Source organism: Orcinus orca, chromosome 3 (assembly GCF_937001465.1).
Source record: "Orcinus orca chromosome 3, mOrcOrc1.1, whole genome shotgun sequence".
Classification (NCBI taxonomy): Eukaryota; Metazoa; Chordata; class Mammalia; order Artiodactyla; family Delphinidae; genus Orcinus; species Orcinus orca.
In genome coordinates, this window is record NC_064561.1 from 68,527,871 (window position 1) to 68,814,223 (window position 286,353).

The 286,353-nt window shown below is 50.2% G+C and overlaps 2 protein-coding genes and 1 pseudogene across 7 annotated transcripts; 1 reads left to right on the forward strand and 2 right to left on the reverse strand.

The window, feature by feature from the left end:
- The first annotated feature begins 4,790 nt into the window (after nucleotides 1-4,790).
- NRG2 (neuregulin 2) lies at nucleotides 4,791-183,701 on the forward strand. 3 transcript variants are annotated; one of them, XM_004280290.4, is made up of 11 exons: nucleotides 4,791-5,753; nucleotides 146,379-146,550; nucleotides 153,458-153,576; nucleotides 159,604-159,724; nucleotides 166,107-166,165; nucleotides 171,913-171,936; nucleotides 175,788-175,890; nucleotides 178,052-178,175; nucleotides 178,536-178,663; nucleotides 179,523-179,750; nucleotides 182,642-183,701. In XM_004280290.4, the coding sequence occupies exons 1-11, from the start codon at nucleotides 5,063-5,065 to the stop codon at nucleotides 183,408-183,410; spliced, it is 2,538 nt and encodes an 845-aa protein (XP_004280338.1). In that variant the 5' UTR covers nucleotides 4,791-5,062; the 3' UTR covers nucleotides 183,411-183,701. The 3 variants fall into 3 exon arrangements, with proteins under 3 accessions (XP_004280338.1, XP_004280340.1, XP_004280339.1); XM_004280292.4 differs by lacking the exon at nucleotides 171,913-171,936 and having other exon boundaries at nucleotides 4,792-5,753; XM_004280291.3 differs by lacking the exons at nucleotides 166,107-166,165; nucleotides 171,913-171,936 and adding an exon at nucleotides 165,667-165,743 and having other exon boundaries at nucleotides 4,796-5,753.
- On the reverse strand, nucleotides 148,639-149,290 carry LOC105748550 (60S ribosomal protein L17-like; annotated as a pseudogene).
- PSD2 (pleckstrin and Sec7 domain containing 2) lies at nucleotides 183,655-242,338 on the reverse strand. Of its 4 annotated transcripts, none has more exons than XM_049708074.1 (16): nucleotides 241,888-242,338; nucleotides 237,372-237,510; nucleotides 223,029-223,456; nucleotides 219,495-219,935; nucleotides 218,917-219,111; nucleotides 215,778-215,858; nucleotides 212,456-212,568; nucleotides 211,666-211,728; nucleotides 197,684-197,772; nucleotides 196,551-196,594; nucleotides 195,281-195,471; nucleotides 195,039-195,109; nucleotides 194,451-194,608; nucleotides 193,386-193,530; nucleotides 191,989-192,132; nucleotides 183,655-189,303 (listed from the first exon to the last, which is right to left on the reverse strand). In XM_049708074.1, exons 3-16 carry the CDS (start codon nucleotides 223,403-223,405, stop codon nucleotides 189,094-189,096), a joined length of 2,322 nt encoding a protein of 773 aa, XP_049564031.1. In that variant the 5' UTR covers nucleotides 223,406-223,456; nucleotides 237,372-237,510; nucleotides 241,888-242,338; the 3' UTR covers nucleotides 183,655-189,093. The 4 variants fall into 4 exon arrangements, with proteins under 4 accessions (XP_049564031.1, XP_049564030.1, XP_049564029.1 ...); XM_049708073.1 differs by having other exon boundaries at nucleotides 241,565-242,338; XM_049708072.1 differs by lacking the exon at nucleotides 241,888-242,338 and adding an exon at nucleotides 237,703-238,036 and having other exon boundaries at nucleotides 197,684-197,773; nucleotides 211,670-211,728.
- Nucleotides 242,339-286,353: the final 44,015 nt, after the last annotated feature.

Here is a 286,353-nt window from a genome sequence, read left to right on the forward strand (position 1 = left end):
CAGCCAGAGAAAGACAGATACTGCATAGTATCATTTATGTGTGAAATCAAAAAAAAAAAAACAAAGTCATAGAAACAGAGAATAAAATGGTGGCTGCTGGGGACTGGGGAGTGGGGGAAGGGGGAGAGGTTGGTGAAAGGGTATATGCTTTCAGTTATAAAATGAATATGCTCTTAGGATATAATGTATAGCATGGTGACTGTCGTTGATAACTATTGTATAGTTGAACTTTGCTAAGAGAGTAGAACTTAAGTGTTCTCATAAAAAAAGGGGGGGCAGAGTATAGAAGGTGGTAGATACTGTTAATGAGTTAATTGTAGGAATCCTTTCACAATGTATACATGTATCCAATTATCATATTGTACACTTTAAATATATGACAATTTCATCAAGTATACATCAATAAATAAAATAAAAATAAATAAAAGACAGAAAAAAAAAAGAAAACCAAAAATCGCCCCAAAATGTGAGCTTGAGTTTGGTCCTATCAGTAGCTCTGTGATCTTGCGAAAGTCAAATTCTCTCAGAGTCTCAGTTTTCCTCATCTTTTGTAAAATGATGCTTATACCATTTGCTTGCCAGTGTTGTACATTTCAAATAGTCTGACATTGGTAGAAGTATTTTGGAGAGATTGGAGACCTCTCAGACGACAATGAAAGCGAGGCTGCAGGACGCCTTCCCCTCAGAGAGACACGGTGTTGTGCATAAGCAAGCCTGAATGGGAATCCCAACACTGCCTGCCACTTGGGCAAGTTACTAAACCTCTGTAAGTCTCTTCAGTTTGTAAAATGCAAAGTTGTTGAGGCATGGAAATATAAACATGAAGCTCCTGACACACAAGAGGCCATTTAAATATGGTGGCTATTATTATTTTGACTATCAATTATTGAATTATAGTGAAGAGTTAGCAGGTTCAGAATATCAAGCTTTATTTTCTGAGACTGTGTACCAATTCACTTTGATCCCTAAGGAAAAGCCAGAAGAGAACTGGGCTCTCTTCTCTACTAAATGGCTGATGTTAATTCTGTAAAGCTTATCTTCATACACACCACACCTTGGGGAAGTCTGGACAAGGCCCTCTCTTCCTTTTAGACATCTCTGCCTAAGTCTCCACCCTCTGTGGACAATTGGGATCTCAAAACTTATCTTTTCATTCTAAAGAAGATAAAGTTATAGTGCAATAATTCCCAACCTTTTAATTCCCTAATAATTCTCTTTTTTAGCACCAGAATCTCATTTTAAAGTTAAAAAAATTTCAAGGAATCCCATATAATAATAGTTCTACTTTAGGTCACTTCTGATTGAGAAAATACATGATAAAAAAAATCAGCATCAGTAAAAAAAATTAGAGGATCCTCTCTCAAGCATTGTTGGGAATAGGTAGTATATGAACTTGATTAAAAAATTCACAAGGTACAAAAGGGAACACCATGAAAAGCATTCTTCTTGCACATTCCTCCGCCACCCATCCTCCACCACCCAGTGCCCTTCCCCAGAGCCTACTATTGTTTCCATTTCTGCTGTGTCCTTTCAAAGGTAATCTGCGATCTACAAATATTTATGTATGTATCCTTTAAAAAAAGACAAAATGGTAACATACCTTGCCACTCCTTTTCACCTTGTTGCACTCTTCTGCATACTTAACAATGTCTTGTTATACTTTAAAATGGATATGTGAAAAAAAGAGATGGAATATGTATTGTTATTCACCACACTGGCCTCTAGTATTGAAAAATTGCATTGCATTTTTTTTTTTACATTTTTAAAACCTTTTTATTTTATATTGGAGTATGGTCGATTAACCATGTTGTGAGTTTCAGGTGCACAGCAAAGCAACTCAGCCATGCATATACACGTATCCATTCTCCCCCAAACTCCCCTCCCATCCAGTCTGCCATATAACATTGAGCAGGGTTCCCTGTGCTATACAGTAGGTCCTTGTTGGTTATCCATTTTAAATATGGCAGTGTGTACATGTTGATCCCCAGCTCCCTGAATGCATTGCATTTTTAATATACAGAAAATCCTAGTGTGCAATAACTACATACCACATAGAGAGTCTCAGCTCTTAGATTAGGAACCACCGGTATAAGTAAAATATCAATAACATTCAACATTAATTTTGGCCCTTACTCTACACCAGGCATTGTTCTAAGCACTTTACACTTGTTATCTCACATAATCCACATCCTTCAAATCCTTCTAATCCCAGTTTAAATGTTATCTCCTCAGAGAAACCCTCCCTTATCCAAGTGGACCTACCCTCTCCCCTTTCCATTATTTCCTATCATTTCATCCTGTTTATTTCCTTCAGGACAGTTACCTATTCGTCCTATTTCACCTATTTGTTTACTGTTGTCTCCCGAATGGAGTAAGAGCTTTGGGAGCGGGCACAGTGTCAGTTTGGTTCACTGCAGTATATCCAGTGACCAGTCCCATGCCTGGGTGCTGGGCACAGAGGAGCCATTCCATCAGATGTTTATTGAATTAAGTACACAATGAGCAAAAAACAATTTTATGAGGTAGACCCTAGTATAGTCTCCATTATACGAATAAGAAAGCTAAGCCCTAGAGAGGGAAATAGAGTCAAGTCAAAATTAGTAACTTACAAAATTGGTTTAAAACCCAGTACTGCTTGACCCCAGAGCACAAGCTCTTCGCCACTACCCTGGTCTCAGGAACAGAAGACTGAGTACAATCTTGGCTGTGTATGATCTTGAGTAATACCCTTTTCCTCCCTGGGATTGTTTCTTCCATTGCAAAATGCGAGGGTGGAGTTAGTAATCTTCCTTATAGCTATGATCGATGAAAATGGAAAAGGAGACACTGAAGGGGCCAACAAGATTGGCTTGATGCCTTTAAGACAGCTGATTTCCATTCTTTAATTCCTACCCTCCTTCTTTCACTAAGGATTTGCTGATCCTTATTTTATGCCAGGCACTATGTTGGTTGTTCCTTTGGATAGGTATCTAAAGCCTAACAGGACATAGTCTCTGCCATTAAGGTGCTTAGTCCGATGGGTCTAATGCAGACCCATTAATAGCTGCTTGAAATACAGTATAGGTCTTTGCCATAACAGTAATATGTATGAGGCACATGGTAACACAGAAGAGGAAGGAATTAATTCCATCTTGTATGCGTATGGTGGTGAGGATGGTGGTGCATATGTAGGGAGGGAGGGATGAGGCTTACTGCTGAGCTAGGCCTTGGGGATAGAATAGTTTTCCAGGTGGACAAGGCAGAGGTGAGGCTTCCTGGACACAAGAGACATCATGTGCAGAAGCACACCAAGAAACAGTATGATGTGCTGAGGACTGCTAGGGTAGGGGCTTGGCTCCCAGAGGATGGAGTTGGCTAAGTAGAGGGGGCCCGTGAAGAGCCATGCTGAAGAGTTTGGACTTTACTCCTGAGAGCGGTGGCATGGCCAAATCATATTTATATTTTATTTTTAGAAAGATCACTCTGGCAGTGGTAGGACTGGAGGAGGGTGATGAGGTGAAAGGTGTGGAGGCTAGTGAGAAGGCTTTGTGGTGGTCCAGGTGAGAGGTGAGGAGCACTTGGACCTCGGGTATTCATGCAGAGTTGGAGAGGAGCTAGATAAATCGGGGATTTTTTTAAAAAAAAAGAAGTGGCAAAGGACTTGGTTGTTGGTTGGATGAGGGAGAATAAAATGAGACTGAGGGACTTGCTGGATTGGGTGGCCAAGTATAAAACGGTTCCATTAATGATTATATGGAATTAGGAGTTGGGTGGGAGAAATAATGCTGTTGGCTTTGAATATGTTACGTTTGGGGGGGTCTCTTAGCCAGGAGGAAAGCTCTAGCTCCCTCTTGCCTTTCCAGAATAGCATTCCTAGCCGAAGTCAGACCTCCTCGGGCCAGTTACCTGCAGTCCCCAGTCAGGGATAAGATTCTCCAAGACCTCACTGGAATTCCTGAGCTCCATATCCTTCAGGGATATAAGCTGGGTCTTAAAAACTCCCTGTATCCTTATTGATAGAAGGAGAATGGATCCCTAACTCGCTTTTTAAAATCAGATGCTGGCTTCAGTGGAGCAAACTCTCCTGCCTCTTTGCAAGCAGCACACTTTTAAAAAGAAACCATTTCCTGTGGGGCAGCTCTGGCCCTAACCGGCTCTGGCTCTTAGGTTGGCTCCCAAGAAGCCCCCACCTCCTTTAGGAAGAGGCTTTTTTAAAAGAAGATGAGGTTGTATACCGTGTAACCTGGTCCCGCCTGGCTCCTGGAGAAAGCCCAGAGACCTGGGGACTGGACCCTCTCTCAACCACCACCCGGGGTTAGGTGTCCTCAACGCCGCGGCAAGACTCCATGTAGCCCCAATTCTCCCCCAAATGACGGGGCTGGGATCCTCCCCCACCTTAACTCGAATCTCCAGCGCTCACCTGGCGGTGGCAGGGCCAAGCACGTGGGCCCGATTAAGGGCTGGCCTCTAGGGTCCTCCCAGGGAAGGGGATATACAACTCCAGGAGGCAGGAGGCTGGCCAGTCACCCGGGCCGTGACAATCTCCTTGGCTCCTACAGCCGATGTCCAAAGGCAGGGCACAGCCTGTGTCCCACTTCCCCCTTCATAGGACGGTGCCAGAATCTGTTATCTCTACTCCGCCCTCTGCTCACGGACTACCCCACTGTCGTGCCCATAAATCCCAAGAGCAAAGGGTAGCACAATTCCTCCCGCGTCCCTGCGGGCCCTGAAGCCGGGCACTGAAGCAGTGCAGTCCCAAGCTTCCCCTGCAGAAGCCGCGCTCCCCACTCGGTTCGGGGGTAGAGGGGGCGCGAGAGAGCAAGTGGGCGGACGTCCCATCCTCCGCATCCACCTCCAGGTCCTGGCGCGCAGGGTGGGAGCGCTGCGCGCCTCCGCGCTGCGCATAGCGGCCCGCTTGCCGCCTGCCCCCTGCCCTTGCTGGGCCGCCTCCCCGGGCTGCGGGTGGAGGGCTATAAGGCGCTAACGTTACGCTGTTTCCGGTTTTCCAGCGGGCTCTGGTTTCCCCTCCCAAGGCGGCGGCGGCGGCGGCGGAGCGGCGGAGCCCCCCAAATGGCCTGGCCAGATGCGGCAGGTTTGCTGCTCAGCGCTGCCGCCGCCGCCACTGGAGAAGGCTCGGTGCAGCAGCTACAGCGACAGCAGCAGCAGCGAGAGGAGCAGCAGCAGCAGCGGCGGCGAGAGCAGCAGCAGCAGGAGCAGCAGCAGCGACAGCAACAGCGGCATCTCTCGTCCCGCTGCGCCCCCAGAGCCGCGGCCGTCGCAACAGCCGCAGCCCCGCAGCCCCGCAGCCCGGAGAGCCGCCGCCCGCTCGCGAGCCGCAGCCGCCGGCGGCATGAGGCGCGACCCGGCCCCCGGCTTCTCTATGCTGCTCTTCGGTGTGTCACTCGCCTGCTACTCGCCTAGCCTCAAGTCGGTGCAGGACCAGGCGTACAAGGCACCCGTGGTGGTGGAGGGCAAGGTACAGGGGCTGGCCCCGGCCGGCGGCTCCAGCTCCAACAGCACCCGTGAGCCGCCCGCCTCGGGTCGGGTGGCACTGGTGAAGGTGCTGGACAAGTGGCCGCTCCGGAGCGGGGGACTGCAGCGCGAGCAGGTGATCAGCGTGGGCTCCTGTGCGCCGCTCGAAAGGAACCAGCGCTACATCTTTTTCCTGGAGCCCACGGAGCAGCCCTTGGTCTTTAAGACAGCCTTTGCCCCTCTTGACACCAACGGCAAAAACCTCAAGAAAGAGGTGGGCAAGATCCTGTGCACTGACTGCGGTGAGTCGCCCCCTCCCTCTGCTAGAGAAAGGGGGGAGGGGCGAAGCTGTGGAGAATGGGGGTGGGGCGGGAGGTGCTGCAGGTGCCCAGGCCTGGCAGCGCCCCGGCCGGCCGCTGGGAGGTGGGGCCGCCCCTGTGCAGGGCGTTTGGCATGGTGGGTGAGGGTGTTGGGCTGGTGAGAAGGAGGATCAGGCTCAAAGTGTGCCAGGGGTGGGGGCGGGGGGACGCGCTGGCCTGTGCCAGCAGGGATCTGCGGCTGATGTATGGCATGTGGGGCTGGAAAACTGCCATCATAGCCCAGTAGCGGCAGGAAAAACGGAGAGGTCCTGGTGTTGCTGGCCCGAGGCTCAGTGAGTCAGGAGTGACCCTCGGAGGCCTTGCCCGCTCTGCTCCCACGGGCCTGCCTTGCCCAGGCTGGCAGGGTCTGCAGGAGCAGCTGGGCAGATTCCCAGGCTGTGAAGGCCTCCGCTTACAAGTTCTCCTAGGGAATCATGGCCCCCGCCCCCTCCTTCCTCTCCTGGGCTCCCGGTCAGCTCATCCACACCGCTGGCGCAGGCAGAGTTGGGACTTTTTCTGCTACTGTTTTCTGTCCATGTGGCTCAGGGTTTTTTTCTGCATCGTGATTGCCTGTCTTTTCTAAGCTGGTAGCACAGCCCTCTCTTAACCTCCACGACTAGAGAGCAGACACCTCTTTTGGCTGTTTCTGGGAGGTCTTCCTAGGTCTGTTGATTGTGATGACGGCAAAATAGAGTAACTTCTGCTGAATGCTGTAAGTTCAGCTCTGACATCTCACCAGCAGGATGTGTTGACTGCATATCTCATCTTCATGATGTTGGGTGCTGAACAGGAATGTAGGTGATTAGAAACAAAACATTGAAATCTGTAGATCTGTGCGGCTGGGAATGGAGGTCTCCAATGTCAAAAGTCAAAGAAATGTCAGTTTAAGATCTTTTTTTTTCTTGTCCCTGAATCCAGTACTTACTTCTCAGTAAGATATTTCGAACCAAATTGTCCCCAGACTGGAGTGTTTGATGTTAGCTTGTCTTGTGCTTATTCATATTGGGGTCTCATTTTATCCCCAAAGGCTGGATTTGGTGTTTGCAGTGTGACTTTGAGCTGTGTAATCACTGAATTGTGACAGATGTCCTGGTCTGTCATAGAAGTTGGTGTGTTTACTAGTTTACCAAGTGATTCTGGGTAGTATAAATAGGCTTTGAGTAGCAAAGAATGTGTAACAGCTTGTAGGAAGTTTTGCTGCCCTCATCTTTCTAGATCAATGCCTTTGACTTTCAAAAGCTTCCCTTCTACCCCACGTCCCCCGCCCCCTCCACACCCCTGTCCTTCAGGAGACGAATTTTAGTTTAGTGGTGAGAGTATATCTAGGTATTATGTTAAACTGTGACCACTTTAATCAGAAGACTCTTGCAGTGTCTTAATAAGAAGAAAGAAACTTTGGTGATAACAGCAGTTTATCTCTCTGACATTGTCCTGAGGAATATTGTTGACTGCTCTTTAATGTTGGTTTTATGCTCTGAAATGTTTGATGATGACAAATTGAGACCAGTTAAGAATTTCTAATTTTTTATTGTGTTAAGCATTTTGTCTGAGATCCCTTGGGGAGCTGTGGAACTGTATTGTGCAGTGGGAAATAGTAAAAACATTTATTGAACCTTATCCAAGGACAGCTTCTGTTTTGACTTTCAGTGAGTTGCTCCTGAATGTGCATCGCGCACATTGCCACATAATCCCTTGTCTGGTCCACTGAGCCCCAATGGTCATCGTCCCCTGTCTTCCTCCTCCTTTCCTCCTTCCTCCATCAATTCTACCTTGTTTGTTTTAGTGAGTGTTTAATAGCTTAATAGTTGAATGTGGAGATCATGAAAGATCTGGGGTTCAGAAATATAGTCTGCTTTTAGGTTGTGGTCCTCTCATATTATGAACATAGCATGTGCAATATAGTTCTCAAAAAGATAAATTTAGGACTGCAATCACTGCTAACGAGAGGGCCCTCATACATCACAAATTATCAAGGGGCAGGAAAGTGTATGGGAGTAAACATTTTAGAGTGCAAAAAGTTTTGCTTTGAGTTGATAGTATATAGATACAAGTCAGTTTGGGGGCTTTATCTAAGGGGATTAGAAATTAAAGGACATTTTTGTGAGAGGAAACTTGTGGAACTGGTGATAATATGACAGAAGAGCATAAACTACATTTTCTTATTTTCTACAATGTGGTTGAAGAAAACATGCACTAGTAATGGTATATTAAATAAGGAAACAAATCTTCCTAACTAACCACAACACCTTACTCGTGCTCAGCAGGAAATAACTAACAAATTCATTTTCTGTTTTCTATCTCTAAAAAAAGCCGTTTGGGCCACAGGGTCATTGGGAACATTTTCTCCTTGGAGCAGATCTGCCCATTGCAAAATAGGGAAACTGGCACCTGGAAACTGTCATCATGGCCGTTATATTGAGCAACTGTGGTTAAATTGTACTTTATTTAGCCATTTTCAGCTGTGAGCCTGTCTGGGCTCTGAGAGGTATGGTTCCTAGGGAGATTGTCCAGAAAGCTGTGTTTTGGTGGGCCAGGACTTTGGGATAAGGTACCATACAGAGAGATAAAGGTCTTCATAAATGGCTAATTTTACCACAACTATGAAATGTTGACTTGTAGCCTGTTAAGTCCTTCTGGAATAGCAATGTGTGCCAGAGGGGCATTTTTATAGATCTAATGTGTATCATTCATCCCAAATTACTACCTCTGGTGGTAAAGAGTGGAGTAAAATCTTTGCATTTCTCAGATTACATATATGGAGGTGTTTTCTGTGCCTTCTGAGGAAAGAACAGGAAAAAGATTTGAAAAGGACTCTCAGGGATTAGCAACTCTGTACAATGCTATGAAAGCATCCTGTTCTGCAAATAGTCCTACATTTTTAATGACGGTTGCATATATTTTGGTTTAATCACACTCTATCATTTGCTTTCCTATATGTGTATGTTTTTTAAAATTGTTTCCTTATTGAATAGATGCAATAGATATCCTTTTTTTTTAAAAAGAAAGATCATTCTTTCTTTGGGACTTTATGATTTGCCTTTTTCTTCCAACGTATAGTGTACTTTGTTGTTAAAGCTAGAAAAGGTGTATTCCTGGGGGACTTTATGTTCTTTAGGATAGTTTTAAATTAATGTGGCACCCAGATTCACATATTAGAGCAAGGTGGTTCACAAAATTCAGTATAGCAAAAGCGACTGCATATTTTTAAAGTGCTGTTTATTTAAAGAATCTTTTCTTCCCCAGCCAGCTGGAAACCCAGCTGTGCTGCAGCTTGAAGATGGGGAAAGTGAAACTAGATTAGAAACTGACCAGTCCTAGTGGTGAGGACAGGCTTGATTATAGATTTAGGGGTAGAATTACCATCACAATGTCATTATTTCTTTCAGTGGCTGCTTTCCTCAGCAGACTGGGATTCTTGGGGGCAAGAACCATATCTTATCTTTGAGGTCTTTCTCCTAGCTCTCCTGCCTTTCAATGTTTGGTACTGCCGGTGGCTTACAGAGGGATTCTCATTAAGTGTCTTTTGAATGGATGAAGTCAAGTGAAGTTCAAAAAGCAAGCCTCCAGATTAATACTAAAACAATCTTAACTCTCCTATCTGTGACATCAAGTCCTGTGCTGAAAAGCTGAGTTTGATGATAGCCCTTACCTGTCGCTATGGGAACCTTTTTTTCTGAAGGAGTCGTAATCAACTAGAGTACTTAACCACAATGTGCTTAATCATTGTGCTGATTAGTGTTAATGGGATTTGAGCAGTGGAGAATCTAGGTCTTGTTGAAGAAGACCCTCTTTTTTTTTTTGGAAGGCAGGTTATCACCGCCCCCCCATGTTTAAACAAAAATAAGATAACTATCAACTTGAATTAACAAAAGGTTTGGGGGCTAGAGAGGGTGTTATATTAACTAGCTAGGTGACTAACTTCTCCTTGGTCCCAAGGCTCTTAACCATCTTTTATTATCTAGGACTTTTTTTTTTTTTTTTGTGGCTACGTTGGGTCTTTGTTGCTGTGCGGGCTTTCTCTAGTTGCGGCGAGCGAGGGCTGCTCTACGTTGCGGTGCTCGGGCTTCTCATTGTGGTGGCTTCTCTTGTTGTGGAGCATGGGCTCTAGGTGCGCGGGCTGCAGTAGTTGTGGCTCTTGGGCTCTAGAGCGCAGGCTCAGTAGTTGCGGCGCATGGGCTTAGTTCCTCCAGGGCATGTGGGATCTTCCCGGACCGGGGCTGGTACCCATGTCCCCTGCATTGGTAGGTGGATTCTTAACCACTGCGCCACCAGGGAAGTCCCTATCTATGACATTTTAATTTCATTTCCTAATAGCAAATATGTCATTAATTTTTTCCTTTATAAAGTATTTATATTTTTGAATATGTAACACTTTCATATGGTTCAAAACTTAGAAAGCACATAAAAATATACGGTGAAAAGTCGTCTTCTTACCCCTGTCCTCAGCTACCCAGCTCTTAGGCAATTATAACATATTCTTGAAATGTGTATTTCTCTAAAAGCAAAATGTTTTTCAAAGTAATCTTATTTTTTTTTTCTTAACAGATGGAGAATGTTAATTTTGCCATTAAGCCAATATTATGGTAAATTCTTCCCAAGTAGTGTGTGTGTGTGTGTGTATATGTGTATATATATATATATATATATATATATATATATATATATATTTTAAACCTAATCCAAGATCTTAACCAATATCCTACCTTACAAATATAACCCTAGAGTGAGGAATAAAAATACCAACTTATTTTTCAGATACTTTGCCATTAAGAAGTTTTCTATGGCAGTGAATTTTGTGAGTCTTAATTGGGGTGCTCAAAGGAGAGATCCAAAGGTTTGTCACTGAGCTTTAGGGCTGCAGCTCTGCCCATACAACAGTTCCCACTGTTTACACTCTTGGTAGGTAATCTCACAATAGCATCCATGTGGGAAATCACATGATCCCATATATAGGAAGAGAAAACTCCACAGTACATGATTGCTTTGATTCTCATTTAGAAACCAAAGACCCCAGTTGCTGATGAAGAGGTTGATTTTGATCATATTCATGTATAGCTGGTATGACTCCAGGGGGAATTAGCCACTTGAATACTATTTTGAAGTACGTTTAAGGTAACTGATTTGAACGTAGTGTTAAAATTTCAGAGGATCGAGGAATTTCCATTTGGATAAGTAGGGGAAAGCAAATATGCAAATCTAAACAGTGGGACGTCTTAACCCTCTAAAGCCTGTTGGTTTAGTGGCATATGGCAATTTTGAACATTGACTTGAAAAAGGAATGATCTCACTATCAATGATGTTTCCCCTGTGCAGTCTTTGACACTTGTTCTTGGGTCTTTCTTTTCAGGGTCTGAAGCGTTGTTAGTATAATTTACATCAAAGGTAAAAGAAATTTCCCTCCAAATTTTGAGTTTGGATGGATGTGTGTGAAATGGGGATTTTTGTCTTACTTGTTTCCCGTGAATTAACCCTCCCCACTTACTTATTGGAATTTGTACATAGAGATAAACCCAGTTTGTGAATTTCAAGAGATGATATAGGGAGCTCTTTAGAAAACTGAGGAAAGTAGATGAATTGAGCAGTGGACGTGCTAAATTATGACGTTTGAAAAAATGACTGTCTTATGTGAAGTTCAAGTAGACTCCTTTAAAAACAGCAGTACTCACAAATGAATCTTGGTGAGTAATGTTTCAAGCAAGCCTGTAGGAACTGAAGCAAACCTGGAGGATGATTAAAAGGCTTTAGGATGACATGAAAGAGGACATGCTGTACCCAGGCAAAGAGCTGGGAAGCTTTTGCCAATCTGGGGTCAAAAGACAGAGATTCCACACTTGACTGAGATCATTTGCTGCTAACCAGCTGTGATGTTTTTGATAATTATGGAATGAGGTTGAGTTAAGGAGCCTTCTTGCTCTGGCTAGTTGCTGTTGGCAGAGTGTGGCATGCAAGCTCCATTCTACAGTGACATTCCCTTCCTGCTTTGTACATGCAGTGAGATCCAAATAGCCTCTCCAGGGACCTTCTCTGGGACAGAGCCTCTAGCTCTTCTCTGTGCCTCAGCTCAGAACCTGATTGTGCTGCTTGCCTCCTGGGGTGGGGCTGGAGGTAGTTAACATTCCATTTGCCCTTGCAGATGTTTCCAGAGTGGCAGAGGCACAGGTATCTAGGGAGTTTCCTTATTCTACTAGCAACACAGACCCCCAAGATGTGATGTTCAGGTTACTTTTTATTCTCTCTTAGGAAGCAGAATCTTTAATGGTTCTTTTTTTCCTTCAATGATTTCCTGCTTTGTGCTTAGGACATTGGCTTCCCCCTCCTCCTTCCCTCCCTCGTCTGTTTATACAGACTGAGGATCTGTCTTTGTCCTTTAGGCTGGGATGTTTTACTTGGTCTGGATCTTGATATTGGTCCAACTAACAGAAGCCAAGCTGAACTAACATTCCTCAGAATTAAATATAAGGAAGGTTACCACATGGCTAAATACCTGGTCCAACCATGGGAAAGTCAGGACATCATTAATTTGATTGGGACAGTGATGCAATTTGGTATCCCAGAGGTTGTATTACTAAAAGAGCTTTCTTTCATTTCCGTCTTTCAAATGTTTGCTTCAACAAATGTGCTCTGTGTAAAGAACTAGGTACTTTAGGGGAATTGCATCAGACAGTCCCTGTCACCAAGGAGCTTACAATCTAGAAGTACAAAGATATAACAGTAATTCAGTCTAGAGTATGACAAATGCCATAAGATACACCAACATAGTGCTTTTGGGAGGAGGGGAAGAGTCATAAAAGAAAGAAAGATCTGGTTAGAGGATTAAAGAAAGTTTCTTGGAGAAGCAGTTTGAGATGTGGTTCTAATAGTCAGAGACAGAAGAGGTAAAGGTGGTTTAGGGATAGAGAGAGATGAACTGATTGATTAAATCAATTCCATGCAGACAGAGCAGCATTCTCAGTGGCCGAGGGGCATGTTTGTAGTATACAAAATAACCAGGATGAAAGGAGCAAATGGGCAAAGGTCCTAGTAAGTTAGGATTATATTCCCACCCATCTTGAGTGCTAGACTGATGAGTTTATTTGTAATTATGTAAGTAGTATTTGAAGGCTTCAGTTAAAAGCAGCTCAATAACGTGTTGTAGTTTTCAGTGAATGGGTCACATTTTGTTAAATTTATTCCTTAGTACTTCTTGTTTTCTGGATGCTTTTGTAAATGGTATTTTTGTTTAATTTTGTTTTCCACTTATTCATTGCTAGTATATAGAAAGATAATTGTTAAAATATTGACCTTGTATCCTGTATTAGTTATTCACTTATTCATTTCAGTAACGTTTTTGGGGGTAGATTTCTTAAGGATTTTTTTCCTATGTACATGACTGTATTGTCAGTGAAAAAAAAGACATTTTTACTTTTTCCTTTCTAATCTGTTTGCCTTTATTTTTTTCTTGCCTTATTCCACTGGGTGGAACTGCCAAGTACAATGCTGAATAAGAGTAGTGAGAATGAGCATCCTTGGGGGAAAGCATTTAGACTTTCACTATTAAGTATGATGTTAGCTGAAGGTTTTTCATAGATGCTCTTCCTTTAAAAAAAAAATGTCTGCTAAATATAGTGTAATGACTAAGCGTTTGTGCTCTACAGCCAGATGAACCTGGGTTTGGAAACCATTTTCTACATTTTCTAACTGGGTGATGTTGGGCAAATTACTTTCTGTATCTTAGTTTCCTATAAATGGGGATAGTGATAGCACTTAATAGGATTGCTATGAGTATTAAATGAGATAATGCATGTAAAATAATTAATACAGCACCTGCTCAATAAGTGTTATTAACAAAATCTTATTAACTTAGACCAATGTGAGCAGGAAGACTAGTAAGTGAAAATATTAAGTTCTGGAGGACTGGAGGCAGACAAGGGGAGAAATTTTTACTGAAAACTGTATTATGTGTGCGGTCTAATTGTAGGGAAGCCCATGTGAGTCCAGGGTATGAACGCTGGTCCTATAGAGATCCCAAGTAGGCTGCAAATCTTGATGTGTCCATGGATATGTTTTAGTCAATTTTTAGAGAAGCCCAAGGATGGAAACTGCTTTTCTCTGTTTCACAAATGGGAGGACTAAGACTCAAACTTCAAAATGACCGTTTCAAAATTTCATCATGCTTGTGGGGTCAACCAAGGGTCCACATTCTGGAGTCCTGCCAGGTCTGCTTTTTTACTTCGGCAGGTCTTATCTTACATTGTATTGTTGTTAGGAGGAGTTGCTGAAAGTCACTGGAAAATGGCTGAAAGCATCCTTTTTTCTTTCAAAGAAAGAAGGTCCCTGACTCATCCTGCTTTGATTTGGGGGTTTCCAGAGTTGGGGGTGGATTCACACTGAATCATTCATACTCTTTCCTTGTTTCTCTGCACTGGGTTGGGATGGGTCTGGTGGCTGCCCAGGGTCAGAGGGGTACAGGTATGGGCATGTAACAGGTGGCATTTTGGGAATTGTAGGGTTTAATTTTAATAAATTAATTGATGTGTGGTACCCATTGGAAGTATGAAACTTTGCTCCTTAAATGTTTATAAGACAAAGACTCTGCTTTGAGTCATTCCTCTAAATATTTGTTGGGTATTATTACCCCTCAGATCCTGGACTGGCCAGACATCCCTGACCTTAGGAAGTATTGTTTTTTCTTGTTCTTAGACTTTTAGTATTTATGGCCTGTATCACTTATATGACACGTCATTTAATGCCATGCACTGTTAATTATCTTTTGATGGGTCAGTGTCTTAGCTCCTTCACCTGATTGTAAGATCTTTGGGGCCTGAAACTTAAAATATGTTTTAGTAAATATTTGACTACTGGCTATTGCCAAGTAAGGGAAAAGTGAGACCTTTGCTTTCTCTTTATAAAGACCACGTTGTCCTAGACAAATTTCGAGATTCCTCAAATGACAGCTCAGGCTTAAGGACTAGACCAACCATGGAGGATGTCTTCAGACATTTCGATAAAGGGCAGAATTTTGCTTCTCAGTTATGTTTCAGGTTTGTTTGTTTTTTTCTTGATAGTCCATAGTTTCTTCATTTTCTTGCAAGTAATTTTCTGTTCTTGAGTTTTAGAATTATCTCTAGGTGGTTTACCTCATACATGTCAATATTTTGGCTTGTGTTTCATTCCTATCTTTTAGTTAGTTTGCATTCTGCAAAATTCTCCATTTTCACTTGCCATGCAAGCTTTTTGGTTATTCCCCATTCTGGTTTCTCACTGGAATGGTCAGTTGGAGTCTCTTACCCTGGCCTGTTCATGCTTCAGGCTGAATACCTTAAAGAGGTAAGAGGTGTGACCAGGCATCTTCTGTAGTAAGCTGAGATCACAAATTAGGAGTGGTTGTACCTTTTTGCCTATAGGCAGCTTGGGGCCTTCTGGAAGCCAGTACTGGTTCTTAGATCATTCTTTTCTTCTGAAAGGGTAGGGAGTAGAAACCTAATATTTCTTCACATCTCTCTTTTAGTATGTTCGTTCTTTTGTCTTTGCCTTGAAATGAGACATTTTTCTGCCATGTCTCCTTGGCTGAATCCCCTTGGGTGGGGATGGGAGGGGCCTCTCCAGAGGGAGCTCTCTTCAAGCCTAGGGCTCCTAAGGGCCCCTAGTCATCACCTTGCAGAAGGCTGTGGCCCTCAGCTTCAGCGAGTCAGAGTTCCTTTCACTGGTGCCTGTGGCCATACATAAAATCTCAGTACAGCACTTCACCATGTTGCTTAGGCCAGTAATGAATTTCACAAGCACAACCCAATTGATGGCTCTCCTCTGGAGTAACTTTATATGGCTTTAGAGAAGAGAGTTTATTTACCAGTCAGGACGGAACATGTAGATTAAGTAGATGATCTGTTGTGTCTGAATTCCTGTCTCTGAGTGAGAAATAAAATAACAGCAGGGCTGCATACAGTGCGACTTTCCCGACATTGTCATTGGTTGATTGAATTTCAGAGAAACATAATAATAAAAAGAAGAATGTTTTTAAAAGGAAGAAAGAAGACTCAGACCACGACATGACTCATTTGTCACAGAATGAAACCAAGGCCCACAGGTAAAGATTTTTTTCAAAGGACACTGGGGTTTCCAAAGGCAGCCTGTCTGACTGCTCACTCTTAGATGGTTTCCTTTTCACAGTCTGTTCAGGTGGGTTTCTCTTCTGAGACCCTCTTACCTGGGGCTCTACCCCTCCCACCTTATCCCATCTAGCTCCTACCTTTCTACTTAGGCCTGCTGTCATACTTGCTTACGTCATAAATATAACAGCCATCCCTCAGCCCCTGTTCCCAAGAACCAGAGAAGTTTCCAGAAATTTCTAGTACAAAGTTCGCAATCCTTTCTTGGACTTTAGGTCTGATGGACCTAGTGGGAAAATAGGAACAAGGCAAGAGATAGGTACCTATGTGGGTGGGACAATATCCAACAAATTGGGCTAAACTTTTCTCAGGTCTGGTGCATTTTAGACAAAATATGGGGTTTTCCCCAAGAAAGCTTCTCCTATATTTCTAGGTCTCCTTTTCAAGAGGAAATGCTTTCTCCAAAAAGGCTAGTAACATTCACTGGCCTTTTAGTAACACATGCATTAAATTGTCCTGGCCAAGTACTGACAGTAATCCCTTTCAGATAGCACCTCTGGGGCTCGGCCCAAGTGATTCTGGCCAATACTGGGCCAGGCTCCACTGGATGTGGAGCCAGGTAGTATACTCTGGGCAGAACAAGACATCACCACCTCTGAGAGAAACTCCTTGCTGCTGGGAAAGAATCTAATTTGTAGGTTGAAGGGAGGCACATGGGTGGCCCCCAGTTTGGGAGTTGGCTGTCTTTGTTTCTCAGTATGTAAATCACCTGAGTAGGTTTCCACTGTGCGTGGTATGCACTCAGCTAACTGAGAGGGCAAATGGGAGCTGGAGCTGAGACTGGTTCCCTTGGGAATACTGTTGTCACCTCTGCCGATTTTACCCCAGCTTCTCCCTTTGCCCACACATAATGTGGGCTTTGTGCTTCTTCTGTGTGGTGTCACAGCCTCAGAGCCTCTGGTGAAGGGTCTGCACTAGGCCCAGAGCTTGTTGTACAGAAGTAGGAATTAAAGGCATTGGTTTTAAGATTAGTTCTGTGAAGGGATCACTTGAAACTTTAGTGCTGTATCTAAAAGAAAACATCATATTGATAAAGGGTCCCAGTGGGTTTGATGGTCTTCATTGGGCCAAGGTCACGAACCATATATATATTTTTAAAATTTATTTATTTTTGGCTGTGTTGGGTCTTCGTTGCTGCTCACGGGCTTTCTCTAGTTGTGGGGAGCAGGGGCTACTCTTCGTTGTGGTGCACAGGCCTCTCATTGTGGTGGCTTCTTCTGTTGCGGAGCACGGGCTCTAGGTGCACAGGCTTCAGTAGGTGTGGTGCACAGGCTTCATTGCTCCACGGCATGTGGGATCTTCCCGGACCAGGGCTTGAACCCATGTACCCTGAATCGGCAGGAGGATTCTTAACCACTGCGCCACCAGGGAAGTCCCACGAACTATATTTTTTAAGGGAAGTATAAGAGTTTACTTTTCTCAGCTCTGAAGTTAAGTAGCAGCTTCATAATTCCAGAGTAGGGGGTGAGCGTTGCCCTTGAAGGAGGAAGAGTAGAAAAGGCCAGTAGTGCTGCTCTGTCTACGTGAGTCGGGGGTAATCCAATGGATGTTACTCTCCATTCTATGGTTCAAAGCTTCCTTTCTTTGAAAGAGTTTGTTACTGCCAACTGTGAGTTTGGGGCAGAGGTCATGGTTGGCTTGCAGTTGACCTGTTCAACCTTAAAGACTGAAGCTGCTTTGTGGATCCTGCCATGAGTTCCTCCACTATGTTGTAGATGTAGTGTTTGGTTCTTTCCCCTCCCGCTTCCTTCTCAGGTCCTTCCATCACTGGCTCTTCTTTTCAGCCTCTTGTAAAGGGTACAATTTTTAACGGATTGTCCTTGCTTCTCTTCTCAACTTACACAATCTGTTTTGAATTTTCAACTCTACATAGCATAGTGGTTAAGGCTGCATGCTCTGGAGCCAACTTTGAAGAGTGAATCTTGGTTCTATGACTTATTAGCTGTATAACCTTGGGCAGATTGACCATTTTGTGTCTCAGGTTCCTCAACTGTAAAATGGGGCTAATTATAATACCTACCTCATAGCATTGTGATAAGGATTCAGTGAGTTACTCCTTGTAAAGTGCTTAGAACAGTGCCTGCTTGTAGAAAACATTCAATGCAGACTAGCTGCAATTACTATTATTGCCACGTCTATTGTTAGTTGAAAGAGAATGGCTTTGGATTCAGACTGATATTAAAATCCTGACTCTTCCTTACTGGTTATGTGAACTTGGGAAAAGTCCCTTAATTTTTCTGAGTCCCAGTTTCCAACTGCCGATGGCACGTTGTTTCAGTTATCCATTGCAGCATAACAAACCACCTCAAAATATAGTGGCTTCAAATAGCAGTCATTGTATGTTATTATCGCTCACAGTTTGGAGATTGACTGGGCTCAGCTAGGAGGTTTAGTATCTCTTATGTAGTTTTTGGCCAGATGGTAGCTGAGCAGTTGGTAGATGAGACTGGGTCATTTCTAAGTTTCCTCTCTGACGTGTCTAGCATCTGATGCTGGCTGGTTCTCATCTGGGAGCTTAACTGGGACTGAGGGCCAGAGACCGACCTTGCCTGGGTTTCCTCACAACATGGTGGCAAGGTCCATGAGTGAGCATAAGAGAGCGCCAGGCAAAAGCTGTACTGTCTTTTATGATCTAACCGCAGAAGTCACTAGCATCACTTCCACCACGTTCTGTTTCTCAGAAGAGAGTTACTAAGGCTTGACTGGATGCAAATGGAGCAGAATTAGACTCTTACCTCTCAAAGGACGGATTGTCAAAGAATCTGTGGACATGTTTTGAAACAACAATACACTCATCCTGGTCATTGCATTCAAATTCCAATGTATACTTACTTATTAAAAAAAAAAATACACTCATCCTCACCCAAGACCCTCCTCCCTCCAAAAAGTCTCATCTATATGGCCTCAGGCTTAGGCTCAAGAGCCAGGGTTTCATCATCTAAATTAGGTCTGGGTACAAATGAGGCTCCTCTCATGCGGTTCCTTGGGGACAGCAACTCAAATTCTGTTCCTCTTGACCTGAAGGATGTCAATGAAAGAGACAAGTCGTCTGCCCTCCACCTCCCCCACCCCCAACCCCCATACAATGCTGGAATAGACATAGGATAACTGCTATAGATGCCCCCTCCCTTTTTTTTTTTTTTGCGGTACGCGGGCCTCTCACTGCTGTGGCCTCTCCCATTGTGGAGCACAGGCTCCAGACGCGCCGGCTCAGCGGCCATGGCTCACGGGCCCAGCCGCTCCGCGGCATGTGGGATCTTCCTGGACCGGGGCACGAACCCGTGTCCCCTGCATCGGCAGGCGGACTCTCAACCACTGTGCCACCAGGGAAGCCCGATGCCCCCTTTTAAAAACTGGTAATACTTGAACATTGTAAAATGACTTTATTATTTTTTACTTAAAATTTTGAAATTTAAAATAAATTGATCTATAAGAAAGTTGCAAAAATAGTACAAAGAATCCTCTTTCCCCAACTCCCCCAAATTAGACAACTATGTAAAATTATCAAAACCAGGAAATTAATAGTATTGATACAATAGTATTAACTGATCTATATAGACCTTATTCAGAATTTCCCAATTGTCTTATTAATGGCCTTTTCCTGGTCCAGGATCCAGTCTAGGATCCCACATCACATTGGTTTTTTTTTTTTTTTTTTTCTTTTTTTGGCCACACCGAGCAGCTTATGGGATCTTAGTTCACCGACCAGGGATTGAACCTGGGCCCACGGCAGTGAAAGCACCAAGTCCTAACCACTGGACCACCAGGGAATTCCCCCACATCACATTTAGTTTTTATGTCTTCTTAGTCTTCTATCTGGGGTAGATGTTCCCATTTAGAAAGAGGGGAACCAGCAGTCCTAGTCCATAGCAGTTCTGAAATCTGGCCTGGCATATGAGTAGGGCTCAGTCCTATTGCCTGGGAATGATTCTCCACTGCTCTTGGTTTTACCCTATGGGCTCATGGTTTTGCCTTCTAATTATCCTTCCTTTTCCCAAAAATGTAGCCTGTGTTTGCAGCTAAGTAGTGTTCTCAGTTCTGTATTCTTTTAGGTGATGTCTAGTCAAGTGTGGCCACAAGAGGAGGAGATACAGGAGAGGCACACAAAACAACGAGCTAACTATATTGATTGGTCCTAGAGATGGGGGGGTCACTGCCTGCCACACAGGAACACAGGGAAGTACCAGGTTTTGGTCAGGTGGCAGAAGACTGGAAAGGGGAAACATTAGGTGGAAACCTTTATTGGGGTGTCCTTGGGGAGGGGAAGGCAGGGCAGGGTGAACAGTTTAGGGTTGGCTTGTTTGAATAATTTTGATGGGCTCTAAGTTATAGGGGTGGTTCCTGGTTGCCTGGTACCTGGCCCTGGGATGATTAAAGGGCACATAGAGGAGACATGGCTCTGGATTGGTTAGTTTGCACATCAAAGGCCTTCTCCTGGCTGAGTCCTTTGCTGTTTCTAAGAATTGGCTAGCCCTGGGAGGGGCAGTCCCTCCCCAGCCAGAAATGGTTTTTTAAGATGTCAAAACATCATAATATATAAAAAGTAAAAATTTTGTACAGTGCACTCAGGCTGATTCCTACTTGTAAATGTTTGGGGGCCCAAAAGCTTCTTTTCATTTTGCACTGTTTGGTCCCTCTTAGTCCAAACTGATGGTGTTCCTGCTACTATATTTCTTTTAAAAAATCTGTGGTTTGCCTATGAATCTTATCAAGGTTCCCTACATTAGACAAAAGCCATACCTACAAATCTTATCAAGATAAGCTGTTCTCTACCTTGAGCTCCCTGTGGGGCTGCTGTGGACACTATTCTTCAGGCTAAAGGAATCACTATTCTTTAATGGAAAGGGCCTGGAGGCAAGTCAAAGGCATTGCCTTTGATCTTTCTGAGGTCTTAACAAAGGATACAATTCACAATGTCTCAAATTAAGCTTATTATAGTCTCCTTACCATATCCTATTCTGTCTAGAACACTCCCATCCTAGATAACAATCCATCTACTCTTCCAAGCCATTAGAAACCTCAAAACCATCTTTGGTTCCTTTCTCACCTCCATCCCCTGTATATAGTACATTGTGAAGTGATGACAGTTTTGACTATTGCAAGTACCTTCAATCTAATTCTTTTCATTCATGAGGCTCTAGTTGGGTACTTATATCTCACTTAGGCTGCCACTGTGGCTGCTAAATGGAATCCCCAATTTTCAGAGTCTCTGCTCTCTTCCATCTGTCATCTATTGATGGCATCAGCTTTCTAAAAGTAATTCTCTCTGCCCAACCCAGAAATCTTCAATAGGTTTTTATTATCTGTAGAACAGAGTGAAAACTCCTTCACATAACATGCGAGGCCTTCCACAACCAACACCCACCTGCCGTTAAGCCTTTAGCCTGCTTTTCCATACTTACTGTTTGCTATAGCCAAAATGTAGTGTTTTGAACATTTCAAACACGTTTTACATTTTTCTTCCATAGCATTTTTGCACATTCTGTTTTCTGGTGTGTTTTCGTTTCCTTCTCTGTCAGTTGCTAACCTCCTGATCCTTCAAGGCTCAGCTCAGATCTCACTTCTCCTCAGCGCTTTTTCTGATCCCCTCAGTCCAAATGGACCATGGCATGTTTCTGTAGCAGTTCATAGCTCTTCTGTAATCATAATGGTCTATCCTACCACTTAGCGTAATTGGTTGGGAAGCAGGGTATGTGTGTATGGTCCTCCAGGTGGAGAGCTTCTTGAGTGCAAGATGGAACTGTAGCAAAGGATGTATCTCACTTATTTTTTGATGCCTTATATAAGTTAATGACTAATAGCTGCATGGTGACTTGAGAGAATGGATTTTACCTTGGGATTAGAACTGGAAACTGGGAATAAGCATCTGGTGCATGAAAGGAGATTGGCCTAGGTATGCAATATGCTGGTAGAGGTATGAAAGTGGTAAATTGAGGCTGCCACTTTAGATGAAAATGGGAAGGCTGGGTTAGTTACAAAGTGCTACATTGGACTCTTTTTTTTTTTTTAATAGATCCTTATTGGAGTATAAGTGCTTCACAATACTGTGTTAGCTTCTGTTGTACACCAGAGTGAATCAGCCATATGCATACATACGTCCCCATATCCCCTCCCTCTTGAGCCTCCCTCCCGTCCTCCCTATCCCACCCCTCTAGGTAGTCACAAAGCACCGAGCTGATCTCCCTGTGCTATGCCGCTGCTTCCTGCTAGCTAACTCTTTTACATCCAGTAGTGTATATATGTCCGTGCTACTCTCACTTCGCCCCAGCTTCCCCCTCCCACCCTGTGTCCTCAAGTCCATTCTCTATGTCTACATCTTTATTCCTGCCGTGCAACTAGGTTCATCAGTACCATTTTTTGTCTTTTTTTAGATTCCATATATATGCGTTAGCATACGGTATTTGTTTTTCTCTTTCTGACTTAACTTCACTCTGTATGACAGATTCTAGGTCCATCCACCTCACTACAAATAACTCAGTTTCATTTCTTTTTATGGCTGAGTAATATTCCATTGTATATATGTGCCACATCTTCTTTATCCATTCATCTGTCGATGGACATTTAGGTTGGTTCAATGTCCTGGCTATTGTAAATAGTGCTGCATACATTGGACCCTTTTTTAAAAAAATAAGTTTATTTATTTATTTATTTATGGCTGCGTTGGGTCTTCGTTGCTGCCTGTGGGCTTTTCTCTAGTTGTGGCAAGTGGGGTCTACTCTTCATTGCGGTGCATGGGCTTCTCATTGTGGTGGCTTCTCTTGTTGCAGAGCACGGGCTCTAGGCACATGGGCTTCAGTAGTTGTGGCTCATGGGCTTAGTTGCTCTGCGTCATGTGGGATCTTCCCAGACCGGGCTCGAACCCGTGTCCCCCCTGCATTGGCAGGTGGATTCTCAACCACTGCTCCACCAGGGAAGCCCTGGACTCTTACGCTGTCATTGTTGCTGCTATTTATAGCAAAAAAATACCAAATCTCCGATATGTGGATTGGAGTCTGTGTTTTATTAGCTTCTATGAGAAGTATCTTAGAAAGATTATTCAGGGATAGGAGAATTTGGCTGTTTTGTGTACCACTGTATCCCTATCACCTTCATGGTTCTTGGCATGTTATAGGAGCTCAGTAAATGTTAATTGAGGGGGAAATGAGTGAAGAAATGATTATTTCTCCTGTGTGATTCTAGGTACCTACATGTGCCATACCCAACGAGCATGGCCAGGAGAGCTGGTTCAAAATCAGCTCAAGTTAAGAGAAGGCTTATTCATCACAAGTGATTTATCCGGGGTCCTCTTGGTACCCAGAGCTTTCTGCTTTGCCACAGACAAGTAGGAGATATTAGGGCCTTAAGATGTAGACAGGGTGACTGGGGGCAAGTGGATGGCAGAATTGCAATCTGAATCAAGCAGTCAGAAGTGACAGGAGCTTCTTTTAAGTGGCCAGGAGGGGAGTCTGAGCAGTGTCCTTAGTTAAGGAAGAGGAGACTATGCAGGCTTTGTGAGGTTTTTTGTTGTTTTGTTTTCAAATGATGAGAGTCCTTCCTGGAAATCAGCCTCCCTGGTCCAGTCTCAGCCCACAGCTTTCTGTATGACCTTGCGCAGGCTGTCTTTATACCCTGGGCTTTGTTTTGAGCTGACAAGGGGCTTTCTTCAGCTATGAGAAGTGGGGTGGAGAGAGTGTTTCAAGCTAATTGGGTAAGTGGCATGCCATCAAAATAGAGCCTGCAGGGGTTTATAGTTGTACTTTGAAAATTTTAGCAAAATCCTGGGCTGAGGGACAGTCTGTACGCCTAGAATGCTAAATTTCTTTCTTGAAGCTAGACCTCCCCTGTATTCCATTCTGAGTATCAAATGTGAACAGCCTCCCCAAGTCTGTGATTGTGATAATTAGATGGGAGGGCTTGGGGCAATTTAGGAAGATGATGGGGGCGTGACCTCTTCCTGCATTTGAAATACACAAAGGAGAAAGAATGGGGAAAATGATGAATAGTTGATCAAAAAATGGGGAGTGTCCCTCCTAAATTAGAAGAGCTGGCTCAGGGATGAAATTGTCTTACTCCGTTAATGGCCCTCAGGACCAGATGCTATGAAAACAGAAATTAAACTACGACTTTGGGTACCTCTCTCCACACAGTGAGAGCAGGGCCACCTCTTCTCTCTGCCCTTGCCGGCCCGTGGATTCCTCTAGGGGAGTCTCAAGAGTCTTGAGGGAGGGGGCTTGTTGGGCCCATGGTAAGGATTCCAGGCAAGGGGTAGGTGGAGTTGACAGGAACCTCAGGGTACGTGGGTTTTGCATCCGCTTGGGTGTTGGCTTGTCCTGGACACTCTGTGCCTTCCTGTTTGTTGTGGGGCTAGCTCAAGGTGATCTCCCTCGATTCCATATATCAGAGAGTTGGCCTGTTTGGTCTCTCTATATCCCCAAGGAACCGATTTTACTACAGGGCTGGGTGAACCATATGGCAGCCTAGATTACAGTGATTGCTGGCATTTGTCAACAGAGAGAACAGGCTTTTTGGCTGTAGCAAATCCCCCGGGTAGGACTACCCACACCATCTGTGAACACAGCATATAGGGTCAGCTAGGTGGGTAAGCAGTCCCATTCTTGTCCACTCCCTGCCTCCCAAAGAAAGGGAGAGGCAAGCTCATCATCAAGTGTTGGCTAATAGATGTACATTTTTAGCTCCTTTATTGTTTTTTTCTTTGAAGGATATACTGGGGACGTCTAGTAGTCATGTGTCTTGTTCTGGAGAGGTTTACAGTCTAGTTGGGGATATCAGATTAACATGAATCAATAACAAGTGATGTAAAGCAAAAAGTTTATAATAGTTGCAAAAGGGAAAATAGATTATAGAATTCAGAGATGGGGAAGATCAATTAGGGTGGAAATTTTCTAGGATAGAGTTAGGGCTAAAGGTTAGTTTTGAAGAATGAATAGGTTTGGGGGATTTAGGAGGATAAGGGAAAGGTTTCTAGGCCAAACGAGCAGTATGAACAGAGGCAGAGACAAGGAAGATGTCTTTCCAGAACCATGAGGAGATTAGTGTGCTTGGGGTAGAGTTATAGGGGAGATAAGATTAGGAAAGGAGGGAAGGACTGGATTAAGGAGGGTCTCCAGAGACAGGCAGAGGAGTTTGGACTTGGTTCTGGAGGTGATATGGCGCCATTGTAGGTACTGGTGCAGAGATAGGATATGAAGAGAGGAATGTTTGCAAATACTTTGTATACACAATTCAGAGTGGACTGGATTTGGGGAGAGATAGATGTTTGAGAGATCAAGGAGGGAATCATAAAGTCTCTGAAGCCATGGAAACTGGGAGAAGAGGCAGGTAAGCTATCCTGTTTCTTCCCAGAATCTGTGAGACATGGTGATGAACCGGGAAGCAGGCATAAAAGGGGTCAAAGTTTAATCTTGGAAAGCTGGGGAAAATAATAGTGCCATTAGCAAAAATGGAGAAGTTGTGAGGAAAGGTAATTTTAAGGAGGAAATTGAAGAGTTTGGCAGTGATTTTATTTACTTAACAAACACTTACTTGACACTTATTACGTACTTGGCACTGTGCTAACCACTTTATAAGTGTTAACTCATTTAGTTCTCATAATAACTGTATGAAATAAATACTGTTATTATCCTCTTTATTACAAAGGGGAAGACTCAAGCATAGAGAGGAGTGAACTAACTTGCTCAAGGTCATGAAGCTATAAATGGCAGAGCCAGGATTCTGAACCCAGACCATTTATTCTAGGCTTCCTCTGGTTGATGGAAGACCCAGCTAGAAAATACAATAGACAATAGAAAACCAGATATTTGTTGGGTGCATCTTTTGTGCAGAACTCTGCAGGAAATTTAAAATGAGTATGACATGGGTATACCATCAAGGAGCTTGTCAAGTTCTAGTGAGGGAATGGCAGATGGTCAAATCGTTGTTAAGGGTAATATATTTTGTGCTACAAGAGAGGGCAGCACATAACTAAGGAGAGAGGGAGGATAAATACATGTATAATAAATACATATTTATTAGAGACATGTCTAGTTAGAAACATCAGAAAAGACTCAAAGGAGAAGCAGCTTGGAAGATGGGTCAAGTTGGACTTTGGTTGTTGGTGGTAGGGGAAGGTAGGTTATTCCTGGTAGAGATAAAAGGTAAAATCATGGAAGAAAGAAAATTCAAAACATATTCTGGGATCAGCACACGGCATAGTACCTAGCTCAGTCAATGTTTGACCTGAACTAGGATGGGAAGTGATTCGTTAGGCTGCAACCTAAAGCGTGGGTTGGAGAAGCAGTAGGAGAGAAGGCTGAGATTCCCTTGATAAAGGGCTGGAGCCTAAGTGAGAGGATCGGACTGGAGAGGTCAAATCCCTGGTCCATGGCTTAGGAATGCATAGCTGATGCTGGAAGAGCAGAACACTCTTGGAGGGAAGACTATAAGGAAGGGAAGGGTAGAGAGCTGAGGATGGAGCCTTTTTGTTTTATGCATGCAAATATCTAGGCTATTCTTACTTTGAGATGAGCCTAAATATTTCCTAAAATAAGGCCTGTTGGCTTGTGGGTTGTGGTTGTTCCTCTTCTAGATGGGGAGACCATCCTGGCTGTCTGCCTTTGCTCCTCAAGCATCTCCCAGCCTTCCATTCCAGCCCTAGCCCCTGCACAGCCGCCCCCCCCCAGGGGTAAATAAAGTTCTTATTGTCTTTGTTCCCTAAGTAGATGTAGGCAGGAGTCCTAGGACCCTTCTGCCTGGACTGAAGGAGAAATTAAAAAGACATGAGACCATGCTCATGTTATGGATGCAGAGGTGATATTTCAGGGAATCCCTGTGTGCTGCAACACTTGAGTGGTTGAGATTGCTCTCTTAGGTCATGGGTGGTGACCTCCAGAGGAGAAGCAAAGCATGGTCCATTCTAGTATTCCATACCCCCTTAGGCCTTTAAGGATCATTCTTAGGGCAAGTGTTGAGTAGAGACGGAACTTAAAAATACAGAGATCCGACATTACTCTTGAACTTCTTCAGTGAACGTGCTGGAATGGTCCTAACCTCAGACTCCGTCTCATAAAGCAAAGCACACAGTCGTAGGAGAGAGATGTCACTTTAAACTCCAATTTGCCACTTACTAGCTCTGTGATCTCAGGACAACTGACATTTGGGAGCCTGTGTTTTCTGTTTGTTTTGTTTTTTAACTGAAAAAGAAGGTTAGTGATATTTGCTTTTCTTACCTAGCAGGGATATTGTGAGGCTTAGAGGAAATAATGTCTGTGAAAGTGCTCTGAGATTGCAAAGTGCTGTATCAGAGTGTGCTGTTATTATTACAACGACTAACCAGTTGGCTTACTCTTAAAGATTTAATGCTTGGAGAGTGAGTGCCTTTTGCACAACCTCTTCACAGTCCCTCTGCCAAGGACTTACAGGGCAAGGCTACAGAGTGGGAGTTTGATTTGCAGCATAGAATATTTCCTCCGGCAGGTATATCCTATTTCATTGGCTCTCCAATGCCCTTCCCCCCACTCTGTACATTAACATCTCTGAAATTTGGCTGGGCCTTACAAGGACGGCATAGTAGAAGCGACGGAAGCCAGCTAGTTCTTTTTTTGGAGCTCGGTGGGCCACATATACAAACTTCCTTTTTTTCTACATGAAAAACTATTTTCTGTCAACCTTTGCTAGAAAAGATCTTGCTAAAATGCATGGGGGCATTTTGCTGCCTCAGTACTTGTAGAATTCAGTCTGTCCTTGAGTATCTTGTCATGTGTCATCGTCATCTTTTCTCATTGCACAGATCTCTGCAAACAGAAGTTTGATTTGACTATATATGTCCTGATCTTGGGACATATCCTGCCTGTTGATTAAAGAAAAAAATCGCTAGTGACAATTTTGTCGTCATTTCCTGCTTCTACCTAAAAGTGGAAGGCGAGATGCATTTTGGTTCATGGATAGTTTATTTTATCCTGGATTTGACTGTCTTGGGCCCTGGGGTGTTAGAAGGTGGGGGCTAGGTCTCCTATCCCTGTCCTATAAACCCCTAACTTAAACTCTCCAAGTGACAGGGCAATCAATACACTGCCTGTGAGGCTTCTCTTTAGACGAATCCTGTTCTTGTTTTCTTTTACCTTTTGAAAGCTCTTCAGATTCAACTGCAAATTCTGAGCTTCTTTTTTAGTACCAATTCTTGAGTCTTCAGTCTTTTCTTGAGTATATGGGTGTGTTCCTTCCACCTTTTTTTTTTGGCTGCACTGCCTGGCATATAGGATCTTAGATCCCCAACCAGGGATCGAACCTGCACCCCCGCCCTGCAGTGGAAGCTTGGAGTCGTAACCACTGGACCGCCAGGGAAGTCCCTGGACTTTCCATCTTTTAAGTTGAATGGCAGGGAGCCTTCTGAGCCACTCCCCCCCACCAACCCTGCCGCCCGCCTTGTCCTCTCCTGTAGGTTCAGGGAATGTAGACTAAGACCTTGTAGTTATGAATGCAAATCCTCAGGTAAAGAGGCGTAAGGAAGAGGCACTAACATTTCCCAAGCAGGTACTTTTTACAGACATTACTTCATTTGATTCTCAGAACAACCTACGAAGGTGGGCCTTCCCTTCCCTACGTTACATCTAGGAACGAAACAATGAGGTGAGTTCCAAGCTGGTTATAAGCTGGTTATATAAGCCACACTGGTCATAAGTGATAGAGCTCATCTGAACCCATGCTTTCTAGGCAGAGCCAGTCTGAAAACAAAGAGAAGCGATAAGGGGATTACTTGCTCTTCCTGATTACGCAGGCATTCTTTCCTGGCTAATGCAGGGACTCGAAATGACTGGACAGGGTTCTTTGAAGAGTTCTGTGGGTTTTTTTCCTGCCCAACCTTGGAAGTAGGCCGGTGACCAAGGCCCCTGGCTTGGAGCTGTGCTGTATTTCTTGGCCTCTGATTGGTCCTCTGGCCTCTGCTTCCAGAGGCTCCTGATTCAGGGCAGATGCTGCTTGGTGCCCTAGAAATAACCGGGTTTCTAGCCCAGCGTGACTCCCTGGATCCCCTGGGCCTTCTCGGGGCTGTGCTTGCAGCACCTCTCCCCAAAGCTGTGTTTATTTCTATTATGTCATTTGCTTATTATAGACAGTCTGCTAAGTGTCAGTTATCACCTCCCTGTGATTCCCTGCCTTTTCTTCTCCTTCTGTCTTTCCCAGTCCTTTGGAGACTCTGGGTGACAGGGACTCAGGAGGCTGCATTCTTAAATAGGTTCCTTCTACAGTTCTTCACGTGGAATAAAGCGTTTCTGCTAATTTTCCCTCAGGGATGAGCTTTTGTTAGAAGCACTGGCACCATAAACAAGTATCCTGTCTACGGTCCAAGGAAGGAGTGCCCAAAGGGTTGAAAAGACAGCAAATTGGGGGAGCAGGGCCTGGATTGTGGGGGGTGAGAGGTGTTGGTTTGGATCTGTAGGGGTTGAGTGCTGACCCGGGATTTGGCAGGCTCTGTGTTTTGGTTTTCTCTCTCCCTCTCCTGTGACCTTGGCAAGCACTTGTCCTCTTAAATCTTTGTGTCCTAATGCTGTTTCCACGCTTTGGACTAAAAGATGCTGATTGAATTCTGGTCCTAGAGTTACAGTCATGGTTGTGATACAGTGAGCCGGAGAAACTGCTCCAGATTCCAGGTTTGGGGAGCTGTAGGTTAGGTGCCTCGGCAGTGACATGGGAGGCATCTCACTAAGGACTATAGTGTGTAAACTAAGAGCGTGGTCTGTTAGGCAGCTAGGCAGCCTCTTCCCCCTTCCAGAGTTACTGCATGAAGGAGTGGGGCTGTTTTTCCCTCAACACACCCATCTGATTCCTCGTCGGCATGCTGGCACTTTGTGACGTCTCTTCTCCTTCATTGCTGTTTTCAGTCATGGCCCCAGACTGGACCTGGTTACACCTGGGCCTTCTTGCAGAGATCCTATCACATCACCTGTGGACAGCAGGGCTGGAAGCAGCTCCCATTTGGCCTTGTTCTGACTCAAGAGAAGGGCAGAGGAAGCAGTGTGATTTGTACTGGGTGTGAAGATGGGGCCCACAGGGGCTGTTTTCTTCCTGGGATCCACACCGCTCACCAAGAGTACACGGACCTGTAGACTTTGAGGTTTTCTCTGGAAAACATTAGCAGAGCTGACTTTATGACTGTGTGTTTGCAGGGGTGAACATACACTGACGTTCATACTCACTCGTCCTCTCCCCCTCCCTTCTTCTTCTTTTCTTTTTTTAATTGAATGAAAGATTATTTAAATTCTATAGTGCTTTACAATTTTCAAAAGTTTCACACACACGATTTCATATAATCCCATAATAACCCTTTCCCCCTACCCTTCTACTGCCCCTCCCCACTTCCCTCTCCCCACTGGAAACCACTAGTTTGTTCTCTATATCTGTGAGTCTGCTTCTTTTTTGTTGTAGTTTTTAGATTCCACATATAAGTGATATCATGGAGTAGTTGTCGTTCTCTGTCTGACTTATTTCACTTAGCATAATGCCCTCCAAGTCCATCCATGTTGCTGCAAAGGGCAAAATTTCATTCTTTTTTATGGCTGAGTAGTATTCCATTTATATATATCTTTATCCCTTCATCTGTTGATGGACACTTAGGTTGCTTCATACCTTGGCTATTGTAAGTAATGCTGCTATGAACATTGTCCCCCTCCCTTCTGATGCACAGAGGAGCTGTCCTGTCGTCTGAGACCAGTTCTCCAGCTCTGCCCTGTAGTCTAGCCCTTCCCACCTTCTCAGGATCCTGATACTGTCCACTTTTCTTTCTCTCCACTGTCCCTCATCTGTCTATATCTCTGCTGAATCCTTTCTATCCATTTCTCAACATACTCAAGTCTCTCCCATCTTCAATCACTGCCTACCTATCTCTCCTCTTTCATAGCTGTAAGAACAGTCTATACACCCTGTCTCTATTTCACGACCTCTCCTCTCACACCCCTTTGGCTTCTTCCCCAATTCCCCCGCCATCAAAACTGCTCTAAGCAAGTGCCAAGCCCCTAACCCTAATGCACATCTTTCATTCCCCATCTTATTTCATCTCTCAGCACTTTAATACAATTATCTAATCCTGGCTTCTTGAGATATGTTGTTCCCTTGGCTACCCTGATGTCAAACCCTTAGTTTTCCTCCTATCTCTGACCATTCCTTTACATTCTCTCCTTTTTAGCTCTTTCTTCTCTACTCAATTTTTAAATATGGGATTTCCTCAAGTCTCCATCCTCAGTTCTCTTTATTTCTCCTATACTCTCTCCATATGCACTTTTCACAACTTCACTTATTGTGTCTATAGGGACTCTCAAATTCATATCTTCAATTCTTTAGTTGGAGACCTTTGAGCTCCAGATTTATACATTCACCTTCTTTCTCATCTTCTCTACTTGGTATCTCACAGCATGTCCCAAATTGAACTAATAATATCACCCCCTTTCCAAACTTGGTCCTCTGATAGTGTTTCCTAATTTACCACTTAGGTTGCACTCTGGTACTTTCTTCTTTATTACCTGCCCCCTGCAACTCCCCCTCATCACTTTTACCTCCTAAATCTCTCTTGAATTTATCTGTTTTTCCACTGATATAACCCATATCAAATACTGATCATTTTTCACCTGTTTCACTCTAGTTGCTTCATTACTGGCCTTTTCATATTGACTTGTGCCCCTTAGAGTTCATTTTCCACATAGTGAGCTTTTAAAAGCACATGTCCAGTCACGCCACCCCTACTCTGCTCCGATCTCTTTCACTGTCTTTAACGTATATTAAGACCACATCCCTCTTGTAAGGCTCTGTGTGGGCTCACCTGTGCCTGTGTGGCCTTACCTCTCTGCCCATCTGGTCTTCACTCTGCACTTGGGCCACACTGGCCTTGACAAGATATGACTCCTGCCTCAGGGCATCTGTATGTGCTCTTTTCTGTCTCTCAGATGCCCTTTCTTCTCCCCTGGTTCATTCCTATCTGTCCTTCTGAGCTCAGCTCAGATGTTATTTCCTTCAGGAAGACTTTCTGAAACCCCAGACTAGGCCATAACTATGCTCCATCCACTCGCACCGGCACTGACATGATCACTTCCACTCTCAAATTGATTCGTGGTAGTGACTGAAACATCGTGGGACATCATATGTCTATCTCGCTGCTAGACCATAGGCTCTGGAGGGCAGAGACTGTGCCTGCCATATTCACAGCTGTACGCCCAGGTCTGGCACAATGCCTGGCACATAGTTGGCACCAGGATTGTTTACTTTTATGAATAAATGACAGCTGACCCAGGGACGAGGGGGTTAAGATGAATTTGCTGGGAGGTATTTGCAGATAATGCGGTCCTCTCAAACTGTCAAGTTAGAGTAATTAATAATAGTTTTTTTTTTTTTTACTTTATTTATTTATTTTTGGCTGTTGGGTCTTTGTTGCGCACGGGCTTTCTCTAGTTGTGGCGAGTGGAGGCTACTCTTCGTTGCGGTGCACAGGCTCCTCAGCGCGGTGGCTTCTCTTGTTGCGGAGCATGGGCTCTAGGTGCGTGGGCTTCAGTAGTTGTGGCACATGAGCTCGGTAGTTGTGGCTCACGGGCTCTAGAGCGCAGGCTCAGTAGTTGTGGCGCACGGGCTTAGTTGCTCCACGGCATGTGGGATCTTCCCGGACCAGAGCTTGAACCCGTGTCCTCTGCATTGGCAGGCGGATTGTTAACCACTGCACCACCAGGGAAGCCCCGAGTTTAATTTTTATAACAAGCATATAGTTAAATTATCCGGTTCAAAATTTTAGTTTTAAATATGAGAATTCCCAGAGAGTGAATTCACTTGCCCAAGGTCATAGAATGAGATAGTAGCAGAATTCTCACTCCTCCTGCCTGACTTCCAGGTTGGCACCAGCTCTCCTTCGGCACCACCCCCTTCCTGGCTCTCTTGCCTCTACGTTCTCCAGAGCAAGCAGGGCTCTGGAGTCAGGAAGGCTTATTGTTTCCTCCTTGACATGAGGGTGTAGCAGGTAGGAGCAGCCAACCCCACGAAGCATATAAGGAGCCATTTCACCCCCTTTCTCCCTGTGTTAGAAATGAATGATGAGCTGCAAAGGTATCTGAGCCAATGCCAGCCTTACCCATTGAGATGTGAGCCCTGAAAGGAGGAAGACAAGGCACATGTGTGTTGAAGTAACTTGATTTTCCAGTTTCTAGGTTATCCGAATTTGGGGTGTGGAAGCCTGACATTGGATCTAAAGCCTACGGGAGCCTGGTTTGCATCTATTACTTATGGACTCACGGTGCGCCCACCTGCAAACCCTACCTGTGCGGTCTGACGGTGCTGCCTTAGTTAAGGGCTGCAGGGAAGCCCTTCTTCAGTAAAGTGGCCCTTCCTCAATCACATTTACCCGACCTCTTCATTCTAGTCATTGAGAATTACATCATGAAAGATCCAGAAATGGAAAGTTCCAAGCTGGGAGTGGCCATGGAAGAAACAGGATACTTAGCATATGAACCTTAGCATGCTGGCACCTCACGTTTCCAGCCTCACCTCACTCATGTTCAGGTTTTTTTTTTTTTTTTTTTTTTAATTTAACCTACATTTATTGAATCTCCATTACTGTCCCGGTTACTGAGGAAACAAAGATGAATAAGTTACATCTCTGCCCATGGAAGGCTTACAGCTTGGTGACAGATGGACCATTCATTTATTCATTCGTTCGTTTATTAAATATTTGGTAGGCATCTATTATGCACTAGGTATTGTGCTGGGCTTAGTCATTCATTCCTTCAACAATATTGGAGTTCCTCCTGTATATCAAGGCTTCTTCTAGGTGCTTGGAATATTGTACAAAGAAAGATCTCCCCTTGTGGAATTTGCTTTCTAGTGGGTGAGACTAATAATATGGATTGTACATAATAAATAAGTAAATTAAATAGTGTTTAGAAGTGTTAAATACTATGAAAAGTAAAAAAACAATGGGAAGGGGTGAAAGGGGTGCAGGGGGGGTGGTTTGCAATTTATATAGTGTGGTTATGAAGGACCTAATTTACAAAGTGATGTAAGAGCAGAGACTTGAAGGAGGTGAGGAAGTTAGACATATGGATAGCCTGGGGAGAGGAATTTCACACAGAGGGAATTCACCTAAGGTGGAAGCATGTCTGGCATGTTTGGGGAACAGCAAAAAGGCCCATATGTCTGGAGTGGAATGAGCTGAGGTTAGAGAAGCAATGGGTACCAGATCATGTAGGGCCTTGTAGGCCATTGTGAAGATTTGGCTTTTTCTTTTCGTGAAAAAAAGGATCCACTGGAGGGTTTTGAGTAGAGGAGTGTTATGATCTGACTTATATTTGAAAGGGATCACAAAGTCTGCTGTGATGAGAATAGACTTTCAGGAGCAAGGGTGAAAACAGAGAAACAGGCCACTGCAGACTAGGTGAGAGATGGTGGTGGTTTGAAGTATTGCGATGGCAGAGGAGGGGTTGGGAAGAGGTTGGAGTCTGGATAATTTAAAAAGGTAGAGCCCAAAGGATTTCCTGATGGATAACATATAGGGTGGGAAAGAAAAAGAGGAGTAGAAAATGATTCCAAGCTTTTTAACCGGAGCGACTGGAAATGTGATATTGCCATTGAGATGGAGAAGACTGTGGATGGATCAACTTTTAGGGGGAGATAAGGAGTTTGGTTTTAGATCGTTTGGATGTGTTAAGTGGAGAGTTAGATCGGGGCTGAAGATAGAAATACGGGAATCATCTAAGTATATAGGTGGTATTACTTACATGACCATAAGGGAGATCACAGAGGAGCGAATATGGGTAGAGAAGAAAGGCAGAGCGAGGACCTGAGTGAGCCCTGGACACTGCAACGGTAAGATGTTGGGGGAGGGAGGAGTCAGCAAAGAAGAAGTGACCGGTGAGGCAGGAAGAAAACCAAGTGAGTGTGGTGATCCTGAAGCCAAGCAAGGGAAGTGCACAGGTAGGTGGAGAGAGACTGGTTGGTTCCAGTACTGCTGAGGAATCAAGGAAGATGAGGAGTGAGAATTCATCACTGGATTTGGCAATGTGGTTGTCAATGGGGATCTTGACAAGAGCGGTTTCGGTGTAGTAATGGAGGTTAAAACTTTATTTGAGTGGATTTAACAGAAAGTGAAAGAAGGAATTTGTTGCAAGTTTGCTGCAGAGGGAAACAGTAATGGGGTGGTAGCTGGTAGGGGAAGTGGAATCAGGAGGAGGGTTTTTATTTTTTATAGTACTAAAACCTACATAAAATTTACCATTTTAACCTTTTTTTTTTTTTTTTTTTTTGCGGTACACGGGCCTCTCACTGTTGTGGCCTCTCCCATTGGGGAGCACAGGCTCCGGATGCATAGGCTCAGTGGCCATGGCTCATGGGCCCAGCCGCTCCGCGGCATGTGGGATCTTCCCGGACCAGGACACAAACCCGTGTCCCCTGTATCGGCAGGCAGACTCTCAACTGCTGCGCCACCAGGGAAGCCCCCATTTTAACCATTTTTAAGAGTACAGTTTAGTGGCGTTAAGTATATTCACATGCAACTATCACCACCATCCATCTCCAGAAATTCTTCATCTTCCCAAATTGAAACTCTATTGTTATTTATTTATTTATTTATTTATAATATGAGAGAAGTAACAGCGTGTTTAATGCTGGCAGGAACAATCTGGGTGAGGGGGGAAATGAATGATGTAGGAGGATGAGGGGAGATTGTTGGAATGATTTTCTAGAGTAGGGGAGGGGTGAGGTCTGCTTCACAAGCAGAGGGATTGGCTCCAGGACCATGGATAATTCATCTTTAGTAACAGGAAGAAAGGCAAAGTTATGTGGATGGATGCTGGTAGGTGCATAAACGTGGTGGGAGTCTGGAAATCCTCTTCTGATTGTTTCAGTCTTCTCAGTGAAGTAGAAAACAAAGTCATCAGCCGAGAGTATGGGGGTGGAGTGTGAGAGGTTTAAGAAGAAAGAAGGTGTGAAATAGTCATCAAGGAGAGTAGGTGAGTGAACAGAATAAACTAGGGAGATGCAATATTATCAGGCATCTTTAAGGGCCCATCTTTGGTTCATGGTTATGAATAAAAGTGAGACCAGTCTACGTGGCTGTGTGCTTTTCTCCAGCTGCATTCAGTTGCACGGGTGCAAGTACTAGGTTGTATTTAAACTAAAAGTTAAGATAGGACTAGTATACATATGTAAATGAATGACAGAAATGTGCCCTTCCCTTAAAGAGCTTGCAGTCCAGGCCAGGAGGTAAGCAAGTCAAAGGCACTGACAGCACAAAGTGATAAATGCTCTAAGTAGAAAAGTACAGGGAAAGGGGTTGGCACAAATGGAAGATACCTAAACCCAGCCTTGGGAGTTGAGCTTCTTCCTGGAGGAAAGAGATTTGAGTTGGGACTTTGAAGAACAAATGGGAGTGAACTAGGTAAAGAGAGAGGGAAGACGTATTCCAGAAAGTGGGAACAGTATGTGTAAAGGGATAAAGCTGAGACTGGGACAAGCTGGAGGAGTTGAAAGAAGATCCGTAACCCCAGGTGCCATGTGCAGTGATGAAAGATGAGTCTGGGAAGGTGGGTTGAGTTGAATCATCATGTGGGGCCTTGAGGGCTATGTTAAGAAGTTTGGATCGATCCCATGAGCAATGGGAGAGGTGGAGACGGACTGGGCAATAGAAGAGGGTGTTGGGGAATTCTTAATGGATGAGTGACATTTGAGTTGGGTCCATGTATAAGCTATCTATGGCTGCATAACAAATTACCCCAAAACTTAGTGACTTAAAACAACAAACTTCTATTTTCTCACAACAAACTTTCTATTTTTGTGGGTTAGGAATCCAGGTGGGACTTGATGGAGTCCTTAGGCCTAGGGACTTTCACGAGGTTACAACTAAGTGTCAGCCAGGGCTGCAGTCATCTCAAGACTCAGTAGGGGGCTTTCGAGATCACTCACATGGTCACTGTTAGGCTTCAGGTCCTCACTGGCTGTTGGCCAGAAACATCCATTCCTTGCCAGTTGGATATCACCACAGGGTGGTTCATGACATGGTAGCTGACTTACCCTCAAGCAAGCAAGGGAGACAGTGAGAGAGAGCAAGCAAGATTGAAGACACAGTCTTTTTTATAACTCAACCACGGAAGTGACATCTCATCTCTTTTGCTATATTATATTTATCAAAAGTGGGTCTCTAGGCCCAGCCCACACTCAAGGGGAAGATACTGCTTAGGAGCAGGGATATTAGGAGGCAGGATCATTGGGGGCCACCTCAGATGCTGCTTCCCACAGTCCTGAAGGAGGCTAAGGAGTTTGCTAGAGAAAAAATGAGGAACAACTAGGAGAAGATGGCACAGAAGAACTTTAAGGAAGAGAGAATAACATGGGCAATGATGTGGAGGCATGCAATGTACTATGTGTCCAAAGTGGTAGAAGATATTGCTGCTAAGATAGACTGTGGCCCATTGGAAAGGGTCTTGTGTGCTGTGCTGAGAAGTTTGGTCTTTGCTCTTTGTCCCAAGAAGTCTTTTGTATAGGAAAGTGACCTGATTAGTTTTTGGTCTCTTTTTTTTTTAAGATTTTTTTTTTGATGTGGACCATTTTTAAAGTCTTTTTTTTTTAAATTAATTTATTATTTATTTATTTATTTCTGGCTGCATTGGGTCTTCATTGCTGCACACGGGCTTTGTCTAATTGCGGTGCATGGGCTTCTCATTGCTGTGGCTTCTCTTGTTGCGGAGCACGGGCTGTAGGCATGCGGACTTCAGTAGTTGTGGCACGCAGGCTCAGTAGTTGTGGCTCGCGGGCTCTAGAGCTCAGGCTCAGTAGTTGTGGCCCATGGGCTTAGTTGCTCTGCAGCATGTGGGATCTTTCCGGACCCGGGCTCGAACCCGTGTCCCCTGCATTGGCAGGCGGATTCTTAACCACTGTGCCACCAAGGAAGTCCCCAGAGCATCTTTTAAGTGCCTCCTGTGCATAGAATCCCATTCAGAGTGTTATGGGGAATACAGAGTACAAAACCCTACTCTTGAAGAGCCTTCAGCCTAGTTCTAGGAAAGAAGAGATCTGATTTAGATTTGGGACACTTGCTCTCTGAGGCAGGGCGGGGGAGAGACTCCATGTGCCCCAATTCTGCAGTAGCAACAACACTCTAAGATGCTGCTGGATTTTTCCACATGTCTTTGACTAGTGGTGGATCCTCATGGTGTAGTTGGGCCACTGAGCTTCCACTTGTGTTGGTGAGGCAAGGACTTTCGTCCTCCCCTTACCACATTCCAGACTGGCCTCCCAGGATTTCTGAGTCAGTCAGTTTCACCCCAAGATGGTTCTGGGCTCCAACCTGCCATTTGGCTCATGCAGGTTGCTTGTGCCTGAGAGGGCAGAGAGATACGGTGGCATTAGTCCATAGGCCAGTGAACCATGAAGCCCAGGGAGGTTTGTGGCGCCATCTTGGTAGTATCTTCTGGAGTGTGAGTGCTAATTTGCTCCTAAGTGCCAGAAATAATGGCTACTGAATAGGTACCAGTGTTATGTAATCGTTTGGCATATGTTATCTCATTTAGTCCTCACAACAAGCCTAAGAAGGTGGTACTATTGCTGTTATCACATTTTCATGTGGGGAAGTAAGACTCAGAGAGGTTAAGTAACATGCTCAAGGCCACACAGTTAGTTAGAAGTAGAGTCAGGCCTGTCTGACTTTAGAGCCCATATTCTAACCATGTTACCACCCGTCCCCTGTCTTTATGCTTTTATTTATTTGAGCCCATCACTCTTGTCTCTAATCATATTCATTTGTCAGAAGATTATTTTCCCTCCACTGCTGGGGTAAATAGGCTATTTTTCCTCCTAGATTTTAAGTTGGCATTTAAGTGCTGACCCACATGGGATTCATTGCGGTATATACACATTTCATTTGGTTAGTTGTGCTCTTTTGGTCACAAGCCAAAGTTAGATTCTCCTAAGCTAGCTCAGGTAAAGATGTACTTACTCTGGGGAAAATTGGAGTGGTGAGAAGTTTGGGATCTCAAAGCAATCCATGAATAGGGCCTAACCAGGGCTGGACCTTAGAAAGACTAGATCAGACCCAAATGGCTTGGTTTCCGGCATATAATAGGTGCTCAGTAAATATTTGTTGAGTAGATGCAGCCAACAGTTGTGTAGTCAATTATCAAGTGAAGGGGACTAGCGGCAACCCCAGTGGGAACAGAGTCCTTTTGTTTTGGCTAAAATCAAGCTACTTGAAGGGTTTGGCAGTAGCAAACACTAAATATTCACACCTGTTATGGGACCTCTCTGATTTTCCCACACATCTTCTGCACAGACACTGCTCTTGCCCTCAGTGGCTGCAGCCAAGTGGGATACACGGATGACATTCTACCCGCTGTGTACACATTCCTGTGTGAGAACAGGGGGCACACCTGTTCTCACTTGAAATGCCAGTAGAGAGTAATGCTTCCTCTGGCAGGGCTGGTGTCTGTGGTCCTACAGCACTGGACTCCCCGGTGGCTGAGATGCTGTTAAGGAAGAGAGAGAATGGAAGGTCTGGGATCAGGGGGTGACTCTGTTATAGCTGTGTGGCTTGGGCTTGATCCTTAGATCCTCCTGGGCTTGGTTGCCTGATCTGTAAAGGGAGGGGGAGTTGGCCAATGTTTTTTCCAGCTCTTTTTTTAAAATTTATTTTTATTGGAGTATACTTGATTTACAATGTTGTGTTAGTTTCAGGTGTACAGCAAAGTGAATCAGTTGTACGTATACATATATCCACTCTTTTTTTAGACTCTTTCCCATATAGGCCTTTACAGAGTATTGAGTGGAGTTCCCTGTGCTATACAGTAGGTCCTTGTTAGTTATCTATTTTATATATAGTAACGTGTATATGTCAATCCCAATCTCCCAGTTTATACCTCCCCCCCTTTACCCACTGGTAACCATAAGTTTGTTTTCTGCATCTGTGATCTTTCCAGCTCTTGAGTCCTGGGAGTTGTAAGTTGGACCCAAGGGCACAGGAAATGCTGGCATGACATCTCTGTCCCCTTGAAACTCGTGGAGAAGTCCAAGCAGGTGGCCCCTTTGGTAGAGGAGAGAGTTTCCCGAGAGTGGAAAGAATCTGTCTCAGGGTTTGGTTGGGGCTCTTTCCTTTTCTCCTAAAGATACTTAGAAGGAAGCTAAGTCTGGCATGGTTCCCCAGGACTCTTGAGGTGCCAGAAGTGAAAATGCAGTGGAAAGACATGAAAACAGGTCTCCTGCCCCTCATTCTGGCTGTCAGGATACCACTCCCTCTCCCCCCATTGGCCCATCTCCCATATTTGAACTCTTGATCTTAAGCTGTGTTCTGTGTGTATCTGTTATGGCTCTTGTGTGAAATGAACAATTTATTTTTCTCCAGTTGGAAGAGGAAGGTTGCTTAATATGAGTAATAAAGTCCTTGGTGCGTACACCCCGGGGCCCATTAACTGCCAAGTCAGATCCTGTTTGAAACAGAAGGCACTACAGCTCGCACAGGATGTGAAGCAGGTTGGAGGTTCCCAATGTACTTTTGAGCCACCTGAGCTCTTTCAAAATCCAGCGTGGGGGAATACATTTGTGGCTCCCTTCTCCTAGAGCAGGGCTTCTAACAGTAGCCCTCGGCATTTTGAGCAAAGCAATGCTTTGTTGCAGGGGTGCTGTCCTGTGAGATGTAAGATGCTTAGCAGCAGTAACACCCCTTCCCCCAGTTACAACAAACGAAAATGTCTCTAGACATGCCAGCTGTCCCCTAGGGGGCAAAATCGTCCCAGTTAAGAACACTGTCCTCGAACTACCACTGCACACATGCTGGCAGCTTGTGAGATGAGCGAGGCTTTTGAGAACCAGGGTCTTTGTTTTTGGTTTCACTTCTGACTCACTGAAGAACCCAGGGCAAGTTAATGAGGCTCTCTATAACTCTGTTTATTCACCTGCAAGTTGGCGGGGGTGGGGGGGGGTAGGGAGTGCATTTTCCTTATTAGAAGAGTAATATATGTTTGTTGGAGAAAATTTAGAAGCAACAGAAAAGTATAAAGAAGAAAATTTAAAGCTTTGTCAGCATCTCAACCACCCAGAGATGACTACTATAAGGCGTATTTTTTCCCCTGCATTTTAAATTTGCATACCTCTCCTCTCCCACACCAAATCAGGATCATATATATAGCAAACTGTTCTTGAAATATGTGATTTTAATGGACACATAGAAGGCCATCTTACGAATGTCCTATATTTTATTTGATCAACTTTGGGTTGTATAATGTTTATGGCAGCCAATTTCTTACTACTGGAGTTTATACTGGGATGGTAAACCTTGCGCATTCATCTTTGTGTGCAACTTTGATTTCCTTAAGATAATTCCTAGAAGTAGAATTGCTGGGTCAAAGGGTGGGAACATTTTTAAGGCTTTTGATACATATTATCAAGTTACCTTCCAGAATGGTTGTGCCATTTCATACCAGCAGTGTATGACACAGGCAAATTGGGGCAGTGTTGGCCCTGCCGTGCTACTGGGGTGACTGCATCTGGGGGAGCACCAGCTTCCAGTCCCTGACCACCTTTCTCTGGACAGTGGAATTTAGGGTGGAGGTCTCTGGTGAGCTGCTAACTGGTGCTTGTTAATGGCAATTTCAGATCTGTCATCAGTCCTTTGATGTTAACAGGAGGAATTCTTATACATGGAAAGAGAAGTATTTAAAACTTTGGGGATCTTTCCTTTCAAATCCTCGTTTTTGACCCTAGGGAGCTCAAGGTCTAATAGATATTTTTCGGTGAGACCCACGCAATGATACATTTCCTAGAGGATAGCAGGTTCATCTTACTTTACAGGTAGAATTGAGGGAAAGATGCCTGGAGTTGTGGGGTAATGTTTAATCTAGAGACATAATCTTTCTTTTTAAATTTTGAACTAATTTTAGACTCAGAAAATTTGCAAAAATAGGACAGAGTTTCTGCACCCCCCTCACCCAACTTCCTCTAATATTAACATCTTACATAACCATAGTAAGATTATCAAAACTGGGAAATTAACATTGGCGCAATACTATTAACTAAACTATAGACCTTATAGGAATTTCAGCAGTTTTCCACTCATGTCCCTTTTCTGATCCACCAGATTACCTAGGATCCCACACTGCATTTAGTTATTATTCCTCTTTCATTCCCTCTATAATCTGTAACAGTTTTTTAGTCTTTCCTTGTCTTTCATGATTTTGACACTTTTGAAGAGTGTTGATTAGTTGTTTTGAAAAATGAACCTCCGTTTGGATTTGTCTAATGTTTTCTCATTCTTGAAGTGAGGTTATGCCTTTTTGACAAAATTGCCACAGAAATGAGGTTGTCTCCTTCTCAGTGCGTCTTACTGATGATAACCTCGATCACTTGGGTAGGTGGTGTCTGCCGAATTGCTCCATTGTGAAGTTACTATCCCTTCCTTTATAATTAACAAATATCTTGGAAGACATACTTTGAAACTACATAAATCGTTTTTCTCTTCTGAATTTTGACCACTAGTTCTAGCATCCATTGGTGGATTCTGTTTACAACAATTGTTTGTGGTGTTTGCCTGATGATATCTATTTCTTCTGTGCCTTCTCCATTTACTAATTGTAGAATATTGTATTGTGTCTACTGTAAGGTAGAGCTAGATACATAATCTTGATAAAATATATTATTCCTTAATCAAGTCTTTGAGAGCAGTAGCTCTTTCCAAATATGATATATTTATCTCCTTAGACCTCTACTAGTTTTCTGTTTGTGCTCACAGAAAACTTGCAAATATAGTACAGGTTTCCATACACTCCCCCACCCAACTTCCCCTAATATTAACATGTTACATGTTATTAACATTAATATGTTATCAAAAGTAGGAAATTACCTAGCTTATTTGAAGGCTATTAAAACAACTAGGTGGACTTCCCTGGTGGCGCAGTGGTTAAGAATCCGCCTGCCAATGCAGGGGACATGGGTTCGAGCCCTGGTCCAGGAAGATCCCACATGCTGCAGAGCAACTAAGCCTGTGTGCCGCAACTACCGAGCCTGTGCTCTAGAGCCCGTGAGCCACAACTACTGAGCCTGTGTGCCACAACTACTGAAGCCCGTGCACCTAGAGCCTGTGCTCCACAACAAGAGAAGCCACCGCAATGAGAAGCCCACGCACCACAACGAAGAGTAGCCCCTGCTCGCCACAACTAGAGATAGGTCTTCCTGGCTGCGCGCGGGCTAACACACGCATAACAAGCCGTAAATAAATAAATTAAATAAATTTATTAAAAGAAAACTAGGCAAGAGATAATGGCGGCTTGGGTCACCTGGATAATTGGGGAAGTGATGAGAAGGGGTTGGGTTCTGGCTATATTTTGAAGGTAGCATGTACAAGATTTGTGAAAGGATTGGATGTGGAGTGAGAGAGGAGAGGAGGAGTGCAGGATGGCTCCAAGATTTTTGACCCAAACAACGGGCCTTGCCATTTTTTGAGTTGGGGATAATTACAAGAGATATCCAGGCAGTTTTGTCCATTAACTGACAAACTCCTCTTTTCTCATCACCTTCCCAATTATCCACTTGATCCAAGCCACCATTATCTCTTGCCTAGTTGTTTTAATAACCTTCAAATTGGTCTCTCTGCTTCCACTCTTACCCCTCTTCCGTCTATTCTGAACACAGCAGTCAGATTAACCAAAAAATGAAAAATAAGTCAGCTCATGTGGTTCTTCTGTGCAAAGCCTCATGTGGCTTTCTTCCTCACCCAGAATAACATGACTAAAGGCCCACTTGTATGTTCTGCTCTGTTACCTCTCTGACTCCAGCTCCTACCTTGTCCCCTCATTTCTCCCATTTTACCCCACATGGCCTTCCTTGCCATTTTCTGAACCTGCCAGATGTGTTCCTGCCTCCGGAAACTTTGTACATGTTGTTTGTTCTCTTTGGAATATGCTTCACCTGGAACTCTGCATGGCTTGTTCGCTTGCTGCCTTTACCTCTTCAAATGTTCCCTCCTCGGGCTTCCCTGGTGGCGCAGTGGTTGAGAGTTCGCCTGCCGGTGCAGGGGACACGGGTTCGTGCCCCGGTCCGGGAAGATCCCACATGCCGCAGATTGGCTGGGCCCGTGAGCCATGGCCGCTGAGCCTGCGCGTCCGGAGCCTGTGCTCCGCAACGGGAGAGGCCACAACAGTGAGAGGCCCGTGTACTGCAAAAAAAAAAAAAAAAAAGTTCCCTCCTCAATGTGACATCAATGAGGACTTCTCGGGCCATCCTATCTAAAATCGCAACTCCCATTACTTCTTACCCCTCTTGCTGTTTTAATTTTCACCTTAGCTCTTACTATTATCTAACAATACTATATATTTGACTGATTTATCTTCTCTAAAATTGATTAATTAATTAATTAATTTTGGCTGCTCCGGATCTTCAGTTGCAGCACGTGGGCTCTTAGTTGCAGCATGCAAACTCTTAGTTGCAGCATGCTTGCGAGATCTAGTTCCCCGACCAGGGATCAAACCCTGGCCCCCTGCATTGGGAGTGCAGAGTCCTACCCACTGGACCACCAGGGAAGTCCCTGACTGATTTGTCTTATAAATGTTGTCTGTCTTCTTCCACTAGAATTATGGACTCCAAGAGGACAAGGTTTTTTGCCTTTTTTGGTTCTCTGTCACATCTCTTGTATTTAAGACAGTGCCTGGCAAATAGCAGGTGCTCAATAAATATTTGCGAAATGAATGAATATGTGCTTTTATAATTGGGTTGTATATTTATCAATTGCTTGATGAGGTATACAAGGCCTGCTTAGGCCTATATCTTCAAGTTGCTTATAATTTGGTTGGGATAATAAGATACCCATGTGAGAAGATAACTAATGGTATCATCTCCATAAACTGCAAGTGTATATTAAGTTCTGTAAAGTAGAGAAAATTCTGCACAGTGGCAGGTATTAGGGACAAATGAATATGAAATCACAGTTTCTTCTTTCAAGCTCTTCTAGGCTAATTGTGATGATGCAAAGGAAAACAAGCTCTACCCGACTGGATGAGCAAGGGCCATATAATTGGTATGGATGCTGACAGGAAATCAGGAGGGCGTGGTTCATCAGAGGAGCTGGGAGCAGCAGGGTTCGTGTAAAAGGTCTCACCTTAACACCTGGGGCCTGGAAAATCCAGGGAACTCTGAGAGGTCTGATGTGGCTAGAACACGGGATGTGAGGGTAGGGAAGAGACAAGAGATGAGGCTAGCAAAGTAGGTCACAGAGAGCTGGTGAAGGGCCTTGGGTCCTATGTTGAAGAGTTTGGGCTTCATTCTGTAGGTGGTGAGGAGCCCCTGAAAAGCTTCTGAAGAGAGGATTGAAGTGATCACATGTGATGTTGGATGAGATCCAATGATAGATTAGAAAGGATTGAAGTTACAGAGAGCAGTTCAGAAGTTCCTACAGCAATTGAGGGGAAAGATGACAAAGGCCTGAAGTACAGCAGGAGCTGTAAAAAGGAACGAAGGTGATGGACTGGAGAGAGTGTGAAGGGAGAGTCAGTACATGGAGTGAATTATTACTCTGGGGGTAGGAGAGAAGGATTTAGTGAAGATAATGCTGAAGTTTGAAACTTGGGCAACTGGCTGGTTCATAGCACATGGAAAGAAGAGTGAGGCTGGAAGTAGGGGTGGCAGGAGTGGGGAGGGTGGAGGTGATGGTAGAGATAGGCGGTCCGTGCTATCACCCTGGTAGATGTGCCTTCCACCTCACTGAGTTCCCTGAGGTCTGGCTATAGAATATGAATGGGCGCTGGGCCAGGAAGGATTGAGCCTGTCCCCAGGGCTGACTCCTGGAGCTCCAGGTCAGAGCTGCTCTTCTGCCCACAACCTCTGGCGGGAGCAGTGCAGACCAGGCCAATCCTGGCAGCAGGGAGGAGGAGATGTGGTGCCTGGGGAGCATCTCTGAGGGCCCGGAAGGAGGCTTGCAGTGCCTGGGAGCCGAGTTCAGCTCAGCTCTATTTTGGGTGACAACATTTACAATGTTCCTTCACCCAGAATCATTCCGCCTGCCTGCCCGCCTTCGGTGTTTCCAGCTGATGGGTTCTCACGCCTACTTAACAACTGGCTTGGTTCAGGGGCTCCCTAGCTCACTGACTGCTGCCTTTCAGTCCCCTCACTGTTTGGTAGGGTGGCCAAGATGCTAGGCTATCTCCCCCTAAGGCTCTTCAGCAGGGGAAGCTGAAAGGGTGGCTCAGAAGCTGGAAGCAAAGAGAGGTGGTGACGGGAAATGTCAGAGTTCAGGCACAGAGGTGTGTAGGCAATTGACTCGTGTTTCTGTGCTTCACTTCCTCTGAAAGGCTGAGTTACTGAGAGAGAAAATGCTTGCTAATGATAATATTTTGTGTTTCCACTTCTTGTCTAAGAACCTCCTGACACAAGACCTGCCATTGTCCCAGCTAAAGCTGTGGGCATTTATAGGTCATGTTCAGGGCTCTGCAGATGTCATGTGGAAGGAACAAGTGTCATTCTTTTATAATTAAAAACTTAAGAGTATTATACATTCATTGTAGAAAATACACAAGAGCATAATGAAAAGAATTAAAACGCCCCATAATCCCATTACTCAGAGGGAACTCTGGCTAACACTTTGATATTGCTTTTTTCCTACATTTGTGTACGTGTGTATTTTCCTGGGTGTGTGTAGGCTTGTGTATGGTGCACACGCATGTCATCTTTGCCCAGGCTCCCTGCCTCCGGGTGGGTTTAGAACAGCGCTACACACACCCTCCGCTCCCAAGTGTTCTCGCTCAGAGGGTATTTCCCATGTAGTCTGCGTGGTTTCCCTCCTACGACTCTCCTCATTTTTAAAAAATGAAATTGTGCTTCTTTAAAAGACTGTTGGTTCTTTCAGGATGGGGTGATGTTTGGAGGAGCTCAGCATGGGACGGTGTGCAGTGGGGACGATGAAATCGCGGTGGTATAATAATTTTGCCCAGAGAGCCACAGAGCGCCAGGAGAGGACTTTTGGTCCCTTCCCTCTTTCCATGAGCCTTGCTGGATGGGGCAGTGACAAGCTAGATTTGCCCTCGAGCTGAGTAACCGGCCCTGGTGGATGCACAGAGAGCCATGAGCGTTACCAAGAAAGCTTTTCAGAGTAACGTGGCATCTCTTGAAAAAAGATGCCAAGGTGCCATCGACCTCTCTAACCAGCTTGTAAGCTCCAGATTCTCTACTGATGTTTTTGGTTTGGGTTCACCTGAAAGCGGAACCTGATATGAGGACACGGGGACAGTTTATTTGAGAGGGAATCCCAGGAAGTGGGAATGAGGGAGCAGCATGAGTGGGAATGAGGCAGGGAGGAGGGGAAGCCAATATGAGGGGGAGGCATTAAGGTTCCCACTGTGGGCAATGGGGACTCATTTCTACCGGGGCTTCCTGAGAATCGCACAGAGTGCTCTGTGGAGTTGTCTGCTGGCAGGTTGCGAGCCTGGAGCATTTATCCACCAGCTCCCATTCCCCACCGGCTGAGTGTTGTTCCCACGCGTCAGAAAAAGCCCCGTGGGGTTGTGTGCTTGAGGTGTGACCCTGTCGGCAGGAGATGGGTCTGAGCTCACACAGAACAGCCGTGTGGAAATAGAAGGTGGGCCAGGGGGATGTGATGTGGAGCCTCAGAGGTCATGCCAGGACCCTTCTTGGTGTTGCTGACTGGAGCCAGTCCCTTCTGCCGTCTTGACTCCTTTTCCTATCTTCCCCCATTCCTACAATTCTCTGCTCTTATCCCATATTTCAAGTGACAGTATGTCTCTTTGACTTCTGGTAGATGGTGCTTGTTTATTAGTTTTCAGCCAATTCTGAAATCCTTAGCTCATAATTCTGATTTCAGCCTTGTCAGGAGCAAGCATCGGACCTGTGAGACTTGAGCTTGTCCACCGCAGGTGACTCTGAGTCCTGCACTCCCTGCTGCATCTCCAGTAGAGACAGACCTGGGGATGATGGCATGAGAAGAGGAGAAAGGAGAGGCGGGTTGTCTTGAGCTGCAGCCCCCTGGCTGGATAGGGCTCTGATTCTGATGTGGAGCCGCTCCAGTGTGGCTCTGGTGTGGGGCTGGTCTGCCGGGAGGCCCCAGCACAGGCTCACCTGCGTGTGCCTGAGATGGAGCAGTAGCCAGCCCGCCAGGGCTTTCTTGGCTTCTGGTTTGGTGTAAATATATAAGTACCGACCACAATAAAGCCATTTTTGCAGCCCTCTGAGGTTTTTTCAGAACCGTATTCTGACCTGTAAGCTCTTTTGTGGACAGCATTAGGATTGGTCTCTCATTTTTCTAGTGTAGAAACTAGAGGCCCAAAGAGGTTAAGTGATTTATCCAAAGCTGTGTCATTTGTCACTGGTGGCAGAGGGCGCTGAACCCCGGCCTCTGGACTTCTGACCTAAAGTTCCTGACTTTCCACTCCCCATCCCCACCCCCCCACCCCAGCTGCCAACACAGAAACAGTATTTTTTTTTCCCCTTGTTCTGTCTCTAACTTCAGACCTCTAGCCAGATGATAGCTCTATACAGAGAGGGCCCAGGCTTTTTTATCCCCACATACCTCACCACTCTTAGCCCAGGTCTAGGCAGAGCAGATGTTCAACAAAAGCGTCCTGGTTTCCCTGGAGGGACAAAGCTCAGAGCAGCAGAGTGCCCGGAAGGATTAACTTCGGCCCCTCCCCAGGTAGGACCCTGGCCCATTTAGAGGGAGCCCATGTCCCTGTACAACAGACCTTGGCCTGTTGGCGGCAGGCTTGGAAGTTCTGCCTTCTTGGTAAGCAGTATTCACCTGCTCACTTTTCTGGAGATGTGCTCCATTCTAGGGTCTGTTTTGGGCTGAGGGAGGGCATCCTTCTTTAGGGCTACTGAGCCCTTGCTCTGGGGGCTACTTTCATCTATTTCTGCTCTTTGGCAGATGACGCCCCACATGGCAGAGTAGTTCTGCTGTGTCTGTCCTTCACGTGGGATTAGGCAGTGGTATCTTCCCTTAACCTTTAGGGCGGGTCTGTTTTTTTGACCTTTGCTCTAACCCCTCCTTCACTAAGGAGCATGGGAAGTACACTTTGAAGACAGAGGCAGCTCACTGCGTGTAACCCCTTAGAGCAGTGTTGCCAGACCATGTGTCCGATGGTCTTTATCAGATCATTCCATTTATTCCTGCCGTTCTTTGAGTCGTCAGAGATTTGAAAGTTTAGGGCCAAGGAAGTGAGGCAGGTCAAAAGTGGGGGACTGAGCTCTAGCAGTGCCTTTGGAGGGGCAAAGGAAAGGGGGGCTTTTTTTTTTTTTTTTTTTTTTTTTAGTTCTTTCTTCCCAGTGACCACTCATAAGCCTTAATTAAAATTTGAGGGTTTTCCTACAGATTCCCCTCAGGCTTTTAAACGAAATAATTTAACAAATATTTATTGGGTGCTAATGACATGTGCCATTATTTCAAGACTTCAGAGAAGTACTCAGTGTGATCTCTGTCTTCAAACAGCTTCTGGTATAATTGGAAAGACAAGGGACACGTGGCAAAGGCCAGGCCAGGCAGGTTTTAAGTGCCAGAGGAAGGGCACGCCTGCTAAGCAGCAGATCAGAGTTCTGGGGAGGGAGAGAAACACTTGGGATAGATCTGGTCAAGAGAAGCCTTCCTGGAAGAACTGAGATTTGAGTCAGGCCCCTGAAGGACATGAGCTTTTCTTACAGTAGGTGTTACAGCAGTCTCCTGTTGGAATAGGTCTGTATTGCACATTTTAAACACATTCACCACCAACAGTGTTAGGATCCTGGGGATGAGGTTATTTAGTTCCTAGATGTTCATCAGAGCATTGTTTATAATACCAAGGATTGGGGACAACCTAAATATCCGACGATGAGACATTGGTTGACTAGCCTATGACCTCCCATATTCCCCATATTATGGAATAACCATGCAACCATCACACATCATTTTTGCAGAAATTCACTAATTGACATAAAAAATATTCACAATAGATTGGTCAGTGAAAAAAAGTCAGGTTCCAAAATAGTATGTCCAGTAGGAGTTCATTCGTATTTGTTAACATAGTAACATGCTAGAACGTGACGGTTTTATTAATTTTTTGGCTTATCCGTTTTCTGGTTTTTTTGCTACATGTTCATTAAGTACTCAGTAAGATAACTTCTGATGTATTCCCTCTTTTTTCAATAAAAGAACTGGAACATCCTATAACAATTGTGGGTGGACTGGTCCAGTGGAGTCACCTGTCCCTTATTCTGTGGGGATGATTGCCCTTGGTTCACACTGGTGTTCAGTTCCTGAAAAGACCAAGTTATCTGGCAGGGACGGGAGGTGCTGGGGAGCCTGCTCATTTCCAGAGAGCGATGCCTGAGAGGAAGCCTCCAAGTGCTCCTTCTAGTTGTGGGAACCTGCGTATTTCCTAGGCATGCGGCAGCTGGAGCTGAATTGCTCCTGTTGGCATATGTGGGAGCTCTATTTTTTAAATCCAGCCTTCTTTATACTTTGCATTCTAGTCAGGGAATCACTGCTGCCCACTGTCTAGCTAATTACAGTGCTGGGAAGAAAAAGGTGTTTGAGATTCCAAGCCACTGAGAAGAGCTTACAAGGCAAGAGTGATAGAATACATCTTTTGACAGTAGTGTTGGGGGACAGCGTCTCTGTTCCCCGAAAAGCTCATTCTGATGACCTCTTTGGCCTGGATGCTGTCTGTCTCAACAATAGCTGTCATCTGAATGTCACTTTAGGAGATTTGGGTGCTTGCTTTTTCTTCCCTCCTAGCAGGTTTGAGATTAATGTGTACAGTATTTTAATTTGAATGCTAATTAGTATTTTTTAAATACCCCTTTTATCACATCATTTCCCAAATCTAAAACCTTCCGTCTCTCATTGCCTCTAGGCTCAAGTCCAGACTCCTCAGCCTGGCCTTCCACATTCTAACCCAACCCCCCTTCACACCCTTATTCCCACTACTGGCCTTCTGTAACCCTTTGCAGTTCGTCGGAGCCCATCCATTTATTCGCTGGCCCCAAATATATTTGCATACTGGCTCCTATATGCCCCCTCTCTGAATTGCCCTCCCTTGTCTTCCAAGTCTGTTCTACTCTTCTTTCCCAGGCTGGCTCAAGTTCTTTCCTCCTGAAGTCTTCCCAGACCCCTTGAGTGCACAGTGATCCCTCCTGTGCTAAATGCTTTTAGCACTATGGTCTGTACCAGCCTGTACCATTCTATTTGGCATTTTAAAAAATTGTGGTAAAAAACACATAACATAAAATTTCCCATCTTAACCATTTTAAAGGGTGCAGCTCAGGAGTGTTAAGTCTACTCACATTGTTGTGTCACAGATCTCTAGAATTTTTCATCTTGCAAAACTGAAACTCTACACCCCACTTCGGTTTATTTTGGCATTTTATCAAGGATCAAGGATCCTGCTGTGATATCATAAATGCTGAACTGTTTATTTCAAGTAGCATTCAGTGAGTTCCAGTGTTCCAGGTAAGTCCTCGGTAGGTTCTAGGGGAACACGAAGCTAGACGAGACGCAGCCACCAAGCACAAAGTGTTCACAGTTGTTATCGAACAAGAGTTTGCCGTGTCATTTGTGTATGTCTCATCTCCCTAAATAGGTGATATGGGAGGGATCTTGCTATGAGCCACAACAATTCCTGTTTTGGAACAAGGGAGAATGCTAAATAAATGCAGATTTAGTCCCTGGATCCCCTATGACACCCAGAATAGGGCTAGGCATCCACTTACTGTGTGTTGTTTGGTAATTGCATGTGCTGATGTAAAGGTGTTCTTGAGCTATTTGAGGGGTCTCTATGTGCTCCTAACTAGACTGTGAATTTTTTAAAAGAAAGAATCTTGCCTGTTCTTTCATAACAAGGTTACTCTTATTATTTTGTTTTACAATAAACACAATATGTACTTGTCAAAGAAGTAAAAAAGCAGAAAATACAGACAAGCAAAAGAACATAAATATCAGTAATTGATGTAGTTTCACTCACCCAGAGGTAACTGCTGTGAACTCTGTGCTCTGTCCTTCCAGATATTTGACTCTTCAGATTTGGACACACAAACAGATGCATTTTTTTAAACTTAATTAATTAATTAATTAAATTTATTTATGGCTGTGTTGGGTCTTCGTTGCTGTGCGCAGGCTTTCTCTAGTTGCGGCGAGCGAGGATTACTCTTTGCTGTGGTGCACAGGCTTCTCATTGTGGTGCTTTCTCTAGTTGCGGAGCACAGGCTCTAGGCACGTGGGCTCAGTAGTTGTGGCTCTTGGGCTCTAGAGAGCAGGCTCAGTAGTTGTGGCACATGGGCTTAGTTGCTCTGCGGCATGTGGGATCTTCCTGGACCAGGGCTCGAACCCGTGTCCCCTGCATTGGCAGGCAGATTCCTAAGCACTGCACCACCAGGGAAGTCCCTGGATACATTTTTAAACAAAAATAAAATCCTATCATGGATACATACTCCTTTTATCAGTTTAGTATATCTTTACCTGTCATTAGACAAATTTCTGTAATATAATTTTGATACAATAGATGTTTATTAAAGACCTACACTGTGCCAGGCACCAATTTAAATGTTAGGAATAAAACAATGAACAAAACTTGCTTAAAGTTTACATTAAGGGTTGGGATGAGGGGAGATGATAATAAATTAAATGAGCAGAATAACTCCAGATTCTGATAAGGGTTATTAAAAACAAGTGATGTGAGGGTATCTGGGGAACTACTTTAGATCAGATGGTCCAGGAAAGTCTCTTTGAAGAAGGAAATGGTTAATTAAGACCTTAATGATGCTGGAAAGTTATGATGTAGAGATCAGGGGGGAAAACATACCAGAAAGAAAGAGCAGCTAATTAAGGACCAAAGCTTGAGAATAAGCGTGGCATGTTTGAGGAACTATTAAGAAAGCTACTGTGCCTAAAAGAGAGTGAGGAAGAGGGAAACTGTGTATTAAGTAAAAGGGGGGTGTAGATGGGACTTTTTGTAGGGCCCTATTGGGCCTTGTAAGCCCTGGTCAAGACTTTGGATTTTATCCTAAGGTCAGTGAGAAGCTGTTGGGGGAAAGTGAGATGATCGGATTTGTTTTAGGAAGATTGCTCTCCATAAATGTAATTCACCTTATTAACAGATTAAAAGAGACAAAATCCCCACTTCATTATCTCATTAGATTCAAAGAAAACTCTGATAAAAATCAACATCCAAAAGAGGAAAACACCATACAACAAGTGAGCTGGTGTCCTCACCAAATAGATTACAAGAGGGGGAAAAAAAGAGATTCGAACTACATATTTAAAACTTAGGTGAATGCTTATTACCAAGTGAAAGAAGCCAATCTGTAAAGGCTACATATTGCATGAATCCACCTATATGACATTCTGGAAAAGGCAAAACAATGGAGACAGTAGAAAGATCATTGGTTGCCAGGGGTTGGAGCAGGGAGAAGAATGAATAGGCAGAGCACTGAGGATTTTTAGGGCAGTAAAAATACTCTGTATGATACCACAGTGATGGGTACTGTCATTATACATTTGTCCAAACCCATAGAATGTACAATACCAAGAGTGAACTATAATGTAAACTGTGGACTTTGGGTGGTTATGATGTGTCAATATAGGTTCATCAGTTGTAACAAATGTACTACTCTGTGGGGGATGATGATAATGGGGGATGCTGTACGTGTGTGTGGGCAGAGTATATGGGAAATCTCTGTGCCTTCCCCTCAATTTTGCTGTGAACCTAAAAACTGCTCTTAAAAAAGGAGTCTTTTTTTTAATACTTCTATTAAACTTTAAAAAAGACTTTTATTTTATATTGGAGTATAGTTGATTAACAACATTGTGTTAGTTTCAGGAGTACAGCAAAGTGAGTCAGTTATGCATATACATGTATCTATTCTTTTTCAAATTCTTTTCCCATTTAGGTTGTTAAGTAATATTGAACAGAGTTCGTTCCCTGTGCTATACAGTAGGTCTCTGCTGGTTATCCATTTTAAATACAGCGGTGTGTACATGTCAATCCCAAACTCCCTAACTATCCCTCCTCCCCACCCTTCCCCCCCCCGGCCCCCCCCCACCCCGCAACCACAAGTTCGTTCTCTAAGTCCATGAGTCTGTTTCTGATTTGTAAATAACTTCATTTGTATCATTTTAAAAAAAGGAGTCTTAATAAAAAATAAAAGGTAAATTAGGCAAAACTAAACCATACTGTTTAGGGATTCATTTTGGGGTGATAAAACTACCCAAACAAGTAAGGAGGAGATTACCGAAAAGTCAAGAGAACAGTTACTCTTAGGTAGGAGGAGGGAGGGGCTTATATGGGAAGGGACACAAGTGGGGCTTCTGGAGTGGCTGGTTTTATCTTCATTAATGGATGGTAGTTACAAAGGTGTTAGTGTCTCTCTCTCTCTCTCTCTCTCTCTCTCTCTCTCTCTCTCTCTCGCTCTCTCGCTCTCTCGCTCTCTCGCTCTCTCGCTCTCTCGCGCTCTCGCTCTCTCTCGCTCTCGCTCTCGCTCTCGCTCTCGCTCTGTTTCAGGACCAAGGAAAGACTTTCCTGAAGTGTTAGTCTTACAATAATTAAGCTGTATATTTCTTTTCTGCTGTTTTCTACCTTTGTGTTAGTTTAGCTGTAAAAAAAGTTTTTAAAAATCAACAACCATTCGTGATAAAATGGAATGAAAGGGGACTTCCTCACCAGATAAGAGTGACTATAAAAATACTACAGCAAACAAATTCTTAAATGAGGAAATTTTGGAACTATTCACTTTAAAATCAGGAAAGAAACAAAAGTGCCCATTATCACCAGTGCAAAAATGCAAGAAAAAGAAATGAGAGGCATACAAATTAGAAAGGAGGAAATAAAATAGTCATTATTTGCATTATGTGTCATTATTTGTATAGAAAACCCCAAACAATATACAAATTATTAGAAATAATAGGATTTAGCCAGTTAGCTTTATATAAGATTAATATGTAAAAGCAATTTTATTCTATACACCAACAGCAAGCTAGAAAACATAAAGAGAAGAATTAAAAACATGATCAGACAAAACGAAATACTTAAGAATAAATCTAACAAAAGGTACAAGTCTTCTACAGAAAAAAGTGTGCAATTTCATTGAGGTATTAAAAGGAGAACTAAATAACTGCAGGGAGATGCCACACTCATAGATAGGAAATTTTTATATCATGAAGATGTCAGTTCTCCAGTTCTCCCCTATTTGTCCTACAGGTTTCAATTAAAACCCCAACAGGGTTTTTCATATTACTTGATAGAGTTTCTGAAATTCTGAAAAAGAAAAGTACGAGGGAAGACTTTCCCTACCAGATATCAGGATTTATTATGAAACTAAGGTAATTAAGACAGTGTGTGGTATTGGCACAAGGATAAACAAATTGACCAATAGAGAGTTCAGAAACAGACTCACATAGATATGGAACTTTGGTATGTGGCAGAAGTAGAGTGCTAAATCAATAGGGAAATAAAGAACTGTATAATAAATGGAACTTGAAGAAAAATCATATGTAAAAAGATGAAATTGGATCCCTCCCTCACACCGTATACAAAATATCAACTCCAGATGGTTTAAGAATTGAAATGTAAAAAAACCCCACAACTTTACAACTCTTAGTAGAAAATATAGGTGATTCCCTTTTACAATTTGAGTAGGGAAAGATTTTAAAACAAGTCACAAAAATGTTGACTACAAAAGAAAAATAGATACATTTGACCATATTAAGAATTTTTATATATCAAAAGACACCTTAAAGAAAGTGAAAAGACAATTTACAGACTGGGAATAGGTCTTTGCAACACACACAACCAGGGAAGGATTAATGTTAGAAATACATAAAAATAACTCCCACAAATTAAGAAAAGTACTAACAACCCAACTGAAAAAAAAAAAAAGGATGAATGGCATAAGAAGCATTTCACAGAACAGGAAACACTTAAGATCAATAGAAATATGAAGAGATGTTCAACATTGTCAGTGATCAGGGAAGTGCAAATTAAGACTGCAATTAAATAACTTTTAGCACCCATTTGATTGGTAAAAATTTTTAAGTTTTGTAATATTAAGTGTTGGAAAGGAGGTAGATTCACAGGCTCTTCAAAATTGCTGATGGGAGTGTAAATTAGTGAACAATTTGGAAAACAGTTAAACATTCACATACCCTAAAATGCAGACATTCTGCTCCTAGGTACATATCCAAGAGAAACTCTTGCATATATATAATAAGTGGACCAAAGATAGTGCATGTCACATGTTTTTTTCATTAAATTAAAAATAACTTTAATAAAATATGCATATTTAGGAATTCTTATAGATGCAATAACACTATATAAAAAATTTAAAAAGGGAATGAGGATTCAGGATGATGGCTGCCTGGCATGGGGGAAGGTTAGGAGATGGGATGGGTGGGAGCCAAATGGTTAGATGCAAGTGATTGTCAAGATCCTAACTTTTACATTAGGTGGTGCGTTTACAAGTGCTTATTACATTAAAACAAAAACAGTTACCTGGGTAGCCAATCAGCAAGCTCGCCAGCCCTGGCTGCTATGTGGACAATGGGTTGAAGGGGGTAAAAGTAGAAGCAGGGTGACCAGTTAGGAGGCTAAAGAGTAGTGCAGGGGAAAGGGGGTGCTTTGTATTCAGATGATGGCAGGTGTGTTGGAGAGTAATAGAATAAGAATACATTTGGGAGGTAAGGGAGGACTTGCTCTGATGGCTTAGATGTAGGAGGTAAGGCATATTCTATTCCACAAAGCTACCATAATTTAACAATCTGCTCATGTAGTCCAGATTGTTTACAATATTTTTTTGCTTCATAAAAAGTCTAAAATGAACATCCTTGTAGCTTAATCTTCATACATCCTGAAGTAATTTCTTTCTTTTTATCTTGAATTAAATTCAACTTCCAGAAGTGAAATTGTTATACCAAAGGATATGTGCATTTGATAAGGCTTTTGATACCTGTTACCAAATTACCTTCCTGAAAGGCTGTACTGTTTCAGCTTCCACTAGCAGTATGAGGCATGACCCACCAGGGAGGCTTGTTCCATCCTTCTCTTCTCCATCAAGAGCTCTGAGTTCAGAACGGTCTCACTGCAGCTGAAGGAATGTGTATCTTCCTAGTAATTTCCCCAGGAATGGTTTTTTTGTGTTTGCTTAGTCTCCCTCTGGCCAGGATCCTTACCATTCAGAGAATATTCCCTGCTTCCTGCAGTGGGCATCCTTAGAGCTTTGGACTCCTGCATGGGGTCTTTCTCTGGAGCATGCAGTCCAGGATGTGAGATGGCATAATCTCCCTCTCCTTGGGAAAGACTCATAATACATGTATCAAAGAGATCCCTTCCCTTCTTTTCTGCACGAGTCTTCCACTCAGACTCTGCCCACCCCCAGCCCTTAAAGACCCTTGGGAATTTCTAACAAGTCTGGGAGTTTTTCTGAATCACTTGGGTAAAGGTTAAGCAGGCATATATAAAAGAATTAATCAATTAATTACTAAAATTCATGTCCTCACAGAGCCTCTAGAGCTGCACTGTCCAATACAGTAGCCACTAGAGACAATTTAAATTGGAATTTAAAGTAATTAAAGATAAATAAAATTTTAAAATTCAGAGTCTCAGTTACACTAATCACATTTCAAGTGCCCAATAGCCACATGTGGCTATGGTCACCATATTGGACAAGACAAACATGGAACATTTCCCTTGCCACAGTAAGTTATATTGGACAGCACTGCTGAAGTTGGGTTGCTCAGGAAATATTCCCAGCAGTCATTTTAAGTGTGGGGTTGGGATGGTCAGTGAGGGTGGGTGAAAGTTATTGGTATCAACCAATATGACTTGCTAGATTTCTCCTTGTTGATCCAGAAATCAGTTTTCATCAAATCTAGGTTCTTTTTACCTTTTCTTCGCTGGCCCTGAGCAGGGGACTCCAGTTCTGTCACAGTTATGTCTTAAGAACTGTGTGTAGTGTGTTTTATAAGAGAAATCTGGTGGCTAGTTCATGACATTGACCAAACTAGGCCAAAGCCCTTTTCCTCCAGTGCATGGTCCTGGAAGGGAAATCGCGGGGGCCACACCTGATGTGCAAACAGCCTGAGGTTTTGCCAGGGTTTGCAGTGGTCCTAAGGAAGAATGCTAGACTGGAGCCAGAAATTCCTTCCTTCCTGTTACCTCAGTTTCTTCTTGTGCAGGATGAGGATGGAGCTGCATCCTTAGATGCAAGAAAGGAGTGCTTAGGGGTGATGATGCTCCAGGTTCTGTCTTTCTGCTACCCTAGAGCTGTGCTCAGCATCTGCCCATGTCCAGACCCTGCGTATGTCCAGACCCTGCTGTGAGAAGCAGCTCTTCCCAGTGGCCTAAACATAGCCCTGGGAGCCCCAAATGCCACATTCGAGTCTTGGCTTGTGCACTGACTCACGGTATGACTATGTAAGTCTCTTCACCTCTCCTCTCCTCCTAATGGGTCATCAGGGGTAGAGGAAGGGTACTGGCCCTGAGTCACCTCCCAGAGAGGAGCTAATTAGGGCTCATTGAGGCAGAGAGGTGGCAGGCTGAAAGGACAACGGAGCTTCTCTAGATAGGGCTGAGGAGGGGCCTGGCTTTCACGCTGCCCGGGCAAACTGTCTGCTGAGACCTGGAAGCCTAGGATCCGTTAGCTTCAGAAGGTCTGTAGACAAGAATTATGAATGAGAGTATGTGGGTACAAGCCTGCGTGCATTTTTCTGCGGAGGGTCCATATCTTTCATCAGGTTCCTAGAGAGTTAAGTAACCATCAAGACATCAAGAGGTTCTGAATCATTACCTTTGGAGGTCTGACTGCCTGGCCCTGTGGGTACTGAGGAGAGGAGCTGCCATTCCTGCTTGGAGAGGGGCAGTGAAGACCAGGCTTCCCCGGGAGATCAGAGGGCAGCTGTTTTGAGTGAAGCTCTTAGAACCACCCCTGCAGAAGGGCCCAGCCAGCAAGTATTTAATGAGCCCTTATCAAGGCCCAGCACTGTCAGCCCCCTGGGGTGGAACTGAAATGCTCTTTGGCTCATTTTCATCTCCCATCCGCTACCTCTGAGGTCTGATGTTTGGTCCCAAGTGAGGATTTTTATCTGTGTGGGCACAACCTAGAAGACAAGGCTGGAGTGCATGTGCCCGTGAAATAGTCATGTGAGGAGGCCATCTGGGGAAGCAGAAGGGATCTTAGGCTGGGTCTGAGGGCACCTGGGTCCTGATTCTGATGTCGACCTTAAATCAATCACTTTGTGACATTGGTTGTCACTTAGCTTCTCTGTGCTTGTTATGCCATCTGTAAAATGGGCTAACTTCCCCTGTCCTAATACTGACGGTGGCTGTTTTGAAAAATAAAAAGGAATTTGACAGAAATTAGCATTTGTTATGTCTTCTTATTTTAAAGTTAATAAATGCTCATTGTAGGAAATATGGAAGACCCAGAAACATATCACAAAAGAAAGGAAAATCATTCACAATTTCACCATGCCGAAATAGATCCTCGTATGAAGTCTTGGTAATTTTCCTTCCAAGTCATTTTTCCATGTATACATTTTTTCTTCCTTACTAGATCTTAATGTTCATATAATTTTATATACTGCTTTTCTCCCCCATTATTATAAAGTATTATAAATTACCCAAGCCATTAATTGTTCTTCAGAAACCTGATTTTTAATGGCTGATGTTCCATCATTTGAAAGAACCAAACTTTTTATTTAACAAATCCCCAAGTGTAGGCTGTTTATAAATTATTAAATATTTCATTATTGTAAAGAATGCTATGTTGAACAACCTTGTATTTAAATCCCTGTACTCATCTCTCTTTCCTTACAGTAAATTCTTAGAAAGCATAAAGTGATACACTCATAAATCTTCATAAAAACAATAGATAGAAGTCATAAATATTAGTTAACATAGTTGAAATAAAGACATATGCACAGATATCCAAGAAAAGTATAGGTAGCCGTTCCCTGTGAGGTCCTAAAATTAATGTACATCCAAGTTTACTAAATAATTATCCCATGTTATGTTAACCATAAAAATCACAATTCTCAGATCATTATGTCATAAGAACAAGAAACTTTCTGACTACTTGTCATCTGAATTTTCAATGAGGATCATACGATGGATTGTGAAAGCCTTTATTTAGACTATATGTGAATTAATAAAACTGAATGGTTTTTAATGTGTTAAACTTGATGTGTAATAAATGAAATGTTAGCCTGCCACCAAAAAAAGAGAGCTGATACTATATATATAGTATATGATACAACTGCACAGCATTGATGAGAATGATGATGAATACCAGTTTATTCATCATGAATTTATATCCTTATACACCCATTGCAATAGGCATTTCTGTGTATGTGAGGTGAATGTCTCCATGATCCTGGTGCGGAGGTATGGGTAAGGGTAGGGGTAGAATTTTGCAGTAGAATTTGTGCCTATTTCTCTTTTTTAGAATTGCCTTATGCCAGGAAAACAAATCATTTATGGTAAGAAAGTTTTCAGTATGACAGGGCAGGTAGTTTAGGCAAAGCATCATTAAAAAAGAACAAACAAACAAGTTCTCGCCTAAGTGTTTGAAACTCTGGGTTCCAGTCCACACCTTACAGAAATTGTTAATAACGCGAGCAGGTCACATTATCTCCTGGGCTTGCGGAGACGACATGAAGGAATGTTGTGAAGATGACATGAAATTGTGTGTGTGTGAACTCACTAAAAATGTAGCAGTGCAGGAAAAGTTGTTCTTTTGCCTTCTCTCATAATGAGATTGCGGGCTGGTGGGAGGAGGAGAAACAAGACAGAAAACAGAGGAAATGAAGGCAAGCGTCCGAGAGACTGAGGGAGGCTGGGAAACCTCACGAGGAGCATGTTCGAGGCCTGGCATAGAATCGACCTGAGGAGGAGCAGCCCCAGGATGGGCCAGGCCACCCTTTAGGCTGGGTCTTGCCTTGGGTCAGCTCTGTCCCGGGGACCACTCCCAGCCTAAAGCCCTGATGCATCCCAAGAAACAGAGACCTTTCTCATTTGTCCCTGGGTGCCTTGGGATTCCACCCTCTGGAAGGCAGTTTTAGTGGCTTGTCTGGTCAAACTCACAGCCACCTTCTCTTTCAAGTCTTAAGATAGGCTGCGTCCTGGGCTGTGGGAACGGGTCAGGGAGGCCACTCTGATCCGTCTGCTTACCTCCAGCTCAGCAGCTGGGAAGCTCCTCACAGAATATCTTGTATGACATGGGTCTTGCCTGTCCACAGGAATGTGCAACACTCTCCACCCGCGGTGGCCAGATACCGAGAGTCATAAACAGAGGTCGTGGTACTGAGCAGTTGGGCCAGTTAATCCCCCAGACGTCAGGGCTCGGCCTGGCAGAGATGGGAGTGGGGCTGATAAAGCCTGATGAAGGGGAGCCGCGGGAGGACACAGATGCAGAGCGGGTGGTATGTACCCCTGTTAAGGCAGCTCATAAAAGTTACCCTTTGCTTCTCAGTCAGCTGAGAGTCTGTAGACAGAAAGGCTGGTCTTCAAAGCCTGTCCCGGGGAAAAGCAGGCACCTTGCAGGGGGATGGGAGGAGGATAGAACCTAAAAACTGAAAAGAATTACTGGGGTTCACTGAGCCCATCCTGAGCCTGGAGAGACACAAAGGACATGGTCCCGACCCTCAAAGAACTTAAACCTGGCTGTACAGTCCTGACAGGCACTCTGCTCGTCATCGTGCCGCTCCTCTGTTCTGGTTGACTGTGACTTCAAGAAAAGCATCTAATGAGCAATAGGAGATGCTATAAACAGGCTCGGTCATGTGGTGCAGGCTAGGAGTGCTGTAGGAGTTCAGAAAAGGCAGAGATCCGTGTGGACTGAGGGATCAGAAGAGGCTTCAGAGAGAACAGGGCCAGGGCCCAGTGCTTGAAGGTTCGGATCTGCTGTCAAGAGGGAGGGAGGAAGAAGGGAGCGGTGTTAGTGAAGATGGGCGTCTGCCTGGACAGCGATGAGGCTAGTCCACCCGGTACCCAGGATTGTGTGGGGATGCTGGGGGTGGGGGAGCAGTGGGAGGGCAGGGCGGCAGCCAGATTGTAGATTGCTTCAAATTCTAGGCAGAGGAGTTTAGTCTTGACTCTATAGCAAATACTGCGTAGAAGGTATCCCTAGTGTGAGGAAGTGTAGAAAGCCATGCCTTGCTGATTACTCCCATGGAATTAATTCCTTTTGCCCTCAGTGAGGCTTCCCAACCTCTTCTGAGAGCCAGGCTGTACTGTGGCTGGCACAGCCTTGGGGACGGCCACAAGCCCCTCCTTCTCCAGCAGGACCTATACATACGGCTGCATCTCCATTCTCCCCTGCACTCCTGTCTCGAGGTTGGCAGGCTAGGGCTTGTCAGCATCAGGGGCGGAGGGGAGGGCAGACATATTCGGGGCTTGCTCGGAACTTGGCTCTGTGCGGGAGCACAGACATGAACAGGACCCAGCGTCTGTCTTCGGGGCTTACAGCCTGGTAGCACCAAATTCATTACCACACGCTGAGCTTGACAGGCGGCTCCCTTTAGGCTTCCTAGAGCCTGCAGTGCTGAATGGGGTCTTCCTCACAGCACCCTGGAGCCAGGGCGCCCTAGATGGCATTCTGGGACCTGCTCCTTTACTACTTCCTTATTCTTGAGGGACCTGGGTTAGAAGGAGAACTTCAGTTGGGTTCTACCAGCCCCCTGGACTCTCTCTGGCTTAGCACGCCTGTGTTCAGAGAATGGGGAAGGCCACAGAGGCATGGCTGACGCTGGCCAGCATGGTGGGTAACAGCCCTGTAAGAGTGCCACACGAGGGCTTCCCTGGTGGCGCAGTGGTTGACAGTCCGCCTGCCGATGCAGGGGACACGGTCCGGGAGGATCCCGCATGCCGCGGAGCGGCTGGGCCCGTGAGCCGTGGCCGCTGAGCCTGTGCGTCCGGAGCCTGTGCTCCGCAGCGGCAGAGGCCACAGCAGTGAGAGGCCCGCGTACCACACACACACAAAAAAAAGAGTGCCACATGAGGGAGAGCCAGAGCAGGGAGGGAAGTGGCTGCTATAAAGGCTGGCCCCCTCCCCCATGGCTGCGTAGGGTGGGTAGGCTACATTTTCCTGCCTTGAACTCCAGCCCTCCGTGTGGGAAGAAAGATTGAGACCGCTTCTGGGAAAAGGGGCTATTGGAAGAACACGAGGATAGCCAGGGGGCAGAACCCAGGCCGAGATAAGCAGCCCTCTCAAGCTGGGGCTAGCTGCCAGCGGTGGCCTGCGCTCAGAGGCCACAGAGCCTGTACAGGGAACGCCACCTGAATCCTGCCTAGATCAGTCACACCCCAGGAAGCCCTTCTGTGCCCCGCAGTGGGGAGCCACGGCTGATGCTCTGGCCAGCTCTTCACAGCCACAGCTGCACCCCAGGAGCTGTGACTTAGTCTCCGTGCCTTTCCTGCCCCCACAGAGAAGCCTCTACAGAAACCTCTTCTCTGTACAACCAGGCTCCTTGTAGGGGGTAATCAAGTCAAGAGATGCACAGATTTCAGCCATTTGGGAAAGCAAGGTAGGAGGGAGATTCCCCAGGGAAAGAAGAGCTGCCTGGCGAGCTCAGAAAAGTTTGGGGTTGGGGGAGGATTTGTAGCGCTGGGAGGGAGGGACAGGGAAAGTGACTGGGGGTGGATTTTGTACTGGAGCCAAATGATTGTGGAGAGTGGGGTTGGTGTCAGGTGAAGTCCGTCATGTCTGAACAGATGGCTCGCTCTCTAGTGAGGCCCCATCCTTTCGAGGCCGTTCTTTCCCCAGAGCTCAGTGGAGTTGGGGTGCTGAAGAGCCCCTGGAGGACTTGGTCTCTTCTTGGAAGGCAGATGATCTTCCTCTTCCTCACCCTTCAAGGACATCTGCCTGGGAAGAGTGGGCCTGGGAATAGGGTGTCTGTCCTAGAGGAGACACCCTGGGAGCAGATTTGCGCTGGGAGCAGAGCTCATCTGCCTGGACATTCCTGTGTGTCTAAGGATTGAGCTGTTTGCAGAGTGTCTCTTTATCCTGAGGACAGCCTCAAAGGGAGCAAAACAACGTAGAAGGAAAATAGAATTCTGTTTTTTTGGTGATGCAGTGAACATCCTATGAATTAGAGAGAGAAATCTACCCCCCCCATGCCCCAAAAAGCTGGGGCTGAATAACTTTGGGAAAACTGTTTGGCTTGATCTGAGGCAGGGCCCCTGCCTCGAGTCAGGGGAGCACTGGGCTGCCTCACCAGAGTGTTCCTGGCTCCCAGAATGGCTGAGTCCTCCCCAATCTGTGGGGAAAGAATCTCATGGGCGGTCATCACCAAATTCATCTGCCTCCAGATGTTCAGGGAGGGAGGGGAAGGAAGAGGCGGTGATCAGCGGAAATGCCGCGGAGGTGACAATGTAGAGGGAACTTCCATGGAATCTGATGGACCTTAGGGTTTTGTTTTGTCTTGTTTACGGCTTTACCAAATTTCTTAGTTTCCAACAAAATGTCTTCACAGATAGTCCTTCTATTAGTTATCTATTACTCCATTAAAAAATGACCTCAAAACTTAGTGGCTTAAAACAACAAACATTCGTTATCTCACGGTTTCTGTGTATTGAGAATCCAGGTGTGACTTAGCTGGGTGCTTCTGGCTCAAGGCATCTCCGGAGATTGTAATGCACCTGTCATCCAGGACTGCTTTCATCTCAAGGTCCAACTGGGGCTGAAGGATCTGCTTCTCAGCTCATTCACGTGTTATTGGCGGGCTTCAGAAGATCTGCTTCCTAACTCCCTCACAGGAGCCTCTTCACAGGGCTCCCTTACAACATGGCAGCTCGCTTTCCCCAGGACAAGCAATCCAAGAGGGAAGCCACAGTGTTTTGATACCCTAATCTCGGATACAACATCCTGCAATTTACCAATGTCTGTTTGTTAGAAGCAAGTCAGTAAGTTCAGCCCACACCCAAGGGGAGATATTACACAAGGGCATGAATACCAGGAGGCAGGGATTATCAGGGGCCATCTTAGAGGCTGGCTGCCCCAACTCTCATTTCAGCCTTACAACACCCCCATGCTGTAGACAAGGAGAAATAGTCCACCAGTAAAGAGGAAAAGGAGCTCTAGAGAGGGGAGGGTATCTGCCCAGGATCACAGAGAACCAAGTGGTAGATTAGAATTTGAACCTCTATATCTGTCTGACTTCAGATCTAGTGGTCTTTCTCATCAAGATGCCTTGACGCCTGTCAAATCCACTGCCCCCGGTTAGGAGTTGGAGCAGATTTGAGTTGACTGAGCATCAGGGACGTTGATACTGGCTGATTTGCTGCTTGATTCTTTCTGGCTGTTTCCAGATTCTCAGGGACATAGCTCCTAATCATTCTCTTCTATAACAATCACAACTTCTATTATACTCCTTTTTATTTTTTTTTAAATAAACCTTTAATTTAGAAGGTTTATTTAAAACCTTCTAGAGAGGTTTTAGAAGGCCAGAGAGTTCCCGTATATCCTAACCCAGTTTTCCCTATTATCAAGATCTCACATTAGTATGGTACATTTGGTACAATTAATGAACCAATGTTGACACATTATCATTAGCTAAAGCCTATCTTTTATTCAGATTTCCTTATTGCTCCTATGTAATTGAGCCAGGCACTGGGTTATACATTATTTTATAAATCTCGGACCAATTCTATGATGTTGGCACTATTAATATCTCTTTTTTACAGAAGAGGAAAGTGAGGCACAGAGATTAAGTAACCTGTCAAGATCACAGAGCTGTGCAGAAGCCAAGTGAGCCTTTGAACTGTGGTCTCCCTCACCCCCATGTAGTGCCCTCAACTATTTATGCATCTCTTCCTCTCTCTCATCCCCTGACTCCTGCTTCTAGGAAGGGAATTATACACGTAAGCACGAACATCTGGCCCTGCTCATAAGGCTTAAGTTTATGGGAAAGATAAGAGGATGCCAGGAGACTGTTTCAGTGGCTCCTCCTTTAGCCTCAGCTTTCTCATCTGTGGGCTGATAGGATCAGATTAATGACCCTGGATCTCTTCTGCATCTGACTTTCTGCAACCCTGTAGGTCTATCCCAGAGCCCTGTCCAAAGGATCTGGGGGCTGCTGGTGGGAAAGTTGGGAAGGAGGTGGGTTCTGCTTCCCGAGCACACAGTGTCACTGGCATCTGGGAAATGAGCCTGCAGATGGGTGTGATAGATCTGTCATTGTATAAGATTGAACCACCTGGCTGTCCATGAAGTGAAGACCCCAAGGCTGTCGGCTCTGTATTTGAGCTTATTGCCCTTAACTAGTCCAGGAGCCTTCGGGAATAAGGCTTCTAGGGAAGCCACTCGGAACAATATTTTTCCTGAAACATAAAAGAAACCCACTCTTTGAGGAGGACAAGCGCACTGTGCAAAGAATTTGTTCCTATAAAGGGTGACTTGTCAGCATCCCAGAGGTAGTGTCTCCAAGTGGGGGAAGAACATGGGCTTGATAGTCATATAGACCTGGCCTGCCTCTTGCACACTGGTGACCCTGGACAAGTCTCAATCTCTCTGTGTCTCCATTTCCACATTTGTAATATAGGGAAAATATAAGGATAGCAACCTCATGGAGTTGTTCTTAGGATTAAATGTAATAATTTATGTAAACATTAAACCCAAAATAAATACTTAACAAACAGTAGTTATTTTTAGGATTTGTTTGAATAGTAGACTGATTTTAATTCCAGCTCTAAAAATGATTCTTTTTTTGACTCTGAGGTCTGTTGCCCTATTGGAGTGCCAAGCAGCCAGAAAGTACCAGTTGCTGAGAAGCAGTGCAGCTCTAGGAGACAGGGGGCTTTGCTCTCACATACTGAGGTGGAGGGGGGAGTGTGTCGAGCTTCTCCATTTAGCTCTTTCTCCACCAGCTGCAAAGGAAGCCTGTAGCTTTGGCAGGACAAACCCAGCCCAGTCCTGACTGCCCCAGCCAGCCTTCCTTGGTGCTGTCTGATATTCCACGGATGGCCCTTGGGCTCTTGAGGGCCACCTCCCCTGTGCGGTGAGGAGGACCGTCCAGAGGGTTCCCCTGCAGGGCACCTCCCTGACCTGGCAAGTGGCTCTGTGTTGGCCTCTTTGGCTCTCCACAGAGAGGCTTGAGTGCTGTGTACCAGCCTGGAGTCCTGGATACTAGGCTCAGTGGGGGTGTGTGAGAGCAGGCCCTCCATGACAGTAGGACCGGGGCAGAAGGCGAGGCCTGGCGGCGCCACACAGATGGGTCAACTCCTCTAGCAGGAGGCTCCCATCTGTGCCTCTGAGGCCCCAGGCGCTAGCAGAATAGAGACAAAGGGAGCTCACTGTGAGTAGTTCTTGCAGTGCCGGGAAAGGTGTTTAGACCAGGTCCTTTCTTTTCTTTTTTCACAGGAAGGCACAGCACCAGAGAGGCTGGACTTGACTTTGATTCCAAGTCCACTGTTGCCTGGGGTTAGAATTGGCTGAGTGATTCCAAGAGAGTTAAGAATGGGGAGGTTCAGGAACATTAGTATATTACTGAGGGTGGCCTGGACATCCATACCTAGGTGGTGCACATGATAGATAGGCATTTGTAACACACCCATGAGGCGCTTGTGTATCTGTGTTCAAGAAACCTCTTTTCCAGAGGGAGGTTGGCTGCCAGCCCACTTAGGAGGCTCTTAGCTCACATACAGACCAGGAAATGGGTTTTCCACATCCAAGGAACACTAACCGCGTCTAAGGAGTCATTCCGTGGGCCTGTCCCCCTCTGGATTTAGGAAGGAAGAGGCCTAGACCTGTGGCCTGGCAGCCAAGGCCCCCTAACGGGAGGAGCCCCCAGTGAGGGCCCATTTAGAGAGCCGCTGTCCCCGGCCTTGGTGCTGAGAACAGTTGGTCCTGAGGATTAGGCCACTTCTGAGGCTGGTGTGGGGAAGAGAAGTTGAGGGTGGTGACAGCTGGGGAAGAAGAGGAGGCTGGATTGTGAAATGTTTAATTTAGTCTCTGACTGACAGGAAAAAGCTATTGGTAAATTATTCTATTAAAAAATATATAATTATGACCCTAGCTGACCGTGCGGTTGCCTTGCTTCTGCCCCCAGCCCTTCAGGGAGCCCCGATCTCTGCTACCTCCCCCATTGCTGTTTTACGGTGGAGGTGTCAGCTCATGACACTCAGATTCATGTGCTGCCGACCCAACCCAGATCCTTTCTTTGCTGGCCCAGGGTCTTCTTCCCTTCCCCTGGCTCAGAGCGACCCATGTGGTTCATGCCTTTTGGAGTACCCTGTTGCCTATGGTGTGTCCTCACTTTGGGAATGGGGGGAACGGAAGAGGAAAGCGGGGAAGGTTGACTCCTTGCCACGTTATAGACTTTGTGGCAGTTCTTTTGATGAGGAGGAGGAACCCGAGTGAGGAACTGGAATGAAGCGATTCGGGATGGGAGGTATGTATTTCTGAGCCATGGGATCATTTCTCCTTAATGAAGCCTTTTTATCTCCCAGATCAAACAGGACCAGAGAGTGCTGGATATCTAGGAATTGCCAGGGGCTCCTAATTTTTCTCTTTTTTTTAAATTTAAAAATTACACAAGAAGAGCTTAGTATAGGAAAGTCAGAAAATACAGATGACCAAAAAGGAGAAAATAATAACAAACACTTAAAATCTTACCAACATCAACAAAACTAAGCATTTTGGAGTAAATTTCTCCAGGCCTTCTGCTATGTATAAAAAATTGTTTAAACAATTTTTTTAAAAAATGGGACCATACAGTACCTATTGTTTCATAATTTGCCCCTTTTTTCATTTAGAAGTATATTAGAAACATCTTTCTGTGGCAATAGTTGTATTTTTGTGCCATCATTTTAAAAGGTCACATGATATTTCATTTTATAAATACAACTATAATTAATTTTATCAATTATTTATAATTAGAAATTAAGTTTGTTTTCAATTTTTTGTTATGCCAGTTGTGCTTCTAGATAAAGTTTCCTTAGGATGAATTCCCAGATGGAACTGTAGGGACTAAAGTTATGTACATTTTAAGGCTTTTGATACCTCTTGCTAAATTATAATTCAGAAAGATTATACCAATTTACCTCCACCACCAGTATTTGAGTGCCCATTTCTGCATGCTCTCGCCAATGTGTTTTTTCCACCTTTACAAATCTGATATGTAGAATGTTATTTTATTTTAATTTACTTTGCTTACTATGTAGGCTGAACATTTTAATATGTTTATTAGCATTTTGTATTTCATTTATGTCTTTACCCAGTGTTTTTTTTTTGCGGTACGGGGGCCTCTCACTGTTGTGGCCTCTCCCATTGCGGAGCACAGGCTCCGGATGCGCAGGCTTAGCGTCCATGGTTCACAGGCCTAGCCGCTCCGTGGCATGTGGGATCTTACCGGACTGGGGCACGAACCCGTGTCCCCTGCATCGGCAGGTGGACTCTCAACCACTGCACCACCAGGGAAGCCCCTTTACCCAGTCTTTTATTGCGGTATTTATCTTCTTCTCATTGTTTTACAAGGTTCTTTTTTTTTTTTTTGCGGTACGCGGACCTCTCACTGTTGTGGCCTCTCCCATTGCGGAGCACAGGCTCCGGACGCACAGGCTCAGGGGCCATGGCTCACGGGCCCAGCCGCTCCGCGCCATGTGGCATCTTCCCAGACCGGGGCACGAACCTGTGTCCCCTGCATCGGCAGGCGGACTCTCAACCCCTGCGCCACCAGGGATGCCCTGCAAGGTTCTTTTTATCTCGAGTATTAACCTTTATTTTGTTTGATATACAGTTTTCCACATTATTATTTGCCTTTAGTTTTGTGACATCCTTTGACACAGAAGATTTACATTTTTTAAAGTCGTAAGCATCAATAAGCATCAATATTTATTTTTGGACTGCCTTTTGATGAAGCTTAGAAAGTCTTTTCTACACCTGTGTTATATAAACATCCACATAAATGTTCTAGTGTTTTATTTAACATTCAAATCTTTTAACCATCCACAAGTTATTTTTGTGTATAATAAGTATGGTATTTAAAAAATTTAGTTAACTTGTTATCCCAGCAGTGTTATCAGACAATATGAAATGTCACTTTCATCCTGTATGTATTTATAATATTACATTTTATACAAGCACTGGCACCCTTAATGAAGCCTCTGTTAGACATTGCAGTTGTTTCTCGCCTTTATAATATGTTCTATCGATCAGTCTATTCTGAAGCCTGATCCACACTTTTAAATTATTGTAGCTTTATAGTACATTTTAATATCTGACAGTGCAAGTTCCCTTTTTTTATTGTTTTTCTGTATTGATGTTTTTCTTGGCTATGCTCATATGTTTATTCTTTCAGATGAATTTGAGAATCATTATGCTCTTGGGATTTTGATTGGAATGGTGTTAAATTTAGAGATTAACTTGGGAAGATTTACATTGTAAAGTACTACATTTTTCTATCAATTCATATCTTTCAGTTTGTTTGTTTCCTTTAGTAGAACTAGAGCATAGTTTTCTATTGTAGATCTTGTATGTTTTTACTAACTTTATTCCTATCATTTTATGTTTTTAATAGACGTTGTTAATGGGATTTTTTTTCATCGTATTTTCTAATTGTATATTGTTCATATACAGGAAAGCACTTGGTTTTTATACATTGGTTTTGTAACTGGAAGGAAAACATGCTGTCTTCCAGTTTTTCCTTTGGTGCCAAAGGTGTGTTTGACCTAATTTGAGGCGATTTAATTTCCTTCTGGATCGGGGCCATAGCTCCTCCCAGCCATCCCCTGTGGCCACAGCATAGAGTTTGAGGAAAGAATGGCAGGCACAGTCTGCTCCCTGTCAGCTGCCTCCTAAGGATGGACGTGTTGTGAAACAGATGCCCACCTAGTTCTTTTCCTACTCCAATCCCAGCGATTTGGATGCTGAGAAACAGAGACTTACCAGCCAGTGAAAAATAGGTGCCACGTCAAAGCTGAGGCAGGTGGAGAGATCACGAGGGATGTAGCGTGTTTAGATTAAATTTGGTGCCACCCCTGGGAGCTCTCAGGAAACTGTATAAGTGCCATACACTTGGCGTCCGGGATGGCAGAAGGCGTGTGAGGTTATCCTCACTGTGGCCCAAAGGCAGGGCTGGATCAACTTCCTTTCTCCCCATGTTAGAGAAACCAGGGTCAGGAAAACTCCAGGATGGTGGTATTGCAGCCATGTGCTCCTTCTAAGAAGGATGGAGATATATTAACCTTCAAAACTTCGGGGCCAAAAAGGAAAAACTGGTTATGGAGACTGTCTTCATTGTTAAGTGTGAAGCAAACACGTTTGGAAAGATGTCGTGGAGAGTGCAGACTAAGGAGTCCCCATCAGGTTTTACACAGTCTACTTTGGTTGAATGAAAGATTCGCTCCGCCATTTCTCTCTGCGTTTTAGCACTTGGGGTTGCCTCCCGGTGATGCACACCCTCTCAGCCCTCCCACCGCTCCCTGCCATGGCCACCCCCATTCTTCCTTGCTCCCCACAGGGGTTGAAAGCTGGAGGAGAAGATGGCCCCAGCGGTACTGCAGAGAGGATCAGCCCAGCAGAGGGACACAGGGCTGGAATAGTTAGGGAGAGACATGGAGGCATAGGCGGAAGCAGGGGGCCCATGGACATGGACATGAACATGGAGGGTTGGAGTGGGGCATGGAGCTTAGAACTCTGTGGTGGCTCTTATTCAGGGCAGGGCCCAAATAAGCCTTGCCTGCATTTTCTGGTGCCTCTCTCTGAGTGTCCTTCCAGTCAAGGTAGGGACATTGCTCTAGTCCTGGTGGTCCTATGAAGGCCACCTCCTTATTATGTAGACTTTTATCAACCAAGTCTTAAAGGTCTGGCCATGTGCCCAGACCTTATCCAAACCAGATCATCCCTTCTATTCCCTTCCTTTTACCACTGAAACCAAATGGAAATCCATGCCCTTTTACGTCTTCCAAAGAAGGAGACAGCACAGCCTTGGTTGTATTTTATTCCAGCGTTTTGGACCATCTTGTTCCCAGAATGTTCTATTTTTCAACTAGGCCAATCTTGTAATATCAAACCATTATCCCATGGCATGACTTAGAGAATGTGGAGAACAGGCAGACACCCTTTTTTGGTAGAGCCCTTTAGGACCTTGAAGGATTATTAAGTTTGCCTTTGAACTTTTGCCAGCACAACCAAGTAAGAATCATACTTGTTAGGTGTGGTGTACGCTGCCTTGTACACAGTAAAATGATGTTAGTTGTTTTTATGTTGTTATTTATATCGCCATTCTTAGGTCATGATAGCATAACTGGTTTTCAGTATTGTTTAAGTTAAAATATTAACTGGAGGTGTAGAACTGTTCCAATAAGGATAGAAAGGGCACATATGGCCCTCTCCCTTCCTATCTGAGAGGTAAATGTGGTAAGCCAAAGGTCATCGTATGTCATTTGGGATGGGTCTAAAGGCTCACTACCCCCACTGAACTCTAAAATCTTTGAAGGCACGTGTTGTGTCTTAGTCATCTCTGAAACCTCTGTTGTCTAGCATAAGGTTTACTCAATGCATGTTTGTAAAGAAAGGGAGGGAGCAAGGGAGAAGCCTGTGTGGCATCTCAGCATTGGAAGGGACACTAAGATCCCTGTATAGAAACTGCCCTTCTAACACCTCCACCAACTAGCGATCGTGCCTTGCCTGCTTCCCCTGAACTTCCACCCCCTGGTCTTATGTCTTTCCTTTTGAAGATAGCTCTGATTCCTTACTTCCTTCTGCCAGATCTAGAACTCACTTCAGAACATCTGTAGGAGACTATGTCAGAGTCATCACAGGTCATTAAAAGTCAAGCATGTTGGCCCTAATCTTGGAGGGTTAAATCAGAATGGTCCTTTCCCAGCACTGCCTCAGGGCCAGAGTCTGCTTCCTGGGTTTGAAGGCTGACACAGCCTCTGAGCCTCTGCTCCAGCGAGTTCCCCTCATTCTCCCCCAGATCAGTGCAGGGGCACATGCTAATCATTTGCCATTACCTCGGGATCGTATAGTATAATGGTCGAGGGTGCAGGCTCTGGAGCCAGAATGCCTGGCTGGTTTGCATCTTGGCCCTGTCTTTCAGTTTCCTCATTTGCAAAGTAGGATTAACATTGCCTCTCCCCCACCTGCAGGGGCTTAAATGGGTTACTTCATATAAAGCACTGACCACAGTGCCTTGCGCATAGTAATCACTAAATAAATAGTAGCTATTATTATCCTTATTAAAGTTGTAGATCTTCTTGCTCATGCTGTAGAGAGAATTTTGTATAAAATTCTGCCTTAGGGCTTCCCTGGTGGCTCAGTGGTTGAGGGTCCGCCTGCCGATGTGGGGGACGCGGGTTTGTGCCCCGGTCCGGGAGGATCCCACGTGCCGCGGAGCGGCTGGGCCCATGAGCCATGGCTGCTGAGCTTGCGCGTCCAGAGCCTGTGCTCCGCAACGGGAGAGGCCACAACAGTGAGAAGCCCGCGTACCGCAAAAAAAAAAAAAAAATTCTGCCTTAGCCCCGCCCAATATCCTGTGTATATTTCTTGGTGTCTTTGTTTGTCACTCACTAGACCATGAGCACCCTTTGGGGAAGGGTCATTTCTTATTCATTTTTGTTGCCACAGTGCCTGGCATACATCAGGCACTGGAGGAATGTTTGTTTAACAAATGAAAAACCCTGGGTTTCTATTTAGGCTCTGCCACCTACCAGCTGTGAAACTTCGGACAAATCATTTAACTCCTTGGAGCTTGAGTGTTTTCATGTGTAAGATGGGAATAAAAATATGTATCTCTCTGGGTTTTGCAAAGATTAAGGGAGATGATATATGTGAAAGTCTTTGGGAAAAAGGTCCTAGGGGGGAAAAAAGCCTTGTTTGGATAAGGATAATAGAGCTTAAGCTTCCTGAGGGTCGGGATCAAGCTTTGTAATTTATTCCCCTGCATAATCTCCACAGCACCTTGCATCTAGTATGGGATTCTGAAGTATTTGACTCCTTAGATAGATGAATGGGTGGTTGGATGGGTGGATGATTGAGCATGTATAATTGTATTGTCTAATCTTTCATGTAAATGAGCTCTGTCTCTTCCCAAATGACGTAAGGACTGGGGTCACGCCTCAAAAGGCTGCACCCTTCCTACTGTAGCCTGGGACAGCAGGCTGCCTAGGGGCTGAGTGATTCCGGGTGATAGGCTGCTGGGGCTGATTTCGGAAGCTCTGGAACCCTCCGCCCCAGCTTTCCACCAGGTGGCAGGGCACTACCTGGCTGAGCACCGTCTCCAGCATCTTCCTCTTTTCTCCACCAGGTGGCGGGGCAGGCTGTGTCTCGGATGCTGCCCTGCCCTCTGGAAGGGGGTCCCCTCCTCCTGGGCCAAGGCCTCCTGGAAAGCCTAACCTGGCTGTAGGTGCCCCTAGAGGTCTCCTGCTTCCCTCCCAGTTTAGGGCCTGTCGATGTCCCTGCTGCCCTGTGGAGGAGGTGGAGGCAGGCTCTTGGTGGCCCTGCTGTCTGAGTCCTGGCCTGTCAGGGAGTTTACCTTGTTGCTCCTCAGGGTGTTATCTAGGATACAGCCTGGCGGGAGCAGGCCCTCACTGCACGTTAGTGGGATGGAGATTCCCGTGTGGATGGCTGATGGATGCTCCAGCTTGGGAGCCACCCCTCCTGCCCTTTCCAGCCTTCCTTCCTCTTTCCAAACCCCTGCAGGTCTTGGAGGGAAGCTGCTGCTGTCTTGCTGGCCCTCCTCCCCCTTCTGCGTTCGTTCCTCCCTTCACACAACTAGGAGAACGGCCCGGGGCTGGCTTGCAGAGCCGGATAAATGATGAGTTCTACAGGCCTCTTCTCTGTGGGGAGGTTGTTCAAATCCTGGGCTGCTCCTAGCTTCCTGGGGCTCTAGGCCCTAGTTCCCACTCACCCAGGCCCTCTCAGCTCAGGGCCCAGACCAGTGGAGTCCCTTTCTTTTTGTATTCTGTCAACAGCTGCTTCCAGCTCCTTGATTCCACATCCTCCCTGCTAACCCCTCCTCACACAGTCTCGTAGACATGGTGATCGTGGGCCCCGGCTTGGTATTTTGTCAAGGTGGGAAGGCCTGACGGGAGGGTGTCAGTGCCCACCAGGAAACCACAAGACATTTCCCTTAGACGCCTTGGGGGTCCACACAGCCTCCTCTCCCCTCGATCAAAGCACTGGAAGGACTTGAGAGATCACATGGTCCAGCTCTCCTTTTATAGGTAAGAAAATCGAGGCTCAGAGTTGAAAAAATTTCCAAAGTTACACGACAGGTTGGTGACTGATCTCTGACTAAAAGCTCAGGTCTTCTACGTCTCTGATGAGGCCTTGAGTTACCAGCCTCTCCTTATACGCGTCTCTGCTTCTCTTCACACTGGGTCACTGACTGTTTTCTTCCAGGCCCACTGCATACACGGCAGCAGCATCTTTGCCAGCTTTTGTTCTGACCTGGTGGGAGGGCGCATTTGGCCACCTGTGGCCTTTGTGGGCTGTGGGCTGTGGAAAAAGGAGTTGGGGACTTGTTCTTCAGGAGGGGGACTCTTGGGGGAGGGGAGTGATCTGTATCCTGAGAGTGCTTGAGTGGGTTTTCTATTCCTCTACCCAGGAGGAACACTTCTTGGGCCTCTGCCTCAAGCCCAGGGCTGAGCAGGATGTGAGATCAGTGGCAATGGTCTCTGAAGGTACTTGGAATCTAGGGAGCAGGTTGACTCTAAGTAGCTCCCATGACTGCATGATCACTCTGCGCCTCCTCTTCCTCTCACCCTGTCCATGGGCCATGCAGAAGGGGGCCCCTCACGCACGGTTCCCACATGACTGGCATCTCAGGTCTCCTGCTGTCCCCCAAGGGGTTACCTCTTGAAGCAGGGGGCAAAGGAGGATCTACTGACTGAGCCACTGGGGGAGGCTGGGTGCCCTGCACGACCCTGTCTCCTCCCAGGCTTCTTTTTGAGCAGCTCCCATACTCTGCCCATCCATTAGGGATAGAGGGAGGACCATTCGCCCTCTGCCTGAGCCTGCATGCTCTGAGCGTCCTTTTCTGAGGACTTAGGGAATTTTCTAAATTGCAAGCTTAGTTTCTTTTCCTTTTCTGCTTACAGCCCTTCAGTGGCTCTCCTCACCATTTTCCAGGCCCTCCAGGGCCTTTCCAGCCTCTCTCTTGGCATTTCCTCACCATCACTGGACACACGGAACTCCCTTCTCTCCCTCTTTAAGCCACATTCTCTCTCACTTCTGGACTCCTGCACGTACTGATCCCTTTTTATGAAATCCTCTTCCTCCCCCACCCCAACGTTGCTGGCTAATTCACACCACTCCTTAGAGCTCATCTTAGATGTCCCCCCTCTGGGAAACATTCCAGCTCCCAAAGAACAGGGTAGGGCCTCTGTTGTTACCTCTCTCGTGGCCTTTGTCAGACTGAGTTGTAGTAGCTTGTTTCCTGATAGACCTCCCTTACCAAAGTGGCATCATCTCCTTAAGGAAAGGGGCCAGTTTGGGGGGGACTGGGGGCGGTGTTTCTGTTTTTTAATTACATGGAGGTGCCCTCAGCTCCCACTGCCACGTAATAGGTGCTCAGGATAGATTTGTGGAGTGTGGTACAAGCTGACAGGTGTATGAGGAGCAAGCAGGCCTTCCCTGCAGCACTTCCTGCTCTGGACCCTCTGAGCCTTTAGGTACCTTACTCCTGTGTGGAGCTCAGTGTGCAGAGGTTCTGTGGGCAGAGACCACTCGTTCATTCAATAAACATGACCGAGTCCCTCCTGTGTGTCCAGCACCGTGCTGACACTGGAACACAACAGTAAATAAGACAAACATGGTCCCTAACCCCATGGAGCTTATATGCTAGTGGAGGAAACCAAATATGAAGCAAATATGAAAATAACACAGTTACATATTGTGATATGTCCTAGAAAGGAAGTGAATGGGCTGATTTGGGCGCTATGACAGAATAAGAGGAGGGGCTGTGCCCACAATACTCTCTCCCCCTGTGGCCAGCACACCTCTTTCTCTGCTGAGGCCTTAAGCCCCATATTCCCACCTCTGCTGGGTTTACTTCGGAGTTACATTCTGGCCTCTGTAAAAGTGGTACTAATGAGTCCTCCTAGGAACTTTTCCTTTTAGCACTGAGTGCCTCTGGGATGCAGGGCTCTCCAGGGTGGGAAGGAGATGTCTGGGCAGAAAAAGGGGCGCCTTGCTTTGCTGCAGCTGGGGAGGCCTTCAGGAGGGCCCAGATTCATCACCAGAAGTGTCGGAGTCCTTCTATCTGAGGTCTGGAGATGTTCGCTTCCTGGTGACATAGTGGAGCATCAGCAGGACCGGCGTGGATGGCATGAAAACCATCGCCTCCTGTGGCAGGTGCCAGCTCTGTCCAGGAGGACCGCGTCACTCTGCTCCTTGGCCTGGTCTGGGCAACGCGGTGCCCTCTGGCTCTGCTGACAGCTGTGCGGGCCTGGGCTGCTTTCTCCTCTGAATAGCTGTTTGCCTTCTTGGAAGGCTTTGTTTTGGGTGAACTCATGTTGAAAGAGATGGGGTGTCCCTCCAGGGTGCTCTCCACTGACCCAACCTGGAACATAGGGAGCTGTCTAGCTGCTCCTGTCTCCCCCACCCAGTTCCCCTCCGGGTCACTCATACTGGCTCTTGGAGGTCTTAGAGGCGAGCATTGCCAACTGGTGTCCAGAGCAAGGGGAGTTGGCTTTGTGGAGCTGGGTGGAGAGGCTGGATGGCCAGCCTGACCCTGTGGGGTTAACAGGATGGTGGCAGGTTCCTGCCCCGGGCAGTATAGTGTCTAGTGTTGTAACTCCCTTGCATCAAGACACCTTTGTTTCTCCTTCAACTGGGACAGTGGATTCCAGCTGCAGGTTAGGGGCTCCTGCTGGCCTGAGACTAGAAACTCCACTCTGTCCCAGGGAGACACAGTGGCATCTCCTGACATTCAGCCACAAACCATCCCTCCTGGCAGAAGCTTGGTCTCTATTGGCTCAGGGTTGGTGGGCTATGCTTTGGAGTGGGGGCCACGGGTAGCGTTGGGAAAGGCCCAGCCCCCTCCCTGGACTGGAGGGGGCCCAGCCAATTCATGAACTTCAGAGATGAATGGAGTGGGGGGCTGAGAAAAAGAGGCCCACGAACTTTGGGAACCCATCTGATTAAAGGGTCTAGCTCCAGCCTCTTTGTTCTTTGGGCCCGTCCACAGAGACCTGTGCCGACAGACCTGGTCTGCACTCCCCGAGCGTGCATGTGACAATGTTTGTGCTTAAGAGAAAGGGCATGTTTATGGCAGTGTTGGAAGCATGTGATTGGGAGTGCGTGTGCTCGTGATTATGTGTCTTAGCCTCAGGGGGGTTTGTGTCTCTTGAGGCTCCGACTGCCTCTGTGAATAAGACCCAGGCTGGGATGTGTGTTTATAATAGTCTGCCATTCTGGTGTGGGCACCCACGTGTGTGCGTGTGTATGTGTTTCTGTGTGTGACTAACCACAGATTCTCTCTAGAGCTACTTCTCTAGGCCAGGAAGGGCGTACACAGTAGAGTCCCAAGAGAGTAGGGTACACATCGGAGGGCTAGGCTGGGAGCTAGAGCTTCTTACTTTCCATGGCCTTTTCCTTGCTCTGCTTTTTCCCCCCCTTCCTGTTCTCTCACCCCAGTCTTGTCCTGGAGGTATATGGGGGAAGAGAAGACCCTAAAAAGGCTTTGTGACCAATGGTCCTGCCAAATTTGGGGGCCAGGCGTGGCTGGGCTTGTCCGAGAATCAGAGAAGTGAGAAACTGGGCAGCACAGAGAGAGAGATGTTACAGTTCCTGGAACAGAGCTCCCTTTTTTTCCCCTCTTGTTCTTTTTACCTGGCTTGGAAATAATAGGTCTTCAATCTGAGATTAGGAGAAAAGGAAACATCCAAAATAGGAACCAGTTTGAACAAAGACAAGTTGTTGGACGTGAACAACGCCCCACGCCCCACTGCCCATTGCGACGCAGTGTTCTTACCTAGATGTGGTTCTGCATGCTGGGGTGGGGGTGCGGCAGGGTGCAGTGGGGAGAGCCAAGTTCACCTTCACCACCAGGCCTAGGTGGGGGCAGGACAGCAACCGAGGTATAAGGGGGCTCTGGAGTCAGGTTGACCAGGGTCTAAGCCTGCCTCTGTTATTTATGATTCAAACTTCACCTGAGTCTCGGTTTCCTCTTCTATAATCTATACGGTGGTTTGGGGACCAAGTGAGAAAATACATATACAGTGCTGGGCACAGTGCCTGGCAATGGTGAACATAAATGGCACTTATACGTATAGGGCTTAGTTCTTTCTGTGTGTCAGCATCGTAGGGGTGAAGGTAAGGAGGATTTGTAAGGACATAGGTCTTAGCTGTCTGCAGAAGTAACCCCCTTTATCAAAAGAGCCCAGCAGGGCTTCCCTGGTGGCGCAGTGGTTGAGAGTCTGCCTGCCGATGCAGGGGACACAGGTTCGTGCCCCGGTCTGGGAAGATCCCACATGCCATGGAGCGGCTGGGCTCGTGAGCCATGGCCACTGAGCCTGCACGTCCGGAGCCTGTGCTCTGCAACGGGAGAGGCCACAACAGTGAGAGGTCCGCGTACCGCAAAAAAAAAAAAAGAAAAAGCCCAGCAGAAATGCCAACCTGGTTAAGACGGGGATGGGTTTGCCTGCGGGGGCAGTGCCCATCCTTTACTTGTACACACAAGCACCTGTGTGGGCACATGTCATGTGCAAGTGCATTGTGGGGCTTAGGAAGCAATGCGAAAACATGTTGCCCCAGCCCAGCAAAGGCTCTGAAGGTGGAAAAGCACTGCTATAGATAAGGAGGGAAGGTACCCATGTTTTTATTTATTTTTTTAACTTAATTAAAAAAAATTTTTTACTGAGGCATAGTTAATTTACAATACTGTATTCATTTCTTGTGTATAGCCAAGTGATTCAGTTATATATATATATATATATATATATACTTTTTCACATTCTTTTCCATTACAGGTTACTACAAGATATTGAGTAGAGTTCCCTGTGCTATACAGTAGGCCCTTGCTGTTTACCTAATATATATATAGTAGTGTGTATCTGTTAATCCCAAATTCCTAATTTATCTCCCCCCTCTCCCACCATGTTTTTAAAGTAAGAATATGGCCTAAGAATATCTCCAGACTACCCTGGGCAGCGGCTGTATGTGTATCATGCCAGGTTTAGGGGTGTTGAGGGGTCTAATTCATGGAGGACTTTGTGCTTATCTAGAAACAGTTGGTTCTTTTGTTCATTTATTCACCATTCATTCAATCATTTGATAGTTACTGAGCACGTAGTGTACGTGTCACGTCAGTCATGGGAGGCTTGGGCCTAGAGAGAAAGAAACTATTGAGACTGAACCTGGAGAAGAGAAAACTGAGGTGGAGCCCAAACACACCCTTCAAGTCTAGAGAGGGCTCCATCTTGCCTGTGAACCAGAGAAGTTGTACGTTTAAACCGCAGCAGGAAGGATTCAGGCTAGATTTGAATTCAACAAATACTTGGCACTGATGATAAAAAAAAAAGAATTAAAAAGGCTTCCGGACATGGTTAAGCATGGTCAGAAGCCCCTATTTTTGGGATCCGGCCTGCCTGGGGCAAGCGGTGGAGTAGGTGACCTCTTGAGGACCCCTCCACACCCGGGCATCTAGAATATTCCAATGGCTTGCATGCTAATTTACTCTAAGACCTTGGGCAGATGACTAAGCACTAATGAGCCTCAGTTTCCCTCTCTTTTCAGTCGTGACAAGAGTGTTTCCTTTTAGCTCCTTCCCTGCCTTCCAGGGCTTGGGAAGGGCGAGGAGCCCATCTCTACAAGGTTGCTTTGATTTCTGAAGAAGAAAGAGGTCCCTATCTTTTACCTCCAGGGAGTTCCTGTGAAGATCATGTGTGCTGACTTCCCTGGCTACACCCTCACCCCACCCCCAGTCTATGCGCTTCCTTCACTGCTCAGGATCCCCAAAGCATAATCTGGGGGTCACTCTCCATTTCCCCCCAGACTGTGTGCCCTGTAGGAGCTGATTCTCCTGGAGATCCCAAGTGACTTCCCTCCCCCATTTCTTGCTGGTGCCATTACCCCTGCCTAGAATGCTCTCCCCAACCTTCTCCCAGTGTATCTCATTCTGTCCTGACTGGTTCAAGCCTTCTGGTTTCTGGCCAGCGCATCTCCCATTGGAGGCTCAGTTTCCTCCCCACTCTGTCCTCCATATCTTGCCTCCAGCATCATGTTCCTCTTTCTATGCTCGCTTTAGCATATCCCTAACTCAGTGTCTGCCACATGGTCTGCCATAGGGGCTTAGTAGCATTGGTGGAAGGAAGGACTGTCAGGGGCTAGTCTTGGGAGTAACAGGAGTTTGAGGGAACGTGGAGAGGGGGAAAGGATTCTGGGGTGTCAAGGACTAGTTCTTGGGGCCAGAGAGACAGCTAGATTGGGAGAGGCATGCTGGTGGCCCTAGTTGCCAGTACCTCCTGCCATCTGGCCATCCGTCTGTCCAGTGACTTGTTGTTTTTTGGATTGGTCAGGAAAGCGAGAGCTTTGGTGAGGAGCACGCACTTTGGGAGGCCAAGGGATGTTTGTTTAGGGCTGCCTTGGCCCCCAGTCATCCTGGGGTCCAGGTTGGATGGGTTTGTGTGTTCCCAGGCCAGTGCTAAGGTTAGGACAGAGGTCATTGCACAGGTTTCCTGGAACTGGACTGAACTGCCAAGAAAAGAGCTCCTCTTTTAGGGGCTGGAGATGGCCTGGTATCAGCTCCTTTTTGGCTTTACCAACACCCCCCCCCTTCACTTCCAGTTCTCATTCTCAGAAGGAACCAGGGGGCCATCCTCAATCTAGAAACTGAGCTGGTGATAACATAACAGGAATGGCTCGGCAGGGCCTTCTGGAGGGGGTCTTATTTACAAAAACCTCCCTTCCCTGGTCAGCCTCCCATTAGGAGCTCCCCAAAGGAGGGAGGGCCCTGCAGCATCTGAGCAGATGTTGAGGTCACAGAGGGAGTCCAGCCCCATGCTGATCATCCCCTTCTGGGTCACTGTCCCTGGGCTGGTGGGAGAGGGAGGGCCTGGCCTTGGGGAGTGTCTTATCTTCTGGCTGCAGCAGCCTAAGACCATGGCTTCCACATGTGTCTAAACAGGCTTCATAGTCCTTTGGAGCGATGTGTCACACGCAGGGCTGGAGCCTGCGTCCTGGTAGGAGGGGAGGGGGCAGGTGCTGGGGTGAGGAGTGCTGGGATTCTCAGGGAGACCGGGCAGGAGAGGTTCAACCCAGGGAGAGGAAGCCTGCAGGAAGCTAGGTCACAGCAGACGCACTAATACAGTAGGGCAGGTGAGGGCACCGGCCGGGGCTCCCCCGTCCCCCGACCACAGACCCACCCGGGCCTCCCCACGAGCAAGGCCTAGAACTGTAAACAGCCTGAGTCAGAGCCGGGAAGCAGTTTATGAACACGTTGGTTCTGTCATTAGCTGCAATAGTAGCATCTCACCCAGATGCTGGTGCCTTTCATCCAAGCCTCTCGAAGAACTTGAGAGAATAGCAAAGGGTTCTATTATCCCCATATTACTAATGGAGAAACCAAGGCCCAGATGATCCTAGCAACTTGTTCCAGGTTCGTGGAGGAGCTGGGAAGGGGTGGGTTCTGTCCAACTTAGGAAGTACGTTCTGGGTTCTTAGGTATCCACTTGTTTATTCTCTCTTCCATAAGTTGCCAACATTGAGCAGATAACAACGGTAACAATAGTTACTGTGAACCAGAGGATGTAGGTGCTAGTATTATTTCTGTTTACAGATGAGGAAACTGAGTCACAGAGAAGTTAGGTAACTTTCAGGTCAGACAGCTGGGAAGTGATAGCGTCAGAATTCAAAGCGGGCTGGTGCCAGAGTTACCTCAAAATTATATTACCATTCTGGACCACACCTAGGACGGACGCTTTGTGCCAAGGCAGAACTCCAACCTAAGCCCTGAGGAGAGGGGAGCCCCTGTCCCCTCTCTTCCTCCTTGGGGGAAATAGATCTGGGGAATGACGTCCCAAAAGCCTTGGCCTGGACCTTGGTTAGAGGGGTGCCGTGGAGAGATTCCTGATTTGGCATAATTTCTGGTATATTGGAGCCTGGGATCCAGGGAAAGGGGCGCAGCATCACCAACCCCTACTCACTTTTTCCTCTATGCCAGCTGTCCAGGAGCTTGGGGGGGGTGGGGGGTTCTGGAGCTACCTGGGGTGGTGGCTAGCATAGTCAGTGTGTTCTTCATGAGAGCCTGCCACCCCCATTTCCAAGACAGGGAAGAAGTCTTTGTCCCTGTCCCCAAGCCCACACCCTCTCCTCTACAATGCCCACCTTACTCTCAGTGACGTGCATGGCCCAAGCATAGCCACAGATGGCTTCTTGTCCTGGCTTCCCAAAGGCCCAGAGACCCCTGGTCTGCCCTGCAACATTTCTGGGCATGGGATGACAGCCAGGTAAAAGCCAGCCTGGGGATCTGGTTCTGCCGTAGCTTGCTCTGGGGCCTGGGCCAAGTCACTATGCCCTCTGATGGGCCTCGGTTTCCTCACCTGTGAGATGAGAATGATAATCCAGTGCTGAGATCTTCCCCAGCACTCAGTTCTGTGCCTGGTTCCATGGTTCTTGGATGCCTAGAAGGGAGAGATGACTGGGTATCACAGACCTGAGTGGTGGGTGGGTGGGTGTGGGTAGGGGGGTGGACAGGACATACTGGGAAATTGTGCTAGGCAAGGCCATTGGCCGTTTCTATTACATGCTTCTATTTCAGCTATTTGTAACTTTCTGAAAAGTTCATGGTTTGGGGAACTTTATTCTTTTGGTCACATTTCCCATGTTTGGTCATGGTCTGGAGCAACAATTTTTGGAAAGATAGAGTAAAAACCCCTTCAGCTGTTGGTAAGCATTGCAGACACCCACAAAAGATACTCTTTTTCCATTTAGAAGAAACAACAACATCGTTATGTTTTCTGTTTCAGCTCAAATAACTCCCAAAAGACTCTAAAAGACTTCAGACTTGGCTAGTAATTAATCCTTAATGAAGGGGACCGTACAGTATGTGCTCTGCAAAGTTTGGAAAAAAGAGGTTTCAAATTCAGAAAATCATTGAGGCTTGAAAAAGCTCTGCATTCTTTCCCTGCGTGCTAGAGCTCACCTCTCAAGAGCAGTCCCTCCTAAGAAAGCCAGGGTAGACCCCAGTCTCAAATTGTAGCTCACGTGGGGTGATTCAGGAGCGAGGTGGCCACGCCTTCTGCCTAAAGATGCTGTTTCCTTTGCCACCCTAGGTGGCCTTTGCCTATTTCGCAGCCTGAGGGGCTGAGCCTGAGCAAAGTTGGAGTCAGGCATACGCTGCTTTGTAAGGTGAAGTCAACCTGTCTTTGGAAAGCTTATGTTTGAAGTCCTTGTCCCAGGAAACCTCCAGGAGACACCTTATAGTTTTGAGCAGCCACTGATTCTGGAGTCCCAGGACCCACCAGGGGTCTGAATAGAGGGCTGCGTCCTGAGGCATGAAGTGGTGATAGCTCAAGTGTCCAGAGGAAATGAGGGGCTCTCCCTTGGCTGAGCAAGGGAACCCTCCCCCATCCGGCCACACTCCCTGGGCTACATCCCTCAGAACCCATTGTCTGAGGGCTCTCTTCTCTCATCTTCCCCCTCTCCCAAATCCCTCTTGGCTTCTTTCAAGCTCTCAATCCTGCTCGCTTCAACCTGGAAAAGGACATTCCATCCTTCAATTGCTTCTCCTCCCTCTGACATCTGCATATCAACACTGGCAGCTCTGGACAGTGACAGCCTCAATGCCAGGAAACAGGCCCTCTTCACCTTGCAGATGAAGACAGCGATTGGAGCTGGGCATGCTGGGCGGGGCTGGAGTGGGGTGGGGGAAATGTGTCAGTGCGGAGAGACCTTTGGAAGCCTGATGGCCGAGATCTAAGTCAACCTGATCCACTCCCTGCTTCCTACATGGCAGACCTCCCTTCTTCTTGGTGTCCTTACCTGAATAGCAAGTGAACAGGGCTACATCATCTCCAACGCCCCTTTCAGGGCCAGGGATCTGACTTGACCTTGTGTTCTCAGGACTCTTTATGTGAATGTGCACATATGTACACACATATTTACACACACACACGCACACACACACACACACACACACAATGGTGACCAGCTAGTTCCCATCTCCACGGAACAAGAGAATAAACTGATTCTGGGGTGGACCAAAGCCAGACATCAGGAGTCACTTGGACAACCATGAGACTCGTGCAGCCAGGGATAGGAGACCAAGAGAGATATTTAGGCAGGGGCATGGACAGAAAGACTTTGAGAAGGCCCTGCCAGCTGGAAGGGTGGTTGCAGCCAGGGATAGGAGACCAAGAGAGATATTTAGGCAGGGGCATGGACAGAAAGACCTTAAGGCCCTGCCAGCTGGAAGGGTGGTTGCAGCCAGGGATAGGAGACCAAGAGAGATATGCAGGCAGGGACATGGACAGAAAGACCTTAAGGCCCTGCCAGCTGGAAGGGTGGAGGATGGACCTTGAACTTGCCTACCAGTCAATGCCAGGATGTCATTTTCTCCCATCTGGTTCCACATCTGGAATCAGCCAGATGCCCATTTCAAAGTGCTGATGAGGCCCGCCTTAACTGCCTCAAGGAGAAGGCCTTTGGTGGCACTGTCTTCCAGACCCTGTCATCTTCTCCAGATGGTAGCCCATGTTTCAGCTGTGCTTCCCTGGGCACACCCACTGTACCATGAAGCTGGGGAGGGGTTGGGGGCAGGTGCCTGGAGTGGGCCTTGCCTTAGACCAATTGTCCGGCACTGGAACCCGCAGTGCATTTAAATTTCTTGCTGGGCAGCTGGTGGCCTCCCCGCCTTGCCTCGTCACCTCGTCTTCTGGAACTTCCACATCCTACCGATTGGGATTTCGACACTTACTGCCCAGCTGCTTTAGCTTTTCCATCTGACAGTCACATAACCACTGCTCCCAGTTTATGGCCCTCGCCTGGTGAAAGCAGAGTGCGTGTACGTCAGGAGAGGCCACTCTTCTCTCCTTCTCCATCCCTGGGACCCAGCTCTGGACCATCCAGACCCCCAGATCTTTTTCCTCAGCTTCAAAGAGGAAGAAGCAGGAACCAGCAACCCAACACCTTTGGGAAGCCCATGATGAGGACCATGGAGGATGCTGGGGAGGCAACAGCTGGGTCCTGCCCTCAAGGAGCTTAGACTCTTGAGGGTGGGAGGGGCCCTGTGAGGTCTGAGAGCCCTGAGAGGGAAGTCACAGTCATGTACTTCACGAATGGTGCTACCTGGAAGTGCAGAAAGTCAGAGAAGGGAGAGAGCACTGTGAGTTGGGTGTCAGGAAAGGCTTCCTGGAGGAGGTGCTAACTGGTCAGGACAAGGACGGCCCAGAGCCGATAACCTGACTTCTTCAGGTCCCCAGTCACTGCAGGATGTGTTGCGGGGAGGACGACTAGGCAGCTACCAGGGTCGACCGTGATTCCCACGAGCTGGAGAGAGAGAAATGGACAGAGAGGGTGCCACGGATGGGGTGGAGGTGTTGCTGAGAGGCACACATTTGTTTCTTGCTCTTCTTGGTTCGGGCTCTCTTCCTCAGCCTCCAGAGCCAGCCCCGCAGTGGGGTCCAGCCTTCCTCTGTCTCAACATCTGCTTCCTCCTTTGGTGCACCTTTGCAGAGCTTTCACCTGCATGCTCATGTGTGGTAGGCAGGTAGACAGGCGGCAGAGACGAAGAAACCGTGTGTTGGGGCATTTGAGTGGCTTGTCCCCAGGCTGCCTGTGGCTGGGTGCTGACCCACGGTACCCCCCCACCACTTGAGCTGCAGAGCACCCCTGCTACACCACCTGGTCCGAGACATGCGCTGAGCTCCTGCTCTGTGCACAGCCCGGCACAGTCCTTGCTGCCCTCAAGGAGCATCTAGTAGGTATCCACTTGCTTATATTCTATCTCATTGAAAAAAGGCATGTGAGAAGGTGCCAGGTTGTAAATCTCCTAAGAGACAATTCTGACAGACGTGAAACAGTTAAAAGTAGTTGCAGGCACATGTGGTAAGGGCCAAAGTGAGCAGCACAGCCCCTCCCATGACTCCCCGTTGCCCACAGGCCTCGGCCCCAGTGTCCTAGTTCAGTTCATGCAGGCTTTCCAGATCTTGCTCCTGGCAAACCTCTCTAGCCTCAGCTTTCACCGGTCCTCCTCACGGTCCATGCTTAACCCTACTGGGCTCACTGCACTTTCCAAATCCATCGCCCTCTTCCTCCCCTCATGCTGTTCCTACTGTTTGCAACACCTCTCCCTCCCTTCACCGTGCTAACTCCTATTCAGCTTTCAGATGCCCATTTGTCAATCACCTCCTCTGAGAAGCCTTCCCTGATCTTCAGTGCTAGTCTTGCCTCTGGGCTCCCATGGTACCCTGTGAGTAGGTAGTCTGAGCCCAGCACTTGCACACCCTCTTGTAACTGCCTTTTGCTTATTTGGTTCCCTCCAGGCTGTAAGCTCTTTGAGGGCAGGAGAACTGCCTTCTTTCGCATTTCCTCCCTGCTGCCCAGCATGGTGCCTAGCATCGTGTAGGGCGCCAAACACATCGTTTGAACAGAAGTGAGTTGAGCTGGTGAATGTAAGAAGGAGGGTGATGACAGTCACCGTTGGGCAAGTCAGGGAGATGGTGCTCTGTAGAGAAGGTAGAACTTGGTCTTGGACTAGAAGGGGAACGAATAGAATAATACGAATAGCTAATGTTTACTCAGTGCCAGGCTCCGTTCCAAGCGCTTTCTAATTTTATCCTTACAAAAACCCTATGAGGTGGGCATTATCACTCTCCCAATTTTGCAGATGAGTGAAATGTAAAAGGAGAATAATAATGAGTTGGTAGAGACGAAAAGACATTTAGTGCTTAGAAAACTGCGAGAGTAAAGATACAGAGGGACTTGGCAGGATACACGTGGGGACCTTTTCGGAGAGTAGCTGGAGTGGAGGGCTTGGTTCAGGAGCCATGGGGGTGAGGATTGATGACGTCCAGGGGAGCTAAATCACAGAGAATCTTTACATCTGGGCTGAGAAGTTTGTCTTGATTTAGGCGTTGGGAAGCCATTGCCGCTTTCTCAGCAGGACATTGGTGGGGTCGGATTTGGCCATGATGTTGATGAATGAATTAGGAGGAAGAAAACAGGCAAGATGGCCAGAAGGAGGGTGTTGGCATAACTCCCCTCCCTCCCTGTTCCTCCAGCCATTTTCATCCTTCCCTCTCATCACTGCCCACGACAGCGCTGACATGGTGGCCCAGGGACCCTAGGGCTGGACAGCAGCTGCAGGTCTCCTGGGGCCCCAGCCAGCTCCTCTCTGGCTTGGCGGAGGCTGGCTGCTCAGGGCTGCGACCATGACCTGGGCTGGGCTGGATTTCTCCTCCACCGTCACTTTTGCTAATGAGAAGCAGTTGTGCTTGCCTCGAACACGTAAGAGGTGGACAGAGAGAACCCTGGGCGGCCCCTTCCTTGCTTCTGGGTGCCTCCGAGCCTCCCTGGGTCTCCTTCCTCATCAGCTTCCAGCCACCACCTCCCCTTCTCTCCTGCTGGACGACTGTCCAGGTAGACTTACCTGACCTCAACTCTGCCTGTTCTTTCTGGCTCCCTTTGGGTTTCCAGGGCAGGAAAGCTGCCTGGGGTGGGTTGGGGGTTCGCCAAGTGCCTGCAAGCCCATTGCTGGGGTCCTTCTCACAGCCTCCTCCTGCTCTCTACACCTTTTTCTTCTCTTTCTCCCTACTGTCAGGTAAAGGGCTGGGGCCACAGGGACGCTGAGGTCCTGGTTCTCGTGTGATTTTTCTCTTTCACTCTTCCTTTCTGTGTGTTTCCCTCTCCACCTCAGCTTCTCAAGGGCCCAAGGCCCTCCTTAGCTGAATAGGACAGGTCCTGTCCTCTTCTCATCATGTAACCAAATCCCTCTTATCTTCTGAGACCCCGTATCCTCCAGAAAGCCTGCTGTGACCACCGCACCTTGTCATTGTTCCAGAAAAGCTGGTTGGGCCCAGGCCCAATGCCCCCAGGTAGCAAGGCAGCCCAGCCTGATATCCTGCCTTTGAGTCTTTGTGGCTTGTCTGGCTGGTTCTCTCAGGATAGGGGGTTGGGGGCGGAGTGCAGATGGGAGTGGGGACAGTGGAGAGGGGAGGAGTAGACATTCATTCTAGTGTTTTCCCTGCTGGAAGCATCCAGAATACCTAGTTTCAGGAAGGCCAGGGAAAGAGGCCCAGAGCTGTTCTCTGGCTCACTTCTTCTGGCGCTTCCCAGACTCAGGCACCCCCTTCCCCTAGATCCATTAACCCTTAAACCTCAGTCACAAAGGCTCTTTGTGGCCACATCCAGGGCTTTGAGCTTTCAGTAGCTCTCTCTGTAGGGTGGGAGATACACCTCCCTGCTCAGCCCTCTGCTCTTCCCAAGCTCAGGCGCTGCGAGGGCCCAGGGGTAAGTGCTGGTCCAGACTCTCTCCCCACTTGTCCCCTCCCCCAGAAAGTGTGTCAGAGGCCACTGGGACTCTCAAGGACTTGCTCTTTCTTCTCTTTATTGAGGCCTTTTTTTTTTTTTATGGCGATACCGTTGATGGCGCACATATTCCAGGGTAATATGTTCAAGATTAGGCCGTACAATGAGGTTATGACTCCCTCCTGTGCGGCCCCCACCCAGGGGAGCCTGCCCTACATCTGGCCGGCGTGCGTCTGGCTCAGGCGAACAGCTGGCCAGATGTTGCATCCCTGTCAACCCAGGCCTACAGCCTTGTCTGCTAGGGGCTGGAGCCGCACGCACACATGCATGCTCATACACAGACACATGCATGCACACACACACGCTCACACACAGACACATGCATGCACACACGTACCCTCACACACAGACACATGCACGCACACACGCACCCTCACACACAGACACATGCACGCTCACACGCACCCTCACACACAGACACATGCGCACATAGCCCACCCCACCCCCTCCATTTGGAGCACTGAAGCACTGAGGTCATCTGGCTCTCCACGGGGAGCTCGGCCTTGGTGCGATTATTCCTCCCCTCCAGCACCGTGGTAGGGCAGTGGTAGGGCAGGCAGGCTGTTGGGACACATCTGCAGGAGTATGTAAATATCAGGCTCCCTGCTTCTAGCCCAGACAGGCTGGTGGGAAGGACCCACTTGAAACCAGGCTCTGAGTCTGGAGCCTACCCCCACCCCACCCAGGGGCCAGCTGTTCTTAACAAGTTTCTTGTGCACTTGTTTTGAGATGCTCCGGGCCTTAAGCTCTCCCGTCTCATGCTGAGACTCCCCTCTGTACCCTTCGGCTGCCCACCCACCCCCATCCCACCTTGTCTCATCTTCCTTGTTTCCGCCTTTTGTAATCCACAGCGTGTGCAGTTTAAAGGTGCAGAGGCTGAGCTCTGGACCCTCAGATAACTGAGAGGTGACCTGCCAAATTTGTTTGCCCATTGGTGTTGGCAGAGGCCGGGCAGGGGGATGGAGGAGGGAAAGGAAAGTGGCATTTATTGGGTGCCAGCAATGTGTCAGGCACTGAGCTAGGTGCTTCAAATATATTATCTTGGTTAATCCTTGCAACCATCCTGCAAGGTAGTTATTATCATCTTTGTTTTACACATGAGGAAAGCGTGGCTCAGAAAGGTTAAATCTCTTGCCCAAGGTCACACGGCCGGGAAGAGGCAGAGCCAGAATTCTAAACCTAGTCCATTTGACTACAAATCTTATGCCCTTATACCGTGCTGTCTCCCCGACAGCTTTGCTGGTGAATGAATGCCTGTAGGCATCTGCAGGTCCTCCTTCCTGGCCACTGTGTTCTCTGGATCTTCCAGAGCTGAGACCCTGAGGCTGTGAGCTTTGGCCTTCCTGCCAGGCCAGGCAGGACTGCTGGGATAAGCCGGGGGGAGGGTGTGCACAAAGGGGATGCTGGGCTGAGGTTGCAGTGTTGTAACCAGTGGATTTTCTGCATGGTTGGTCAAGGGCACGGTGACTGAGGTCTCCGAAACAGAATTAAGAGTTGAGAAAACTGGGTGGTGTAGGATAAAAGGCAGGCACATTGGCCAAGGAGGCATCTGTGGGGAACTTGGGAGCTTTCCACGGCTGTGGGGCAGAAGGAACCTCATGAAAGGGAAAGAAGGGAGCCACAGAGCCCAGGCTGCTGTTGTCGCCTTATCATCCATCAGCTGTCCAAGGGGCTCCCAGCAGATGGCACATTCCAGTGGCACTCCCGGGACCCCTCTTCCTGACCACAGAATGTGACTTCCTAGACAGGCAGCAAGGGGTGGACAGGCACCCTCCAGCCTGACCATGACTGACTAGGTCCCCATGGCAGCTCTAGTACTTGGCCCCTCCCTAGGCTTATAGAGCAGGAACATGGCCTCATCCCTACCTCACCTGATCCCAATACACAGACGTAGGCACACACACACACAAACTCCTTCCCTACCCACAGGCACACACAAATACTGTTCTGTGTCTTTGCCGCGTACAAAACTGTCATTGTGGAGATGCAGCTGAAGCACAAAGAAGGTAAGTGACTTGTCCAAGGTCACATAGCCGGCAAATGTGTATTTTATCCTTCTCAGTCTGCATCCAGAGCTCGGCCCAACATAGGGAGGTGGCATGAGACAGTGGGAACAGCACCGGTTGGGGGAGTCATCAGACTAGATTGAAAGCCCAGCTCTACCTCTTCTCTGTGCTGTGACTCAACATCTTGAACCCACCGTTTTTGCTTCAGTGAAATTCCAAGCTTCCAGTGAGGATTAGAGACAATGTAGCAGGTGCTCAATAAATAGGAGCTGTGGCTGGCAGCTGCAGCCAGGACACTGGCTATGCTAGTAGTTGGAGCGCAGCTAGGATGCTGGCTGGGATAGACACTGAGATCCTGGGCTGGAATGGTGGCAGTGATCAAAGTGACGGTGACAATGATTTGGGAAGTGAACCCTGTTTGGGGGACAAAAGTGGTCCATTCAGGTTAGTTCTCTCAGAAAATTCAGAGAGGAACTTCTTTCCCACCACTGGAAAAAAGGGCTCCATATGTGAGAGCCCTGAGGTTGGATGTGATCAGATGTCAGGCGCAGTGAGACTGTGTGGACCCTGGTTCAGTTCTGTCTGTGGAGAGTTTTTCCCCGGGAAGGGAGGCAGCTGTGAGTCTAGGCATCTGCAGGAGGAATGGTCAGCCTGGGGATGGCCAAGACTACCCCTTTCTTGCTTACCCGGGAAAGAGCAGGTCACAGCACAGCCTTAGGACCAGCACCTTTTTAAAGAGGTGGGACTGGGAAGGTGCTCTTAGGTTTCAGTTCAAGGAGAGCCTTTAGCTCTCTCAGCATCAGGAATTGTCTACTTTGGAAGAAGCTAAATGTTCTCCAGATGGCGCATCATACCCCTGGGTGTGGGGGAAGTCTTAGAGCCTCTAGTGCTGCATTTCAGTTTCCCAGGGATGGGCAAACCATCCAGCTCTCCCCTGGAGTGGGTCAGGAAGGTCCAGCCAGTCAGGGATGGGCCAGTGTTGACCATCTGTGTCCCTGCCATTGGGAGTTCGTTCTCTGCTATGTGGCTCACTCCAGCTGACCTTCTGGGGGGCAAGTTAGAAGTGTTGAAACAGCCTGGCTCAAAGGTGGCTCTATCCTGGGGAGCCAGAAATTCTTTTTCTACTAATAGTCCTTTGAAATAATCCTTTTAATCAGGTTTCCCCTAGGAAGAGTCTGGGACACCACTCTCAACACATTTGCACTGGTCTCTTTGTCACAGATGGGCCAGTCCTAGCAGCAATTTACAATTTAGACAGAGGCAGAAGCCATGCAGAGAATATAGCAATTCTAGCTGTCCTTTGGGAGACCTTACCCCCTGACCAGCCCCCTGCCCTGGCTTTGAAGGTGTCTGTTACTTCCTTTTTGTTAGTCTCCAAAACCAAAGTGGGCAGGGCTTGTGTAGAGGAAGCTGGTGAATATGAACGCCTACCTGTGGCCAGATACCCAGCAGGGTCTCATGTGGAAGCAACCACCTATGTGAAAACCTGAGAGATGTGACTTTTGAGACCTTGAGGAAAGCTCTTTGCACTAAATAGCAGCCACACTGGGGTCATTCCTTAGCCTAAGATGTTCTTCTTATGTAACATGTCAATTCCCTAGTTAAAATAAAACAAAGAGAGAAATATCATAGAAGTCTGGTAAGACATAGGCTAACATGTTTATAATAATGATCTTTAGGTGGTACGAGTTCTAGTGATTGCCTTATTTGTACTTATCTATGAATTATCTTTTATAAAAGGAAAAATGTAATGTGATCTTTCTTTAAGGGGAATTTGCATTAAGACATCAGTCAATTGTGCTTCAATGTAAATTAGCTCTGGGTCTTTTCCTAAGAACAGGATGTGCTAGAGGGTGGGAGATCACCTCTGAATCCTTAAACCTAATATAGCGTATCACACCTGGTACATAGCAGGACCATCAGATGTCTGTGGAATTAATTTACTGATTGATTTTTAAGAACTGATAGGTGGAAATGATAGAAATTTGGTAGAAGAAAGACTGGGCCTCCTGAAGACCTTTTGATATGCAGAGTAAACAGCTTCTTTTTCTCTTAAAGGGAAAAAAGAGAAAGGAGACCATTTCTGTGATGGTCAAATTAGTCCTGTCAGTTTGGTTCCTCACTGAAATGCCTACAGTATGGACCTTTGGGGAAACCTATTGACAGAGACTTGAGTGATCTGGCCTGGGGAGCCTCTGGGTCATCAAGACTCAAAGACCTTGATAGTTAACGGCAAATTGCTGCCCTTGGCTGTTGAGCTGACCTGTGCCGAGGGAATCTTGACTCTAGCCTCTTGTCTTATCCCCCATGTCCAATCTGCAATCAAGTTCTAGAAATTCTCTCTCCTAAATATCTCTCAGTCGTACCAGTTCTCTTCATCCTCACTGTCACCACCCTTATCTCACCTGGAATTACTGCAACAGTCTTTCTTCTATTCTCCAGGCTTCGGCCAGAGTAAATCTTAATATGCAAATATAACCTTAACATTATACTGCTTAAAACCATTCAGTAGCTTTCCATAGCACTCAGAATAAAGTCCAAACTTCTTGGTATGCAGGTTTGCAATGAAGATTAGAGACAACATAGCAGGTACTCAAAAAACGGGAGCTACTACTGGCAGCAATGGCTGGGATATTGGCTATGGTAGTAGTTGGAATGTAGCTAGGATGCTGGCTGGCATAGGGGCTGAGATGCTGGACTAGAATGGTGGCAGTGATAATCAAAGTGATGGTAACAATGATTTGTGAAGTGGACCTGTTTTGGAGACAAGAATGTTCCATTCGGGTTAGTTCTCTCAGGAAGTCCAGAGCTGAACTTCTTTCGCACCACTGGAATGAAGGGGCTCCATATGCGGGAGCCCTGAGGTTGGATGTGACCAGATGTCAGGTGCAATGAGACTGTGTGGACCCTGGTTCAATTCTGACTGTTCAGTTTCCCCAGGAAAGGAGCCTGCTGCCTGGTCTGGTATGGTCCAGTAAGCTAGATTTTGTACATTGGGTGGGGCGAGGGGGTGGGGAACAGTCTTATCGAGATATAATTCACATACCACACAATTCACTCATGTAAAGTGTACAGTTCAGTGGTCTTTAATATATTCATGGAGTGGTGCAACCATCACTACAATCAATTTTAGAGCATTTTCATCACTTCAAAAAGAAACCCCGTACTCTGTAGCCTCCTATCACCCCTAGCCATAGGCAACTACTAATCAGCTTTCTGTCTATAAATTTGCCTATTCTGGACATTTCAAATACATGATATACATGGAAGTATACAATATGTGGTCTTTTATGACTGGTTTTTTTCACTTAGCATAATGTTTTCAAAGTTCATCCATGTTGTAAGTGTATCGGTACTACATTCCTTTTTATTGCCAAATAATATTCCAGTGTATGTAAATATGTGTGTGTATATATATATACACACACACCACATTTATCCATTCATCAGTTGATGGACACTTGGGTTATTTCTACTTTTGGCTATTATGAATAATACTTCTATGAACATTTGTGTGTAAGTTTTTGTATGGACAGATGTTTTTATTTCTCTTGGGTGTATATTTACACCTGGGACAGGGATTGCTGGGCCATATGTTAACTCTGAGCTTAACCTTTTGAGGAACTGCCAGACTGTTTTCCAAAGCAGCTGTACCATTTTACTTTCCTAGCAGCAGTGTATGAGAGTTCCAGTTTGTCTACATTTTCACCAACACTGTTATTACCTGTCTTTTATTCTAGCCATCCTAGTGGACGTGAAGTGATGTTTTATGTTTGTTTTTTTATGTAGAGCTCTTTATTAGATTAACTTGATATGACTGTTAACACAAATTATAACTCATTACATTTAAATTCGTGGTCTGTAATAGTGCCAGATTTAAAGAAATAAACACGTGGATATGGGGCATTACCTTTTTCATTAATTCCTGACTGGTATCAGTCTCTACTTAATTTAAACTTTAACATTGAGCCTCTTAGCATGAAAAGTCCTTCCGGGAACATACACTTTATTACTTTGGGACTTTAGACTTAGGCATCAGAAGTCCTCAGGGGCAGCAGAGGTTGTCACACATAAATAAAGGGTTGGTATTGATATTCCAAAAGTCTCCTCAGCTTTCACTGATATACTTGTAGCTGGGTTCTGCTTCTTTGAAACCCAAATTCCCATTCATCCTCCCCCATTTTAGACTGTCCTGCCACTTGTCAGTGATGGCTTTTTAAAACAATTGTGACTAAAAACACATAACAGAATTTACCATCTTAACCATTTTTAAGTGTACAGTTCAGATTTACATTGATGTGAAATAGATCTCCAGAACATTTTCATCTTGCAGACCTGAAACTCTGTACACATTAAACAACTTCCATTCTCCCCTACCCACCAGCCCCTGGTAACCACTGTTCCACTTTCTGTTTATATGAATTAGACTACTCTAGGTACCTCTTAAGTGGAATCATACAGTATTAGTCTTTTTATGACTGGCTTATTTCGCTTAGCATTATGTCCTCAAGGTATCCATGTTGTAGCATGTGTCAGAATTTCCTTCCTTTTTAAGGCTGAATAATATTCCATTGTGTGTATATACCACATTTTTATTTATCGATTCATCCATTGATGGACATTTGGGTTGCTTCCACCTCTTGGCTATTGTGAAAAGTGCTGCTGTGAACATGGGTGTGCAGATATCACCAGCAGTGAGACTGTTGGAACATACGGTAGTTCTAGTTTTAATTTTTTGAGGAACCATCATACTGTCTTCCACAGTGGTTGCACCATTTCACCAACACTTGTTATTTTCTGGTTTTTTTTGGAAAGTAGCCATCCTAATGGGTGTGAGGTGACATGTCGTGATTTTGATTTGCATTTCTCTGATGTTTAGTGATGTTGGGAATCTTTTCATATGTTTGTTGGCCATTTGCATATCATCTTTAGAGAAATGCCTATTCAAGTTCTTTGTCCTTTTTTTTTTTTTTTGCGGTACGCGGGCCTTTCACTGTTGTGGCCTCTCCCGTTGCGGAGCACAGGCTCCGGATGCACAGGCTCAGCGGCCATGGCTCACGGGCCCAGCCGCTCTGTGGCATGTGGGATCTTCCCGGACCGGGGCACGAACCCGTGTACCCTGCATTGGCAGGCGGACTCTCAACCACTGCGCCACCAGGGAAGCTCTCTTTGTCCATTTTTTAATCAGGTTGATTTTTTTTGTTGTTGAGTTGTAGGAGTTCTTTGAATATTCTGGGTATTAATTCTTTATCAAATATACGATTTGCAAGTATTTTCTCCCATTCCATATTTTGCCTTTTTATGCCATTAATTGTGTCCTTTAATGATCAGAAATTTTAAAGTTTGGTGTAGTCCCATTTGTCTATTTTTGCTTTTGTTGCCTATGTCCTACCCAAGTGTCTCATGGTTTTGATTTGCATTTCCTTAATGACTAATGATGTTGAACATCTTTTCATGTACTTACTGGCTATTGGTATATCTTCTTTGGCAAAATGGCTATTCAAGTCTTTTGCCCATTTTTTAATCAGGTTTTGTTGAGTTGTCCTTTGCCCATTTAAATTTTTTTATTATTATTGAGCTGTAAGCATTCTTTATATATTTGGGGAGTATTGCCATCTTGACAATATTAAGTCTTCTGAATTATGAGCATAAGATGTATTTCATTTTATTTAGATCTTCTTTATTTCAACAAGGTATTTTGTAATTTTGAGAGTTTGTTTTGTACTTCGTTTGTTAAATTTATTTCTACATATTTTATTCTTTTTGATGCTATTTTAAATGAAATTTTCTTAATTTCATTTTTTGATTGTTCATTCAAGTGTATAGAAATACTATATATTTTTATAATAATATATGATATATATTTTATTATTCTTACAAATATAAGGTATATATTTCTTATATCATGTAACCTTGCTGAACTCATTTATTCTAATAGTTTTTCTTTTTTTTTTAGTGAATTCCTTAGAATTTTCTATATAAAAGATAATGTCATCTGTAAATAGAGATAGTTTTACTATTTCCTTTCCAATCTGGATGCCTTTTATTTAATTTTCTTATCTATACATTTGTTGAAAAAAATCAAAGAACAATATTTGTGACATGTGAAAATTTTATGAAATTCACATTTTAGTGCCCATAAATAAAATGTCTTTGGAATGTACAGCCATGCCCATTTGTTTACATATTGTCTATGGCTGTTTTTACGCTTCAATAGCAGAGTTGAGTAGCTGCAATGAAGACCACATATGATGCTGTCATCACTTTGCTCCGTTATAAATTACAGTGATTCGCTTGTAACTTGACAGTGTTTCAAGTGACATGTGTGTCACTGTTCTGTGGCATTTTATTTTTTATTATCAGTTCACACTCAGGTCAAAATGAGAAAAGAAAAGTAGACTTTGTCATAATTTTGAGGCCACAGTGAACTGTGGATTATTTTGTTATCAAATTAAATGACAAAGAATTATTTATTGTGCAACGACATTGTAGCTATGCTAAAAGAATACAGTATACGTCAACATTACCAAACAAATTTTCATCACAAAAGTCCTAATTCACAGGAAAGCAATGGTTAAAAAAATTAGGAAATTTAAAGTGGAATATCTCATTATAGCAGAATTCCTCACAAAAATAAAAAATGAAAATCAGGCTACAACCAAAGTAAGTTTCCAAGTGCCTCATTTGTTAGCAAAGCAAGGAAAACTGTTTACAAATGGGGAGTTAATTAAATTGTGTTTGATTGTAGCAACTGAAGAATGTGTCCAGAGCAAATAAACTCAAAGACTATTAGCCTTTCAGCGAAAACAGTCATTGGGCTTCCCTGGTGGCGCAGTGGTTGAGAGTCCGCCTGCTGATGCAGGGGACACGGGTTTGTGCCCCAGTGTGGGAAGATCCCACATGCCGCAGAGCAGCTAGGCCCGTGAGCCATGGCCGCTGAGCCTGCACGTCCAGAGCTGTGCTGTGCAACGGGAGAGGCCACAACAGTGAGAGGCCCACGTACCACAAATAAAAAACAACAACAACAAAAAAAAAACCAGTCATTCAAAGAGCTGAGGACATTAGGAACAATGTAAATAGTAAACTAAAAGACAAGGCAAATGATTTCAAGTGGTTTTCCTTGGCTCTGGATGAGTTGATAGATGTTAATGATACTGGCCAGTTATTGTTTATTCAAGGAATGGATGCCAAGTGTGAAGTGACTGAAGAATTAGCCTCTAAATGTAGTCTGCATAGAGCAACTATAGGTGAGAATAGTTGAGAAAACACTAATTCAGTACAACCTGAAGTGGAATCCACTAAGATGTGTTATAACTAATGATGGCAAAAAATATGTGTAAAACAGAAAAAGCCTTACTTAAGCAAATTTACAAAACTTGTTAAAATGGAAAAGGTGTTTAAAGCATATCATTTTTCATTGTATTCATTGGCAGGTACTTTGAGGAAAACATTTTAATCTATCATGTGCTGTTCAACCAGTAGTGACGACAGTGAGCTTTCTATCTCTCTCTATTTAGATATAGATCTAGAACTAAAATATATACACTCTTGGGAACTTAACTATTGATATTTCTATGAATTTCTGTCAGAAATAAGAGCCAAATATGTTAACTTCTCCTACTATACAGCATTTTGATGGCTTAAGAGTAGTAAAATTTTACTGTGATTTTTTTGAGCTCAGAGTTGAGATAGAAATTTTTCTGAATAAGAAAAACTGCCCTCTACCACTCAAACCCTGAATGGCTTTGGATAACTTTTGCTGCAGACTTGATATTTATTAATGAATAAAACCTAAAATTAGAAAGCAAAATAATGCTTATTTGTGAAATTTATATTGTGGTAAAATAATCTCAACTACAACTTATGTTGTTTGAATCACATGTAATGTCAAGCTGCTTTATATACTTCCCACACTGTCAGAAGTTGAAACAAGAAGCAGGAGCTCCATTCCCACAGACATTTGCAGTGGAGTATTTTCTGAGCTCAAACTATAGTTCCATCTGTGTTTTTTCCAACGCTGATGCAAGTGCAAAGGAAATTTCCATATTTCAAAATTAATTTAAATGTGCAATTGAGGAGCTTCCACCTAACTTTCAATTGGAAGTGATTAATCTGCAATGTAATAATAGGCTAAAAGGCAAATATCAAGAGAAGAATCTGACAGTATTCTATAAATACCCTCCAAGTGATGAATATACTCAATTAAAATCACATGCTCATGGATTGATAGCAATATCTGTTAGTACTTATGTGTGTGAAAAGACATTTTCAAAGCTGAAATACATAAAATTTCATTACAGATCAGCATTAACAGGTGAACATTTGCAATCAATTTTCATGATAGGTAACACTAACTTTGCATTCTAATTAAGTGCCATGTTATTCCTCCCCCCCTAAAAACAATTCCATTATTCTCATTAGTAGACCTGTATTATAAAATGTTGTACTCTATTATTATATTTTGAATTTCATCAATAAAATTGTGGAAATTAATTTTTTCTCTTCTCATATAAGTACCTACAATATATCCTTGATTTTGCCTCTTGGCTCACAAGGTCTAAAATATTTACTATCTGGCCCTTTATGGAAAAAGTTTCCTGACCTCTGGCTTACATGATGAAAACCTGGCTGCTACCTGTTTACCTAATTCACATTTTCTTTCTTTTCTTGGGATCTTTGCACATGTTATTCCCTCTGCCTGGAATGCTTTTCCTCTTCTTCCCCACTTCCATTGGCTGACTCCTTGTTGTCCTTCAGGTCTTAGCTTAGGTATAACTTTTTCAAGGAAGTGTTTTCCAACACTGCCGCTCCCCACACCAATGTGAGATAAATATCCCTTCTGTGAAATTTCACAGCATCCTGTACCTCTCCTGCATCAGTAATCTTTTTAAAAATGTACATTGGCAGAAAGTCAAAGAATTCATGATAAACAATAAAGTCTCCTGCCTATCTCAGACTCAGGCACTGATTCTTCTTCCTAGAGGCTATCACTATTACATTTTCCTGGGTATCTTCTAGAGATATTTTCTGCCTATATGAGACATATATATGTGTTTGCTATCATTTGTGGGGAAAAAAAGAATACTATATACGTAGTTCTGCACCTAGTTTTTTTTTTTCCCACCTACATTGGAGTGGAAACTTTGGAGTTTATTCCATACGTATTAGGTAGCGTTACCTCATACTTTTTTAAAACTAGACATAGAATTTACATACAATAAATTTCACTAATTTTAAGGGTACAAGTCTATGAGTTTTGACAAATGTATACAGCCATGTAAAACACTGCCACTGTCATCTTATAGAACATTTCCATGACCCCAAAAAGTTTCCTCATGCCCCTGGCAATCACTGACTTGCTTTCTGTCACTGCAGTTTTTGGTTTCTTTTTTCCCTTGTAATTGATTTCTAGTCTCATACTGTTGTGATCAGAAAAGATGCTTGGGGCTTCCCTGGTGGCGCAGTGGTTGAGAGTCCACCTGCCAATGCAGGGGACACAGGTTCGTGCCCCAGTCCGGGAAGATCCCACATGCCACAGAGCAGCTGGGCCCGTGAGCCATGGCTGCTGAGCCTGCGCGTCCGGAGCCTGTGCTCTGCAACGGGAGAGGCCATGGTGGTGAGAGGCCCGCATACCACAAAAAAAAAAAAAGAAAAGATGCTTGATATAATTTTAATCTTCTTAAATGTATTGAGACTTGTTTTGTGGCCTAGTTTGTGATCTGTTGCTGTTCAGTGGATTGTTCCATGAATGTTAATTAGGATTGTTGGGGTTTTGTTCTAGTGGATAGTTATTTCCAATGTTTTGCTGTTAAGATTATCAATGAACATTATTAATTCCTATAAATGAAAATTGCTTCAAAGGTTATGTGCATTTAAATTTTTGATAGCTTTAACCAATGTCCCTCCATATAGGTTATACCAATTTACATCCCACAAGCAACGTATGAGAGCTATCATAGCACCTATTACATGGCTTGTTTCACACACAAGAATCATCATTCATCACTGTACTCCCAGCACCTGATACAAGGCCTACAAACTTTGTCTCCCCCTACCTTGCTGACCTTCAAAATGACTTAACTGTACTTGGCCCATTGGACTTTTCTTTTTTTTTTGGCCGTGTTGGGTCTTCGTTGCTGTGCGTGGGCTTTCTCTAGCTGTGGCAAGCGGGGGCTGTTCTTCCTTGCGGTGTGTGGGCTTCTCATTGTGGTGGCATCTCTTGTTGCAGAGCCTGGGCTCTAGGCACATGGGCTTCAGTAGTTGTGGCTTGCGGGCTCTAGAGCGCAGGCTCAGTAGTTGTGGCACACGGGCTTAGTTGCTCCACAGCATGTGGGAACTTCCCGGACCAGGGCTTGAACCCATGTCCCCTGCATTGGCAGGCGGATTCATAACCACTGCGCCACCAGGGAAGCCCCTGGACTTCATTCTTGAAACTTGGCTCCAGTATTTCCCCTATGGCATGGTAATAGGGGAAGACCCCTTCTCTACTTCTCTCTTTCATACCCTGCTCTCAAGGACCTATTCTCATCCCACTTTCTCCAGATTGACTTCCCCGATGACTGTGACCCTCAGAGGTCATCTTAATCTCTGAACTGCTACATTTAAAGTTATACCCCACAATCTAAGGCTTGATCATATCCTGTTTGTTTACTAATGTTCATATAATTTGTATTACTAACTAGATAAAAACTCCTTCAGGATTAAGGTTATTTTTTTATTCCTTCTATAATATCAGCAAATTGAATTCCTTCTGCATGTCAGGTCTTGTCCTGGGCACTTTATATTATCGTTTCATTTCATCTTCACAACAGCCTTGTAAAGTAGGTATCATTTTCCTCATTTTACATATGAGGAAACAAGGCTCAGCAAGGTTAGATGGTGAATCCAAAGGCACCAGCCAATGAGACTGAATCACTAGGCTGGCATTCAAACTTGGATCCATCTGACTCAAAGCCCATGTACCCTTGGCTTTTTAATTCTAGTTGGACTTGTAACCTCTTGCTCTTTGCTGGCCACTAGTCCAACTGTCACCACGTGAAACAGACCCAGATAAATCTGTTTGTTCTTTGGATGATATCTGGTGGCTTATCGTTCTCTGTAAACCTCTTGTTACTGTAGATAGAAGGCCTGCTTGTCTGCTCTAGCATAGGCTACCCTTTTTGTCAGGATCCACCCATGGCCTGCCACTCCCTGAACCCCTACTTGGTAGCCCACATGGCTTCGTTGTCCCCTGGTGGGTTTTCCCTAGCCATTTTTGCCAAGTGGGGCCCTGAGCAAGGCCAGCAGCAGACAGTGACTATGTGGAAGCCAGTGAGGCACGCACTTTATCATCAGAAGCAGAAGTGTGTTCTGGTAGAGATGGAAAGCAGACCTCCTGCCAGGAGAAGAAACACAAACCAGCAGGAGCCTGTGTAAAAGTTTGAATTGAGCTCTGCTCCTTTTCTGTCTCTGAGACCTGGAGGAGTTTGGTCCTCTTTGTTGAAACCTTTTTCAAACATACCCTACACATGGCTAAAACAGATCATACATAAACTATCTCTTTGCAGGGGTTCATTAGGAAACATCTTGCTTTCAGTGCCTTGTAGACATGGTCACCTCTGCGCTGCTGAGTCAGGTCCTTTGGTTCACCCCAGAATCAGCAAACTGGAAGAGAAAACTTCTTTTTTAATTCATTTACATCCCTTCCCCCAGAGAAGGCATGAAACAGCAAATCTGTAGAAAGAAGGCAATTTTGCTTTAAGCTGGTTCTCTGGTTAGGTCTGAGAGGGAATAAATCTAGTCCCAACTTGAAGTGGGAAAAATTTAGGAAAGGTGGGAGTGTGCTATGGGAAAACACTCTAATCCTGGTTTGTCCCACAAATAACCATGTTAGTATGTCAGCACAGAAGCCCTGTCTGAAGCTGAAGGGGGTGTCTTGGGTTAAGAACTATGTTGAAATGGCTCATGCTAAGTGCCGTCACGTATTCAAACAAATGAGCGGTAAATGTCCCTGTTGGTGATTTTCTCCCTTTGTCCTCAAGGTAGAGTCATAATTGACTGGAATATGGAGGCAATTCTTCTCACTAACAGAATGACCCAGCAGCTGACAGGAGGGTTGATGTGTGAGGGGCTTGTGAGGTGCCGAGCCCCATTGGAAGAAGGAGTCTGAGAGCCAGAGGGGTCCTTGAGAAGTCATGGTATCTAATGTTTTGGCAAAGGGGAGAAGCCATCCTGCAGTTAAAAACATTTCAAGAAAGACACTACAAGTAGCCTCCTGGGGGGTACCATTTCCTTGGTAGTTAGATGGAAGTGTGGCTTCTCTACTTGGTAGACATTTACGTACAACTGTGACCACTATTCACAGCTTCCTTCTGAGGAGCTCCTAGCCCACACCTGATCTCATGTATTCTCCTGCCTTCCCCAGGAAGCAAGAATTATATTTTCATTCACCTGACAAGTACTAGGAACACCCACTGTGTTAGGTGCTGGGAGGGCAGTGAGGAAGGAGAAAATGTCCCTGTGAGTTAAAGATGACGGTCTAGTCAGGCCAATGAGGCCACAGGAATCATTGTGGTAGAAGGCATGGCATGTTTCGTTGGAGCAAAGCAACATCTGATCCTGTTCTTTAGGGACAGGGAGGTTTAGAAATAAAAGAGGTGGTATAAAGAGCCTAGGAGCCAGAATAAGCATTCTTGGGAAGGAGCAGGGTGTGTTTGAGAACCAGGTGGCCAGAACAATGAGAAAAGACGCAATATGGATGCCTTGAGCGACAGGCCGGAGGATTTGGACACTACCTGAGAGTTGATAGACAACTTAAAGGCCTCTGAGCAGAGGAGTGACAAGATAAAAGCTCTTTGGAAGGATTCATCCAGCAACTTTGTGTGGGACTTTTTTTTGGGAGGGCGGGGGACCAGAGAGCCAGGTTGAAGGGGGGAAGCTGGGAGACTGTGGAAGGCTTGATTGAGTGTGGTGGTAGCGATGAGAATGAGTAGAGAGGAAGGGGCAGAGGTGTTTGATGAACATCGTGCTGGCAGAATTAGCCAGACACAGCCAGTGACTGAATGCGAGTCAGAGACAACTCCTGATTGTCAGCTCCAGGGGCCAAGAAAATGCTGAGGCAGGTAGTAGAAGTCAGAGAGCCAGAGGCAGAAGGCTGAGGGAGGAGATGTTAAGTTCCATTTGTAGTGTTTGGGCTTCACCTTCCAGTATCCAGCTGGAGTTAAGAACACAGGATTGACCATCAGAAGAGCCAGGGTTGGAAACACACTTGGGGTGTCCTCGAGAAGCCATGGTTGTTGCTTGGAGGGTTGTGGAAGTCCTTGGGAGGGGAATGAGAAATAAATGGCCAATGCCAAGCCCAGTACCTGGCCCAGAGCAGCTCTCATATCCCTGTGGAAGAGAAAGGTAAATGAACGGAAGAATGAGCCAAGGGCAGAATCCTGAGAAGCACTTACACAAACAGAGTGAGACAAAAAGGAATAGCCTATCGTTGAAGGAGGGGGAGAAATAGCCTTCAGAAAGTTGGGAGAACCAGGAGAAAGAGGAGCCCTGGGAGAGGAAGAAGACACAGGAGGGGAGACGTTCAGGAAGGAGGTGGCCCACAGTGTTCATTGTTGCAAAATAGTGGAGATCCCTGGAAGGCTGTCAGGACAGCTGGCTTCATTGCTATGAACTGGGCAAGTCCCATAGCTCGCGCCAGTGATGGGACTCAGGGCCCAGGCATTCATGCCCATCTTGTTGTCTTTCCTGCTTTCTCATGATGCCTGCTCCAGTCATGAGAGTACTGGGGGCTGACTGATGGTGAGGGACTTCCTTTCTGTCTCTTGCCTCTGACCAGTGGTGGAGACTACAGGGCATGCAGTGAGCTGACAATATGAGGATTGAGATGATTCTGTTTTCTAAGACAAAGAGGCTTTTCCCAGGGCAAGAGGCAGAGTAGGGACATAGCACCCCATCTCTGTAAAGACTGCATCTTGGCCTCACAGGGAGAGGGTAGACAAAGCTGTGAGCTGGTGGCCATCCCATCCAAGGCCAGTGGAGTAACTCTGGGGATGGTTTTCTTTGGACATGAGATAAGGGGAGAGTAGGGCCAGAGACTATTCAAAACTTGTCCTGTAGGCCGTGCCAGGTTTCTTCTCTATAATTTTCATTTTCGTGTCTGCTGTATTCTTTGAGGAGCAATACCACAGCCTCTAAGCAGGGAACTGGAGGGCTTCAGGTACAAGAGGGAGAGTAAAAGTGGGGTGAGGGGAGGGGGGGATGTAGCTGCCTGGAACTCCCTGCAGTGAAGATTCCAAATAGCTTGGGGCAACAGAGCAGGGGTGAGGCTTCTGGGCCCAGAGTGAGCCAAGAATAACCATAGCCGGTTGGGGGCGGGAAGAGAGGCTGCTACTCCCACTTGCATGCTCTCCCAGTACGGTCTCCTGGCGAGGCAGCTGTGACCCTTGCCAGGTACCACATCCTTTTATTAGATCTTAGAATCTTGACTCTGCGGAAGACACTAAGGTTAGGGATATCCTAACGTGGAGTCCTGGTAGAGGGTGGCCAGCACAGACCCTGAGCTCCATCCCCTCAGGAGCCAGGAAGCTTTTCTTCCTTCCATGGTCACAGAGGGTGCTGTGTCCAACTGTCTGGTGGAAGGTCTGGATGCAATGTGCTTGGAAGGTGAGCTCAGGTGACGTCACAGATGGGGCTCACTGCTTCCACTTTGATCAGACCTCCCAGAGAAGAGGGAACGGGGGTTCTATCCCTGGAGGAGTTTACTGAGCATTCATTTATCACCTTTGGGCTGGAGGCAGCCTTGCCTGAGCCCGGAGCCTGGAGGCTGACCACTTCTAGACTAATGAAGTAAGGAAGAAAACAGCACAGTTAGACTATTTTCCTGCCCAGACGTACCTCTGCACAGGAGCCCTCCTCATTCCCACTAGGCAGTACACTTGATGGAAGCCATGGCCCTGATCTCTGGACAGACTGAGCAACCAGGGGCCAGGCTACCGAGGCCGTAAGCACAGCACCAACACTCGCTGCAGCCAGCCTGGGGTCTGCGAAGCAGGGAGAATCAGGAAGGGGTAGCTAGTTTGGAGGGCCATTGAGAGCCAGGCTTATATGATCATATGTGACTGAGCATGAGCATACCTGCCCTGTGTGCACCGCTCCCTGCAGAGGACTCAAGCACTAGTGCTGCCTCTGTAGTGTCATCCTTCCCTGGTGGGCACCTATGCCCATCTCAGAAAGTGCAGAGGCAACTGTTAAACACATGGTGCCAAGATGCCCACACCCATGCATCCCGACCCCAGCAGGGCAACCAGAGCCTGTGTGACATGGCACGCTGTCTCTTGGGACCCGAAGAAGTCAACCTGTTGTGGATGGTCAAGGTTCTTCTCTACCCTCTTCCTGTGTCGGAAGAAGACTCTGGGCTCTCCCCCACCCTGCTTCTGTGTTAGGGGCAATGGGATGATTCAGAGGCTGCGATGGCCACATTTGCTGCGCCTGCTGGGTGCGTGTGGCAGGGGCTGAGGTGGAAGGAAACAAGGTGAAGGCACCCTGGGCAGCGAGGATGGGCCCCGCCAGCTGGTGGGTGCAGCCTCCCTGTATCCACGGATGGCCGCTTGGAAGACCCGTGGAGTGGATGCAGTGCTAGGGCCTGCTGGGCTGTGGGAGCCAGACAGTTGAGGATAGATGGACCAGAACAGTGCCCTGCGTCGTCCCTCAAGCTCTCGGCAGCTGCAGAGTCCTCTACAGACCTCAGGAGCTTCACTGTAGGCATCTGCCCGCGGCCTCTGCCAGCGCGGTTCCTCCCTCAGCTTGGTGTGGCGGCAGGGCCTTTGCTTTTCCCCTCGGTGGGGTGGCTCAAGGGCTTGAAGTGCTCTGCTCTCAGCAGTGCTCCGCACTCCAGGGGTCTAGATGATCCACAGGATAGAAGGGCCTCTGGAGAGACTTCTAGTCTACATGGTAGTAGCATCAAAGAAATAGTCGCCAGGAAGGGGGGGAGCCTTTCCTGGCCACTTGGGTGCAAGTTTCCCTTCCTATGACCTTCAGGGGGGCACATCCAGCAGGCCCAGCCCCCAGGATCTGGGGTTGCTAGTGCTTTGGGGAGCATCATCTCAGTTTCCTACCAGTGTAGAGACTTCTTGAGGGTTGTGGTGGGTTCCCCTGACCCAGCACAGTGGCAAGAGTAGTAGAAGACCACATACAAAGAAGTGGCGAGTTTGTGCGGTGCAGGGGGTCACCCCAGTAGATTCTTTGGTGCAGCATAATGAACCCAGGACTTTCACTCCATAGGAATTTTTCTACCTTGACACTGGTTGGTAGTCAGGATTTAGCTCCTGACCAAGAAAACAAGAAAGAAGACAGACAGCCAGACAGCGGAAGTCACTGATGAACCAACAGACTGCACCGTCCCTCCTTTATCCCAATACCTTGGCTAACCTCACACCTTCCTTGACCTCAGGCTCTCCTCTTGTTCCTGCCTCCCAGTGTCCTCCCCATGGGCTGTTCCTGGTCTTGACATCTCCTGCTGTCCCAAGACCCGAGACTCAGGCAAGCCCTGGGGCAGGGGTCACCGCCTCTTCTACCTCGACCCTGCCCCAAAGGTGTCAGCAACTTAATGCCCTTGCCTTCCCTGCCCCAAACATGTCAGCAACTTAATGCCCTTGCCTTCCCTCCGAGGACGAGGCTCCAAGTGAGCCATGGACTTTGTCGCAGAAGCAACAGCGAAGAGACATCAGTGAGGCCCTGGAAAGGGAGTGGCTGATGGACCATGTGCCAAAGCCCCATCGGCCGGGGAAGGCTTAGGGAAAGATTCTTTCTGGAGGAAAGAGGAGATTAGCTGAGCCTCCCCAAAGAAGACAAGTAAAGAGAACACAGAAATATTTCCTTTAAAAGGGAGCAAGAGCAGATGGAAAGAGGGTTTATATTAATGAAATCTCCGGATATTAAGGATGAAATGAATGCCAGGGAAGGTTATTATCATTTCATTAGAACACAAAGGAAGAAACAAACACGTTATTATGTGAAACCAAGAAATTATGAACAAGGGAATCCAGCAGGGAAATTATTAGCTGGGTTAGTTAAAACAGAACAAGCCGGTTGAGTAATTCCGTCTGTAGGACACAACAAGGAAGGCATAATTAATTGCCCTTAAGAAAAAATATTCAGGGTTTTTTTCTTTTTCTCGTTTACCAGAAATTCTGCACTTTTGATATTGTCTCGCAAACCAAAAACATGTATTCTTGTTAAAACCTAATTAATTTAGCACTAGAATGTTTTATTAAAGAGAGTTCAGTTCTGATCAGAAGAAATGGAAATCCACAAGAGATGCTTGAGCCCAGAGAGCCAGGGTCGTTCCCCTGTCCAGGACCAGGGGCCCCTCGAAGATGCTTTCAGTGCCTAACCTGCGGGGTTGTGGGAGATGGCAGCAGAAGGTGGGACAAGGCTCAGTCATCTGTCCCAGTGACCCTGGGCAGGGCTGGGCCAGGCCTGGGGTGCTCACTATCTTCTCTTCTTTGCTTCCTCCTGCCATCCTGAAGTTGGGAGTCCTTGGCCCAGGGCCTGCTCCCTGGAGCTGTCGGTGCCCATCTTTCTCGTGAGCCCTGTTGGTAGCCAGCACAAGGGGGAAATGACCAACAGGACTGCCACTGCAGCACGGAGACATCTGGTCATAGGGGCCTGGGAACTACTTGTTTGGGTAGCGCTCACATATCTGGGCTGGTGCCCCCTTTCAGGGAGCTTAGAGGTCCCACGCGTGGCCAAACGGATCCCATCAGCCCTCAGAATTTTGCTGGTCTCTTGTTTGTCAGGCCTTGTGAATGACAGCTGGGGCTCTGGGTTTGCCTGAGCCCTTCCTTGGAGGTTGATTCCCAAGGGCTTTTTCTCCAGTTAAGTACCAGAGAGCCAGAGCTCCCACGTTCTTTGGTACAGGCACAGGACACGAGAGCTGGAAGAGGCCTCGCTGAGGGGGGTAGTCCATCTAAACTCTTTGTTGGAGAGGAGGAAACTGGACTCCAGAGAGAGAGAAAGAGCCTGAGACCCATCCGAGGCCACAGAGCTAATTAGTGGCTTAGCAGGACAGGAACCAAGGTTTCTCAGCAAGTCCTGGGAGCTCACTTCTGCCCTGTGCTCACTGTTCTCTGTCTTTCTATTTCAGGGCTGTCTACCACAGACATGCCTAGGAGACCTCTGGAGAACACAAGATACATTTTAATGAGCGATCACGTGGCACAAACAGTGTTTCATAATTGTCATTTGCTTTGTTGTTGCTGTTAATAAACTTTATTTTTTAGAGCAGTTTTAGGTGCCCAGGAAAATTAAGCAGAAAGTATAGAGCTCCATATATCCCTTACCCACACATTCACAGCCTCCCTCGCTATCAACGTGAACATGGCCCGCTGCAGTGGTCCATTTGTTGCAATCGGTGAACCTACACTGACACACCACTATCACCCAAAGTCCACCGTTTACATCAGGGTTCACTCTTGGTGTGCTTTCTATGGGTTTTGACAAATGTGTAATGACATGTATCCCTCATTGCGGCATCATAAAGAACAGCTTCACTTTCCTAAAAATCCTGTGTAATCTGCCTGTTCATCCCTCCCTTCCCCGTATCCCCCGGCAACCACTGATCTTTTTACTGTCTCCATAGTTTTGCCTTTTCAGAATGTCGTATAGTTGGAGTCGTACAGTAAGTAGCCTTTTCAGATTGGCTTCTTTCATTTAGTAATACGCATTTAAGGTTCCTCTGTGTCTTTTCATGGCTTGATACGTCATTTCTTTTTAACACTGAATAATATTCCATTGTCTATATGTACCACAGTTTATTTATCCATTCGCCTAACTGAAGGACGTCTTGGTTGCTTCCAAGTTTTGGCAATTATGAATAAAGCTGCTATAAATATCCCCGTGCAGGTTTTTGTGTGGACATAAGTATTTACCTCGCTTGGATAAGGAACATAATTGCTGGGTCGTACGGTAAGAGTATGTCTCATTTTGTAAGAAACTGCCAAACTGTCTTCCAAAGTGGCTGCACCATTTTATATTCCCATCAGCAATGAATGAGAGAGTTCCTGTTACTCCACATCCTCATCTGGATTTTGGCCATTTGAATAGGTGTGTAGAGGTATCTCATTGTTTTAATTTGCAATTCCCTAATGGCATGTGATACTGAATATCTTTTCACATGCTTGTTTGCCATCTGTATAACTTCTTTGGTGAAGTATCTGTTCATGTCCTTTGCCCATTTTTAAATCAGGTTGATTGTTTTCTTATTGTGGAATTTTAATACTTCTTTGTTTAGTTTGGATAACAGTACTTTATCAGATGTGTCTCTTGCAAATATTTTCTCCCAGTCTATGGCTTGTCTTCTCATTGTCTTGACATCGTCTTTCACACAGCAGAAGTTTTTTGCTTTTTTAATTGAAATATAATTGACATGCACTGTGTAAGTTTAAGAAGTTCAGCAGTGTTGGGCTTCCCTGGTGGTGCAGTAGTTAAGAATCCGCCTGCCAATGCAGGGGACATGGGTTCGAGCCCTGGTCTGGGGAGATCCCACATGCTGCAGAGCAACTAAGCCCGTGCCCCACAACTACTGAGGCTGCGCTCTAGGGCCCAAGAGCCACAACTACTGAGCCCACGCGCCGCATCCACTGAAGCCCCCGCACTCTAGAGCCCGTGCTCCGCAGCAAGAGAAGCCACCGCAATGAGAAGCCCGCACACTGCATCGAAGAGTAGCCCCCGCTCGCCACAACTAGAGAAAGCCCATGTGCAGCAAAGAAGACGCAACACAGCCAAAAATAATAAATAAAAATAAATTTTTAAAAAAAGTTCAGCAGTGTTGATTTGATACATTTATATATTGTGATATAATTACCACCATAGTTTTAGCTAATACCTCTATCACATCACATAAATACCATTTCTTTTTTGTGGTGAGAACATTCAGAAATTTTAAATTTTAATGGAAGTCCAGCTTATCGATTATTTATTTCAAGGCTTGTACCTTTGGTGTCGTATCTTGAAAGTCATCACCAAACCCAAGGTCATCTGGATTTTCTCCTACATTATCTTCTAGGAGTTCTACAGTTTTGCATTTTACATTTAGATCTATCATTCATTTTGAGTTAATTGCTGTGAAGGGTGTAATGACTATACCTAGACTGATTTTTTTTGCATGTGGCTGTTCAATTATTCCAGCACCATTTATTGAGGAAAACATCTCTGCTCCACTGTATTGCCTTTATTCCTTTGTCAAAGATCAGTTGATTATATTTATGTGGGCTCTGTTCCATTGATCTGTTTGCAATACCACACTGTCTGTTTTTTTTTTTTTAAAGCAGGGTTTCCTTGGGTTTTTTTTTTTGTTTTTTTGGTTTTTTTTTTTTGGCTGCACTGTACAGCATATGGGACCTTAGTTCCCCCAGACCAGGGATCGAACCCTCACCCCCTGCATGGGAGTGTGGAGCCTTAACCACTTGACCGCCAGGGAAGTCCCCCACACTGTCTTGATTACTGTAAGCTTTACAGTGAGTCTTGAAGTTGAGTTATGTCAGTCCTCTGACTTTGTTCTTTTCTTTCAATGTTGAGTTGGCTCTTCTGGGTCTTTTGCCTCTCCATATAAACTTTAGAATCAGTCTGTCAGTATCCACAAAATAACTTGCTGGGATTCTGATTAGAAGAACTGACATCCTGACAACATTGAGTCCTTCCTGTTCATGAACATGGAATCTCTCTCCATTTACTTAGTTCTTTGATATCTTTCATCAGAGTTTTATACACATTTTGTTAAATTTTTCTCTACATATTTCGTTTGAGGGGAATGCCAATGTAAATGGTAATGCATTTTTAATTTCAAATTCCACTTGTTAATTGCTGGTACATAGGAAAGTGACTGATTCTTGTCTGTTAACCTTGTATCCTGCAACAATGCTATAACCATTTTGTCATTTGCTTTTAAAGCAGAAAACTTCTCAGAGGATGGTAGCTAAACTTTTCTTTAGTTTCATGTACTTTCTCTCCTTTGGGCTTTCCTATACACTGTTTTCTCGTCTGGAATAATCTCCTTTCTCTCCCCTCAATCTCCACTCCAGATATGCCTTTCGTCAAGCCTGATTAATGTCTTCAAGGTCTCAGAGAAGCCATGTTTTATGCTGGGAAGCCTTCTCTGACCCTATGAGTCTAGGTTAGATGATTACCGCCCCCCCCGCCACATACACACTTCTCTCCTTCCCTGGAAGATAGAATCCCTGCCCTCAAGAAACTTATGGTTTATTTGGAAGACAAGCCACAAAGGTTATAATAATAATAATAATAAACATTTAGCTCTGATCTAAGGACTTTACCTGGATTAACTCATTTAATCCTCACAAATGTAAAGATTGAGAATTGCTGCCCAATACCCTTAGGAATCCTCCTCCGCCTATAAAATAGAATCCAGATCCTTAGGCTGGCATGTAAGCTTTCAGCATCAGGGTCTACATCTACTTTTCCAAGCTAAGCTGGTTTGCTCACTGTGCCTTGTTATAGTCTACACATTCCTGCCTCTGAACCCTTGTGTGTGTTATTCTCCCTGTTTAGAATGTTCCCTACCCCCTTTGGCTCGGTAGAATTTTACCCATCCATCAAGGCCCAGCTGCATCCATGACCACTCCATCTTCCACAGTTCTATAACACCTGTTTTCTACACCACTCATTTTTATTATGAACCTAAGCCAGTTTACAGGAAGAATACTTATGGAACACTAGACAGGTAAATCCCTACTGCCCTCCGTAGTCTCTCTGATTTTGGTTGAGAGCCTTGCACACCTGTCTGTGGTGTGGTCTCTGCCCTGTTCAATTGCTGTATTTTATTTACAGTCTTCATACATTGACATAGCCAACATATTTGTCATTGAAGTGGTTACCTGGTATTCCATGTACATTCATTGCTTCTCTTTTAGAGCCCTGTGTTGTATATTTTAATTCAATCTTGTTTTCACAAATATTTGCATGCCAGATATGTGCAAGAGACCACATCTCTTGTCTGTTAGTGTGGGAGCTGTGAGCTCCTTGAGACCAGATTGTCTTCAGCATCACTGTCTCCCCCACCGTGCTTAGCTTGCTTGGACTAGATGCTCAGAGAGCTCTGCTCAGTTGAATCAAACGTCACAAAGCCAGGCATTTAGCCATGTAACTCACCCCCCACCTCTACCCTGATACAAACTAAACCCGTAAGGGCTAAGATGTGGAACAAGAGAGTATCCAGTACCCTTCTCCAGATGCTTGATCGCGCTAACATTGCGTCTCTCATCTTGTTGCCTCCCATGGTCCCTCCTCTCTCCAGACTGTCATTTAGCTACAGAGATTCAGGGAACCTTGAAGATCATTTTCTCAGGCAGCTAATGTATACAGGTTAAACATAATGACCAGGTCCTGGCAAGTGCTTCTTGATGTTAGTGACACAGGGCCATGTGATGCCCAGGGGGCATGGGGAAGGGAGGGTTAGTGGCCCCTTACCTGCCATTTCCCTTCCCCATACATGACTTTGAATACAAGCTCTAAACTCACAGAACTGCTTGCTTAATCTGTACTCATACTGCAGAAACCTGGTCTGACTCCTCTGCCCCTGGAAAGGTAATCATTTCAGAAGCACATTGTGATCCCTTCCATAGGCAGCCATAGCTAACATTAAGCAAAACCTTTATGTGAAGATTCTCTAAGATAGATAGATAGACAGACAGACATCGATTGGTTAGAGAGTGATTATTTGCTTTACAAGATGATCACGAAGCGTTTCCTTCAAGTAACAGTTCCATCAAGCACTGAAGTGTGATTCATTGGCCAGCTCTTCAAAACAATCATCTGTGACGTCTACCCCAGCCCCTTCCATCCCCCCACCTTGCCTTTTGGAAGTTTTCTCCCTCCTGGCTATTTATTCAGTGTTTGCTACTGGTTGACCCACTCTATTATTCTCAGAAAATTCTTCTCCTAGCTCTTTTCCCATCCACTGTCTTGACCCTTCCTGGCCTCTTACACTGGTGATTTCTTCCCGGCCTCTAAATATAGGTCTCTTCCCACAAGGAACTGCTTCCGCCTTCCTCTTTTCTGTCTACACTTTCTCCCTGGCAGGCCTGCCTGCCCCGATTACTTTAACGATGCTTTTCAACAGTGACTCCTCAAACCTCATCTTCAACTCCCACCTCTTGAGCCCGCTCTGGTGCTGCGTTTTCAGATGTCCGCTAGTCATGTCCAGCTAGCAGCCCAAATCCAACCTGTGTACACAACTCATGCAGCTCTTGCCCCCATCTTGCCAACTCCCGTCAGTGTTCTAGTCACTGATGTTCAGAATCTCGGGGCTTGTCTTGGCTGCTTACAAACCACACCTTGGACAATCAGTTTCCTCACCTGTTGTACGGAGATGGTAACCCTCTCTATCTCACTAAGAGGATGGAATAAAGCAAGGTTTGTGGGAACATGTTTTAAGCTGTAAAAGGTTACAAAGAAAAGGTGTAATCGTAGTATTGTCATCTTCGGCTTTTTATGGGTCACTACAACCACTCTGTCACCTTGTGTTACCATTTCCTTCATCCCTATATCTCTCATCTGTCCTTTTATCTCAATTCTTAATATGACCACCAAAGTTTAAACCCTTTCACTCATTGCCTAGCCTAGTTCTGTATCCTTTAATTCAGTGGTTCTCAGACAGTAGTCCACATAAGAATCACTGAGATGAACTGATGAAAAGTGCAATTATAGTCTGTATAACAAGGGTGCTGGGACAACTGGATATCCACATGGGAAAGAATACCTCACACCATATACAAAAATTAACTCAACATGGATCAAAGATAAAAATGTAAGAGCTAAAAATACAAAACTCTTAGAAGAAAAAACAGTTGTAAATCTTTGTGACCTTGGATTAGGTAATGGTTCTAAAAAAAGAAAAAAAAGACACCCAAAGTACAAGCAACCAAAGAAAAAATAAATTGGAACTCATCAAAATTACAAATTTTTATGCTTCAAAGGACACCATCAAGACAGTGAAAGACAACCCACGATTGGGAGAAAATTTTTGCAAATCACATATCTGATAAGGGATGCGTATCTGTAATATATAAAGAACTCTTACAACTCAATTATAAAAAGATAAATGACCCAATTAAAAATGAGCAAAGAAAAAAAAATGAGCAAAGGATCTGAATAGATATTTCTCGAAAGATAAACAAATGGCCAATATGCACCAGAAAAGATGCTCAGTGTCATTGTTCATTAGGGAAATGTAAATCAAAACCACAATGAAATAATGTAATATTCCCATTGAAATGTATCAGTGGGTGAATTGTATGGTATGTGAATTATATCTCAATAAATCTACTTTAAAAAAACACATAGTGAGATACTACTGCACACCTACTAGGATAGCTAAACTCAAAAAGTCAGATAATAACAAGGGTTGCCAAAGATATAGAGAAATTGGAAACTTCATAAATGCTGGTGAGAATATACAAGGGTACAGCTGCTTTGGAAAACAGTCTGGTACTTCCTCAAAAGGTTAAACAGCATTACCATATGACCCAGCAATCCTCCTCCCAGATAGGTATATACCCAAGAGGAATTAAAACATACATCCACACAAAAACTTAAACACAAATGTTCATAGAAACGCTATTCATAATAGCCAGAAAGTAGAAACAACCCAAATGTTCATCATTCCATCATTGAAGAATATATAAATAATGTGGTATATTCATACAATGGAATATTATTCAGTCATAAAAAAGAATGAAGCACTGATACATGCTACAAGATGTATGAACCTTGAAAAACAATATACTAGGTAAAAGAAGATAGTCACAAAAGACCACATGTTGTATGATTCCACTTATATGAAATGTCTAGAATAGGTAAACCTATAGAGACAGAAAGTTGATCAGTGGTTGCCTAGGGCTGCAGGGGATGGGGGAAGAGGGGTGCTGAAGAGTACAGGGTTTCTTTGGGGGGTAATGAAAATGTTCTAATACTAGTTGTAGTGATGGTTGCATAACTCTGTGAATATACCCCCCAAAACAGTGAATTTTGTACTTTAAATGGGTCACTTACATGGTACGTAAATTGTCTCAATTAACTTTTTGTATATGTGTGTGGTAGGCGGGCCTCTCACTGTTGTGGCCTCTCCCGTTGCGGAGCACAGGCTCCGGACGCGCAGGCTCAGCGGCCATGGCTCACGGGCCCAGCCGCTCCGCGGCATGTGGGATCTTCCCAGACCGGGGCACGAACCTGTGACCCCTACATCAGCAGGCGGACTCTCAACCACTGCGCCACCAGGGAGGCCCTCAATTAACTTTCAAAAATATAGTTGTAAGGAAAAAAATTGATCGTGGGGACAGGTTGCAGAAAACTAAATGCCAAGCTGAGCAATGAGGACTGGATTCTCTAGGGCCAATTTTCTCCAGGTGTGTTTCAGATGCCATCTGCATCAGGATAGCTACAAATACCATCTGACCCCACCCCCGAGACTGTAACTCGGAATGTATTGGAGGGAATCAGTACTCCACATTGCTGCCAGATGAGCCTCCAAAAGGAGAATGGGGGTTGGGTCACCCCCTTGCTCAGAAACCTTCTATGTCCTCTTATTTCCTTGGCATGAGCTCCAAAATCTCTGAGCTGCCTGGTTCCCACCCACTTTTCCCAGCCTTCTCTCTTATGACTCCCTATCTGTGTCTTTGATGTCAAAGTGAGATAGTCATCATTCTCTGAACCCTTTCTGCCAGTTCCCACTCTGTGCCTTTGTCCAGGCTGTCCCGTGTTCCAGGAAAGTCTTTCCTATATTCCCATCACATCTTCGCAGTACAAATGTTCCCATGATCCTTTCATTTTAACTAGATGATCATCTAAAATTCACAGAGTCTTTCATAAACTTTTAGGCTATGTCATTCTGCTGCTTGTAAATCAGACAACAATACTCAGAGTGTTATGAGAGACACATGCAGATCCATCGGCACAGTCTGGCACATGGTAGGAGCTAAATAACTGCGAAGGGAGCCTTGGGACAGAGCCTTCAGGCACAGGATACAGGTGTGGAGGTGGTAGTGCTGGCCTGCGAGGAGCAAAATTTGGGTGGCAGTCTGTCCTGAGGATCTCAGTGTCCTCCCTGGTGACCCAATAGTCAGGGGCCTGCAGGAGACACAGTAATGTGGGCAGGACTTGCGGGTCCTGGCCACCACCAAGCCCGGCGAGCCTCGGCAGCTCAGCTGGCACCGGCTGCTCGCAGTAGTTGGAAACTGCTGGGTTGAATCCTCATTTCAACTGGTGACCTTGAGCAAAAACTCTCCCCCATCTTATTGTCCACCAAATCACCCCATCCCACAGCAGGAGGGAAGGCTGGAGAGTGACTTCCAGTCTGTTTGGTAATGAGCTCTTAAAAATAAAATGATTGTCAGATAATGTTTTACAGTGCAACAAGAGCCCCCTTGTAACCATTTCAGTAATTACATTAAGCCATTCTATTTGTGAGAAGCTAATAGGAAACAAACCATTAATTAGTGTTTTGTCTTTCCTCCCACTGTTCCTTCCCCCTTGAATTATCGGGGCCTCACCCTGGGGCCGTAGAGTTGGAGTGCAACCCCTGCAGGTGGAAAAGACTAGGAGATACAAGGGCCAAGGGAATGGAGAACGATGAAAGGCATCAGAGTCTTTGTGACTCTGGTGTAACAAGGCCCAGGGCCTACCCTGGCCTGGGGCCCACCTGAGCGGTGCCCGGCATGGCTCTGTGTCTGCTCTCTTGGGCCCGGAGTGGAGCAGCCGGTTAGCTGTGAGGCAGGCTGAGCCCGATGTGGGCATGTTCCCAGGGGCCTTGGAGCCTGTGGGTGGGGCGGCCACCTGGGCAAACAGAACTAAGAAATGGGCAGGAATGAATCAAGGACAGCTTAAATATGCAGAAATGCAGCTCATACCTCTGGGCAAAAATAATCCCAAACAGAGTTATGTAATGGATTGGAGGACTATGATAGGAGGGCTGAGGCTGCGAGGTATAGATAGGTGTGAATGAATGAGGGAGGGACAGAGAGAATACATATAGTGGGAGGATCCTAGGGGATTTGACGGCAAAGCTCATGACGCTGTTGTCTTTAAGGTGGGTGCGCATGTGTGTATGTGTGCATTTTGGGGAGGGGGTGTCATTCTTCTTTGTGGAAAGCGGCTAGAGGGAGGTAGCTCTAAGTGAGGCTGAGTTCTGGGCCCACGGTGGCCTTAAGGCCACTCCAGATGTGCGGGTTCCCTGGTGCTGAGGTGGTAGGGACAGGGAAATTGCCAGAGGGCCCAGGTGTAGGGTGTGAAGCATCCTGATTTCCCTGATAAGTCAGTGTACCTCCCTCTGACATCCATCCTCCCATCCCCAGTTCGCATCTCACCTCCAACCCCTTCTGCTATTGGAATCTTCCCCTTCCTTTATAGGAAGCCCACTTTGACTGACCACCACAGGTCACGCTAACTCTTCCCAAGGAACTTCCAGGATATTTAGAATGATCCTCTCACAGGAAACTATCCATAAATTGCTGCTGCTGTCTTGCACTGTGATTTTTGTCCATCTGTGAAAGTATTATCCTCCCTCTAGACCGTGAGCGCCTGAGGGCAGGGCCTTTGTGTCCCTGCAGTGCCCAGCACTGTGCCTGTCACAGAGCAGGGGCTGAGCGTGCAATGTCTGACTCCAAGGAGCAAAAAAAAAGAAAGCAAAGCAGAGTCTGCGCAAAGTCTCTGGTGCAGATCCCCTCAGGCAGCCGAACTCTTGAAGCCACTGACCAAGACGTGAGCCTCAGGGACTAGGAGGTGGGTTGGTGCTGTTGGACTGATTTGGGGGGCAATACTGTATATAAAAATGACATAAAGGAAGCAGTTGGTTGGACATCATTCAGAACCCAGAACAATGTGGGTAATTAGACAAAGGCTTGTGGTAGGCATTTCGCTGACCACAGTTTTCGGAAGCCACTGCTTCAGAGAGGGAGGGAGAGAGAGTCAGATTCACCAGAAGCCTGGATGTGACTGGGACAGGGTGTCGGAAACGGACTTAGGGGTGAGTATGGGTGCAAGAGGGTTATCGAAGTCACCATCATGGACATCCTCCTCCTCATTGTTGCCATTGTCACGACGGCGGGAGGATGGTGGATGATTCTACGCCATGGTCTGCAGCCCTCGGAAGACTGAATGGAATTCTGCAGCATCCAATGGCCAGGGGCAGGTGCTCGGAGCTCCTGAGGCTGTGGGGGAGCTTGCTGGTTCCCCTGTACGTCCCCGTACACACCCACAGGCTGGGCTCACAAGAGCAGAGTTTTCCAGCAATGGATGGTTGACCTTGCAAAGGTAGGGGGGAGGCTTCTGGAGAGCCAGCTTTAGGGGCCACAGCTGATGGCCAGGGATGAAATTCCTAGAGATGGGAACACATTTGGAGGCTCAGAGCTCTTCTCCGAAGGCTCCTGGCTAGAGTGACCCTTGGCTAGCATTTCGGTTTCCCTTGGTTCACAGTCAAGCAGACATCGAGGCCCAAAGGGAAAATATGACTTCAAGAACCACCAGAAAAAAACTGGCCAAGCTGAAAAGAGAACTCAGGTTTCCTGGCCCTATCTTGATGTCGTATCACTTGGAACGTGTAGACCTTGCTCCTGAGTGAATTATGATACTCCCACTCCAGGGTGCGCCAAGAGCCAAGAGCCTAGAAGTTTCCATGGTTTTTGCTTTGTGGTTAGTGCTGGGACTTCCATCAGCTGTGAACAGGGGCTCTGAGGAGAAGGAAAGCGGTGATTGGGGGCAGGAAGAAGAAAGAGGACAGGGCCAGAGTTGGGTCTTCAGGGTCCTTGAGGGCTGCCACAGCTATGATGAAATTAGCATCTGTGAAGTTGTCTTTGGGAATTTCTAAGAGGTCCAAGTCTGGCATGTGAACCAGCACCCAGACCAGGCTAGGGAAGCTGGGCTGTGGTCCTGGCAACAGCCAAGCCTGGGGTGGCAGGGCAGGGCTGGGCTGGGTAGGGCTAGGCTGGGCAGGACTGAGAGAGAGAAGAGAATTTTTTGCCTCCAGGCTCCTAAATGCCTATATTGGGCAAGGCCTCTTGTTACGTTGGGCGGTGACCAGGAGTCTCTCCAAATTTGCCAGTCTGGCTTGAATTGTCTCCCTCTGCCCGGAAAGGGACTGCAACCTTCTAGATGGGCCCCCTCAGTCCTCAAGGGGGTGGGGATGGACACTGGCCCCTCCAGCCTGACCTCCCAGAGTGGATGGAGAGATGTGAGCCGATTCCTAAGAGGGCTGGCCCCTCACTATCCCTGCTACACTTGGACGGGGCCCACAGGGTGGGGCACAGTTACTTCTGGGAGCGCTGGCTTTCATGGGTTGCTGATGCACACAGTCACTGTGTCCCCGAGATGATGTAGACAGTAGCTAAGCCCTTGTGCATGGTCCCCACAGCCCCCAGGCCAGCAAACAAGTCATTATGTCGTTATAAATCATGTACGTTCACAGGCCTCGGTGTGTAAGTGCCAGTTATTATTATTGCTGTGTAATTACACAGTTAGCTTAAAGAAGAAGGCAGGCAGAAGGACTGAATCACACCCCTTTCCCTGTCTACTGGGAAAGGTAAACAGGCTCCCACCTCCCACCCCAGGGAGAAGTGTGGCTCTGGGTCACACTAGATGAAGCGCCAGAGTCTCCCAGGTGTTTCCATGCAGACGGGGCTGTGCCTTGGAAGAGGCTGGCAGCAGGAATCCAGGGCAGCCTGGCCCCCCGCAGCGGGGCCTGATACCCGGGCCCCAGGCCTCGTGCCAGCCCCTGATTCCCTCCCTGCAGCCTAACAGAGGGGCTACTGACAACAACTCAGGGCTTCTGCCAGGCCAAGTGGCCACAGAAGGAAAGAACTAAGGGAGAGCGTGCGGCTGGGAGAAAGGCCTGCGGACCGGTTCCCTTCCCCATCTGTCAGACTGGGGCCACTCACTTGTCTGCTCCCAGCCCCCTCCCCTCTTGCTGGTAGGCATGGAACCCTTAGGTTCCTCACACGGGAGGACCTCTCAAGATCATCTAGTCCAATCTCACATTTTCAAGACGGGAAGGCAGGCCAGAGAGGGAAAGAGACCTGCCCAAGGGCACCCAGCAGGTGTCTAGGGACACTGGAAGTGGCACCTAGTCCGCCTCCCTCCAGGCCCACATTTCTTTGTCATCTTGATCACACACCCCCACCCCCACCCTCATCACTGGGGCTGCTCCAGTTCCTCACTTCCTCTCTCCATCCTGCTTCCAGCCCTGCCCAGGCCTGCCTGTCGCCTCACCTCTCCCCTGGTTTGCTCTCCCATTGCTGCCTCGCTTTCTTCTCCCGGCCCCTGGAGCCAGGGGCGTCTCTCCACCCTCTCTTTGGCCAATGCTTTCTTCTCTCTCCTGGGCCCTCCCATCTTGTCCTGGGGCTCCTCCTGGGATGGGCCTGCCCCTTCCCTTCCACCTCCTTCTCTCTTCCAAGAGGGGCTGAAAGGAAGGATAAAGTCCCCAGCAGGAGGCATGAATTCTCTCCTGGGTTTGGGATTGGGTGGGCTGAGGCAGGAAGATGCTTCTAAACAATGGGAGTGGAAGCAGAGGTGCCCACCCATCAGCCCCCCAGTCAGGCCCAGCTCAGGCTCTGGAACAGCTAACCTGTGTCCCCGCAGGAGCCAAGGGAAAGGGGATGGGGTCAAAAGGGCATGGCGGGGAGGCGTGGCCCTGCACCTTGGCACTGTTGGTGTGGGCCTTTGAGGCCAGGGAGCTGCCCAAGGCTGAGCCCTTTTCAAATGTCTTCATTCTAGAAGATCAGAAATTAATTTCCTCATCCGCTTAGTGGAATCTCTGTGAGAAAGGCCTGTGGGCTCTTTTTTGTTCTCCCCTCGAGGAGAAACCAGGTCTTGATCAGAGCATCACAGTCTTAAGAGGACTGGTTTGGAGCCTGGGTGGGATGGATGACTGATTTCAATCTCTCTGCGGTGCCAGGGCTTAGGGGAGTTCATGCACCTAGGTGTGGGTGCCAGTGTGTGCTGAGCGGGCAGGCACAATTCGGAGGGGAATAGCCAGGGCTTGCAGGGCTGTGTGTGGCTCCAGAGGCGTTCTCACCCGGCAGTCGAGTGTTTTCTGCTATGATCTCGAGCCCCTTACTCCCTTGATCACCCAGGTTCTGGTGGCCTTCCCAGGCTGAGGGGCAGGCAGATCTGGGGGCCCTTCTCCTCATTTTGTAGCCTGAGTCCCTGGTGACCTGGGAACTGACCTGCTCAGATGAAGCTAATCTCAGGGGCAAAACTGGGCCCAAGCGCAGGTGTCCTAGCATCTAACTCAGCCCCTCCGTTTTGTCCAGGCTATGCACCTCCCTTCTCTTTGGCTGCCCGGTTCTCTGCAGGCTGTCAGAGAGAGGTGGCAGCATGAGCGAGCTTGTATGTAGGAGAAGAAATCTGTCGTTTATAGGACAGCCCGGCCCCCCGCGGCGGTGCCTGATACCCGTGCCCCAGGCTTTGTGCCAGCCCCTGATTCCCTCAGGGGCTGAACTGTGCCTGTTTATAGGGATGCTGAAGCTGCAGGCCGGGTACAGCTTCTGGGAGAGGCTCTCCCTGGGCCTGGTGGGCTGGCACTGGCCCTCAGGCGCTCCTCAGGGCACACCTGGCTCCAGCCAGGATCCCCCTGTCTCCTAGAGTCATGGGGTAAGGGGCTTCCCAGGCCCTTTCTTGCATAATCCTCCAGGGTGACTGGGAAGTTCTCCGGTCCTACAGGGAGTGGCATATTGATCTGTTTCCTCCTCTGGCAGCTTCACTGGGTGGGGAGTGAGGGAGAGGAGCCTCACAACTTTGAGGCACTAAAACAGGAGTGGCTGAGAGTAAGAGTAGCTTCATCTTCTCCAGGGACTTTTAATTCCCCGGGCGAACATGCAGTGGCTCAGGGCTGGCTCAGGGGTGCCCTTTCTTGGGCTGGAGGTGGCCCTAAGGAAGGGCATCAGGCTCTCCCTGGCCTGAGGTCACTGACACTCTCCTGGAGAACCCTACCAAGCAGTGAGTCCAAGGGGAGGGGTCTCGGTCCCTGAGACCCCTTTGCAGGAGAACTTTACAGGTAATCCTCTCGGAGCCCCAAAGTCTCAGGTGGAGAAAGGGGTAGTATTTTTTTTCCCTTTTCACTCAAAGGCATTTTTGCACATGACTCAAACAAGTCTAAACTTTGCTAAACGTCAAAGTTGGCCTGTGGTACAGCCTCAGAGTGGAGGGGAAAATGTTAAAAAAGGGGAAAAAAAAGTTTGTAAGCCAGTTAAACATTGTGTTATTGCTCCTTAAAGGAATTGAATTAACTTGTTACGTTACTGTTAGTGTCCCATTGTGAAACCAGGGTTGGGGAGAGGCTTCTTCTCTGGGTGATGTGGTCTCTGGGCCCATCCCCAGGTTCAGCTCGCTCCCACATGAGGTTGTACAGGGCATTGCACAACCTGTGGTAAGAAGGAGGAGTTCCCATGGCAACAGGTCTGGCTTCCAGGGTCATTTTCAGGCTCATGGCAGGAGCCCTGGTCCAGGCTGGGGATGCTCCAAGTGCCCGCTGTCCTTCCAGGAAGGACAGGAAGCCTTTGCTCCAGGAACTGGGGGGCGGGGCCATGGGAGCCCTGCCGGCACACCTCATGGTGCCCTGTGACTCTCCACCTGCCTGTGACCAAGGCATCGAGTAGCCATCACAGGGCTACAGGGACTGTGCAGGGCCCGAGGCCAGTGGGTGGCCTTGAGGAGGCCGTTTCTCTACTCTCTCCTTTTCCACATCTTCTTGAGCAACACCGTGGAGCTGTGCTAAAGAGTCTGTGCTCTGGGTACCCAACCGCATAGGTGCCTCACCCCTCTCTGCCACTTACTAGTCGTTTGACTTGGACAAATAAAAATAACTTCACCTTTCTGTGCCCCAGTTTCCCATTTTCCTCCGCAAAATGGGGATAATGATACTTATTTATAGTGTTGTTGTAAAGAATTAAGTGAATTAATACTATAATGTTAGCTATTCTTTCTACTACTGCTTCCGTCGCCTTTGCCCCCTGGTTCAAGCTCTTACCTGACCCTCACAATGTTCAGAGCCTGTCCCCTAGTAGGCTCTATTTAATAGATAGTTAATGGTTGACCTGCTGAGTGCTGTGAGCTCTGGCTTACACTAGGTGCCCAGTAAGTGTTTGCCGTATTAATTATTAGTAACTCCCATAGCCTCCTCATATCAACCTGGTCTGCTCATGGTCTCCTGAGCCAGTGCCCAGCGACTGCTTCCCCTAGGTCTTTGCCATGTCTCACCCACTGGAACCCTTCCCCTGCCCCCTGTCGAAATCCTCCCCACCTTGGAAGCCCTTCTTCAAGCCCCACCTCCCTCAGGAGTATGTGTGGATATCCCAGCCCATGGAGAGTGCTCATGCCCCCTTGGAGTTGCCGTGGCATTTCTGACTCGTATCGTGCATCGATACTGAGCCATGAGAGCTCTGGCTGCAGGCTCCTACTTGCAGCCATGTTGTCTTGCCCCCTTGGGCCTTTCTTCACTAGTGGGAGGGGGTCACTCATCTGACCCACAAGGAGGTACAGGCCACCTCCCATGTGCCAGGTGCTGGGCTTCCAGCCCTAAAGGGGCCTGACTCTAGCAGTGGAGACTAGAAAACGGGAACTTCCCTGGCGGTCCAGTGGTTATGACTCTGCGCTTTCACGACAGGGGGCGCGGGTTCGATCCCTAGTCAGGGAACTAAGATCCCCCCGTGTGGTGCGGCCAAGAAACAAGGGAGGGGGGGGACTAAAAACAATACACAGTGATGTATTTTTTTTTTTTTTTTTTTGCGGTACGCGGGCCTCTCACGGTTGGGGCCTCTCCCGTTGCGGAGCACAGGCTCCGGACGCGCAGGCTCAGCCGCCATGGCTCACGGGCCCAGCCGCTCCGCGGCATGTGAGATCTTCCCGGCCCCTGCATCGGCAGGCAGACTCTCAACCACTGTGCCACCAGGGAAGCCCCACAGTGATGTATTCTTATAGAGATACATAAGAAGTACTAGGAAGCAGAGGATCGGATGATTGCCCTCTCCCACCCCTCACAGACGCTGCTTAAAAGCTTTTGGAAGCAGACCATTGCTCTTGGGATAAACCCCAATACCATTACTGCGCCTACAGTATCCTGCTTGATCTGACCGCTGCTCGCCTTCTCTCCAGGCTCCTTCCACACGTGTGTGCCACCCCACATCCCCCCACACCCCAGGTGCACACACACTTACCTTACATGCAGATAGATACACATACCCCATACACACACTTACACACACTCAAACGCATACACCCGTATACACACGCATACACACCCCTCAGCACACTATTTTTTGTTGTTGCAAAGGCACAAAAGCTCCTTCCTGCCCCACAGCCACTGGAGGTACTGTTGCTTCTGCCAGGAATGCTCTTTCCCACCTTCCTTTAGTCCAGCCAACTCCAGCTCATTCTTTGAATCCCAGTTTAAATATTTCCTAGGGAATGACTTCCCTCACTACAATCTGTTTCCTCTGTCAACCTGTATGTCAACATATAGAAACATTTGTTGAGCGAGCGTCTCTTCAGCATTTAATACAAATTTTAATTAATTCATTATTTGTGTAATTAGTTGTTTGTCCATCCCCACCAAGACTGTAATCTTCATGTAAGTAGGCCCATGTTTGTCTTGCTCACAGCCAATCCCCAGCACACAGCACTGGGCCTGAAACACAATAAGCCTTACTACATATTGGCTAAATGATTGAACAGAGAGGGTGGCCAGGCCAGGCTAGGGAGGCAGGAAGGGGGGAAGGCCATTCTGGGAAGAGAGATTAGTCTGTGCAAAGATATGGAGAGGAGACAATATGGTGTGTTTGGCTTGTAAGTAAATGTGGCTAAGGCACAGGATTAGAGGCTAGAAGGCTTTGAGCTGGGGCCCAATGGAACAGGGCTTTGGATATCAATGAGGAGCTTAGGTTTAACCTGTAGGCAGTAGTAAGTGATCTGGTTTGTGTGCTAGCAAGCTCACTCTGATGGCCTTGAGGAGGTCAGAACTGAGAGGGCAAGACTTCAAGCAAGGAGACCAGAGTCTGTGGGACAGGAGAGAGTAAACTGAGGCAGTGACCGGGTGGCTGGGGAGGGATGGATGTGAATGCCAACTTGGAAGCTGAACGAATAGGGGAGGAGTGAGACCTGGACTCTGGCTCTGCCTAGGACCCCTCGCTGCCCACCTCGCAGAGAACAGTGCTACCTGAATTGAAGTGAGTGCTCACTGTACCCCAGTTGGGATGTGGGAGGAGGGAGATGTCTTACACTTGGTCTTCCCAGAGCTGGCCCCTGATGGGACAGGCTTGAGGCCCCAAGAGCACTAGAGTTCAGCCGTCTGCGTGGACATTGCTTGCATCTTTTCTCTTTCTGTGTCCACCCCCCCCATTCCCCCACCCCCGCCCCTCTGCATTTGGCCTCAAGGTCGGCCAGGCCCCCAAGCAGCCCTGGAGCCTCAGAGTCTCTGGCCTTGACCCAGAGCCCTAGCCTGCTCCAGGCTCTCCTAAGGAGGACACTGTCCAGAGAAGCCTTGGGACCCTCTCCTGAGGAGACAGAGGACTGGCTAAGATGATCTTTGACTCTGATTCCAGTTGGGATGGCTGTAAGGGGACACCTCAGGCAGAGTGAGGCAGGCAAACCGCAGGCTCAGGCTTTCTGGGAGCCAGAAGAGGGAGAGCCTCTTCTATGTAACCCTTTCAGCACCACACCCAGGCAGGAGGCAGGACGCTGTCCTTTCTGACAGCCCTTGTCCATTGGCTTGTGCGAGGTGTGCTGGCGGGCAGGGGGGTTCCAGTGTCTGAATTCACCATCACAGGCCTTGAAGAGAAGAGCCAGCTGGTGCTGGCAGCCTGGGCTGTCAGTGTGTGTGGGAGGGGGCGCTACCAGCCACCTGGGACACCCAGGTTTCTCTCTGGCTGCAGGCTGCGCTGGCTGGGAGGGGCTCCTGGGCCACAGACCCCTGCAGCCAGGCACAAATGGTGCTCCATAAACGGTATTCCCCCGGCTGGTGGGATCCCAGGGGGTTGCAGCCAGACCTTCAGGGATGAGGAGGCACCGGCACACTGCCCCTAAGGTCGGGGCGGGCGGGCAGGCTGGTGGGCGCACGAAGCAGTGGAGACAGACTGCAAAAAGCAAGAGTGCTTCCCATTCCGCTGGGCTGGTCAGTGGGCTTCATTTCGGTCCCTCCCTGGGCTGTACTCTCGCTGTCTCCCCACCCCCATGCTGTCCTCAGCCTGGCCCTCGCTGGGGGATCTCTACTCCCCCTCCTCAGTCACGTCTCAGGCCCCCAGCCCAGCTCCAGCCCTCTCTCCGCGCGAGGAGGTCGTGGCGCTCTGTTTGGGCGCCGGTCCTGCCTCCCTCGGTGGGCCCCGGGAGGGGTCCAAGGCCAAACCCGGCCGCGCTCAGCCCCGGCAGCCGGAGCGGGTGGGGGTGTGGGTGGTGAGGGCGTTGGGCGCGGGAAGGGAAGAGTTAAGGCTTGGCGCTCCCCTCCCCCGGAGGGTGTGACCGCCTATAAGAAAGGCGCCGCGCTCCGGCACTGGGGCTGCAGGCGGCGGGGGCGCAGCGCGGCTGCGGAGAGCTCAGGCCGTCCCCCTGCCTCCCGTGCCTCGCGCCTCGCATCTCACGTCGGTCCCATCACCCGGGACCCAGGGCAGAATGTCGGAGTCCAGGAGGAGGGGCCGAGGCCGCGCCAAGAAGCACCGAGAGGGGAGGAAGCTGGAGCTCGAACCCGGGGAGAAAGGTAGGGCACCTCGGCGCACCCAGACACCCCGTTTCCCTGGGAGAAACCTGCCGCCCTCTCACCCGCCCCCAGCGTCTCGCGGGTGAGTCCGGGGCTGTGCGAGCAGTCGCCGAGGTGACAGGCACCGAGTGGCGCGGGTGCCTGCGTGCAAGCGGGTCTCCGCGGCTGGGCAGGCAAGGGACTGCGCACTCGGAGCCGGTCGGTGGCTGTGCGCGCCTGTCCCCGGGCCGCCGCGTCCCGACGGAGCGGGCGGGAAAGAGACGCGACCCGAGCGGACCGGCCTGCCGCGAGGACCCCGCAGCTAGTAGCAAAGTGGGGCCGGGGCGATGACCAAAAGACAGCGGACAGGCAGACGCGGGGCCTGGCCTGGCCGCAGTGCTCAGGGAGCTGTCACTGTCTTCCCGTCCTCAGAGTGTGTTCTGGGCTCGCTGCCACCCATGTGCCACACCTCCATGAGTTCTGCTCAGCCATTGGAGCAAGGGCAGCATTGCCTGCCACCTCCTGAGAAGGGATGCCCTGTCCCGGAGAGCCCCAGGGGGTAGGGAGCCCCTGCTTCAGTGACAGGTATTTCCCTTAGGACTGGACCAGGCATCAGGCAGTTGTCCCCTTTGGTCTTCAGGAGTGACTCCCTTGGGTTCTGGGAGGTGAGAAGTTGCTCTGAGTGAGCAGCAGAGCCTGTGCTGAGACCCACTTTGGTGCCCTCCCTGGGCAGCTGCAGGGGGGAAGGAGGAGGGGTCTCCATTCAGTGCACTGGTCTTGGGCTTCTCAGGGATGGGCCTAAGGTGTGCAGGTCCTCCCCTCCAGAACTAGGCTTGCACTATTGGGATGCAGTTGGGAAACCTCGGGTTCTCACTTTTTTCTTTATCAGGCAAGCATTTCGTTAATGCCTATTTGTACTTGTAAGCAGGCCAAGCATGTTCAAATGGTTCATCTCCATTTAATCCTCATAATAATCCTGGGGGTAGGTGGTCCCAGCCCCGTTTTACAGAAGGAGCAACTGAGGCTTATTGAGGTTAGAGTCACAAAGTAAGTTCCAGAGATAGGTCTTGGGGCTTCCAATCAGCATTCCTGGACAATGATGCCTATTTTAGTGTCTCTGTCCCTCACCAAAGTTCCTGCCAGAGCTGCAACATAAAAATGTCTTCAAAAGAGCACTGGACTGGGAGTTGGGAAGCTTCAACTGTGGTTGAGAATTTGGCCAAATTCCTTTCCTTTCCTGAATTTCTGTGTAATGCGAGAGAAGGGGTAGCAAGGTAGCCGGTGAGGTCTCTATTGGGAAGAGCCTAGGAGTTAAACACTGCCTTCAGCCCAGTAGAGAGAAGAAACTAAGGGAATTTTAAAGGCCAGGCTATGTTCTCTTCTTCATAAAGAAAGCCTCTTTGCGCATTTCTGCCGGATGAGTGTGTCTAGGAGTCCTCTGTAAGGTGATGGACACTGTGGGTCTGCCCTGACCATACTAACGCGAGGCAGCTTAGTCTAGGTTCGTGTAGTGTGGATGGCCTCCAATCTGAGATCTGAAGGAATTCAGGGTGCCTATTTTCAGGATCAGAATGCATGGCTTTGGCTCAGTGAGCCACCCTCTTCTCCCACCCCACCATACACATCCTAATGTGGGCACCTTGGAAGGCTGGCTAGTTAAGGGCACCCTTCCAATGTCAAGGTTGCAGGAGCTGAGCTGGTAGCAAGCCACATGGACTTCAGCTGGTGAGAATCAATAGTGCCGGGAAACGAGCAGCTGCAGAGGGTAGAGTACGCGTTGGGGCAGAGGTGGGAGAGGGCTATGAGTAGAAGATGCCACGGGCCTCTCAGTGATCTCTTCCAGCATCTTCTACCCCTGTGAGAAAGTCCTTCTTGATGTCTAACTATAATCTTTCCTGCTGTCTTTTCTTCTCTGCTTTCTCTTGTTTCCTGCTTCCCCGTGGGCAGCTCTTCAGAATGCTTCTTTCAGGGAGTTGGCTGATCAGTAGATACCAAACAGACCAAAGGCGTAAGCTAGAGGACTTTTGGAGACCTGGGACACTGTGGAATGGGGGGATCATAGGGGACGATCATGCTCTGAAACAAGATATCAGAAGAAACCATGTCAGTGAGAAGCAACAGTCTTAAATCCCTGCTATGTAACTGGGTGGGTCTGATTTCAAACCTGGTAGGATGAGTGCTTAAGCCAACAGTGGCCTACAGAGCGGGAGGCCTCCCTCACAGCTGCCCATCTGAGGCTGCAGGGTCCTCCTCTTTTATGCTGAGAGTGCCCCCGCCAGGGAGAACACGGACACTGGGCAGCTGGAGAGGGGTCTTAGCCAGGGCGGAGCCACATTTGGTTGAAAGATTGGGAGGTGCAGACATGGAGAGTGTGAGCAAGTTATCCATTAAAATCTTCAGCTTAGACGGGGGAGGGAATCTGGAAAGTGGGAGGGAGAAAGGAGGGAACATTAATTAATTGGCTCCCCTGTCCCTGACCACACATCCAGCAGCCCCGTCTCCTCCTTGGCAAATAGCAGAAAGGGTACCCCTGTACTAAAACCCAGGCCGGCGTGGGGAAACGGGCACAGGGGTGCCGGGGGGGACTGAACTGCAGGTGTGAACTCTGCCCCATGACTCACTGAGAATTCGCAGGGCCAATGCCTGGTATCCCTACCTGGGGCTGGGTCCTCCTCACCCCCCATTTTCCCTTATCCCAGGGGACTGGGGTAGGGGTGGCTCGTTAGCCTTGCCAGCCTTAGCAGCAGTGTTTGGGGGGAGGGGTGGATAATAAGCTCACTCACATACCTGGGGTCCAGCCTCTGTGTGGCCCCGGGCACTGCCCTCCCTCTCTCTGGGCCTCAGGAAATGTGCTCTGCTCTCAGCTCTCACCTTCTCCACAGCAACGGCAGAGCCTCAGCCCTCAGGCCCTGTGTCTCTGAGAATCCTGAGAGGAGGAGAGCTATGGGATTAGGGTGGGAGGAAGGGGGAAAGCTGGCCCCAAAGAAACTGATAACCCCTGAAAGTGCTGTGTTGTTTTGAAGAACGACTTTGGAATTTGATTCTAAGTAACTGGCCTTTTCCATGTGCCCCCTGAAAGTCCGGTCAGGGTTTGATGGAAAGTGTCCTTCTGTTGGAGCTCCCATGTGAACTGGACTCTGTGTCTGCCCACAGTAGGGCAGGGGACAGGCTTTGGTCTTCATGGGGATATGAAGGGGGATTAGCATCACTAGCTGAGCGTTCTGGACACATCTCATTTGAATGGGCGCAAAAAATCCTTGCAAGGTCTTTCTCTTTCATCTTTCCCATCTCCTGCCTTTGGTGAAGATAGCGCCCAGACTTCTAGGATCAACTCCTGTCTTTAGGCTGTCCGGGGTCAGGTCAGAGGTGGTCACGCGCCTGCCTACGTGTACGTGGCTGAGCCACATCTGGCAGTTGTTTTTGGCAGCCTCTGCCTCTGGCCTTGGCCCCTGGATGACCCTGCTGAGCTGGGTACCTGGAGTGGTCCTCCTGGCCCTCTGGGGCTCAGCCTGTGTCTCACACTCTGCTCCGTCTCCCTGGCACCTCAGGGTTCCTTAGGAACAAGAACAGCAAGCAGAGAGTGACTTTGTACTGCCCAGCAGGCTTTCATCCTGAGAGCTCAAAGCAGTTCACACCCCAGGACTTATAGGTCCTCAGCCCAGGTCCCAGACACTCAGCGGTGGGGACGACGGGGCAGAGAGCCCTGGTCTTTCCAGATTGGCCCAGCAGTGGGGCTGGGGGCACACAGTGAGTCACCCACTGTGGAGGAATCAAGTGGCCAGTAAGTCTGGGATAGAAGTAAAATTGGACCGAGGGCTTCAGGCTGCAAACAAAGGGGATAGTTTCCTTTAAAAGAGTATGAGCTGGTGGGGCTTCCCTGGTGGCGCAGTGGTTAAGAATCCGCCTGCCAATGCAGGGGACACGGGTTCGATCCCTGGTCCGGGAAGATCCCACATGCCGCGGAGCAAGTAAGCCCGTGTGCCACAACTACTGAGCCTGCGCTCTAGAGCCCGCAAGCCACAACTACTGAGCCCACGTGCCACAACTATTGAAGCCCGCATGCCTAGAGCCCGTGCTCTGCAACAAGAGAAGCCACCGCAGTGAGAAACTCGCGCACCGGAAAGAAGATTAACTCCCACTCTCTGCGACTAGAGAAAGCCCACATGAAGCGACTAAGACCCAACGCAACCAAGAAATAAATAAATAAATTTATAAAAGAAAAAAAGAGTATGAGCTGGGCCCTTCCTTCCCTCAGGCCCTCTGGCCCCTGTGGGTTCTATGAGCCGCTGGAGGAAGAAGCAGCAGCTTCTTGGGAAGCAGAAGCCCTTGGACTCGGATATTGACGAGAATGCCTAAGTGATCCCCACTTCTGCCCTCTGCCCTTGGTGCTGGGAGCTTCAGGGCCAAGCCCTGACCTTAGGGTGGTGCCAGAGTGAGGAGTGTATGGAGGAAAAGGCGCTAGCCCAGCACCGGCAGGCCCTAGCCCTGGCCTCGGGTGGGCTTCCCAGCGTGGCTACCCATGCCTGGTTGTCAGCCCCACTCCCCCTTCTAAGTCTCCTCTGCATTCGAGCACACAAGGCTGGCCTGACGAACAGTTGGCATAGGGAAGAGAAGGGTTATTTTTAAATACTGGCAGAGCGCTGCCAAAACTTCAGACCTGGGGTCCGTCAGAACCGTGTGCCCACTGTGTTTCCCCACTACGCCTGAGCCTGTAGCACACCGTTTATAACTTAGCAGGGGACAGTGCAGCGTATGCTCTCTGTCTTCCTCCAGCCCAGCCCTGGCCTAGCCATCCATCCATTCACCAAGACTTCCAGGTTGTGGCCACGTGGGAACTATACACACTGCATGTGCTCTCATTCACTATAGTGTATTCAGTTCTGCAAACATTCATCGAGCTCCTCCTATGCAAATAAATCGCAGCTCCTGCCCTCAAGAAGCTCAGACAGATCCTTACAAAATGCCTGTGATTGCAGCCAAGTGTAAAGTCAGAGATCTGTATGTGATGAGGTATATGATGAGGAAAGGAATGATTTGTTCTCCTGGGAGGGTGTAGAGGAGGCTTCTCAGAGGGGTGGCATTTGAGCTGAGCCCGGATGGTGAGTAGGAATTCACCAGAGTGAGAAAGCACCTTCCAAGAGGTAGGAACGTTCCATACCCAACCTGCTTGGGGCTGGGGGGTGGGAGAGGAGCAGGGAGAAAGGAGGCAGCTATCGTTTACTGAGCACTTACTACATGTCAGTCCTGGTTCTATAAAGTAGAGATACTATTTTATCATCCCCACTTTACAGATAAGAAAACTGAGGCAGGGAGAGAGTCCACGACTGGCCTGTGATCCAGCATGACTTAATGGCAGCATGGGATCTTAGGCTCAGGTCTGCCCCCTCCACCCTGCCTCTCCATGCACATTCCACCTGGCTCCAGGCTCTTCCACAGTCCGTGCCCCTCAAGACAAACCAGTGAAGGGCATAGGATGCTCTGTTGGTCCACTTGTTGGAGCAGGTCCTTCCCATCCCACAACTGGTCAGATATTTACTTCCTGGGCTCTTGGGCAGGGTTTAAGGGTACAGAGATGGGCAGGTTGTGTCCCTGCCCTCACAAGGAGCTTGCAGTGTGACTGTGGCAGTAAGGTGTGAATAGGAACTGTGGAGCACTGACAGAGGGGCAGCCCAAGGCCCTGAGGCTGTACCGACAGGCAGGAGGAGCTCCTGGGAAGCCTGAAGTTATTATGGTCAGTAGTCTAAGCAGAAACCAAGCTCAGGATCCAGAGTCCAGTGAGATCTAGCACCAGTCTGGGTAGTTTTCTGGTCCTATGGAACCCCTTGTGCAAAAGGTGAACGTTTCAACCAGTGGGAACCTGGTTTAAAGCATAAACTTGGAACTTGCTAGTAATGCAAATTCTTGGGCCCCACCCCTGACCTTCTAATCAGAAACCATGGGGATGGGGGCCAGCAGTTTTAGCAAGCCCTCTGGTTGACTGTGATGCGTGCTGAAGCACGAGAACCACTGGTTAAGCTGTGGCCCAGCCTCCCAGGGCAGAGCCCTGCAGAGGGCATGCCAGTCCCACGGCACCTGTGCCAGGCATCACGCTTGGGGGCTGTCAGGGGAATGGGGTCGCCACCTTGTGGGCTGAGAGAGATGGGGACAGACCTAGAGCTGCTAGGTAGAGCCTGGCAAAGGCTGACACAGAGTGGCAAGAAGAGAGACTCATTCCCATCAGAGGAATCTGGGCAGGGTTTCTGGAGGAGATGGGGTTGAGGTAGACCTTGGCGAAAGGAAGCACTGTGCTGGAGAGATCTAAAGAGGCTTGGCATTCCAGCTGAGGAAACCACGTGAGCAAAAGGGGGCAACAGAGGGTGTTTGGGAAATAAAGTGCAATTCCAAAGATACGCTGCTGAACATGGTGTGTAGGAGGGAGAGATCAACAGGGCCAAACAGGTTTTCTGAGTGTCAGGCTGGTGAGTTTAGACTTCTCTGAAACAGCACGGAGTGAAGTGTTCTGAGCAGGAGGCTGACCTGGTCTCCCAGAGCCGCTCTTGAGGCATCGTCAGCCACCACCAGTTTGTGGCAGGATGGGCAAGGGGAGGACACGGCCAGGGGTCCTTCGACAGTCCCAGCCGATTAGTCAGGATGTGTGTATGGTGATGGGTGGGTACAGGGGGGCGTGAGCTCTGCCTCGGGATAGCTCACCAGCTGGCAGCACTTTAGAAGGATTCTGGAGGTTTGGGCCTGGCCAAAGGTCGGCGACTTCTAGCCCAGTCAGGCAAGGCTGGATCTGAGCTCATGGGCCAGTCCCTTCACTGTACAGATGGGCAAACTGAGGCCCAGAGAAGTTCACACACCACAAGGTAAAGGGTTTGGCAGCTACCGGGCAAGAAAGAGAGCAACAGCTTCCTGAGACACTGCCCCCTCCCACCGACCACTGAACCTCGGGTGTCAGTTCCCCGAGTGCACTGTGGTCTCCTGCCCTGGTCCTTTGAACCCTTTGCCTGGAACACTGTCTCCCTCCTCTTGCCCAACTCCTGTCACCCTTCAGGCCCAGCACAGGCTTTGTTCCCTCCTCAGAGCCCTCCCTGGCCCTCAGGGTGAGGAGGGAGGCTGAGGTGTATGGTCTGTGCCCTCGCATCACCCAGCACCTCCCCATCACAGTACCGACCCCACTGTGTGGGCAATACCCCGCTCAGCTGGAATCCCCACCAGGGAGACCATGTCACGTGACCCTCAGTACCCAACATGTCCTGAGTGCCCGGTACATGCTTGAGCGAATGAATGACGGAGGCCGTTATCAAGCTCTTTCACCCCTGTACACAGACACCTGTGGCCGGTTCTCCTATTTGTTTTTGTTTTCTTGTTTTTGTTTTTTGCGGTATGCGGGCCTCTCACTGTGTGGCCTCTCCCGTCGCGGAGCACAGGCTCCGGACGCGCAGGCTCAGCGACCATGGCTCACGGGCCCAGCTGCTCCGCGGCATGTGGGATCTTCCCAGACCGGGGCACGAACCCGTGTCCCCTGCATCGGCAGGCAGACTCTCAACCACTGCGCCACCAGGGAAGCCCTCGTTCTCCTATTTGAAGAAGAGCAGTCTCATGGGAAGAGGCTGCCTTGGCTGAGCTTCCTGCCCACGGCCGGGGGCCCCTCAGCTGTCGAGCAGCCCAGTGGGCTGAGCAAGGGTAGTTCTTCAGGGAGGCCCCAATTGCACCATCTGCTCTGCTATCCTGGGGCAGATGCCTGTTTTGGCTGAGGGGGAAGGAAAGGACTGAGATGCGGAGGAGTGTTGGGTGGGAAAGGGCCCTGGGATTAGCCGTCAAGGGACCCCACCCTCCCCTGAATGCTCGCAGCAGTCTTGACCTGGGCCACTGTGAGGCACCCATCAGTCACAGCCCAGCTTAGATCACTAATTTATTTGTTCAGCCAGTGATCAGTGAGTGCCTGCTCAGTGCCAGACACCAGGAGTATGGCTGTGCTCCCACACATCCCCTCCCTGAGGGTCCCACAGTCTAGAAAGATAAGAACCCACTTTGCTGTGAGGTAGAAAGCCCAAAGTAGGGCAGGTGAAATGCTCAGGGAGCCTGTGCAAGGCAGAGGTTGCTCCTGGCTCGGTGGATTAGAGAAGGCCATGCCATCTGAGGTGATCTCGAGGGATTTAGATGAATAAGAAGGGCCAGTTGTTGAGCTGTCTCTCTGTTCCAGGCACTGTGCTAAGTTCCTGACATACATTATCCCCATCTAATTCTCACCACAATCTTAAGAGGCGGGTGAGATTGTTCCTGTTTTACAGACAAGGGACTAAAGGCTCAGAGAGGTTAAGTAACTTGTCTAGTTATACAAGACACTGGGCAGAGCCAGAATGCAAGCCGAGACTGGTCTGACCCCCAGCCTGTGTGTCTGACACTCTCAACTGTGCTTCTGTGGGGAAAGACATGGCGGCGGAGCATATGAGCAGAGGGCACGGAGGCAGGCAGCATACAGAACAGGCACACTTGGGGATCAGCCTGTGATTTGGTTTGCCTGGAATATAGAATTCCTGAAGGGAACCAGTAGGGGAAAAGGCAGAGAGTTGTGTTTGGGAAGGGGCCATTCACTGACCAAGCAAGCGTCCCCTGAGGACCCTGGCTGCCAGCCAAGGAAGGCCCGTAGCCTTCCTTCTACAGACATCATGGAGCCAAAGGAGGGTTTCTGAATGTCGGAGAGGCACACAGAGGTGAATCTTCCCAGAGTGGTACTCTGGGCTGGGGGACCAATATAGCCTAAACCAGGGCCTGGCAGACGATGGAGGCTTAGGAGGGTGAGGCTTGGTGGAAGGTGATTGGTCTCCACCTTTGGGGAGAGACACAGAGTTGTCACAGATGACAAGGTGACTGAAAGCGGGAACTCAGGAGAAAGAGCAGTCTTGGGAGAGAAGATGGAGAAACTGGTTTTCCCCCGTGCTGTTCGTGAGCTACTGACTGCAGATCCAGACAGTGATTTGTTTTAGGGTGAGTTCTTTCCAGCCCCCTGTCTCACTAGCCTGGACCACAAAGACCACAACTCAGCCCTCCCAGACTCCAGAGTGCTTAGGCCAGGACTCTCCAAGGATAACTTGTAGGGAGGGTGGCCAGGCCTCTAGCAACGTGGGGGACCCCAGAACCCACTGAGGTATCTGCATTTGGTGAGCACGTAGGCCTGTATCCTTACCTGTATCAGGCCTGCTAAGACTTTTTCCCCTGAAACCCAACATTTCTTTGAATTCTTGTATTTTTATTTTATCTTAAAAATCCACAGGAACTTGCAAGTGTACTCCACCGTAGATCTGTTTGTTTTAATACAAAGGTGCTGCTTTTCCTTACTAATGAGCTTGGCAAACCCTTCAGAAAGAGGCCCTGAGGTCATCCTGTGGCTTTGCATGCATCCCAGGTTGAGAAGCCAGTCTTGTCTGGTGTATAAGGTGCCTCCCCTTTTCCCACCCCCACTTCATTTTCCACTGACCTAGAGCTTCAGGAACAACTTTCTCCAGCCAGGCTGATGAGGTGGGAAGTGCAGACCTGTCCCAAAGGGGAAAGGGACTCTGGGATTCCCCTCCTCAGCTCTCTTTCTCTCTGGGTTCCTTGAACAAGGGGTAGTCTAGTCCATCAGCAGCAGGCCTTCTCCAGAGGGTTCTCCGAGGCCAGGGCCCATCCTTGCCCAGTGAGGAGCTTAAACAGAGTTGGGCAAATGGTAATGGCCTTGCAGGACTGTTATCTCTGTTGTCCCTACCTCTACCTCCAGCAGCCAAAGAGATGATAATCTCTTCCATCCCTCCATAGAGAGCTTTCTCCTGCCCCATTCCTCTAAAATAGGCAGAGTGTGGTTTATAGATGAGTCATCTGAGGCGCAGAAAGGCTAAACTACTTACTTAAGGGCGGACAGTTGGAAAATTGGGAGACCAGGACAAAGACCTGAACTACTGTGTCCTCGGTTACCGCTCTTTCCTCTGCTATGCACGGCTTCCTCTGTGCCAACTCTAGGTGTCTGAGGTCTGTGCCCCGAGCACTGGTAAGAACCAGAGAGCCGTATGCCACCCCAGCAACTGGTGCCTCTGCTCTGTGAACCTGTGTAGTCTCCCCAGACATAGGTGACATCCCCCACAGTCCCCCATCTCTGCTGCTCATGTCCCCATGTCTCAGCCCTGAACCTAGGTGAGGAACTGTGGCGTAGACCGGCCTGACTCCCAGGGCTGGGCATCTCTGTCTTGGGAGGGTCCCGAGGCGGCAGTGTTTCTGTCAGGCCCCCGGGCTCCTGGCAGAGGGGACTGGGGGAAGGGAGGGGCATAGTGTTGGCCCTGGTGGTCAAGACAGGCCTGTTCTTGCCCTGCCCTCGCACTGTAGGGTTGGGTGTCGGTGGATGGGTGCTTCTGGATGGGCAGGCGAGGCTTTAAGGCAGGAACCATCTCAGTTGTTCTTGGAGCTGCCAAGCTTTGTGTCCTCCTCCTTCCTCCCTTCCCCTCTCTTCACCCATGCCCCTGGACCAGCGTCTGCTCTCTCTAGCTCCCATCCCCAGCCAGCCCTGGCCCCTCTTCTCTACCTTGTAGCTGAGGTGTCAGGCACCTGGCCTGTTGAGCTAAGAGCCCATTAGGTCTGGGCTGGCTTTCACTCCACTCCCAGCCTCAGTGGAGCCCATGGCAGCGGCCACGTTGTCTTGCTTAGCACCATATCCCTGATGGCTGGTAGGTGGCTGGTACATCACAGGGACTGAGGTGGATATTTGTTAGATGGTGTGAGAGGCAGGCAAGGCAAGCCCAGGCACCAGGCTGGGCCTGGTTGGCTGAGGAAAGGTGGCTCAGGGAAAGCCAAGAGGCCCAGCAGGGACACACTCCCTTTGGGAGGCCTGGCCTGTGGGTATCAAATGGCTTTTCTGCAGGCTCCTGGGAGGATACCTGAGGGCCGGTTTCAGAGTAGGCCCTCTGTGCTCACTTAAACCAGCTGTGTTTTTAGTTGTTGTTGTTTCTTCTTTCCTTCTCATTTGAACTTGGAGTCTGTAATTAACCTCCCAGAGGTCGCGGTCACTTCTGGGTGGGGGAGGGGTGGGGAGGGGGCTGGCCCACAGCCCATCAGCAGCAGGACAGTGGGAGACTTTGATGCCAGGCAGGCTGGCCGCATTGTCTCCAGGTGTTGCCCTGCAAAGGGGACTGCTCAGCCTTAGTCATGAGGTGGGGACCATTAACCCTTTTAGGAGTCCGCTGCCCCTGCGCCCTGGTTGTCGGGAGGGAGGCCGGGCCTGGTCCGCCTGGCTGGGCTGCCTGGCCCTGTCCCAGGCATCTGTCTTGCTCTCAGATCTCTGCAGGCTCCGCACCCACCGCCCACTGCCGAGAGGAATGAGGTCAAGTTGCTGGCAGCAGCGGTACTGCCTGGCCTCGGGGCTGGGATGTGGGAAAGGAGCAGCCCTGATTGTTCTTACTGTTGTTGTTCTCTTCAGTGAGGTGCTTTCTGGGGATTCCCTGCCACACAGATGCGGGCCAGGTGCCCCAGCTTGGCATCGGGTGATGAGAAAGCAGAAGCCCCCAGATTAACCATGGCCCGACTCGTGGCAACTGAGATGTGTCTTAAGGTTTTACGGGATCCCTTATCAAGGGAGATCTTTTTGCGGAGACCTGGGTCATCCCTGAGAGACTTTCCTCTTGTTGTTAGAAAGCTGCCAAAAGAGCTGTCCCCACACGCCCACACCCCTACCCCAGAGAGCTTAGGTGGGCCCTAAGCAGCAGGACTGGGACGGGAATGGGACAAAGTGACCTCTCAAGGAGGATGGGAGCTCAGTAGACAGGGCTTGGTCTGAGGAGACACTAGAGGTGGTGAAGGGCGGGCTGAACAACACCCTAGGGCCACCTAGGCCGTCAACTTGCTGTCTGCCCCAGCACCCGGGGGTGGGGAGCAGCAGCCCCGGGGAAGCAGGGAATTGGGAATCTCCACCCCCTTCTTTTGAACACAGATCTTCCTCTTGCTTCTACCTGATGCCTCTCGTCTGTCCGCTCTCCTGTGTGCTGGGCCTTTAGGGTGCCCTCTCTGTGTGGGGAAATAAGCACAGACCCTCAGGGCTGTGAGCCCTCCCTTTGGCTGCAAAGCTGAATTTATAGAGAAGTTTATGGCGATATTGTTAACATTAGCAGAACGTTGGAGACAACTGAACAAGTTCCTCTGAACAACAGAATATTATGCAGCCTTTAAAATGATTTAGATCTGTATTTCTAGATTTGGGGAAATGTCTTCATAATATGTTAACCAAGAAAAGTAGGCTATAAAACGTTTTCAAGAGAAGAGTCTTGCAGGAAGTATTTGAAAATGTTGACAGTGGTTTTCTCTCTGGTGGTAATTGAATGGATTTAAATGTGCTTTTCTTTTTCCTTACTTGCTGTGCAATTTTTTTTTAATAAAGTTATTTATTTATTTATTTTATCTTTGGCTGAGTTGGGTCTTCGTTGCTGCGCGCAGGTTTTCTCTAGTTGTGGCAAGCGGGGGCGTGTGGGCTTCTCATTGCGGTGGCTTCTCTTGTTGCTGAGCACGGGCTCTAGACGCGCGGGCTTCAGTAGTCGTGGTGCGCGGGCTCAGTAGTTGTGGCTCACGGGCTCTAGGGCACAGGCTCAGTAGTTGTGGCCCACAGGCTTAGTTGCTCCACGGTTTGTGAGATCTTCCCGGACCAGGGCTCGAAGCCGTGTCCCCTGCATTGGCAGGCGGATTCTTAACAACTGCGCCACCAGGGAAGCCCACATTGTGCAATTTTTCTACAACAAGAATGTATTTCTTATGTAACAAAACAATAACAGAGAGGAACAAGCTAAGCTCCTTGGTGGGTAGGAGTGGTTGCTTCATACGGGGCTAGGTCATTTCTGTCTGGGACAGCACAGGACATGGCACATAGTAGCACTTAGTAAACACAGGTTTGACTGACTAGGGGCTGAGAGCCTACCCACTGGGTTGCTTCAGCTCTTGTCCTGACAGATCCCATCCACCCCAGGAAGACTGTGTCTCTGCTTGGTTCAGCTCTGACCCCAAGACACTCTAGGGACACGGTACAGTGGTCTCCATACCTCACACTAGCATTGCATTCTGGGCCCTGGGCTATAAAAGTGACCCAGACAATACCGGACCTGGCTCAGAGATGGTGCCCAGGCTGGGGCTAGAGCTGGCCCACTCATGTCTGAGGCCTGGTAAGCTCTATCTTCAGCTCCTCAAAGTCTGCTGTGTCAGCAGCCTCTTAGCCTTGTCCCAGGTGTTCCCAGGGTCTGGTACTGAATCCAGTGGGATGCAGTGGGAGAAGCAATGGTGGCTCAGGATAAGAACGAGCTTAAAATGCAGAAAGTAAAGTAAGATCAAGTCATTCCCCGACTTATAAGCCTCTGATACCTCCCATCACATCTACAAAACTCCAGGGCCATCTTGCTCAGGTTGTCCACGCTCCTCACTGCAGAAAGCCTGACAGGGCTCCAGGCCCAGGAGTGAGGGTACAGAGGTCCTCTGGGCAGTGTTCCCAGTGCCACCTGCAGGGTGTTCTTCCTGGGCTGCCGCTCCTCTCTCCAAGGGACTTGCTTGAAGTAAAAAATTCAGCCTGTTCGCAGGGTCCCATTCCTTTCAAAACACACATCCTTGGCTTTCAAAGAGCCGTGAACTAAGGTATCTGTGAACAGGGACCAGGACTGGATACTGCTAGAGCAGGAGACATAGGCTTTCAGTATCTCAGATGATGCTCGTGAGGAACTGTTAAGAGACAGAAAAGAAGACTCTTCGTAAAGAACACAGCATGATTGAAATGTATGGTGGTTTTTATTGCCATCCTTTAGCCCAGTGCTGTCTAACAGGAATATAATGCGATCCACACATGTAATTTAAAGTTTTCTAGTAAGCACATAAAAAGTGGCGGGGGGAGGCAAAACAAACCCAGACTTTTCGTCCTAGCTCACACAGCCTCATGTCAGTCACCTGGGCCTACTTCTCCAGGCTCCCCTGCCTTCCAGAATCTTCTAGCCACCTGGGCCTCTTTTATCCCTTGAACTCACCAAGCTCATTCACCCCTCAAGGCCTTTATCCAGGAGCTTATTACTGCCTCATATTTCCTGAGATTGTTTGCTATTATCTACTCTCCTCACTCTAATGCAGGCTCCCAAGAGCAGGAAATGTATCTGCCTTGTTCACCACTGTACACGCAGGGCCCGGAACAGTGCCTGGTATATAGTAGGGTGAATGAATGGGGAAAAAGTGAACTGGATGGGGTTGTTCTGAAGTGAGTGGACTGTCACTCGGGTCAGGTCACACAAGGTTCTCACTAGATGGGGTGGCTCCTTGTCATCTGAAATGCTGTCCTGGGTTTCCCATTGGTGGCAGGGAACGACCTTGAAGCCCCCAGTTCCTCGGGCCCTCTGAACTGGGGTCGTGTCTGCTGTTTCTGGGTCAGTCTCTGTGTAACCATTACCACCACCATTAAGCAGTGGCCTCGGGCTCAGGGCACAGGGCGCCAGGACTTGTCAGGAAGCACCACCTCCTCCCACCAGGTATTCCACCACCCCCACCCTGGCTCATTGGGAGGAAGGGGGCCTGGGTTGGGGAGGGTGGGGTCAGGGGTCTCCCTAACCTCAGAACTTCAGGGAAGGTCAACACTCTCCAAGCAGGGGAAGGAGGCACCTTAGAACTTGAGAAGAGCTCTCTGTGTCCCCAGTTCACGAGGAGGGGGAGGAGCCTGGTTGCAGGTCACCAGGTGACCAAGAGGTTAGATCACTGTGTGTCAACCCAACATTGGAGCAAAGCCGCCTGTGAAGATGTGTTCAGCTTGCAGCCAGCTGTCAAGCTCTACGCTTACAATATGTGCTCTTGCCTAGAGTATGTTACATATTTATTATATATTTTTAAAACCCACATACCTGGACCCATCCTCACAGGTCCTGCTTCAGAATGTCCAGAACAATGTCCCTGCCACTGACACACTTTTTAAAGCTTCCCATATGGTTCTCATTAGCGTCTAGGGTTGATAACTATTGATAAGGAGTGACGGGCCCCGAGAGCAAGCAGACGGAGGACAGTGGGGTGTAGGTAAGGGAGAAGGATGCTGAGGCAGGGCTTCAATCACACTAGAATAATGAAGTTCCAGAAAGTCCCACAGATTGATAGGTTGATACACATAAAACCTCCGAGTGTCAAAAAACAAAAAACCCAAAACAATAAACCAGCATTTAAAAATGTAAGAAGCAGGTAATTGGGGAAAAACATTGTAGCAAAAGGTGAATAGCCTTACTATTTATAAAGAACTCTTACAGATCAGTAAGAAGATGAGCACCCAGTAGAAAAACAAGAGTACAGACAAGAACAGGCAATTCAAAAAGAAGAAATACAATGAGCCAATACACTTATGAAAAGCGGTCAGCCTCACCAGGTATCAAATAAGTGCAAATGAAAACAACAGAGGCATTATCTTTTGCCTAGCTAATTGGCAGAGATTAAATACATGATAATACCTCATGTTGGTGAAGGTGTGGAAAAAACAGGCACCATCGTTCACTGGTGGGAGTGCAAATTGGTGCAACCTTTCCAGAACGCAGTTTGGCAACGTGTAAAGCTGAGGAAAATTGCACACCTTTCTGGTGCAGCAATTCCACTTTTAGGAAGATTGCCTTAGGAAATAATTGTGGATAATAATAACAGTAATAGCTAACCTTTATTAAATGCTCTGTGTGTGCCAGAGCTCTACATCCCTTATCTCATATAATCCTCAGTCATCATCCCTTGAGGTAGGAGCTGTTTTTATCACCTGTGTTTTACAGATGAGGAAGCTGAGGCACAGAAGGATTAAGGCGATAGCCTGAGGACATAGAACTAACAAATAGCAAAGCGTGGGTTTGAATACAGGCAGTCTGAGTCAGGAGCCTCGCTGCCCTTGCAGGAGTATACACTGGATCTGTGCAAAGGTTGATGTGCACTGGATATATACACTGGATGAAGCTGCAAGGGTGTTCCTCTGGGCTTGTCTGTGATGGGGTGTGGTGAGGCAGGGGAGAATGTATGCTGAATGCTCCACAGTAGGAATTGGTTACATAAGTTCTGATTCACCCATTCAGGAATATTATGCAACCCTAAAGATGGTGCTATAGGGAAAAAATGTGTGTGTAAATACTAGGGGTTTTTGTTTATGCTTAAAAGGTCTCTGAAAGGATGTAAAAGGAACTGATAAAATTGATTGCCTTCTAGAAAGGCAACTGTGTGGCCTTGGTCAGAAGTTAGAGGGAGATCTGTTTTTTAAGCCATATATACCCCTTTTCACTTCTTGAATTTTGAATCATGTGAATATATTCTCTATTAAAATATTTATATATCTATAAATATATACACACATAAGTTGTTATGTTATAGAACTTATTCCAGATAATAGCATTTCAAGGAAATAAAGTCAAGGGTTTCCCAACAAAGCTCCAAGACCCTTACTTGGGGAATCATACTGAAGTCAATGAAGATACTTCTTTAATGTTTAACCACATGTTTCCCAAACTGATTTGCTCGTGGAACCGTTTTCTTAAGTAGTATCTATTATCCTCTTTCTGGATATGCCTGTCCTATAGAAGTCAGTTTGCAAAATGTTATTAATAGTTAATGCCAAGGTGAAAGGCTTACAGTGTTTCATTACATGAAAGAAACATGTTACTGGCACTGATCCCACTTTGTTTAAAAATAGATGTGTAGGTGCATGTGTGTGTGTGTGTGTGTGTGTATGTGTGTTTTAAATACTGGTAAGTACTAGGATAATGGATGATTTTATTTTCTTTTATCCATTTGTATTTTCGAATTTTCTAAAATGAACAAAATCATTTCACAAGCACCATTTTTTTGAATCTATGTACTATATTTTTTAAGGCTTTGGGAGCACTTTCTCTCCATGCTCCCTCTACCCCTGTACCCCACGCTCATCTACTCCCTACTAAAAGCAGCAGCCCAGGGTTAGGTTCAGTGAGGGGCCCCTGTAGCCAGGCCCTCTCACCTGTCTTTATCCAGAGCCAGCTTGAGCTGTGACTCTGAACTGGTGGGGGAAGGACCAATGGCCTAGACAGGGTCAGTCAGTCCCCAGACAACTCTCTGGCCCCAGCAGACCCTCCCCTCAACCAGTTTCTCTGTTCCTCAAAGAGGGCCATTGAGGCCTCAAAAGCAGACACCGGCCTGCTACAAGCCTGACACCCTGCACATCCAGATACCTGGGCTCTGCGGCTGCCTGGCTGCGTGACCTTGGCCAAGTTTCTTAACCTGAGTCTCATCTTCACCCTTTATGTTAGCATGACACTTGCCTTACAGAGCTCGGTGACCAAATGAGAGCACACACAAAGGCACTGGGTATCCTTTACAGGGCTGTCCCAGTGGAAATTATCACACACCCCAGCAGGGAGCATGGACTTTCCATCACTGTCCTAAGAACAGAGTACTTTTTCCTTTTCTTTTTTTAGGTTGTTAGAGGGAGAGGGGCAAGGAGATGAAACATGGGAGACCAGGGCAGGTGGAAATAGAATGGTGTTCAAGAAAAATGGGAGAAACCTCTTAGCTTGGCATTTGCAGCCCTGCAGCCCTGTGCCCACCAGTGTAGCCCCAGGCCCCATCCCCCACACAGCCACACCACTTCACCCATTCAGGGCAGCTCACCTTGCTGACCACGTGCGATTCTGATAAACCACAGCCTGGGCCACCTCCCTCCCTTCTAGCTCCCCCATCCTTTAGCTCTCAGCTGAGTTAGCTCCTCCCCCAGTCTAGGTTGGGGACACGCCTCTGGGCTTCAGCACCCCCAGGCCTCCATAAACCACGCTGTGATGTCAATGCCAGGTTCCAGCTCCTCTGCTAGACTGAACTTCCTGAGGGCAGGAGCTGTGTCTGTCATTTTGGTCCACTTGTGTCCTCTGGGCCCAGCATAGGCCTGGGGGTCTGGGACAGGAATTAGATCATGAGCACTGAAGTCAAGGAGACCTGGGTTTGAATTCCAGTTCCAGCCCCTTGGGGAAGTGACTTCACCACTCTGAGCCTCAGTTTTCCCCATCTGTAAATGGGTTTAATCATTGCAATGAACTCACGGGGTGATTATCATCAGCTAATGTGTATCAAGCTCTGAGTACCATTCCAGGCATGAAGGAAAACTCTCCACAGGCGGTACCCACACTGACATCAACGCAGACCCTCTGTGAAGGCTTGTTGATTTGAACTAGGAAATGACACCAGGAGGGGTGGCTCCCCAGGCTCACCCTCTTCCCCACCCTCCAAGGACAGTGGCCCTTCCTCTGCTGTGCGTGCTTGGCGCTGCCCCACCACCAACACGCTCACCTCCTGCCTTGTATCCCCACAGCCACCCGGCCCAAGCTGAAGAAGATGAAGAGTCAGACGGGACAGGTGGGTGAGAAGCAATCACTGAAGTGTGAGGCAGCAGCTGGTAACCCCCAGCCCTCCTACCGCTGGTTCAAGGATGGCAAGGAGCTCAACCGCAGCCGCGACATTCGCATCAAGTACGGCAATGGCAGGTGAGCGACATCCCTCCCTCCATCCACCCGGCCACCCCTGATCCTTCCTCAGAAGGAGGGGCCTGAGCCGGGAAGAGCCCAGGGTTGTTCCCCCAGATCCACCTGTGGAACCAGTTCCAGTCCCCCCTCTTTTGTGGCGCCCAGTTTCTCCTGGCAGCTCCAGCCCCTCTGGTGATGCTGCCCCAGCGTCTTGCAGACGACGGTACCTGCTTAATTAATATCCCTGGATGGTTGAAGGCAATTTGATTGTCCAAATCAGCTCTAACTGTGGAGTCCCATCTTGGGCATAAAACTTCTCAAAGGACCTGCCACAGGGTCCGAAAGCCCACCATTGGGCAGTTTTTGGTGAAGGACCCTGACTCTAGATTGGGTCTGGGAGGGCACGTGTGATGACGGGCTGGTTCCTCAGCTCAGCAAGCTGGCACTGGGCAGACAGCCAGGTGAGGGAAAGGCACATGGCTTTGACTGGTGTCGAAGGAGTCTGTATCTCAGACAGTTCCCCCGTGACATGGAAATTGACTTTAGTCTTTGAGTCAGTGCTCCAGGGAAGAGAATCTGAAGCTCTAGGGTCTCTGGGCTGTGGAAGGTGGCCTCTCTTCCATCTTGGATTGGCCAGACGGGGCTCCAGGCACCAGAGAAGCCAGAAGTCCAAGGGCAGCCCCTCACCTCTCTCCTGAGGGGCTGTGAGAAGGCAGGACAAGCCTGACCTCTGTTCTGCGGGCCCTGAGGGCCCTGTGGACTTCCCTCTCTGGCTGAGGCACGCCCCCGCCTTTCCTGCCCCTCCAGAGGAGCTATCATTTCCTCCTCACCCCTGCAAAATGCAAATGAAGATGATTTTAGAGGACCCTCCAACCTGTCCGACAACAGAAAGTGATGGAAAAAGGGTCTGGGCTCAGGCTGATCCTGGTTTGCCAGGTGACCCCGGATGTACACATCCTGCCCTCAGGCCTTAGTCTCCGAAACCTGTGAAAGAGGAGGTGGGGGTCAGGGGTCTGGGCAGGGCTTCCAGTTTTCTGACTCTCTCTCTGTGAACAGGGAGCAAAGACAGGACTGGTCACCCTGGAAAGTGGTCCAGGCAGAAAACAGAAAGTAATTTAAGAGGATTTGGTGCAGATCAAAGGTTTATGGCTAAAAGAACACTGCTTCCTCAGGGAACTTGGGAGGGGGGTCTGGGGTGTCACCAGTCTACAGGATGCCCATCAAGCTCACCTTCTGAGGCCACCTCACCCCTTCCCCGCCAAGCCTGGCTCTGAGCTGGAGAGAGGAGTGGACAGGCTTCTACAGTTTGGGGGGCCCCGTCTCCCCTTCCCCCTACTTCACTGAGACAGCAGAAGTCAGGAGACGGGGTGCTCCTTGCCGGCCGCATTACTCTCAAACAGTCCACAACATGGCCCATCCTCATCCCCATTCCTGATCCGCACGTGGCCCTCACACTCACCCACATCCTCCTGCACACACAGAGCCCTTGTGCCACCAACAAACTCCTTTCTTTGGTGACTTCAGCCTCTCTCTCTCTCCCCCACAACAAACCACTAACATCGCCTCTCTTCTAAAAGCTTTCCCTCCACGTTGCCGCCTCCCGTTCCTCCTCCGGCTGTTGCCCCACCTTGCTCCTTCCCTCGATCACCACGTGGAGGGAGTTTCGCACCCACTGACTCTACAGCTCATCCTCCACTCCTCTTTGCTCTGCAGAAATCTGCCCTGTGAATACAACCCCAATTCTCTGCAGCTGTGGCTCTCGACAGACCCTGTGACCTCAGAGTTTCCCGGCCGCCAGGCCTCTCAGCAGCCTTTGGCATGGGTGCCACCTGCTTCCTTGCCCCTGTGGTCCTCCTGCTGGTCCTCTTGTGCCTCTGAGCACCCTGTCTCAGGCGTCACGAATGCTGGGACTTTGCTGTGTTCGGGGCTTCACTCTTCTCCCCTCTCCACCGGTAGGTGATTTCACCCTCTTATATTTGATGACCCCCAAGCCTCCATCTCTAGTTTGATGGCCTTTCTTTATCCAGACCCATGCTGCCAGGTAAACACTTAGTTACCACCCCGGAGATACCCCACAGATCTCTCTTTTTTTTTTTTTTTTTGCGGCATTTATTCCCAGGCCATAAGTTTTTGTTTCTTCAGTTTCTTCTGGATATCCTTTTCTTCTGTGCAACCTCCTCTTCCGGTTTAGGAACAATCTGTTCTTTTCCAGTAAGAATCATCTCAATGTGGCAGGGAGAGCTCATGTATGGGTTGATCCGACCATGAGTTCTGTAAGTCCTGCGCCGCATCTTGGGGACTTTGTTCACCTGGATGTGCTCAATGACCAGAGAATCTATATCTAAGCCCTTAAGTTCAGCATTACTCTCTGCATTTTTGAGCAGGTGCAGTAAAAATTCAGCACTCTTTTTGGGCCACCGACCCTGCTTCCAGCCCCCCTGTTTGGCCTGGGCACACCTACCAGCTCCACCATTGTAATGATGGAATGGCACAGGTTATTTCTGTAAAGTGACATCCTTCAGATACTTGGTGGCTTTTCGGATATGCATACCCTTAATGACCTGGGCAGTTTCACGAGTGTTCTTAAAGTGAACGCGAAGACTTGAATCTCTATGATTTGCATGATTTTTGAGGGGTTTTCTGGGTCAGTAGTGAATTTTTAGAAGTCACCTCAGGCTGCTTACCGGAAAAGCTCCACAGACATCTCTAACCCAGAATGGCCCAGTCTAGCCTCTCCGCCTTGCCCCTTGTGCTCTCGTCTCAGCTGTGGCAGACCCAGACTGCCCCGCTGGCCGGCACCTGCCCCCATGCCATCCCCTCCGGATGGATACCCTGCCTCTGGAAGGAGGCACCCTTCTCCCTGCTCACTTCTGCCCTCCCTGACTTTAGCCTCTTTTCCCCCACGGTCTCACTCTTGACCACACCCCGCCTTTTCTGGGCCACAGGCCCCTTTGTGAATTCATTTCTGTGCTGAGCAACAGTTGTGTGCCAGGCACTCTGTCAGAGGCTGGGTTTGCACCAAGGATCGGAGCAGACACGGTCCCCACCTTCACGGAGCTTCTAGTCTAGCTTCTAGTGGGGAATCTGGTAAAGACCTTGACCCTTGCTTCAGAAAACATGCTCTTTATACACCTGGTTTTGCTTGCAATTCGAGGGGTCCACAGAGTCACTGACCCCTGTGACTCTGACAGGGGATGATCTTTCTAACAGGGCACATATCTGATCATTCATTCATTTGCTTGACAGATCTCGAGAGCCTGCAGTATGCCAGGACAGCCTAGGTCTTGGGGCCCTTCTGACGCTCCCCTTCCTGGCCTGTAACTCACTGCCTTGCTGTTCCCCTACACCTCGGTGCTCCTGACCCCTGGCCTTGGGCCCAGACTGTTCTCTGTGCTGGCAGTGCCCGCCCCCCTCCTCTCACCTTGTCCTCTGCAAAATTCTCCAAGGCCCGGCTTAAATGTCACATCCTCTGGGTCACCCTCCTGAGCCCTCCAGCAAGCTCTCACCGTCTCCTCCCACAGTGCCTTAGACACGGCTTCATAGCATGGTTGGGGGGCTGTCTCTCCCAGCATGAGTGCCTCCAAGACCACCACCCAGACACACCCTCTCTCCTGTGTGGCCTGGCAGAGGAGGTCTACTTCCGGTGTGAATTGATGAGGATCTCACAGGACTAGCTCTCCTCTCCCGGGTGCAGGGTGCCCCTAGGACTGGGCAGGACACCCTCTGGGCTGGCCTTTGAACAAGTTACTGTCCTGGTCAAGCCTCAGTGTCATCAGACAAATGGGTCACCCAGTCTGGAAACGGCCTGGTCGTATCATCTGGGTCTCCTCCTGGGTACTAAGGACCCCTGAGAGCCTGAAGTGTGCCTCTGCTCCCTTCCTGTCAGGACCTTGTCCCATCTGCTGCATTTCTGAAACTGCCTTGCTCCACCCGTCATGCCCCTGGGCTCCCTGCAGTGAGGCGATGGGTTGGAGGAGGGGCCATGATGGAGAACTTCTGATTCCCATGTTGTGACTCAGAGAGCTGCCACCTCTAGACACATACTTCACCTGGCATGGGGGCTAGGGGTTAGGGGCGGGAGTCTCCTTTCTGGCAAAATCTTCTCTTTCCTTCTGCCCGCGCTGCAGCTTGCACTCTGGCCCTCCCAGCGCTCCGTTCTGCCCAGGCCACACTCTGTCTTGACGTCACTCTTGGTCTACGGAGACCCATTCCCGGTGGGTGCCGCCTGTCTCTGGGACTGCCCCGCTGAGGCGTCTCACCCAAGGCTTCCTGTGCCAGGAGAAAACCGTCCCCCTCCCCAGCCCTGGGCATGGAGCCCACCCGTGCAGAGCCGAGTGTTCCCTTATTTATGAGGGGCAGACTGGAACTGGCCCCTCAGGCAGGCAGCAGGAGATGGGCACTGAGGAACATGCGGACGGGTGGAGGAAGCAGCCACCCAGATCCCTAGTCCCTGCCAGCAGAAAACTGGCTGAGGAAGGAGGGGAGGGGTGTCCATCACAGGGGCAGACCTAGGTCAGCCTAGCAAGCGGGCACTAGGCCTGCCAGAAGGTGGGAGGGAGTCCTGAGTCCTTGGGGCTTCGGACTGGAGCTAGGAGTGAGGAGAAGAGAAACGTAGTTGCCCGCACTCTTTAGGGGCCTGAGAGCCCCACAGAGCCCTACCCTTCAGCACTGACCCCAGAGCCTCTTGTGCAAGGCTGGGGCCACCTTCCTGGAACTGGGGAGATCATCACACACCTGGTAACCCAAGATGTCTGCAGCCAGCAAACCTAGGGGTCATTGTTTATGTCCCCTTGCCTCTTTCTGGCACCTTAAAGGGGAGGGGCTCTCCCCGCACCCCCACCTTTCCACACATCTCACACCCCTTCGTGCGGGAAGCCCTTCCTTCTGGTTTTAGCTTTATTCCTCCAGGTAACTGTGAGCCTAGCTCCACCTTGTCCTGCTGCACGTCATGTCGTGTAAGGGAAGCTCCTGTGAATTCAGCTGTGGGTGGGTGACAAGGAGCTTCTGAGTCTGTGTCCCCTATACCTTCTTGACCCGGAGACCCTCAGGTGATCCCCTCCTCTGCTCATCTAATGTCAGGGAAGAGCTGGTGGTCAGGAAGCAGAAGCCTGGTTCGGGACAGCTGAGATCTGCGGCATCTAATTAGGCTGGAGCCAGGAAGGAAATGCTGTCTTAGCCAGAGGGGCCTCCAGGGCTCTGTTTAATGAAGAGAACAAACTTGAATTGACAGAAGAGGGTTGTAGGCAGACACCAGGCCAAGGAGACAGAGAATGGCGTGAGCCGGGAGGGGTGGCACGGAGTCAGGCAGCTGTCACTGTAACGTCGGCAAGGACATCACCACGGCAACAGGGCCTTTTTGACAAGACAAGCTCATGGAGGCTGGTTTGGGGGATCTTGGAATGAGGAGGTCTGGGAAGAACCCAGCATCAGAGGCTGAGGTGGAGCTCAGGAGACAGGTAGATCCCCAAAGCACAGCCCGGGGAGGGATGTGGGTCATTTTGCCATCTCCTCCATCCCTGGTGCAGCCTCTCTTCTCACCATCCACACCTTCCCCCATCAGCTTCATGGCTCTGTCTTTCCATCCCTGGGCCCAGGGCAGGACAGCTCGGCTACCCTACCTCCCATGCCACCACTCCTCCAACCCACTGCGCATATTCTGGGAATCTGATTTTTTAACTTGGGACTAAAAGAGGAGGAGGTTACATCATGTTAAGAAATTTTCATGCTACTTTTTGTTTCCCCCGGGGACCAGGCTGGGGTCCCGGGGTTTAAACCGGAGCTCAGACTGGCCCTAAAGAGCACTGGGGCAGGGGGAGGGATGGGAGGTGTGAACAGATCCTACGGAGCCCAGGCACCGCGGGCAAGTGCAGGGAAGCCCACGGAAGGAAGGAGAGGTTTGGCAGCGTCTTCAGAAAGAAGAGGGGAAGCAGGGCCAGGTGCCCTGGAGTCACCCACAGCACTGAAGTCTCTGCCCAGGCCTCGCCCCACAACTCGTGGCATGCAGGGCTGGGTGCAAAGCCCTCCACAGAGGGGTCAGCCTCAGCATCAGGAGACAGCCCACGAGCTGCTTGGGGCCCAAGTCCTCACCAATTCCAGCTCCTTACCCACCTCTGCCTTTGCCTTGCCGGGTACCCTTGGACAAGTCCGGAAGCCCCTCTGGGACTCAGTTTTCCCATCTGTCCTGTCCTGTCCTCCTCCAGATTAGCCACGAGGGTCAAGTCAGGCCTTGAGGATAGGATCTTTTTGTTCCCTGAGGTATCCAAGCTCCCAGCACACAGAAGGCGCTCGGTGAACATTTGTTGAATGAATGAAGCGAAACCCCTTGAGGAGGCCACAGAGTGCCCCTTAGTGGCAGGGCCGACACAAAGGCAGGAGAGAGCTACAGGTTTGGACTGGGAGGCTGGGCACAGTTGCCATGGGAACCTGTTAGATTGGTGGCCCTGCCGGGTATCTGGAAATAGGCCTGGCTTATCTAGAGTGACGGGCTACCGCTTCTAAGGGAAGGCTGAGGTAGCTGTGAGCCAGCAGCTGCTCTACTGGAAGGCGGTGGGGGGAGACACAGCGGGCCTGAGAGAAGGGCACTAAAGGAAAAGGAGGAAGGTGGCCATGCGACTTCCGAAGGACTCCACTTTCCTCCCCTAGAAAAATGGTTACAGAGAAGGCCCAGCCCTGGAAAAGTGAATGTGACGATTCATGGACTTAGAATCCCAATGTTGTCCTGGGTGCCCAGGTCTCCCTCCAGCCCTGGGGACTCTGCACTCCACCTGGACCCCAGCAATGGCTGGTCCGAGGGAATCTACTTCCCGTCCACACGGTGTAGACGCTGTGGCTGTGCAGGGAGAGGTGACCTCTGGGTGACTGCTGGGGAGCCACGGCCAACCTAAGGCCTGGCTCACGCCTCTTCGCCTCTTATCCCCTCCCTAACCAGAAAGAACTCACGACTACAGTTCAACAAGGTGAAGGTGGAGGACGCTGGGGAGTACGTCTGCGAGGCTGAGAACATCCTGGGGAAGGACACCGTCAGGGGCCGGCTCTTCGTCAACAGCGGTAGGTGGTCCCCCAACTAAGGGAGGGGTCCTAGAGGGGTTCTGTGGGGGTGGGCCAGTTGCCCCCCAGCCCTAGGGAGGCCCGCACATGATCCATCTTGCACTTGACTCCTCTCCCTCCTGCCACTGCCGTATCAAGCCCCAAGATCTGAGCCGATTCAGAGAAATGCAGTCGAAGCATAAATGTTTAGCTTTGTTATCTGGACCTGGAAGAGCCGCCAGCTCTCGTTTTAAATACCCTGAAAACTAAATATTTTGAAATCAAGAGGTGGGGGTGGGGGGAAGGATATTTTTAGAAGGCAATTATGGGAGGCTGGGCTGCCTGAAGCGGGGCTCCAGGGAGAGGCAGACCCAGGGTGCGCGCAAGCTGCCTGCCCGCTGCTTTGCTTGGCGCCCGCGTGCAGGCAGCCTGCTCCACGGGGCCACGGGTGGGAGGCTTGGGTGCCCCGGGCCCCTGGGGGCAGCCTCAGTTCAGGGATGGCAGGACCCTCTCCCACAGGTCATCCCCTCCCTGGGAAACGTGCAAGGTCAGGAGCCCACGGCACCCTTCGCTCCCCCCCTCCGCAGAGGCAGCTCCGGCTTCGGCATGGAGGCGGCCTCCCTGCTGGGCTGTCCTCTGGTTATTGCCCTTGACTGGAAAGTTATCAAGGCTGCCTGTCCTCAGGTCGCGCCCCCTCCACTCTAGCCTGAGTCCTCAGAACCCCACAGCTCTCGTTCCTCCTCCTGACACCCAGCCTCCACGTACTACTTGGCTACCTGGTTGTTGGGTTCACTTCCAGTCCTGCATCTCCCTTCATCCCGTGTTTCCACCAGACAGCCCTCCAGTACCCCCTACACCCAGCGCAGTCTAACGAGAACCCTGCCCTGTGACCCTCAGAGGAGAGCCTGGCTCAGACCCGGTCTGCCGTGTTGTAAGGGACCTCCCTTGTCTTCCCAGCCTCTCAGCTCCTCGATCTCCCTTACCACTGGATCTACCAGGTCTGAGTCTGCGAGTCCTGGTCCGTCTTCTTTCTGGATCTTTCACTCACGTCTGTCCTTTTCATTCTAGCCCCACCTTAGGGGCAATCCTGGCCCAGGTTTCATCCCTGCTGAACCTGGACCAGAGCAGCAGCCTCAAGATGCTTTCGCCCTGTCACTCCCCGACCCATGGAGCCAAAGAACAAGGACTCGGTCCCACACCCCAGCTCTCACAAATCCGACCCAAATGGCCTTTCCGACCCTAACTGTAGTCGGCCTCTCCTTCCCATTTTTATTCTTCCTCCTGTGCCATCTCTCCCAGGCAGCTATCCTCCTGACCAGTCCAGCCCACCGCAGCAGCACGCCCAGTGCAGGCCCCACTCCTGGGCCACTCCTCGGCCCTCTGTGGTCTTGTGTATCTCTCTCCAGTTCTATCAGATCATTCTTCAGCTCTCATCCTGTTGCTGAACTTTCTTTGCGGGTGTGGCCTTCTGGGTGGACTGTCCCGGGGTGGCTGTACCAAGTCCTGGGATATCGGGCCGGGCCTGGCTTTGCCCAGAGGGCAGGCAGGTGTGACCTGGGGTGTCACAGGATCGTGGAAGCCCTGGAGAGGCTTCTGGGTCTGCCCCTTACCTGGGGGCTTAGAAAGGCTAGCTGTTTAATCACAGGTGCACCCATGTGTCCTGTCAACTCAAGCCTTCAGCGAGGCCTAACTCAGCAAGACGCTGTTCTGAGCGCTGAGGGGTCACAGTCTTGGCTCCCAAAGTCCCCTCAAACGGCAGGAAGCTAAAACCTGAACTCAAAGCGTCTGCCTGTTCTAACACACTGAAGAGGAAAGACAGGCAACTTAACAACGGGAGAGGGGGCATCCCAGGCAGGCGGGAGGGGAGCCTTACAGGATGAAGAGATACTTGATCTGGGCCTTGAAAGATGAGCAGAGATTTTCTCCAAGAGCAAGGGAGAGAAGCAGTTGCAGTAGCTGGCAGCAGGCAGAACATCTCTGCAGCATCAGCTCCCTCCCGGCCCATTTTCTCTTCAGAGATCCAATAAACTCACTCACACCAAGACACTAATGGCTGATAGAGGCTTCCTGGGTTTATCCTTCCCAGGTGTTTTCTTTAAATCCCCCCAGCCCTTGGCAACCAGAATCTCCTTTCTGCCGCTGTGGATTTACCTATCCTGGACATTTCATATAAATAGAACCACAGAATATGTGGCCTTTCGAGACTGGTTTCTTCAACTTAAAATAATGTTTTCAAGGTTCCTCCATGTTGTAGTAGTGTCAGTACTTCTTTCCTTTTCGTGGCTGAATAATAATTCCATTGCCTGGGTCTACCACATTGTTTATATATTCATCAGCTGAGGTTGTTGCATCATTCTAGTTGTTTCCACATTTGGACTATTATGAAAAATGCTGCTGTAACATTTGTGTCCAAGTTTTTGTGTGGACATACGTTTTCAGTTCTCTTGGGTATACACCTAGGAGTTGAATTGCTGGGTCATATAGTAACTATGTTTAATTTTTTGAAGAATGACCAGCTGTGTTTCAAAATGGCTGCGCCATTTTACATTCTCACCAGCAAAGTATGGAGGGCTCCCATTTCTCCACATCTTCACCACCCCTTGTTATTATCCATCTTTTTTTTTTTTTTTTTAAATACAGCCACCTGAGGGCGTGTGAAGTGCTATCTCATGGTGGTTTTGATTTTCATTTCCCTAATGACCTTCCAGGAGTATTTGCCTTTAGTAAGAGACAATGCTTTAACCTACAGAAAAGATATCATCATCGGCCGAGGAGACCAGACTAGACCCTGGGATGGTAGAAGAAGGTACCTTTCTCTCAAGAATCAGATGTCCATTTGCTCATTAGAAATATTTGTAAATATTCGTTAAGCACCTATGACATGTCAAGCGCTGTGCTCGACACTGGGGTTCGTTCACCAGTGAAGCAGACAGACATGGCCTCTGCCCAAAGGGAGCTTACATTCTAGTGGAGGAGCTAAGCTTTGGACAGCTAGTAATTGCATAACTAGTCCTTTAATTGTTAGAATAAGCACTACAAGGAGAAGTTACAAAGCTAAGGGAAGGAATGAAGGAGGAGCCTGAGCAGCCTCTCTGAGACACTGATATTTTGAAAGTCCTGGATAAGAAGGCTCGTGGCCTCTTAGAGGAGCTGGACTAAACCAGTGGAGTCTGAATATGCTGCCAGACAGGGACAGGACATGAAGTGGGAGAGGTGGTTAGGCCCAGATTAGACTTGGGGAGGGGGAGAGGGACTTTATTATGAGTATGAATGGAAGCCATTGGAGGGTTTTGATAATGGAAGCGATTGATCAATTTACATATTTTAAAGACCCCTTTGGTGGCAGCTGCGAAGCAAAAAGGTTAGAGATGAAGGCAGGAGTGAGGGCAGAAAGACCAGTGAGGAGGCGATTGTGGCCATCCAGGAAGGAGACCACAGAGGCGGTATTGAGACATGGACAGAGCCTCAGGGGGAGGTAGGAAGGCAGCCCTCGGTGATGGACGGCTAGGGGGACAGAGAAGGACCAGAAATCAAAGATGCCCTCTAGGCCTTTGGTTTGTGCTGTCCAGTCATTGAGATGATCAAGGCTAGAGGAACAAGTGGCTGGGGCAGATGAGTGGGAGCTGAGTTTGGGGTGGATCGGCGCCATCCCCGCGGTGGTATCCAGGGAGCGGCCAAATTCTTCCACTCAGAGGTCATCTGTCATCTCCACATCCCCAAACACGGGAGAACACAGTGAAGAAATACGAATAGGCTGATGAGGCAGCGTGACACATTGCCTTAGGAGCCCACGTGTGCTGCAATAGCACGAATGCACCTCTTTAGTGTGGAAAGCTTCTGGCGTGAGCCTTCACCACCAGCAGAGTTGGCTGCCGTGAGCTGGGAGGGCGCTGCCGTCACAGGGGTGGCCTCAAGGTACTTCTTTTTTGAGGTGGAAAGGCCTATGGTCACTTCCCTCCACACCTTCTACAACCGGCTCCCCCATTGCCCTCCCTTTTTACCTTTCTGGGGCCCCAGCCTAGTCCCCGTGATGACATGGTTCTGGCAGCCCTAGGCCATGGATCCCAAGATGGGGCCCTGTCTTCCCTCAGGAGTCGTCCTCTGCCTCCCAGGGCCTCAGTGAGCACAGATGTACATGTAGACAGGCCCAAGTGTGCAGCTGTGGTCCTGCCACCATCCTCGCTCCTGCCCGCTGCTCATGCAGCCCATCGTTGGGCAGCTTCCTCCACCCCTGGCTGCAGAGGGCATCAAGCTGCCCTGAGATTTCTCTGGCTTGGCCAAGGCCCATGAGAGGACTCGGGCCCGTGGTCCACGTCGTGTTTGCATTCGTCTTCCCGTCAAGCCTTGGTGCTGACGTGTTCTTCTACGAGGGACCAGGTGCCTGGTGAGAATGCTCAGCCAGATGTTAGGAGCCCTGAGGCCTTGTTACAACACACACTGGACTCTGGAAGGCCCTTCCCTGCTCTCTTTCCTCACTCCTCCTTGGCAATGTAACCGAAGGGCAGGACAACCTCTAGGGTCGTCCCGGCAATGAGATTTTATAACTCACAGGCGTGGTCACCTCAGCTGTTTGTCTTCTCTGTCCCTTTCTTAGTTCCCTGGGTCTCACTGACCCAGAAGCATGTGGGTCCCAGCCTTGTGTGGGGTTGAGCAGAGGTGGGAGACGTCAGCAGGGGTGGGGCTCGAGGATGCCAGACCAGCAGCAGGCATGATGTGGAGGGAAGGTGGGAGCTGGCCCTACCCGCTGGGTTTTATCAGCGAGCTCCTCAGACATATACAGAGGCAGAGCTGTGTATACACTCCCAGTCCCGTGCTCCATCCGTCTCCCCACACGTCTAAACACTCAGGGCGCCAAGTGCCGGCCCTCCTCCTCCTCCTCTCATCCCCCCACTTACTTCGGGGGATGGTGGAGACTCAGTACCCCTGAGTAGACAGGACCGGCCAAGGTAGGACGGGCCACCTCAGTCAGGAGGCCACCGCTGGGTGGGCATGAGAGACCCTCAGAGCCACAGAAGCTGAGGGGGGAGCAGGAACCGGTTTCTAGCTGCCCAGCATGGATATACAGCCTAAGAGGTTAGCTAATAGATAAAGACTGAAATTTGGGGCAAGAATTTTCACTTGAAACCAGGCTCCTGGCTGTCATCCCGTTGGGGAGCAGTGCTTTTGTGATTTTCACTGATCAAATGAATCTGATCTAGCAGGTGTGCCGTCTGGGTTAGCAGCCTTGAAGCCCAGTCTTGCTGTCACCTAGTTTCCACATCCCAGCCGTCCCCCAGCCCTCTCTCCAGCAACATGAAGCCCCGGATTTACGGCCTGGGCTGTCCAAGGCCTGGAGGCTCCCTCCAGAGGCCACAGCTGACCGGGTTGGGGAGGTGGAGGCTGCCTGGTGAGGGAGGACATGAAGGCGGCCCGGGATGCTTATGGAGACGCGCATAGCGGCCTTTGTAGCATTTCCGGGCACCTTGGCCCAACTCTGGGACAAAGAGGGGAGAGACGGAAGCTAGGGTTCTCGCCGCAAGTCCCTAGATCGCAGAAAATTACAGTGCCCAAAAGGTGCCATTCCCCTCAAAGCCCAGCTCCCTGTAATCACGCCCTGGTCCATAAGAGCCCCAGCAGTGCAGACAGATATAAATGTCTCCTCCCTGAACCCCTGTGACTTGCCCCCCACGTAAGACATGGTGCCTCATCCACCTGCAGCAGAGCCCCCAGAAAGGCAGGCAGGCAGGCAGCAGAGGTGGGCCCTTATGCCAGAAGATGGAGCAGTTTCTGCTAGCCTCTCATCCCCACCAAAAGAAGAAAATCTTCCCAGCCTTTGAAGGTTTGCCTGGAGCGAGGGTGCAAGGTGGTGCTGGGCAGATGGTCCAAGCTCACGGTGGCCTCCCCTTGGCCTTGTTGGTGACCTGGGAGGGACCACCAGACCTTCCCCCCACCCCAGCCATTCCTACAGTCTCTGATCGTCCAGCTTTGAGATGGGCCATGAAGGAGGTGATTCCTGGGGCCTAGAGGTGGTCTCGGTGGGTCACCGGCACGTGTCTCTCGTACCTCCAGTGAGCACTACCCTATCATCCTGGTCGGGGCACGCCCGCAAGTGCAACGAGACAGCCAAGTCCTATTGTGTCAACGGAGGCGTCTGCTACTACATCGAGGGCATCAACCAGCTCTCCTGCAAGTAAGTCACCAGTGGGGGCAGGCATGGGGGCAGGAGCAGGGGGAGAGAGGCTGGGGCAGAAGTGGAGGGCTCTAGGAAAAGTGAGCTTCAAGATACTAATAAGGGGTCTCCAAGGGGTGTAGACAGGGAGGTTTGCCCCACTTCCTAGCCCTTTCCTGGAATACAGGGAGATGTAAGCTCTAAAGGGCTCAGGGCTTCTGCAGTCCCAGTTTCCCAGGCCCCTACCCACCCCATCTTCCAATGTCCACCCTTTCACCAACACCTTCTTGGGAGATGGCTAGACCAGTCTATGCCCGGGGCACTGGATTCTCTCTCTCTCTCTCCCTTCCCCTCCCTATCTCTCAGCAACTTTCCAAACTTTGTTCTGATGAACATTGCCCAGGGTGCATCTTCCCCAGCAGTGAGGAGCCTGGCAGGGTCAGGTAGGGCACACGTCCCAGAGCCCTTGCTAGCTGAGCTCTGCTCTTATAGCCTTGAGGGAAGAAGAGGGCTCTGCCCCCAGTGCTCGCCTCAGGACCTGGCTCTTCTCCCTGCCCAGCAGGACCCCAGTGCCCAGATATGCTCTGGCTGCTGCCTGTGCCACTTCAGTCCCTAGCCCCTCTCTGGGGAGTGAAGGGCTACCAGCAAGGATGTCACTCTGGGTGTGGCTGGGTGGGGGAGGTCAGGGTTGAGGAAAAGCTCATGTTGGGACTCTGCCTCCCCCCAAGAGCTGCCCCGAAGGAACTCCCAGGAGCTGAGGACCCCCTGCTCCCCACCCTTAGCAAACAGGGTAGGTGGGAGCACAGTGATCAGGGAGGGCTTGCTCAGGCCCAGCCACATCTTCTGGGAGCCGGGCCCCCACTGCCCCCTTGACAGATTCTCTGGTAGGTGAGCAAGGAACAGGTAGGGGAGCTTGGTGAGGGCAGCACAGGTTCTGGCCGGATCCTGAGTAGAGGAAGGGAGGCCTAGTTCACAACTTTGGGTTTCAAAGCAGCCCAAGCCTAGGGCGCTGGCGATGTGCCAAAGCTGCCCCATTGCCGTGGCATCTGGGCAGGGGCCAGCAGAGTACTGATGAAGATTCCCGGAGAGAGGCGTTTGCCCTCTCCACAGATAAGGTCAGATTCAGCGCTCCTCTCGGCTTTCCTGCCTTTGGCCTCCAGCTCCAGAGCTGCATCTCCCTCCTGACTACAGCCTTGGCCAAAGACCCCTCCACCTCACAGCGTGATAATGAGGGGCCACACCTCCTTCACGCCCTCCCCTCAGTGCTGGGTGAGCTGAGCCTGGACTGCCAGGCACACCTGTGCCTCTTGCTCCAGCTGGCCTCCTTTGCCAGCATCCACCTCGGCTCCACCTGTCACCTGCTGCCATCCGCCTTCCAGCCTCCCCCATCCTGAATCTCAAGGGACAGTCCCAAAAGCAACAGCAGGTCCCCCAGGGAAGTTCTCAGTCCAGACTCAGCCCCTCATCCTTCCTCTCTCTTTCTGCCTCTAGGAAGCTGCCACATTAGTGCCACAGACCCTGGGGAACATTCTAGCCTTGAAAATGCTCTGAGCACTTTGGAATAGATCTATAGAAATGCATAAGCGTTCTGGAATACCTCACAGAGATGGCCTAGCCCTGGACCCCTTCTTCTTGTCCCCCACAACAAACACATACACCCCAGGCCTCTCTTCTTCCCTAGCCCCTTGGATCCCAGAACCTTGAAGGGATCCAGCATTGTCACTGGCTCCAGACAGAAAAGGTTTCAGCCACCCGGGACAGGTGTCGGGGCTGAGGAGGGCCATGGGACCCAGGACTCCAGTGCCAGAGTCTAGTGTGGGAAAGAGCAGTGAGCTATAGGATTCCCAGGGGCCCCTGCCAGCAAGGCTGTACCCCTAGGACTTTCTGGGTGCTGCCCAGCTAAACCTGAGAGGAGCAGAGGGCAGGAGCCTGAGCCACTGTGAAGATGCTGTCCTGTTTCCCCGCCCCACCAGGGCAACTGGGGTTCACTGCTTAGAACCTGAGCTTGGTACCCAGAACCACCACCTCCCCATCTCAGCCTGTCCTGGGTCAGCCCCAGCCAGGGCTCCTGGAGCCAACTTCCCTGATGCCCTGAGCCCTCAGGGGAGAGGGGCATCCCTGGCGGGGATTGCAATCAGGAGGGCAGGTTCTCAGAGCTGTGCTGGAGAAGGGCAGGGGGGAGGGGGGCAGGGCAGAACCCAGAGGCCATTCTGGGGGTGGGTGAGCTGGGAGGGAAGGAGGGTAGGCCTCTTGGGGTTCCTGATGACACCCTGAATGGAATGCATGGAATAAAAAGGAAAGAACTTAGGAAACGGAACTCACGTCGTACCATTTGTGCTGTTTGTTTACTTTTATTTTGATTTTTTTGCATTTCCGCTTAGCTTGGATAATGAAACTAGACTGGTCAGTTTCATTCCAGTTTCTACAAAACTCAGTTTTCCTTCCTGGTTTTCTGACACTTGTTGTTGTGTATTGGTTGAGAGCCCTGCGGGGAGTGTTGGAAAGCAGGCACACTCCGTCCCTCCTGTTTTTCTAGAATTCAGAGCCAAAAGAAACAGTGTCACTGATGCTGAATTTTGTTTTAAAAAAGGAAAGCTTAGGGGGATTTGAAAACGGGGGTCCAAATCAAGGTGACCGTCTCCTGTCTGGGCCAGACAGGGGCCTCTGCACTTCCTCTTGCTGCTTTCTCCTCTTCTCTCCGTGTTTTTATAGAGCACGGTTGGTGCGTGACTCTTGGGGACTGGTTCAGGGGATGATGACAGAACAAGACTCTCTTTCCAGCCCTGTGCACATACCAGTGGCATGCCTCCCTTTCCCATCAGCTCACCCCCCCCATCCCCTCTGCTCCCATGTCCAGGTGATTTCCCCCATCCCATGCCCATCTGCCTGCTCATCCTCTCCACCCACACCCCTCATGAGGCCAGAGACCCTTCACTCCCTCCAGTGCCCGGGGCACACCCTCATCCTTCATCCTCCCTCTCCTCTGGGTGAGGGCAGCACACATGGCATTATCCCCAGGCTACCAAAAGGAGACACTGAGGCCCGGGAGGTGGGGTGGGAAAACGGGGAGGCAGAGTCCCAGCCTCTCTGTCACCCCAGATGCAGCCCGTGGGCTCTCCTCTCTGCCCCCCTCTCACCCCTGCTCTTCTCCAGCCCTGAGCACAGACCTTCCCGTAGTCAAGGATAACAGCTTGGGGGGAAGGGCTGGGAAGCCTGTTACCTGCCGCTCCTCCTAATCTGTCCCGTGTCCCTGAAACTCAGGGGGTCAATCCCTGTTTGAGTGGGAACTCACTACCAGCCAGCCACCCACGCCAAGTTCAGGCCCTGCTCCTGGTTGATAGGCTAATGTAGCCTGTACCCTGTTACCAGGTCCTGGCAGCAGGGTAGAGAGGCTGTAGGCCCACCCCCAGAGCCTTCTCTAGGGAAGCCCCAGCCTCCTGGACGTGGCTCATCCTCAACAAGCAGGGCTAACGAGAGAACAGGAGTGTCCAAAAGCCCCGCAAAAGGAGCCAGTGCCTGAGGAACAGCTCAGGTGTTAGTCATCCCAGCCCCGTGCAGTGCCCATCCCCCCCCACCTTCTCCTTTGTTCAGCTAGTGGGCACTTTCCCAGGGCAGGAAGGTTAGGACTATATCGCACAACTCCAGGGGGCTTGTTCGTGTTGTACACGGTGTCCACAGCACCACCTGGAGCTGTGCAACTCTGTGGCCACGAATAATACGAGGATAGAGTCGGGGTAGTCCAGGCTGGGTGTGGGGCCGGGAACGCAGGGATGTGCTCAATTACCCTCCGTCTCCAAGAGCCACAGGAAAGCATCCTGACTCTCAGCAGTGGGAATAAATTCCCCTCTGTCCCCTCCTGCCCCTGCACTCCCCCATTTTCTCTTACACACACACAGGTTTTTCCTGTCTCCAGGAGCCGGGCTAATCTCAGACACTGGACACAGTCAAGCCTATCTCTTTCTTATTCCTGATTGCAAGAGTCATTTTGGCAACGTCCTGGGTCTTTATCGTCCACCCCCAACGATGCTGCTGCTTGAAAAGTCACTCCTGCGCCTCTAGTCCCATCCCAAGTGGAATCAGTTTCTGAGAGCTGAGGAAGAAGGGCTGAGCCTGAGTGGAGCTGGTCGGAAAGCCTTAGCCACTGCCTCCATTTTCCTGGGCTGGGATGACTGGGGACGAGGGCGAGGGGTCAGAAAAGGGCGTATTGACAAAGTTGTAGCCTCCTCCTCCGAGCCACCCTGTTCAACAGGATGAGCGTGCATCAGCTTCACGTGCAGGCTCTCCCCCTCCTCCAGACACACTTCCCCCCCTCCACTACCATTCATTAGCCAGGCACACCTACACACACACTGCCCCGGCTACAAGGACCAGCCTCCTGCCTCCCCTGAGGGAGATACAGTAAGGCCCAGAGAGACTCCAGCTATCTGCTCATCAACCACTCCCGATCCTCCAGGCTAGATTGGAGGCCACAGGGTTTTTGTGAGGGTCTATCACAGTCAATCGCCATCACCCCCTATAAGTTCAAGGGGCTGCTGATGGTTGGTATACGCTAGAATGCTAAGAGGTAGAGTACATTCACCTCTTGGGGAAGTTTACTGATTAACGTCACTGACCTGTTATTGAGGGGACGCTGGTGATGGGCTTACCTAATTTCCTAATTTAGAAGAGGCAGAAGAGCATAGACCCATCTTCGAGTAGGGGGCGGTGCGGGAGGGTCAGTCTGGCCCTATCTGTAAGCTTAAGTATCTGGCCTTGCTGGGATTCAGAAGAGAGTACAAGGGCTGGGCACATCTCCCAGAAATCTACAAGACAGGGACTCGAGGGGAGAGTGGCAGCCAGGGAGCAGAAGGAAGTGGACCTTGGAAGTTAAGGACAAGGTCAGGGAGATGGGAGTGGGTGGTTCTCTGCAGGAGGCAACGTGAGAGAATGAACTCCCGCTAGAGCCAGGCAGTGATGGAGGAGCAGGTCGTGGGGAAAGGGCAGGTGTCCCAGGCAGCCAGTTGGCCCCCTGATGCGGAACAGGCTGCAGCCCCGCCCCCACCCCGCCACCGTGATTCTTGCCACCTGAGGCCAGAGGCCCCACGCCTGCCCTCAGCCCACCAGCTTTGGGATGCTGGTAATTCAGGCTTCTCTCCACCCTCACCTGTTCCCCATAAGCTTTTCCCGTGTATATTGCTCTAGGGCAGCCTTCCCCAAACCGTATGTTCACAAGGATTCCTCAAAAAACAACTTCCAAGGTCAAATACATTTGGAACCTACTGGAAAGTTCAGCTCTTTCCTCCTACAAAACTTTTCATAGCCTTTCATGTGCTAGCGTGCACTGCACCTCTACAAGGAAGCCTGGGAATGGATTTCCTGAACTTACTTGGCCACAGAGCCCTCTTTGAAAGAACAGATGAGACATCTCCAAGGCCCCTTCTGCTGGAGGCACACAGTCTGGGAACAGCATTCCCAAGTTCTCCTTTGAGCTTTCTGGGGTCTGTTTCATGGATGAGAAAACCTGCCCAGGGCCCTGGACAGAACCCTTTGGTAGGGCTTGGAAGGAATGTCTCCCCAGAACTTGGTATTCCAGAAGACTCCCAGCCCCCCAGCCTACTGACTGCCTGGCACGAAGGGTCTACAATCCTGGCTTCACGGGGCCCCAGGCAGGTCAGAAGGGAAGTCTCAATAACCATGAGGACCTTTAGGCAGTAAGTTCCCAATTTCCCCACCCCGCTTCCCCAAATCATCTTCTTCCCTCCCCCTCCCCTGCTTCCCCACCACCTGGAGCCACATCTATTAGAGAGATTGTGAAGGAGATTTCCGAGCCCTCCACCCAGCCCCGACTCCAGCCCCTTCAGCAACGAGTGTGCCCCAGCGCTCGACTTGGTTTTCTCATTCATCACTGTGCACTTTGATTTCTAACCTAAGCCTCGCGGATGATGCCAGTTTGTTCTGTGATTTTTCCCCTTTTCCTTCTCCAGATGTCCAAACGGATTCTTCGGACAGAGATGTTTGGAGAAACTGCCTTTGCGATTGTACATGCCAGATCCTAAGCAAAGTATGTTTGAAGATACAAACACGAGTCCCTGCTCCTTAGAAAGCTTCCGGGTGCAGTCCCCCCCCACTCCTCACCCCGTTGTAGGACATAGGGCCAGGGGTGTTGGTTGTTTTGATCTTTGGCTGTTTTGTTTCTTTTTTGTATTTTGGTTCGTTAGTTCTTTTGTTTTGCTTTTTCATTTTTGGCCTAATCCTTGGGTTTAAAGTTCAGGGCTGCAGGTAAGGGGCAGAGTGGCAAGGCCGGTACAAATGGTAACAGTGGCAAGGAACCCAGCTGGCATTGGCAGGAGCCTGTGCCGGGGTGTTGCAATGCCTATGTCTTGCTATCCTGGCTCTCTCTTTCTGGTTTTCTTTCTTTTGGTAGGTGTCCTGTGGGATACACCGGGGACAGGTGTCAGCAGTTCGCAATGGTCAACTTCTCCAGTATGTCTTTCTTCTATTTCTTTCCTTCCCTGGTAACTGACAGTTCTTCCCCCCACCCTACCCCCCACCCCGTGGGAAGGATGGGGCCTTGCTTAGAGAGATTGGGGTGGGCCGGGAAACGCGGGGGGCTGTCCTAGGCTCCTCTCAGTCCTCATCAGAAGCCTGTGCGTGTTACTGAACCAAACTTGGGTCCCCTATGCCAAACACACAGCAGAGCTAACCTACTAAACCGGGTGGAGGTGAAAGAAAGAACAGCGCTAGTCGTAAGGTGTCAAGCAAAGAATACAAGGGGCTCATGGGAAGGGTTTTTAAAGACTGTGGGAGGGTGGGGTCATGAGGTGCACGATCAGCTCATGCTCAGTCCTCTGATTGGTTGATGGTGAGGTAACAGGGTGTTTCAGGAATCTCAATCATCAACCTTCTGGTTCCAATCAGCCTAGGGCTGGGGGTGGTCATCATGTAGTTAACTTCTAACACCTGGTGGGGTTTTAGTATCTGCAAAACAACTCAAGGATATACCAAAGGTCCTTGACTTTGTCTTATGGCTAAACTCTTATTATTTTGTCTTGTTTGTTTTCCTTTGTTTCTGCATTTTCTCACTTCTCTGATTAAATTTGCTCTTTGGAACTCGAGGAGAAAGGCCTAGGAGGCTAAAGCTTTTCTACAAACAAGAGGCAGGGGTCACTGGGGGGTCTTTCCTGGGGAAGCACCTGCAGGGTCCTGCCGGGTTTCACACAGAGGAGACTGATACACCCCCTGCCTCATGTTGCTGTACTGCCTGGTCGCAGTAACACTGAATTCTCTCTGCAGCTGCTCAGAGCCAGGCTCAGGCCTCTTCACCACTGGGGTCAGGCAGCCTGGCCAGGATGGGAAGAAGCATTTGCAGAGCCCTCACCTGCCTCTGAGAGCCTGTCTGAGGATGTCAGGCTGTTGGTGAGGCCGGGCAATGAGTGTGTGCACATGTGTGCTCGTGTGTTTGAGAGAGAGAAGCAAGTTCTCAGAAAGCCTGCCTTTCCATCTGGCCAGAGTTTGTTTTGGTTTGATTTGGGGTGATGGGGGAGAGTGGGGAAGGCGGATTGAGGGAAAACAGGTCCCAGGGCAGTGGTTTCCGTGAAGACCAGAGTCATCTGTGCAGCTAGATGTTGGAGTAGGGGCGAGGGTTGCCGCAAATACTAAGGCATAGAGGGAAGAAGGAATCAAGGGGTAACTGGTGACTCTCTCCAGGCCCTCTCTGGTCTCAGTCCCCATCCAGGACTTCACTCCCTTCCTTTCTTCCATCTCTGAAGTTGGAGCTTTCTGGTTTGCACAGTCTGCCGAGAAAAGTGTGACCCCTGGAGCTGAAGGATGAGGCCCTAACTGTGGCGTGTTTTACTGGGGGCTGGGAGCAGTGCCTTCAAGTGCCATGAGGTGGTGGTGGAGCAGAGCAGAAGGCCACAGGCTGGCCATGGACTCCATTTGGGGTCCAGCGGTCCACTGGCCTGCAAGGCGGGACCGTGTCCCCCGTCCTCCAGAGCACGCTAGGCCCCTGCTCGACCCACCACCCACCTCCTCCTCTCCAGGGAGGACAGATGGGTCCCATGAGGAATTAGAACTAGATTGATGGTGCCTGGGCATGAAGAGGTCAAGGGAGGGACCCAGGGGACCATTTAGGTAGCCCTTAGAGAAGAGGGGTTTGGGGCTCAGGGTAGAGAAAGGAGCCTTCCGATCCTTCTCAGACCACAGCACAAAAGCCTAGACATTCCCTGCACAGGAACCTGGAAGCCAAGATTTGACGAGGAGAGGCACCAGAGAGGTCAGGGCTGGTCATCCCAGGTGGTCAACTCTCTTAATAGAGTGTTGGGGGCGGCGCTGTCCTCAGGCCCCTCCCACTGGAGGCCAGGGAGGAAGGCCATGGGGATAAGAACAGAGCCTGTGGGCACGTGGCCCAACAGAACTCTCCAGGGCCCAGGCTCCAGGAGGAATTGCAGAGTCAGATCCAGCCCCATTGGAGGACCGTAGGTCAGGAGGACAGAGCAGCCAGCTGGGGCTGAGGACCTGGGGAGAGAGGCAATGCAGGGCCTATTCCTTTTCCCCCTTAGGCCCAGAGCCCCCCTAGCTTATGGGACTGTTCTGGACAGGGAGTCCCAGCCCATCCTGAATCTGAGCAGCAGAGCCTCCAACACTCGGCCACTGTCCAAGCTTCTCTGCCAGCTGGGCTGCTTCAGCTTGCAGCTCAGATCTTCTGGGAGGGTCAGCAGGGCCCCGGGAGCCCAGAAAGGAGCCTGGAAATGCAGCCTTTCTGCCTAGTGTTACTGGGATCCTTGCTGGTACCTTTTGGTAAAGGATTTATACTCTCCAAGCACTTTGCCCAGAGCACTTCATGCACTGCTCTATCAGATAATTATTGAAAAAGGAGTGAAAAATGCTAACTTAAGTGTTCAGGCTTCGATTCAGATGGACCTGAATAAAATTGCCAGCAGCTGAGCTTCCTGTTCTGGGGCCTCATTTAACCTCTCTGATTTTGTTGTCTCATCTGTAAAATGGGGATAGTGGCATTTATGCCTTTAGGGTTGCTGTGAGGATGAAGTGAAGTGATGCACACCAAGGGCTTAGTCAAGGGCCTGCTGTTGTTTGAACACAGTTGAGCTCCTCATCCAGCTACTGCTGGCATGGGAGTGGAGGCCAGAGGGGCAGCATCAGTCCCCTGGAGGCTGACTCCCAGCACATCCTGAGCAAAGTGTCTGACCTTCCCCCTCTGCCCAGACAGCCTCTAGACCAGGTTACCTTTTGCGGAGGCCACGGAAACAGAGCCTGCAGCCGCAGTAGCCCTTTAAAGCTTCTCCTTCTTCCCTTGACAGCCCCTCCACTTCCCAAGACTCAAAACTTGTACACCTGGATACCCACCATATACAAGAGCACGCACACCTGCACACACAAACACATGCCTGCACTTGCACACAAACACACGTCTGCTGACACCTGCTCACACACACACAAGCACACAAGCACATGCTCCGGGGTCGACATCAGGGCCTTCTTGTCCAGGTGCCTATGACCAGGTGTCGTAGGACATGTCCAGGATGAAGACTCTGTCTGTTGTCTGGTAAGCCTGGCCCTGCTGGGAGTCCAGCATCAGGCTGCCATGGTTACTGGTCAGTATGCAAATTTCTGTTCGGTAGGACCCACCTGTGACTTGGTGGTATCACTCCATCCTGGCTGAGTGGCAGGCAGTGAATATGATGAGCAGGAGACTGTTTTTTTGATTTTGGGTTTTTGGGGTGTCTTTGTTTTTGTTTTTTGCTGGGGCTGACATGGCTGCAGGCCCCTCAGAATCCATCCCCGGGGAGAGGGAAGCAGGGCTGCCTTTTAGTGACTTCTCAGTGACATCACCAGTCCTGCCAGCCACCACTGTCCACCCAAAACAGTACTGGCCTTTGACTCAAAGGGGAGGCCAGTCAGGAGTCCCAAAAGCTGCTGCCGCTGTTACTTGGTTCCCAGAGGAGTGATGCAAATGGCTTTGGGAGCCCTGCTCACTTCTCCAGATGGTCACTGTCCTGAGGACTAGCCAGTCAGGGCTTCCCAGGGACTCAATGGGCAGGAATAGCCATGGCTTAGCCCCAAGAGACCAGAGACCTGGCCTCCAGTCTCCCTTCCGCCTCCTAATTTGCTATGTGACCTTGGGAAAGTGTCCTAGCACTACTGGGCCCTAGCTGCCTCATCTAATACAAACACCACCAAAAGTGGAGCCCAGACCAGCTCTGTGAACCACAGTTCTCTTAGTGTCTGGGGTGCTGTGGTTCTCTTAGTGTCTGGGGTGCTGTGGTCAAGCTGGGCTGTTCTCTGTGGGGAACCTGGCTGGATATCCAAACATTGTGAGCTCTTTCGAGCTGCCTGGAGGGTCCCTGGGGCTACAGGATTAACTGCTCAGTGAGAGTTGCCCCCGAGGACCCTTTCAGTTTGTCAAGTTTGTACTGCCTGCTTAGCACAGTTGGCCAGCCCTGGGAGGCCCTGGGAGAGGAGTGGACTTGCTGTGCTTATGGTGACTCCTACCTCCAAGCAGTAAGCGTAAGACTGCAAAGAAACCACATTCAAGATCACCTGCAACCTCAGGTTTAACAGGAGTGCACGGAAGGGCTCATGTTTAGCAGAGCTGGGGTTCTTGCTTCAGGGGTGTGGTCTCTGCATGGAACTGGGGGTCAGAACCCCAGGATCTTCCTCAAGCCTCTTTCAGTCAGAGCCATTCTACTCTCTTGCCCTTTTCCAACTGCATAACCCTCTGGAATCCCTATCAGGAAGCAGGGGAGAGATCCAGAGCTAGACAGTGCACAGAACTTCCTGCTCATGTCCCCGTGCTCCGCTCCCTCTGCAGGAGATGAGAACATCAGAACACAATTCCACCTCCTGCCTGGGTCTAGCGGAACTTGCTGTGCACGTGTGGAGGCAGTGGAGCAAGCCCTTGCACATCGCCTCGCCCGTCTTTTTTTTTTTTTATTGGAGTCTAGTTGATTTAAAATGTGTTAGTTTCTGCTCTCACTGTGTACAGGCACTTTTGACAGATGAGGAAACAGAGACTATGTATGACTTGCCCACATGCACACAGCAAACTAGGGACAAAACTGAGACTCGAGGCCTGCAATCAGGTGCTGCCTGTTACCTTAGAATGGTAGGTGAGCTTTTCAAAAGCACTGGGGAGATTTCTGGGCTCCCACCCCAGAGCCTGTTTCCATTGGTCTGGATGATTCTGAAGGACAGCCGAGTTGCAGACCTCAGAGATCCCGTGGCCAGGCCTGATCCCCATTTAACTGATGAAAGATTGAGAGCCAGATAGGCGGGATACTATGGGGTCACACATCAGTGACAGAGCTGACCCTTGGGCAGGGCCCTTTTATCCAACCCTTCGATGGCCTGGGTGTCTACCTCGAAGACCCGTGAATTTGCACACTTACAACATGATCCAGCTTCAAAGAGTGCAATTGGCTGCCGTTTAGGGGGCACAGGTGTTCTACAGGTGAACCCACTCGTCTCTTTCTCCAAGTTGCAGTTTGCTTTCCTAAGTCGTGTGATCAGGCTGGGACCCGAGGCCTAGCCCCCGCAGGTTTCTAGGGTGTTGGGGGTGTCAAGTGGAGAAGTGACCTGCTGCCTGGGGCCTCTCCCCCTCCCCAGTCCTGCGCCACACAAACTCTGAGCCTCCATGCCTGGCTCTTAGTAGATGGGCAGGCCAGTGAGGCCCATGGGGGCAGGACAGGGACAAGGGGCCAGTCTGGGTACCCCAAGCCCTAGTTCTGAACAGAAAGAAGGGCCCCATGAATGAGCTCAGGCTGAGCAAGCTGTCTCCAGCTTGCTCGAAAGGGTCGAAGGCTTGGCACTGGAGCTGGGAGGGGAAGGATGGGGACTCCTCTGCCCCCTGCCCCCACTCACCTTTCCTCTCTGGGGACATCTGCCAACTGACTCTTGCGCCTCTGCCTCCCCACCAGGTACTAACCCCACAGCTCATCTCTAAAGAACCTGCCCTGCCTGCTGATCCTAACATTTCCTCTCTCTACCCCGATCAAGGGCTCCTGGGGACTGGGGGCCAGGGAAGGGGCTCAGGAGGCTGGGAGGGGACACCACTAACCTGCTTTCACCTCACAGGCTGGCTGCTGGTGTCTGAAGAGTCCTGACCAACGTTTCTCTCTCTCTCTCCCGCCCCCTCCCCCATCTCTCTCTCTCTCTGTATCTCTCCCTCCATCCCTTCCCCTCTCTGACCCTCCTTTCTTCTGCACTGCCAGAGCACCTTGGATTTGAACTAAAGGGTACGGAGCCTCTATGTATCGGTCAGCGCCATCCACACAGCCCCTCTCCACAGCCTCTGACACCATGTGTGCTGGACGTTTGGTTTCCTTTCCCCCAAAATGGGAAAGGGATGATTTCAAAAATCTCCCTGTCCCCATCAGGATGTCCTGTAATAAACTACATTGATTTGGGGGAGACAAGAAAAGCTCATGAACAGCAGAGTACCCTGGCGTTCAGACTGCGCCCCCGTGTACAGTAGTGCCCCCTTGCCTGGGGCCAGTCACCAGGGTACTCTGAGGGGAGTGGGACCCCTGAGCTGTGTGCAACCCAGTGGGTTGGCCAGACGAGCCCTCGGAGAGCAGGTGTCTGAAAGCCACAGAATCCTGGTTTGGAGAACTGTGCAGAGAGGCATCCCTTTCAATTTGACCTTAATCCTCCTTCCTTTTCCCATTTCCATTTTCATTGCTTTTCATTCTTCACCAGGCTGGCAGCTGATAACACCCATTTGTCTCTGCCGCCTGCCCCATGTTTGTCTGCCAGGCTTTGCCATCTGCTTGAGGCTGTTACTCCCGTCACGATCTGTCCCCACGGTGGCACATGTGTTTGTGGGCAACACCAGCGAGGGTCCACGGTGGGCTGGCTTCGGGTGCCTGCCCTCCTGCCTCCCAGCTCAGAACCTCACGTCCCACTCCTGACTGTCCTCTGGCCCCTGGAAGATGCCTTGGGCAGGGAGGGACTTTGAGGGGTCAGTCTTCCCAGCTCTCTGGCTTTGTGCTGGGAGGCTCCACCCTGGTCCACACATATAGCAGGAGAGATGCAGGGTCTCAGAGGAGTTGAGCCTTCGATGGGGTCAGACCCCAGATGTGTGCAGAGCCTGCAGTTATGAAAAGACTGTTCTCGTGGCAGATTTGGGGAGGCCCTAGTTCCCCGGCCACCTAGCCACCATCAGCTATTCTCAGAAGATGGAGCTGAAAGTCTGTGTGTAAGAGTATGTCTGTCTCTGCTGTGACAGGGTGGGGAGGAGAGGGGCCGAGTCTGTGGTGTCTGTGTGATCATGGCAGGGGGTGCAGGGCGGGAATCTGTAGGTGTGCGTGTCTATGTTGTTATGTGTCTATGTTGACATGTTTACACCTTGTGGGTCTCTCAGTGCAGGGTGTGAGCACACAGAGGGGTGCAGTGGAACATCTTTGTTGTTAAGGGTTGAGCATGAGCAGTGGGTGTGGAGGCAAGTGTGAGCGTATGTAAATATGCGACTGTCTGTAAAGGTGGTCTGTATATTCATTCACACACCAACTCAACAAACCTCTACTGAACCCCAGAGTTGGCCAGACTCTGGCGATCTAGCAGGCAGAGTCCCTGCCCTCCTGGTGCAGGGTGAGACAGACAACAAACAAACAGGAAAGATAGCAGGTGGGGGTAAGTGCTACACAGAAAATAAAACGGAATGGGATGGCGCCTAGCCGGGGTGAGGAGCTGCTCTAGCTAAGTGGCCAGGGAAGCCTTGTCCAATGAGGTGACATTTGAGCTAAAACCTGACGAGAAGCAGCCAGCCCTGCAAACAATCGGGGGAGAGTGTTTGAGGCAGGGGGCACAGCAAGTTAAGGATGATGTGGATGGGCCTGCCTTGTTCGATGGATGGAAAGTCTGCCAGTGCCTCTGGAGCACAGCAGACATGGGGAAGAAGACTACAGGTGGGATCTAGAAGAAGGGACCAGGTGACCCTGGGCCTCGTGGACCATGGTAAGGCTTTTGGTTGTATTTGAATCGCAGGGGGATGCCATTGTGGGTTTTTAAGCAGAGGAGTAAAATGATCTGCTTTATCGTTGGAAATCAATGTGGCTTCGGGGCAGAGGATAGACTGGGTGAGGGGACAGGGTGTGGAGCAATAGAAGCAGAGAAACCAGTCAGAAGCGGGCAGCTGTCGAGTGAGAGATGGCATCATCTTGGATGAAGCTGGAAGCAGTGGAAATGGGAAGAAGTGGTCAGATCTGGGATCTACTTGGGAGGGAGAGCTGAGACGACTTACTGATGGATCAGGTACCAGAGTGGGTGGGAAGATCAGGAATGATTCTAAGGTCTGGGGCTGGTTTAACAGGAAAGGTGGTGTCGCCACTGAAGAGATGGGAAGAGCAGGGAACAAGGGTGGGGAATCAGTGCTTCTGCTTGGCCATGGCCCTTGAATGTAGGAATCTGGAGCTCCGGAAGAGGTCAGGGCAGGAGAGAGAAACGTGAGATTCAGCTGCATACAGATGGTATTTCAAGTCTGAGTCTGGGTGAGATGACGGAGGGAGAAAGGGCAGGTGGAGAGAGGAAGAAGCCTGAGAGCTCTGGGCCTGGACCCTGCAGCCCACATGGAAGAGGGGGAAGTAGCAGCTGAGACAGAGAGATGAGCCAGTGCAGGGGGAGGAAACCCAGGAGTGAAGACCATCCCGGGAAGTGATCCCAGCAGGGGGAGTCTGCTGAGAGGGAAGCGAACCACAGACTTGGCGGGGCGGGGTGGGGGGTGGGGGGGGTTGTTGGTGACCATGACCAGAGTGGTCTCAAAGGAGTGATGGAGACAGAGGCCTGAGTGGAGGACTGAGGCGTGGCTGGGGATGAGAACCGGAGGCAGGACGAGGACCACAGAGCCTGGAGGTGGGGATCTGGGGTGGAGGGCTGTTTGTTCAAGACTCTGCATGACTATGTCAGTGGGTGTGATCGCGTGCGTGGCGGCCGTGTGTATTGTTGTGAAGGGTCTGTCTGTGTGTCAGACGGGCACAGTCCTCCAGGTATGTGTGCCTGGGGCTTTGTACCCAGTGTTTGCTGCTGGGCGTACCTTTGCCACAGGAGACCCTGCAAGCCTGGGGGCTTAGGGACACTGCCCAGGGCTCCACCAAGGCTTTGGGTCCCGCCCCCACTTATCCCTGTGCTGGTGGGAGGGGAGCGATGGGGAGGGGCCGGCCAGCAGATGGGAGCCGGAGCAAGGGCGGGATGTCTAGGCTGTAGGCCTTGACCATGTCTGGTGCTGTCACCTTTTTCCTTTGCTTCCTCCAGGCTTTCTCTGTTCTAGAAGCGTAGGGGTTGCCCCGCCAAAAAGTGGGAGTAGAGGTAGAGGGGATAGTTGGGTCTTTTTGAGGGCTTTGAGGCCCAGCCTAGCTCAGCTCCTTCAGAAGGGTGGAGGCTGCTCCTTGAGCACAAGGGCTGTCCTAGGCGCCAGGGGGCTGTGCTGCCACTCGTGGGTCTCTGACAAGCAGAGACGGGGAGAGCTGGAGTGGGCCAGGGCCACAACCCTGACCGAGCTGCAGGGATAAACCAAGGCCTTTCTCCCCTCTCCCGCCTCTGTGGGCCTGGTCTGCTCTGTTCCTGCTCTTGGTCCTGGCATCCCTCCTAAGTCCAGCCTCTGGGCCTCATGTCCTGTCTCCAGCCCAGAACAAGCCACTCTCCACCTTCCTAAGGAAGCCAAAGTGGCCAGCCAGGCCTTTGCCCAGGGTCAGCATGTTCACCACCATGAAGACCAGCTTCCCCCAGCCCATCAAGGCTCTTTGCAGCCACCAGGCCATAGTGGGTTGCCCTCCCCTATGACCTTGGGAACTTCACCTCCATCCCACCTCCTCCACCCATCCCCCTGCATTTTCCACTCACATGCTCCAGGCAGAGCACGGGTTTGGGAAGGTGAACTCAGGTGTAGTCAATTGTGATGAGATCCACAGGTGGGTGGAGTTCAGGAAAGCAGGAAGGAGGGAACTGGCTGGGGGAGGAGTGAGATGGATGGGAGCCGGGCAGCAGCTGAGCTGGAGAGAGCCCGGGGTTTGTGGGGCAGGGGGACGGTCTGCAGCACTGTCTCTACGGGTCTGCCTCCCACCCTGCCCCCTCACGCCCTCTACCTCTGCAGAAGCCGAGGAGCTGTACCAGAAAAGGGTCCTGACTATCACCGGCATCTGCGTGGCTCTGCTGGTCGTGGGCATCGTCTGCGTGGTCGCCTACTGCAAGACCAAGTGAGTTGTCGGGCGCTCAGAGCAACCAGGGACTGCTTTTGTGGGGACAGGCTCTCCTCTCCACCGCACCATGCCTGGCGGAGCCTCCCCCATTCCTATGCCCCTCTGCCCCCTTCTGCAGCTGGTGAGGGGCCAGAGGGCTGGGCCAAGAAGCAGGAGCAGAGGGTGGGGTAGACAGGCCCCAGAGGACTGCACAAGAACGGTCATAAGCCCAGGCAGTGGAAGAAGATAGATCTGGGTTCTAATTCAGCTCAACCATTTCCTGTGACCCTGAGGAAACGGATGAGCTTCTCTGAGTTCTCATCTATAAAATGAGTGTGATCCTCTAGTACCTCAGAGGATCCTGTGAGGGAGGATCTGCCCCGTCAGGTAGGCAGGCACTGGGGCAGTGTTGGGGGTGGGCAAGCACAGAGAGGGAGGCACCTTCTCAGGGGAAAAAGAGACCTCACAGGGCACTGCCTAATCCCACCTAGGAGCAGTCCAAACAGGAATACAGAGAAGATGGGGTTGGGCCACCCCTGGGCAAAGGAAAGGTGGCATCAGAACCTTGGAGCAAGGAAAGGGGCTGGACAATTCCAGTAGAAGAGTGCGAGCTAAAGGACAAATGCAGGAGAGGGTCAGCTGTGTTCATGGAGCTTGAGCAGCCGAGGCTAGCTGGAGCAGAGGGCTGGGGTCAATTTTAAAAAGGTGCACGAGTCTAAAAGAACAGCTGGAACCTGCATGGCACCACAGGGCCTTGAATGTCAAGCTTGGGGACCTGGGTTTATCCTACAGATGATAGGGAGCCATTGCAGGTTGTAGAGTGATGTGGTACAGAAAGAGTTTGTCATATCAGTTCTTATGCGGAAAGCAAGAGTCTGGGCATAGCCACCATTTGGGGGACTGAGCCCCTGGGTCTTGACTCCTGCTGCCCCTATCTATGAGATCTAAGGCCCTGCCAGCCTTGGGGTTTAGGGTTCAGGGAGCCCACAGGAGGAGACTGGGCCCACACAGGAAAATTGAGGCCAAGCACTGGGGGGAGAAGCAAGCCTCATGTTCTAACCCCTACTATATTTACTTATTTCTTCAACAAACTTTCATTCAATGCCTGCTGGACACCAGGCCCTGTACCAGGCACATGGCCAGTGCTCTAAGCAAGAGGTCCAGTGTTACAGGATGTATTTCAGGGATGCCTAACTTCAGCTAGAGGGCAGGGAGGGTTTCCCTGAGAAAGGTGCATTTAGGCCGGGCCTGAGAGATGAGCAGGAGTTAGCAGGTGAAGAGGCAGAGAATGTGTTGCAATTGGATGCAAGGGCCCAGAGGCCGGAGAGGCACAGTGTAGGATCAGAAACAAGCCCTCCAAGGATGCAGCAAGCTGGGGTGGGGAAAGGGCAGTGAGAGACAGGGCTGGGGAGAGGAAACAGGATTCTGAAGCCCAGTGAAGGGGCTTTAACAGGGGAGTGACATGATTCAACTTGTTGATTACAAAACAAATGTATTGAGCACTTAATAGGTGCCGAAGTGAAGCAGCCCCACAGATCTTGACTCCCTGACCACAGCATCCTGTTTTATTTTCTCCATAGCACTTTGCTGAAAGTATCTTGTTTGTTTATTTGTTTATATGTTTATCATCTGCCTCTCCTACTGGCCTGCAAGCTCCATGAGGGCAGGAACCATATCTGTCTCCTCTGCTCCAAAACAGCATCTGGCACATAGTAATAACCCAATAGATACCAAATAAATGAATGCAGGAAGTGGGCCAGCACTGTGCTTGAATATTTTATCTACTCTTAATCCTCAATGGTCTTCGGAATGCGTAGATGATCAGTCCGTTTTACAGATGAGGAAAGTGAAACATGGGTAGTTTAAGTAATTTGCCCAGAGTTACACAGCTAGAAAGTAGTAGAGTTCTGCTCTCTCAGCAGAGCCAAAGCTCATTACCACTACGCTCAGGTCCTGCTGAATTCCGGCTGGTAGTGATGATGTAGGTGGTTGATTGAAGGGGTCCTGGCTGAAGGCAGCCTGAGCACAGGAAAGAGCAGTAGCAGGAGACTGCCACGGCAGTCCAGTCCTGGCACACGTAGACTAGTTCCCTGGAGTAACAGCTAGGGAAGCTCATACTTCGTGTGTGCCAGGGGAGGCGGGGAGGGGGTGTCAGGCTAATGCACCTTCCCCTGTGCAGAAAACAGCGGAAGCAGATGCATAACCACCTTCGACAGAACATGTGTCCAGCCCACCAGAACCGGAGCTTGGCCAATGGGCCCAGCCACCCCCGGCTGGACCCTGAGGAGATCCAGATGGCAGACGTGAGTGGTGTTCCCAGGCCCCACTCTGACCCCTTGCTGTGTAGCCCGCCTTCTTATGCCCCCTGCAAGAATGGGCCAGGGAGGCAGCCGGCCCATCCTGTGCTCAGCCTTGCCTGCTAGCCTAGCCTTGCCTCACCAGGATGACTTAGCCTCGCTTGGCCCACTTCCTTAAGGGAGGTCGGGGGATTGATTTCCAGGGGCCATTGCTGCCCTAACACCGAGTTGCTTATCCAGTGGACCACCACCGCCCCTGCAACCTGGAGCTTACTGCCTCACTTCCCCTGCCCACCAGGAAGGAGGGTCAACTTGGTCATCTGTCACTAACTGCCCCCCTGCCAAAAAACCCTCTGTCTGTTCCAGTATATCTCCAAGAATGTGCCAGCCACAGACCATGTCATCCGGAGGGAAACGGAGACCACCTTCTCTGGGAGCCACTCCTGTTCTCCTTCTCACCACTGCTCCACAGCCACGCCCACCTCCAGCCACAGGTGGGCACCACCAAGGCCCACGCAGCCTTGCAGACTCCTGTATGCACGCCCTGAGGGCGTGCACATGCGCACCACACACCTGCCTGGGGACACACACCAAACTCCCCAGCCAGGCTGGGCTCTGTATTGAGGGTCCCTGTGAGCAGGAGGGTGGAGGTGGGGGGCTTCAAACCAGAACCCACCACCAAACGTCCATCCAGGTCCTCACAGACCGGATACCCTTTTCTAGTCTAAACCAGCCCCAGAGGAACAACAGCATCACTGTGCTCCCACCTAACATTTGGTTTTGTTTGGGCCTCATCAGCACCACTTCACCTGGCATAAAGTACCTGCTCACTCGAATACCCACAGCTATTTGACGCCCTCTCCTGGGTTTCCCACATGAACCTAGTCCACCTTAGCCTCCTCTCCAGAGGTAGGGAGGCCTGTCCACACAAGCACACAGGCTCAGACAGCTCAAGAAAGAACGTGGTTGGCCCCTTTCTTCCCTGGGGAGCAGCACAGAATAGGCAGGGTCCCCATATATTGGCCACTGGGGCTGGGCTCTTAAGGCAAGTGGCTAAGGACCATGGGAGTGGAAGGGTCCCAGACAGGGAGGCTAAGGAGAGGTTGGTTGCAGAGAGGAAAGGAAGAGGCCTCTGCACATTGCAGCTCACCCATCCACAGGCCTCCAGCTCTCCTCCTCCCAAAATCGGGGTTTGGCATTTATGATGTTACACATCAGCCCAGAGTGAAGGGCAGTGAGCTGAGGGAGCCTGAGATGGAATGAAGAACCAGGGAAGGGGTGGGCCTGGGACCACACGTGCTGGGCTGCCCGGCCCCTTCCTGACCTCACCTCACTTCCACCTGGCTTCTCCAGGCATGAGAGCCACACGTGGAGCCTGGAACATTCTGAGAGCCTGACCTCCGACTCCCAATCGGGCATCATGCTGTCATCAGTGGGCACCAGCAAGTGCAACAGCCCAGCGTGTGTGGAGGCGCGGGCACGGCGGGCGGCAGCCTACAGCCTAGAGGAGCAGCGCAGGGCTGCGGTGCCACCTTACCACGACTCCATAGACTCCCTGCGTGACTCCCCACACAGCGAGAGGTCAGTTCCTACCCCGTGACCCGTGCCCCACTGTAGCCAGAGAGCTGGCACCACTGACCCAGGGCTGACCCTTAGGTCACCTCAGAAACACTTCAAAGAGCCTCATCCCCATTTTCCAGATGCGCAAGCAAGGTCCCTGAAAAGTTAAATGGTCTGCTCGGGGTCATCAACATGTTAATGACAGGCTGGGACTACAGCCAGTAGACCCTGGTGTGTTATGACCATTTAATTTAATTGTTCTACTAGGACACTTTTCAGAGTAGAAGGGGATGTTATTAATAATTGCAGTAGAACATCAGGAACAAACAGGGTCTGGCATGGACAAACCAGAACATACAGTTGCCCTACCCTGGTGTCACCTAGAGGCCCCAATGTCCCGGGAGAAACAGACACCAAGATTGAGCAGGCTGAAGAGTGGGAGGGGAGGCTGTCTGTGAGTAAACCGATGAATGCAGGATGGGAATGAGCCAAGAATGCCTGAAGGCCCTGGAAGTATCAGCAACTAGGCCCCCATGGATCAAGATGCCATTGGGTTCCTGAGCAATGAATGCAGTGAGACCCAGGAACCTTCCCTTCTTCCCTGAGTCCAAGCCAGGAGTTGCAGGGGGCCAGCCTCCATCTTGCTCTCCCCTTGGCAACTGGGATCTGTGGGAGGAGAGCAGAAAAAGGGGCATGGTACTAGGAACTCCAGGCTGGGGTGGAGAAGGCTTCAATTCAGCCTACTCCGTGCCGGTCATGGACACAAAACCACTGAAGCTCACAGCTGCCTATGGAAAGTGCTAAGCATAGGACACCCCACCAGGGCAGAGAAACCCAGTCTGACGGTAGGCTCTGGGAAGCAGCTAGGTTTTCCAAGACCAACCTTTCCAAGCTCAGCCCCACCACCTGTGTGACTTGGGGCAGGTTGGTCACCTCTGTGCCTGTTTCCTCAGCTATAGAACAGGGAGCATTACACCTGTAGTGCGTGGTTCTTCTGAAGGCCACCCTAAGATCATGCGCAAAGCTCTTCGCCTTTTACCTGACATGGCGCTGGTGCTCACTAGGTGGAGCTATGGTTAGTAGTAACAAGAGCAACAGGACTTCTTAATGCAGCAGTCCCCAACCTTTTTGGCACCAGGGACCGGTTTTGTGGAAGACAGTTTTTCCACAGACGGGGGTGGGGGGATGGTTTCGGGATGATTCACTTATTGTGCACTTTATTTCTATTATTATTACATTGTAATATATAATGAAATAATTATACAACTCACCATAATGCTGACAGGAGGCAGAGCTCAGGTGGTAATGCAAGCCATGGGGAGTGGCTATAAATACAGATGAAGCTTCAGTCGCTCCGGCCACACACCTCCTGCTGTGCGGCCTGGTTCCTAACAGGCCACAGATGGGTACTGGTCCGCGGCCTGGGGGTTGGGGACCCCTGCCTTAATGGATGGGAGGTAGAGAGGCAAGGCAGGGAAAGACTTCCAGGCAGGGGGAACAACTTGAGCTGTTCCAGCAGAGGCACTAAGGACATGGCTGGTGAGGCACCTAGAGCAGGGTGGGCTGTGAGGAGAGTGGAGCTGGGCCTGAACAGGCAGGCTGGGGCCAGATAGATGGCCAGTGGCCTTGGGTGGGTAAGCAGGAAGGGCCTCCTAAAGCAGAGATATGACTTTAAAAGATTGCTTTGGGAGGGAATTCCCTGGCAGTCCAGTGGTTTGAGGCTCCACGCTTCCACTGCAGGAGGCGCAGGTTCGTAGGGGGACTAGGATCCCACATGCCACATGGCCAAAAAAAGATTGTTCTGGGAACTGCATAGGCTGAAGGAGGAAAGACACTGGGGTGGGGGAATGACCAGAGTGAACATCTAGTCCCAGGATGGAGTGGAGCAGGGTGGAGGGTATTCCAGGAGAAAGGGAATGGGTAGGACATGATGGATGTGCATGTGGGAGAGGGAAGAGAGAGGAGTCAGATGATTCTGAAAAACAGTAATGGGGACTCTGGAGAGCAATGAGGTGCCCAGCTTTACAGTTTGGAAGAGAGGCAGGGAGGTGGGTGGTCCCTGTCCCGAGGTGGATAATGGTTGGGCAAGAGGCCAGTTGGCTCAGAAAGGGAAATGTGGAGACAGAAAAGGGACAGGTGCCTGGGACCCAGAGTGGGAGATATTAGCAAGGGCAAACTTTTGAAGGAACTGGTGGTCTTTAGCCCCAGGCAGAGACACTTCAGTGAGGTCTTGGTAACTGTGAGCTCTGGGCTGAGGACCCTAACTGAGGTGGGAGCAGTCACTTCCCTGAGGCAGCTTTTAGCTTCAACTTAAAAAGGAAAATATTTCCCCACTGTAGCCATCAGCCATGGGATGAACTGTCCCGGAGGGGAGGTAAGTCCAAGTCACAGGGGTGGCTGAATGCAGGGACTAGAATGAGGAATCGGGCAGTATGAGTTCTGGTTCCTGCCTGGCCTGGGTTCACATCCCAGCTCAACCACTTCCTGGCTGTGTGAACCTTGAGTAAGTCAATTAAATGTTCTGAGTCTTTTTCCTCACGTGTGTAGTACGGGACTAACAGAAGCCTCTTATAGAATTGCTGTATTAGATGAGATCACACATGTAAAATGCCCCAGCCTTAGCCTCACCCGAAGTAACCATTCAGGAACACTGGTGACTGTGAGCATCCCCACAGCCAAGGACCACTGATACGTTTATGGAATCATCCAACAACGCTACGGAATGAGCACTGTGGTTACTCCCGTTTCACAGATAAGCAAACTGAGGCTCAGAGAAATTAAGGAAATTTATTACGGTCACTGAGGAATACCAGCATGGTTCTTGCAAGAGGGATCCTGGGCAAGACCACTGCTTTGCATCAGGTCCGCCCCATCCCCTGGCCACCGGCCCACGTCTCTGCCTCTCCCCGCAGGTATGTGTCGGCCCTGACCACGCCCGCGCGCCTCTCTCCCGTGGACTTCCATTACTCGCTGGCCACGCAGGTGCCGACTTTCGAGATCACGTCCCCCAACTCGGCGCACGCCGTGTCGCTGCCGCCGGCCGCGCCCATCAGCTACCGCCTGGCGGAGCAGCAGCCGCTCCTGCGGCACCCGGCGCCCCCCGGCCCCGGTCCAGGGCCCGGGACCGGTGCGGACATGCAGCGCAGCTACGACAGCTACTACTACCCCGCGGCGGGACCGGGGCCGCGGCGCGGGGCCTGCGCCCTAGGCGGCAGCCTGGGCAGTCTGCCCGCCAGCCCTTTCCGCATCCCCGAGGACGACGAGTACGAGACCACGCAGGAGTGCGCGCCCCCGCCGCCGCCGCGGCCGCGCGCCCGCGGTGCGTCCCGTAGGACGTCTGCTGGACCCCGGCGCTGGCGCCGCTCGCGCCTCAACGGGCTGGCGGCGCAGCGCGCACGCGCGGCGCGGGACTCGCTGTCGCTGAGCAGCGGCTCGGGAGGCGGCTCGGCTTCTGCCTCGGACGACGAAGCGGACGACGCGGACGGGGCGCTGGCGGCCGAGAGCACGCCTTTCCTCGGCCTGCGTGCGGCGCACGACGCGCTGCGCTCGGACTCGCCGCCGCTCTGCCCGGCGGCCGACAGCAGGACTTACTACTCCCTGGACAGCCACAGCACGCGGGCCAGCAGCAGACACAGCCGCGGGCCGCCCCCGCGGGCCAAGCAGGACTCGGGGCCCCTCTAGGGCCCCCGCCGCCCCCTCCGCCTCGCCCGCCCCACTGTCTTTAAGGAGAACAGAGACCGCCGACTGGAGAGAGAAAGGAGGGAGAAAAAGAAATAAAAATATTTTTATTTTCTATAAAAGGAAAAAGGTATAACAAAATGTTTTATTTTCATTTTAGCAAAAATTGTCTTATAATACTAGCTAACGGCAAAGACGTTTTTATAGGGAAACTATTTATATGTGACATCCTGATTTACAGCTTCGGAAAAAAAAAAGAAACAACAAAAAAAAAGAGAGATGGGCCAATTTTTTGACTCTTTAATAGAAACCTATATTGTGGTGCCTTTTGCTGTACGCTAATCTGGAGCTCCTGGAGAGAAGTCTAGGTTGCGGGGTGAGGGAATGTAGGATCCCAAGCTGGCTGGGGTCATGGGAGGTGGTGGTGAGAGAAAGCAGGAGAGAGGAGGCTGCGGGATTGGGTTCGGGTGGGCGTGAGGCTGGGGGGCCCCAACGAACGACATGAGGTCCGGAGTAGCTTTGCCCCAGTGCAAGATCTGGAGCCCTGGGCCCCCTGAGAGGGCGGGGATCCTAGGTTTGGAGCTAGAGTTGGGGGTCAGGTAACGTCCAGGGGGAGACTAAGGCCCAGCGACAGCAACCAGAATGGGGAGGGGGCCTCCCCGATCCTCACAGCTGCTAAGGGAGGGGCGCACTGAGAAAGAGGTCTTCCCAACAGCCTCGGCCCTGGGAGGGGGCAGCTCTGCCAGGGCCCCAGTGTTCGTGGCTCCTCCTCCCCTATGGCCTCCAGGAAGCCCCTCCGTCCTCTGCAGCACCTTCGTTTACAGGTCTTTTCTATTTTATGCCTGCATGTCCTTTGCATTTCAGATTCTTTAGATTGGATGCATGGTCACGCTGGGACCGAGAAGAGCCACTCGACAGTGTATTTGATTCCCCTCTTAGCAATAAAGTAACACCATTTCCTTCTCACAGCCCAACTCCCAGCCTCTAGCCCACCCATGACTTCCACTCCCTCTCCAGCCCTGACCTCGCCACCCTCCAAAACTGGGTCCACTGCTAATTTGTCAAAAAGGTAATTGTTTAAAAAAAAAAAAAAATCCTAAGCAAATGGGAAACCTGCCCCTTGAAATGTCCAAACACCTGACTGTTGACACTTGAACATTTTTATATTATAAATAAAATCAGAAATAACTAATGTTTGACTGCGTGTGCCTAGCCCCCAGGTGAGGAGGGAGACAGAGGATGAAGACCTGTGATAGAGATGGATGGATGTTGGTGTGGAGGTTGGAGAGGGCCAGAGCAGTACCTGGGAGAAGAGACCCTCCCTTCAATCTCCCTGCCTTCGACTCCCAGGACAGGCTCCAGCCCTCCTCCCTGTTCTAAGAACGTTCACAAGGTGTCCCCCAGCTCCCCACCCACCACCCCCTGCTGCTGGGGAACCTGGCCAAGGGGCTGACACAGATTACTCTGCTTCGAGCTCAGCCTCAGAGCCCTGGCCCAGTTCCTGCCCTGGAGCTACAGGGGCCAGAATGAGGCAAGAGTTTCTGGGCCTAGGTGGGTGAGGAGGGAAGGGTTGTGAGGTTGGCACTGAAGCAGCTGAGGCAAGATGACCCTTGGGGCCTCAGGCGTGTCACAGGCAATGTGTGGACATGAAAAGTGGCATAATGGGTACCCTCAGCTGCCAGGAGGACCACAGCTGCTGCAGCTTGTAAGCCCACAGGGTGTTGGGTTTTTTTATATCCCCTCAAAGCCAGGGCCTGTCTAAACTTGCAGTCCCTGATGAAGGGTACGTGATTTCAGGCATGGAGAAGGCAGATGGTGTCCAGGGTGAGCCTTTCCCCTCATTGATTAATGTTACTAAGCCAATGCCCATCACCAGGAACCATTAGGTTCCAACCAGACACAAAGGAGTCAGCTATCCAAAGAGCTCCCATGGTTGACGTGTGGGTGTGTGCACAAATGAGCCCGGAATATGTGTAGTCAGCTCAGAGACCTACACATGCGAAGGACAGAGAGGCTTAGGGTTGAAAGGGCTTAGGTATCAACGGGGCCTTAGTTCAAATTCCAGCTCTGCCCCTCACTAGCTGTGTGACTTCTCTAGGCTGCACTTGGCTCAGCTGGGAAATGGTGATGCTAATACCTACCTCAAAGGGTTGCTGTGGAGATTATATAGAGCGCCCAGGATTGCTTCTGGCACATGATAGATGTCTATTAAGGGCTAATTTGATGATGATGATGACCATATCCTGTGCCTTGCATTCTTGAGTCACACAGAGAGTGGCAAAAACTGGATGAAAGGGAAGTGATGGAGAAAAGTAAAGAACTAGACACATATTCATGTGGGGATGCTGGGAGAAAAAGTACCTGTTACAAAGAAAAAAAGGAAATTAATGAACTAAATGCTACACAAACCTGCAAATCACTGACTTCTCTAGCCCCTGATGATCTCATCCAGATCCCTGTACCGGCTCTGAGTTTGCTATTGCCTCTAAAATTTTCTGAGAGCCAGTAATTCCTCTATGTGATTTATGATCTCTGTATGACCCTGAGTAATTCTGAATGACCTTTTGGTGAACCCATCGACCTTTTCATGACCCAGTTTATTGTCCTCATTTGACCCTTCTGAGGGCCTGAGTTGCTAATACCTTCTAAATTTTCACTCAGAAACCACTTCCATGACTCCAGTGAGCACACCGACCTCTATGTAACCCAAAGTAATTCTGGATGACCTCTTGGTGAACCTATTGACCTCTATGTGACCCCAAGTAATTCTGAATGACCTCTTGGTGAACCCACTGACCTCCTCATGACCCAGTTTAGTATCCTCATTTGACCCTTCTGAGGGCCCTAAGTTTTTACCTTCAAAATTTTTAGAAACCACCTCCATGTCCCCCAGGGAGCCCGTCTACCTCTATGTAACCCCAAGTAATTCTGAATGGCCCCGTGATTAACTCATTGACTTTCACATGACCCCATTTGGTACCTTCATTATCTGCTCTGGATTCTAAGTTACCTGCTGAGAGTCTAAGGCCAGAACCTAATCAGTTTCCTTGACTCCCCATCATATCAGCCACCTATTCATTCACAGGTGTGAATGGAACCTAGGAGCAGGTGTGGCCAGAGAGGCCCCTTTTCTACTCACCTCTCAAATTCTGCCTTTGGGGCATCTTTAGTATGGCCTGTCAGGAAGAGGTATAGCCCTGTTAAGTGACTTTCCTGCTACTACCCTGTCCCCCAGGAGCACTTAGGACATTCGGGTGGCTTCCTGAGTCAGTCTTCCCCACTTCTCCAATTCTTTTTTCTTCTCTCTGCCAGGTCATTTTTGGCTTGTCTCCCCAGCCCTTCCAGAGTCCCAAATGGAAATGGTGACTGTCTGTCCCCCTCCCCACTAGACTGTGAGCCCCGTGTGGACAGGGATCTGGTCAATCCTTTTCTCACCACAGTATCCCCAGCACCCAGCACAGTGTGCAGCACTGTTCACCTTCACTGAATGAGAGGATGGAGCCTCAAGAGACGCTGTCCTCAAGGGTCGGCCCCCAGGAGTCCCTGAGCCCACGGACACTTCCCAGGACCACCAGGTGGCGCAAACCACTTATCACATCTCACCTGCAGTCCTCCAAGTCTCTGGATTTGGACAGTCCTGGAAAATGGACATATTAGGGGCAGAGGTTGTGGAGGGAATATGATGGTCCATTAGAATGCAGAAAAAAAAGAACTTTGCTTTAGATTTATTTTCAACTCATCTTTTTAAAATTTCTACTTTTGTGTATGTTTTATAATGTACATAATATTTTAGTACAGTAGTACACGTATATAATTTACAATAAATAATTATACAATTAAGAAAGTGAACTAAAAGTTTTTTTACTGATGGGAGGCACAGCTAGTGCTCAGGGAAGCACACGTGTCTGCAGCGGATGGAGCCTGCTCCTCTGCTTTCACTCACCCACCCTCATGAGGTAGAGGGTGGGAAGCTGACCCCAAACTCAAAGGACCTTTGAGACAGCGTGGAGAAAAAAGTACAGAGAGCTTTTTTATGTTGCCACATTGCTCTTTCAATTTCACTTAAATGAACATTTACTTCCACTCAGCAAAATGAAGGTGCCAGATGGTTTGGTTATAAAATACACTCAGCTGATCCAAATTAAATAACCTGGATTTAAATCACTACATCTCTCCACAGGCTCACAGGTCCCTTGTATCAAACGTCAGTGGGCTTGTAAACGTTGGCTGCTTAGTTGCAAGGTTGGCTTATTAACTAAATATGTTACCACTGAGGTCAAATTGCTGGCCAAACTACAGTAATCTATTTTAAAAATAGAAAGGATTTGCTCATCACAGCTGTATTGCAGGTGCCATCACCCCCACCACTGTCAGTCTGAGGATTGCAGGGTTTAAAGGATGCTAGTCTGTGATCATCACATGGAAAATTATTCTTCCCAGACATGTCCTTCACTAGCGTTTCTGAGTCACTAGAAGAGTACGAGAAATAGCAACCTAAAAAACAATCAACAACTTGTCATTCCACCTTTTCCCAAGACCAAGAATTAATGGCTTCCATAACCTTCCCCCACCAAACATCTTTGGGCTTGTTGACAAATGGCTATTTGCAAGGCAGAGTGTCTTTTATTCCTGTAGCAGTAGATCTGTACAAGAGGCCACCTCTGGAGCTCAGAGACCCGGCAGCACCAACATAAAGACCAAAATATAAACAGGGCCACGGTCCCATCCCACTCACACCCCAGGATGCCTGTGGGACAGACAGGGCAGCACACACACACACTATTTATTCCAAAGCATTAACTGTAAGAGCAGTTTAAGTCACAGGTCAGCCGGAAGAGGGGGAAATAGGGTGAGAGGAGGTCATACTATCTCTACCTTCCCTCCCAGAGTGTCAGGGCCTCCAGGGGCCAGAGAGCAGCCCTCCTTGCTAACAAGTGCATTCTGAAATAGGCTTTTCCTACCTCTTATTTCATCCTCTAACTGATATCAGTTCCAAAACCATCTCTAAAGGGGTTCCTTATATATATATATATAATTCTTATATATATACATTTATGTCCATATAAAAGAAAGCAGTAGTGGCCTCGATGGATGGAAGATGAGGTGGACACACACTTGAGTGGAGAGAGCTTGGCACTGAGGGACAGGCCTGGGTCCTGGGTTATTGCCAGGTGAGGCAGGAGAATGGGGTGTGGTTCCCAAGGCTGCTGAGTGGAGGAGGAGAGGATAGTGCTGGTGGTCTGCAGACCTGCTGCTGGTCAACTCAGAGGAAGGAGGAGGAGAAAGGGTGGGAGTCCAAGCTGAGACCTGGGGTCAAGACCTGCCCTCGGAAACAAGGGAGATGAAGGGAGGAACTTGTGAGAAGAGGAGAGCCTGAGAAGTCAACCACCCTTCCCACTTCTTGAGATGGTGTCTAGAGCATGCACACAACTGGCCTAGAAAATGAGGCTCTGGGGTGAAGAGGGATGTGAGAGCTGGGGAGAGGGTCGGAGGCCCAGAGCAGCCCCAGGATGCCAGATCGACACCATGAATAGCATCTCCATCTCCTTGGCCCACAGGGCTCTCCACACTCCCCTGGCTGCCCAACAACTGCCTGGAGCTGCTCCGAGTGGCCCCTGGCTGGAATTGTGCTCACTGACCCCTCTGGGGGCATTGCCTGCCTCTGGGACCTGCCCATCCATGCCAGCTAAGTATCAGGCCCAGTGTTATCCCTCGTGGCTTTGCTGCCAGTCACAGTTCCATGGCCCTGGCTGAGGGCAGGGCTCGAGTGTGTCTTGCGGAGAGAAGGGTCATCCCCCTCCAGGATGGCCAGCCGGGCCTCAATCCGCTCCAGATCATCTGAGCCCACCTTGATTTTCACAGCCAGGAGGTGGATGTAGGTCTCATAACGGCTTTTCTGGGGAAAGGGCAGAGAAAGGCCAAAAACAAAGTCAAAAGACAAACAACAAAATGAGAAAAAATGTATCTTATATAACAAAAGACTAATTCCCTTAATATTTAGAGAGCTCTCACACATCAATAAAAAGGAGATAAACAACCCAATAAAAATATTAGGCAAGGGACATGCACAGAAATTTCACTCATAATTTTTAAAAATCCAAATTAATTGGCAATGACTTATTGGATATGATACCAAAAGCACAGACAAGAGTGAAAATAGACAAATGGGATTTTATCAAAATTTAAAACTTCTCTGTATCAAAGGACAGTCAATAGAGTGAAAAGGCAATCTACAGAATGGGAAAAAAATATTTGCAAATCATACATCTGGTAAGGGTCTAGTATCCAGAATATTAAAGGGAAAAAAAAACCTCCTACAACTCAACAACAAAAACACAGCCCAATTTCAGGATGGGCAAAGGACTCCAATAGACATTTCTCCACAAAAGATATACTAATGACCAATAAGCACACAAAGGGATGCTCAACATTACTATTCATCAGGAAAATGCAGATCCAAACCACAATGAGATATCACCTCAAACACATTAAGATAACTACTATCAAAACAAAAACAAAACAGAAAGTAACAAGTGTGTTGGTAAGGATGTGGAAGAACTGGAACCCAAGTACACTATTGGTGGAATGTAAAATGGTACAGCTACCATGGAAAACAGTGCAGCTATTCCACAAAAAGTGAAAAATAATATTACCATGCAATTCAGCAATTCCACTTCTGGATATAAAAGCAGGACTGAAAGCAGGATCTCAAAGAAACATTTGCACACCCATGTACATGGCAGCATTATTCACGGTAGCCAAAAGATGGAAGCAACCCAAATGTCCATCAGTCGATGAAAGGATAGCCAAAACGTGGTATACAAATACAACAGAATAGTATTCAGCCTTAAAAAGGAAGGAAATTCTAACATATGCTACAACACGGATGAACCTTGAGGACATTGTGCTGAGTGACACAGGTCAGTCACAAAAACATAAATTCTGTATGATTCCATTTATATGAAGTACCTAGAGAGCAGTCACATTCATAGAGACAGAAAGTAGAACTGCGGTTGTCAGGGGCTGAGGCTGGGAGGAGGGTGCTGAGGAGTCTTTGTTTAATAGTTATAGAGTTTCAGTTTGGGAAGGTGAAAAGGTTCTGGAGATTGGTTGCCCAAGAATGTGAACAGGCTTAACATTACTGAACTATACACTTTAAAATGATGATAAGATGATGTTAAGATGATCAATTTTATGCTATGCTTTTTAACCACAATTTAAAAAAAAAATTTAATCCAAATTAAAACAGCAATAAGACACCACTTGTTAAACCTATCAGATTAATGAAGATTATGTCCAGTGTTGGTGAGGGCCTGGAGAGAGAGGCACATTCACGAGCTATTAAAGGGGCTGTAAATTGGTAAACATTTAGGAGGGAGATTTGTCTGAGGCCTTGACTCTGAGCTTCAGGCCCTCACTGCAGTCCCAGGGGAGGCAGGGACTAAGGGTCACGAGACCCTGTTCTCACCCAGCTCTGCCACAGGAGCTGAAAGACCCTTCATTTGGGGCTTCACCTCCCCTACCCTTCATTCTCCCCACCACTCCCCACCACCCCCAGTTAAGCCAGGCAGGGGCTGAGAAAGACCAGGGCTCTGGCGCCACAGTCAATTCCCTGGGTTAGGATCCTGGCTCCTGCACTTCCTGTGTCACCCCAAGCACGTGATCCAACCTCTCCAAGCCTCAATGTCCCCATCTGTAAAATGGGGATAATAACAAAACCCACGTCACAGAGTTCATATGAGGATTAAATCAATCAATACAAGGGAAGTGAAGAGAATCACACCTGCCAATCAGTGTGGCTTTTTTTACATCACAGAGAGAGTGAAATTGAGAAGACTTCCGAAAGCTATAAAGTGTTATGTTTTTCAAAAGGTCAGGATCTATCCTGGGAGCTCTGCTCTCTCCTCTGTGCTGCAGTAGAAAATCAGAGTGGAAATCTAGAGACTGAGAGGGGCGACTTCCCACCCTTCCTGCTCCAGGGGCTTCCTGACTTGGTCTCAGCCTCTCTTGTGTCTGTCCACCCCCCTGGTGCAGGTCGGTCCAAAATGGACAAGTGGTTCCTGCCTTCCTCCCCCAAGTCCACCCCGCCATCCTTCACCCCACGGTGGGGCAGAACCAGGGGAGGGGTTAGAGACAAGATGGAAAGCAGGGAGAGCTCAGAAGGAAAGACCAAGGTGCTCTGCTTGATAAACCTATGTGAAAGAGGCACATGAGACACAAGGGGGGAAAGTCACGTGGAGAGGGCTTATGCGTTCTGTGGTTTGGTCATAAAAACTTCCCAAGAAGCTGGGCCTATGGGGAGAGGGGAGGTGAGGATGGGGCTTGGAGAAAGATGTAGAGGGGTGACAGGGGTCTCTGGTAGAACCCGTCTGGTGCCCTTTGAGAGACGTAAGTGAGGGCACAATTGTTTGTGCAGCTGGGCTGTGCAGAGATTGGCCCACAGGAGACCACGGTCCACGACTACCTCAGGGGAGCCCCCAAAGCAGGAGCCCCTGGTCGGGGAACGATGTGGAAGGCAGGAGCCGGCCCCTTCCTCCTGCTCTAGCCCTGTCCTTCAAAACCCCTCCTTTGAAGGGCCCACCTCAAACGTGAGATAATGCTCCTTCAGCCGGTTCTCCTCAGCCTCCTTGGACTTGATGCCCCGCTCGACCGGGTGACACCTGTGCTCAGCCAGCTCTGCAGTCACCTGCCTCAATTTATTCTCATGAGAACGCAGCTGCTCCTCCTGCAAAGACAAGTCATGGACTGTGAGGTCCCACTCTCAGGAGGTCACAGGGCTGTCCCACCAGGAGCTGCTTCACCAAAGGGAAACTGAGGCCTGGCCAGGGTCGTCAAATACACAGGGGCAGAGCCGGGTCTAGGCCCAAGGGAGCGTTCTGCCGCTGCCTTCCTTCCTCCCCTCCTGCCATTGGCATCAGCTCTCCTAGAGCCTCCCCAGCAGGCTCAGGAGATGAGAGACCCTCACACTGTGTGTGGACACAGACACTCCCTTACACAAACACACAGTCACCCAGACACAGCCCCTGGCTCCTATGAACCCTCACATGCACACAAACCCACTGGACCAAGGGGCAGCCCGGCCTCGGCACCCCCTGGCTTCATACGATGCACACAGTCTCTCACATTCATGCCCGGACACGTCTGATGGCCACAGACCCAGGATCACACCCAAAGACACTGTCACTCACAGACAAGTGCACAGTACACCCCAGCCATGAAAGCACAGCCAGACTCCTTTGTGCCATGCAGGCACTGGGTTGCACGCATTTGTGTGTGTTGTGTGTGTGTGTGTGTGTGCGCACGCGTGCGCAGACACAAGTATGGTGTAGGTGTGGGTACACAACACGTGTGTATACACATAAACATGCGTGTGCTTGAATGGCATGTGTGCACGTGGGGGGAGTGTGCACCGCTTGCACAGCCCCAGGGGCTCTGTGGAGAAGACCCCGGACAAGGGCCCTGACAGGAAGGAAAGTATGGCGCTGCCCCTGCCCTCCACCTCACAAGTAGTGGCCCACCATTTATCCTCCCCTCTCAAAAAAAAACTCCGAAAAATGGAGTATTAATGAGTAGGAGTTTTTTAAGGATTACAAATAAAATATTTAAGGGTAGATGAGGGCCGCAAAAAAGCCCTGGATGAAGGGGCAGCCAAGTCTCACCTGTCGCTCGCTCCCTGTGACACACACATTCTCTCCCATTCGTCCCAGACACACATTATGCCCACAGACCACAACCACATCCACAGGACACACTGCCACTGGCACACCCAGGCCATTGGGTGGCGTGTGGCCTCAGTCTCCCCATCTGTAAACAGGGGTGGGGTGCCGTGTAGATGGAGGAGAATATCTACCCCTTCGGCTTGTCTCTCAGCCCAGGACCAGGCGCCGGATAGGCGCTGAGGTGAGGGCTGTTGAATGGGGGGCCTGGCACCGCAGAGGCAGCCTGGGGAGGTGGTGCTGTGATCCCAGGAGCTTGTACCTGGCAGAAGCGAGTGGTGCAGGAGGGCAGCAGGGGCCGACAGAACTTCTTCATGGAGCTGACAGCAGCTGGGAAGGCGGGCGCCGAGAAGATGGCAGCCACCAGGTTGATTCTAAGGATCCAGGACAGCATCTCTTCCTTGCTCCTGGGGACAGGACGGGAGGGGAGAGCGCACTGGCTTCTCACAACAGGACTCCCTATCCCACACCCAGTGCCCAGTACCCAGCACCCAGGCCCCAGCACCAGCCTGGCACAGAGAGGGCATGATGACCTCCGTGTAAGTGGGCAAAGGAGTGAGGGAGGATGGCAGGATGGGGGCTGGGTGGGCCTGGTCACATCTGTGTAGGGAGCTCCCCTTCTGTCCCAGCTCCCAGGCAAGACCTGGATTTTCATGTGAAAATAAAGCTGCCCAGCCAGGTTCAGAGCTAACAGCCTGGAGCTAATGAGTGTGAGACCAGCAGGGGACTGTTAGAGGCAGCTGGGCAACTGGTCACCCCCACTCGGCCATCTCGTCCCTGCCCCACTACCTGGCCCGGCACGTCCACTCCTGTCCTGAGAGCTCACTTACCAGCCTCCCCGCTTTTAAGCTCATCTGACACACGAAACCCCAATCTCAAGTCACAGGAGGATGGAGTGCAGGGGAGTGGAAAGAAGGTCTTACGGAGAAACTGTAGGGTGAGTCTTTTGCACCCATCCCCCCGACTTTAAGTGGAGGATGATAAAGATCCCATCTGCCCTGTATTTAGGGACTTCAGTGCACATCAGAATCACCTAGAGGGCTTGTTAAAACACAATTGCTGGCCCATCCCCAGCGTTTTTGATTCAGGAGGTCTAAGGTGGGACCACAGAAACTGCATTTCTAACAGGTTTTTCAGGCGATGCTGAGGGGACCACACTTGAGAACCAGTGCTCATGGGGAGGGACCCAAGCTGTTTACGGATACACTCACTCTCATGGCTGCTGTGCAGGGGAAGCTAAGGGCGCCTCCCCTGAGGTGGACGAGGCGAGGGGATGGGGCGGTCCTGAGCCCAGGGTGGGAGCGAGGGTGCTCCCACTCCTACTTACGGTGCCTGGAAGAGGAAGACCCTCCAGTCGGCTGTCTTCAGCTTCAGCACATTGGACTTCTTGCTGTAGTCGGAGGCCCTGGTGGCCAGAGCATGGTGCACACGAATGGCGTTCTTCAAGTCGCCCTCAGACAGGGCTTTGTCAGGCCTGTACTCATCCTGGACAGGCCAGGTAGGGGTTGGGCAAGCCTCTGTCATCACCAGGCTCTGGCTTACCGACCCGTACTTCCTCCACCCTCACTGTCCCTCCCTTTTGCTCTCCTTCTCTCTGTCCCTGTACATCCCACCAGTATTCAAGCTGCTGCCACTCTGATGCCATGCCCACCCCAACAAGACTCACCAGGCACTCCTCCCCAATTGGTCTCAGAAGCCTGAACAGGCCTTATACTGGGTATCCTCTGAACCCCTGAACATTCAAAAGACCCCTCCCTGAAACCACCAAAGCCCTTCGTGGGCCCAAGTAAGGCCTTTGATGGGGGAGGACCCAGAATCTGCCTAAGCCCTAGGTCCTGCCCAGGACCCTCTGGACACCATAAGGCAGGGGCTGAGCTGGCCCTTTCTGGATAAGGACTCTGGGGTAGTCTCTCACCTTCTGCAGGTACAGAATGGTCCCTTTGAGCACCGCGTAGAATTTCTTCCAGCCACGCCTCCCACGGGGCGCTGGGGAGGGGGGCACGGGTAGTGTGGCCACAACCAACCACCCCGATATCTCTTCCCTTGTGTCCCCTACACGTCTGCCTGCATGGGCATTACCAGAGGAGTGGCCAAGGGGCTGTGGACCCCCTCTGGACTAGCAACCCTCCCCATGCCCCTTCCCCGCCTGACACCCACTCCTCTTGCCATCCATGTCGGCGTGAGTCTTCCGGGTCAGCACACCATGCTTGTAGGTGGTGGCGCTGAGAGCCTGTGGGACATCCAGGAAGGGGTTGCTACCATCCAGGATCCGTGTCACCTTCTTTGTGCCTGTCCCAAACTTGTCATCCACCAGCTCAGACAGTGATTTCCTCAGCTCATCTTCATCACTAGGAAAGTACTAGGCCTGAGTACCACCTCCACGGAGGCCTCATCCCCACGTCAACATGCCCTCTCCCCACAAAACACTCCTTTGGAAGCCAGTTAGAGGTAAAGAGCAGAGATAAGGAGATTTCAGTTCCAGACCACAGGTCCAGACCTTTGTCCCCTCCCCTGAGTCTTCAATTCTGACATCTCTCCTCTGAGCTTTGATTTTTGGCCTCCAAGCTCCAATCTTCACCCTTGATCACAAAGCTGGAGACCTTACTATCTTCAGGCTTCCTTCCTTGTTTTCCTTCTCCTCTCTGAAAGCCCAGCCCCAGGGAGCAGTAATCTATGGCCAGCTTGCCCAAGCCCCAGGGACATGGTGAGGGAGGGAAGGTCAGTAGATGAGGCCTCTGAAGTCTAGGTTCCCCAGCCTAGGAGCCCTGGTATAAGAACGCCAGCTCTCCCCAGCTGGGTTGGGGTTCCTAACAATCCCTGCCTGGGACCTCTTCGTGGACCCAAAGACCCAGGCTGCCCTGGGGAGTACAGCAACTCCCCAGTGGAGTGGCAACTTTCCTCAGGAGGCTGTTAGTCTCCCCAATCAGCAAGGTCACCACACCTCTTTCCAGAAGGCTGGGCACCTCCAGGTCTCACTGCCCTCACAGGGGAAGAAGTTAGGGGGCATTCACCTCTCCCCATTGGCAACAGCATCACCACCTCAACCTGGTCAGATTACTGGAGTTGTAAAGGGACTCATAGCTCATGCCTGCCTACCTCCCCGAGGGGAAAGAGCTCTCATCATTGGGAGTAGTGGCAATATCCCCTGAACAGAAAACCTGTGGTGAACATCATGAAACTAAACTCACAGTTCCATCTCTTCCATAGCTGTAAACATTGCACACTTTTTATCAAGACAGAAAACAAACCCAAAGGGGAACTCAACACCAGGAGCTGGCCAGCTGGCCAGGGGGCACCAGGGCCCTGGGTGGGAGAAATCAGCACCATGGAGAGTAACCGGCGTGACTTCCCGGTACCCCCAGCCACTCCCCCTCCCCCCTCCCCGTAATTCAGTCTCCCCATACCTGTGCCCATGGGCACTACTCACATGGCCCATTCCAGCTTTTCATTCTTGATGGAGTTGTAAAGGGTCTGGAAGAGGGGGAAAAAAGAGAGAGAGTTCAACGAACTGTCAAAGAAATCTCCATCTAGCAATGTGGATGTGGTGAGGGAGCATCTTTTCAGCCAGTGGGACAAAGTAGCTATTTGATTCACACGTATTTATTGGATGGGTGAATAAATGGCGGGTGGGTGGGTGGATTCGTTTTTAGATGATTGGATAGCCTTGAGGGTGAGTGGGTGTATGGGTTGGTAGGTAGGTGAATGGGCAGGGAAATGGGTGAGTGGATGTGGAGTGTATATAGGGGACTGTGTAGGAGTGTATGTGTGGGTGATGGGTGAATGGGTGGGTGTATGGGCAGGTGAATGATTGAGTTGCAGGGTGGGTGGGTGGATGGGAGGATGGGTAGATGGGTGGATGAGTAGACAGGGAGTAGGTGAGTGAAGGGACTGGGATTATTTGATCTTACTTACAAAAACACTCTTAAGTGCTTCCTGACAGTGAAGAACATAATTATGGTAAGAACAGCAATGGAGGCAATGTTTATTTTTTGACCTCCGGACTCACTATTCAACTGCCCACCTGATATCATCAGGTCCCCCTAACTCACTGTCTAAAACTGAACTCATCATCTACCCCCCAGAAACCTGCTCCTCTTCCTCCAAGGTGGAGAACTGACAGGGCTTGAAAGGCCAGAGTTCCACCTTGGGCTTCAGCCTCAAAAGAAAATTAGATTCCTGGTGATGTTGAAAGAATGAGTGGGCTTTTCCCTGTGGTAATGATAATGATGGTGGTGGTGAAGGTGGTAGTGGTGATAAAGGTGGTGGTGATGGTGGCAGCAGCTGTGACAATGGGTGGCAAGTTTGAGGATTACCATGACAGCAATAATGATAGTGGAGCACTAAAAACAAATCTCACAGAGCCTACCCCTTTGCCTAACTCAGGGAACACATAACAGTCACATGTTGAGCTGGATGGTCTCTACCTCTGTCCCAAAGTCATCACGACCCTGACCCCAGAATTAGGAATCTGGACCATCAGGATTTAGTGGGCAGAAACCTCTCTCCTCTCCACCCACCCCGGACACAGCTGGGGCCATGGGGACCCTTAGCAATTTATACCTTCAGCAGGTCTTTGGCAAAGTCTTGTCCGTCATTCAGCTGGTCCAAGTTGGCAATGAACTGCTGGCAGGACATCTTCTTGCCAATGTTCTGTAATGGAGAAATGGTTCTGCCTGAGAGTAGGGATGGTGGTTGGTGTGGTCCCCACACCCTGCCCTGCCCGGCCAGAAGGGATGAGGCAGCATCAAGGGCAGTAATGAAAAAAGACTGCCTGGATTTCCCTTTGTCTCCCAAGAGTTTACAAAACTCTTTTTCACATTCAAGATTCTATTTGATCCTCAAGCGTCATGAGAGGTCGGGGTTCTCCTCAAACCCGGATGAAGGAGTCAGGTTAGATGATGTATTGTAATAGCTGACATTTGCCGGGTGCCTAGCATGTTCCAGGTATTGTACTCAACATGCATTATCTTATTTCCTTCTCACAACAAAGAGAAGGTGAGGTGGGTGTTATTATTATCCCCACTTGACAGGTAAGGAAACTGAGGTTCAGGAAGGTGAAGTGACGTGCCCATGATCACACAGCAAGGAAGTAGAAGGGCTGAGTGTGTCTGACACCAAAGCCCGTGCTCTCACCCGCTACTCCATGGTTAACTCTCCCAAGGTCACACAGCACCAGGACTTGAACCCAGGCCTCTTGGCTCCTGAGCAGAAGCTCTGTGTATTCCGTCACAACTGTCTCACCCTCTCACCTGTACAGAGGGGCGGCAAGACCTCCAAGAGGTAGGTGAAGTGAGGGAGAGTTTGGTCTTAAGAGAATCAAAAATCAATTTCCACCAACACACATGGGTACCCCACGCTGAGCTGCACTGGGACCAAGGGAGCCCAAGCAGATGGTTTCACTCCAGGAGGCACAAACAGACAAAGAGCTGGGAATGAGTGTACCCCAAAGTTCTGCCTTCGTTTTTTAACCAGTGATTAGAAGAGGGGCTCCAGCCCTCCAAACCCAACACCTGATGTGCATACTTTCAGACCTGCAGTGTCCACATTTGAGGAAATGCTGGTGGCCCTTCACCTTTGAGAAGACGAAGACCCTTGAACACTAGATATTTACTGGTGTAGGATTTTGTGGATTTAGGTTTGCTATAAGGCAGTGGTTCCCAAGATTCACCTACAGATGGGAATAGGAATTCCCCCCAGGAAAGGATTTCATAATCAAATAAGTTTATATGTTTCAGAGTTTTTAATGTGCTTCTGTGTGTTAAGAACCTCCAAGGAGAGGATTCCACGTACAGTGTCTCAAATTTATTGACCTTGGCACCATTTTAGCAAAGATTCTATTAACATCATGTGGGACATTCACACACCACAGAAAATAATTCAGAAAACAATGATAGAAAGCTTTATAAGTAGCTGGCAAGCAAGAATTTTCTATACCTTTCCCAAAGGGTTAAGGAGAAATGACCTATGTGTGCCTTAATATAGTATGTTTCATAAGTCTATGTGTATATTTTACATGTACATATATGTATTATGTATACATGTATATAGTCATTTATGTGTACATTCGTAATTGAGGAGTATGAGGGTAATGTTGATAATACTGCCTGAGTTCCACAAACACTGAACATTCCCCAGCCATCAGTCAGGGGTGCAAAATCAAAAAATAACCAGGCAAGATTTCCAATCCTAGTAATGACAGACTATCTTATTGCAGATGAACCTTCCCATCAGAAACAACTGCTGGTCAAAATATTAATAAAACATCTATGTGAAGACACTGGAGAAATATAAGAGCAATGAGGACTTCAAGGCTAAAGGTCCTGCAAATAAGGGAAACATGGAGGTGGTGAGGCTGACTAGGAGCAGCTTTCCTCTTTGAAGCATTTGTCAATTCTCAAGCAGTGGCCAAAAGGGTGAGCAACTGAGTGGTCAATAGGACTAGAGAACAAAAATTGGAATTCAGGGCCCACCAAGGACAAGGGGCCCTGGGAAACACTCTGGTCATACTTCAGCAAAACATCTGAAATTAAGAAAGGAAGGAAATTCTTCAGACAAAAGGAAAGTTATGTCAGATGGAAGCATGGAGAAGCAGAAAGGAATGAAGAGCAACAAAAAGGGTGGCTAAGGGCTTCCCTGGTGGCGCAGTGGTTGAGAGTCTGCCTGCCAATGCAGAGGACGCAGGTTTGTGCCCCAGTCCGGGAAGATCCCACATGCCGCGGAGCGGCTGGGCCTGTGAGCCATGGCCGCTGAGCCTGCGCGTCCGGAGCCTGTGCTCCGCAACGGGAGAGGACACAACAGTTAGAAGCTCACGTACAGAAAAAAAAAAAAAAAAACGGGTAGCTAAGTCTAAATGAATATTGACTGTGCAAAATAACAATAATAACGTTCTCTGGGGAATAAAATATAGAAAGAGATATAATATTTAAAAGGATGATAACAGTAGTATGTAAGTTGAGAAGACAAATAAATTAAGTTCAGGCATTTTAAGGTTATTTCATTTCCCAGGATGTGGTAAAAAGTACTTTAATAAGTCAGGGATGCATATTGCAAACCACAAAAAGAATTCTAAAAGAATTCACAACTAACAAGCTAACAGGGGAAAACGGAATTCTAAAAAATACTTAAATAATCCAAAAGTAGGCAAGAAAGGAGAAAAACAAAAAGCAATATAGACCAGATGAGTCAAAGAGAAAACAAAGAGTAACCTGGTATGTTTGAACTCAAATATATTAGTAATTCATTAAATGGTACAATTAAAGGCAAAGATGAATAGACACCTCTTAAATATAAAGGGACAGAAATCTTGGAAAAAGGATAGAAAAAAGATATACATGCAAACACTAGCAAAAGAACTCCAGTATAACTACACTAATAACTGACAAAATAGACTTAAAGGCAAGAAGCACTACTAGAAATAGAGACATCTCATAATGATAAAAGGGTCAATCTACCAGAAGATATAAGCATCCTAAATTTGTATGCACCTAATAACACAGTCTCAAAAAATAAAAGACAGGGGCTTCCCTGGTGGCGCAGTGGTTGAGAGTCCACCTGCCGATGCAGGGGACACGGGTTCGTGCCCCGGTCTGGGAAGATCTCACATGCCGCGGAGCGGCTGGGCCCGTGAGCCATGGCCACTGAGCCTGCGCGTCCGGAGCCTGTGCTCCGCAACGGGAGAGGCCACAACAGTGAGAGACCTGCGTACCAAAAAAAACAAAAATAAAAGACAAAAATTGACAGAACTAAAAAGAGAAAGACATTCACAATCTTGGTTGGAGATTTTTAACACTGCTTTCTCAGTAACAAGAACAAAAATACTAAGCAATTAATTTGTTAAATACAATCAATTAATTAATGCCAACAAATTAGAAAACCTAGATAAAATAAACAAATTCCTAGAAACACACAAGCTACCAAAACTGGCTCAAGCAAAAATAGGAAATCTGAATAGACCTAAAAAGAAGTAGAGATTCAATCAGTAATCAAAAACCGCACAAAAGAAAAGTCTAAGACCAGATGGCTTCACCAGTGAAGTTTACCAAACATTTAAAGAAAAATTAACACCAATACTTCTTAAATTGAAAATTTGAGGGAACAAAAATTGAAAAAGAGGGAACACTTCCTAACTCATTCTATAAGGCCAGCATTACCTTGATACCAAAACCAGACAAAGAAATCACAAGAAAATAAAACTATAGAACAGTATCCCCTATAAATATAAATGTAAAAACCCTCAAAAAAACACTAGCAAACAGCAGCATATTAAAAGGATTATGGACTTCCCTAGTGGCCCAGTGGTTAAGAATCCACCTGCCAATGCAGGGGACACGGGTTCGAGCCCTGTTCCAGGAAGATCCCACATACCGCGGAGCAACTAAGCCTGTGCACCACAACTACTGAGCCTGCACTCTAGAGCCCGCAAGGCACAACTACTGAGCCCACGTGCCACAACTATTGAAGCCTGTGCACCTAGAGCACATGCTCCGCAACAAGAGAAGCCACCACAATGAGAAGCCTACACACCACAACAAAGAGCAGCCCCCACTCACCACAACTAGAGAAAGCCTGCACGCAGCAACGAAGACCCAATGCAGCCAAAAGTAAATAAATAAATAAATTTATTTTTTAAAAAAGGATTATAGGGGCTTCCCTGGTGGCACAGTGGTTGAGAATCTGCCTGCTAATGCAGGGGACACGGGTTCAAGCCCTGGTCTGGGAGGATCCCACATGTCGCAGAGCAACTAGGCCCGTGAGCCACAACTACTGAGCCTGCGCATCTGGAGCCTGTGCTCTGCAACAAGAGAGGCCACGACAGTGAGAGGCCCGCGCACCGCGATGAAGAGCGGCCCCCGCTTGCCACAACTAGAGAAAGCCCTCGCACAGAAACGAAGACACAACACAGCAAAAATAAATTAATTAATTAATAAACTCCTACCCCCAACATCTAAAACATAATAATAATAAATAAATAAAATAGTTGGGTGGGAAGATATCACTCTAAAAAAAAAATAAATAAATAAAGGATTATATATCATGACCAAGTGGAATACATCCCAGGAATGCAAGGGTAGTTCAACATATAAAAATCTATTAACAGGGGCTTCCCTGGTGGCACAGTGGTTGGGAGTCCTCCTGCCAATGCAGGGGACATGGGTTCAGGCCCTGGTCTGGGAGGATCCCACATGCCGCGGAGTGACTAAGCCCGTGCGCCACAATTACTGGGCCTGCGCTCTAGAGCTCGTGAGCCACAAGTACTAAAGCCCGCCCGCCTAGAGTCCGTGCTCCCCAGCAAGAGAAGCCACCTCAATAAGCCCACTCACCTCAACGAAAGAAAGCCCCCGCGTAGCAACAAAGACCCAACGCAGCCAAAAATAAATAAATATTTTTTAAAAATCTATTAACATAATACAGCACATTAACAGAAAGAAGGGGGGTAAAACACATGATCATTTCAATTGGTGCAGAAAAAGCATTTGGCAAGATTCAACACTTCTTTCATGGAAAAAACACTCAACAAACTAGGAATAGAAGAGAACTTCCTCAACGTGATAAAAGGCATTTATGAAAAACCCACAGCTAACATCACACACTCTGGTGAAAGACTGAAAGCTTTCCCCCTAAGATCAGGAAAAGGCAAGAATACCCATTTCCCCCATTTCTATTCAACATTGTACTAGAAGTTCTAGCCAGAGCAATTAGACAAGAAAAATAAAAGTCCCCCAAATTAGAAAGAAAGAAGTGAAATTATCTCTATTCACAGATGAAATGATCTCATATACAGAAAATCCTAAAGAACCCACCAAAAAACTATTAGAGCTAATGCACAAATTCAGTAAAGTTGCAAGATATAAAATCAACATATAAAATCAATTACATTTCTATATGTTAGTAATGAACAATCATAAAATGAAATTAAGAAAAAAATTCCATTTACAGTAGCATCAAAAGGAATAAAGTACTCAGAAACAAATTTAACCAAGGAGGTGAAAGACTTGTACATTGACAACTAAAAAAGGTTGCTGAAAGAAATTAATGATATAAATAAATATAAAAACATCCTGTGTTCATGGACTGGAAGACTTAATATAGTTAAGATGGTAATACTTCACAAATTGATCTACAGATTCAATACAATTTCTATCAAAATCCCAATGGCCTTTTTTGCAGAAATGTAAAAGCTTATCCTCAAATCCATATGGAATTGTAAGGGATCCCAATAGCCAAAACAATCTTGGAAAAGAACACTTTCTGATTTCAAAACTTACTACAGAGCTAGACTAATCAAAACAGTGGGACACTGGCATGAGAATAGATATATACATCAGTGGCATAGAATTAAGACTCCAGAAATAAACCCATACATCTGTGGTCAATTGAATTTTTTAATTGAGTAAATCTGACATGTAACGTTGTGTAAGTTTAAGGTGTACACTGTGTTACTTTGTTTTTCTGTTGTTGGTGTTTTTTGCAGCGGGGCCACACCATGCAGCACGTCAGATCTCAGTTCCCCGACCAAGGATCAAACCCATGCCCCCAGCACTGGGAGCATGGAGTCTTAATCACTGGACCACCAGGGAAGTCCCTACACTGTGTTACTTGGATACATTTATAAATTGTAATGCTATGATCAACTGATTTTTGACAAGTGTACCAAGACCATCCAATGGGGAAAGAATAGTCTCTTCAACAAATGGTGCTGGGACAAATGTGCTGGGAAATTTGAATATCCACAGCAAAAGAATGAAGTTGGACCCTTATCTCACACCATATACAAAAAGTAACTCCAAATGGATCAAAGATCTAACATAAGAGCCAACACCATAAAACTCTTAGAAGAAAACATAGGGCTAAATCTTCATGACCTTGTATTTAGCAATGCTTTCTTAGATATGACACCAAAAGCACAAGCAACAAAAGAAAAAATAGATAAACTGGATTGCATCAAAATTTAAAACTTTTGTGCCCCAAAAGACACTATTGAGAGAATGAAAAGACAATCTATAAAAAGGGAAAATTTTTTCTAACCATATATCTGATAAGAGTATAGCATTTAGAATAAAGAACTCTTACAACTCAACAACAAAAACACAAGCAACCCAATTAAAGAAAAGCAAAAGATTTAAATAGACATTTCTCCAAAGAAGATATACAAATGATCAATAAGTATATGAAAAGATGCTCAAGATTACTAATCATTTGGTAAATGCAGATTAAAACTATAATAAGATATAACTTGGCTATTATCAAAAAGCAGAAAATAACAAATGTTGGTAAGGAGGTAGAGAAACTGGAAACTTTGTGCACTGCTGGTGTGAATGTAAAATGGTGCAATCATTATGGAAAACAGCATGGTTGTTTCTCAAAAAGTGAAAAATAACATCACCATATGATCCAGCAATACTACTTCTGGGTATATGCCCAAAAGAATTAAAAGCAGAGTCTCAAAGAAATATTTGCACACCCATGTTCATAGCAGCACTATTCACAGTAGCCAAATGATGCAAGCAGCCCAAATGTCCATGAGCAGATGAAAGGATACACAACATGTGGTATATACATACAGTGTAATAGTATTCAGCCTGAAAAAGGAAGGAAATTCTGATGCATGCTACAACATGGATGAACCTTGAGGATATTATGCTAAGTGACATAAGCCAGCCACAGAAACAAATTCTGTGTGATTCCACTTATATGAGGTATGTAGAGTAGTAAAATTCACAAAGACAAAAAGTAGAATGGTGGTTGCCAAGGGCTGGGGGGCAGGGAATGGGGAGTTGTTCAATGGATACAGAGTTTCAGTTTGAGAAGATGAAAAAGTTCTGAAGACTGGTTGCACAACAATGTGAATAGACTTAATACTACTGACCTATACATATAAAAATGGTGAGGATGGTAAATTTTATGTAATGCATATTTTACCACAATTTTTAATTTTTTTTCAACTTTAAATAAAAATTATAAAACCCCCCAAAATGGGCAAAGTATCAATATCTGAATAGGCATTTCACCAGAGAAGATAAACAAATGGCCACAAGCACATGAAAATATGCTCAATATCATTAGTCACTAGGGAGATGCACATTAAAACCAAAATGAGATACCACTTCATACCCACTAGAACAGCTATCATTAAAAAAGAAAACAAAGAAAGAAAAGAAAAGAAGTGTTGGCAAGGAGGTGAATACATTGAAACCCTTATACATTACTAGCGGGAATTTTAAATGGTTTAGCCACTATGGAAAATAGTTTCACAGTTTCTCAAAAAGTTAAACATAGAATTACCATAAGATGCAGCTGGTCTACTCCTAGGAATCGAAAACAGGTGTTCAAACAAAAACTTGTACACAAATGTTCAGAGTAACACTATTCACAATATCGAAATGGTGGAAACAATCCAAACATTCACTAAAAGACAAATGGATACACAAAATGTGGTACATCCATTCAACGGAATATTATTCGGCCATAAAAACAAATGAAATTATGACACATGCTATGACATGGATGAACCTTGGAAACATTACACTAAGTGAAAGAAGCCAGATACAAAAGGCTACATACTATATGATTCCATCCACATTAAATATCCAGAATAGGCAAGTCCATAGAGACAGAAAACAAATTAGTGGTTGCCAGGGGCTGGAGGAAGGAGAGAATGGGGAGTGACTGCGAATGGGTATGGGGTTTCCTCTTGGGGTGATGAAAAAGTTCTGGAACAAGAGAGTGGTGATGGTTGCACACCGTGTGAATGTACTTAATTCCACTGAATTGTACACCTCAAGCTGGATAAAATGGTAAATTTATGTCTTGTATATTTTACCATAATAAAAAAAGCATTAAGGATATACAAGATTTTTACAACACAGTTAAAAGACTTGACCTTATCAACACATAGAACATTACAACCAACAACTGCAGAATACACTTTCATCTACTAAAATCAGTCTCTCTCTGGATGGGAAAGTAAGATAATCAACTGCAAAAAAGTGAAATCATATTGGGTAAATTACCTGATTTAAAATAAAATAACAACAATAACCAGGCAAAAAGACATGTACCAGAAAAGAAAAAGAAAGAGAGAAGGGAAGGGAAGGGAAAGGAAGGGAAGGGAAGGAAAGGAAAGGAAGAAAGGGAGAGAGAAAGAGAAAGGAAGGAAGGGAAAGAAAGAAAGAAGGAAGGAAGGAAGGAAGGAAGGAAGGAAGGGGAAGGAAGGAAGGAAGGGAGAGAAAAAGGGAAAGAGAGAAGGAAAAGACGTGTGTCCAGAAACTCCAAAGGCAAACTGACATGGATGATTTGGGGCCTCCAAGTTCCCAGTTCCTCCCTTCCTCCTACCACCATTTGGATAAAAAGGGCCTCCCTGCTGCCTTGACCCCCAAAACTGTTCCCACAGCCTCTGTCTCCAGTCAGAAAAGAGTTATGGTTGGCCTGGCCACAGCCCCATTCCAAGGCCTTTTCCACTGGTCTGGCGTGACCTGCCTGCACAGCCTGGGGGTCAGAACAATCCCAGCCTGTCTTTAAGCCTCTCCCCAAGAGCAGAATCAGACAGGCCAAGAAGAAAGAAAGTAGATGTCAAGGAGAGGGGCCAATTGCAAGTCCCATGGGCAGGGAAACCCTCATCACTATTTGCAAATCTAGACTAAACCTGAGTTGTACTCAGTGCTCCTTTAAAGTTCTTGTATGATGCTCAGATGGCTCTCAGATGCCATCTGAGAATGGGCAGGACCCCCCGCCCCCAGTCTTCAGAATAGTATCCCAACCCCTGCATCTGTCCAGTCCTCCACCATCCAGCACCAACCCACCTCCCCAGCACTCCCACTGCTAACCTTCAGGCAACCCAAGTTTGAGAGAAATTAAGCTTTTCTTGAAAAACAACTTATCTTTGTTTCAGCTTGAAAGCTCATGGCACAGTTTCTCCCATCCATCTCCTCCCCCCTCTACTGGCCTCAGCCTAGATGCTTCTCCCTCCCTCACCCCAGCGTTCACTCCATTAACCAGTGCTAGTGACTGCACATCCAAAACACATTTTTATTTATTTATTTTTTTTCAAAACACATTTTTAGTACCTCTCCTTGTCTCCATCTCCAATTCTAACCCAAGCTCCCACCTTCTCTTGTCTGGAGGTTAAAATCACCCTCCTCTGGGCTTCCCTGGTGGTGCGGTGGTTGAGAGTCTGCCTGCCGATGCAGGGGACACAGGCTCGTGCCCCAGTCCAGGAAGATCCCACATGCCGCAGAGCGGCTGGGCCCGTGAGCCATGGCTGCTGAGCCTGCACATCCGGAGCCTGTGCTCCGCAACGGGAGAGGCCACAACAGTGAGAGGCCCGCGTACCGCAAAAAAAAAAAAAAAAAAAAAAAAAAAATTACCCTCCTCTGACATCCTCCCCTTCCAGCTCACTCTGTCATGGGGAATGAGCTTTCCCTACTCCCAGCTAAGGCCACACTCCACCTATGCTCTGTTGCTCATCTCAAGGAAAGCTTCGATTTTCCCTTCTCTCTCTTGCATCATCAGTTTCTCCTTGCCTGCTTAGTGGATACTACTGACATACACACATGCCCTAGTCAGATTTGAAAGAGTTCCTCCTAGACCCCTCCAGCCAGTGGCTCATTTCAGGAGCCCACTCAAAGCCAAATACCACAAAAGAATTCTCCACATCCTCCACTTGCTCCCCTCCTATCCTCATCTCCACCCACTCCAGCCTGGCATTTGTCTTCTCCACTCCACCTAAAGTGCTGTTGTGAAGGTCTCCAATGACCTTGACCATCCAGTGATAATGACCCACCGATGGGCATTCCAACCTCAATGGTCATTTTTCTGTTGACATCTTTCTTGACCTCATGGCAGCCTTTTATGCAGTTGGCCACTCCTTTCTCCTTGAGACACTTTCTTCTCTTGGCCTCTGAGACACTGCACATTCCTGGTTTTCCTCTCATCTCCATGGCTGCTTTCAAAGCCCCTCCTGCTGCTCTGCTTGACCTTTAAATAAGGCCATGCCCTGGGACGAGGTCACCAGCCTGCCTCTCTCCCTGAGGCACTCAGCCAGTCCCATGGCTTTCATTCCACCAGGATGACAATGACCTCCTCACCCCATCTCTCTCTTGCATCCCAGATTCGTTTATCCCACCAGCTCCTTGGCATCCCCATGTTCATGTCCAGTAGGCATCTCAAACACAATATGTCACAAATGGGACTTGAGCCCCAGCTCTCCCACTCACCACGCCCTCCACCCACCCACAGAAGTTCCTTCTACATCTCAGGAAACAGCACCCCCATCCAGCCAGATGCTGAAGCCATCCTTACTCCTCTCTTTCCCTGATCAGCCCCATCAGCGCGTCCTGTCAGGCTCACCCTCAACTGGTCTCCGTCATCTGTCCCTTCTCTCCATGTTCACTGCCCTGTCTGCCCCAGCCACCATCATCTCCCACCTGGACTCTAACAACAGCCACTATGGACAGTTTTACTGTCCACCAAAAGTTAAACATAGAATTACCATCAGACCCAGCAATCCACTACTTAGGTACACACTCAAAAGAATTAAAAACAGATGCTCAAACAAAAACTTATGCTAAGTAAAATCAGTCAGACAGAGAAAGACAAATGCTATATAATATCACTTATATGTGGACTCTAAACAATACAACAAATCAGTGAATAAAACAAAAAAGAAGCAGACTCACAGATATAGAGAACAAACCAGTGATTACCAGGAAGGGCGAGGGGCAATATACGGTAGGAAGAAAAAGGGTTATTATGAGATTATATGAAATCATGTGTGTGAAACTTTTGAAAATTGTAAAGTACTATAGAACTTAAAGAATTTTTCATTCAATTAAAAAATTAAAATAAAAATTTTAATTTTTAAATTTTTAAAAACCTGTACATGTGTGTTCATAGCACTGTTCACAATAGCCAAAAGGTGGAAACCAGCCCCACTGGTCCTTCTGCCTGGAAGGCTTTGTCCCTGGTCTTTCCATGGCTGGCTGCTGCTCATCCTCCAGGTCTCTGCCCCAACCGTGCCTCCTCTGAGACACCTTCCCTGACCCCCAGTCCAGCCCCAACACACCCTCCTGTTTATTCCCTTCACAGACCTATCACTGCTTTAATCACTTGTTTACTTCTTTATTTTCTATCTCCTCTAACTAGAAGGTAGGCATCCTGAGGCAGGGGTTCTCTTTCCTTCCTTTTATGGAACACAGAAGGTGCTGAGCCCCTAGAGTCCAAACGCCCCTCCTACAGAAAGTCCTCCAGATCCCTCCACCAGGCTGTGTCCATCTGAAGAGGTGCACCTACTCCATCTGCCAGTCCCTGTACTGCCTCCTGCTCTAACCAGAGCTATTTCTGGAGGCCCTAGCAGGCCCCACATTCCTGAGATCCCCACCTTCCACCAGACACTCAGTCTCTGTCAAAGAGCAGAAGAATGAGAGCAGGAAGGGAGGGGGAAAAGAACAAAGCAGGTGATGCCACTTCCGTTGGGGTCCTTTGGAAAGCTCACAGTAACTGCAACAACCCGGCCCTGGGCTAAGCACTTTCCAAGTGCTGTCTCCTTAAGTCTTACAGGGACTTTCTGATGGGGAAACTGAGGTTTAGGGAAGTAAATAACTCACTCCAGGTCACAAGCTATTGTGTGGAGAAATACAGAGGACTCCAAGCCAGAACGCTTGCTTTTGATGTTTTGCAATGCCGCCTCAAGAGAGAGACGGGATCCTCAATGTCTGCTGGCTGCAAATATGATCAATCGTGCCCCACCCGCTTCTGATCTACGAAGGTGGTGATGTTTCTCTTCAGCTGTGGGCATTAAGGTGGTGCCATGGGCAGCTAAGTCCCACCAAGCTCGAGAGTATTCTCGACCCAGGGTTCACTGACTGCTGCCCTTGTTAGCAGCTCTCAGCCAGGGGGAGAGGCATCCAGGGCTGGCACAGGAGTGACTGGGTCCTGAGATGGCCCTTGGCCCCGCCAAGGGTGGGGATGGGGAGACGAGGGGTGTGCTTAAAGCTCCTTTTAAGGTAAGCCAGCAACACCTGCTCTCCGTAAACAAACAGTAAGCAGTCTTGGGGGAACGTCAACCCGTTAATGGGCATTTGCTCTGGTGATATTCCCATGGAATACACACGTCTTCTCTCCTGTTCCACACCCAGGCTGACAGCCCAGGCGGACATAACCAAAGTTGTCACACAACTACTCTTTGTGCCGAGGTCCGCGAGGCTCTCACTCTCCCCAGGCCAGGCACCCCAGTGTGCCCACGCTTGCTCAGGCTGCCATCAGGCGGGGCACTTCACCTTCTTGATCTTCCAGGGATCTACAGGCTGGGGCTTTGGGCTCTCTATTATTTAAATTTTAATATTAATAATACATGTGATTATTGTTATTACTGTGCAATAATATTATAATATTATTGTAATATATTGCTATAATACATTGTATAAAATATTATTATAATATATTGTTATAATGTATAATATAATTATTCATAATAATATTAAATAATAAATCCTTACTAAGTACCAGACCCTGACACTTGGTGATACCTCCCTCTCTCAGGCCTCCCCAGGATGCTATGGGCAAAATCATTATTTCCACCTCACAGATGTAGAACCTGAGACGCCGAGAAGGCTACTGTCTTGCCCAGGGTCACAGAGGTACCACCTGGAGGCAAGAGTAGGATCTGAAGTTGGACCTATCCCACGTCTTTCTTCCACCCTACATGTCCTGGACTTTCCTGGTTAACTTTGGAACCAGATGTGCTGGCCTGTTGTCCCCACGAGTCACTGAAATATCCCCAACCCAACAGAGGGGTTCTGACCACCATGGGGTGAGCAATGACGGGGCAGTGATCAGTGGGCCAGATGAGGTGATGTGGGACACAGAAGGGGAACGTGGAGATGGGGTCTAGGCTTACAGGGCATGCAGACCACCAGCTACACTTACCACCTGAGAGAGGGCAAGAGAGCCCAAAGAGGGGGTCCCCGGAGCACAGAGAGGAAAGAAGAAGGAATTATTGAGCCACGAGCAGCACTGAGATGCCCAGATCCCAGACCAGACACAGGCTCACAGCCCGGGGCACCCACCTGTCACTTCTCTGTTTGCCTAGTCAGGGCGGGGAGGTGAGGGGTGCGTGAGGAGAATGCCTCTTGAGGGTGATCTACCAGTTGGTAGATGTTGACCGGAAGGGGCTGCCTGGGGCATGGCACTTCAACAGGGCTGCACTCAGGCTTACAGCACAAGGGGCAGGAAGAACGTGTGATCTTTTAGCAATGTCTGGCATGGACATGGCTAGGGGCACATGTCTTATTTAGCACATCCTAAATTCCCATGTGCCTCAGTTGTTCTTACTGCCCTGCTTGGGGGCAGGGACCCAGGCAGATCTCAAGTGGATAAAACTAGGGCAGAGCCAAGTCTAGAAGCCAAGCTGCCCAACTCCCAGGTCTGCTAAAGAAACACTGGCCAGCGAGCAGGAGGTCTCGGGAAGGGGGCTGGAGAAAGGACCGGCCCTTGGACAACTCGGGATGAATCAGTGAGAGGACACACCCACTCCCTGCCTCCCCAACTCACATGTCCGTGCAGGTCCGTGTTGAGAAGCATCAGGGCACAGGTGAGCGTGTGGATCCCATCTAAATCAGAGACGGTGGCACCCTCAGCATGAGCACCCAGCTCTTTCCCAACCCCAGGCTCCCACCTGCCTCCTGTCAGAGCCAGCCTGGAGGCCTTGGAGACAAGAAGAGGCCAGCCACCTGCCAACCATACATCAGGGCCCAGGGCCTGCGTGATGCTCTGTGTCCCACCCCCATTACAGCATCAGAGTCACTCACTCGCCCCAGGTCAGGACCAACCCCTCCCTCAGAGGTGACCAGACCACCCTGGGCCTGTTCTAACCCAGATTCCTGCCTGCTGTGGCCAAACTCACCTTGAATCTCAGACCCAGGAATGGCTCTGGGTCCCGGGCTACATCCCTTCCATGGCCCGTGTCTCCTCTAATAACCAGCCTAGTCCCCCAGTTCCTGGGACTCAGGTCCATCCACAGGACAAGTCCTGCACTTAAGAGGACCCCAACCCAGACTTCCACACCAGGACTCCCACCACACCAACAATCAGCATTGCGACAGGGCACCACTGAGAATGAGGACCCAAAGGACTGACTCCAGGATGGAGGACTTTCAGGCACAGGGAGTGACAACGGGCGGGGCAGTTGGGAGGTTCCTTTTCCAGCAGACAGTCCCCATGCCACCTGCCATTGTTCATTCACTGATGCTTCTTGAGCGGGACAGAAGTGGCAGGTGGACCAGAGGTAGGAAGAAGCCAGGGCCCGGGTGGGGGGCAGGGGAGAGGGGCGAGGCGTACCTTCCGAAGTGCTGTCGTCAGGGTTGCACTGGCAGTACCGGCGGGAGAAGTGCGTAAGGACCCGCTCACGCTCCTGTGTCTCCCCCATCAGCGGAAAGGCCTTCAGGAAGGTTCTGGAGGGTAATGCAAGGATGCTGAGGGCCTCCAAGAGCCCCTGAGTCAGTCTGAATCCTCACTCAGGGTAGGACGCCCACACACACACACCACCCAAATCTGCCCAAGGGAGCTGAGGCCCCAGAGCCCCAGCATCTGGGCCCAGGGAGGCACCCTGACCCCCATAATGGCCTCTGGAGTGTGGAGTTTCAGCCCTCATCACCCTCCAGGGCCCTTCTGGAAGGATGCAGGGGACAGATTGTGAAGAGCAAAGGCAGACGAACACCTCAGTGCCAGCATCCGCTCCACTCCTGGCTCCCCCCTCCATGGTTGGGCCATCCACGCCGCTCCTCAGACCGCTCTCCCTCAGCCATTCCCACTCCTCACTTGAGGCGCTACCAGCTGAGCCCCAGGCCCAACCTTGGCCTCCCTCACTCCCCCCACCCCAAGTCTGAGCCTCCTCTGCTGGGCAGCTCTGAGTCCCTCTCAAGGCCAAATTCAAAGGTCACCAGCTCTCAGGAGTCCCTGGCAGAGTATGCCAAAACCAGAGGGGCTGGGAGATGGGGCTGGGGTCCCTCACCTGGGGCATAGGCACACCCCTTCTTGGGAAGGGAAACAGCAAGCTGAGACATTGTGGGCCTCTATCCGTCCTGGGCTCATGAGACTAGTTTGTCCCTGATTTTGCCACAGTTCACTTGGCTTCTGTAATGCCCACTTTGCTTTATCCTCTCTCAAGCTACTTCTAAGGCACCCTGGGACCTGTGAGCCCCATTCTGGCCAATCTTTACCCTTGGAGGCTTCCCAAGGCATCCAAAACTGCAGACCACTCTCTAATTCAATCCCGATCAATCAACTGCTGTATAAAAACACTCCATCCGCCATCTAGGCTTCCTCCTTTACCTGCCTCTCCTGTTCCCCGTTCTCTTCCCTGCATCTGGCCCCTTCATCTTCTCCTCATACTCCACTAGGACTTTCTAAAACCCATCCCCCATCCCAACCATAGCCTATCCTACCTGGGAGTCATCCATCCCAGCTCCGGCTCCCCAGTCCAAACACCCCTTCCTCAGGGGTCTTCACCAAGCTCCGGTTAAACTCAGGCTGCCCCCGGGATCAGCCTCATTACTGCCCACCCTCTCCCCTGCATCTTGGAACCACGGGCCTGTCTGCTGTATCCTCTGTGCTTCTCACACCAATCATTCCTCTGCCCCACAGCCCAACTTCAGGCCTCGTCCTCTCCCACCTGACCCTCTTCAGAAGCCTCTGGATCAAAGGCCACCAGCACACTGCTGCCAGCACTGCCTCCCAGAATACTGCTTCACACCCAGCACCTTCTGGGGCTCCCCAGGGCCTGCAGAGTCGAGCCTCAATCTATTGGGCTGGATATACAAGGTCCTCCCACCCAGCACTCATGCCTCTGATTGCGAGCCCGACCCACCGAACACCTTCCCCACCCGATCATCCAGTGTGAAAATTCAGACTCAGCTCAGGATAGAGTAGCTTGCAGTCGACCAACACTTCCACTGAGAACAATGAGAAAAGCCAGACAAAATACATCTCTCTTAAGCTATCAGAAAACTGCTGACGCAACGAACACCAATAGGACCAAGATTCTGGAGAGGAGAGAACTGGGGAGAGGTGGACTGATCTGTAGCTGCTTTCTCCCCGGGGACACTGCCAATCACGGGCACAGGCAAGAGGCAGAACAATTAGTGGCTTCACGGAGCTGGAGAGACAAACCGGGAGACTTGAGGGGCTATAAACATGTGGCCAGTTCTCCCTGTGAGATATCTACCAAAACCTAAAGATGTGATGGGTAGGAAGGCCTCTCTGAGAAGTAGAGGGATTTGGTTTTTTGACAGTCTCGCCACAACGAGGAGACAAAATTAGGATTTAGAACCAACCAAAGGGAGAGGCCCCAGTGAACACACCATGCTCTCAGTGGAAAGCCCTGCGGCCTTCACCCTGTGATCGGGGTGAACCCTGAGCCTTACCAAACTTCAGGGCTGCCTCTCCTCAGCTCAGCCCTGGATGGATTAGGACTGCGCCTCCCTGCCCTCCTCTAACTGCCTAGCAAGGGACAAGGTAAACCCTCTCTGGAGGAACACATAATGATCTTGAGCCACTGTAATTCTATACAAAACGTAGAGCATCTAATAAAAAAATTACTAAGCACACAGAGAAATAGGATATAAGATGGAAAGCCAAGAGAGAAACAATAGAAACAGATACAGATGATGCAGATATCGGGGTAAAAGCAGACAAGGACTTTCAAATAACTGTGACTAATATGTTCAAAGAAAGAGAGGGAAAGATGGGGAAAGTAAGTAGAAAATAAATCAAAAGATGAAGAATTCCCCCCAGAGAATTAAAACCTACCCAAAAAAATGTTTAATGAAATGAAATTTCCAGAACTGAAAAATAAAACAATAGAAAGTGAAAACTCAGTAAATGGGGTTAACAGCATACGAGACACAGAGAAAGGGTAAGTGAACTGGAAGCAGGTCAATAGAAAATATCCCAACTGAAACAGAGAAAAAAGAAGGGAAAATAAAGTTTTTAAAAGTGTGAGAGGCATGTAGGAGGTGAACATATCTAACATACATGGGACCACCCACCCCTCAGCTCAGAGACCGCCGCCCCTCGCCAGGAGGGCTCTGGCCTAGGGTCTCCCTGCTGGCCCTGCCGCCGGGTCCGCTGGACACTGGGCTGCATCTTCCCATTCCCGCCCTCTGCTCCCTGGGGCCTGCACCTGCCCCTCCTGAGGGCCACTCCCCAGGTCCAAACACCAACAGGACCTGAGGGCAAATTCCATTTTGGCTATCTCCTCCCTCAGTGACTGTGGGGAACTGGCCCACAGTTTCTCCACAAGTAAATGGGATGATATCGCCTACCTTACAGGGGTGTTGCTAAGATGCAGTCAGCAGGGTGTGTAAAGGGTACATCTTGCAGACAGGAAGTGCTCAGTACAGGCAAGCCTTTTGGCCCTTTCCCCTCCTGAAGAGTCACGACGGCATTCCCACCTTCATATTTTCAGCGCCCACCGCAGAGCCAGCACTCACTGAGTCTCTGCATTGCTGCTGCTCTCATGACCCCTTCCCCTCAGCCTCCCCAGAGGGGTCAAGAGACTTGTCCAAGGTCTTGCACAGCAAGTTTACAGTAGAGCTGGCAGGAGAATCCAGATGTGTGGCTGTATCGCCTGTGGGCACTATCCCATCCCAGCCCCACTGACCTGAGTGCTCGGTCCAGAGTCAGGCCCGAGAAGTCAAAGAAGCTGAGGTACTCCCCGGCCACCAGCCTGCTGAACTCGTTGCTGCCAGGAGAGCAGGGGTTATCCATTAGAAGCAGGGCACAGCAAACAGCGGGGGTTCGTGGCAGTGGGCCCCTGGGGACCCTGACCCACCCACCCAGACCTGCCCGCTCCTCTGCTGTCTCCCTTGCTAGCCAGTTGGGCTCTGACAGTTCAACCTTGGGCCAGGAGGTGGGGGAGTCAGGAAAGCTTCCTAGAGGAGGTGATGTCTCATCCAATACCTTCAGGAAAGGAAGAGCCACCCACGTGAAGGGAGTAGGAGGTGAGATGATGCAAAGTGTCCGCAGTAGGGGAAACTGTCCAAGAAGCTACCAGCGGGGCCATGTGGCCGGGGCTGGAGAGCAGGAATGGGGGCAGCAAGAGATGAGGCAGGGAACCGGGCCTGAGGGCCGAGGCAAGGACTGGGACTTGATCTGGAAGAGTTTGAAGCAGTGAAGGGGTAAGTGAGATGGTCAGGTCTGTATTTGGAACACTGTCTGTGGAGTGGAGGCCCACGGGGGTAGGAGCTGTCCACGAGAGACATGGAAGGGGTGGGGAGGAGGGATGTTTGGGTGGCAGAATCCACAGGACGTGGAGAGGGATGGAGTGGGTGTGGGGCATGACAGAGAGGGTGGCCCCTGGGGTGATGCCCAGAGCCCAGGACAACAGGTAGAGCTAGAAGCACCCATGTGAGAGTCATCAGCCCTTAACTGGTGACTAACAACTCAGTAGGAAGGGGGACGAGCCCATGTGAAAGGAGGGGGCACAGACAGGCCAGCAGATCCAGGTCAGAGATCTGAGGAGAACCCCTGTCAGGGTGAGCTGAGGGAAGAGATAGCCAGAGAAGGAGACAGACAAACAGCAGCCCGAGAGGTAGGGGTATGCTGTCCTGGAGGCCAAGGAAGAGAGTGTTTCAAGACTGGAGTGATGAATTCTTGCCAAAAAGCAGAGCATATTTCCACCTGAATCCAATCAAGCCCCAAGCTCTCCCTCCTGTTTACAGTAACATGTGAAGTAACACCATGAGGACACCAAATCCAAAACGTGGAAAGTTCTTCCGGACAAATGACTCTGTTTCTTCAACAAATACATGGCATTACAAAAAGGAGGGGGACTGGCAACCGCTGTTGGCTACAAGAGGCCTAAGAGACATATTGGCCAAATGTAATGCATGTACCTTATTTGCGTCCTGATTTGAACAAACATTTTTGAGACAACCAGAGAAAATTAAGTATAGACCAAATGTTAGAGATACTAAGGAATTTTTGTTAACTTTGTCAGAAATTATAATGGAATTATGACTGTCTAAAAAAATATCCTAGTCAGTTAGAGACACATACTAAACATTTATGGATCATATGATAGAGAGTCTGAAATATGCTTTAAAATATTCTAGCAAATGTGAGGGGAAGAAGCTGTGGGGGAAACAGATCAAACAAGAATAGAAAAATATTGATAACTTTGAAGCTGAGTAATGGGTACATGGAAGTTTAAGATGTTACTTTCTCTGCCTTTGTGTATGCTTGAAATTTTCATAATAAAAAGTTTAATTAAAGAAAAAGAAAGGGGCTTCCCTGGTGGCGCAGTGGTTGAGAGTCCGCCTGCCGATGCAGGGGACACGGGTTCGTGCCCCGGTCCGGGAAGATCCCACATGCCGCGGAGCGGCTGGGCCCGTGAGCCATGGCCGCTGAGCGTGCGCGTCCGGAGCCTGTGCTCCGCAACAGGAGAGGCCACAACAGTGAGAGGCCCGCACCGCAAAAAAAAAAAGAAAAAGAAAAAAAAAAATGAAAAAGAAAAAGAAAGGAGTGACCGGTGTGTCAAGGCTGTTGAAGGGGAGAAAGTTGAGGCCCAGTAGCAGACACCAGATTCAAAGACACCAGGCCGCCACTGACTCTAGTAAGAGGGGCTTGTGAAGGGCCCCTCCAGGGGAAGAAGCCAACCTGGAGGCACTGAATGTGCAGAAGGGGAGGGGACAGAGGCCATCCAGAGCAGAAAATAGAATTTTGGCTGTGAAGAGGCTGGGGGAGGAAGTACGATTTGAGGAAGGATTTTTGTTTCAGATGGGAAAGAGTTAAGCACAATTAAATGCTGATGGGAAAACTCTTGTAGAGGGAGTGGTTGAAAAGACAGGGGAGGGTGGGGATCAACCGTAATGAAGGAGGATGTCATTAGGTTTGGGGACTATAGCCCAGTGGGAGAGGTGAGGGTGTGGGTGATGCAATTTTGGGGGAGGCCCAGGGCAGGAGTGCCCTGGAGGCAACGGAGAGTGGAGGAGTCAGGAGGGAGGGAGAAGGGGGGATCCTCAGGACTTCCCTGTGGCCTAAGCCCCAGTCAGCTCTGACTTGGGGTCTAGAGTCTGGGCTGCCTCTCTTAGCCTGAGAGCAGCTCTCTCCAGAGGCTCGGCCTGCTTCCGTGCATCTTGAAGGCTTATGTGGGTGTTGGGGGTCCTTTGGATGGCCAGGCAAGAAGGACAAGGCAGGTGGACATGCTGCTGGCCGGACCTGCTCAGGACACACCAGCTGACTTCACAGCTGACTGTCCCCTACCCCTCAGGACTTCAACCTGGCTAGTTCCCTTCCCCCAAGTCCAAAGACCGGGGCTTGTGCTTTGGCGGCTCCCGCCCCTTCAGCTGGTCCCAACAGACACACAGTGAATGGGGCTTAATGAGGGCCAGGATCCCCTTCCCCAGCTCCTGGGTCCCCCGAGGTCCCAGCCAGGCCCAGGTTCCCCTCCCTCCTTGGCCCCATTAGGTGGCCCACCAGCCCCTGCCCGGCTGCTCTGTCCTCACTACCGTCCACCACGGCCCCATAACCACATGCCACATGCCACTCCCCCAGCCCCGAGGGGCCGCCCTGCCACACCTCTCCTCCCTCAGAGCCGGGGGCACCCTCGCCCAGGCAGCCCAGAAAGGAAACAGATTTAGGGCAAGGCCCGGAATTAGGTCAGTGGCAGGAGGAAAAGTTCTTGGGGACTGTTGGGAGCCCCCAGAACCAGGCCCCCCTGAAAGCAGCCACCCACACCCCGCCTTGGGCCGAGGAAGACACCGGGTTTGCCTGGGGTGGGGGTGCGGAGATGAGCTCACTTCTTGCCCAGCTGCCGGGCAACATCGCAACGCTGGAAGCCCTCCAGGTGGTAGAGGCGGCGTGCCAGCCGGCGGGCAGCTTCACTCACGCCCTGGCCCCCGTTGGCCAGTGGGTCTGCGCTGCCAGGCTCCAGCCCCTCCGAGCTGCTCAGCTCTGAGTCTGAGTCTGACAGGCCGTCCTTCAGGCTGGGGTCGCTGCAGAGGGAAGGTGGGGTTGGGGAGGAGGGGGTCAGAAGCCATGGTTGGGGGCTGGAAGGTCTCCCCAGGCCTCTGAAAATCCAGGGGTCAGACCAGGGAAAGAAGCTCCACTGCATCGGGACAGAATCAAGTCAGACTTTTAGAAAAGTCCTCAAAGGATATCATTAGATGATCAGCTCCCTGACTCCACCTTGGCTAGAAAGGCCTGGAAGGGCAGAATGGAACCTCAGGCTGGGGGTGCAGAGGGTGGGCACGATGACCTTGCAGAGGGCTGTTCACTCCAGACCCCCGGATGTCCTAACTTGCTTTGCCTCCTCTGGGTCTCAGTTTCCCCATCTGCTCAATGGTTCTCTTGGCTCCCAGCCTGGGCCCTGCCTCACCTGGCCGAGCTCAGCAACTTGTCCATGTCTTCCTCCTCGTCTTCCTCATCCCCGCCTGGGCCCGGGGGTCCATCTTCATGGAAGCCATTGGGCACGGCCGTGAGAGACAGGCGGCTCAGGACATTCTCGGAGCGGCTGCCGGAGATGGAGCGCCGCAGGGGGCTGCCCAGCTCCCCATCACCGCCAGCTGCCCCCATGTTCCCCTCGGACCCCATGTCCCCAGTGCCCAAGCCAGCCCCTGGCTCAGGGCTATCCCGGGCCCGCTGCTGGATGAGGGGCGTGAGGGGGGCCTCGAAGCTGACGCAGCTGTCGCTCTCATCCGTGAGGCTCAGCACATCGAGGGAGTCCAGGCTGCTGTACTGTGTGCTCCGCAGCAGCTCCGACTCCACAATCTTCTCAAATGTGGCGCTGAAGCCGTCCCGCACATCTGGTTCTCCTGGCCTGTGGGATGCGAGGACCAGTCACCATCCTGCCAGGTGTCCCCCTTACAGGTGCTAGGATGGCACCAATCCATGTCTGGGAGCTCCCTGGGGGCAGGGAGTGGGCATGGATCGTGTCCTGTTTGTTCTTTCTGCCAACCCTTGCTGAGCACTAGGTGCCAGATGCCGGACTGGGTACCGGGGCACAGCAGTGAAAGGACAGGCGTGGTCCTGCCCCCCTGCCCACCGTGCCTGGCCCACAGTGGGCATCACTGAGCTAAATGAATGAATGTGAGACTCTCCCTCAGCCTGGCCTGGGAAGGGGGTGGGAGGCTGCTTCCTCCAGGCTCCTCATCACAGCTAGTGTCACACAGGGTCATAATTTTGCTGTCCCCACAACCTGGGTGGCTCTTAGCCTGGCTGCCACATTCTAGCTCTCAGGGCTTGCCTTTAATGTCACCTCCTCAGAGAGACTGCGGGAGGCAGGCCCACACCACCCAACACACTGGCCCCTCAGGGTACCTCTTCATTTCCTCCCAGCCCCTCTCAGCATGTAGTATTCTGTTTGTTCCCCTGTTTACACCTGTTTCCCCCCACCCACACACAAGGCCAGGAAGCACCCAGCACACAGTAGGTCCTCTAAACCCTGCTGAGTGGTGCACTGGGTGAATGGACACATGCCTATCAGCCCCACAGCCCACTACACTGCCTAAGCCCTTGCAGAGCCCTGTGCTGCCCCCGAAAAAGGCCTTTGCACCAGCGGTTCCCTCCGCCCAGAGTGCTCTTTCCTCAAGCTGAAGTCTTCCTTTCGCATCCCTTTCTCACCCTGACTGCCCTATTTATAACTAGGACCTGCCCCCAAACACCCCAGCCCCTTTTTCTTGCTTTATTTTTTCCAAAGCACTTGTCGCCTTCCAACATACTATGTAATTATCTATTATTTTTATGACATATTATCTGTCTCCTCACTAGACCATAAGCTCCATGAAAGTAGGAATTTTTGTATATTCTGTTCACTGATGTAGCCCCAGCACCTAAAATCGAGCATCACACATAGATGAACCGAGGCCTCTTATCCACTGGGGAGATGCACAATTAAGTGGGAAAAACAGGCAAGGAAGAGGACTAAAAGAGATAAAAATAGAGACAAAGAGAGAGAAGAAGAGAAATAAGAGAGAGATAAGAAAGAGACAGAGAAAAGAGATACAGAGAGCACGAAAAACAAAGACAGAGAGACAGAATAAGAGAGACAGAAAGTAACAGAGATAAAGAGATACACGCAGAGAGAGAGAGAGAGAAACATAGAGACAGCAAAAGCAAGAGACACAGAAAAAGAAAGAAGCAGGCTGAGCCCAGCCCATTTCAGATAAACCAAGGCCCCCCATTTGCAAAGAAGCACACCCCTGGTAACCTTGAGCATCTAGCCATGCCCTGCTTAGCCCCTAGTCCCTGGGGCTTAGCAGAGACTGAGCCATATTTGGAGGACTGGGAAGTGCCCCACCCCCTCAAACCCCTCCTTGGACCCCCAGTGCCTAAGTGTGATCCCTGAGTGCTTCCTGGAGAAATACTGACCTGAGAGAGAAAAGCTGAGGCCACGGCCATCGGCCACCCCTGTCCCACCAGGAGTTGAGACGGCAGCCTCATTTAGAGAAGGAAGTGGGGAAAGGGCAGAAACCGAAAAGGCGGTAGGATGCCCAGTAGGGGGCTGGGATGGAAGTTGCCTTTACTGACCTCCAGGAGGAGGGGAAGGAAGAGAAGGGCCACTGCCCTGGGTGCCAGAGCAGACACCCAAAATCTGCCCAGCAGCTCTCTCTCCCAGGCCCATGCTGGGTCCTGGAACAACAAGACAGAGTCCTGCCCTTGGGGGCTCTCATCTCGTGTCAGAGCCAAGAACGGTCCCCATATCTACCACCCTCTCATGTACCTGAGCAAACCTGAGGGGTAGTTTTGACAGGGGCTTGAAGACCATCAGCTTAATCTCCAAACTTCCATCTGCCTCCACCTTCAGCCATCCTCCAAAATTATACCAACCTAAATACAAACAGCGTGCTCCAAGAAGCCCCAGCCTCCGGCCCGCCCCCATAGGCCCCGCCCCCCATAGGCCCGGACGGAAACTCTCTCTTGGCACACCCGGCACACACTGGCGTCTGACCCCACGTACTCACATTCCTGCCCTTGGAGACCTAGGCACACTCAGCCCCACACATCCACGTGCAGACCCAAATGTGCAACTCAAATGCACAGGCCAGGCACACTGACATGCTCACACATCCCCGTGCACACACCAGTACACACACACATGCATGCCCCACAAACACATGCTCGCACACCTCCTACACCCTTGTCTGCCCAGGCCAGTGCCTGCAGTGGTACACGGTAAGCCTTCTATATGCTTTCTTTTCTCAGCCCACACTGGGGGTTTCTAGACATTCCCCTGCCCCATCCTCGCCTCCTTGTCCAACTGGCACCTTTAAGATGCCAGGCCTCTCCACCTCCAGCTGAGGATAACAGAAATGGGGCTGTAACTCCAGGAAGTAGGACTTACTCCAATAAGTAGGAGCTCCTGGTCGAACTCCCAGATGGCACTCAGGGAGGAGTAGCTGACAAAGATTAATCCACATAAGCCTACTCTCTTGAGGTGAGTTGCAGAATTGGGACATTCTCATCTCCAAGAAGCAGAGGGATAGGCCAGATGACCTCCCACATCAAGGCATTTTGGAACTCTGATGTCCAGCCTGGGATGGAGGGAGTGTGGCCCTCCAACCCGACATAGAAACAGCCCACGGTGGAAGGGGAAGTGGGGGAGGGATGGATTGGGAGTTTGGGATTAGCAGATGCAAACTATTATATATAGAGTGGGTAAACAACAAGGTCCTATTGTATAGCACAGGGAACTATATTCAATATCCTGTAATAAACCACAATGGAAGAGAAAAAAAATTTTTAAAAAGAAACAACCCTATCTCTTATGGCCCTATCCTCCCAAAACAGGGACATAAAATTCCCATTTCATGTATGAGGAAAAACAAGAACCAGAAAGGGTAAGTGGCTAGGCCCAGGCCACGCAGCATTGGAGCAAATGTGGTGAGCCTCCCATCCCGAGACACCCACTTACCCCAGTGGAGGATCCTCAGTGTCTGGACAGAGGCTCCTGGAGGCATCGTCCCCCTCCGCCAGCCCACCAGCCCTCCAGGGCCTGGACTCTGTAGAGTCTTCCAGAATGTTTGAGTCTGGCCCCAGGGCTAGGCCATTGGTAAGGGAGAGGCCAAGGCTGAGGCCGTGCAGGGCCATGTCCAGGCCCTTGGTATGCCCCTCAGTGTGCACCACCAGGGTGCCCCTCATCTCATGCCCTGGGCTGGTGTGGCCACTGTTCAGGTCCTCACTGGATGCCATTCCATTCTGGACCCCAGGCTCCTCCTCAGGCTCCAGGCTGGGGTCGCAGGTGGCACCATCTTCCCCAGGCAGTGCAGATAGAAGCTTATCCTCATCCATGGCAGCCACGGCTTCTACCCCGTGCTGGCTGCTTTTGGGACCCAACTTGACCTGGCAGTGGATGGAGAGAGAAAGGGGTGGATCAGAAAGAGCAGGTGCTGGGGGTCCAAAGCCCAGCAGAACCAGCAGCAGGCAGCCTGCCTGAAGACAAAAGGATGGCCCAGATGATCTTCTCAGGGCCTCTCAGCTGGAGTCTGGGTTCAGGCTGTGGCCTCTGCACTGCCTTGCTCAGGCCAGCACCACTCACCTCTCCCCGGACCCCCAGCCACTGGTGTGCCCCAGTCCTACCTTCCCCGTTAACTCTTATATATCTCTGTTGTGCCCTTCAGAATTCATCAAAACCCTCCGAGGAAGATCCAGTTTGGCAGGTATAGGGAAGGGTCCAGGACTCCTCCAAGGCCACTTCCTCTCTCGCTGGTGAGAGAAGGGAACAAAACCCCAGGCCTACAGCAGCCAGCCACCTTGCCTCTTTCCATGTTCCCTTGCCCTGGCTCCAGGAGCGAGACGAGTGGTGACTGAAAAGATCTGGACTGGGGGCTGACTTTAGAGGGAGAGTTAAGTAGGGAGGCAAGGAAGTCAACAGAAGTGCAGTTTTATTAACAGAGGCCGCCCCAGAGAAGCCAAAGTGAGGCCCCGAGGAGGCGCTGTCCAGGGTGCTGAGTGGGGCAGCGCCACCCGGGAGACTGGCCGAGAGCGGGGCTTCCTCCACCGCTGAGCGCCCAAAGCCCTGGCTGCGCGGGGTGCAAGGAGGAGGGGGCCTGGGGTTCCCCTCCACACCCCGCCCCGGCCCCAGCGCTCACCCATCCTTGAGGAGGGACTCGTGAGGAGGCTGCCACGGGGCCCTCCAGGGGAGAGCACTGGAAGGGGAGCCCCACTCACTGTGCGGCCTCGTGGGGTCCATGTTGGGACTCCTCACTACTCCACCCAGGCCAGCCCCCTCCCCTCTGTCCTGCCCGGGGTCTGTTTCTCCTCTGTAAAATGAGGAGACCCATTTTCCCTGCCATCTCCACACACACACCCTTTTTTAAACGGATCAGAACAAGCTCAATTTCCCAGAGGCTTCCTGTCCAATCTCAGAAGGGTGGGCAATGTGACGGGCTGTGCTCTGGCTCTCCCCTCAGCCCTCTCTGCCCCACCTCACCCCTAGTGGCCTCTGCCACCAAGGACACAGACCAGTCCCCCCAAAGAACTTCCTTCCTCCCCTCTTCGGACCTCAGCTTCCCCCAGTAACCCCACGCTCCTCTGAAGAAAGGGTGCTGGGCGTTCAGGAAACGGCGGGAGGAGGAGAGGCACGCAGGTATAGCAACAGGGATTTAAGTGAGGCCCATACTCCCCATACTCACCTGGTCAAAAGCGTCACCTGAGGAACTTGTTAAAATACAGATAGGCCCTCCCTCAGGCCTCCTGAACCAGAATCTATAGGGAACGGGTATAGTAATCTGTTATTCTTATAATAAGGCAAGTTTGGGAAACACTGGGTTAGACTCCAGGAGAAACTTTCCACTTAGAGATGAGCCTGGAGAGGAAGGTGAGTCTACTTCTCTGGGGGCTTCCGGGCCCTTGGGAGGAGCTCTGCCACCACAGGACCACTTAAGATTCATGTACCCCTTGGTTTTCAAACACGGAGTGGAAGAGAGCAGGCAGGACCGATGGGGATCTGGGGCCCCAGCCCACCCACCCTGACAGTCACCTCCTAGAGTTTTGAAGACTGTATGAGCATAAGATTTTACTCTAAAAAACAAAACAAAAACAAAACAAAACTTCCACAGACTAAAAAAAAAAATCTGAAAAGCTAGGCTCTAGAATATCTGGGCCCTGATCCTAGGACACTGGAGACCCCAAGGGGCTCGGCACTGAGTGAGGGATTCTTTCTGGTCTGCCCTAAATCCCTGCTGCTGCAGTTGCTATTTCAATCCGTTCCCTCGGGTTGTGTACTCAGAGCAAAGAGAACAGGAAGTAATCTCCTCAGCTGAGACTCCTTGGGGGTGAGGGGAGCATTTAGAAAGGAAAGAGGAGGGACAGTGGGGCCTCTGGGCCTGCTGCCTGAGTTCTAGTCCTCTGGCCTGCTTTCTAGCCCACAGGCCTGGTGAGCACTGGATCTGTGGCACAGGGTTTCAACCTAATTCCACCAGGATTCCTCAAGCTCCCACACCCACACATAGATGCTTAGGCCCCCTTTGGCCAGGGCTCTGCCTGAGCTCCCAGTGAGGCCTGAGATTTGACAGCATAAGCGGCTTCACCTGGTGCTCAGTCTACACCAGCCCCAAAGCCAGGGTTATGGACAAATCAAGGACCTCTTGGGAGGCCCCTACATCACCTCCAACTTCCAGCAGCTGCCTCAGGCTGGCTCTAGCCCTACCTGCCCTGCCATGTCCTCCTGCAGCTGAGAGCAAGATGGAGGTTCTGCCAACACCAGGCACGGGGCCGGGTCCTCAGCTTCTGGGGGTGGACAGACAAGGGGCACATTGAGCTCCACTCTGGGAAGAGGCCCAGAGTCCCTGCCTGGGCTAAAGGCCAGCTGAGCCCAGAAAGAGCTGAGCCAGGACCCCCCTCTCTTGCTGGGACCAAGGGAGGGGTGCCCTTCAGGGCAGAGGCGTGAAACAATGCCCCAAGTCCTCACTCTGAATCACCATGTGACCTGGGACTCATCATTGTCCCCTCTGGCCTTTGTGAACCCATCTGCAGAATGGGGGCATCACCTCTGCTCTCCTTCCCCAGGGCTGGTGGCAGAACTTAAGGTCATGAATGATGAGAGGGCTGAGATCCAAGGAAAAACAAACTCACTACAGAGGTCAAGGAGAAAGGCAGCTATGGCCCACTCTCTCCACTACCACATTTGACATACGGGGAGACAGAGGCACAGAACCAGGAAAGGCTTTGCCCCAGGTCACACAGTGAGTAGCTACATCTAGACTCAGGAGAAGCCTCCCTCTGCACCTGGATGGGCTGGAAGTAAAGGATGAGCCCCAGTTTCCCAGACCCTCCCTCAAGATCATGGCTCAAATCCTCATCCAGAAGAGTCTACACAAAGCAGTGACCCTGCCCACTTCCAGCCCTGCTGGCAAGAGCAGGGGAGGGGGTACGGCTGGGCCACAGGGCCCACTCATGAGAAGGAGATGCCTACAAATGACAGCCCAGCAGTGGCTACATCCTCTGCATCCTCCCTCAGCCAGAACCAGGCCCCTCTCTCAGCAAGGGCTCCTGTGATTGCCCTTGGGATAACCTTGGGCATAGCAGCCTCTTTTTCAGCACCAACCAAAATGGGGTCCATGACGGTAATGGAACCCTGGCTGGGCCAGGGCTGAATGCCAAGCCAGCCACTTTCTGGGTCTCAGCTGTTCCTGCAACAACCCTATCCCCCCTCCCCACTCTCCCATGGCAGCTGGAGTGAGTTGTGAAAACACAAATTATATCATACCCCTCCCTCACTGGCAACCCTCCATCAGCTCCCATCGCCAATCTGGCCTCCTCAGCATGGCCTAAAAAGGCTCTGCCTGAGCTGGTTCACTACCCTCAGCCCATCCCCACCCCAGCAGCCACACTGGCCTTCTTTCTGCTCCCTGAGCTCATTCCCACCTCAGGGCCTTTGCACCAGCTGTACCCTTGGCCTAGAATGCTCTTTCCCTAGATCTTTTTTTTTTCCTATGGTTCTAGCCTGAACCAGTTTTTACTATGATGGTTTTATTTTATTCATTTTTTTTATTATTATTTATTTTTATTTTTGGCTGCATTGGGTCTTCGTTGCTGTGCGCAGGCTTTCTCTGGTTGCGGCGAGCGGGGTCTACTCTTCGTTATGGTGTGCGGGCTTCTCATTGCAGTGGCTTCTCTTGTTGTGGAGCACGGGCTCTAGGCGCATAGGTTTCAGTAGTTGTGGCATGTGGGCTCAGTAGTTGTGGCACGCAGGCTCAGTAGTTGTGGCACACGAGCTCTAGAGCGCAGGCTCAGTAGTTGTGGTGCACGGGCTTAGTTGCTCCGTGGCATGTGGGATCTTCCTGTGTCCCCTGCATTGGCAGGCGGATTCTTAACCACTGCACCACCAGGGAAGCCCTCCCTAGATCTTTAAATGACTGCCTCTTCTGTCACTCAGGGCTCAACTCCAGTGCTGCCTCCTCAGAGAGGCCCTCTCTGACTACACAGCACTCTTTTACACTCCTTCATGGAGAAACATATCTGCTAAGCATCGTTTAGCAGACCTGAAACTCCCTTTTCTATTTGTTTCCTTATTTTCTGCCCATCTCGCTCACTAGGTGGTAAGTTCAGTGAGGGTGGGGACTATGTCATGTTCACTGCTGTCTCTCCCAGAGCCTAGCACAGTGCCTGGCAAACAGTGGACACTTTTTAAATATTTAGTGAATGACAACCTAGAGATTACCATCATCCCCATTGTAAGCAGAGGCTGAGAGAGGTTGAGGACCATGCTCAGGGTCACGAAGGTGGAAAGTGACAAGGCTGGCTTCTGCGTGGAACGACATGGGACTGTCATACGGATAACCTCGTAAAGTGCCTTCCATGCTGGGATCCAAGCTAGGGACTGTGGGAAGCCCAAGGAAAGGGCTGGAGGGCCCAACATGTTCTCTAAGACAGAGGGCAGATGCACAGGTGCAGGCGCCCGCGTGCACGTCTGTGAGCAAGCGTATGGTACAGGCATTTGTGGGCACACACACACACATCCCACATATATTCAGACCCATAAACACACATAAACTGAGCTGGACAGCTACTCATGAGGTAGGCTCCTGAGATGGTGAGGAGCCTACAGGCCTAGGGGCAAGGTCCGGGGCAGCTAGACCTACATCACTGGGCAGCTGGGTGATTGGTTGAAACCATTCTGCTCTGGGAGCAGCCAGGGCAGGGGAGGGACAACCCAGTGCTTCAGGCTAGGGCAGGTGGTGGGGAAGACAGGAACCCACACTGACCACAGCCACAACCCTGGCATCAGGCAGCTGTGTGGGTTTGGGAGGAGATGGGGGAGTACAGGCCAACCTGGTAGAAATGGGGGCACAGGAGGCAGAGCTGGGATAGGGGACCCGTGGCACTGAGCACTACCCAGGACAGGCAAAATCTAAGAGCCTGTGGGATGTCCAAGAGTGCCTACAGCCCAGGCAGGGTATGTAGAGGGGACAGGGAACAGAGAAAATCATTCTGGAATGTCAGTGTACAGGCAAAACTGAGACTACAGCTGTCCCAGGCAGCAGGGCTGGGAGCCAGGCACTCAGGTGTTGCCTCCAATGTGCTAGGGGGGCTTGGGCAAATGAAACCCTTCTCTGGCCTCATTCCCTGTGTACATCAGAGATTCCTAACCATTTCTAAGCCTTAGACCTCTTTGAGCATCTGATGGAACTCTGGATCTTGCTCCAGACAGACTCACACAGGTACACAATATTCTGAGTATTTTTTGAGAGGCTCATGGACCCCTACAGCCCATCCATAGGAACTGGGCATGAACCCCAACCTGGACAATCCCCAAGGACTTTCCACCTCTGACATTGTACACTCGGAGTTCCATGAACGCTACTTGGAAAAAAAAAAAAAAAAAAGCTGGAAACCTTTCATTCTCAGACCTATTTTCTGCCCCCTGGGAACCTACCCTGAACACCCCCATTGGTTCCACTGCCCTTTCCCAAAATTTCTACTATACTAATTGACTCCCTAGCTCACCCAGATTTTAGCACATAGGATGGGATCTTCACACACACACAAACACACAACTGTACCCACATGGACAGTTAAATTAGACGATCAGCGAAAAGGGCTGGTGTGTTGTAAGTGCTCAGAACAGACCTTGGCCAGCTGTGCCCCACACCATTCATGGGGCCCAGGCTGGCCCAGACCTGTCCACTCCAGGCCTCCACAAGCACCTGTTGAGCCACTGACAGCACGAGCAACAGGGAGGTGACAGGAAGACCTCTCAGCGGGGCCCCTGGATCACACAGCTCACCATGCCCCCCACAATCTCTGCCAGCCAACAAGTCTGGAGGTCAGGACCTTCCCGTCATCCCAGAGCTGTGAGCACACTCCGAGGCACAGATCAGCCTGGGCGTGTACCTCCTCCATGTCCCACCTGCCCGGGGCAGGGAGATGCCCCGGATAATACGGAGGGATGTCTACCCAGGAGCCTTGGGAACTGCCCTGCCTCCCTTCCCCAAAGTGACCCTAATCCTTCTACCTACTTGGTCTTCTCAGCTTGGACCACCTAGTGCCTCAGATGGGACAGTCCAGGACAGTGGGTCAGCGCCCTAACTGTGCAGTCAGAAAGACCTGGCTTCAAATCCCACAAGCTGTGTCACCTCAGGAAAGTTGCCTACCTCTCTGAGCCTCAGCATCCTCCTCAGCAAAATGGGGGTGGTGGTGCTAACAGCATCTGCCCCGCAGGGCTGCAGGGAGGACAAAGGAGATGGCTTGGCTGCGATGCTCAGCTCAGAGTCAGGCACAAGTGCTCAGGGAAGGGTGCTTTTCCAGAACCATCTCTCAGGTCTGCAGGGGAGGGAGCTGGCTGCCCACATTGGGGGCGGAATGCACAGTAGAGCAGCACAGGACACCCAGTGGACCCCAGCAGACATTTGCCCTAGGCAGCCTGTCAGAGCAGGTTCTGAGGCAGCGGCTTCAGAAGCCCAGCCTGAGGGTGGAGGCAGGAGAAAGGCTCCTGTGGGGACCAGGAGGATGGGCCAGAGAGGGTGCCCCACCCTTTCCTGAGGCAGGTGAGGACCCTGCAGTCCTGGCCCCACTAACACTCCTGCCCCAGACCCGGCTCCCTCCTAGCTTTCCATCTCAAGGCACAAAAGCCACACCAGGTACAGGGCAAGGGCCAGGGCTCTGGACCTCCTTTAAAAGGCTCCCATTCCCTTCAGGTGATGTTAATCTGGGATTAACCAGGAGCCCAGCACCAGCCTGCTTTCTTCCTCTCAGCCTGGCCTTGGGTTGTGGGCGTCTGGAAGGCCTCCTTTCTCATGGTGGGGCAGGCAGAGGTTCCTGGGATTGGGTGTACATTTGCATCTTATCTGCCTGTGCCCACAGCCTGCTGGGACTTTCAGGGGCCCCCGGGCCCAGCTCTGCAAAGGTCATTCTTTTACATCTCCCAGCTTACTTCACTCGCCGCCCCACAGCCACTTGGCACCTTCATTTGCTTAGCATTTGCATACATCTGCATGCTGGTTTGGAGAGCCCTCAACACTGATGAAATTCACAGCGTCTGCTGTCAAACCCCAAATCATGTTTATAGCTGGTGACTCTACCCCCAGTCAGCTTCCCTGCAGGGTGAGCCCTCAGTTATTTGGGACCACAAAGGACTAGGCTGTTCTGGTTAAGCTGGCTGCTGCCTGTCTTCCTGGAACTTCAGCTGGCACCTGGGACTCACTCTGCTTCTTGAGCCACATTTGAGCCATGAGCCTGCAGGTGGAAAGCTTAACCCCAAAAGCTACAATGAACTGACCAAGGGCAAGTGCTCCCAGCAAGTCCTGCCTTGGCTAAAAAGCCTGGGGAAGGGCAGACTCCAGGGGCTCAAACTCTGAGCAGCCTCCCCCCAGTCTGGTTCAACAGCCAGGAGAGATGAACCAAGAAACTTCATCCTCCCTGCTCCCTGCCCAATTTTCATTTACCCCATACTCTCGAGATCCTCACATTCTCTGTCCACCCTGCCTCTTCCTCTCTGCCTCCTTCCCTGAGAACTTCCTCCCCACCCTCTCCCCAACCTCTTGATTACATCACTCCACGTAACCCCTCCCTTGCTGAGGCTCCTCTTCTCCTCCCTCCGTCCTCTTACCCTGTCCTCTACTGTCTGTTTTAGGGCTTCGGCACAGGGTCTGACAAAGGTTGTGGTCTCCTTGGGCCCGGTTGAAGGTGAGCAGCATGTGGTGCAAAGTGAGCGGGTGTGAAAGGGTCTGTCCCCATCTTTGAAACTGGCCCTCCTGTTCAGCCATAGCCCACTGACGGGAGATCTGGGGGCTGGTAAAAGTCTCACCCCTTCATGGACTGTCCATGCGATAGGAGTGTCCATGGGATAGGAGAGAAAGAGAGGAGTCAGGAATGACGCCAGTATTTCGACCCTGAGCACCTAGAAGGATGGAGTTGCAATTCCTGAGATGGGGAAGACCGGGTGGAGCAAGTTTGGGAGAGAAGATCAGGAGGAGAGGAGCTCAGCTTTGGACAAGTTGGGTTTGAGGTGTCCAGTAGACATGGCAGTCGAGATGCTGAGTGGGCTTTTGGAGCTCAGGAGAGAAGTCAAAATTTGGGATATAAATCTGGGAGCTGGCAGCATATAGGTGGTGCGTAAAGCCATAGGACTGATGAGATCGGCTCAGGAGTGAATGCAGATGAGGAAGAACAGCCATACAAGGGCTGAGTCCTGAGCACTCCAATATTGTGAGCTGCGGGTTGGGGAGAAGGAGACTGAGAAGGAGTAACCACGAGGTCAGAGGAAAACAGGACAATGGATGTCCTGGAGATCAAGGAATGTATTTCAAGGAAGAGGGAGAGATTGAAGGTGCCAAAGGAGGCAGATGAGGACTGAGAGTGGCTATTGGGTGTAGCAACATGGAGGTCATTGGTGACCTTGAGAAGAGCAGTCAGTGGACAACCCTTCTGGGGAGGTTTGCTGTAAAGAGGAGCACAGAGATGCAGTGGTAGCTGGCTGGAGAAAATGAGAGAGCCATCTTTTAAGACAGGAGAAACAATAACAAGATATCTGCTGAAAGCGACTTCCCTGGTGGCACAGTGGTTAAGAACCCGCCTGCCAATGCAGGGGACACGGGTTCGATCCCTAGTCCAGGAAGATCCCACATGCCTTGGAGCCACTAAGCCCGTGAGCCACAACTACTGAGCCTGCACTCTAGAGCCCGCAAGCCACAATTACTGAGCCCGCGCACCACAACTACTGAAGCCCGCGCACCTAGAGCCCATGCTCCACAACAAGAGAAGCCACCGCCATGAGAAGCCCACGCACCGCAACGAAGAGTAGCCGCCGATCACCGCAACTAGAGAAAGCCCGCGTGCAGCAAGGAAGATCCCACGCAGCCAAAAATAAAATAAATAAATAAATGTATTACCAAAAAAAAAAAAGATATCTGCTGATGGAATGATCCACTGGGGGGGAGCCTATAATGCAGGAGGGGGCATTTGCTGGAACAGTGTGCCCTCCGCCGCCCACCTGATAGGTTCCCCCTCTACTGCACAAGGGGACAGGATCTGTTTGCACAAGTCAAGGGCTGGCCTAAACCAGGAGCAGGGACACTTCATCCGCAGCAACTGGGGAAGGCAGAGCAGTGGGTACAGATGCTAGTGGATGGGTGAACGTAGCACTGGGAGTCTGAGGAAGTTCTAACTGCTTCTGTTTTCTCAAAGAAGTAGGAAGCAATGCCATCAGCTTTGAGGGAGGATTGCAGAAGAGGGGCTAGGGTTGAAGGCAGAACAGAAAGAGTGAAACAGTCATCAGGTAGGGGGAGAGGAAATGGACTTAGGACCCATGTGGGACTGCGGGACAGCACTAAGGACACACCCGAAGTTCATGGTTTTGAACTAAATGTGAGACCAGTCAGGGCAGTGGATTTTCTCAGCCCCATTCAGCTGCACAGAGGGAGCAGACCAGGCACTGCAATTAACCAGGGTTGGGGTTTTGCCAAGCAAGTATGAAGAAGTGAAATGAGGTAAGGGAGTTAGGGTCTTCAAGGGAGAGACTATCCTGACTTTTATAGTGGCAGCTGCCTCTGAGCCGGCCCCTGCCCCCACTCAAAGTCCCTCCGCTGCTGGTACCTGAAAGCTCACCATCCACTCCCTGCTGTGGGTTGTGTGTGGCCTTCCCTCTGCCCGCATCCCACCAAGACCTGGGGAAGTGAACTTCCCATACGCTGTTCCTTTGACCTGGAAAGTGCCTCAGACCTCACACACTCAAACCAGCATTCTCCACATCCTGTCCAAGCCATTGCATGACAGCCCTCCCCACCACTAGTCAGATACCAGTGCTCTTCATTCTGCCTCCTAATTTCTCCTTACTCCATCCCTTCTCTCCACCCCACACCTGCCATACCCCAGTCCCAGCAGGGCCACCACACCAACTCCATTCCCCCTGTGCACTCCCTCTGTGCGCTGTACGCAGCAGCCTAGAATCCAGTGCACCAGCATCTTGTGCTGGACCATGTCACAGCCTCCTGACCATCCCTTTCACCCCGTTCGCCCCGCCAGTCCATGCCATCCTCCTCAGAGCGCCCTTCCCAGCACTCACATCTGCCTCATCACTCCCCTCTTTAAAACCCTTCAGTAGCTCCTCGTGCCCTTGGGGAAAGGGCCAGCTGTCAGCCCACCTTCTAGGTCAGCTGTGGTCCAGGCCCCACCCCCTTTCTTCCTGTCTTGCCCCCCACTCCCTCTCCTCCCCCCCGACCCTGTGCCCCTCACTGCTTTCTCGGGGCTTCTTCCCCACACTGACAGCACCTGCCCTGAGTTGTGGCTCATCCCATCCACACCCCTGAGGCTGTGAACTCCTTGAAGGCGCCATTAGCATCTGCTTAATCACCCTTCTCCGGCCTATGTTCTGAAGGGGGGGTTCGGTCAGTTTTGCTGACCTGGAGTGCGGGTGACCAGGTGGATGAAGCTTCTGGAGGTAGGGAAGAGGGAGGAACAGGATTGAAACAAAGGGACTCCTTAGCCAAGTGACCTAACTTAGCACCACCTATTACAGCACAGGCTAATGACATGCGCCTGCTGATGGACACGACATCACCTATGGGATATTCCTGCCCAAAATATTTAACCTGACTCTACTCATGAGAAAGCAATAAGACAAACCCAGAATGTGGGGCATTCTACATGAACACTGACCAGGGCTCTTTAAAACTGACAATGTCATAAGAGACTTCAAAAAAAAAAAAAAGCAGAGAATTGTTCTAGATTAAAGGAGACTAAAGAGACATAACTAAATGCAATATGTGATCCTTCATCAAAAAAAAATTTTTTTAAGCTATAAAGAACATTACAGGGACAACTAGAGAGATTTGAATATGGATTACATGAGATTAGATGGCATCATTAAATTTCTTGGGTATGATCAACAGTACAGTTATTATGTAGAAAAATGCCCTTGTCTCAGGAAATTCATGTTGAAGTATTTAGAGCTGAAGTGCTATGATGTCTGCAACTTACTTTCAGAAGTTTCAGAGAGAGAAAAACAAATGTGGGCAAAATGTCAACAATTGGCAAACTAGGTCTCTAGGTGAAGGGTATATAGGTGGGTGTTCATTGTTCGATCAGATGTGACAAGACAAAAAGTTAGGGGGGAGGGAAGGGAGTGGAGGGAGACACTCTAAAGAGGGGAGCTCAGGGCTCCTGATGGCGCAGGACTCAGGTGAGGGCAGTCCTTACTGCAGCAGACAGCATGCTGGGCTGTGGGCCTGACCTGGACGCCGGAGTCCTCCTGGGCCAAGCAGACACAGCCCTGGAGTGGCTCACCACCTAAACAGGGTCAGGCTTACCTACGAGCAAACCAACTTAGGAGGACAGGGCCCTGCAGGAAACAGCCAGGTCCCAGGGAGACCAGCAGGGCAGCCCTCAGCCGGGACAGGACTGGCAGGAACAGGGGCCCTAACCCACCTCTGCCTGAACCGTAGCAAGGAGCTGGGTCTGTCCCAGGCCCACCCCCCTACCAAACACCCCTCAAGGGGTGACAGCCTGAGTGTATCCTCCCGTGTGAGGAGCCAGGCTAAATATGGAGCCCCAGACATAAGATGCCTCTCAAAACAGATTTTCCTGGAAAAGACCATCTGGCAAAGAATGTCTAGAGCATCGTCTGTCATGAGAGGCAGTGTTGTTCTCCTTCAGGCCAACGTCCGGAACGGGAATGCCTCGATCCCAGCTCTCTAGAAGATCCCAGCTTAGTGCCTCCGTTTTCCCCAAGTTCACTCTCTTGCTCCAGATGAAAAGGTGCTCAGTCCCACCTCCCTCCTAACTTGTACCTCCAAGGAAGAAGAGAATGAGATTGGGGACAGAAGTCCAAGCTTCAAGCAGTTCTGTCCATGTGCAAATCCTGATTCTGCCACTTACTAACCAGGTGACTCTGAACAAGCAACTTTTCCCTGAGCCTCGGTATCCACAAACTGGAAATAATGGGCATACCTCCCTCTAAAGGCTGGTCTGTGTAGGAGAGTACTTAGCACAGTGGCAGTGCACGATTCTGGAAGCTGGGCGAAGCAGTGTCCCCCCCACCCCTCTCTCAGTCCTGTCAAGAGCAGTAAGCCCTTTGCAGGTAACTTTGCTCCCCTGCGTTAGGAAACACTGCGGGTCAGGTCGGCTGGGGGAGTGCACACCCATAGTTGTCAGACCAGCAGCAGGAGGGAAGCCTCTCAGGCTGGCACAGGGCGCTCCTGGGATTACAGGGTACAAGTCACCTAAGCATTGAGGTTTCAGCCCCTGCAAAAGGCACCAGCAGGGGAGGACTTCAAAGGGCATTCCAGTCAACCTTCTACCTTTAGTTGGGCCACCACCCACCTACTCATCCCAATGTGTGGGAATCCTCTGGTTCAGGCCACAACCTAGGGACCTGCCATGTTTCCACCAGGACCAAACTTTGCAGTAGCCTTATTCAAAAGCCACTGACTCTTACCATATGCTGGGGAAAAGGGGCTCTTGAGAGGGAAGGTGGCTATGACGTAAGAGAGGTTAGGTGGGTAAGGGAGGGCAGCTGGCCCATTTTGCTGATTCAGAGATCACAGGTCATAGAACCTGCAGCATCCCTGGGAGGTAGGGTTCCTAACCTCCCAAGCAAGGAGTGGAAAAATGACTATATCTGCCAGGGCCAGAGGTTGGACTTGGAGATGGTCCCAATGCCCCTTCCCCACTCTCCCTCGAGCTGCCTGAGTATCCCCCATTAAGCAGCTTTTGTTTCCAGGGTCTGGAAGAAGGAGCTGGAGAACCCAGGAAAGTCCAAATGCCTCTCCCCAAACCCAGGCTGCTCACTCATCTGTCCTGGCCAAACCCTGAGCCCTCTCCCTGCTCCCCATTCACCCACCCATCAAGTTCAGCCTGGCTTATCCTGAGCCTTCCAGGAATTCTCAGGCCCACTTCCATTGTGGCTGGTGCCCCCAGTTCTCTCCCAGGGCACCCCAAGATGGCCCTAAGGTTAAGGGATGGGCTGAGGCAGTGGCCCCCTGGGCCTGTGCAGAGACAATGCCCCCAGTTCTGACTCAGGGAGTCCCCAGGTCCTCCAGGGAGAGCAAGAGTTGGAATACCTCCTCCTAGGAGGGGGGCCAGCTAAGCAGGTGGTCCCCACATCTGGACTCCCTGCCCCACCCCAGCCCTAGCAGTGACTACTAGGACGCCTCCCTCCCTGCGGCTGCCACAGCCATTATGTGCCTCCTGGCCTTGCCTGATGCCTGCCACGCCCCCATGCAAGCCCTGCTCCAGCGGCAGAGCTCAGAGCCGCTGAGGCCTGGCCGCTAAGCCAGGCTGTCAAAGTTGGGAAACTGGAAACAGAAATAAATCTTCAAAGCTGCTCCGTGGTAAAGGTGGTGGCCAGCAGGCCTGGCACCCAACACCCCAGGTCCCTGGCCACCAAGCTCCAATGGCACCCCATCAACGTACACATATGCACTCGGATTAGACAAACGGTGGGGGGCGCGGGGTGGGGGGGAGGAGATCAGGAGACAACTGGGCTGCCGGCCCTAACCCTCCCTGCAGGCTGGCCTGGGGCTCTCTAGCGGTGCCCTCTCTCCCTGGCCCAGACTCTGCCATCCCGGGCTTCCTCTTTCGGCCCCATCTCCATGACAACCGTATCCTTCAGATGCTCCAGCCGCCACGGAATTGATCTCGAAATGTAGCTTTGTTAGCAGACCCAGGCGGGCACGGAGGGCGGAGGGCGGCGCCGCCACCCAGCATGCTCCCCCCAACCCCAGCAGCCCCTCCCGGCCCCCAGCCCGGCTTCGGGAGGGGCGGGGTCCCGGAGCACGCTGACCCTGGGAACAAGGTGTTCCCGCACGGCCCGACTCACCGCTCCGGCTCCCAGTCGCTGGGTCCAGCCTTTCACGGTGGGGCCATGAGGAGGCCACCGCTGGACTGACCGTCCCACTCCGCCACCGCCTGTCGGGGCTCCCGCGCTCGCTGCTATCCCTTCAGGTGTCGGAGCGCGTCTGTGGAGAAGCAGAGCAGAGGTAGGGGGGACGGACGGCAGGAGGGAGGGAAGGAAGTAGAGAAGGAGGGAGGGAGGAGCGGGAAGGGCGGGGAAGGGCGGGGGGACTGCGGGCGGGGGGCGGGGGGAATGGAGCCGGGAATGGAGCCGGGAGGCGACAGCGGCCACGCAGGCCGCCCGCCCGCCTGCCCACCTGACCCAGCTCTGCACTGAGGGCCGGATCGCGCGCCCGGACCCGGCCGAGAAGGGAGGCAAGCCCTGTCCCGCACAAGCCCGCGCCGGCCCTTTAAGAAAGTGGGGGAGGGGAGCGCTGCGAGGTTCCGCCCCCGCTCCTAGCCCAGCCGAGCTCCAGCTGTCCTCTAACCCCGGGCCAGCCGGCCGGACCCAACACCCTCGGCAGGACCTTGGGGCCCCAGACCCTGAGCCCTCAGGAACCACCCTTCTCGAGGTGAAGGAGGGAGCGGGTCCTTGCCCTCCTCCCCTGGTCTGTTCGTGGTCCGACTCCTTGCCCTCCACACCCCCGCCAGCGCTCGCGCACCGTGGCGCGCGCGCACACACACCGCCACACACACACCCCGCCACACACACACCACACACACACACCACACACACACACACACACACCCGCCCAGGGGAGACCCAGCCGACTGAGAGGAGCGAGGAGTGCCGGGATCACGGTGGATGATCCCAGAGAGAGGGAGGCTGAGCCCAACCTACTTAGCTACCTACTGAGGCAGACAGAGGGACAGACAGACCTGGGGTATGGGGTGAGAAGGGGGGCTTGGGACAGAGCTGGAAGGAGTGCAGTGAGGAGGGGTGCAGGAGAGAGGGACAAAGGGGAGAGACCCTGAGGGAGGGGAAGGGAGGAATACAGAGTCCCAGTACCAGGTCAGGAGCCCAGTACTCTGGGCTGTGGAAACTCTCTCCCGAGGAACCTGCCCCACAGACCCTGCTAGTCACCACCTGCAGACCTCCCCCCACCCCAGGACCCTAGCTCTGAAGAGAAAGTTGACAGTATTGTACCTGGGCTAAACACTAAAAAGAACATCCTGGCTGTGAGGCTCCTACAGGGCAAGGTTCCACCCCTCAGAGAGGTAATAAAGGGCCCCCACCCACAGGGATCTAGGGAGACCGGGAGCTGTGGAGAGGCAGGGCAGGTGAGCAGGCCCCATGCCATGGACAAGGGAGATCAGGTTAGGGTCAGGCCCTACCACAGGAAGCCACTTTCCACCTTTCTCCTTCCACTCCAGCCCCCAAGCACTGTTCACTTCACCCAGCTCCTTCCCACCTCCACACTTTTGCAAGTATTCCACCCTCTGCCCTGTCGGGCCTTGATCCTGCTGTGCTCAATGAACTCCTACCCAATCTTCAAATCCCTGCTTAAATGCCTCTTCCTCCATGAAGCTTTCTGCATCCTTCCTCCCACCCATACACACATACAGTTAGGGACCCTCTTCTTAGGTAGGAGAGGATGACAGAAGAGAGGATTTGCTGACCTATGAGGGGTGCCTAAGCTGTGCAGAGTGGCAGTAATTGGAGGTACAGGGTCTGAGCTGTGATCAGTCTCCTCCCTCTTCAAGCTGGGCTACAGCTGGAGCTGGGGTTTCATCAACCACAGTGACATTTCTGCTATTAACTGTGCATCTACTGGGTGCCCGAGTCCACACTAAATGCTTTCTACGTGTTATATTTAACCCTCAAAACAATCCTACCACCTGTTTTACAGATGAGAAAACAAACTCCAAAAGCATAAGCCAGGAGGTCTGATCCTGTAGACACAGCTGAGCAGTTCAGAGGGCACTCTGGCCACAGCCCTTCATGGCCCATCAGACCCTAGGACATACCCAGGGAGCCACTCTACTGCAGGGGCCCAGGATCTTCTCGAAGGACACAGAGGGATCATGGCTTCCCTGCTGTCCTGCCCTCTACCTTCTGCCCTCTGCTACCTGCAGGCAGAGCTGGGCGGCAGTTGGCAACCAGCAAGGGCGGGGGGAGGAAGTGGTGGTGACAGGGCTTTGCTCCTTATCCTCAGGACCCATGACCTCAAGTCACAGCTGGACCACATTTCTGAGTTTTCACTACCCAATGAGGATGGTCACAGCCCCTCTTGTGGGGCAGGGATGAAAGGAGTTAATGTGCTCGGTGCCCACCCACCCAAGACCCGGATCACAGATGCACCCAACAGGCCTCTCCTTCTCTCACCCCCACATCCAATCCCTCAACAAATCCTATGGGATTTACTTTCAAAGCTGTCTCAAATTGGCCACTTCTCATCAGCTCCACTGCCACCACCTGCCTCAAGCCGCCATCCTCTCTCACCAGGATTATTACTGTAGCCTCCTAACTGGTCCCCCTGCTTCCACACAGCCCCAGTACCAACAATCCCAACACTGCAGCCGAAGGGATCCTGTTCAGTGTAAGTCAGATCATGTCATTCCTCTGCTCAAAATCCTCAAATGGCTCCCTTGTCACTAAGACTCAAGCCAAGCCTTATAATGGCTACAAGGTCCTACTGTGATCTGGCCCCAGTCACCTCTCTAACCTCACACCTCTCCAGCCACACTGGCCTCCTCTCTGTTCCTCTAACACACCAGGTACACTCCCCACCTCAGGGCCTTTGCACTTGCTATTCCCTGTGCCTGAAACACTCCTTCCCCAGGTAGCTGCATGACTCACTCCTTACCCCCTTCAGCTCTCTGCTCAAATGTCACCTTCTCTGACCACCCGACCTGAAATACTACCCCCTCCCTCACCCACGTCTTCCCTTCACCTGCTTTCTTTTCCTCCATAACGCATATTTGTATACTACATGTTTACTCGCTAATTCTGGTTATTGTCTGTCTCCCTCCCACCACTACCATCACTGGGCCATAAGCTCCAGGAGGGCAGGGAATTTGTTCTGTCACTTCTGTAGCAGTGCCATCGTCTTCCCCCATCACGGCACATACCACACTGTGCCATTACTCTCTGGACTGGATGGTCCCAGAGGGCAAGGGCCCGAGGTAGGGAAGCTGTGCAGTGAGGAGCAGGTGGGGAGTCAGAGTGGCCAGAGGTGGAATCCTGGGAGCCTCAAGCTCTTGTCTTTACATCCCCAACGTTACCTGCAACTCCTGTGTTAACTGGGAGGAAGTGTAAGGTGCAAAGACCATGCTCACTGGCAGCCCGTGGCTGTGAGGATGATTCATCCATTAATTCAACAAACATTTACTGAGCACCTACTGTGTGCCAGTATGCCAGGCCCTGAGGTGGGGGGGAGGGGGAGCAGAGCCCAGACAAAGTCCCTCCCTCCACAGCTCACAGCCTATCAGATGATTTCCCAGGGGAAATATCTCTGTAGGTGGAGCTTCCTGGGGCAGGCAGCTTATCTACTTCACCCCACTTATCACAAGGTGAAGTCAAATTTTAGGTATGGATTTTACTAGTTTCCTGCCTACAATCTCACCCAGACTGTGAACTCCAAAAAGGGGCATGGACTGTGTATCTAGTTATTACTGGATCCCCAGCATCTAGTCAGGGCCTGGAGGGTAGCTGGAGCTCAGTAAGTATTGGATGGATGAATGAATAAATGAGTAGTAAAATAGAAGCAGGCCCCTGAAGAAGGTGAAGATTTGGGCTTGCAGCCAAGAGGCGAAGGCAGGGCACTGCCTGAGCAAGGTGAGGTAGAGGGAAGGTCCCCTGGAGGGGAGCAAGCCCATGGGCGGGAGGGAAGGGGGACTGCTCAGGCTCTGAGAGCTGCCTGTCCCACACCCTCCCCCAGCAAGTGTGGCCCTGCCAGTACTGGTCCAGGGCTGGTGGACAAAGCCCCACAAGGAGTGCCAGGGACTTGCAGTGCCTAGAGCCAGCCGGCTGCGGGCCCAGGGCACAGGCAAAGCCTGGCCCGCCAAGAACTTTGAGGGCCTTTGTGGGCCGCTGGGAGCCGGTCCAGGAGAATGCCGGGAACTGGCCAGGGTGGGATGGGATGCACTCCCATGCTTCCGGAGGTCCAGCTGGCCATCCAGGCCTGGATTAATAGGGGGGTTAGGAAAGGGATCTCCTTCTGCCCCCCAAATACTTACAACTTGGAGAGCTGCTAGAATTGGAGTGTCCGGTAGATCCCATCCAGGTTACCGAGGCCCACGAGATGGGCTCAGCTAGGGCTCATAGACTTAGGGTTGAAGCTGACACTCCCCCTCACTCCACGCTTTGACCCAGGAAGCCCAGCCAGAGAGAGGAGGAGAAGCCTTTTTCAAAGCAAAGGGACACGAGATATGTCGACTCCTGCCCCAGGAAGCGAGGCCAAATGGGAATGTCCAGGGAGGGCGGGCGCGGGGCTTAGAAGCGGAGCCATCTGGGGCCACGAGGCTCTCCGCCTCCCTCTGCTGGCCGGACTCAGAATTACCAGAGCGTCTCGCGTCACAGGGCCACGCACCGGTCCTGGGTCCTCTGTGCCGCGCAGCCCGGCTCTCTCTCTCTCTCACTCGTCCAGAAAGGAAACGAAGGTCATATGGGTCGTCCCCCTGCCTCAGCACCAGGCCCAGCCGCGCCCCAAGGTCCAGTCGCAGGCCGTCTGTAACCAGCCTCCATGCTGGGATGCTCGCTCTTTCTGAAAGTCCTTTACCTGCACCAACCTAAGCATTTCCTTAACTTGGCTCAGGTTGTCTCCGAAATCCATGCTCTTCCACAGTACAGACGGAAAACTGAGGTTCCACTGACTATCCTATGGTGACCCAGGCCCCGCTTCCTTGGAACTGAGGGGAGCGCAGGTACTTCTCCCCAGGGCAGCCGGGAAGACAGGACTCTAACTGGCCGAGAAGCAAGAGGCCGCTCCGCCCAACCCCTTCCGGAGTACTTCAGAAAGCAGTCAGTCCACGAATGGGTTCTTTTGAGGTCGGGGCGCCACCTGCTGGTATCTATAAGAATTGCACCTGCACCACCAGGCACAGCCACGGGCTAGGAGAGACCGTGGGGAACAATTAGAGCAGCTGATATTTATTGACTGTTTCGTTAGGAACTTCCCTGGTGGCACGGTGGTTAAGAGTTCTCCTGTCAGTGCAGGGAACATGGGTTCGAGCCCTGATCTAGGAAGATCGCACATGCCGCAGAGCAACTAAGCCCACAAGCCACAACTACTGAAGTACGCATATCTAGAGCTGGTGCTCCACGAGAGAAGCCACCGCAATGCGAAGCCGGCGCACCGCAACGAAGAGTAGCCCCCGCTCTCTGGGACTAGAGAAAACTCCCGCACAGACCCAACGCAGCCAAAAATAAATAAATAAATTTGTAAAAAATAAATAATTTTTTTAAAAAACTGTTATGTGAGCCAGGTTCATCCTAAGTTCTTGGCATTATCTCACTTCACACACTATCTCATTTCATCCTCACAGAAACCCTAGGTGAACATCATTCAGCCCATTTTACCCATGAGGACACTGAAGCTAGGAAAGTTAAGGGACCTACCCCAGAACACACCCAGGTGTGTATTTTAACTGGGCTCTTCCACCTGCACTGGAGGTGATGGGGGAAGTGGTAGCTCGGGAATGAGCTCTACAGGGGACACCTCCCACTTCCCGCTTCCCTCCCCAATCTTGGGTGCTATTCATCTCAGCTTAGCTGGCAGCTGGTGTGGAAGGATCCCTCAGTCTGTCTTGCCCCATCAGTGCCCATGTCCTTCTCTCCCTCAACAGTTTGAGAGCTCCTCTATGGCAGGACCAAGGCAAATCTGTTCCCATTTCCCCACCATTCAGCACTGATAACTAAATGCCCTCCGTACACTAAACGCTTCTCACCTGTGACTGCCACCTGCTGACCCTACTCTGCCCCTTCCTCACTTCCCAGTTCAGGAGCTCAGGCAGGTACAGTTTAAGTGGCTGCAAGTGATAGAAGCCGGCCTCAGTGAAAGGGGGCTCAAGTAAATGAAAAGTCCAGGAGTAGATCCAGCTGCAGGAAGTACCAAATCCAGGGTCCCAAAAGTGGTCTTTCTCCACACCTGTAGCCCACTATTCCTCTGTGTGGGCTTCATTTCCAGGTAACCTCTTCCAACAAAGTGTGGCTCAGGCAGCTCTGATTTTCCATCTAGCTTTGAGGGAAGAAAACTTGCCCATCCCAAGAATGTAAGCAAAAGTTTTAGGACGCAGTCTCATTCGCCCAGCCAGCGAAATATGCCCAGCCTTGAACCAGTCACTGTGGCCTAAGGAGTCACTGCCCCCCTTGGAGTGAGGAGTGGAGTCAGCCCCAGGTAATCCGAATGGACCAATAGTGGGAGGGGAAATTGTTCCAAAGGAAAACAGGGAGAGGAATCACCAGGAGGAGGAAGATGGTTGCTGCACAGCAAACAGCACTGACATCCACGACACCTGGCCATGCCAGAAGCCCATATTTTCTTGGCTCCAACCCATTTTTAGACTGCAGACCCCTTCCCAACTTATCTTACTTTCTTTCTTCTTTCCTTCATCGAATTGTCGTTGAGGCATTACATATTCATGTTTCTGGGTGAATCATAGCAGTAAACAAAAGAGGCAAAAATCCTTGCCCTCCTAAAGCATTTCCAGTGGGGGTGGGGGAAGAAACGAAACAATAAACACAATAAATAAGTCAAATTTATAATATTATAGACAATGATGAGTACTACAGGGGAAATAGAGCAGTGTAGAAGGGCCCAGGAGGTGGACAGGGTGAGGGGTACTGCAACTTTAAATAGAGTGCTACTCCCCTTCAATAGTGGTGCTGGGAAACTGGACAGCTACATGTAAAAGAATGAAATTAGAACACTCCCTAACACAATACACAAAAATAAACTCAAAATGGATTAAAGACCTAAATGTAAGGCCAGACACTATCAAACTCTTAGAGGAAAACATAGGCAGAACACTCTATGACATAAATCACAGCAAGGTCCTTTTTGACCCACCTCCTAGAGTAATGGAAATAAAAACAAAAATAAACAAATGGGACCTAATGAAACTTAAAAGCTTTTGCACAGCAAAGGAAACAAGACGAAAAGACAACCCTCAGAATGGGAGAAAATATTTGCAAATGAAGCAACTGACAAAGGATTAATCTCCAAAATATACAAGCAGCTCATGCAGCTCAATATCAAAAAAACAAACAACCCAATCCAAAAATGGGCAGAAGACCTAAATAGACATTTCTCCAAAGAAGATATACAGATGGCCAACAAACACATGAAAGAATGCTCAACTTCATTAATCATTAGAGAAATGCAAATCAAAACTACAATGAGATATCATCTCACACCAGTCAGAATGGCCATCATCAAAAAATCTACAAACAATAAATGCTGGAGAGGGTGTGGAGAAAAGGGAACCCTCTTGCACTGTTGGTGGGAATGTAAATTGATACAGCCACTATGGAGAACAGTATGGAGGTTCCTTAAAAAGCTAAAAATAGAACTACCATACGACCCAGCAATCCCACTACTGGGCATATACCCTGAGAAAACCATAATTCAAAAAAAGTCATGTACCGCAATGTTCATTGCAGCTCTATTTACAATAACCAGGACATGGAAGCAACCTAAGTGTCTATCAACAGATGAATGGATAAAAAAGATGTGGCACATATATACAATGGAATATTACTCAGCCATAAAAGGAAACGAAATTGAGTTATTTGTAGTGAGGTGGATAGACCTAGAGTCTGTCATACAGAGTGAAGTAAGTCAGAAAGAGAAAAACGAATACTGTATGTGAACACGTATATATGGAATCTAAAAAGAACCAAAATGGTTCTGAAGAACCTAGGGGCAGGACAGGAATAAAGACTCAGATGTAGAATATGGACTTGAAGACACGGGGAGGGGGAAGGGTAAGCTGGGACAAAGTGAGAGAGTGGCATTGACATATATACACTACCAAATGTAAAACAGATAGCTAGTGGGAAGCAGCCCCATAGCACAGGGAGACCAGCTCGGTGCTTTGTGACCACCTAGAGGGATGGGATAGGGAGGGTGGGAGGGAGACACAAGAGGGAGGGGATATGGGGATATATGTATACATATAGCTGATTCACTTTGTTATACAGCAGAAACTAACACAACAATGTAAAGCAATCATACCCCAAAAAAGATGTTAAAAAATAAATAAACAGAGGGCTACTGCTAGACACCTTGAGAAGGTGAATTCAAGCAAAGACAAGAAAGAGGTAAAAAGAATTTCTCATGTAGCTATCTGGGGGGGTGGAGATTTCCAAGGAACAAGAACAGCCAGTGCAAAGGCCCTGAGGCAGGAGTGTGCCTGGTGTGTCCTTGGAACACAAGGAACAAAGGGAACAAGGGGAGAGTGGAGGAGATGAGGCGGAGAGGAAGGGGCCAGGTGACATAGGGCCTTGAAGGTCATTGTAAGGTCTTTGGCTTTGATGCTGAGTGACATGAGGAGCCACCCAAGCTTTAGGACAAAGAACTGACCTGATTTGACTTATATGTTTAAAGGATTCCTCTGGCTGTTGGGGATAGATAGGAGGGGTCAGGGCCAAGCCTGGAGACCAGTGAGGCTACTGCAGAATTCCAGGGGAGAGTTGATGGGAACTCAGACCAGGGTGGTAGCAGCAGAGCTGGTGAGAAGTGGCCAGATTCCGGATGTATTTTGAAGTTAAAGCCAATAAGATGAGTTGAGGGATTGGGTGTGGGGTGTCAGAAAAAAAGGAGTCAAGAGTAAAGCAAAATATGAAAACCCAAACAATAGGAAGGATGGAGTTGCTGGGAACTAAGGTGGGGAAGTATGTGCTTGAGGAGGACAGGTGGAGATTGAGACATCAGTTGGCCACCCACGTGGAGATGTCAGATAGACAGATGGATACTTGAGGAAGGTCCGGGCTAGAGATGGGCATTTGGGAGAAGTCATGAGGCCACCTAGGAGTGGGGGCGGGGTGTGTCAGAAGCCCTGAGGGCTTCCCATATGAAGAGGTAGGTGGGGGAAAGGGGAGCACAAGATGGGGGACTGGGAAGGAGCATCCAGAGAGGCAGGGGAAAAGCAGGAGAATGTGGGATCCCATAAACAAATGAAGAAAACATATCCAGGAGGACAGAGATGAACCAAGTCAAAGGCTCCTGATGGATCACATGAGATGAGAACTGAAAACTGATCATTGGATTTAGCAACATGGACGTCCCTGGGGACCTTGACAAGAGCCACCGTAGTGGGAATGGTTGAGGAGAACCTGATGAGAAAGGGATTATGAAATAGCGATTAACAAACCTGATAGCAGCATTATTCACAATAGCCAAAAGGTGGAAAAAACCTAAGAGTCCAACAGATGAAGGGATAAACAAAATGTGGTAGAAGAGACCTTTAGAGGCATGCCACCAAGTTCTGTCCTTGGCCCTGGACTTATCTGGTCCATAGATTTTTTTTTTTTTTTTTTTTGGCTGCACTGCGTGGCTTGTGGGATCTTAGTTCCCTGACCAGGGATCAAACCCAAGCCCTCGGCAGTGAAAGCACAGAGTCCTAACCACTGGACCACCAGGGAATTCCCTGGTTTTGCTTTTTAACCAGTAATCTGGATGAAGACCCAGAGGCATACTCAGTGTGTTTGCAGAAAGTGGAAGATGGAGGGAGAAGACATCCGAAGCCAAAAAGAGGCAATAGAGCGAGTGGTTAAGATCACGATGTCTGGATCCAGACTACCTGGTTCTATTCCCAGCTCATTTGTGACTGGGTCGACTTGGGCAAGTTACTTAACCTGTGCCTCAATTTCCTCATCTCTAAAATGGAGATAATAGTAGTTCCTCAGTAGGGTTTTTCTGAAGCCTGAATGAGTTAGCTCAGTGCCTGGCACATGGTAAGTGTATGTGAGTTTGCTACTCTCATCACTATCAGGACTGACTGGAGGGTTAAGTCAAAACCAACAAAATGGAATTTAATGAGGACAAATGGAAAAGCCATTCAAATTCCAACAAAGTACAAGTTCAAGGTCAGGAAGACCTAGCTGGGCAGCCATGCATTCATCTGTACATGAGAAACAGCCCAAGGTGTCCAGCTGATTGCCAGGGCAACTGCAGCCAACCCTGTCATTACAACCTTCAGTGGTGTTCAGGTGTCCATCAAGAGGCAAATGGATTAACAAACTGCTATACATCCAGACAATAGAATTCTACTCAACAACAAAAAGGAACAAACTACTGATATACACAATAACGTGAATGAATCTCCAAACTTTATGCTGAATGCAATAAGCCAGACACAAAAAAAGAGTAGATACTATGATTCCATTTTATGACAGTCCAGAATGGGCAAAACTAAGATACTGTGGAAAGAAACCAGAACAGTGGGGTCACAGGGTGACTAAGAAACTTTCTGGACTGATGGAAATATTCTGTATCTTGATAGGAGTTGGGGTATACAAGTATATGCACTTGTCAAAACTCAACCAATTATATGCTTAAGATTTGTGTTTTTCATTATATATGTTTCGTCTAAAAAAGCAAAGAACCATACACAAATATTGAACTCTAGTTAGTGATATGCGTGTTGAAATGTCAGGGGGTGAAATGTAGTGATACCCGTAACTTACTTTGAAATACGTCCAAAAACGCAGATGAACTGATGAAGGAAGGAGACATGCATAGATGATGAGAGAGCAAATATAGTATAATGTAAATTGTCAAATCTGAGTGGTGGCTATATGGGTGTTCGCTGCAAAATTTGTTCAACTTTTCTATAAGTTTAAAATTTGAGTAATAAAATATTGTGAAAAGAAGACAACTGATGGTCAAGGTGTGGGGAAATAGGCACATTCACACAGCTGTTACCCATTAGGAGCCAAAAGTGCTGCCACCTTCTGGGAAGCAATTTTTCAGCATGTATCAAAAGCCTTAAAAATTGTTCCTGGGCTTCCCTGGTGGCGCAGTGGTTGAGAGTCCGCCTGCCGATGCGGGGGACATGGGTTCGTGCCACGGTCCAGGAAGATCCCACGTGCCACGGAGCAGCTGGGCCCGTGAGCCATGGCCGCTGAGCCTGCGCGTCCGGAGCCTGTGCTCCGCAACGGGAGAGGCCACAACAGTGAGAGGCCCGCATACCACAAAAAAAAATTGTTCCTGCTCTTCAACCCAGCAGTTCCATTGCTAGGAATTTATCTTAAGAAAATAAAGATGGATGGGGGCAAAGACGTAGCTACAAGGTTGTTCACTGCAACATTAATTATGATGGCAAAAAGTCCTAAATATCCTAAAATAGGGCATGGGTTAGAGAAATGGCAGCATCTTTAAGCACTGGAGTATTATGCAGCAATGAAAATGGTGCATGACAAATATTTGCTGAAATGGAAGGACAGTCTCTCTACACATACACTAGTTGAGAAGGAAAAGCAGCTCTCTGGGGATACCCTTCCCCTCACTAGAGACCCCATCCCGTGACACAGGTTACTCCATGCACCATCCCTGCCCCCATCCCAATCCCTGGAGTTCTTGGGGAGTTTCCACTTCTTCTTATCACAGCTGGCTCTGTTTTCCTTTTTCCAGGAAATTCTCCATTTCCCACCTGCCTCTTGTCTCCTGAACGCATTGTCCTATTTCCCCTGCACTATCTCTTGGGAACCCCCCTAATTCCCTCACACTGCCAGTGCCACCAGCTGGACTCACAGCTTGACTTGGGCAAGGGGAGAGTTCACCGTGTGACTGGATCTTGCAGGAGGCTTTCCCCAGGAGTTCAGGATTGCAGGCTTCACTCCCCCATTCTAAAGGGGGCCACTGCCGTTGGAACCCGGGTTTGCGATGCCTGCCCCAGGCTCAGCTCAGGAAGGAGGAAGGTGATGGAGAGTGGGAGCAAATGGTGGTTGGGAGCTTGTGGGGAGGACAGTGCTCCAGAAACATTTCCCCACATCTCTAGCATGGCCCTCGGAAACTGGAAATTCTTCTTTCTTTATTATCAGGATCCTTTCCTTTTCTTTGTCCCTTTCCTCAATCTTCCAGAGCAGACCTGTCTTCACAACCAAATGATCCTTCAAAGTGTTAAGTTGAACAAAACCTGCCTTTCTCCCCTAGAAGGCCTCCTACAACCAGCTTTTACCCCTCACTTCATTAACACACGCACTGGCGTTAGTCTGGAAGGAAAGTCCTAAAGAGCTAAACGGGGTTGTCTTTGGGTGACGGGATTGCAGATGTTTTTTCCTCGTGTGTATTTTCTAATTTCCCTATAACAAACACATATTTTCTTCTGTATTGAGAAAAAGGTAGTCACCACAAAAGGAGCCACTCCCACCCAGAGTATACCCAGTGGAGAGCTGCTCAGGAGATGAAGGTCTGGAAAGGTTGTTTTTGGGGGATTGGGACCACTTAAGCTTCAGAGAAGGCTGGCGTGGGGGTGGGAGGGCACAGACCTCTCTGCAGCCAGCTGGGGCCTGTGTGCACAGACAGAGGCACATGTTCGGTGCTCCACAGGGTGAGCTAGTTCCAACCAAGGGAACAGCACAGGAAGGCCAGTTTGGTCTCACTAGAAGGAGCTGTCCTACAATGAAACAGGCTGCCTTTTAAGGCAGTGAGCTCCCTGCCACATGAGGTGTGCAAGCAAGATGGGCAGATGTCAGGAGGGTTAGAGAGGAGATTTCTAGACAGACTAAGAGAATGGACTGAGGGTCTCTGAGGTCCCTGAAAGCAACTCAGAGTGAGTTTTTAGTCTCCCTGACCAGACAAAGTGTCAAGGGAGCTCTGAGACCATTTCTGAGATTGCTGGCAGAGGGGATGGTCAGGGGGGACTTTCTGGAGGAAGAGGCCAGATCACTGCCATTCTGGCCCCTCAATCTCCACCCTGTGGGTATATATCTTCCTGACTCCCCTGTCTGGGGCTCTCTAGCCCTTTCCAGATAAAAATGCACAGGGCCTCAGCCGCTGCCTCACTGCATGACCCTTGATGACTCCGTTTCTCTCTGGGCCTCAGTCTGCCCCTCTGTTCAATGGTCTCAGCTAAAACCATCCATGTTTTTTTCTCCAAGGATGGACAAACCGCTTCAGTCGCACACTTATATGCAGGGAAGAGTCATTGGCGGGTTTTCTTGAGGAGGACCCTGGTTGTTTCCCAGCTTACAGTCCTTGGGACTTGGGCCTGATGATTGGGTAAGATTCAGCACAGGGGGTAGGGGCCCCAGAGGCAGGCCAGGGGTTCAGCCCCTAGTTTTCCACAATCCCCACGCCCCCACCACCCAGCCCTCAGCCAAGGGGAAGGTCAGAAAGGGGATTGATATTACTATATGTTGTTTTTCCCATGGTGATGGGGGCATACATCTGAGCTCAACCCAGGGCCCCTGAACCCCTCCTCCCCACGGGCCTCAGGGAGGGGTCTCAAGTCCTAGCCTCCCTTCCCAGACTGTCCTGGCCCTGCCCAAGAGGGAGCATGCTCTGATGATACAGGGAATGTTGGGGTCAGGTAAGGCCAAGAGATAGATCAACAAACCAGCACTCATCTGCACATGAACTCATTCGGGGTCGGCAGTGGTTAGAAAACAGGTCGAGAGGTCAGGCAGGCCTGCTCTGAGTGCCCAGCTGAGCAACCTTCGGCAAGTGCCTCCACTTCTCTGGGCCTGTGAGTTTGTTGCTGAGGGTGAAATGAGACACCACTGGGGTGGCAAGGAGCTCATGGCTTCCTTTTATTCTCACACACAGCCACTTGGAGGCGGAAGCAAACCTCAGAGCCCCACAGTTTCTCCCCAGACTTGTCCACCCCTCTGTACCCCCAGCACACACCATTCCCCTCCCACCCTTTACCCCTCCCCCTCGCCCTCCCCTCCCCCCTCCCCTCCCCTCCCCTCCCCTCCCCTCCCCTCCCCTCCCCTCCCCTCCCCTCCCTCCCCTCCCTCCCTCCCTCCCCACCTCCCCACCTCCTCTTCGCGTCCTCGGCTGCCCCCGTGTGGCCCTTCTCGGTACTGCAGCAGCCGGCCCTGCTCACCCAGTCTGTGGCCCCCGCGTCCCTTGCTGTCTTGCAAAGGTGAGGCTTGGAGTCATCTCCTGGTCTCAGGCCGGCAAGCTCTTGTCTCCAAACCTTCAAAGACTGGTCGTCATACTCGGAGACCAGCCTCAACCGGATCCTTCTTGCTGGTTCCAGGCCGGGGGTAGGAGCCCAGGAAGCAACACCGCGCCCTGCTGGCTGGGGCGGCTACCGTGGGCATGAGGTAGGTGGGCACAGCGCACTCCTGTGAGAGACGATCATATGATGATCCGGGGCCTCTGGAGGTGTACACGCACACACAAGCACCCACATGCCCCAGGCCGCCAGGTGCACACACGCACACAGGCACACACCAGCAAGCACCACGTGTCCTGTGCACGCACACTGTCACGCTTACAACAGTGACATCAACGCCCAATCAGCCCCCTTTTCCGTCCATCCATCCCTCTGTCCCCGTGTTCCCCCTCGGCCCCCCTTCTGCCTATTACCTGAGGAAACCAGTGCTTACCGTAAACTGCAAATACAAACTCCTTTCCATGGCCTAAAGTCCTGGATCACCTAGCCCACCCGTCAGACCACATCTTCTACGTCCATCCCCTTGCCCATTACTCACTATTTCTCCAGCAAAAACATGCAGCGTTCACTCACACTTCAGGTCCTGTTCACTTACTGTTTTCTCTCCTCTAAATGTTCTTCCCCCAGATCCTCCACTGGCTGCCTCCTTCCCTTCTGCCTCAATTTAAACACCACCTCCTTCCAGACCACCAGAGCTAAAAGGCTCCCTACCCTCCATTCTCTCCAAACATTTCTTTCAAAATGTGCATCCTAATCATTAAAGAAATGCAAATCACAACCACAATAGGAGGGACTTCCCTGGTGGTGCAGTGGTGAAGAATCCACCTGCCAATGCAGGGGACACAGGATCGAGCCCTGGTTGGGGAAGATCTCACATGCCGTGGAGTAACTAAGCCTGTGCACCACAACTACTGAGCCTGAGTGCCACAACTACTGAAGCCCGTGCTCTGCAACAAGAGAAGCCACTGCAATGAGAAGCCCGCACACAACGAAGCGTAGCCCCAGCTCACGCAACTAGAGAAAGCCCACGTGCAGCAACGAAGACCCAACACAGCCAAAAATAAATAATAAATTAACTAATTTAAAAAAAACCCACAATGAGATACCACCTCACATCCATTAGGATGACTACTAAAAAAAAAAAAAAAGGCAGAAAAAAAGCATATCCTGTGAGGATATGCAGAAATTGAAACTCTTTTGCACTATTAGTGGGAATGTAAAAGGGTGCAGCCACTGAAGTAAACAATATGATGGTTCCTCAAAAAATTAAAAATAGAGACTTCCCTGGTGGGTTAAGGCTCCACACTTCCAATGCAGGGGACACGGGTTCGATCCCTGGTCTGGGAACTAAGATCCCATATGCCGTGCAGTACCGCCAAAACAATTTTTTTTTTAATTAAAAAGTTTTTTTTAAATGTTTAATTAAAAATAGAATTAACATATGATCCAACACTTCCACTCCTGGGTATATACACTAAAGAATTTTTATTTATTTATTTATTTTATTTATTTATTTTTGGCTGCGTTGGGTCTTCATTGCTGCACGTGGGCTTTCTCTAGTTGCAGTGAGCAGGGGCTACTCTTTGTTGTGGTGCGCGGGCTTCCCATTGTGGTGGCTTCTCTTGTTGCAGAGCACAGGCTCTAGGCACTTGGGGCCAGTAGTTGTGGCTTGCAGGCTCTAGAGCGCAGGCTCAGTAGTTGTGGCGCACGGGCTTAGTTGCTCTGCAGCACATGGGATCTTCCCAGACCAGGGCTCGAACCCGTGTCCCCTGCATTGGCAGGCGGATTCTTAACCACCGTGCCACCAGGGAAGCCCTACACTGAAGAATCGAAAGCAGGGTCTTGAAGAGATATTTGTACACCCATGTTCACAGCAGCATTATTTACAATGGCCAAGAGGTGGAAGCAACCCAAGTGTCCATCAACAGAAGAATGGATAAATGAAATGTGGTCTATACATACAATGGAATATTATTTAAAAAGGAAGTGAATTCTGACACATGCTACAACATGGATGAATCTTGAGGACATTATGCTAAGCAAAATAGGCCAGTCACAAGAAGACAAATACTGCATGATTCCACTTATTCGAGCCATGCAGAGTAGTCAGATTCATAGACAAAAAGTAAAATGGTGGTTGCCAGGGGCTGAAAGGAGTGCAGGAAATGGGGAGTTATTGTTTATTGGTACAGAGTTTCAGTTTTGCAAGACGAAAAGAGTTCTGGAGATGGATGGTGGTGACAGTTGCACAACAATGTGAATGGCCTCAATGCCATAGAACTGTGCACTTTAAAATGGTCAAGATCCCAATTTTTATGTTATATATATCTTACCACATGAAAAATAATAAATAGGGACTTCCCTGGCAGTCCAGTGGTTAAGACTCCACGCTTCCATTGCAGGGGGCACAGGTTTGATCCCTGGTGGGGGAACTAAGATCCCACATGCTGCACGGCACGGCCAAAAAATAAAATAAAGGCGTATTTTTTAAAAAATAATAATAAATATGTATCAAAACATGTGTTTGCTTGTTCAATCCTGCCTCACCCATTAAACTGTGAACTTCAGAAAAGCAGGGCTCTGTCTGTGTGGTGCACCTAGTGTGCGCTGCCAGTCACTGAGGACATGGGAAACAAGAAGACAAGGTGCCCGCCTACGTGAGGTTCACAGCCTGGGGGGCAAGGGAGAAAGATGCTGAACAAACAAGTAAACAAAATTATCACCTACCAAGTGAAATGTAAGAGTGGCTTCACCAGGAAGACATCAACTGGAGCAATCAGGCACACCATCCCGGAGGAGGTGACATTTATGCTATGACCCAAGAAATGAGTCAGTCATCAAGCATCTGGGAGACCAGAGCTGCAGAGAGAGGGAACAGCAAGTGCAAAGGCCCTGAGGTGAGCACAAGCCTAGTATGCTAGAGGAACAGCAGAGAGAGGAAGTGGGGAAGGAGGGTAGAGGAAAGGAGGAGGACCTGGGAGAGGGAAAGGGGATGGAGGACATTCTTGGGGGCAGAGGAGGGAGACCCCACCAAGTCACCAACCTCCTCTTCCACAACAAATGAGCTTCTGTGAATGGTGGCTCCTAAGTGCCAAGCTCCACACTAAATGCTGTTTGTGCATTAGCTCAGAGAATGTTCACAGGGGTCCTTGGGGCAGGTGCAGTCATTATCCTGAGATTTCAAGGAGGAAATAGGGTCAGAGAGCTTGGACGAGTCGGTGGGACTAAAGCCAGAGGCAAACAGTGGGAAGGGAGTCTTAACCACCCCAGGCAGCCTGCCCTTCCCCCAGCCCCTCGGAGACCCAGTCTCAGGAGGCTCTTTCCTCTCACCTAACTGCACTCCCACTCACTCTCCCTCTGCCTCAACAGCGAGGGCCTCCTACCGGCAGCCCGCCAGGTTGCTGGCTGATCACTGCCAAAGGGTTTCGGTCCCTCCCTTCACTGTCCCCCAAAAGCAAGCCAAGGAGAGAGAACCCACCCCTCTCCTTCACCCAGCTGGGGGCAGTGCTGAGAGAGGGGAGACAGAAGCCCTCTCCAGCTTCTCAACAGCCTGCTTCTGAGGCCCCTCTGCAGGTCCCGCCCATGGGGAGCCCCGTCTTAAGGGGAGGGAACCAGGAAGCCCCTGGGGCTCAAAGGCTGGATGGCAGCCTGGTAGTCAGTGAAGAGGTCCTCCAAGGCCAGGGACAGCATCATCTTCAGGCCTGAGGGGGCTGGCTTCCCCCAGATGCCCTAAACCCTGGACTGTGGCACATGGGGAGAGAGCAGGACCCCCAGGGAGGGCTAGGTCTTCCCGCAGCTGGGAGGGATACAATAGAAACGGAGGCGGTTCTGTCTCCTACTGGCACCCCTGGGCTCAGGGAATTGTAAGCCTCACTCACCACACTGGCTGCACCACAGAAGGAATGCCCAGGGTGGGGGCAGCCTTGGGTCCTCCCCTTCACAGCTCCCACCCTAAAACAGACATGGAGGGGGTCTTCCACCCAGAGCTGGACCCAGCAGAAAATGGAAAGGCAGGGCCCCTTCCTCGTCCAAAAAGCAAGGAGAAAGTGCCTAATAGTAATATATATGAAGCTTTTTCCTTTCCTAGGTGGTCTCTCAACTTGTCATGATGTTTTTGTATTTGCTATTTAATATCATTCTAAGTAAAGAAAAATTTAAAATTTTAATGACTAGCATGACTTCTACCGTTCATCTTTACATTATGCAATGCCAGTTTTAAATGCAAATATAAGGACATTTCACTCATATGCAGAATCATCAGAATTATACAGTCTGTAGCTTGTGCATGCACATGTATTTCATTCTTACCTGAGCGGTGGAAACACTGCATAAATTAAGTCAACTGTTTTTATTCACTTGGTTGGCACACATTCTACCAATACTCTCTCCCCTTGGCTTACTGATGAGTAAGGAAGGACAGGAAGGTAAAGGGACTGAAGGCTGCTCCATCCTTCCTTGTGCTGTGTTTTCATGGTCAGGGGAAGATATTGGCTTCTCCAGGGAAATAATATCCAGATAGGGAAGAAGCCTTGACAAAGAAATGGGGTGGGAAAAGCTGAGAAGTTACTAGGGGGCTATGATGCTCTGGCCTGGCTGCACCTCACTGAGGACTGGTGAGAGATGAGGGCATGGAGGTGGAGGTCCTGAGTGCCCTCCACTGGGCCTTATTCTGCTTTGATCATTCCACCCCTGCCTATAACTTTCTGTGGCTTCCCAGTGCCCTCAGGATAAAATCCATAGCCCTGTCCCTGAGCCCCAAGGCCCTGCCTCCCCTCCTGCCACTGCTCATTGCCACACATTCTGCTGCGGCCATAGTCGTGCTCTCCCTGAACCCTGGGCTTGGGACCTGCTTTTCTTTCCCTCCACCTAGAACACTCTTCCCCACCACGCCCCTTCTTCTGGCTAATGCATACTCATCCTTTGAGTCCTGACATGAATATCACCTCCTCCAAGAAAACTTCCCTCACCTCCCAGGCTGGGTCAGGTCTCTCACTTGGACTGTCACAGGCCCTGTGCTCTTCCCTCACTGCCTGGTGACTCATCCTTCTCTCTCATTACAGACCGGCCCTGTGAGACCAGGACTGGCTCCTGTGCACGTCAATAGCCCCAGGCCCCAACACACAGTAGGTGCTCAATAACGCCTGAGTTCACAGGCCCTTGCCTAGGTCTGAGCTGTGTATTGTCTCACAGGTCAGGCCTCCAGGCAGTGGGGGGTGGGGGTGGGGAGGGAGGGACTAACTCCAGCATGACGCACCTACCAGGCCCCTGTGGTGCTTTGCATTTTTGACCTCATTCTTTACTCCCATCCTGCCCAGGAAGGGGATGTCCTTGTACGTGCCACACAGATGAGGAGACGGAGGGTGGGACTCATCCTCTTTTCTTGCCCCCCACCACCTCACTCACATCCAGGCCCCAGCCAGTGCCACCAGACCCATGGCCTCTCAGCCAGGCTAATCCAGATGTCCTCTTTTCTGGGCCGGTCCCAGAGAAAACTCACTCCCAGCTGGGGCCTGCCCCATCCTTTCTCTCTCCCCCTCTTCCTCCCCCTCCCCACTTCCTTCCTTCCTGCTCTTGGACAGTCCCTTTGCAGGAAAGGCCCCAGAATCCGGGGCAAGGCCCCCAGGTCCAGCTGCCAGGGCCAGGACACATACTTCCTCCAGCTACCAGCCCCCTCTGCCCTCCCCCGGGGCCGGAAATCGGATCCAGGCCTCTGGGAACATGGGAGCCACTGCACAGGGGACAGCTTAAGGTCATCTCGTCCCTCCCTCTGCCTCCAGCCAGAGCACTGGCAGAGGAGTGCTGGAGCTCATCCTGGAGGCCTGGAGTCGGGCACCAGGCCTGGTAGGGGCTTCGTCACTCTGCCTGTGAGCTGCTCTCGTTACCCAGGCCTCTTCAGGAAGGCCTAGAGCCTTTGTCAACCTAGTATAATCACCTCTAGGATCTCATGTGCTGAGTCACTTGACACAGCACCTGGCACGAAGCGAGCGCTCGGCTGACAATGCCTCTAATCGCTGTTATTGTCCCCAACACCATCACCGTCTGATTTAATCCTCACAGCTATCCTGGGAAGTAGATAAGAGTTTTTAATCCTCAATTTATAAATGAGGAAACTGAGGCTTAGAAAGAAGGAAATGACTTGCCCAAGCTCCTTCAGTAAGTATCAGAACTGAGCCCAAACCCATCCGGACCAGTGGTCATCACTTCACTGCTGTGCAGCCCACCCGTCCATTCTTGGTGATTCTGGAATAATTCTTTACCTGCCGGGTGCCTCAGTTTCCCCACCCACGCAATGAGGAGGAAGATGGAGGAGGCATCTCTAAGGATCTATAAGTCTAAGGGAACTCACTCACTACTCCACTGAGCAGAGGCTAGCTGAGTGCTGTCCTGATGCCAGACCAGAGGTGGGTACAAGATAACAGATCTGACCCTGGCTGGTCCTACAGGCCAAGGTCACCCAAATCGAGGACAGACTGCAGGAATCTAACCCGGATCCTTCCTGCTGTAGCTCCATCTATTTCCCCCAATACACAGAAGAGAGAAAACCTCACACTGTGGGAGAGAGAAAGGGCACCCCAGGACTGCTGAAGATTGAGGAACTGCTGGTCCCCAATCTGGTCCAGGCTGGCGGGCAGAGGGCTGAGGGCTGGCAGGTGGGCAGAGGCAGTAATGGCATTATTCAGGAGTAGGTCGATCGATGGGCATCCCATTGCTAAGGGCTTGGGGCCAGGCAGGAGCTGCCAGGCCTGGAACAGAGCTGCCTCACCCTACCACCCCACTCGGGCCCCATCCACCCATGCCCCCGCCCTTCTGCAGGCAGCACACCCCGGATAAAAACCCTAATTGCTGAATCCTTTTTTTTTTAATTTAATTTTATTTATTTATTTTTATACAGCAGGTTCTTATTAGTTATCCATTTTATACATATTAGTGTATATATGTCAATCCTAATCTCCCAATTCATCCCAACACTGAATCCTTGAGTAGAGATCCATTTCTTAGCGGATTTAGCACTCCCCCGCCCCCCATCACCAGTCCCAAGCTCCCTAACCAATGTTCTCCCTCAGCCCAGACTCCAGTCCCTCTGCCTTGCCACCAGAGAGGGGCCTGGATTGCCAACAACCCCACCGCACCCCACCCCCACCCCCAGCCCCAACCCTCCGCGAGCCAGCACTAGGACAGGCCCAACAAACTAGGACGCTGGAAGAGGAAGGGAAAGAACGCACCACCTTGTCCCCGTGCAGCAGCCCAGGGAGCTGTGCAGCTCCATGGCCACCAGAGGGCGCGCGCCCCCTCCCAGAGCCGAAGCCGCCGCGACGGCGGCGGGCACGGCGGGGCTAACAGAGGATAAGGGTGGGGGTGCGGTCACTCCCGGCAGAATTCCCCGAAATGCAGCCCCATCCTGGGCGCAGACTCAGACTCGGAAGACAAAGGCCTCGGACGCAGCCCCTCGACCTCCGCCCGGGCCGCGCCCCGCGCTTCGGTCTTCGGTTGGCCGCTCGCGCGCCCCCTCCTGGCCATCTGGAGCACTGCGGTCTGGCGGAGCTCGGGCTGGGGGGATGGAGTGGGGAGGGGCGCAGATCAGGAGGATAAGGGAGATTTACCGGAAAGTAGAGAGTGGGGCAGGGGGTGCATAGTGGGAGTATACTGGGTTGTAGTGGTTAACACTGGGTGAACAGGAGTACTGGGTAGGTACTGATTGTAGGGTACTGGGTGGACAAGAGGAGGGCGCTAGAGGCCACCACGCAGGTACCCCGCGAAGTGGGTCATCCCTGGGGGATATTAAGGGGCACCAAGCCTAAATTGAAAGGAGGGCACCAGATAGTTACTGGGTATGAACTGCGGGGTGGGGTGCTGAGTGGATATTTGAAAATACTGAGTAAGCATAGGGGGCTAGTGGATAACAACTGGAGGTGCCAAGTGGGTACTTGGAAGTACTGGCAGGCCCTGGGAAGATACTGGGTGAGTACCAGAGGCACTAGGTGGGAACTGAGCCCACACTGGGAATCACTGAGTTTGTTTCAGGGTACTGGGGACATGGGCAATAGTGGTGAGAAGTGGGGATACTGGTGGACATTGGGTGAGTACTGGAAGTCACTGGGCTTGCACTCACCCTGGACAGGATAGCACTTCCCCAGAAGTACCTCAGTGCCCCCTCCCAACAGCCCCTCGAGGCTGGATCATTGTGCCATTTTCACAGCGTGGACTTAGATCAGAGATGTCCCTTGGCCAGTGAGGGTCTCCTGCCCTGACCAGAACCTGTTCCTGCTTTCCTGGACAGAAGTTGGGGTGGGGGGGGAGTGCTGCACACGGACAGAGGACAGAGCCCTCATATTGTCCACCTCCCCCAGATGGAGAGGGAAGTAAAGACAGGTCAGCCCCTCATCTCTAGAAAAATAAGGAGCCCTCTCCTCAGTCCCTCCCACCAGGCTTCGGCCTCCTGGCCCAGCTTGCTGGCTGCTGGGCCGGGAAGGGCTGCCAGGCTCGGCCTCCTGCCCACTGCGGGGCGCCGGGGGAGGGCGGCGCGCGGCTCGTGATGCCGCGTTGCCATGGAGACGCTGCCGCATCCTGACTGCTCCTGGCAACGGGGTCCCGCAGCCAGGCAGGCGCTCGGCGGGGACCCCAGGGAGCGGGCGCGCCAGGCTGCCCACGGCGCCGCCAGACCCCCGGGACAAGGATACGAATCCCCCACCCACAGATACCCCTCAGTCATACTCCCATGGCTCACACAAGTACACAGGCGCCCCAGCTGCAGCAGCCCAGGCGGAACTGCAGCCCAAACCCGCCCTGCAGCCCCTACTCATTAATTCAGCAAACATTTGCCGACCGTCTCAGTGCCAGGCGCGAGATGGCCACTGCGGCTGCGGCGACGAGTCACACAGGGACGCAACGCCGCCACCCCCACCCCCCATCTCACAGCCCACAGAGGAAGCAGACACAGAAACAGTGCGATCGATACTGTGACCCCAACAACTGCCACCCGCCGACTGTGCTAAGCCCTCCTCAGGCAGCGTCTCACCCAAACTGTAGCACCCTTGGGAAGCACTGTGAGAACCCCTTTTTACAGGTGAGGAAACCGAGGCATAGAGAGCTTATTTATTCACCAGAGGGCATATCGTATGGATCTTAACCACTTCCCCACACTACCCCTGCCAGAAGGGTTTCCAGAGCATAGATGAGGGAGGACCCAATTCAGCTGGGGAGGTGGCAGGGAGAATTTCAGACTTGGAGGCCTGGGAGAAAATGAAAATCTGCCAGCCAGAGCAAGAGGAGGCATCCGTGGCTAAAATGACAACCAGAGCAAAGACCTGGAGAATTTAGAGTGTTAGGGAGAGCAAAGGGCAGAATATGTGGTTAGAAAGCTGCTTGGAGACTGATCTGGGAGGCTCCGTATGCCAAGCCTAGGGGCCTGACTCCATCCCTAGAGGAGTAGGAAGGTACAAGTAAGGGAGGGGTGCACTGACTGTTGCTCTGGCAACCATGGGGAGGGGGGCGGGCCCAGAGTGGGGTGAAGCTGGGAGACTGGGGAGCAGGCCATGGTCATCATCCCGGTGAGGGACAAATGGATCCAGCCCCCTGGCAGTGGGGTCCAGAGAGGAAGCAGGACACCTCCTTCTTGACTTCCCAAGCAGATTCTTTGCCTGAACCAGGAACGCAGGGAATGACCGCAGAGCTGAATGCATGATAACATAGGGGCTTCAGGAAGAGCGAGAGCTTCAGGAGGGCAGCAAATGGGAACATGCTTCAGAGTGACATGAGGAAAGACCAGGGCTAGACCTCTGGAAAGACTTCCACGAGGAATTGGTCTGAGTTTCTGAGAGAGGCGAGGGAATCCTTGAGAAGAAAAGAGCCCCTCACCCATATGGGTATGGAGCAGACAAGCTAACCCTCCCAGACCCTTCCTGCCACAGTTGCTCCTCCCTGGCCTGTCCAGCAGATCGCGTCCAGGGCACCTCTCTGAGGAGGCACAGTATCCAGCCCTAACCAGCCCCCACCAAGGTTAGCCTAATTTTTTCCCTTCCATGGATTCAGGTCACTGCTCCCTGTCCTCTCTCCGAGGCGCCGCGGAATGTGACTAATTCCCTCCCTTCATTTACAGGTCCTGTTACCTGGGAGGTATTTATAGCGACAGCCTCCCTCCCTCCCCAGCGACTCAGCTGCTCTCCCCCCAGGCCATCTCTCCCCCACCCGGCCAGCCTTTGCCTCCCTTCTCTTCTGCCACCGCTCCACCACCTCCCTGCCAGCTTCCCCCCACCCTGCCATTCCCCTCGCAGGAAGAGAGGCAGCTCAGGTGGGAGGGGCCTGACCCAGCAGCCTGGCCTTTCTGACTGGAGTGCTGTCTGCAGGGGGGGATGCCCATCCCCTCTTGAACACCCCAAATAGGCAACTTAAGGGTCAGGCCAGGGGCGGGTGACAATTGGCTGACCCTTCTGTGACCTCACCATGCGGTCTGATAATTATACTAACAATAGATAAGAATTATTAAATGCTTATTATTATTACCTCTGGTTTGCAGATAAGGAAACTGAGGCTCAGAAACACCAAATGACCCCCCTTGGGTCTTTATAGCTGGGGTGGGGTACTCCTGCACAGCCACCCTCCAGACCCCTGCCTGGGGTGTGGGAATACTGGCCCCAAAAGGCAGGTTGGTGGGGTAAGGACTTGGGGATGGCCAGGGGGGTGCCTGACCAAAACACATCTCACAGAGCCAGCATCGCCCCACGGTCACAAGCCATGGCTGATGTGCCCAGGGGTTGTCAGGTAATGGCATCAGATGGAGGCCACTGGGCTACAAGACACTGCCAGTCCCACGCATATCTCCTCTTCCAGGCAGGGGTCACTGAGGAGCTGCAGTTGGAGGGCACAGGTCTAACCAAAGACCAAGAAGGGAGCCCTGTGTCCACAGAGGATGACAGAAGGGAAACTACAGCAGAAGGGAGGGAGGTCAGACCCCATTAGGGACTTAACAAGTATGGAGGGCCGAGGTAGGGACCAGCTGCCCCTTCACATACACAGTCTTACAACTGCCTCAGACCCCTTTTCATAGGTGGGAAGACAGAGACCCTGAGAGGTGAAGAGACTGGCTCAGCTTTCCCCAGATCCTCTGACCAGAAACTCCACAACACCGATCAACACTGAGGAAGTGGGTTTGTCAAGATTTCTGGGAGATGGGAGGGAATGAAGAAGGAGGCTGAGTTCGTATCCCAACCTTGTACTCACAAGTCTGGTGACACAGAGCAAGTTACTTTGCCTCCCTGAGACTTGCTTTCCCCATCTGTAAAGTGGGCTGACATCACACCTCACTCACGATCATGAGGACTCAGAGATGTGAAAAAGGCAGAGTATTAAGCACGGGGCCGGGCACATAGCAGGAGCCCCACGAATGTTGGCAGGTAATACTGCGGTTTACATTCTCCTCCCCCCACCCCGCTTCTTTCTTCTCTCTCAGATCTGGGCAAAGGCGCCACATCTCTTCCCTGAGCCTAGGGCAGCCTGAGGATAAGGGCTGTATTTCTACCATCAGCCTAGCATAGAGCGTCCTTGGGACCAGGAGATCCCCAGGCAGGCTGCTGTTGGGAATGAACATTCAGTGCTGTTGTTATTTTCCTCATCATTGCTACATCATTCTCTACGGCTGTAGCCCTATCAACACTCGCCTAGGCTTCTGGCTCTTGTTTGGGGGAGCCATCGCCTCACGTGCCACAAAGGCACGCCAAGCTTCCCACAAAAGCCCCATCTGGGGGGCTTTTCTCGGTCCAACAGCCCCCACTGGACCCCTTCCTTACCACTACTCCCTACCGTGCGGTGCCAGGAGCTGGCCTGGAAGAAGAAAGACCCCGAGTCATTCTGATTCCTGCTTCAGGGAACCAGAGTTGGCAGCAGCCTAGCCAGCCCCTCCAAGGGGAGACATCAGGGGCAGAGCTAGATCCCTGGAGCTGTCCTAGCAGCCCAACCTAGGGCTGAGCATGGCGGCACCAGAAGCCAGGTTTGGGGGTGGGGGGGTGGAAGTAGGAAATGCAGGGCCCAATAGTTGGGCCCTGACAGAACAAGAAGTAGCAGTGGGAGGTATCTGTGAGCACCCTTGTATATCTGGCACCAGGCCAGGTCTCCACCACCCTGGAAGAGAGGGAGCCTCACCCAATTTACAGATAAAGGCTACAGACTCAGAGAGGTCCTGTCAACTGCCAGCAATCCCACAGCATCTGGTAGGCAGGAGTAGGCCATGCCTTCTCAGATGCGCACAACCCCTGATCCTCATTTCCTGAGAGGACAGCCAGGCCCAGGGCTTAGGGAAGGAGAGTGGAAGCAGCCAGCCACCCTGTCCATGCTGGCAGATGGAGAGTGGGACCAGGCATCCCAGGTGATTGGGGATAGAGGTCAGGGAGCTGGGCAGTGGAAGTGAGGCACTCTGGACCAATTCTTCAGCAGGGCAGTGCAGCGGGTGTCGCCTAGGACTGAACATCATAGGCTTTAGTCTTCGGCCTGGCTCACCCCAAGCTTGACATGGGACCTTGGGCAAGGTCTGGCCTCTCTCTGCGTCTCAGTTTCCCCAGTCATGCTATCGCAACTCTGAGCGCCAATGTACCCCCGAGCAGCTCTGAGTCAGGTCTTCCCAGGCTCACCCACAGCGCCAAGAAGCTGAGGGGGCCAGAGAGGGGTCTGTGCCCAGGTGGCCATCTCTTCCCCACCCATGGGCACACAGGGTCCTCGATGAAGAAACACGGTGTATACAAATAATTAAACGGAAGAACTGGAGTGATTAGGGCAGATGATTATTGTCAAATTATGATTTATCTTGTAGTGGAATTAGTATTCCCCCAAAGGGCCCGGCGTGGCACGGCGCCCGCCATGGCCCGTGATTAATCGCCGTCTCCAGAAGGTCACCTCCAGCCACAGCAGATTAACTCAGTGGGGAAACTTCTTTCCGTAATTCAAGCTGTTGTTCCCACAACCTGTCATCCGCCGCAGAAAAGGACGATTTCGTCAGGGAGCCCAGGGCGGGGGCCGTCCACTCCCTGAGCCCCTCCCGGCTGCAGACGTGATATATGGTGCGTCCCGACACGGGTGACCACGGGGTGGGGTGGGGGGACAGCGTCCGCCGTGGGGTGGGCAGGAGGAGGCAGGAGTAGGGGGAGTGTGGGGGGAACGAGGCACCGCCAAGCAGAAGTAGACTGAGAGGGGAGAGAGCGCGCACGGGCGGTGGCAATTAGGAAGAAAATTGGATTTTTCAGCGTCCAGAGGCAGCTGGGATCTGCAGTGTGCAGCGCTGCCACCCCCTTCCCCAACGCACACAGGCACACAGCTCCAGCCAGGCAGGGACTCCCCAGGAGGGATGGAGCATAGGGGACAACGGACCTCCTTCGGGAAGGTAGGAGGTATAGAACCAACAGACAGCAAAAAAGAAGCTGGTCAGGCCTGAGGCCAGGCCCTGCAGAGCCATCCAGCGGAGAGCAGCCTTCCTGACCAGAGAGCTAGAACCAAGATCCCATTTCCCCAGCAGGAGACACTGCCAAAGCCACAGGCTCACGTCACCTGGGGCAGCGAATCATGGCCACCTCCATCTGGCACCCCAGACCAGGTCTGGGAGGGGGCTCCAGATCTGTTTCCATGTGCATGGAGAACAGTGGCAGAGCCCTGCATCCCTGCCTCCTCACCCCAGTCTCTGCCCATGACTTAGTTCCCTGAGGTGGGGGAGGTGGGGGGGGGGGTGAAAGCACAAGTGCCTCCCCTTAACTTCCACCTAGGCCTGTCTGGCTTGGGAAGGGTGGGGTGGTGTCTTGTGCCCATGGTACAGATGAGAAGGCTGAGGTACGGTGACTTTCTGCTGTGAAGCCACCCTGGGTCCCCAGCACCCTCACCTCCAAGCTCCTTCAGGCTCTGCTCTGCCCTTTCAGAGCCCGGCAGCCCTTTCCAGTCCAGCCCCCCTGCTCACCCCATCTCCAGAAACAGTCACTGTGCACTATTCTTTCAGGCCTCCAGGCTTTGCATGTTCCTGAAATGTGCTTCCTGTCCCCAGCCCTCATCTGGTAAACTTCTCTTTATTCTTTTCAATCCAACCCATTTGTCCCTCCAGGAAGAGAGGACACCCCCAGGCCCACTAGAAGCCCGGCCCATGTGAGCACAAATCCCCTTGTGCAGGAACCGTCCTTTCTGACTGGCCACCCCCACTAGAATGCGCACTGTCTGTGGGCCTCCTACATCTATCTCCCCAGCACCAGCACAGACCCAGCCCAAGTAGGTACTCAGGAAACCATGTGGAAGATGCCAAGCGCTCCACTCCCCACTCCCCCCAATCCCCACCCCCTGCTTACTAGAGCCCAGATCTGAGGGTTGAGGGTAGAGGACAGAGGCAGGGCCCCTTGCCGGCCAGCGCCCTCCAGGTCCAGAGGCCTGTTTTTAGCTGAGAACAGAAACATGTATTACGTATACCGTGGTTTGCTCAGAACATTCTCTGGTCTGAGATATTTAGAGTTGTGAAGACCCAGCACTATTTGGGAGAGAAAATCTACTTCTCTCCTTCTCAGGGGTTGGGGGTAGGGGAACAGCTCTCCCCAAAATCACTGGGACTAAACACTGACATTTTCTTTGGGGAGAAAGGGACTTTCCATCCTCTGCTGGGACTGTCTGGCAGACAGTCCCTGCTCCCTGCTCCTACACACACCAGTCTTTGGCTGATGGCGGTAATAAAAACTACCATTTCTATTACATCTTTTTTTTTTGCGGTACGCGGGCCTCTCACTGTTGTGGCCTCTCCCGTTGCGGAGGACAGGCTCCGGATGCACAGGTTCAGCGGCCACGGCTCACGGCATGTGGGATCTTCCAGGACCGGGGCACAAACCTGTGTCCCCTGCATCGGCAGGCGGACTCTCAACCACTGCGCCACCAGGGAAGCCCCTACATCTTACTTTTAAAATACCCCTTGCTGCATTCACTCACTGACTCTTCAGGGATAAGCCAAAGAAACTTGTTAACCCCATTTTACAGAGGAAGCAGCAGACTGGAGGTAGCAGGTGACATATCCAAGGCCGAGGGTTGTAAGCAATGGAGGTGGCTGTGAGTCTGGGGAGGTTGATGCTGGTCCCACTCCCCACCCAGCCTACTCTGTGGAGTCATCACCTCCCTACACAGGCAGCTTCAAAACCTTTACCCCCATCCCTCCCCAAGGCCCAAGTGGGGTGGGAGAGGATAGAGAGCTGGGGCAGGGGCTCTCCCAGGGGAGGACCCTCTTCCTGTGAGCTCTGGATCTGTAAGCCTGGTTTAAATCCCAACCATGGCCCTCACCAGCTGTGGATCCTTGGGCAGGTCACTTTACCTCTCTGTGCCTCTATTTGCTCATCTGTAAAATGAGTTTCAACCGTGTAGGGCTGTTGTGAGGATGAAACAAGACTGGGGCCTAGCCTGGCAAACAGGGCTCAATAAATGCGAGTTGTGCTTGTCTTTGCTTGTTGTATCATGTTCACCATCTTACTAATGTCTCCTGGAGGAGGTGGAGAGAACTGATGGGGTCCCCATTTCCCAGAGACGGAAACTGAGTCAGCAGGGCTTCCAGCAGGCAGAGGACACCATCAGATAAATGGTCCTAAAGGCAGGCTGAGATACTGTCCCTCCCCTCCCAGGAACCCTCCACTGCTCCGTGCCCGTGGAACACAGCACAACCACCCAGCCACAACAATGTGTCAGCTTCTTCTCTATTCCTAAAACACTGCTGCTCCGCGCCTCCCAGCCTTTGCCCAAGCTGGTCCCTCTACCTATAATGCCATTTCTCAGCTAGCTCCACTTTTGTTACCAAAATCTTTCAAGGCTCCGCCTAAAGGCCAGGCCCTCCCAGGAAACCACCCGCGAGCTCCAGCCCACGAGGGGCGCCGGTGCCGCTGACCACCCCGTCCCCGCAAGTGGTTTTCTGAACCCCTTCCCGGGTCGGGCGGGGCCTCCCAGTGTGACCCTGGGCGCTTGGTAGGGACATACGGTGGGTGCCCCGACGTCGGGGATCGGGGGGACACAGCCTCTCCCCCACCCAACTCCCTCCAGCGCCGCGGCCCGGTCTTTGATCCGGCTGCCTCAGCGCCCCAAACCTGATTGGCATCGAATTACGCTGGGCGGCGGAGGGAGATAATGGCGGGAGGCGCGGCAGACATGAAAGGGGGGGGCGGGGGCGCAGCGGCAGTCCGGGCCGTTGTTAATGACCCAATAAAAAGGAAGAGGGGGGAGAAATAACCCTCCCTTCCATCCCCGCCCCCAAGACAGCGGCCGGTGCACACAAAGCCGCCGCCGACTCGGAAATTACCGCGGCTCAGCCCAGCGCAGCGTGACTGGAGTGGGGTGGGCTCACCTGGCGGGCGCGGGAGGGAGGACGGACGGGCACCGCGACATACACAGTCACGCAGACGTGCACACATACTCATCCTGTCTTTACTATTTTCATATTTTACCATCATGCCGTTTTTGCATTAATTGCGAGTTTTGAAAAAATATTACACGAAAAGAATTTTCCTGATTACTGAGAAATGTTGTGCCCACCGTAGTCCCAGCCCTGAAACACTGTCACAGACAGCACCATTCAGTGACACGCGCACATGGTGTCTCACATGCACACAGACACAGTTAAGACAGCTTCACCCACAGTCACACACACAGATACTGACACACGGACGGACCCACACACCATCACGCATGCTGTCACACCTAAAGTCACTTGCAGAAACAGAGCTACAGGGGCACACACACCCAGCAGGGCATGCAGAGATGCTCACATAGAGACACACCCAGAAGCTGGGAAAGAGACAGACATACAAAAATACACACACACTGAGTGAGACAACTGAGGAGGAAACTCAGAGAGAACAAACACATCACGCAGGCCATGCAGAGAGAGACAGGTAGATTGATACATACTGAGCTCTATAGACAAACACAAACCCACACAGACTCCCAAAGATACCTCCACACACAAACAGACCTGGGTCACAAAAGCACACACACTGACACATGCATCCACACACAAATCCCTACCCCAACAGAGTCTGGGACACACCCCATGCCCTCGAGGCCACCCACTTCACACCCTCCCTCACATGTGTTCAAGTGTGTTCAAGAAAATTCAGGAGGGCCAAGAGCCAGGTTGACCCAAGCAAAGATGAAGTGGGGTCACTGAGCCACAGAGGCCAGAGAACATGGCAGGGGGGAAGGAATGGGGTTGCAGCTGCATTGAATCCATGAGGCTGGGCAGATGGTTTTAAATTGTCAGAGTATCAGTTGTATTTATCTCTAAAATAGGGTTCATCTCCTCTCCCATGGGATTATGTGAGTCAACAGGCAATAAGCAGGTACTAAATGTTGGCTGCCACTACCATGTGGACTCCCTTAGGGGCAGCCCAGACTCTCCACTGCACCTCTCTCCAACGCGCGCGCGCACACACACACACACTTCTCTTGGCTCTCTATCTTTTTACTGTGAGGAAGGTCCCTCTTAAATCTAATCTGAGTCCCTCATACTGTAAACTAAGCCCACTCTGGGAATAGAGAGGGCTAGCCCCTCCAAGGAACCTCTCCTGCTCCAAAACACAGCACCCTGAGCACCAGGAGTTCTGGGGGCCAGATGGGACTCCATGGTGGGGTCAGACTCTGGGTTAGGTGTGCTTTGCTTTGCTGTCTGATTTCAAATCCCAGCTCCACCATGAACCAAGTATATAACTTGGGCAATGACTTGGCCTCTCTGGGCCTGTGTTGCCTTCACTGTCAAATGGGTTAACAGCATCCGTATCTGACACTGGGAGGATGAAATAGCTCTCAGGCTGAGCTCATGGACCATGGATGAAGCTGCTCGTCCACGTCAGGGTCAGAGGTGAGGGGTCAGGGTGCATACTCCCTGCACACACACCAGGACAAAGGCCCTCACTGCAGCTCCTTAGGTGGACAAGGGGACTTTATGAGCCAAACCTCCAGGCCTAATGAATGTGATTAATCACAGGCCCAGGCACACAGGCCATGGGGACAGCTGGGAGGGAGGGTCACAGTCAGCTCAGTTACCCAAAAGAGTGGAGGGGGAGGAAATGAGATTCCCAGTGGCCTCCCTCTCTCCCATCACGCTGAACCCAGGCTCTCCTAGTCCCTGCTGACCAGAACCCACCCCTCAGCCCCAACACACTGAGAAAGTCCCTTCTCATGTCTAAATTCATTTCTCCTGCCACAGGTCGGGAAGCACACGAGGTTTGCAGTCAAAGTCCTGGCTGTCCCTAGACAGGCAGGTTAGAAAGGTTGTGACTGGTCTCTGGGAGGTTGAGCTGTGCAGTGCTGGGTTTGATGGTGGTGAGTGGGTTGAGGCAAAAACTCTCAGCACCCGGCATCTGGCCCTGGAGAAAGGCAAGAATAAAGAAAGGAGCTGGTGGCAAGGAGGGAAAGGTCCCCTTCTCCCTCTTAGGGGCCTGTGTGTGTGACCCGGTGTGCGGAGGATGGGGCAGAGGTGGTCGAAGGCTCTGGCCAGGGCTGCAGTAGGAGGGAGCAGCCCACTCAGGCAGGGGCGCCGCCGAGTTATAAATCACCCTCGACTCAATTAGAGCCTGTGAAAGGTTGTGCACACCCAGCAGAAAGCACCGCGCTTGGCGGGCAGCCAGTTCCCTGAAGGGGGGTGGGGGCGAGCGATCTGGTGTGTGCCTACGTGTGTGCACATGTGTGCGTCTGCCTCACTGTGCAAATGTGCTTGCGTGTCTTTGTGCATGTGTCTGTATGTACCTGTTTGTGCCCGTCTGTTCTCCATAAGTGTGTGTATGGGGGTGAGCACATAGGCCTGTGGATTCTTGTGTGTGCAATCTGCTTGCATACCCTGTGTGTCACAGAGTGTGTCTGTATGTACCTGTTTGTACATATTTGTGCTGTGTGTACCCCTGTGTGTGTGTGGATGTTAGTGTGAATGTCTTCTTGCCTGTGTGTACCCAGGTGTGAGTGCTTATGTTTGTGACTGTTACATGCAGGGGCCTGACAAGTAGGGGTTGAGGGTTTCCCAGAGCCAGGCTGGGCCTGCCTCATCTTCACCCACATCCAGAGGTGGGACTACCTCGATGTGTCTCTAGACCAGTACCATGTCTCACCTGTCCCTTTTCTACCCAAGCCACAGACAAAAGCTTTCAGATCCACCCATATCCCCAGAAACACATGAGCTTCTAAATCAGGATCCCCATGGGCGAGGTCTGCACAGGTACCATTAACCAGGAGTCAGTTTGGGACCTGTGACTCAGTTTCCCCCATCTACAATGGCATTTTTCTGTGGAGGTGTGGGGGGATCTAAACCACTAAGTCCTGGGCCTCCTTGCACAGCCCAGAGAACCCAGGCGTGGGTATAGCCCTCAGGCCCCCAGATCCCACAGCCTGCCCCCCATGGAGGGTAGAAGGCAAACCCACATTGGGTTCAGCTTCTCTCCTGCCCCAGATACCCAGGCTCCACAAGGGGTCCTCCTCCCTCAGCCTCTGGGGAGACCCCCTCCCTGAACCATGTTCTGCTCCCATTTACTGACCAGGTGCCAGGGGTGGGAGGTTGATGGGTCTCCCTCAGGGCAGCCTCCAGGAGGAAACCTATCCATGTGCCAAACATCACCCTACGTTTTCCGCAGGCCCCTGCAGGTCCCACATCTGGAACCATTTCAGGCAGGAGAAGCATAGGACTGAGCTGCCCCTCCTTTGATGCTGGGGCTGTGGGGAAGGGTCGTGCCCTTTAGGGGGTTGAGGGTCACCATGCATGGATGGCACACCTCCTGAGGATAGGAAAACGGAGGTGGGGGAGGTGGGAAGAGCAGGAATGGGCTGAGACCTGGGGGAGGAACAGCTCCTCCAACCTGTAGGATGGCGGGGGTGGGGGGGGGGTGGGGGGGGGGAACTCCAGAAGATGACCAGCATTTTAATACTGGAGGGATGGCCAGAGCCAAACTTCACTCTTGCTAAGTCTCAGTTTCCCCGTTAGTAAAATGAGAATATTACTTCCCACGCAGGATTCTGGGGAGGATCCATGTGAGAGGATATTTTAGCATGGGGCCAGCACATCAGTAATGCTCAGGATGGGGTAATAGCTGCTATTGTTGTTATAATCATTATTTTGCTTAGAACAAAGCTGTTTCCCACCAAAGCTCTCCATCCAGCTGAGGAGACCAGGTGAGCATCCCCAAATCAGTCAGGCTATGTGGAATCAGACACTGGACTATTGGGAGGGGAGGATCCTGGAAGGCTGGACAGACAGGAAGAACCTCCCAAAGGAAGTAGCCTGGGGTCCGTCCTTCAGAGATGGGAGAGTCAAGCAAGCTGGAGAGGAAAGGAGAGGGTATCCCAGGGGGCAGATGGGCTTGAACCAAGGACTGGAGACAGGAGGGAGCTCTACAGGACAGGTGGGCCTGATTGTGTGAGAAGCAGTGACAGGCCAGATGGGGTGGAAGGGGTATGGGAGCTGGCCTGGCTTAACCTGGGGAGATGAATGAAGAGAGAGGACCAGATCATAATTACACCTCTCTGGAAGGACTCTCAGCCCTGAGGCCCACCCCACCCCCACCTGCACTGCATCCCAAAGAAGCCCTTAGGATCTGCAGGAGACCGCTGACACCCACCCCAATGTATTCTCCCCACCCAGGGCTGTGAGAAATCGGGTGGCTGCTCTCTCCTCTGCTTATTTATTCCTCTGTTTTTTTCTCTTTTCAGGAGACGATAATTATTCAGATCATCGCTGTGATTTACTCGGCAATCAGAGCCGCTCGATGCGGTGGCCGTGGAGCCGAGACAGACAAGCATCGCCAAGGAGGATGAGGCCGGGGGCTCAGCCCCCCTCCCTCCATCCGCTCGGCCTTTGTTCTCTTTGAGGTCTGCACCCGCGCTGCCTGGAGGGCAGTGGAGGCGCCCACCCCGCGGACACAGCAGCAGCTCAGAGTCTTGGGAGGCAGTGTGCACATGTGTGTGTGTCCTGGAGAAGGGGGTGTGGAAGCTCTCTGTTCCTCGGTGCTGGGCTGAGAATGGTGGAGCTACTGTTTGCATGTTTGTGGGGGTGTGTTGGTGGTGACTGGGAGTATACCGATGCATGAGCATTGAGGTCAAGTATGTAATCGAATTGTGCACACCTGTGTGATTACCCGGGGCCCAGGGTACATCTGCCTCTGCAAGCTTGTTCAGAAGTGCAAGGGGCAGGTGCCCAAACGTTTGCATTTTAGGCACATAGGGGGAGGGGAGGAAGGTTGGGCTTCCTGTGCTGAAGCTGTCTAAGGTGATCATTGTTGGGACAGGGGCGGAATTCTAGCTAGGTCTCTCAGACAGCGCTAGGGGTTGGAGGATGGGGGTTGGGGAACAGTGATGGGCTCACATCCAAATGCCGAGTTCTGGTCAGTGCTGGGGCCCCGGGGGTCACGTGGATACAGGTGTGGCTGTATACAGGCGTGTGTACACACGTGTACCCGCAGGCCTTCGCCCCCTCTTGCCCGCCGGCTGGCGCGGTGACGGTGACCTCTTTACCGCCTCCGCAAAGGCCCCTTGAAATCCCTGCGCCGTCGCATTTGGCTGCTCTAAGTGATGGGAACGGCCTGCGCTTCCTGATCAATCGCTTAAAATTCAGGGTCGGCTCGCTCGCGGGAGAGGGCTGCCTGCCAGCCCCACGCACCGCGCTCTGCCGCCTCCCCCCCCCTCCTTGCTTTGAGGTGGGGGGGCTGCAATACTGCCGTATTGGAAAACATCCCCGCGCTGGCTGGGGGGCCCGGTGGGGCCAGCGCTGGAAGCCGTTCCACTCGAGCAGATGGCTGTGAAACTTTGGCGGCGAGATAAATTGGGTCTGACGGCGTGAGGCCGGCTCACAGATGGGCGGGATTCTCACGCCGGCCCCCACGTCCGGCCCGGCCGCGGGCAGAGCCGGCGCCGCTCAGAGCCCTCTTTGGGCACCCACCCGGCCAGCAAAAGCCTTCGGGGGGCCAATAGCCTCTCTCCGCCGGAGGCGCCCTCCATCACATTCCTTCCGGCCCCAGATCTCCCCAGAGACAAGCCCAGAGGGAGAGGCAGCCCCAGTCCCCGCCTGGTCACCTCCGCCAAGCTGGCAGCTGGGCTTTCCCCCTCCTCTGCCATCCGCAGAGGCCTGAAGCGTGAAGGTTAACAGCTGGGGGGGAGGCTGCTTCTCCCTCCCTACCCCGTCTCTGCTGCAGCCCCGCCCACCTGCCAGCCCTGGGGACATCGTAAACAGGGCTGTGAGGTGTGTGTGTGGTAGTGGGGGTGGGGGTGGGGGTGGGGGAACGGCTGAAAGGAGGGAGAGAAGAGAGAGCCAGACAAAGAGAGGAAGTGAAAATGGGCAAGAGGCGAGGAGAGACCTAAGCAGAGACCGAGGGACAGCTAGAGACAGTCAGGCAGAGAAAGAAATGGAGACGGAGATGTAGAGATAGACACCGACAGAGAGAGGAGAAGTAAGGGAGGGACCTCAGGGCCAGGGAGGAGACACACAAAGAGAGTGGGAGGAAGGCGAAGAATAGGACGAGGGGACAAGATACAGGCGGGGAAGACCTCGAGCTTCGGGCAGTCGTTGGGGGTGGGGATGAGCGTAGGTTGGGGAACGGGGAGCGGCCCCGGACTACCCCCGCCCCCACCGTGAGGGCCGCGGCCCAGAACGAGAGAGAGTAGCCTGCCCCACGCCGCGCCCTCGATCCCGACACCACTCCCCCGCCTCGGTTTCCCGGGGATTGCCGCTGAAGGGGGTGGGGCGGGGAGCTGCACGGCCATCACTCTGCCGCTGAGCCCCTGTCGAGCCGACTCCCTGGCGCATCAGTCCAGTGGGCAGATATCGATCCGGCCCAGCCAAGCTCGATACCCGCGGTCTGCAGCCCGCTCTGCAGCGGTCCTACAAAGAAGAGGAGGGGGCTCACTCCTCAGGCCGCCCCCGCCGGGATTCTGAGCCAGAATAAACCCCCAGAGTCCGGCGTACTCGCCCCCGCATGTTCCTAAGTGGCCCGACTCGGCGGGCCAGGCACCAAGCGGCAGGGGGATGGCCCGGGTGACCCCCAGCCCCGCCTCCTGCAGGGCGCGAGAGGCCAGAGCGAAAAATCTTTGCTGAGTTGATGTAGTTGAAGTTTCGTAAAGGGCGTGAAAGAGACAGCCAATCAGCGACTCCTCATTTACATGGGCTCTCTGATTGGCTCTCACGGTGCCTCTTTAGAATGTTACTTTGAAACCTTAAGAAAACGACGAGAAAAGTCTTGCTGATGAGAGGGAGGGGGAAGCTCAGACCCCTCAAGTTCATGCAGGACCTCCCCAGGTCAAGCTCTGAGGGGAGGTGGGGAGCTTATACATGGTCTCGCCCAACCCTCACGATGCAGGATACAGACCACCAGCTTGAGGCCGGAGGGTCAGAGAGATAGAGATTGACCAGGACTCAGGTGCTAGGTTCCGCCCAGCACCCTGCCAGGTGCCCACCTTCATCGAGCCAGATGTGTAGTCAGGGGTTATTTCAGACTGGAGGCCGAGAGGAGAGAGAGGGGCTAGCCTGGCTGACAAATGAGGAGCTTGTGGTGCAGAGAGTCTTGTCCGTGACAGAAGCAGTGGGGTGGTGTCACCAAGTTCTGCAAGCCCACAAATAATGCAGCTTCAAAGGTAGGCCCAATTGGCTTCCCGGCTGACCCTCAGGCTAACCTGACCTTGAGTCCTGGACAGCCCACACATGAACCCTTAGGAGCACACTGACAGGCTGAAGCCTCACGGGCCTAGACGAGTGGGTTTGCTCTGGGCAGAGACTGGCACCAGCCTACCCGAGCAGCCTAGCACTGCCCCTAGTCCACACTCTTGGGGAGGGAGGAGAGGTCTGGACATTGGTAGCTGTGAGTAAAGAAAGTTTCTGTCTTGAGGCTTCCACCCTGCCCTCCCCTACCCGACTCCCACCCCCTGCTGGGAAGGGAAAAGTGTCCCCTGGGGTGGCCATTTGCAAATCTGGCCCAGCTTCCTAGCCCACACCCCTCCCGGGGGCCCAGCACTGATGACTCAGGCCTGGGGGGAGGGAAGGGTGTCTAAGGGACGATGGGGGACAAGTGCTGAGTCTCTAGCTGAAGTTGAAGAGAAAGCCCCTCCACTGTCTGTCTATGGCACATTAGGGGACAGTTGGGAGAATTCACTCAGTGGGGCTCTCACCCCACCCCAATTCTTTCGCAGTGACAGAGCCTGGAGACAGAGCTCTGTCATTCAACACCAGACAGCCTGCATGCACAACCCAAAGTGTATGTGAAAGGGAGGCTGTGCCTGAGTCCTTGTGTGCGTGCAGCTGCTCCTGTAACAGGTTATACACACACCCCTGTGGGATCTTGGGCATCAGCATCAAGTGCTGGGGCAAACACACCTTGTTTGCAGAAGATTCAGGATCCCCACCATCAGTGCCCTCCACCACCTGCCAAGCCCCAGAGCTCAGCCGGCTCCTGTGCCAAACTTGCTCTGGGCACAGCTCACACATCTCTGAGCCTCAGGCTTCTCTGTAAGTCCATGCTCTCCTGAGCACACCATTCCCAGTGGAGGCAGCTGCCGAGAAACCCTGGAAGCGGAGGCAGAGGGAGGGCCTTCTCAGAAGCCCAGCTGGTTCAGCCTGTGGTCCGGGAGTCCAGTGGGACAGGGACAAGGTTGCCAAGTCCCACGGTTCTCAACAATTCTCAGAATCTCCTCTCTCCTCCTGCCTTCCTGCCCACCTCATAAACATCATGAGCCTGGGTTGGGTCTGGGGCAGGAGTGGGGAGCTGCATGTACATTTGTGTGTGTGTGGATACACACATGGGGAGGGTGTGAGAGCCCCCCCCCCCCCAACCGCTGCCGCCATTGCACTCTGAGAAGCTGAGATAATCCCTCACCATCTGTCTTGTGTTGCTAACCCGCTCAGCCGGACAGCTGCCTGGGCCACAGCTCTGCAGGCTAGTGGGTGCGGGGCACTGAGGGAGCTAGCCAGCTCTGAGGACCTAACAGCAGGGACACTCAAGCCTCCCACCCCAGTACACCCCACCTGCCTGGCTCTACAGAGGGAGAAAGTGAGGCCAGAGAGGGAAGGGGCAGGACTTGCTCCATTCCGGCTTCTGACCATGGGAAGGAGTAGAGGACTGGAAAATGCTCGCTGGTCTGGGGACTGGGAGCTGACCCTCCCAGAATGGAGGGGGATGGACAGAATGACCTGCTGACTTATACTCCTCTGAGCCCTCCACACATATCCCTCTGATGGGAGAGGTACAGTAGGGACAGATCAGGCCTTCTGGGGCCAGGGAAGGGGAGGAGGTACCATCTCCCCAGCCTCTGGAGGCCAGTGTCCAGGCCTCCAACTAGCCAACTTCCCAGAGTCTGGAGGAAAACACAGTCTCATAGGATATTTGATGGGTAACACTTAGTGTGCAGGCCCTATACCCCAAGGTCCCCTGACCATCATAATCCCCACTGTTCTGATGAGGAAACTGAGGCTCAGAGAGGGAAACGACTCACCCAGCTCACTCCAGTGAGTGGAGGAACTGGGACTTGGACCCAGGCAGCAGATTCCAGCAGCTCTGGCTCTATACCCAGTTCTATCTGTGTCCCACAAAAATCAAGTCTCTCATACACACACACAAATATCAACTCTCTCACCCTGCCTCGCCTCCCCTACCTGTAGCTCCCCTCCCATGGGGCTACGAGGTTCTGTCAGTCAAAGCCAGGCAATCACACTCCCAGCAGCATGGTCCCAGCACAGTCAGACAGGATATCAGGCCATGCCAAGCAAGGTCTGAGGAAGACTGAAGCCATGGAGCTGAGGGTGGCCCCCCCACCCCCTCCCTGTCAGTCATCTCTCACCCGCTCACACAAACAGACACTTCCACAAACACACACTCTCCGATATAGACCGCACACACCATCTGATCACACCAACAGGTACTCACACACAACTTGCAGATAAACACAAGCACAGTCACACGTACGTTGCTTGCACACATACAAACTAACAGATACAAATGCAAACTCAGTCACGCATATCCTCACACCAATACATAGACCTCTCTCATGCTAAAGACCTCTGTCACACAGTCCACCCCCACCACACACCGCAGGCTCCCAGTTCCTAAAGCCCACCCCACCCCACGCCGGCACTCCAAATTCCCACACACTGGACAGTAAGCCTCCAGGCAGGACCAGGGTGTAGGTAGGAGTGGGTCAAGAAGAGGGAGGTCTGCTCTGCCCTTCCTGCCTGTGGGTGGGGGCCCTCCAGCAAGCCTACCAGTGGATTCCTGCCCCCTTCCTCAGCACCCACTTAAGACCTTGGGGGGGCTGCCACCTGGCTACAGTACAGATGCAAGGGAACAGTCCCCCACCTCTCACCCACTGGGGCTTTCAGCTCTCCCAGGCTCGGGGAAAAGAAGGGGACCAGTGGGAGGGAACTGCCTCTCCTCTGAGGGTCTCAGTTTGTCAGGAAATGAGACATACCAGGAATAGTCTGGCAGCGGTCTAAGCCACCACAGGGGCATGGACTCCAGGTCCTGTCCATGATCTAACCACTACATACCCTTCTTCCCAAACCTCTGCCTCTTCCCGCCTCTCCCTGCTGCTCGCAATTAAGAAGGGACTATGGAAACAGAGGTAAGCTGAACCCCTCCTTCTCCAGGCTGGAATCTGTCTCCCAGATCACTGTGAACTCTTGAGCCAGAGGGACACCCCTGTCTGAGCCTGGCTTCCCTGCACCTAAGGAGGACCCAGCCTCCATCCTCACTCCCACACAGTATAGCACACTCACACACTCATCCTCACACTAACTCACACACATTTACACACAAGCTCACCCTCACACATCCACACACACTCACTCTCACACTTTGCACACTCAGTTACCCTCGCACATTCACATGCTTGCACACACTGTCACACACACTCTCATGCTCTCACACACTCCCTGTCACTCTCTCAAACTCACACACAATCACCCCATCACACTCACGGCCCACCTGAACAGGCTGAAATGCGGGGGCCCTGAGGTCGGCAAAACCCTGGCAGAGGCTCGGAGGTGGGTGCTGACAGCCTGGCATTCAGGGGAGGGGAAGGGTGCCCACAGAGGCCTGGAGCGCCCTGAATAATTCAGGGTGGTGGCTGCTGGTGGCGGGGGCGGCGGAGGGCTGGGGCTGTCAGCTGCAGGGAAAGCTTGCTGGCTGGATTGTTCTGGGAAGATCACTCCTCACGTTTTGAGGAGAATCAGCCCTGATCGGAGACTCATTGAATTCACAGAGGGCTTCTCACACCCGTTTTCACTCTTAATCCTTACAAGGAGCCTTCACACAGGTACTGTAGCCCCACCTTATAGATGGGGAAACTGAGGCTCAGAGGAGAAATTTACTCAAGGTTGTAAAGTGGGGTTCCCCAGGCTGCTGCATGCAGGCTTCTGCATCTCTCTCCCCCATATACACACACTCACACACCCTGGAGAGAGGTTCCTCTGGTTACTGTGCCCAGATGGAGATGAGAGACCCCAGCCATAAAACACTCTGGAGTGTGCTGCTGGGTCCGATTCCAGGAAGCACCCTGACTCAGGGCTTGGCGTAGCAGGACCTCAGCTTGCTATCTGCCGAATGAGGGCATTGTGCAGGGGTAGCACACAGGACAAGTTACTAGACATCTCTGAGCCTCAGTTTCCTCATCTGTAAGATGGACGCTAAGTGTACCAACCCCTTGGGGGGTTTGTAAGGAGCGACCAGAAAAACACATGTAAGCGGTAAGCATGAGGTCCGGCCTACTAGAAGGGCCACAGTGCAACTAAGATTGTGTTGCATATACCTTTGCCACAAAGAGGCAGCCACGGAGTCGTGGTCTGTGTACACGCAGTTCCCTCTGCCTGGAACCGCTCTCCCTTGCTGATGCCACATGTCTCTGTATCTCCTCTTCAAGGCTGAGTGCATCTGCTACCTCCTTCAGGACAACAGCTGTGGTCTCCTGCCTTATCCAGCACCCTCCCTGGCACCCAGGTGGCTGGCCTTGTAGGCTGAGGGTGGGCCCAGCCTGCCCAGCTCAGGGCCTGCACACAGTAGGTGCTCATGTGTTGCCTGCTGAACCGATAGCACTGTACCATGTCAGCACATAGCAACCAACAGTTAGGGTGCTTCTGCAGTTAAAATAAACCGCTGAGGTCACGGGTCTGTTCTCTCTGCAAAAACAAAAATACCCAACTGCTCATGTCTGGTGAGACCCACAGCAAAAGACCAGACGTGACTGCCTCACCGCCCAGAGGCCAAGCATCAGGCTCCCAGCCAGGTCCCCATCTGAAGGGGTACTGCCCAGGCCCAGGGGTACCAACACTTGGAGGCAGCTGGGATGTGACTACTGTACCCAGTGAGAAAGGTGGGCACTCCGTCCCCAGAGCCCTGAGCTGTGAGGAGATCATGGAGCATCCTCCATATTTGATTCAAAATAAAAACCACAGTAAACCATACACCCAAAACTTATACGTTGGCTGAAATTAAAATAGCTTCTTGCTACGTTTTCTGGTTTCAATATTCTGGATCAGCTCATGGAAGCTGAATCAGGCAATTTGTCTGTCCCCCTTGTTTTGTTTCTGTTGTAGCCTCTGCTTTACTGGGATCTCAGCACATGCTTGGTCTCCCCTCTGGGGCAGACCCCAGGCAGGTCTGGAGGGTCCCCTTGCCCTGCACTCATGAGACTGATCCCCCCACGAGCCTTGCAGCACCCCCTGGCCCCTCCCTCTTCCGGGGAACCTTGCGGCTGGGCCCGTGCCTGCGGCGAGTCTCACCCCAGTATTATTTTAGTCGCAGACAGACACGAGGCAGATGGTGACAACATCCCTTCCCCACTCCCCACTGACGAGCTGTTGCCGCCCTGAAGCCTCAGGGTTCTTCTCCCTCAGGAATATTTCAATCCCGACTCGGTGGCTAAATGCGGCTGCTCTTGTGAGACGCGGGCACATCTGCTCCTCCTCCCCCTACCCTCTACCCATTTCCTGGGGCTGAGCAGAGAGCCCTGGGGAGGCCCTGCCTACTTCCACTTCTGCCCCATCTCCCTAGCTGCCCTACTGTGCACCAGGCACTATGCCCTGAGCATTGTACCACCGAGGATGGGAGGGACAATTATTGTGCCCACTTTACAGATGAGGAAGCTGAGGCTCAGAGTGAAGCAGGGCCCCATCCCAGGTCACACAGCCAGAGAGGAAGTGTTCCCTTGGGTCCCACTGCACCCTGGAGACACAAGGTACACCCTCCACACCCTCCTCACACCTGAATCTCCACCTGACCACTTCTATGCACAGCCTTTGGGGACCACCCCAGGCACCCCCACCTTCCCTGCAGAGCGACTAGCAGCTCACTATTTAGCTGCTGTACCCACTCTCCAGCATCAGACAATAGCCCAGGGCACAAGGCTAGCCAAGCGTTGTCTGCCCATCCCCTCACCCTGCTGGTCCTAGCTCAGTGAGCATGTAGGCTGCAACTGTGAGCAGCAAGAGCAGGGGGAGGGCAGCTCTGGTACGAGACAGGCCTGGTTTCCAATCTCAGCTTTGCCGTGACTTTGGGCAAATCACTTAACCCCTCAGGATCTGGTCCTTCATCTGTAAAATGCACAGCAGCAGGCCCCTCTCCCCTTCCCCCAATTCAGTGAGTTTAACTGCTATATTCCCCGCACCTAAAGCAGGGCCTGGAACAGAGCACACGCTCAATAAATATTTGTTGAATGAGTGACACATGTAATGAACTCAGCATCAGTCCTGACTCAGCAGGGCTGGTCCTACCTACAGCCCTGACCCAACAAGGTGTGGGCCCAGCTCTGCCTCCGTGGTCCGCTACGAGCTGAAGTTGACCACAAGAGCCACGCTGAGCTGTACCTGTGGTGCCTGCCCAACCCCACAACAAAAAGTGCTTGGAGCTTAGGAGGATGGGCCCAGGACCCTGGCCTACCACCACTAGGCTCAAGCGCCAGCGAGGTGTGGGAGGTGGGCTGAGGTTGTTTTGGTTCCCTCATGCCTCCTTTCCAGCCAGCCACCCTGACTGGCCAGGGGCCCTTTGAGGGTTTGCGATGCTCTCCGGGCCAGCGAGGACATGTCTGTTCCCAGTCGGACCTCCTGGCTGTGGGCTCCCTAGCCAAGCATGCGCCCCACCGGCAACACCTCAGCAGGCCTTCTTCTGGGCCTGGGCCAAGATATACGCTGACAAACCATCACACAAAAAACCATCACACACCCACCACAGTGACACTCACACCCCCAAAATATATACAAAACTATATACTATACACCAACCAACTAAAGGTACAAAAACATACACACAACTCAATGTACATGGCAGGGTACACAAGCTCACAAACATCTGTGCTGCAGAGCACCTCATGTGCCACAGTCATGATCACACGTAGCATAGGACGTACGCACACAGTCACACGGCACAGCCGCGAACACCCATACAGGCCCAGTACCGAGACCGGGAGCACAGCAGGATATAGAGGCCTGTCTTGCACAGAAACTGAGGTCTGTCTCCCCATATCAGACCTGGCCAGGAGCCGAGCCCCAGTAGCTCAGAGGGACAAGCTGGAGCGGGAACACGGAGCCACTGGAGGAGGGGAGGCCAGGCCCGGGGTGGAGATGGGCTGCAGTCCCTGCTCAGGGTCAGTGCTGCAGTCCCTACTTTCACAGCACTCAGGTCCAGGCCCTTATCACACGCTGATGTGGCACCATGACCAACCTCTCCCTTCAGCTGCCGCCTCTGCCCAGGTCCCCTCACGTGCATGCATGACACAAGAAGCTGGGTGAGGCTAGTCGCTGTCACCACAAAAGCCGATACAAAAGAAATGAGAAGCTGAGTGTCAGTGCAGAAACCTGTGGAGACACTTTTCACTAGGGGATTCTGGGCAACAGACCACACGCTGCCAGTCATGGTCATGAAGGATGAGTCCATGTAAGTAGCCACATGTCACCCCACCCTAAGGACACAGCCCTGAGGCCAGCCAGCATGGAAAAGCCTCCTGGTGAAGGACCAGGGCCCCATCTCTGGCCCTCTCTGTCTCTGGGTTCATCTCATCCATCGCTTCCCCTGTCAACACCACTCTCTGTTGCCCATTGCCTTGGGGCCGGCATTTGAGACCCTTAGTTATCTGGCCTCATCATGTGTTCTTTTCCTTAGGTCTTTGCTAATGCTGTTCCTTCCATTAAGACTGTACTCCCAGCGCCCCCCCCCTTATGGCATTCTGCCCATCCATCAAATCAATGCCACCTCCCCTAAGAAGCCTCCCCAATCCTTGCAGGAAAAAAATTCTCATTTCAGTGCTGGAATGAGAGATGAGGACCCATGTGAGGCTCCACTGCACCTCAGTGTCCTAATCAGTGAAATATGTAAAACACAGCCCATCACCACAGAATGAGAACAGAATGAGAGGCAGAAGAGCTTAGTGCAGTGGTTCTCAAAGCAGGGTCCACAGAACCCTGGGAGTATCCAAGACCTTCTCAGGGCTAGGTGAAGTCAAAATTATTTTACTAATAATACTAAAGCTTTTTACTGTGTTGAGATTTGCAATGACGGTACAAAAGCAATAGTGGTTAAAATTGTCTGTGCCTTAGCACGAATCAAGGCAGTGCCACCAAACTGTACTAGAAGTCATTGTACACGTCACTGTCAGGAGAGTCCATTAAAAAAAAAAAAAGCTAGTTTCACTTAAGAATGTCCTTGTTGAAGTGAGGCAGTAAAATTAGTGATTTTATTAAATCTCAACCTTGGGGACTTCCCTGATGGCACAGTGGTTAAGAATCCGCCTGCCAATGCAGGGGACACGGGTTTGAGCCCTGGTCCAGGAAGATCCCACATGCCGTGGAGCAACTAAGCCCGTGCGCCACAACTACTGAGCCTGCGCTCTAGAGCCCGAGTCACAACTACTGAGACCGCGTGCCACAACTACTGAAGCCCACGCGCCTAGAGCCTGTGCTCCGCAACAAGAGAAGCCACCGCAATGAGAAGCCCGTGCACCGCAATGAAGAGTAGCCCCTGCTCCCCGCAACTAGAGGAAGCCCACGCACAGCATCGAAGACCCAACGCAGCCAAAAATAAAACAAATAAAATAATGAAATAAAATTTTTTAAAAATCTCAACCTTGCATACACATCTACTTAACATTGTGTGTGATGATATGGGAAATTCACACAAAACAGTCTGTAACATACCAAATTATGATTTCTGCCTCAAGGGAAAGCACTTCTGCAGTTGTTTGAGTTACAAGCTGAACTAGTTGCTTTTTTATGGAGGACCATTTTTACTCGACAAGAAAGACAGACAAACTTTAGACTTGGATATTTGGCAGCTATGCTCTCAAAAACAATCAAGTGAGCCTGTCACTTCAAGGAAAACAACTACAGTATTTATCGCCAATGATAAAATTCTATTTTTTAAATGAAAATTTGAATTTGGGAATACTTGTATAGGTCACCATAAGCTTGAAAGCTCCCTGGTACATTTCTTGTTTTCTTTTTTTAATGTTTACAAATCATCTTATTTTTATTTATTTATTTATTTTTGGCTGCATTGGTTCTTTGCTGCTGTGCACGGGCTTTCTCTAGTGGCGGTGAGCAGGGACTACTCTTCGTTGCGGTGCATGGGCTTCTCATTCCAGTGGCTTCTCTTGTAGAGCACTAGCTCTAGGTGCGCGGGCTTCAGTAGCTGTGGCGTGTGGGCTTAGTTGCTCTGCAGCATGTAGGATCTTCCCAGACCAGGGATCGAACCCATGTCCCCTGAATTGGCAGGCGGATTCTTATCCACTGCGTCATCAGGGAACTCCCTCCCTGGTACATTTCTGATGAAACTGATGGTGATATCAGTGTGATTATTTAATATTATATAATGAAATGTGTTAACATTTGAGAAATCTGCATGACTCAGTGAACTAATGTTTTCTAAATTATCAATGCATAATGTTATAAAGTTATGCATGAGCAAAAGATCTATTCAAAGGGCAAGATAGACAAATGGACTTTAATGTAACAGAATATAAAAGGCTCACTGATAGGATTTCAGATTCTTCATGGCAACTAACCTTTAAGAAATTACCACTTGTCAAGTTTTGGTGTAGTATCAAATTATCTGGAAAGGCTATGAAAATACTCCTCACTTTCCAAACAGAAATCTGTGTGAGGCCAAGTTTTCCCCAAAATAGTGCAACAACAACAAAAACATACCACAACAGACTGAAAGCAAAAGCAGATGTGAGAATCCAGCCCCAAGGGGGCCTTTTGCTCTATTAAGCCAGATATTAATGAGATTTGCAAAAATGTACAGATAACACCTCTCCTCTTGTTAATTTTGCTTTGTTCCGGAAAATAAAGTTATTTTTCATAAAAGTATATTATCTATGTTAACTTGTAATGGAATTATTACTGTTTTTTGTTTTTTTGGCTGTGTCAGGTCTTTGCTGCTGTGCACCTGGGCTACTCTTTGTTACTGTGCGGGGACTACTCTTCATTATGGTGCACGGGCTTCTCATTGTGGTGGCTTCTCTTGCTGCGGAGCACAGACTCTAGGCGCGTGGGCTTCAGTAGTTGTGGCATGTGGGCTCAGTAGTTGTGGCACATGGGCTTAGTTGCTCCATGGCATGTGGAATCTTCCCGGACCAGGGCTCAAACCCGTGTCCCCTGCATTGGCAGGCAGATTCTTAACCACTGTGCCACCAGGGAAGTCCCCATTACTGTTATTTTTTTAACGAATATTCAAATTCAAAAACAAATACATGTTTTTAAATTTTGTTTTAATTTCTAATATGGTAAGTCTTGATGGATATAACCCACATAAACAAAAGCTCTTCAAGGTCCTCAATAATTATCAAGCCTGTAAAGGAGTCCTGAGAGCAAAAAGGTTCCCAACTGCTGGGCTAGTGCTTCCACAGCAGGAAAGACTAGGGGTAAACATGAAGAAACATCTAGATCAGCAGAGATAGGCATTGACTAAAAGGGCTTAAGAGAGCTGGTTCCTTTGAAGAGGTCTCAGCCCCCAGGCCTTGAAGTCTAAGTGGGGGAGGGCTTGGAGCTGGGCAGGGCCACGTGACTTGGGGGGGTTAGGGGGGGTTCCGAAGAGGCTTCTGGGAGTACCTGACTTCCCTCTGCTGCCCCTGGGAGGGTGGTAAGTGTGTAGGGGGAGACCCCAAGCACACAACAGACCTCCCCTGAAAACAGGCTGAAACCCAGCCCGGGAGCACTGGCCCTCCCCAGACGGCCTCCATCCTTCCCCCCAGCACCCGAGAAAAGGATTTGAGCCTTAAAATTACCATCACCACTGAGCAGCAGACAATACAGAGGGGACATTATGCGCCAAGAGAGAGGCCTCGTTGTTGGCGCTAAGGGGAGAGACAGCAGTGCTCTGTTCTGAGCAGGCTGGGGGCTGCTCATGTGCTCCACCCCAAACCCTCACACCCCGAAGCATGTCCTCACCCCAATGCACACTCACAGACTCACCCAGGAGTACCCCCTCAGGCACATGCTGCGGCACACAGGAGCCTTGGGATGTCCCCGGCTCCCATCCCCCACCTCCCCGCACACCTCCACCCGCCCTCTACCTGCTCTGTATCCTCACTGCCAGCCCCACACATGGCCATGCACTCCGTGGCACAGGCATCCTCACCTGGGGAGCCCTGGTGGGGGTGCTGGGGACACCAGGAAGTCACATTGTGTGGACCCTGAGGATGCCCTACCCCACCCCGCGTGGCCAGGATCACAGGGCACTGAAACCAGCAGCCGCCTAGGCTGGGCCAGACGTGCCTAGACCCACAGAGACACACAAAGGCTGCCTTGTTGCTTTGCCAAACCCTCCCAGCTCTGGAGTGGGAGGGAGGCACAGGGCAACTGGCACCCCTACCCCCAGCTCCTGGGCTGTCCCTGGAGCAGGACGGGACTTTAACCTCTTAGGCCACCACCCCTGCTGGGGCTAGAGGGCAAAGGGAGGACAATCCAAACC

Excerpts from the sequence above, each read along its gene's own strand:
- NRG2 (XM_004280290.4), top strand. The coding sequence starts at position 5,063 with ATGCGGCAGGTTTGCTGCTCAGCGCTGCCGCCGCCGCCACTGGAGAAG. Across the intron at positions 153,577-159,603 it reads CCGGCTCTTCGTCAACAGCG|TGAGCACTACCCTATCATCC; the intron begins GTAGGTGGTCCC and ends TCGTACCTCCAG. Across the intron at positions 166,166-171,912 it reads CGCAATGGTCAACTTCTCCA|AGCACCTTGGATTTGAACTA; the intron begins GTATGTCTTTCT and ends CTGCACTGCCAG.
- PSD2 (XM_049708074.1), bottom strand. The coding sequence starts at position 223,405 with ATGGATGAGGATAAGCTTCTATCTGCACTGCCTGGGGAAGATGGTGCC. Across the intron at positions 219,936-223,028 it reads ACTGAGGATCCTCCACTGGG|GCCAGGAGAACCAGATGTGC; the intron begins GTAAGTGGGTGT and ends CGCATCCCACAG. Across the intron at positions 194,609-195,038 it reads CCATTCTGTACCTGCAGAAG|GATGAGTACAGGCCTGACAA; the intron begins GTGAGAGACTAC and ends TGGCCTGTCCAG.